Here is a 288,358-nt window from a genome sequence, read left to right on the forward strand (position 1 = left end):
TCCTTCATCAGCTGTTGTGAGACTTCATACTGTGCCCACCCCAGCCCAATGCTGGCATCTGCACATTATCATCTCCTGATGCAAACTGTTTTGACCTCCATTCCCTACTTGCTAATCCAGTTCCTTTATTTACTCCAATATCCTCCTCCTTTCCTGAAATGTTGATTCCTTGTTAGAGTTCGGTGCTGCAAATATTGGAAGCCTTCCAAAATCTGTCCCACTTAGGTTCATCTCTCCATGGAACATATGCCAACAATGTTAGGAAAGTAGAGGATAAATCTGAAGGGGAAATAACAACTAAAATCACAAAGAAAGAAGCAAACATCATGTAGACTAATATAAATCCTGATGGGAGATTCAGGAAATGTGGATTCTCCATTGAACACGAAATGAATATTTATGATGATTTAAACACTGCTGAGAAATCTTAAGAAACACGTCAGCTGATTGGAAGTAATTTAGTTTGTGGACTTTATAGGGAAACGGGTGTTTCATTATTTATTACATGACGTGCTCTCATTATTGTCCAATTTGAAAAATAAACCTACAGAAACTCACGGTGGAATTCTCTGGCCGTGCTGGGGTCTAAAAGCTGGAAATTCCTGCCCGACTGTCAGTGGTATTTCACATTGTCCGAACCCGCCTGCTAAAATTCCAGTGGCGTGCGGGATGGGAGAATTCCAGCCATTGTTCCTCTTTGACACATACCATGTGAACATGATATGAGTGAAATTGTCAGTAAGGTGTGCAATCTCCTGATCCAATTCATTCTTTCCCAGATGGTGGCGTTCCTTCAATCCCATCACTCTTCACTCCATGCACATTTGAACATCCATCATTCCACCTCCTCTTTTTGCCTGTTCTTTCGCACATTGATGATGCCTTGGGTTTCTCAATAATGAACAGAAATTCCTTGGAGCTGGTTAGCTGGAATGGGCTGACCGACTGAGTGACTATCAGAATAAATAACTAGTGAGGAAGGAAGGACAAACAAACAGGTTGACACAACGGCACACTGGTTAGCACTGCTGCCTCAAAGCACCAGGAACCTGAATTCTCTCTCCACAGATGCTGCCAAACCTGCTGAGATTTTAGCAGCATCTTCTGTTTTTGTTTCAGATTCCAGCATCCGCAGTATTTTGCATTTAGCCTTCTTAATGGCTTGCTTTACAAGAATGGTTGGCTCTAGTGTTGAGTTTGTATTGACAGAGGAAATTTGATAGAAGTGTTGAAAATAATGAGGTCACAAAATTGAATAGAAAGGTGAAACAGTCCCAGTGGCGTAAGGATCAGGAACCAGAGGTCACTGATTTAATGCATACAGCAAATGAACCAAAGGTGTCAAGAGGAAATACATTTTTATGCCAGGGTTTTCCATACCCTCATGACCTGTTTTCCAAGACAGCTTGCCAAAATCCTCCGAGAGGATCTTCCAGTCCTGCCTAAATCTAACCATTTTGTATGGCTGACCCATCTCGCCTTCAGGGAACATGCTGTGGCGGGGACAGGGGGAGAATTGGAGTATTTAGGGGTGGAGTGGAGCAGGGAAGCCTTCTGCAGGACTAGAAGTCCCACTGTTGGAAAGGAAGAAAATACCATCCAACAAGTGGTCAGGATCTGGAAGGTACTCTCTGCGAGCGTGGTGGAGACAGTTTCAATCGGGGCTTCGAATTATCTGAAGGTAGATTTGCAAAGTTATGGAGAAAAGGCCAGGGAATGGGACTGGCAGTGTTCATCATGAAGTGAATTGGCACAGACCTGATGGGTTGAATATTCTTCTCTTGTGCCGTTGTTGTCCTATGTTGCTCCCGTTTTCTTGTCTCAAGGCAATTTGGTACAATATTCCTCCGGCTAGTCCTCAGGTAGGCTGAGGTTCAGCACTATCACACTGGCCAGCAATTTCCCATCTCTCCTCCTACCAGCCCAACACCAACTGAATCATCATGTTGTCCAAACTACGACCAGCTAACAGCAAAGCAGGGACCGAGGTTAGGATGTAGTTTGGTACAACAGCAGATAAGATGTGCTCTCAGTGAGCCATCGGGGAATTGTGAAGTGAGTATTCTAACCAAGGTTCCTTATTCCACAACTTGAACAAGATAACATCTCATTTGTGGTAATGTTGATGGCTAATTTCTGCAAATATCGTTTTAAAAATCAAGGCGAGGAAATACTTTACAAAAATGGTTTAATTAAGGAGATTAAGCAACCCTTAATTAAAGCAAGGTTGTGGAATGCCTGGATGATCCCTTGACATTTATTTCTCTTAAACTTATCAACATTATCATGATTTGAGTTGAGCCATATTTTTAATTAGCGATATAAATGCGATCATACATTGGATAGTCAAGGGACTGCTTTTGATGAGGATATCAGATAACTCCCTTGAACCAGAGTGTTCTTACTTCGTGTCCTTACTTTAGTTTGCTTTTAATTAATTGGTTAAAGGCTAGAAATGAAGATGAGAGACTTGCTCTGTCCTCTGTTGTCAATCAACAATGCCTGTTCTCGGTGATTCTGTTGTATTCTTTCATGGGATTTGGGCACCAATGGCTGGCCAGCATCTATTATCCATTCCCTATTGCCCTAGCCTGTATCTACTTGCTGTTGGCACCCTCTGCCTACTGTGCACCCTCTCAGGAGGCTGCTCACCAACCTCCTGGCCTTCAGTGGCAGCCCCCTGCCCTCCTTCCTGAGGGTCTGGTGGCAGCTGCGTCTGCGATGGTCTCTCCACACCCATCACCTCCTGAGCCGCCACCTCCTCCTCCTCCTCCCCTGATGCCACCAACATGGCCAGCTCCAGATCAAGCAAACCCAGATCCGTCTGCATAGTGGGGTTTGGAAAGAGCGTAGAATGACAGATTATTCTCATTGGCTGTAGCACCACCCCAATCCCTCACTTGGGTCAGAATCCCCACCTGTGGGAGGTGGCAACCCCACACAATCCATGGTGCAATGCGTGGCCTGATTAGGGTTGTGTGAGATTCCATCACTATGTGTGCAACTGCAGCACACTTTACAGTCATGTGTTACTGTCACAGGGTGGGGACAGGCTTCAAAGCAGCACTAGGTGTGTGCCCAGTGACAGCAGATTCCATGCAGTCCATATCTGAACCTCTGCACTCTGGGCTGGAGCAGCATCTGCTTCATCTGGTTAGGCCTCAGTCAGCACATGGTGCACTCCTGCCCCACCCCGGAACATCAGCACTCAGTTGAGTCCCTGACCACACCCCACAGCAAGACAATGCCATTGAAAAGTGCCCTGGAGAGGAAGGGTGAACAGGACCTCCTGAGCTGCAACACTGCCCTGGAGGGGAAGGGTAAGCAGGATTCCTTAAGGGAACCTCCCACTTTGAGTGCTGTGAAAATAGAAGCCCCCACCCCAGATATCGCTGGTCCATGGACAGCACCTGAAGACAGCAGGAAGAAGCCCACCAGGCATTTCCAGGGCCTACCTACAACATCCCCCAGGCCCTGCTAGCAGCACTGACCTCCCCACGCCTGTTCAAGGCTACCACACCAGGTCGAGACTTTTATATACCTACTCTGATTCACGCCAAAGTGACAGCGCAACGAAGAGATGGGGGACGCTAACGTGGGTGGAGGTTGCCGTGTGGATCCCCAGAATGACGTGCTAAGGTATGGAAAGTGATGCAAATCAGCAGCACGCCAGTTGTCTGCGTGGTCCAGACGGCGCCATTTTCTTCCATTTGGGAGACGCGTGCTCACAGGGAACCCACAAAATTGCCGACATACACACCTCCTGATCCGATCCGCTGGAAAATTTGCGGATCGCAATGGGAGAATCACCTGGATACAGGCTCCCCTAAACTGCAATGTAGACAATTGATTCATGTCCCATTGCATTACAGTTCTGAATAGCCTCTTGCCTTGCAGCAGTTAACCCAAACATAGCACAGGAGCACCTAAGGTGCAGAGTCCCTTAATCACATTAAAAGTAAAGATAAAATTGAGATTAATCAAAGCCTCATTATGGCTGAGGCAGCCTTTACCACTGAGAATAGTCAAAAATGTGCGATATTCCTGAAAGTAAAAACGCTTGTCCATCATAATTGTGAGGATGACAATCCCATTAAGAGCAATGTATCATGGCCAATCCATTTAACTAGCATGTCTTTAAGACTGTGGGAGGAAACTGGAGCATCCAAGGGAAACCCACGCAGACACAGGGTGAACGTGCAGACTCTGCACAGTCACCCAAGACCTGGATTAGAAGATCTTTCAGAGTGTTGGTGCAGACTCGATGGGCCGAATGCCCTCCTTCTGCATTGTAGAGATTCTATAGAAGCTGAATATAGCACTAGCGCTGATGCCAATACCATGGGGTGGCACGGTAGCACAATAATTAGCATTGTTGCTTCACAGCGCCAGGGACCTGGGTTCGATTCCTGGCCTCGGGTCACCGTCTGTGTGGAGTTTGCACTTTCTCCCCGTGTCTGCGCGGGTTTCCTCCGGTTTGCTCCCACATTCTGAAAGACGTGCTGGTTGGGTGCTTTGACCCAACAGGCGCTGGATTATGGCGACTAGGGAAATTTCACAGTAACTTCATTGCAGTGTTAATGTAAGCCATAATTGTGACTAATAAATAAACTTCAACTTTATAAAACAGAAGTTGACTTAATTCCTCTGAGTTTCTCTCAATTCTCTATTCTCATCCTTGAACTAATTGATGCGATGGAAACTGAATTCTGTGTTGGTATAAACGGTGTAATGTAATTACAGTAATGTGGTCTCTGTGGATAAGCAATGTCTTTCAAAGAGTTGTTGCCAGTACTTCTGACAATAGAATATTTCTTGAAGGTTTGAGAAATACTAATCAGCAAGAGGTTTGATCATTCTAATTACGGAGTGTTCTTTGGACAAATTTGTTTTGACATATTTAAAATGGTTTTTCGGAAAAGCAGAGTTGCTTCACTGCACTAATGCCTGAATACATTCTGGGGAGATTACATTTTCAGATTACATTTTATCCAGCCTATTTTCCCAATCCAAATGGAGTATTCCCTGGATAGAAAAAGAACAGGTTTGATTTGATTTGGTTTATTATTGTCACGTGTATTAACATACAGTTACACAGACAAAACATACCGTTCATAGAGAAGGAAATGAGAGAGTGTAACATTACATTGTAGAATGTAGTGTTTCACTCGTAGCTAGGATGTAGAGAAAGATCAATTTAATGCAAGGTAGGTCCATTCAAAAGTCTAACAGCAGCAGGGAAGAAGCTGTTCTTGAGTCGGTTGGTGTGTGACCTCAGATTTTTGACTTTTTCCCGACGGAAGAGAGAATGTCCGGGGCGCGTTGGGTTCATAATTAAACTGGCTGCTTTGCCGAGGCAGCGGGAAGTGTAGACAGAGTTAATGGAAGGGAGGCTGGTTTAAGCCAGTGTGTTCCCAGATTCCATTGAATTCAATGGGAATAAGTATCAGAGGAGATGCCAAACAGGCTGTTGCCTCATCTATTTATACATAATCACTTCACAAACAGAAAAGGTCTTTCACAGGTTTTCAAATTAGGAAGATAAATAATGAAAGATCACTTCTGCCATTTGCCAGATTTATAACCAGGGTGGAAAGCACTGAGGGAGAAGTTCAAGTGGGGTTTCTCAAACCTTTCCAGCCACGAGCTCCTTTGGATCTCCTAAGGAACCTTGAAGAAACATTTGTATTCTGTCAAAGTGAAACCATGAAAAATTGATTGTTTTAGGTGCAAAAACAAACCAATAAGGAATTTTTCCATTGCTTTATGTAAAGAAAAGTAATGTCGCCCTTGTCCCAGATGACCAGAGGCTGATTGGTGTGATTTCACTCTGAGGATCACCTTGCCGGGCTAGGGGCAAGCTGGAGGAGACTGGTCTTCATGAGTAACTCAGCCGGTACAGGAGTTGAACCTGTGCTGTTGATGTCCCTCTGCAGCACAAACCAGCTGCCCAGCCAATGGAACAAACAGACTTTATAATTAAAAAGTTCCCTTATTTAATAAACAATTTAGTCTTACCTTCTCTTGATCTTTGTTAGTGGGAAAAGTGATACTGCGCGTTTTGTTCACATTCGATCAACATTAGGAGTTGGAGAGCTGGATTCTCATCTTAGATGTGTGGATACACACACACACCCCCTACACACACACACACACACACACACACACACACACACACACACACACACACACACACCCCCTACACACACACACACACACACGCACACACACACCCCCTACACACACACACGCACACACACACACACACACATATGCACTTGCACATGTGCACACATGCATACACACATGCAGGTGCACGCACACATGGACATGTACACACACACACACACACGCACGCACGCGCACACGCACACACACACACACACACACACACACACACACACACACACACACACACACACACACACACACACACACACACACACACACACACGTATACACATTGTAAAAGAGGCAAAGGCACACTCATTCTCCCCCTACCCTGTGATCAGCAAGTTTGCGGATGACACCAAGCTGGCAGGATTGGCAGATACTGAGGAGGAATGTCAGGTGACACAGCAGGATATAGATAGGTTGGTATATTGGGCAGACAGATGGCAGATGGAATTTAATCCTGACAAATGTGAGGTGATGCATTTTGGAAGGAATAATGCAGAGAGGAGCTATGTGATAAAAGGTAGACCGATTAAGAGTATAGAAATACAGAGGGACCTGGGAGTGCAGGTTCACAAGTCTCTGAAGGTGTCAACATAGGTAGAGAAGGTTGTGAAGAAAGCTTACGGAATGCTAGCCTTTATAGGAAGGGGTATATAGTATAAGAGCTGTTGTCTAATGCTTCAGTTGTACAGAACGCAGTTGGTTAGACCGCATTTGGAGTACTGCATCCAGTTCCGGTCACCTTACCACCAGAAGGATGTGGATACCCTGGAGAGGGTGCAGAGGAGGTTTACCAGGATGTTGCCTGGCATGGAAGGACTGGGTTATGAGGAAAGGTTGGAGAAACTGGGGCTCTTCTCCTTAGAAAGACGGAGGTTAAGGGGGGATCTGATAGAGGTGTATAAAATAATGAAGATAGAGTCAACAGTGGTAGGCTTTTTCCTAGATTGAGGAGAATTACGAGAGGTCACGATCTAAGGGTGAGGGGGGGAGAAGTATAATTTGGATACGAGAGGAAGGTTTTTCACGCAGAGGGTCGTGGGGGTATGGAACGCGCTACCGAGTAAGGTGGTGGAGGCAGGCACGTTGGACTTGTTTAAGGTTTACTTAGATAGACACATGAGCGAAACAGGGATGGAGGGTTATAGTAGACGGTATTAAATAGGGTCAGAGCCTCGGGACGACACCGGAAATGTAGTATTACATGTTAATGTTTTGTCTTTTTTAATCCACAGGTGTCGGTTCACCTTGTTGTCAAACGAGGGGCATGCACACGGTGGGTCGTGCGTGGGCTGCTCTTGGAGGTTCCGAGAGTGGCCTAGTACTTTGTGTTGTTGTGTGTGCTTAATCCTGGACCAGCAGATGGGCACCACAACAGCTCAGTGACTATCACTGCTATCTGTGCAGATACATGGATTTGGGCCTGTGTCTGTGGGAGTTTGCGCATTCTCCCTGTGGTTGCGTGGGTTTCCTCCGGGCGCTCCGGTTTCCTCCCACACCCCAAAGATGTGCTGTTAGGCTGATTGGTTTACCAAATTGACACTATTCTCCCCTGAATCTGGCTACATTAGGGGTTCCATTCACGCACACACAGGGCAGGGTAGGTGTAGGAAAATGCTTTGTTGAAGTGGCGGCATGGGCTCGTTGGGCCGAAGGGCCTGTTTCCCCTGCTGGGTTGTTCTTTGTTCTTTTGTTCTGGCAGACACGTGCACACACACACACTCCCTGTCTCCATGTCTCTCTTTCCACCCGCACTCTCTTTCTCTTGTTTCCTGAACTCCATTCCCCAGCCCCTGCTCCCTGGAATCCGCATCCCTGAGCCCACTTCCCCAAACCTCTCTCCCAGGCCCCTGTTCCCTGGACCCTACTCCCCAAACCTCTACTCCTGGATCTCACTCCCTGGACCCTCTCCCTTGACCCCTCTCACTGGACCCTGCTCCCTGGATCTCACTCCCAGGAACTGCTCAGCACAGTGGCACAGTGGTTGGTATTGCTGCCCCACAGTGCCAGGGACCTGGGTTTTTTAAATTGGTGGCATTCAGTCTGTTATTGGACTCGGCTGTGGGGCTGCATTTACCATTTTGACAGTCACGGAACCTCCAAGTAATTCATTGTTTGTGATAGAATCACTACAGTGCAGAAGGAGGCCATTTGGCCCATTGAGTTTGCACCCACAAGAATCCCACTCAGGTCTATCCTCATAACTCCACATATTTATCCTACCAGTCCCCCTAACACTAAGGCTCAATTTAGCATGGCCAATCAACCTAACCCACACATCTTTTGATAGCGTGGAAACTGGAGCACCTGGAAGAAACCCACACAGACACTGGGAGAATGTGCAGACTCTGCACAGATAGTCACCCGCAGCTGGAATTGAAAGCTGGTGCTGTGAAACTAACCACCATGCCAACACCGCCACAGTAACCTCATTGCAATGTTAATGTAAGCCTACCTGTGACACTAACAAACAAACTTTAAACTAGAAAAGTGCCACTGAGTCTGTGTTCCTCTGTGAGGAATCACACGGTGCTCCCTGATCATTCTTCCAGAGCTTATCTCCTGCATTTCAAAGGCCCTCAGCTTTCCAGTATAACACCAGGAGAGTATATCAAACACCAAAGCAGATTCAAGCTGAGTTTACATAAATTGATGAATGTTTGAGGTTAAACTGAAAGGGTCTGCAGCTCAAGGGTAACTCTCTGCTGTGGTAACCACACAGCAATGATTGAATCCATCACCGTCTCAGCAGAAACCTCTTGAAGTTTCAAAGGGAATGATTGTATTTATAAATAGAGGAGCATGTGCAAGAACATAGCTTGGTGATAAGGTATTTCATGTTCTAATAATCTTCTCTGTTTTTCCAAATTGAATTCTCTGAAACCCTGGGATCACGTGGGACTCATCCAGGGGTTCTGTCATTAGTTCAGTTCTTTTCAAGCTGGAAATAGCAATCTTTCCAGCTTGTCCAATCGAAGGTAATATTCTCACTGCGCTGGCTATCGATAAACACATTAGTCAGACTACCAGCAGTTAATACACCAAAAAACCACCTCTGATTTTTACAGATGCAAAATAGCTTGGTATGGCTCCTGGTCTGTCCAAAACCGCAAGAACTACAAGAGGTTGTGAATGTAGCCCAATCCATCATACAAATTAGCCTCCCATCCATTGACTCTGTCTACACTGCCCACTGCCTCGGGGAATGAGTTATTGAATCATAGAATCCCTACGGTGCAGGTGGACATTTGGCACATTGACTCTCTGACAGAGCATCTTACCCAGACACGATCTCCATAACCCCATATATTTAACCTGCTAATCCCTCTAACCTACACATCCCAGAGCATTAAGGGAAAAATTGGCTAATCCACCCAACCGGCACATCTTTGGACTGTGGAAGGAAACCGGAGCGCCCGGAAGAAACCCACGCAGACATGGGGAGAATGTGAAAACTCCACACAGACAGAGACCCAAAGCCAAAATTGAACCTGGGTCCCTGGTGCTGTGAGGCAGCAGGGTGAACCACTGTGCCACCGTGCCACTCCGCAGACTTGCCTTCCCTCCTGTATATATACACAAGTGTTCGTATTTATCTCTTCTCAATTCTAGAAAATTCAAGAACATCCTACTCTTATAACCACTTTGATCTATTGCAGGAAGTGCTGGGCTGCAGTTCCATTCAGAGGCAGTTGCTTTTCACATGACTTTGCCCATGCGCTATTTTTCTTGATTGCGAATCTCAGTAGACTGTATTGTAATTCAGGCCAGAAACTCCAAGATGTTCGATAAAGTCTGCCTGTGTTGCACTTTGAATTTGGGTGAGCATGAGATATTTCACTTCAGGTATGATTCAAATGACTCATTAGGGAGTTTTATCAAACAAAGTTTATTTAAGTATGTTGTTGTTGTTTGTCCATCGTCATCGATGAGGACCTTCACACCATTAGTCGTTTTGAGGCTGGGTGCGATGTGTCCAAAGATGACTGATCAGGCCAATTCAGGCACAGAATGTCCTGGCACATATTGGACAGACTTGTGTAGACACTGTAGTTGTTGCACTGGTGGCTCTGGACTTGTGCAGCTCCCACTTAAGTTATGCTTCAGCAATGCACTTTGCTTTGTAAGCTTGACAGCCCTTGTGGATGAGGCATCGTCAGGATGGGTGGTTTTGGGCCAGCATTTCCCAGGTGGTCGTGTCTATATCAAGCAACTTCAGGGAGGCTTTGAGTGCGACTTTGTAATGCTTCGTCTGCCCTCCATGTGAGTGTCTTTCAGCAGAGAGTCCCCCAAAAAGGAGCTGCTTGGGTATGCGCTCCTCTGACATACGGATGATATGACCTGCCCACCGGGTCTGCGCTCTCATCAGCAGTGTGTAGACTGATGGTAGACTCGTTCTAGAGAGAACTTCAGTGTCTGGTACTTAGTCTTGCCATCTGACGCATAATATTCTGCGAAGACAAGTCATGTGGAAATGATTGAGTTGTCTTACATGCCTTTGATATACAGTCCACATTTCACAGGCATACAGGAGGGTAGTGAGTACCATGGTGCTGTAGACCTTCAGTTTTGTTGCTGGGCTGATTCCCCAATGTTCCCATACCGTGGAGTGCAGTCTACCAAAAGCAGAACTTGCCTTTGCTATTCTGCAGTTAACTACTGTATCAATAGTCACTGCTTGGCAGAGGGTGCTATCAAGATAAGTGAACTGGTCCACTGTGTGATTCAAATGACCTACTAGGGAGCTTCTATCAAACAAAGTTTATTTACGTATATAGTTAACATGTATAGTAAGAAAATTAGCAATAACTTTTACCAATAAAAATAATCATGATATTGTCTAAATATTAACAGCTAAACACCGTTTCTACAAAACAAATCTACTTAAACCAAACCTTTGCCACAGGCTTAACACATAAAATATGAATGCTCACATGATGCCGGAACCTAGGCCTTATGGAGAATCGAAACTGATTTCCCAACCTTGTAACAGCTCTCTGAATACACACCCAGAACAATTTAAAATCAGAACAGCTTCTCAAAACACCAGGGGTAGAGAGAGAGAGGGACGCCGGGCAAGCCAACCACCAACAGCAGGTTTTCTATTCCAGGAAGGCCAGGAAGCTTGCTTCCACCTAACAGCAGAATTTCTAAATCCAGGGAGAGAGAAAAACACTGCTTTCAGTCAGATGTCCACCCCCTTCTAAACTAAAACTGAAAATGAATCCTTAGATTTTTTTTTCCCTGGGGAGGAACCACCTGACGTTGACTTGTCAATCAATCTTCCCCCTCAAAATGCAAGGTCATAAAAATCCCAGAGTAAAAATAAACAAAACCCCGTTTAAGCCATTGAAGTCAATTATCTAGCAGCAACATTTCTCATTGGCCCAGCAACAATGAGAAAAAAAACCCTGAAAAGGTCGGCTTACAACTGCAGAGAGCATGATTTAAAAAAAATTTACTAAATGTACACCATCGCTGCCACTGTTTAATTATGGAATGCATCAGTGTAACATCAGTGGGCAGCACAGTGGCATAGTGGTTAGCATTGCTGCCTCACAACGCCAGGGTCCTGGGTTCAATTCCGGCCTCGGGTCACTGTCTGAATGGAGTTTACGCGTTCTCCCTGTATTCACATGAATTTCCTCCCACACTCCAAAGATGTGTGGGTTAGGATCATTGGCCATGATAAATTGCCCCTTAGTGACAGAGAGTTAGCAGGGTAACTAAGTGGGTTAGGGGATAGGGCCTGGTGGGATTGGGGTTGGTGCAGACTTAATGGGCCAAATGGCCTCTTCTGCACTGTAGGGATTCTATGGTTCTAAAGCCCAATCTGGTGCACACTCAGCATTTATGTGTTTTCAGTCCATATAGTTTGGTAGCTCTACACCAGTCTGTATTATAACCTCCTAGGCTAATACAAGAGGAACAGCTAACTGTCAGATAGCAAATTTGGCATGTCAGCTAAAACTCTCACCAACTTTTACAGTTGCACCATAGAAACTATTCTTTCTGGTTGTATCACAGCTTAGTGTGGCTCCTGCTCTGGCTAATCCAGCGAGAAACTACAAAGGGTCGTGAACGAAGCCCAGTCCATCACACAAACCAGCCTCCCAGCCATTGACTCTGTCTACACTTCCCACTGCCTTGGAAAAGTGGCCAACATAATTAAGAGCCCCACATATCCCAGACATTCTCTCTTCCACCTTCATCTGGCAAAAGGTACAAAAGTCTAAGGTCACGTACCAACTGACTCACAAACCGTTTCTTCCCTGCTGCCATCAGACTTCTGAATGGACCTACCCTATATTGAGTTGATCTTTCTCTACACCCTAGCTGTGACTGTAAGACTACATCCTGCACTCTCACCTTTCCTTCTCTATGAATGGTTTGCTTTGTCTGTACAGCGCAAAAAACAATATTTTTCACAGTATACTAATACATGTGACAATAATAAATCAAATCAAATCATTCTTGTGACTGACAACAACTCAAAATATAGCCAAAATATTTTGGACAATTTGGGGCAGTGAAAAATGAGAGCAAGTGATTGAAAATCTTGTAAGTTTAGCACTTTATACTCCATATGAATTCACTGAACAAAATATGAATCGTTTTTATTAATTCCCCTCTTCAACTTATCTCCCCTTCTGAGGGCAATGATTGTGTTTGATTTCAGTGGGTTTTTGCTATTTTTTCCTTTCCTTATTCCAGCTTTGCTCGTTGTGTCTGACCAATGCCCTGATTGACATTGATTAATGGCAAGGGGCGACACAATGGTTGGTATTCCTGCCTCACAGTGCCAGGGACCTGGGTTCCATTCCTGTCTTGGACTACTGTCTGTACGGAGTATCTCTGTGTCTGTGTGGGTTTCCTCCGGGTGCTCTGGTTTCCTCCTACAATCTGGGAGACATGCTGGTTAGGTGCATTGGCCATGCTAAATTCTCCCTCAGTGTACCCAACCAGGTGCCGGAATGTGGGGACTAGGGGATTTTCACAGTAACTTCATTTCAATGTCAATGTAAGCCTACTTGTGACTAATAAATAAACTTTAACACATCAAAGTCTCCAGCACCGAGGTCTTTGTGCAATCCAAAAGACAATATGTGTTGCCACTAGGCTGGTCTGCAGTTCTAGCTTATATATGTGGATGCAGGTTGCACATTAACTCTGAATATTGTGAAACGAAGTAAACATTTGCTTGAAGCCTCTGAGTACACAGTGAGTCACACAGCAGCTCAAGGCCTCCTGCTTTGGAGATGAGATTCAATTATCTTCATGTCTTCTCTGCTTATAAATATCAGCAACTCTAGATTACAGAAAATGACAATGAATCATATCTCAAATTGAAATTTTGTCGACCCAAAGGATCAGACTTCCAATCTTGAAATTTGTAAATTCCTTAATTTGTTGCAAATCTTGGCACTGGTGTTTTTCGAAAATCACTTCACGTAGAGAAGGGAGGCAACATAAATTTGACAAAACAAAGACAGAAAATGCTGGAAAATCTCAGCAGGTCTGACAGCATTTGTGGGCACAGTAAGCAGTCTCACAACACGAGGTTAAAGTCCAACAGGTTTATTTGGTAGCACGAGGTTTTGGAGAATTGCCTCTTCATCACCTGATACAGAGGGCCGAAGGGCCTGTTCCTGTGAGGAAACCGGAGCACCCGGAGGAAACCCACACAGACACGGGGAGAAACTCTGAACAGACAGTGACCCAGGCCGGGAATTGAACCCACGTCCCTGGCGCTGTGAAGCAGCAGTGTTAACCGCTGTGCTACAATGCCACCATTTATAAATCCCAAATGACAAGTTTTTTGTGTGCAATTCAGAACTAGCCGTATTAAACCACTCTCTTTCCTGTAGCTTTTACCATCCTCTGTGTAAGATTTATCAAATTGCATACACAATGATCTCAAGTCGCTTCCTGTAGTGATGGATCCGATCTTCGAACAACCTCTAATTAAAGTTCCTGTGATAATCCTCAAGAGTTCCATGGGGAATTTTTGATTTGATTTATTATTGTCACATGTACTAATATACAGTGAAAAGTATTGTTTCTTGCATGCTATACAGCCAAAGCATACCGTGCATAGAGAAGGAAAGGAGAGGGTACAGAATGTAATTACAGGTATAGCTGGGGTGTAGAGAAAGATCAACTTAATATAAGATAGGTCCATTCAAAAGTCTGACAGCAGCAGGGAAGAAGCTGTTCTTGAGTCGGTTGGGATGTGACCTCAGACTTTTGTATCTTTTTCCCGACGGAAGAAGGTGGATTAGAGAATGTCCGGAGTGCTTGGGGTCCTTGATTATGCTGGCTGCTTTTCCCGAGGCAATGAGAATCAATGAATAGGAGGTTGGTTTGTGTCTTGGGCCGACTCTAAATGATCTCCCTGTGGGTCTCGTTTAATACGAGTTCCCTTGATAACAAGCCAGGGCTTTCCCAGGTGGAACTAATCACCTGAGCCCTTTATAAGGCAGTCACTGGAAAGGATCTGCGGAACTGTTATTCTGGTTGGGACAATTCTAGGCAGCGGGCGACCAAGGGGATCATCCGACACAACTGGTTGTCTACCGCAGGTACCTTCAAGATTGGACGTCCCAGAGGGAGCATGCGATGTCCGAGGGCACCATTGAGGCCTTCCATGCTCGTTGGGTACCGCAGGATCTGGGGTGTATCATCGACCCATTTAATGACAGTTTGGTTTAAAGTTTTAAATTTCTTTTCGGGTTTGTTTTTTGTTTCTGGCTGTTTCCCCTTTTCTGAGGGTTGCCCTTCTTGCTTTATTCCTGAGTTTGTTCAATTGATTTACCAAAAGAATGTTGGGTTTCATGTGACAACTGTTCTGGTTGGTCCTCATGTGTCCTAGGAGGCAACACCCCGGAATGTGACAGATTACATCCAATGGACACTATTTTCATTGGAAGGGAGATTTCTGCTGTCGTATTAAGGAATAGAAATAGTCAAGGATAAGATGAAATAGTATTGATTGTGATTAAACCCATGCACTATTTTAATTAATCTATTCATATAATTAACATACAAGAATATGAACTGTTTTCACTGTATGAGGTGTATTTGCTGTTGATATTGTGATTTTATCAGCTTGTTTTAATAATTTATCATTGCATAAAAACATTCAAGTTTTAACCTTTGTAGAAAAGAGGCTGGTGCTGATTGTCTACCATGTTAACAGTGTTGCCATGGTTTTGTGTCAAGGTAGACTGTGGCAGTTTGTTTAATACAGGTGACAATTCACGGGGAATTGGCCACCTTCTCAAATTTATTGAAAAGGATACGGGGCAATTCTGCCCTCCCTGTCAATATTTAACTCTAAACCATTTCTCAGTAGAATCTAATTTGAAGAAACTGATAAAATAGATTGAAATTATAATGTGTTTGCAATTTATAATGTATTTGGATAAATTGTAATGTATTTGATAAATTGTAATTGATAAATTGTAATGTATGGAATAAATTGTTTAAAATAAAAGAAAGTTGAGACTTGTGTATGTGTGCCATGGAGGAGTGGATTTACTTTGTATTTCACAATAAATACTGTTCCTTTCCAGTCAGGATTCCCAAGTTATTACAAAAACAAACCTCTTGCCTTCCTGACTCTCTCGGTGTTGATTTTATATTTATGATTCCTTATTCCCCAGATGAAATTGGCTTTCCTCGTTCACGTAATCTGATCCTCCGTTTTGAAGATGATTTCAAATAGCTTTCTTTGCTTCATTGGGTATTTTGATTCCCTCTGTATAATGATAGCTTCCATCCCTAACAACACCCTGATTGATAATGTTGTACACTATCCGGCTATAATGTCCTTCTTGTAATGTGGTGTGCAAAATTGCACAGAACACGCTTATGCCCTAACTAATATTTTGTATGAATTTATCACTACTTCTTTGCAGTTGTATTCTGTGTTCCTAAATATATAATCCAAAATATTGATGTCTCTTATAGTGCAAGCAGCAACACAAGTACTTTTGAAACATTATGATCACAATACACCTGTGTTATAATGGTTCGGGGTGTTTAAAGTTTAAAATTTATTTCTTCGTGTCACATGTAGGTTTACATTAACACTGCAATGAAGTTACTGTGAAATTCCCCTAGTCGCCACACTCCGGTGCTTGTTTAGGTACACGGAGGGAGAATTTTAGCATGGCTAATGCATCTAACCAGTATGTCTTTTGGGCTGTAGGAGGAAACCAGAGTAATCGGAGGACACCCATGCAGACATGGGGAGAACATGCAGACTCAACGCAGGCAGTGACCCAAGCTGGGAATCGAACTCGGGTCCCTGTTGCTGTGAGGCAACAGTGTCATTGTGCTACACGGTTTCTGAAATATGTCATATGACAGCTTACAAAGAAAGGAAACAAAGTCTCATATTTATATAAAGCATTTCATGACCTCTGGATGTTTCAAAGCACTTTACTACAAAGAAGCAGTGCTGAAGTACAGACACTAGGGTAACAAGAATAAATGGATGTGTTTGATTTTAAATATAACATCAAACTCCAAATGCTGAGATAATTTATTTTGGCACATCCATTCCTCTGAGGTAACACGGGCATTTACGCACAAAGAGTGCTAAATATAAAGCACGTCAAAGTTTGATCTTATCGGTCCAATGTCTGTACTTTTTTGTTATGGGCATACCTTCAGTTTCCTAAACCCAAATCTCTGGAATTCAGTCCCTAAGCCCCTCCATCTCTCTCTCCTTCTTATGGGTGGCATGGAGACACAGTGATCAGCACTGACGCCTACAGCACCAGGGACCCAAATTTGATTCCTGGCTTGGGTCACTGTCTGTCCGGAGTCTGCACTTTCTCCCCGTGTCTGTTTGGGTTTCCTCCGGGTGCCCAGGTTTCCTCCCACAGTCGAAAAGGTACGCTGGTTAGGTGCATTGGCCAGGCTAAATTCTCCTTCAGTGTAGCCGAACAGGCACCGCAGTGCGGCAAATGGGGGACTTTCACAGTAACTTTGTTGCAGTGTTAATGTAAGCCTACTTGTGACACTGATAAATGTTGTATTGTACCTTGTGACATTTTAAATAGAAACTAGAAGCAGGAGTAGACCATTCAGCTCTTCCAGCTGCTCCACCATTAATTCTGATCTTGGCTGTCCATTGAATTCAATAACCTGATTTTCCCCTTTCCCCCATATCCCTTGAACACTTTAGCCCCAAGAAATATATCTAATTTCTTCTTGAAATCGGATGACTACTTTCTGTGTAGTGAATTCCACACATTCGCCATCCTCTGGGTGAAGAAATTCTCCCTCCTCTTAGTTCGAAAAGGGTTACCCCCTTATCCTCAAATATGAGCCCTTGTTCCGGATACCCCCACCATTGGGAACATTCTTTCTGAATCTACCCCGTCTAACCCTGTTAAAATTTTTATAAGTTTCTGTGAGATCCCCTATCACTCTTCTATACTCCAGTGAATATAATCCTAACCATCTTAATCTCTCCTCATATGACACACCTGCCATCCCAGGAATCAGCCTAGTAAACCTTCGCTGCACTCCCTCTATAGCAAGGACATCCTTCCTCAGGTAAGGAAACCAAAACTGCGCACAACACTCCAGGTGTGGCCTCACCAATACAATCACAACAAAATATCCCTATCCCTATACTCAAATCCTCTTGCTTTGAAGGCAAACACACCATTTGCATTAATTTTAGCAACTGATGCATAAGGACACCAAAATCTTGCTGTGTATTTTGTTACATTAAAGCTCCTATTATACACCATGCCATGGTACAGTGGCGCAGTGGTTAGCATTGCCGCCTCACAGCACCAGGAATCCAGGTTCGATTCCTGGCTTAGGTCACTGGCTGTGTGGAGTTTGCACATTTTCCCCGTGTCTGAGTGGGTTTCCTCTGGGTGATCCGGTTTCCTCCCATAGCCTGAAAGATGTGCTAGTTAGGTGCATTGACCCGAACAAGCACTGGAGAGTGGCGCCTAGGGGAATTTCACAGTAACTTCACTGCAGTGTTAATGTAAACCTTATTTTTGACTAATAAAGAAATAAACTTTAAAATAAATAAACTTGAAACTTTTAAAAGCACAATACACTATCTAGAAATGCGGGGGAGGCAATTCAATGAGGCATTCAAGAGGATGATTATTTGAGTAGAAACAAGATGCAAGGATATGGAGAAAAGGCAGGAGAATGGCACAATACTTGCTTGGAGAGCTGGTGCAGACACCTCGGGCCAAATGGCCTCCTTCTGCACTGTAAGAATTGTCTGATTGTGTGAATTTATTCTTCTCTATTGGATTGACTCAGAACATCGATCTTGCTCCCACTATCAGTATGTTTATATAAAATGTTTTATCACCTGTTTTACATCTTCTTCAAAGGCAATGAAAAGTGGCAAATGTGCTTTCTCCTGCGAAGCAGCTGCAAGGTGAAAGCTTATGTTGTTTAAATTATTCTCCAGCTCTGTTTGATGTTAATATTAAAGACTGGAGCGATTGCCAGAGTACAACTAACATCAATAATTTTTACCATGAATAAATTTAAGTAGTATTGTTGAAATTCACCATAAACCCATTATAAAATAATGCCACAGAATTTTATAATTCTGAATTCTTGTCACTGAGGGACCAGAAACTGATCAGATAATGATTATGAATAGGGCAAATTAACATCAATGCCTATTGTTCTGACTAACATTGCTGTTGCACTAAGTTTTGTGCTAATCTACATCTTTGCTACTCAGAAAGTATTGGTTTGAATCTTATCTTGGCTTAGGAGTTTGTGGGCTGGCAGTGAGATAGTGAGTGGGTGCAGAAGAAAAAAGGTGAACTCAGTTATACTGTGGCTGCTGCACTGCAGCACGGTGAAACAATGGTTAGCACTGCTGCCTCACAGCGCCAGGGATCCGGATTCAATTCCAGCCTCAGGTCACTGTCTGTATGGAGTCTGCACTGTCTGTATGGAGTTCTCCCCATGTCTGCGTGGATTTCCTCCGGGTGCTCTGGTTTCCTCCCATAATACAAAGATGTGCGAGTTAGGTTGATTGGCCTTGCTAAATTGCCCCTTACTGTCCCAAACTGTGTCGATTAGGGGGATTAGCAGGGTAAATACGTGGGGTTATGGGGATTGGGGCTAGGTGGGATTGTTGTCACTGCAGGCTCGATGGGCCAAATGGCCTCCTTCTGCACTGTAGGGATTCTATGATTCTATGAATGATAGAAAAGTTACAGCACAGAAGGAGACTATTTGACTCAACTTGTCCATGCCAGCCCTTTCTAATCTCACCTTCCTGCACTTGGCCCATAGCCCTGTAGTTTATAGCACTTGAATTGCAGATCCAGGTACTTTTTAAAAAAGTTTAGGGGTCTCTGCCTCCACCAATAACTCGGGCAGTGAATTCCAGGCATCCACCTTTGTGTAAGAACATTTTTCTTCATGTCCCCTCTATACTTATCTTGAATCTATGTCCCCTGTTTCTAGAATTCTCCACCAAGGGAAACAATTTTACCCTGTCTACTCTAAGTCTCCCCCACACAATTTTCTACATTTCTATCAAGTCACTCCTCAGCCTTCTTTGTTCCAAGGCAAATAACCCCAACCTATCTAATCACTCCTCACTGCTATACTTGTCCAGCCCTGGCAGCGTTCTTGCAAACCTCCTCTGCACCCTCCGCAGAGCAATGATATCCTTTCTGTAATGTGGTGACCAGATCTGTACACAATACTCCAGTAGTGGACTCACCTGTGTTTGTTGAGGGGATATTCAACTCTGCATACGTGGCCTTGCACCCACCTATTACACTTATCACTGGCCTCCAAATGTTCCTTTAATTGGGCAGAGTCCATCAGTGACTGTGGTACTGGTTCAAAATTGCATTTTTAAAAGGCGTCTGAATGGCAGCTGCATTTTGACATTGAAGACTTTGACAAGGCTTGTTGACTCTCCCTGAATATTCAAATTTGGAGCAGAATAATGCAGAAAGCTTCTGAATCTTCAATGTACACTGGCTGAAATTATACCGCAGCTGTGTGAAGCTGCATGAATTGATCTTGTACCCTTTCCAAATTTGATACTATAATTTCAAAACCGAGTTCCAGACATATTTGGCATTGATTTGAAAAGAATAAATTTTACTGGAATCTAGATGACCCTTTGTCAAAGACTCGAAACATCAGCTCTTTTCTCTCCTTACAAATGCGGCCAGCCCTGCTGAGATTTTCCAGCGTTTTACCCAGCGTTTTACCTCTTTACCCAGAGGGTGGTGAGGGATTGGAATGCCCTGCCTGCTGCAGTTGTAAATGCGCCTAGTTTGCAGGCGTTTAAGAGATCCGTGGATAGGTTTATGGATGAAAAGGGATTGGTTTAGGTTAGTGGGTCATTGTTTTTTAACTGGTCGGCACAACATCGTGGGCCGAAGGGCCTCTTCTGCGCTGTAATGTTCTATGTTCTATGTTCTATGTTCACTGTTGCTTTGCAGAAGCTGCTGTTTTACTTTGTTTTGTATTCTGTGCAGTGCAGGGAACATCTTTTTCAGTAAAACCCATTATATGTTAGTGTGAATCTCTGTGTGCAAACCATGGCTGGAATATTCCAGCCATTCACACCCTGCTGCTGCTGTAGGCAAGGACAGCGAATTTGCAACTCAGCCAAATTTACCTTCAGTGCAGTGGGACCAGAAAATCCCAGCCCACAACTTTTCTTCCTGTTAAAACCCACAACCTCAGCATAGTCAGGACATTACATTATTCTCCCACATTCAACATAATATGCAACACATTGCCCACATTCTCCACTTTGATTTGCAGTAGCACAGTGGCACATTGGTTAGCCCTGCTGCCTCACAGTGCCAGAGACCCAGGTTTGATTCCCTGTTTGGGTCACTTAATTGGAAACAATTAAACCCTTTCAGCTACTTTAATTATCTTAAACATTCAAAAGGATCAACCTTAACCTTCTATTCTCAAGGTAATATGAACCTAGCCTTTGCAACCTGTTCCCATAACCTTTGTTAGCCCATGTATCATTCCGCTGAATCTGTGCTGTTTGATTCCTGGATTCATTTGCTCTGCTTCTGACCCCAGACAGATGGAGAATAATATTATGTGGAAATGCAAAATAATAATCCTCTCCAAAAATAGCTTAATAATGTTCATTAAAAACCACTTCAACTCAAAATACCATGGTAAATTAGGTTGAGAAACCTATTGAAGTGTGTCTTCTAACTTATCACGTTTTGCAGTTCTATTGAAATTGCTTGAATTTGAAACATTGGGTCATCCGTCCATTCTGGAGGTTCGATCCGATACTGGGTGCGGATCAGGGCGGCAGAACACAGCATGCGGGATTTTCTGGCCATGCTCACCCCAAGACTGGAAAATCCTGCCCGACATCAATGGTCCACACCACCACCACACCCCCTCCCCTCCGCCTGCTGTGGTTCCAGTGGCGGCCGTGACGGAAGTATTTCCCCCAATGTTTGCTGCTCATGGAGTATGCATGTCAGGAGCAGGACGAACCTTGTGATCGGGCAGGCAGGAAATGGTTTGCACCACAACTTATCTCATAGGCCCCTACGCCCAGGTGCCATATTTGAACAGCACCCGGGCAGTCATTCACTCTTCTACTCTACATCCTGATTTCAGTGACACTCCTCCTCCGCCAACCCCACAAGTTGCCTCACTCTCGCACCTGCCACGTCCAGCCTTGGTGCAGTGTGAGCTACAGGTAGCCAATAGCTCTCAGTTTTGATGTGAAAGGAAGGCAAATGCACCCCCCGCTGACCTCAAAGTCCAGGAAGAAGGCGACCGTGACAGGTGCCTACCACTTACACACAGTCATGACAGCGAATGTTCCAAATGCCCTCTGATGGGGCACTTAATCTAGAGGTGAGGGGAGCAAGATTCCAATGTGCCGGTTTTTTAGTGAGATGCAAATAGAAATCCCGATATATCTTCGCAGGACATTCGACCGGCCTGTAAGCTGCCGTATCTCACGCTAAAACTTGTTCCCCCTGCCCACCGAGATTCCCACTGACGGTGCGAGTGGAGGATTTTGCCCATTAACTCTGTTTCTCTCAACACAGCTGCTCCCCAGACCTGCTGAGCTTTTCCAGAGTTTTCTGGGTTATGAGCTGCGTGTGTTAGAAGCAACAATGTTTTCTACAGCTGAGCTCTGCCGAGTTGCTCAACTGGGTCTCCCCTTTGAGTTTTATCCGACCGAACGCAAGGATCAAGTGTTTCCTCAGTTTGCATGTCAGATGGATACACGTTGAAAATGTAGCTAAAAGTTTATACCGGATTGAATTGATTTATTATTGTCACATGCATTGGACTGGAGTGAAAAGTATTGCTTCTTGCACGCTATACAGATAAAGCATACTGTTCATAGAGTACATCATAGAGAAGGCTAGGATAGGGTGCAGAATATGGTGCTGCAGTTATTGATAGGGTAAAGAGAAAGAACAGCTTAATATGTGATAGGACCATTCAAAGTCTGATGGCAGCAGGGAAGAAGCTGTTCTCGAGTCAGTTGGGACATGTTTTCAGAATTCAGTACCTTTTTCCTGACAGAAGAAGGTGGAAGAGAGTATGTATGGGGAACATGGGGTCCTTGATAATACCAGCTTTTCTGAGGCAGTGGGAAGTGTAGACCGAGTCAATGGGTGGGAGTTTGCATGATGGTCTGGGCTACATTCACAATCCTTTGCAGTTTCTTGTGGTCTTGGGCAGAGCAGGAGCCATGCCAAACTGTGATACATCCAGAAAGGATGCCTTTCTATGGTGTATCTATAGAAATTGGTGAAATTTGTGCACCCAACTCTATTCTAATTGGAAGTTAGAATGTGGGCACAGTGGTTTCCGAATGTTACAGATGAATTCCCATGGAATTCCTGGGGGGCTGGCACTGTGGGCCTTTCTCCTTTATCCGTCTTCGTCAGTTAAAATGTACAGTCTGCTAGGAGGACTTTCAGGAGGCTTATTGATTTCCAGTAACATTAGAGGAGGTTGCATGATTGTTTCCACACTTTTGACTTTGTTACAATCTAAAAATAAAGCTTCCATATACTCAGAGTCAGAACAGAAGTCATGAGGGAAGGTGTACGTTTATCTTGCCTGTCAGATACCAGGGTCACTGTGTGAAGAGGTAGGTTTGCTTTGTGTTTCCACAATCTCACAGATAAATCATTTCAACATTATACCATTTTCATATCACACAGTTCAGTGTATCAGCACTTAGGGCAGCACGGTGGCACGGTGATTAGCTCTGCTACCTCACAGCGCCAGGGACCCAGATTCAATTCCGGCTTTGGGTCACTGTCCGTGTGGAGTTTACACATCCTCCCCATGTCTGCGCGGATTTCCTCTGGGTGCTCCGGTTTCCTCTCGCAGTTCGAAGATATGCAGATTAGGTGGATTGACCATGCTAACTTGCCCCTTAGTGTCAGGGACTAGCTGGGATTGGGAGGCTAGGACCTGGGTGGGATTGTGGTCGGTGCACACTTGATGGGCCAAATGGCCTTTTTCTTTCCTGTAGGATTCTATGGTTCAGAATGCATCCATTGACAGTTTTAAACACTTCGGAAGACGAGGTGGTGAACTGATTTATTTTCTGGGTAAGTCTGGGACTTACCCAGAAAATGCGGCTTTTAGATTCATTTGGATAATTTTTTTTAAATGGCGAATAGTTCAGTGACAAGAATGATTCCTGCACTTGAATAAAGTCCCGCAGTGAGTTATTTGATGCTAACTCAGTTTCTACAGTTATTTTTATAAATCTTTATGAATCATAGAAACCCTACTTTACAGGAGGAGGCCATTCAGCCCATCAAGTCTGAACCGACAATAATCCCATCCCAGGGCCTATCCCCACAACCCCACACATTTACCCAGCTAATCCCTTGAACCTACACATTCCAGGACACTAAGAACAACCAATAAACCTAACCTACACATCTTTGGACTGTGGGAGGAAACCGGAGCACTTGGAGGAAACCCACGCAGACACGGCGAGAACGTGCAAACTCCACACAGACATTGTCATTTTTATAAATTACCTAGATGAGGGTGTAGAAGGCTGGGTTAGTAAATTTGCCGATGACACCAAAGTCGGAGGAGTTGTAGACAGTGAGGATGGATGTTACAGTTTGCAGAGGGACATAGATAAGCTGCAGAGCTGGGCCGAGAGGTGGCAGATGGAGTTTAATGCGGAAAAGTGTGAGGTGATTCACTTTGGTAAGAGTAACAGGAGTACAAAATATAGGGCTAATGGAAGGACTCTTGGTAGTGTCGATGAGCAGAGAGGTCTCGGGGTACATGTGCATAGATCCCTGAAAGTTGGCACCCAGGTTGATGAGGTTGTTAAGAAGGCGTACGGTGTGTTAGCTTTTATTGGTAGAGGGATTGAATTTCGGAGCCGTGAGATCATGTTGCAACTGTACAAAACTCTGGTGCAGCCGCACTTGGAGTATTGTGTACAGTTCTGGTCGCCACATTATAAGATGTGGAAGCATTGGAAAGGGTGCAGAGGAGGTTTACCAGGATGTTGCCTGGTATGGTGGGAAGGTCTTATGAGGAAAGGCTGAGGAACTTGAAGTTGTTTTTGTTAGAGAGAAGAAGGTTAAGAGGTGACCTAATTGAGGCATACAAGATGATCAGAGGGTTAGATAGGGTGGACAGTGAGAGCCTTTTTCCTCGGATGGTGATGGCTTTGTTATTTTCTTCTTACAGAGGTGCCTGATCTCCACCTCATCGTTGTTCATAGAAGATTGTCGTATGAGAAATTACAAGTACAAATCTTTCATAGAATTTCTACAGTACAGAAGGAGGTCATGCAGCCCATTGAGTCTGCACTGACAACAATCCCACACAGGCCCTATCCCATAACTCCATGTATTTACTTTGCTAATCCCCCTGACACTAAGGTGCAACTTAGCATAGCTAATATGTACATCTGGGTGGCAGGTTGGTATAGTGGTTAGCACTGCTGCCTCACAACACCAGGACCAGGTTTAATTCCTGGCTTGGGAGACTGTCTGTGTGGAGTCTCCACGTTCTCCCCGTGCCTGCGTGGGTTTCCTCTGGGTGCTCCAGTTTCCTCCCACAGACTGAAAAATGTGCTGGCTAGGCGCATTGGCCATGCTAAATTCTCCCTCAGCGTACCCGAACAGGTGCCAGAGTGTAGCGACTGGGGGATTTTCACTGTGACCTCATTGTAGTGCAAGCCTTCTTGTGACACTAATAAATAAACTTAAACATCTTGGGTTATCAAGAGGCAATTTAGCATGGCTAATCCACCCAACCCACACATCCTTGGAGGACACTGGGAGCACCCAGTGTGTGGTTGCTAGGAGAGTCTCACAGTAACTTCACTGTAATGTTAACATCAGCCTACTGTAACATTAATAACGAAACCTTAAGTATTTTTGGACTGTGGGAGGAAATCGGAGCACCTGGAGGAAACCCACGTACATACTGGGAGAATGTGTAAAGTCCACATAGGCAGTCACCCAAAGCTGGAATTGAACCTAGGTCCCTGGCACTGTGAGACAGCAGTGCTAACCACTGTGCCACCGTGCCACCCAGGTATGCAGATTAGGTGGATTAGTCATGTTAAATTGCCCCTTTGAGTCAGGGGAATTAGCAGGATAAATTCGTGGGGTTACAGTGCCACCTTGTTATGGATCAAACTCCCAACCAAATATAGAAATGCTAAACCAGTGAAACAGTGGAAAACTGGCTGAAACAGAACACCTGAAGCAAATGTATTCATCACTGGTGAGCCTTCAGAAAGATTATATGACATTTCAGAAAACAGAAGCAGAAACTCAATACGAGCAGTTATTATCAATTTTTTAACAGCAGTTGCTAAAGATGAAGATATTGCTATTTAGGAGATCAGGATAGAAGGGATATTCAACAAAAGTTACCTAAACTTTTAAGTTCCAAAGGCACCTCAGCCTTCTTTTCCTAATTCAATTTAGTAACCTTACTATACTGGTATTAAGTTTGACCTTTCCAATGAGTGCTATGTGGGTGCGATAAGAGAACTAAGCTTCAACACAGGATGCACACAATCACATTCAGTGCCTTACAGAGTATCTGATACCAAATGTGTTAATCTAATAGTCTGGTTTTAAATTCAGCCTCTGTCGTCATACACTCCCATTAACCCTGTCACATAAGCTTCATTATCCCCAAAATCTTAACAGATCTGAGGAAATAGAAACAGGAAATGTCAGAGATATTCAGCTAGTCAGTGAAAAGGAAAACAGAGTTAGTGGGCAGAATTTAATGTGTTCTTCTGTGGCAGGTTTTGTGGTGGGACATTTAATCGTGTGGGATATTGGCAGGTGGGGAGCCTGCCACTTTCCTTCTCTTCCCTGGTTAATGACCATGCAGCTGCTACAACAACGGATGAATGGACACCACGCAACAATTGTCAGGGAGGGCTGTTCCCTTCCTGTCGGGGAACACTTCAGCAGCCTAGGACATTCAGACTCCGATCTTCGGGTAAACATTCTCCAAGGTGGCCTTCAAGACACACAACACAGAATCGCTGAGCAGGAACTGACTGCCAAGTTCCAGACGCATGAGGATGGCCTCAGTTGGGATTTTGGGTTCATGTCACGCTACTTGTAATTCCCACTATACTGCCTGGTTTTGCAAAATCCTACTATCAGTTCTGGCTTGAGACAATTCACATTGTTTTAACCTGTGATTATCCCCCTCTCCACGCACACTGTACCTATAAAGATTTGATTATCTGTCTTGCATTCCAACCATTCTTGGCATTCCAATTTGTAATTATCTTGCAATTGTGTCTCTGTCCATATATGCCCTGTTTGTGAACCTACCTCCACTCACCTGATGAAGGAGCAGTGCTCCCAAAGCTCGTAATTCCAAATAAACCTGTTGGACTTTAACCTGGTGCTGTGAGACTTCTTACTGTGTCCACCTCAGTCCAACTCCAGCATCTCCACATCAAGATTAAGTTTGGGATGAGGAGCCTCGTGGGTGACTTAATTAATGCTCTTAAGTGGGCCCCATCCCTTGCTGCCAACTTCCCTACCCCGCTCTTCTGCAATCCCCATCCCATCCACATTCATCTGTGGTCTGGAGTCCCTCACTCATCCTGGGCCTTTAAGTCATTGCATTGCCAGCAGCCGCTACCACTCCAGCTGGTGCTGCCTGCAATGGACAGTTGCTGGCCTTTGGCAGACAGCTCTCATGAGGCAAGATTTCAACCCTCAGACGTGACAGATTGTGAGAAAGACCCACCACTGGCTACTCAAATACTTGAAAAGTACTTCTGCAACTCTTCCTGAAAGGAGGTAAATCAGCCGCTTTCCAGCTGGTGGCTGAGACCTACTTGAAAGGGTTACAAATCACACCCGTTTAAAATTCATATAAGCTGCTATGAGAAAAAAACCAGAGGTTTTCACAGATAAGCACCAAGGTCTTTAGTCTGAGAGAATTCATTAAATTAGGCATCTGGAACTGGAAGGGGTGACATCCACAGACACAAATTGGGACATCAATGATAACAATGACGGATCAAGTACACTAATATCATTAAATCTTCACACTGATTGGATATTATAATTAAGCAAGCATACAGTGATTGTGGTCGGTTTTAATATTTGTATCTTAGGAATGATGCAACATTAACCAATAACTGTGAGTGGATATAGATATCTCCTATACCTTGATTGGTATATGCAAATAACTTGTAATCAAATTTGAAACTATGATTGCTTGTGTATTTCTAAATTCTGGGGGCTCTGGCTGGCTCCTGGCACTGAGCCGTGACCGTCCAGGGTCCCCGCTATAGTTTGCATTACAACAGCTGTTTAAGAGAACTCCGTGACTGGGTCTGGTTACTTGAAGGATAAAGTTGTGATCAATTAAAAGGCTGACATCAAAGCCCGCAACACTCCTGTTGCCAGGATTAAGTATAAAACAACCTTTCAATTTTGTAACCCTTCATCAAAACTGAGAAAAGTCAGAAATGGAGTAGGCTTTGAACAGGTGGAAAAGGGGAGGGGAGGGAGGAGATGAGGAAGAAGAACCAAATGTAGAGGGTCAATGGTAGAGTGGAAGGCAGGAATGGGTAAATGAAAGAAAAGGTTTCAGGGTACAAAAGCCAAAGGGACAAATCAAGAAACAAAAATGTCCGTTCTATGGAGTGTTAATGTCAGGGTAACAGCTGTGTAAATGCAATGTTAAGGGATTAAGAAAGAAATGAGAGGGGGAGTGGTGGCACGGTGGTTAGCACTGCTGCCTCACAGCTCCTGGGACCCAGCCTTGGGTGACTGCCTGTGTGGAGGCATTGTGGTTGCACATTCTTCCCATGTCTGTGTGGGTTTCCTCTGGGTGTTCTTGTTTCCTCCCACACTCCAAAGATGTGCAGGTTAGGTGGATTGGCCATGCTAAATTGCCCCTTAGTGTCCCCCAAAATGGATGGTGAGATGGGTTAACCATGTTAAAGGTGTGGGATTACAGAGATAGAGCGGGTAGAGGGCCTGGGGGATAGACTCTGACAGAGAGTTGGTGCAGATCGATGGGCTGAATGGCTTCCTTCTGCATTGTAGGGATTCTATGAAAAAAGGGGAGGAAACTCAATCAAAAAAAAATCACAAAGCAAAATAGGGACAGAGATAATCATCTAAATTGAATGTTGAATCCAGAGGATGGCAATGTTCTGAATCGAAAGGTGAGGTGCTGTTCTCCAGCTTGCACGGTGTTTCATTGGAACACTGCAGCTGACCAAGGACAGAAAGGTCAGAGAGGCAGCAAGGTAAAGAACTGAAATAAGAAGGGACAGATTGTGGACTGAATGGAGATGTTCCACAAAGCAACCCATCAGACCGTGTTCGGTCTCCCCAGTGCAGATGAGGCAACATTGTGAGCAGCAAATGCAACATAATAAATTAAAAATAATACAAGTAAACCATCGTTTCACTTGGGAAGTGTGTTTAGGGCCATGGATGTTGTTGGGGGTTGTTTGAGAAGTGAACCAAGGTGCAGAGGGAGAGGAAGAGGAATTTGTGTTTGATGCTGGCATTATGCTGGAGGTGGCAGGATATGGTGGAGGATGATCAGTTGAATATGAAGGTTGGTGAGGGTGGAGGCTGAGTACGTGGTGAAACCTGTCCAAGGAAAATACTGAGGAAACTTAGCAGCAAACATCGAGACCCTTGAAAGTAAAAGGGTAGTAGAGAGTGAGGTAATTGTAAATGGATAAAGTGCAGAGTGTAGCCAGGTCCTAGGTTCAACCTTCAAGTGTGCTGAGGTAGCTAATCTCAGTGCTACAAGTGCCCAGAGTCGACAAATTGAAAAGATCAGCCATGGTTCCAACTTCTGATCATTATGCAGATAATCCTGCTGGAATGTGTGCCAACATTTGATCAAGAACAGGCTTGGGTTGAATTTTAATATGGTTCTTATTCATTGGTGAAATGTGAACATCACTGACAAGGCCAGCATTTGTTGCCCATCTCTAATTGCCCATGAATGCAGTCTTTTATTCGATCATTTCAGAGGGCAGTTACATAAGAGTCAACAATTTGATGTGGAGCCACATGTAGGCCGGACCAGGACGGCAAATTTCCATTCTTAAAGGGCATTAGTGAACCAGTGGGTTTCTAGGACAATCAATGACAGTTTCATGATCATCAGGGACCTGGTTCAATTCTTGGCTTGAGTGACTGTCTGTATGGAGTCTGCGTGGGTTTCTTCCAGGTGCTCCAGTTTCCTCCCACAGTCCAAACATGTGTGGGTTAGGTTGTGGTCATGCTAAATTGCCCCTTGGTGTTGGGGGAGTTAACAGGGTTTAAATACATGGGGCTGCGGGAACAGGCCAGATTGGATTGTGGTCGGTGCAGACTTGATGGACTGAATGGCCTCCTTCTGTGGGAATCTATTCTGTGATTACTGAGATTATTGACTGAACTTACATGCCACCTGCTGTTATGGTAGGATACAAATCCATGTCACCAGAGAATTAGCCTGGGCCTCCGGCTTACTAGACAAGTGATATTTTCACAATGCCACCTCTCCATTGTGTGCCTGTAAATTCAAACACAAAGAATGGCATTTGTGGGGACTGCTGATAGCCATGGCAATGCCAAAGTTTCGGAAGATGTGAACACAAGAGGGAAAAGAGTTGTGCTGAGAAAGAGGAGTGGGAGGAGATTCATGTGGAGTATAAGTTTCACAGAATGGCTTGAAAGTGGTGGGGGAAAAGAGAAGAGCAGTCAGTGTTTGTTAATTGTATGTCTACAGACAAGGAGGGGAGGAGCAGGGGATTTTATTGTGGTAAAAATAATAGTAGTTCAGAATGAAAATACACTCTCATCTCAAATTGTTTGTTCTTCTTTGCCTGGGTACAGATAAATGGGATGTGACTGCCAACAATAAGCTATGATTGCTTCATTTATGTGGCACCATTTTTGCCTGAAGGTTGGAGCTGAATGCTCCTCCACAATGGTCCACCTTTTGACTTATTCTGGGAAATGAAGGTCACCAATAATGAATGAAACAGAACATGATTCACTTCACTTACAGTAAATATTCTGGAGATACATTTTAAATTGCACATTGCACTCGAGTAAAAACCCAAGATTTTTGTCTACAGTTAAATTGTGTGATGTTGAGATTGCCTGAACTACACTCTTCAGGCAAGTGAAGAATATTCAACTACGTCCTGGCTGGCACCTTGCAGATAAGGAGAAGGTTTTGGGACTCAAGCGAGAAGCCAACTACAGAATATCCAGTTTCTGACGTGGAAGACCAAACCCACAACCTCTACCATCTAGAAAGACAAGGGCAGCAGACATATTGGAACACCATCCCCTCCAAATTACACACCACACTGACTTGGAGAAATATCACCGTTCTTTTGTTATTACTGAGCCAACATCTTGTAATTTCCTCTGGGACAGAGCTGTGGGCATACCTCACCACACAAATTTCAACAATCCCTACCAATTTCTCAACAGTAATTGGGAATGGACAATAAATTCTAGCCTTTGCCAGCACCATCTACATTCTGCGACTGAATAAAAGAAAAATCCAGGTTCTGGTTTCAGTCAACTGATCCTCTTCTGAGCAGTCAACATTGAATATTGGTGACTTTCTGGCCCCGTTATGCCCAGCGCCAATGCCACTATGTCGAAAAAATTCAATGAGAGGCCTAAACCATGGTTTGCGTGGGTGTAAGACAGTTTGCAATCTTCCTGGGACCTGCCAGCAGTATTTAAATATGCAAAAGTGGTTTAACACCAATCCTCCAGGAACATTATGTTTCCACTCACTGGCGTGATGTAAAGCTAACGGGAACCACTACTTGCCTCCTCAAACTGGGGAGGCCTTGGCGACCATTGCCCTGGCATCTCCAGGTTAGCATTGTCACGGAAAGGGCCTGAAGGGTGACCTATTGGGAGGGCGGTGATGCCAGTGGTCTATGTTCAGGTGAGCTAGGAAGATGTTTAAATTCAATTTGAGTTTGTGGTGTTTCGTTGAAGCCAGGCTTGCTGGCATCTTTAGGTTCAACCACTCAGAATGACACCGTAAAACAGTGTGGGAAGATCACATTGGAAAACTGGCCAGAGAAATGATGTTCTGGCTGAACCTGATATTTTTATGGGAAAACTCCCCCCAGTGCTCCTTCTAAACTACAAAAGACCATGCACACAAGTCAGCTCCTTTATGTGAAGGCTGTGCTAAAAACATTAAAAAGGTACTGCACACTTAAACAACTCGTTTGTGCCTGACAAAAACATGAGGATACATTGGCCCAGCATGAACCAATTTCACCTTCCTTGCTGCAGCTAACCAGAGCACTGCATTACTGAGATTAGTGGAATCACCACATGCTTTTGGGGCATGGCCTCAGTAAACTTGTTCAGCTCCCCATGCTGCTTTTAGGTTGAGAGAAAGATGGCCACATCCTGCTGCACTGATTCCAAATTTTAAATGAAGAATTATCCAAAAGTAAAACTCACTTCCAGCCAATCCAACTGTCAGGCAAATCCACGGTAAATGTAGCAACCTTCAGACCCATGCATTGGAAACTGCACAGATTTTTATTCCTATTAAATGATTGCACTCCAAAGTAACTTTCATGAAATGTAGTATCAATTCATGCCACATGGAATATTTTATTTAACTGTATTTTTATTCAGTTTGAAAGAAAGGTCTCCCCTCACAGATTACAAGGTAAAATAATTAAGCACAGAAATAATGATGGTTCTTACTCAAGGCAGGAGTAGTTGGCAGGGGGAACACTAAAAAGAAATGAGAGACACAGGATTACAATTTATTAAACAGAAACAATGGAGTGCAAAACTCTTGCTGATGCAGAACATCACTCGCTGAATATGTGGTTAGAGATAAGATTCATGCAAGGCTACGTGTCAGCAGTAAAGCCTCAGACAATTATTTCTACTGTTTCAAAACTAGTGTAATAAATAGTTTCATGTAGTGTCGAGGTGCAACATTTTGGAACATCAATGCAAAAATCTGCCACATAGAGCAACCCAAGGTTAAGTATGCCCTCACACCTTCTGCAGACTGTGTAATCTCCAATTTCAGTTGCTTTGGGTTAAAGTTTATTTATTAGTGTCACACGTAGGCTTGCATTCACACTGCAATGGAGTCACTGTGAAAATCTCCTAGTTGCCACACGCCAGCGTCTGTTCAGTTACATTGAGGGAGAATTTAGCATGGCCAATTCATCCAGCCAGCATGTCTTTCGGACTGTGGGAGGAAACTGGGGCACCTGGAGGAAACCCACGCAGACATGGGGAGAATGTGCAGACTCCACAGAGACAGTAACCCAAGCTGAGAATCGAACCTGAGTCCCTGGTGCTGTGAGGCAGCAGTGCTAACCACTCTCATCCAAACAGGACGCTCCCAAAGCTTCATTTTAAGAGGCCATGCAGCAAAAGAATCAGAAATCCTGGACTCCAATCTCAGTGAGGATCTTTGTTATCTTGCTGAACACGCTGTGCTTTTTTTAGTCTCTCTCCTTTTGTTGACTAATATGGCGTGCTCCTGAAGCTGATTCCAACACTTTGTCATTTCTTCATTTCTGCTCTCCACGGAGTTCAACCTTAAACACATATCAACAGCAAAGACAAAATTATCAGGTCGAACAAGAGACCCAATCATAAACCCAGTAAGTAAATGAACTGATCAGTTCACGGCTGCCAGCACAACAGGCAGGGAAGTTCCAGATTTCTTCAGTGCTGAGTTACTAATCTCAACAACACCTGACCTCAGCACCCATTTGTTAGGAAAAGGGGAAGGAAATATAAGCCAGTGTTTCTTTCTTACACAGAAACATAGAAAATAGGAGCAGGAGGTGGCCATTTGGCTCTTCAAGCCAGCTCAGCCAATCATCATGATCATGGCTGATCGTCCAACTCAGTAGTCTAATCCTGCTTTCTCCCCATAACTTGGGATCTCATTTGCCCCAAATGCTATATCCAGCAACCTCTTCACTCAATTGTCATCCAATGAGCCTTATTTGAAGTTGCGAACAAGCAGGCACAGGGTAGAGTGTGGCTGAGTGACCCTCTCCTTTTCAGTACTTCCACTCTCTTGTAGCTGAATAACTAGCCAATACAAAATACATTAAATAAATGGCCAATTGGATAGTTAGGATGGTCAGTGGCTGTAGAGCCACACACGATCATAACCTTCAAATGAGGAAAAAATTCAAAATTAAAAATATATGTTAGTACTGCTGGTATGTTTCCTGTGGAGTTTATCCTTCTCTGCAAAATGTATTAGAAACTTTGAATACAGAATTATCATATTTCTTTGGTTTACCTTAAGGAGTGATCTTTTTGTAAAAATAATTAACTCACCATTCCTTCAGAAATTGTTCACATCTCTTTTCCCAGGTATTCTGTGTAGGAGGCTGTGGGAGCACTTTCTTCATTTTACAATCGTCCAATGGAAAAAGAAAGAGCAAGGAGAAGGCAAATAACGAGCTGCTGCTGCCTTCCGTCCCGTCGAGGGAGTCTATCTTCATCTTTTTATCTCCTGGGAGCAATAACAAAGAGGGCTGATCAAAGGATTCCAAACAGCTCACCCCCCCACCCCCAACCACCTCCCCCCCGTCTCCTCCGCCCGCCCAGGCAGAATGTCACATTTTGGGTTGAGACACCGACATCAGGGTCAAATGCATGTCCCAATCATACACTGTGTTGGGTGACAAAAGGTGGCTGGATATAGCACTTGGGGTGAATGGGATCAAAGGTAATGGAGAAAAAGCAGGATTAGACAGTTGAGCTGGACAATCAGCCATAATCTTGATGAATGGTGAAACAGGCTCGAAGGGCCAAATGGCCTCCTCCTGCTCCTGTGTTGGGACAGTCACCTATGGTGATTTTGCTTTGACTGGCCATTAATCGCTCAGAGGGCTTGCTCACTAACCAATTGAAGGTGACTGGCTCTCAAAGCTGAATGACCAATAGGAAGCCTTCCATTGCTGGTAGAGTAGAAAGAAACCACATTCATCTTGAGGGGTCCTCTCAGGAGCTTATTAAATATTTTCAATAAAAAAAGGACACAGTTGTTTGACCATCATTGCGGCGTTAAACCCCCCACCCCACCCCCACAGGTTATCCTGTGGTTACAGCTGTGGCCCAGTAAGATGCGATGAGTTGGAGGTGATGGGGGTGGGAGCTGGCAGTATAGCTCAGGAGTCTACCCTTGGTCTGGAGATTTACAGAGAAGCAATGAGACTCAGATGCACGTCAGTAAATACTATCAAGGTTTGGGCTTGTTTTTCACCAAATGGTGACTGTTTAAAATGGTGGGCAGGACCTGGACGTGGAGGTCTCGCACCCATTTCTGATGGAACCTGTTTTTGCCAACAGTGGGTGAAAAACATAAATCTATAGAGCCATTTGAAATTAGTGCTGTTTAAGTTAATTCAAACAGACACTATCATCACTGTTTCAAACTCCCTTAGCCACAGTGTGGGGACCATGAGATGTAAACGTTTGTGAAGGGCAGATTCTAGGTCACTTTAGAATTAAAAAAAACACTTGCTGTCAGAGTGCATTGGTTGACAAGACAACTGGTGCAGCTTAAAAAAAAATCCATCTGTTTCTGTAATTTTAACAGACTCCATTGTTCAGATTTGCCAAGATTCATATTACTTCCTGATGGGCATTCATTAAGATATCAGCAAAGTGAAGACACCAGCAAAGTCTGATGGTTAAAAGGGCTAACGCTGTATGTTTCTCTATGATATCAGTTGACCAGAGTTTGAGGGCAACAGTATTGATGCTTGGCTGAGTTTCAAATGGTCCAGAACCATTTATCTCAGTTTAAAGAGGTTACAACATGATTAGTTGACTTTGATATGGCTGGTGAAATAGAAGTCTGTTTTACAACAGATTGACGATTTGAGTAGATTTACACTTTGATGGGTTTCATGAATGAGAGGTTTTGTCAATACCATGGCTGTTTGAGTGAGACTTCTATTAGATTTTGAGATGTTTAATTTTTTCATCTCTAAGCCTCCTAAGGTTTGCCCATAGTGGATACTGGTGAGTAGCTATGGGCAGAATATGGGAGATATACGTTGGGGGACAGGGGAACAGGGCGGCGGGGGGTGGAATAGGAGATGGTCTTGAGCATATGAGTGAACATGGCGGAGCATGAGGGATAAAAGGATTATGAAGAAAGCCTGGGGTACCTGGTGGCCATAAACTGGGCTGAAATCCAACAGAACTGAGATGGGCCATCTAACCAGCCTACATTGGCACTTGCACACCTCCAAACTGTCTCAGAAGGCAGTGGGTCCGATTGCATCCAACCTCTGCCATCCCACAATGAAAGTCTGGTAGACCGTGAAGGAGGTAGATCTGTTAGGTTGTAAAGTTTCCCAACTTAGCCAACTGCATCGTCCATCTGCCTCTTGGAGCTTAATCCAAAACCACTGTCCAACCTGTGGACCTCTGTTGCAGATTTCTTTCGCACTTTCCTATATAAGTCAGCCCTATGCCTCAGTACAATCTTCCCTGACCTTATCATTTCGGCATTACATATTAAACTTGCACTGCCCAAGTTTGAAACTCTGAACCACAGTTTGAGATTCAGTTTGCAATGCAATACAAAGTAATCAAATCCAAAAGCTCAATGTTTACATTAGAGTAACCTAAAAAAAATGAAATTAAATTATGCATCTTTTTCTACCTTTGATAAAGAGGAAACTGCCATCTCTGTCAAAAGCAAATACTGGCTCCCATGGTGATGCAATTACGTGTGGGTGAGGCAAAATACAATGGCACAAAACATCCTCTTGGGTCAAGTCGTGTAATGCTATTGTGCCGTTTGTAAAGACGAGTACAAACTAGAGAAAAGAAAAAATAAAGTTTTTTTGTAGAATTTTAGTTTACTCAATTTAAAATACAATGGCTGGGATACTCCCAAAAAACTTCTAAGTGCTGAATTCACGTAAAAACGGGAGTAACTCCTGCTGGTTTTTTTTTAGTGGGGTTTCCAAAATGAATCTCCCATACTGAGCACTGCAGAGTGTATCAGGGAGACTCATGCTGAAAATAAGAGGTGGGGGGGGGGGGGGGGGGGGAGGGGAGGGGGGGAGACACGGGTAGGTGGTGGTATTCCTACCAGAGAGGCTGTCAGTATAGCACATTCGGCCCCTCAAGACTGGTCTGTCATTTGATAAGGTCGTAGCTGATCTGTGTGTGTGTTTCAAGTTCCACATTCCCATCAATGCCCAATAACTTTTAATTCCCTTTCCTAACAATAATCTATCTACGTCTCTTCCATCTACACCAACTTCACATTTTCCCACATTATATGCCATCTATCAGATTTTTGTGCACTCACTCTACCAATCGATATCCATCTGCAACTTTCTCGTTCCCCTTCACAACATACTTTCCTATCTATCTTCGTGTCATTTACAAATTTAGCTGCCACGTCTTAACTTCCCTCACCAAAATAAGAAGTCTCACAACCAGGTTAAAGTCCAACAGGTTTATTTGGAATACGAGATTTCAGAGTGCTGTTCCTTCCTCATTCACCTAAAGAAGGAGCAGCACCGAAAGCTCATGATTCCAAACAAACCTGTTGAACTTTAACCTGGGTGTTGTGAGATTTCTTACTGTGCCCACCCTGCTCCAATGCCAGCATCTCCACATCATGGTTATCCCCTCAAAATTATTGATATAAATTGTTAAAAGTTGAGGTCTCAGCATAGACCTCTGGCACTACCAGTCCTGGAGGCCCACCATTGTCTGAACCACACAGTTAAAGCCGTCAGCCATGCTCCTCAGGGACTGAGCTTTTCACTGCAGATGCCACCCTTGCAGTATTGGCCTGGTTGCCAAACATCTCCTGTGACAGAGGCTCCATTTGACCTTGCAGTTGCAGGGGTGTCACTGACACCCCTTCCTGCTATTCCCAGCTCTGCCTTTGCACCTCCAGCAGCTGAGAGATGAGCATGTCAGAGGGTAATAGCCTCCTATTAATACAATCCCTTCAGTGCATAAGGAGGCCATTCAGCCCATCAAGCCTGCACTGACAACATTCCCACCCAGGCACTATTGCCGTAACTCTCATATTTAGCTGCTACCTCCCGACACCAGAGGGGCAATTTAGCATGGCCAATCAACCTAACTCACACGTCTTTGGAGTGTATGTCTTGTGCTAGTATCACTTGTGCTACCTAGTTATCTCCTGTTTTCCACACAAATATTCTATTGATCACTTGATTTCTTCTTACGTGTGTGTATTTTCTCACATCCTTTTTGCTTGATTCCTTTTTAAAAGCTCTTCCGTTTGTAACATATTATAATTTTGACACCTAACTGCTCTTGTCATGATTTGGTCTGAGATTATCTGTTTCACCATGCCCCTCTGGGATTATAGTATGTTTTATTTTTGTTTCAAATATCCAGAATTTGAAGCTTTGTGTCTTTTGTTTGAACCAGAAGACAGTCTGATGTTACCATGGGCCAAATATTCTTGGTGCTTTGCTCTGTTACTGGATGTACAGCAGGGCAGAATGTCCATCCACTGGTGTATTCCACAACTTGGACACAAATCTTGGGTGGGCACTTAAATAACTTCTGACATGGGCCTGGGCAACTGCCCCTCTTGGGAGCAGCAATTCCTTTGCTACTTTATGGAGGGGAAGAAGCAGCTGAGACATGTCAGGGGTCAGCCAGAGGACCCATCGAAAATGCCCTCATGTTCCGATGCCAGAACCCGTGATGGTGTGGGGGTAGAACATGCCACCGATGGGGGGGGGAGATGGTGTCTTATGTTCATGGGGCACCTAACCCTAAATTTTTTGGATGGAGCTCCAACAGAATCAAGACTCACTCCAAGGGTGGAATTCTTTAGTCCCCCGTGACAGGTGTTCCCATGGTAGAGGTGGCTCACCACTGGCCGGTGGTGGTATCTTCTAGTCCTGCCAAGATTGATGGTGATTTACATTCCTTGCCTGTGCCGCTGTCTGGAAACCTGCGGTGGAGGTCAACGTGGGCAGGACTGAACAATCCCACCAGCAAGGAGGGTTAGAGAATTCCACCCTAAGTTCTTGCCTGCTTTTCAAACTTATATTGGGTAAGTGTCAGTGCCATTTCAGGCCTGGAAACTTGGGGATAATGTTTTCAACTCTGAATTATTCTAGCTGGATATGGAAACTACAGGAGTTGAGGATGCTACATCTATGGAAGTGTTTAACAAGTGCACCCAAAATCTAGGCACTACTTTCTAGCGGCGGATCCCAACTGAATCGTGGACGTGCACTTTCTCTTTCTGATGCTGACAGGCCTACTGTCTATTTTGATTTCACAGCTATGTCACAATGCACTGATGTGCTGTTGTGTTTGTATGTGGCGTGGTGAGAGCAATGGCTGAAATCCCCAGTTCACAAATATCCAAAAAATAATCAGCATCAAGACCATTCATTCCCCACAAAGAAATAAAGGACAGGACAACATGGGAGTGAGAGTCTCCATCTCTCATGCATCCTGATTCACAGGCTCAAGAGAGCAGCCATCTTAACAAGGGCAGTCTCAGGTGGACTACTGTACTTAAGATACAGGAGTATAAGGGTCTGGTGTATATATAGGATTAATGTGGGACTGAGTACAGTACCATCCAGAGTGATGTAAGAAGGCAAACGACCAAGACCTAGGGTCAGTGTGATGTTGGCCAGAGACATGTTAAGACACAAAGATGAAGATTACTTCATGCCGTGTAATGATGTTCAATGAAGACTTCCTGTTTAACATACAGATGTCTACAAAGGCCTCCTTAACAGACATTTCTGTGAACAACACCATACCAACAAATGAAGCCAAAAGAGAAAGTAGTAATAGCATACACTGTCAAAATGTTCTTAACATTTCAATTCCTACTGCAAAATTGCTTCTTTAAAGACTACTTTAAATGATTTTAAAAGTTTAATTTTTGATAAAATTCTGGTACGTGAGCCAGAAGCATTTGCAATTACATGACAGCAGATATGGGCAGCAGAAACTGGGCAGAAATAAAGTAACAGGGAGTTAAGTAACCATTGAAAATTCATATGATGAATCACCCTTATGGGATAGAAATAAAATAAAATTGATTTTCTTATCACTGCATGTATTGTGTTGAAGGTGGAATGAAAAGAATTTGGAAAATTTCCCCCAAGAAAATTCACCAACAGAGGTATTTTCTGCTTATGTGCTGTGTGTGTGATTATCTCTCTATAACAATTAATGGGTGGGACAGAACAGTATGACTAACCCAGAATTCAAACTCAAGACCTGCTTGTCTGTAATTAGAGTTGCTGGTTTAATTCGGTCAAACTGAGCCTTTGTCGTGTGTTTTTATCATAAGACTCCAGGACTTCTATTGGTGCCTTTTCAGAGCCACATGCCATGACTCTGTTCATATTTTCATATTAAATGGAAACCAGCGGGTGGCACGGTGGCACAATGGTTAGAACTGCTGCCTCACAGCACCAGGGATCAGGGTTCCTTTCCCGGCTTGGGTCACTGTGTGTGCAGAGTTTGTACATGCTCCCAGGTGTCTCTGTGGGTTTCCTCTGGGTGCTCCGGTTTCTTCCCATGATCTGAAAGGCTGGTTAGGTGCATCGGCCATTCTAAATTCTTCCTCAGTGTACCCAAACCAGATTGTGGTAACTCAGGGCTTTTCACATTGTAGTGAAAGCCTACTTGTGATTAATCAATAAACTTTACTTTTTAGTGGCAGAGCCAGTACAGATTGCTAGACTATTGAGACATTTAAAAAAAAATTCCACCTGCCTTTAAAAGTTGTGGTATAAGTGCTGCTGCACTAACAGTGATTCCTGGCTCTTCATTTCTGGATGAAAAAAAAGTGTCCAGTTAGATTTTATTTCAAAAATGGTTAACACACTTTTGAAAGCATGCCACTTATCTGATATCCCTTTGCATTCCCACAGACTCTCCCAATTAACTTTTGAAAAAGTTCTTGCCTGATACCATCAAAATTGGCCTTACCCCGATTTAGAATTTTATCTTTGGAACAGACCTATCATTCTCCATAGATATCTTAAAACCAATAGAATTATGGTCACTGGTCCCAAAGTGATCCCTCACTAACACTTCTGTCACCCGCCCTTCTTTATTTCCCAGAGGAGGTCAAGGTTTGCCCCCTCTCTAGTCGGGCCATCCACGTACTGAATGAGAAATTCCTCCTGAATACACTCAACAAATTTCTCTCCATCTAACCCTCTAATACTATGGCTGTCCCAGTCAATGTTGGGAAAGTTAAAATCTCCAACTATTACCACCCTATTTTTCTTGGAGCTATCTGTAATCTCCTTACATATTCGCTCCTCAATTTCCTGCCGACCATTTGGGGGCCTATAGTACAACCCTATCAAAGTGATTTCCCCCTTCTTATTTCTCAGTTCTACCCATACAGACTCAATGGCCGAACCTTCGGATATATCTCCTCTCAGTGCGGCCGTGATGCTTTCCCTCATCAAAAGTGCAACTCCCCCTCCTCTCTTACCTCCTGTTCTATCTTTCCAATGGCACTTGTACCCTGGAACTTTAAGCTGCCAGTCCTGTCCCTCCTTATCTATGTTTCAGTAATTGCAATAATATCCCAGTCCCACGTACCCATCCATGCCCTGAGGGACCTCGGGGTCCTTGTGCATGAGTCGCAAAAACCCAGCTTGCAGGTGCAGCAGGTGGTCAGGAAGGCGAATGGGATGCTGGCCTTCATAGCGAGGGGGATTGAATATAAAAGTAGGGAGGTCTTGCTGCAGCTGTATAGGGCATTGGTGAGGCCGCAGCTGGAGTACTGTGTGCAGTTTTGGGCGCCGCACCTGCGCAAGGATATTTTAGCCCTGGAGGGAGTGCAGAGGAGGTTTACTAGGCTGATACCAGAGTTGAGGGGATTGAGCTATGAGGAGAGGCTGAATAAACTAGGCTTGTACTCGTTAGAGTTTAGAAGAATGAGGGGAGATCTCATTGAGACGTATAAGATGATGAATGGGATGGATAGGATAGAGGTGGAGAGACTCTTCCCGCTCAAAAAAGACAGTAGGACTAGGGGGCACAGCCTCAAGATAAAGGGGAGGCGGTTTAGAACGGAGTTGAGGAGGAACTTCTTCACTCAAAGGGTGGTGAATCTCTGGAATTCTCTGCCCGTTGAAGTGGTGGAGGCTGCCTCGCTAAATATTTTTAAGAAGCGGGTTGATGGGTTCTTGATAAGAGAGGGGATTAAGGGTTATGAGGAGAGGGCGGGAAAGTGGAACTGAGCCACAACAGATCAGCCATGATCTTATTGAATGGCGGGGCAGGCTCGAAGGGCTAGATGGCCTACTCCTGCTCCTATTTCTTATGTTCTTATGTTCTCATTTGCCTTGCCCGTCAGGCCTCTTGCATTGAAATAAATGCAGTTTAATCTGGACTTCCCTTGCTCTCTCTCCTGCTTTTGCCTGATCTGTCTGGTACCAGGATTACTGATATTGTCTTTACTACTTAATGTGCTCTCTTTAACTTCTGCGCTGTTCTCAAACTTCTCTTCTGTCTCCCTATTGCTTTAGATCCCACCCCCTGCCAAACTAGTTTAAACCCTCTTGAGTGGCTCTAGCAAATCTCCCCACCAGGATGCAAGTCCCCCTCCAGTTCAGGTGTAACCTATCTCTCTTGAACAGGTCAGCCCTTGCCCAGAAAAGATTCCAATGATCCAAAAGTCTAAATCCCTGCCCCCTGTACCAGCTCTCAAGCCACACATTCATTTGTCTAATCCTCCTATTCATACTTTCACCAGCACGTGACAGCAATAGTAGTCCTGAAATTACTACCTTTGAGGTCCTGCACTTTAGCCTTCTGCCTAAGTCTCTATATTCACATTTTTACTTATTCTATGATTCTATGCAAGCTAAGTGACACCGATAATGCATTGTCCACGTCATAATAGATAGCATGGGCAGGCAGGCAGGAACGGGCAGATCATTTTTCAACAAAGCTTTTAAAAGAGCAAGAAGGAACAGAGTACTATGAGTAGGAGGGGGCTTTGTGGCAGCCTGCAGGGCCCCAAAGATATTATCCCCTCTACTTCCTTCTTAGCTGCCTGCTCTCCCAACCTCCATTCCTAAACTAGCCAAGCTTTCCCCACCCAATCCACCAGGCTACTTACCACCTTCTTGGGGGCAATAATTGCTGACCTAGCCAGTGAAGTCCACATCCAAATGAATTTAAAACACTCTGGGATCCATTGGCCCTTCAACTTGGGCTCGTCAGCAGCTCTCGAAGGCAGGACTTCCTCTCCAGTGACGGATGGAAGTGAGGAAGCTTGGCTAACCCGCATCCTATTATGGTTGGAGGATGGGCAGACTAACACAGACCAAATGGCTTCCAGCCGATATTCCTTCTGCTGGGGTTGGGGGCAGCCTATATTTCAGCTTGATGACCTTTCATTAGGATTTAGTGCTGACAGGGCATCGACCTGAAACACTGGGCTGGATTTTGTCTGCGGGCTTAATGGCCCCACTGTCAAGCTCAGATCGGGGTCAAAAGCCAGCACAGTGTGAGAGAGAGGCACAGTCACTCAATGTGATTTAAGCCAGGATTAACAGCAAGACAGGTGTGTTCACCATCTAAGTAAAGATAGTAGGTGGAGCTGGAGGGTCAGTCAGAGCCTTTCAGCTTGAAAGCAGCAGCAGCAGGCGGCACAGGATTAAGTCAGAAAGATGGCACGTCAAATTGGAGACACACTTGCCAATGTTTTAAAGATTATAGTAGCCAGCACTGTGTGAATAGTTGAAGAGAAAACCACGCTACACAGCAATCTGCAACTGCTGCTACATCTATTGGTAGGCAACGTCATCAAGTCTGCTCAGTGCTGGCCTTTTGATTTGCTGCTTGGGAGGCTGCACTGGACCCCAACTCCAGTAGATACCTGGAAGCTGACTGGAAAATCTGGGGGTTGGGTCCTCTGAGAAGTCATATGGATTCAAAACATTACTGTCTCAATTTCACTTTCCTGTCTGCCCCCTGCATCTATCAAAAATCTACCTGGCTCAGCCTTGAATAAACTCACTTAGCCAGCCACCACTGCTTTTCGGCAAGTTAATTCCACAGACTAGCGACCCTCAGTGAAGAAAGGTCACATCCCGGTCTTAAACTCTAATTCTGGTCCCCAACAAGAGGAAATCTCCTCCCAATACACACCCTATCAAATCCCCTCCGGATCTTATACATTTCAATAAAATCTCCTCTCTTTCTTCAAAATTCTAATGGGTATAGTCAATTGTTCAACCTTTCTTCATGAGATAAGCTCTTTTAAATAAGGAGACCAAAATGTATTTAGTACTGGAGTACTCACCAAGGTCTTATAAAACTTTCCTACTTTTATATTCCATTTCCCTTGCAATAAACACCTATATTTAATTTCCCCTTCATAATTACTGTATCTGCATACTTTGTACCAGGACACCAAGATCGCTCTGTACCACCAGGTTCTGTTTTCATTTTTAAACAATTTTAACAACCAAGACTGGAATGTGAATACTGGAGGGTATTTAATATTTTGAAGAGATGGGAAGTTAGGAAAACATGGTGTTAATTCAGGAGATCATTAGTATGGTAGTGAGAGGTGATCTTAGCTCGAAAGGGGAAAATGTAGCATTGGTTTTGGTAGAGAAATAGAAGAGGTAAAATGTTGTTTGTAGTAGTTTATAGGCCCACTGGAGTGTCAAAGAAAGATACCATGATAATCACGGCTGAATTTAATTTATATGCACGAATCAAGATGACAAAGGTAGCCTGGAAAATGAGTTCACAGAGGGTATTCAGGACAATTTTCTTGAACAGTGTATTCTAGGGCAACCAGGGAGCAGTTTATTGAGGGATTCGTGATGTGTAATGAGGCAGGATTCATCAACAACCTCACATTCAAAAAGAGCCTCTAGGTGACAGTGAGCATAACACAATAGAACCCAGGGACCAGCACACAGGCTGCTGGCAGGGCTTCTAGCAATTCGCCTTTAGCGGTCCAGATGTTGCAAAGGTTAAAAATCAAGTCCTTCACTGCTGAGTATTTCTAGCATTTTCTGTTTTGTTTTTAGTTCAGATTTCCAGCATCTGCAGCACTTTTGCTTTTTTAACGAAACCTCTTTCTGATTGTAGATATATATCAATAGAATATACCAATATATCAATAGAAAATGACATTATCTTAATCACACTTAAACAAGATTTTCTACTTGGACCTCTGACTACTGCAAGTTTCACACTCCAACTCACCTCTTTCTCAACATGGAAACGGTGCCTTCAGTGTGTTTGGTGGCTGTCACAAGGTAAACTGCACCATGTTTGCAGGTTACCAATACCTGAACCTTTCTATATTCATTAGACGATCCAAAAGGAATACAAAAATTGGACTCTAGAAACTGCAGACTCCAGATGGTATCGTCTGTTGAAACTGACAAAACTGATATTGGGATACCTGAAAGAACATGAGTTTGGATCTAATGATTTAATGAAGTTAGGGTCAATAATTAGATTCACTTCTAAACTAATTCGATTCAATTCTGAACTAATTAGCAATAAACAAATGGCAATTGCTAATTCTTGAATATTAACTACTCAAATGCCCAGATAAAACAAACACTGACCCAAATACAAATCCCAGATTGTGATGGTCTCATCTGCAAGGGCAATCGCGAGGAGAGATGCACACACGTTTGAAACAGAACAAGTGATTGGAGAGGCATTAGGCCAGACAATATCGGCTTTTGGTTCCAGCTCTACAGATCAAAAGAACAGCAGAAATATTATGATAATCCCATACTTTAGCCTTTACATTTAAACCAAGATCTTAACAAAAACTCTCAGAAGTCACATATACAGTAAAGACAGTTGTATATTTCATTTGAGAAGCTAGAAGGAAAAGCTAAGGCCCATGTTAAATGACACTTGCAAATCTGAAAGAGATTGGACAGAAAACTAAATAAAATCTAATTAAGGGAAGGTGAGAGTTAGATTTTAATGGCTTGTAATTTCTAGAGGGGAAATTAATGGGAAGGGAGTTGTCTTGAGAGATGGTAATTGTATGTTGTTTTACAATCACCATACTAATGAGGGCCTTGATTATAACAGCGTATGATAGAGGCTGTAAACATAGGTCATTTCTTTTATGCTGTACATGTTCAAAGTCACAAATTGGAGCCTGATTTCATTTTCAAAATAGATTCTTGTTCTGTTTGAAACTTTGAACAAAGAGTTTACTCTTGTTGGCATTTGAATCAATCGTACACAGGGGGGTAGCACAGGTACTTGTGGTAAGATGGAGTGATTGCATTGGTTTGAATCCCACCATGAGGAAACTGTCCATAACACATCTCAAATGAACTTTTTTTATGCACACAGGAATCCCAGTTTTATCCAGGCAGTTCCTATCAAGCATTAATTTGCCCCTTCAGAGTGCACTGTCATTGTATAGAACGGTACTTTTACCTATCTTTTCTTTTCCTACTGGTATTTTCAGTACATAATGGAGTAGAACATGACTGCCATTCCACCACATACATAAGGTATTGGGAATACCTGGAAGGAAAATCAGATCAGTTCACCAAGTCCACAACAACATTTCTAAAAATATATTCTTTCATGGCATCACTGGCAAGGTCAGCAATTGTTGCCCATCCCTTATTGCTCTTGAACTGAGTGTCTCGCTAGGCCATTTCAGGGGGCAGTTAAGAGTCAACCACATTGCTGTGGATCTGGAGTCACATGGAAGTCAGACCAATTAAGCATGACAGATTTCCTTCCCTAAAGGGCACGAGGGAACCAAATGGGTTTTTACAACAATTATAGCTTCAAAGTCATGACTGAAACCAGTTTTACCAGATTACATTAACTGAACTTAAATTTTACTAGCTATGGTGGGATTTGAACTGACATCTCCATAGCATTAGCCTAGGTCTCTGGAATACCAATTCTGTGATATTGCCACTATTTCCCCATTGTCCAACATGCAATTTTTGTCATGTAGCATCCATTGTCTTGCATTACTAAACTTATTATACAAATCTGGTGGTCTCGTGGTTAGGATTTGGCACTTTCACCGCCGCAACCTGGGTTCAATTCCTTGTCAGGGAAGTGTACTCTTGGATAGCACAGTGGTTAGCAATGCTGCTTCATAGTGTCAGGGACCTGGGTTCGATTCCTGACTTGGGTCACTGTCTGTGTGGAGTTTGCACGTTCTCGCTGTGTCTGTGCGGGTTTCCTCTGGGTGTTCTGGTTTTCTCCCACATTCTGAAAGACATACTGGTGAGGTGCATTGACTTGAACAGGCGCCAGATTGTTGGGACTAGGCGAATTTCACAGTAACTTCATTGCAGTGTTAATGTAAGCCTTACTTGTGACTAATAAATTAACTTTAAACTTAAAAAATAACTATTTTGATCTGCATAAATATCCAAAAACTCTTGCTCTTTCCAGTTTTTCCTTTATATCTGTCTGCATTAAAACCAAACCTTGTTGTCACCTTGCTGCTGCATTCTGTGACACAATCCATCATGCAATCCAGTCACCCATCCATTGACTCTGTCTACACTTCCCGCTGCCTCGGCAAAGCAGCCAGCATAATTAAGGACCCCACGCACCTCGGACAGTCTCTCTTCCACCTTCTTTCATCGGGAAAAAGATACAAAAGTCTGAGGTCACGTACCAAACTGACTCAAGAGCAGTTCCTTCCCTGCTGCTGTCAGACTTTTGAATGGACTTACCTTGCATTAAGTTGACCTTTCTCTACATCCTAGCTATGACTGTAGCTATAATACTACATTCTGCACTCTCTCATTTCCTTCTCTATAAATGGTATGCTTTGTCTGTGCAGCGCGCAAAAAACAATACTTTTCACTGTATGTTTAATAAAACAAATCAAATCAAACCTAATTTACTTCCCTTTACCCTTCACTTCCCTTTGGACATCCCATTAGTGAAAATTTGACTTTAATGTGCACAGCTGCCTCTGTAAACCATGGATACACAAAGTACAATCTACCCTCGTTTCATGCCCCTCTCCATTAGCATGAAAATTCAGACTCTTGTCTCAGCAAGAAGTATTCTCAGGGATCAGGAAACGTGTCGCACGGCTCCTTCTACACCGTCTCAATAATGCATCAAGTCCTGACTTTGAAAGGACTCTCCTCGGGTATACAAGTACAGTGAAATCAATCAAAAGTCTGCTACGTGAAGTAAGTTTGGGAAATGTAATGCGGTTCCAAATGTGCATGGACCCACACCACAAAGTTCCTCATAACTAACAGTGAACTAGTCACCACACACAAAAAGCAAAGGTTTTCAAAGATGGAAATTGTAGAGATTTTGGTGGAGTAAGGGAAGTGGTTGCAATGTTGGGGTTGGATGCATTATTGGAATGGTGTTGAAGGAGTTTGAAATCCTGATCGAGGTACTTGGTGCTGATAGGGCTTTGCAATGGAAACTGTTTTACTTCAGCACCAATAGGTTGGTACAGTAGTTAACACTACTGCCTCACACAGCGCCAGGAACCCGGCTTGGGTCACTGTCTCTGCAGAATCTGCATGTTCTCCCCGTATCTGCATGGATTTCCTCTGTGTTGCATGCTGCATGGTTCCTCCCACAGTCTGAATGATGTGCTGGTTAGGTGCATTGGCCATGCTAAATTCTCCCTCAGTGGATTTGAACAAGTGCCGGAGTGTGGCAATTAGGGGATTTTCACAGTAACTTTATTGCAGTATAAATGTAAGCCTATTTGTAACACTGAGAAATAAATTTTAAAAAACTTTAATATTTTTCACCTTGAAAAGTTGAAAAATGTTTCTATTTTTCAGCATTTTACTAAAAACATCAGAAAGATGGATTTTAAAGTCGAAGAAGTGGAAATGCCAGTGTTGGACTGCAGTGGACAAGATGAGAGGTTACATGTTACCAGGTTATAGTCCAACAGGTTCATTTGAAATCACAAGTTTTTGGAACACTGCTCCTTCATCAGGTGAAACAGATCGAGATGCACAGGCACAGAATATATAGGGGAAGTGATGATAGCCCGACACAAACAGATAATCAAGAGTATCAAAGGATAAGTCCAGACATTGTAGTGCAGTGCAGGCCGGGTGAATAACAAGTCCTTACAAGTAATCACGAGTGCTAACAGACAAATGCAACCATTAAGTATAATCAGTATGTGTGAAATGTCGAAAGGCTGTATAACAAATGAAGGGATGAAGTCAAAGAAGAGTGAACAGACCAATGGCAGTAGAGTATAGTTTGAACCTCTAGTCCTTGGCACTCACAGTGCCCTATTTTACCATTTTGATTCTAAGTGTTGGGCGGACTTAAAACTGGGAGTGTTTCAGATCCGACTTTTAGACCCCCTTACACACGTTGCCTGAAAAAGTATCAGCAATTCCAAATTGTGATGTAGAAGCCTGTGGGATAGGCTTAAGGTACCCAAAATCCTGCAGCTCCAATCAGCGCCTCCAACTGCGGAAGCTCAAAAGAAAAATGATAGAATGTTGCTCCCTTGCCACATCACTCCCAGGCCAGATATTGCCTCCCCCGTCCCCCACCCTCACAACATTATTGACCTCTTTATGCTCCCACCCTCCCACCATCCAGACCCACTGTGGGCCTCTTCTCTCCCTTCCCCCCCTCCCCCACACCGATCACAGGCAGAGTGCACCCCCCTTACCTCTGATCTTAAGCAGAGTGGCAATGCCCTCCCCTTCTCCCCACTGATCTCAAGCACAATGGCAGCAGACTCTCTTTCATCTCCACTGATCTCAGGCAGAGTGGCAAGGGACCCCCCTTTCCCCCACTGATCTCAGATAGAGCGGCAGCGGATCCCCCTCCCCTCCCCCCCACCGCCACTGATCTCAGGCAGAGTAGCAGCAGAACTCCCCTTCCACTCCACCGATCTCAGGCAGAGTGGCAGCGGATCTCCCCTTCCTGCCCCGCACCGATCTCAGGCAAAGAGCTAAGCGCCTACCTCCTCACTAACTGGAGCACTCAAATTGGACTTTTGCAGACCATGTCTTTTTCATGCCAGTTCTGGATGGACGAAAGCAGTGGTAAAGGGGGAAGTGCCAGAAAAGTTGGACGTGCAGTCCATTAAGTCAATTTAAATGCATGCAAATACATTTAAATGGCTGTTGCACCTGTTTCAGGCTCAGTCCTGATTGTGGCCTTGGTAAAGAGGGCACTGATGGGGAAGTGGGTGCGGATTGTGCTACTCACCTCATGCCCAGCTTTACCAAGTTTTTGAGCTTGAAAATGGGCAACCATGATGGTAAAATCGGTCCTCCAGTCTCAGGACTGTTGATGGGAAGTGTTAGACTGATATAATCTTCACATTCAAGGCAAAGAATGGAGCACCAAGTTCCCAACATCAGGTGGATTGCTATGGGAAAGGACTGGGTAGAGGTCAAGCAGTTTTTATTCCCATGAATTGAAGAAAAATTACTCCAGACTGCTTTCACACATTCATTGGGAAGATAACATTATTAAAGGTGAGGCAGATGCGTTAACGACATTTAAGACTTATCTGGATAGACTCATGAACAGGCGAGGAATGGAGAGATACAGGCGGTTCGTCTAAGTAGGGACAACATGAACGGCATAGGCTTGGTGGGGCTGAAGGGCCTGTTCTTTGTTGTTTGAAAGCATGGAAATGGGCTGTCCAGCCTTGCTATCAGCGATACCTTGGATGGACTCTGGATGTCAAGGGTAATTTAAGAAATGTAAGATGCATAAAAGGGTATGGTAAAAGAGAAACAGATAAACAGAAATAAAATGTAAGCATTTTGTTTTGGAACAAGGAGACCATCTTACCAACTTGAGTTTTCTGTTCCATGCCCACTGGAAGAATTCGTCCAAGGTTAAGAAAGTGAAATGTTGCTTGGCTGAAACAATTAAAAAATAATTATTTTAATATGGCTCTATAATGGAAAAATGTACATATATTTTGGTTTCAAAAAATGTCTTTTTTTGATTCATGGATCTGGGCATCACTGGCTGGGCCAGCACTTATCGCCCATCCCTAACTGAACTGAGGAAAAGTTTTTAAAGTTTATTTATTTATGTCACAAGTAAGGCTTACATTAACACTGCAGTGAAGTTACTGTGAAATTCCCCTAGTTGCCACATTCCGGCACCTATTCGAATCAGTGCACCTAACCAGCACATCTTTCAGAATATGGGAGAAAACCGGAGTACCCAGAGGAAATCCATGCAGACACGGGGAGAACATGCAAACTCCACACAGTGACCCAAGTTAGGAATCAAACCCGGTTCCACTGTGCCACCCATTTAAGAGTCAACCACGATTGCGGTGGGTCTGGAGCCACATGTAGGCCAGACCTAGTAAGAATGACAGTTTTCCTTCCCTACAGGACATTAGTGAATCAGATAGTTTCTTACGATAATCGACAATGGTTTCATGCTCATATTTCAAATCCAGATTTTTATTGAATTCAAATTTCACCATCTGCTATGGTGGAATTTGAATCCAGGTCCCCAGGGCATTACCTGGAGTTTCGGGATTACTAGTCCAGAGACAATACCACCAAGCCACTGCCTCCCCAAATGAGCAAAAAGTATAGAATCTCTCCAACTGGCTACAAAATATATTAAAAGTTTAATTTAGCATACATTTCTTCTTCCAGTCATTCTCCATAGTATCACATTATTGCTTTGGATTTGTGTGCACGATGAGAGAACTAAACATGAAATTGCATAATCACAAAACTCCTATTCGTCCCGGTTTATTAGCTGACTGGTAAAACAGAGATTTACTGTTCCTTTTACAATGTGTAAAGCTCCCCATAACTAACAGTGAATTAGTCATCACACACAAAAAGCAAAGGTTTTCAAAGATGTAAATTGTAAAGATTTTGGCGTCGTAAGGGAAGCGATTTCAGTTTTGGGGATGGATGCATTAATGTAATGGTGTTGAAGGGGCTTGAAAGCCTGATCCCTGTATTTGGTGCTGACAGGTGCTTGCAATGGAAATGTGCAAGGTGCAAAGTTTTACATGAAATGGAACTCCTGCAACGTTCTTTGTTATAAAGATTTCCCAGGCAGTTGGACTGCATATCAAGAGGTAAACCCTACTAAATACTTAGAAGATACAAATGGGGGTAAATCCTAATTCATATCTGTCTGGACTAGCTGTGATCAGCTTTGCAGTAATCAACTTAAAGTGACATAAATTTCTATCAGCAAGAAATATTAAAAACAGAGGCCTTTTAAATTACTGCCTTTTTGGGCTGGATTTTGATGTGATAAGTTAATAACATGCATTCTTAGAGACTACTGCTTCAAATCTGCAACAAAAAAACCTGAATTTCATTCTCAAAGCACAATTTAAGGACTGGCAGGAATTTGACCTACCTCATGTCTGGTGTCAATTAGATATATCCCTGCACAATTTAGCTTAAAACAGTTTTACGGGGAAGAAGCTGGAGTGTGGGACTAAATTGGACTGCTCTTCCGCAGCCAGGAAAGGAATGATGAGGTGATTGACCCTCTTCTGAGCTGGATGATTCTATGATTTCACCCACACACAGGCAATTCCTCTTTATGTATGCTCAAGGTTTTCAGTAATGCTGAGCCTTTCCCTCCCTGCAGTATTTCTGAGACACTGGTTAGATAGAAAGGCAATGTTAAAGGTATATGAATTTTTACTCATATGATGAGAGATTGAATAAACTGAGATTGTTCTCCTGGAAAGATGGAGGCTGAGGGGCAACGTGATAGAAGTTTATAAAATGATGAGGGGCATAGATAAGGTGAACAGTTGGAAGCTTTTTCCCAGGACAGAAATGGCAATCACAAGGGGGCACAAGTTCAAGGTAAGGGGGGAATGGTTCAATAGAGATGTGTGGGGGAAGTTTTTTACACAGAGGATGGTGGGGGCTTGGAATGAACTGCTAAGTGGGATGGTTGACATTAGCGACATTTAAGACTTAGCTGGATAGGCACATGAACAAGCGGGGTGTAGAGGTTTCCTCCGGGTGCTCCGGTTTCCTCCCACAGTCCAAAGATGTGCGGATTAGGTTGATTAGCCATGCTAAATTGTCCCTTAGTGTCAAGAGATTAACAGAGTAAATATGTGGGGTTACGGGAATAGGGCCTGGGTGGGATGTGGTCGGTGCAGACTTGAGGGGCTGAATGGCCTCCTTCTGACTGCAGGGATTCTATGATTCTATGATACAGGCAGTTGGTCTAGGTAGGACAACGTGATCGGTGCAGGTTTGGTGAGCCGAAGGGCCTGTTCCTGTGCTGTACTGCTCTTTGTTTTTTAATAAGTCTGGGATGATATGACCAGGTGAGAAGCAGTGATCTGACTCCCCTCTATTCAGCCTCCCTGGTTCGTTACAACAAAGGTTTAGATTTCTTTTTAATGAGCATATGCCTTTTTCAAATCCAAATGTCTTTTTTTATGCAGTGAGCAATAAGGAGCTAATTAAATCAGGTTTACTTGAGTTAAAATTAGAACAAGTTCATTCAGTGCTAAACCGGTGAGTAAGAGATAATAAAACCTGACGTGACATACACACAGACAGTTACTGGCAATAAGGGAAGTTAGAGTAAAGGGCTATACAATTAAGTGTCCTTTAATTATCCTTGAGGCTTGGATTAAACATTGTGGCTGATTAGGATGGCAAGTTTCTTGGATGCAGTCAGGTGTACGTGATGTTGCAATTCTTACTCCACCCATTTGTAGATTTCTGGTATGTTGACTCCTCAATCGTGTTAATTCATTTGTTCCAAAAGAGAGAGAGAGCACAACCTATACTTTATTTATGTATTATATAACATTATGAAACTCTGTTATTCCTCACCCACTGTATTTCCAAAGGATTTGGTGTGGGTCTGATTGAGGTAGATGTTGCTTCAATATCCAGCACTTTGGGCATTTTAATTTTTAGCATTTCTTCCTTAGACAGTGTTGAGTTTCAATAGGTGGCTGGACTAGGAGTGGTCTCTCTCCTCACAATTGCTTGAAGGCTCACATTAGAACGTAGCCTCACATTTTAAAGCAGTTTACTCTGTTTCAGCTCAAATTGTTGAATTTGAACTGTAAGTCACTTAATTGGTGGCATGGTGGCACAGCGGTTAGCATTGCTGCCTCACAACGCCAGGGACCCGGGTTCAATTCTGGCCTTGGGTCACTGTCTGTGTGGAGTTTGCGCATTTTCCCTGTGTCTGCGTGGGTTTCCTCCAGGTGGTCTGGTTTCTCCCACAATCCAAAGATGTGCGGGTCAGGTTGATTGGCCGTGCTAAATTAACCGTAGTCTGAGGGGGATTAGCAGGATAAATATGCGAGGTTATGGGAAAAGGGCCAGGGTGGGATTGTGGTCAGTGCAGATTCGATAGGACGAATGGCTTCCTTCTGCACTGTAGAGATTCTATGAATTGGTAGCCATCTTTAATCAGTGTTCAGTATAGGTTGGTCAATTGATGAACTTACAGGTTGATATCACTCATGCTCGAATCTTGTCATTGTGACAACGTGTACTCGTCATTTATATAAAATATCCTTGAAGTCTTGAGACAGGTAATCTGAAATGCCGGAATCGTTCCCTAGAAATATACATGCTGAGCCAAAAAACAGTTTAATGGTAAGGTGATGGTTGTAGGTTTCTGAGGAGTAAAGGCTGTGCATTGTCCAGAGAATCAAGATTTACTTCAAATACCCTTGTGACGCAGTTTTACTCATAGTGCTGATGTATTTCAGCTTGGTATGGCTTCAGCTCTGACCAAGACTGTTAGAAATTACAGATAATTATGAACATAGCCCATTGCATCATGCAAACCAGCCTCCCATCCATTGACTCCACCGGCAGTTCCTGCTGCCTCGATAAAGCAGCCAGCATAACCAAGGACCTCATGTACTCTAGACATACTTCTTCCACCTTCTTCCATCAGGAAAAAGGTACAATAGTCCGAGGTCACATACCAACCAACTCAAAAGCAGCTTCTTCCCTGTTGCCATCAGACTTTTGAATGGTCCTATCACATCTTTCTCCTCACCCTATCGGTAAATGCAATACTATATTCTGCACCCTAGCCTTTCCCCTGTGTACTCTATGAACGGTATGTTTTGTCTGTATAGCGCACAAGAAATAATACTTTTCACTGCATCCCAACACATGTGACAATAATAAATCAAATCAATTCAATTCATTTTCCTGCCCTTGTTTCCCAGTATTATTGCTCCTCTTGCTAACATAAGAAAAATCTGTGACACCTTCCAGCCATTAATGACATTGAGGCTGCCAATGTCATAGTTACTGTATTGGTAAACAATCAGTGATGAATCTTGAACAATTAGCAAGACATGTCAGTGTTTTACTAATTATTTTGTCTGGGAACAAATCTGATTGTTGGATAAAAACAAACAAGGCTACTTCATTGAATGTTTTTAAGTTAAGGATAGATAAATTTTTCAACTGTAAAAGAATTAAGGGCTATGGTGAGTGGGCGGGTAAGTGGAGCTGAGTCCACCAAATGATTAGCCATGATCTTATTGAAAGGCACAGCAGGCTTGAGGGGCAAATGGCCTACTCCTGCTCCTAGTACTTATGTTTTTGTGTTGCCCAGGAAGAAAGCTCTTTCATTGAGCCACGTCAGATATTCAAACCAACTCACAGGACTATGTGAGGTCGATTCACAGAACTGAGCAATGCATAGAGTTAATTCTTGCAATTATGTCAGTCTCCCAATCCCTTTAATCCTGTGCCTAATTTAGCTTTAATTGTGCTTCATTCCTACTTTGGTGCAAGCTTGTTAAAGTCAAAATATTAATGATAAAACAAAACCTTTGCTTTTCTTCACTCTCTTCTCTGGTGTCCTTAGAAAGATAGGTGTCATACATTACTTCAAATATTTTCTTTTCCTCCATCCATTGCTGAGCAGAAATAACATGATTTTGGCCTGTGCCAATAATGTTAGCATCATCAAGCTTCTGAAGGGCGTCAAATGGATTTTTCCAAAGACAGTCTATATGAAAAGAAAAATACAATGTCAAATCAATGTAATTTTATTGGTATTCTAATTAAGTGAAATATATAGGAATAGAGGAACATTTAATTGGTCACAACCACATAGAAAATATATCTTTAATTGTCCAACTGTAATTGTCTAATTATATCTTGATTTGATTTATTACTGTCACTTGTATTAACGTACATTAACGTATTGTTTCTTGCGCGCTATACAGATGGAACATACTGTTCATAGAGAAGAAAATGAGAGAGTGCAGAATGTAATGTTACAGTCATAGCTAGGATGTAGAGAAAGATCAACTTAATGCATGGTAAGTCTATTCACAAGTCTGACGGCAGCAGAGAAGAAGCAGTTCTTGAGTCGGTTGATATGTGATCTCTTGTATCTTTTTGCCAAGAAGATGGAAGAGAGAATGTCTGCAATTCTGCCCTTGAAAGCTTAGTACCAGTACACTATATTCATAATGAAATATTGCTGCTTAATAAGATAGGACAGATCTCTGGCTGAAAAGTTGTGGAAAAAAAATTATCAGGTTTTAAAAGAGACAGGACTCACGGAGGCAGTCATGACTTTCTGTATCAAGTCAATGTACCAAACATTTTCATGTTAGGTGGAATATAGAAAATGCTGGAAACGTAACAGGTCAGGCAGCATCTATTGAGAGAGGTTTAGCTCAGTTTGCTGGATAGCTGGTTAAGTGATACAGAGCGGCACCAATAGACAGGTTCAATTCCCGTGCCGGCAGCGGTTATTTATGAAGGCCAGCGTTCTCAAGCTTCCCCCTTGCCTGAGGTGTATTGATCCTCAGGTTAAATCACTATGAGTCAGTTCTCCCCCCTCATAGGGAGAGCATCCTATGATTATCTGGGACTGTGGCGACTTTACCTTAACCGTCACGTGAAAAAATGTGGTTGATTACGAAGAGCCAGCTTGGATTTCTAAAGAGGAAATCATGTTAAGCTAATTTGCTGGAGTTTTTGAAGAGGTAACAGAAAGGGTTGATGATAGTAATGTTGTTGATGTGACTTTCAAATACATTCAATATAGTGCCACACTACAGGCTTGAGAGAAAAGTTACAGTCCATGGAATAAAAGGGACTGTAGCAACATGGATATAAAACTGACTGCACAATAGGAAGCAGAGAGTAATGGTCAATGGATATTTTTTGAGCTAGAGGGAGGTTTGTAGTGGAGTTCCTCAGGGGTCAGTATTGGGATTCTTGCTTTTCCTGATATCTTAATGATACATATTGGAGTGCAGGGGATAATTTCAAAGTTTTCAGATGATACAAAACTCGGAAGTCTTGTAAACTGTGAAAAGGACAGTGTGGAACTTCAAAAAGACATGGAGGCAATCTTACAAAAAGAATTCTAAGTGCTGAACGGGCAGTGAATGCAGGAGAGAATCACATCCATTTTTTTGGGGCGAGTTCCAAGACGCAAATGTATGGCACTTCGGAAAAAATATGCAAAATGTGATTCTCGCCAGTGGGGGGGGGGGGGGGGGGGGGGGGGGGGGGGGTGAGTGGAACCTATTCACAATGAAAACACTGAGTTTATGTAACATTATTGCGCGGGTGCCCTAATCTCTCAGTACACTGTGTATTGTTGACCAGCATGGCAAGCTGGTAAGATCACCCCCATAGATAAGTTGTTTGAATGGGCAGATAAAGTTCAACGTGGAGAAGTATCAGGTGATGCATTGTGGTAGGAAGAATATGGAGAGACAATATAAAGTAAGCAATAAAGTTCCTAAGGAGGTGCAGGAGCAGAGGGATCTGGGGTTATTCGTGTATACGTAATTGAAAGTAGCAGGACAGGTAGGGAGAGCAGTTAATAAAGCATATAGTGGGTTTTATTGAAGGGGACATAGAGTACAAGAGCAAAGAGGTTATGCTGAACTTAACAAAACACTAATTAGACCTCAGATAGAGTATTGTGTACAGTTATAGGTACCACACAATAGAAAGGATGGAAACACATTGGAGAGGGCACAGAAGAGGTTTAAGAATGGTTCAATGGAAGAGAGACTTACATCATGAGAAAATTTGTGTAGAAGAGGTTGGGACTGTTCTCTTTGAAGAGGAAATGGCTAAGAGGAAACTTGATACAGCTGTTCAAAACCATGAGGGGGTTGGACAGAGTAGATAGAGAGAAACTGTTCCTGCTAATAAAAGGATAGAGCATGAAGTAGCACAGATTTAAAGTGATTTGCGAAAGAAACAAATGTGATGTGTGAAAAAAAATCACACAACAAATGGTTCAGGTCAGGCATGCACTGCCCGGAGGTGTGGTGGGTGAGGTGTAAGTGAATCGAGGCTTTCAAGGCGGCATTAGATGATTACTTGAATAGAATCAATCTGCAGGGCTACCCGGAAAAGGCAGAGGAATGGCAATAAGTCATTAAACTCATTTGGAGAGCTGGTGCACACATGATGGACCGAATGACTACCTACATTGTAACAATTCTGTGATTTTGGATTTGCAGCATCCATTGTACGGTACGGTATTTTGCTTCAGCTAACTTTACTGCATGAACACAACAACATGACTTTACAGGGTACTTTGCATATTCAATCCACCTAACATCCACATTTTTATGAATTTTAAGAATTGCTACTGGGTCATATTTTGGCATGAAGGTGCACCTAGGTCACAGGTTTCAGTTTGTGTTTTGCCATCCCAAAAAGGCATTGTAACAAAAACTTGACATTTAGCTGGGAGGAAATTTTCAATCTAAGAGGGCGGCTTGCATATATCACATTCATATCTCAATTACACTTTTTGCAATTATGTCAACACTGGAATGAGCTAGACATTTTAAGTATCTCTTCTATTGTTAACTTTTGCATTAAATATGTTGCAATGTGGAAAGAGTTAAACTTTAACAGAACTATTTTAGAAATGTCAATTCCAATTTATTTCAAAGACTATTGATTCACATGAACCCAAAGACAGTGATACAGATTCTGATCCTACCATCTGGTGGTCAAGTCAAAAAGTGCAGAATTTGCTCAAATAGTAAATGCTTTTCCCTGTCAAAATTATCGGATTATATTTTGTAACATTTTAAATGCATTTAAAAGTACTATCATACAATCATTGTATTACCCCTCCCTCACCCCCCCACCAACCCTCCTTAAAACATTCTTTGGTCAATTTTAATTTTCATCCTTACTGAAAGTAATGTGTCTTGCCATACTGTGATATAATTAAATATCCTCCCCCAAGATGGTTTTGGAGGTGAAGAGGATTTCATTAGCCAGGGGTGTACGAAGTGGGGAACCCCTTTATGTCAGAGTTGGGAAGGTGACCTTTCCACCATGCACCAATGCAGACCCTTAAATGACCAATTAACGCTCACGTAGGGTTCTTATCCCATCATCACTGGTTTTCAATCAGATAGACAATTGCCATGCTTATACAAGCATGTCAAGTTAACTGCAGGCTTCCAGGGATGGGGGTGGGCTGTGGCTCTGCCTTGCTGTAAATACCCTTCCACCCCTCTATTGTGCCCTCATAGCCCACAAACTCCAACCTGTCCACACTCACCACTCGCACCTGAGCCTCTGATGGCTGCATCGCCTACATCTATCACTGCAACACCCAATGGAATTGCCTGCTATGCACAGTTGCCTCTGATTTTATGGCAGCTCTCAGAAGGCAGGATTTCCATCCCAGGGGTCTTGATCTCAGGGAAGACCCGCCACTGGTCACTTGGTGTCTGAGAGGCACTTAATTCCGCAGGCCTTCTCCCAAGGGAGGTGACACGAAGCTAATTGTCAGTTCACCAGTCAGTAGGTGACAGCCTCATCACCTGCATTAAATTTGTCCCATGGTTTTCACAGAATCCCTGTAATGCAGAAGGAGGCTATTCAGCCCATCAGACCTGCAACAAGAACAATCTCACCCAGGCCCTGTATTTACCCCACATATTTACCCTACTAATCCCCCTGACACAAAGGGGCAATTTATCATGGCCAATCAACCTAGCACGCACATCTTTGAACTTTTGGCTTTACAGGCACTACCAACCAGTTGCTACCTCACTCCACTGACATTTGTCATAAGTAGACCTAGAAATGAAGTTCCAGCAAGCTATTTTCTAATGGAGAATTTCTTAACTTTACATGTATTGTTCAGCAGATAATCCCACTCCACAACCCACAGCGCAAGCCTTGTTAAGACTAACCTATTCAACATAGACAGAAAGCCAAACCTTGATCCTCTGGCTAAGTTGCATGTAGCTTTTAACAGAGAAACACCAGGCAAGTTTTAAATGAGCAGTAACTCAAGATAATCCCCTACTACCAAGAAGTATTCCTAACAATGAAGAAATTTTCACTGAAGATGCTGTAGGTACAGTTCATGGAAGTAATTCTGGTACGTACCTGCGATCCGTTTGGGTCTCTGTTTCATCACCAGAACAGAAGGTGTCAGTTTAACATCTTGTAAATTTAGTGGATTCGCCTGCTTAAATGGAAGTACACATCATAATTTAAAAATCATTTCCTGCTTTAATGACAAAGTAATTTTTGACAATTGAATAAGGTCAAGAAAATTGTATTTGTCTATACTTTACAGACATCGAAAATTGAATTTCAGAGGTGAGGTGAGTGTGACTATCCTTGACATCAAGGCACTGAACATGATTGAGTGTCACATCAAGGAACCTGAACAAAATTCTAGTTAGTGGGTCAAAACCCTCAGATAAATAAAATATTGTGGATGCTGGATTCTGAAACAAAAACAGAAAATGCTGGAAAATCGCAGCTGGTCTGACAGCATCTGTGGAGAGAGAAGAGTTAACGTTTCAAGTCTGGATGACCCTTCGTCAGAGCTCCACTGGTTGGAGTCATGCCTAGTACAAAGGAGAATAGTTGTGGTTGTTGGAGGTCAATCATCTTAGCTTATATGGACTGCAGAGGTTTAAGAAAGCAGCTCTCCCCACCTTCTCAAGGGCAATTAGAGATCGCTAATAAATGCTGACCTCACCCTAACAATGAAATTTTTAAAAATGAAAATACCCCTATTTTGAGAGTGCACTTTATCATATAATATAAATAAATCAGAACCGAATGATATTAAAAGCAATATACAAAAATTAAATGAAAATCTCTTTCTGGCCACCAGACAAGCTGGAGAGGCTTACTTAGTCTTAAAAGATTTACTGCACCTAGAGATGCAGGAGGCAGACAAAGCGTATACTGATGTTTGTAATCGGTAGCTTGCTTTTCCTGGAACAGATTGAAAGCCTGAAGTTTGAATGGGTGCCTGAAGATAGCTTGAGGGCCACACTCTGTTTGGCTGCTTTATGAACACATCTTCTGTGACTGAAGTGTCTTGGAGTGTGACTTAAGCCTGGAGCTTCTGGCTCAGAGGCAAGGACGGCACCCACTGTGCAACAAGATCTCTTACAAGCTGAAGTAGCTTTTGAACTAGTTAGGAATGGGACCAGCAATTGACAATTTAGAGAGACTTGAAAACAACTGGCATCTAAATAACTTCAGAAACACTGCCTCTATGACAGGGCCTGTGGAACGATTTTATGCCAAGCGAGCAGTTAAATACTGCAGCCTATGAATAGGTACTAAAGAATTCATGAGCATGCTGAGAAAAACCCATTTTTACATATAAAGTAATGAACAATGGGATCATCTAATAGGCATAAGCAAAGTAGGAGACACTTTTGAATGAATCTAATAAATCCAAATTGTCCATGTTATGTCTCAATTTGACTCAGTTGCTAGCCACTTTGATTCACTCCCTGAATGATAGGTAACCAGATGTTTGTGTTCAGGATCTGAGTTCCAGTGTGCAATATTGATGAAGGCCTGTGCTGTTAGGTGTACTACCCTTGGGATAGGAGACAAAAACGAGGGTGATCTTCCCCCCAAAAATTAATGTGTTTTTTGAACACATTTGAGTCAGGTGAATTTCCGGCACTCTGCTCTTCACTGACTCTGCTGGGGGATTCACAACAGTAAAGAGGGTGGATGGCCTAATCCCATCTGAGAGGCCAGCATCAGTAGGGAGATCGGTGCACATGTGCGTAGTGTTCTCCCATTGCCAGCCTCCCAATCGATGGTCTCCCAATGGCTTCCCCAAACCACCCCCTTCACGGTCATTGGCCCCCAACTCCGCACCCCCCACCCAACGGCCAACCCTGGTCACCATCCCACCCCACCCCACCACCCCCCCTCCCCCCACACCCCCGCCCACCCTCCGCTTCCTTCCTCCACTAATCAGAATGCGCAGCAGTTCAGCGCCACTGATTGGCCTGCCCTCAGTCTGGTTCCCTGTCAGGCTGCAAACCCTTGGCACTGTTTATTGCCCAGTCCCACCTGGTGGACAGTGTCAGGCTCACACTTTCAGGGTGCCAGGCTGGCACTACCTAAGGGGCACTCCCCCTGCCCTCAACTTCCTGGGGGGGGGGGTTCTCAATGGCCTCTGCCCCCACCAGCAAGGCCATCACGCCTTGTGACTGGGGCAAGTTTTAATCCCCGCTGGCGGGAACCTCACCCCCCCTTCCTCCCCCCTCCAGTGGGGTGGGAAACACTAGCACCTGGACAATATCCTTCTGGGCTGGCTATTGATATTCAAATTTGAATTTCAATATTGTAATCAGACTAATGATGTTTTCTGGTGCGAGGTTGATTATGCGTAAAAAGTGGCCTGAGAAAGTCACGACCAGCTGGATCACAAATCCCATTTCAGCCCTCCCACTGATATTTCCTGACCGGCTGTGTTACTCGAGCAATGCAGCGGACTGAGAAAATCATGCCTAACCTGTTTGGATGAATGTTAAAGATCCCAGATCCCATGGCAGTAAGAGAAAAGGAAAAACAATTGGAAGTTTTCCAAAGATAGTGGCCAACATTTCTCCCTGAACCAACATGACCGAAATGATGTATCAATCACTCACCTTAACACTGGGTGGGGATTCTTGCTGGGGCTGCGCAGCAGGCGTAAGGGTTGGCTGAAGCGAACGTTTCTGAAAGACATGATAAACTGTTATATGAATTAAATCAAGCTAGGATCTTTAGAAACTTAAAAATGTTTGTTTAAAGAAAGACTCCTGGTGGAATAATTCTAGAAGCATAAGACATGCATCCTACCAAGTAGCATGCTGAAAGAAAGCAATTCAGTTGGTGTCTCAAGGATGTACTGCTTTCCTAAGAAGCAGCTAATGAAATGGTTTTGTTGGCTAAGGGGTTTTGCACACTGCTTCAATACCTGGGTTCAATTCCCAGCTTGGGTCACAAATGAAAAGAGCAAAGAATATTACAGCATAGGAACAGGCCCTTTGGCCCTCCAAGCCCGCACCAATCATACTGCCCCACTGAACTAAAACCCCTTACCCTTCCGAGGACCATATCCCTCTATTCCCATCCTATTTAAGTGTTTGTCAAGACGCCCCTTAAATGTCACTATCGTATCTGCTTCCACTACCTCCCCCGGCAGCGAGTTCCAGGCATCCACCACTCTTTGTGTAAAAAAACTTGCCTTGTACATCTCCTTTAAACCTTGTCCCTCGCACCTTAAACCTATGTCCCCTAGTAATTGACTCTTCCATCCTGGGAAAAAGCTTCTGACTATCCACTCTGTCCATGCCCCTCATAATCTTGTAGACTTCTATCAGGTTGATAGAACGTCCATCGTTCCAGTGAGAACAAACCAAGTTTCTCCAACCTTTCCTCATAACTAATGCCCTCCAAACCAGGCAATATCCTGGTAAATTTTTTCTATCCCTCTCCAAAGCCTCCACATTGTTCTGGTAGTGTGACGACCAGAATTGAACATCACATTCAGCCAACTAAGGTTTATAAAGCTGCAACATGACTTTCCAATTTTCAAACTCAGTGCCCCGGTTGATGAAGGCAAGCATGCTGTATGCCTTCTAATACTTCTCCACCTGTGTTATAACTTTCAGTGATCTATATACCTGTACACCCAGATCCATCAGCCTATCAATACTCTTAAGGGTTCTGCCATTTACTGTGTATTTCCTATCTGTATTAGACCTTCCAGAATGCATTACCTCACTGTCTGTACAGAGTCTGCATGTTCTGTCCATGTCTGCATGGGTTTCCTCCAGGTGCTCCAGTTTCCTCCCACAGCACAAAAATGTGCAGGTTAGATAGATTGGCCATGCTAAATTGTCCTTTAGTGTCAAGTGGATTAGCAAGGTAAATACGTGGGGTTACTGGAAAAGGGCTTGGGTGGGACTGTGGTCGGTGCGGACTCGATGGGCTGAATGGCCTTTGTCTGCACTGTGGGATTCTATGACTCTAATACTATTTAATATCATGACATCTTAGCCAAAGCAGAGTGTACAGAAGGTATGGGATGCCGTGTCCAATCCTAGACTGCAAAATTTGTTTATAAGATCATAAGAAATGGGAACAGGAATCGGCCACTCTCAGGACTGTTGTGCCATTCAATAAGATTATGGATGGTATGACTGAGGCCTTGACTCCACTTTCCAGCCTGCCCCATAATGTTTGACTCCATTGTAAATGGAAAATCTGTCTAACAGAACCTTGGATATATTCAATGATCCATTTTCCATTGCTGTCAGACAAAGAGAGTTCCAAAAACTAAAATCTCACTGAGAAAAGCCATCTTTAATCGGAGACCCTATTTTTTAAACTGCATTCCCTAGTTCTAAACTCCTCCATGTGATGAAGAATCCCCTTAGTGTCTACCCTGTCAAAGCCCCATCAGAATGTTACGGCTGTTCACGCTGGCAGGACTTTTCCATCCCACTGCTGTGAACAAAGATTTGGTTGGGCACCAAATTCTCCGCTTTCACTGCAGTGGAAGTGTGGCATGAACAGCCGGTAAGATCATGCCTGATATATTTTTTAATAAGATCAATTCATTCTGCTAAACCCAATGAGTATAGGTCCAACCTGCTCAATCGTTCTTCTTAGGACAATACCTTCATCCCAGGAATCAGACTAGTGAACTTTCTATGAACTGCTTCCAATGCAAGTATATCCTCCTTAAGTAAGGAGACCAAAAACAATACACAGTACTCTAGGTGCGATCCTACCGTTATCCTGTAGAGTTGTAGCAAGACTGACCAACTTTTTAAATAAGCAGATTATGAGCAGTCAGTGTCACAACTCAAACCTACATCATTCCATGCTGTGGCATTGCATTGTACATGGTTTGCAAACCTCTGAAACTATCCAAGAAGATCATTCATTGATCAGTAGTGCCAATTTTGCAAGCAAAATCCAAACTGCAATGCTCTATAAAAGGCAATGGAAAACTAGCCTGCAATATCCAGAGATGGGAGGTGACAATAAGCTTAGTTCTTCTAAGATTTGTGAGCTGCAATATTAATAGTCTATTGCATTGCTTCAAAGCACTACTCTCTAAATAGCTAATGATTTGAAAGCAATTTATTAAAAATCAATCAGATGCAAATAACATGTCCTACCACATCAGAAGTAAACTAAGATACAACAGGGAACAACACTTGAAAGGGATTTTCATTTAGGGTTGGCCATGTGAATCTAATCTAAGTTGAAATATTGTACATATCCCACACTTCAATTGGAAGGTGTAAAATAAACAAATCTAGAGTGTTTATAGGGTTAGTTGTAAGGTAGAGCAGACAGTAGTTTGGTACAAACCTAAATTATACACACAGAAAAGCAAATTAATAGCTATATCGTGCACTGAGCTGATAAAACTAACCCTAACCCTAACCCTCACCCTAACCACCGGCATTGAGGTGAAGATGTAAGAAGATAAAATTATTATGTTAAAGTCCTACCCATGCTCATGTGATCAGCAACAGCGAGTAAAAGCATCGCTTAGGTATCCCCAGCAATGAACATTTGTCTTTGAAATCGGAATTGACAATATTGCATGATCAGATCTACTCAGAAAACCTGCCCCCCATGAGATGTTTTGGAGCTGCAAACAAAACTACTATTTAGTTGTTTACTCTGATGGAGTAACCCTGTAATATTAATGGGTGTAATGTCCAGCTGTCCATAATGTTCACTTTGCCCATGAAATTATAATCTGGTAAACTTTAATATTTGTCCATGTATTTTAAATAAGTTCATAGCTTTAAGCAGCAGGGTGCTTTCAGAAGCACATTAAACTCACGCACATTAGTATCCCGTTGTGCAATTTCAAGATTTTTGACATTGAATTCTGCCTGATAGGAAGTTATAATAAGATTGTATGTATGATTGACTATTACCAAAACTAATTGTCCTTACTGATTCTGAAATTCTCAAAATTGCAGTACTAATGGCTGTGTATAATTGCTTGGCTAGTTACTATTATTCTTCTGTCACAGTAATTTTAGCTGTTGGCAGCCACCATTGTTCTACATTAATCGGCAGAGTGGGAGTCAAAAATTATAAAAATGAGAAAAACACATCACTCCCTTAGGATTGTCCACTGGCAAAACTTTTACATCAGGACCACATAGTCTTAACATTCGCACAGCCTTGTTTGGTAATTAATTGTGCACTTCACAAACTCATTAAATTCACACAGCTAACTCTCTATCAGAATTCAAATCCTATAGAAGGTCTCAGTTGAAACATGAACCTGTCCTTTTTCAGAAATGTTGAATTATCTGCTGTGTATTTCTAACAGTATTGTTTTATTTCAGGTCTCAAATATTTGTGCTTTATGTTTCAACATAATATTTTCTGCACTAATTCACATTGTGCAAAATTATAATTGCAAGGCAAAAATATTAGTTTTAGAGTGAATTGTTTTTTGCCTGCTTATTTCTACCTGACGCCAAAAGAATAGATGACATGTTGCTATGCTTAATTATACAGTGCTTCATAATCTTCGCACGTTGCATTACCTCTGATTGGCTTGGCATCCTACATCCAGTGAAACATCAAGACTGCATTTTTGTATCTTAACTCAATGCTTATTCGAACCCTCAAAGTTTACCAACTCACCAAATAATGCCTTGCCCCTTTCCTTGCTCACTTGTTCATCTTCCTAAACTTAGGTTTACTAACTCCCATGGAAGTATATGCCAGAAAGAGTTAGTGCCTTCAAGAAAGGAAGGAAAAATAACTCAAGATCTGGAATTGCTTAGCCTGCCTGAAAAAGGAATAAAAAGGTTAAACTTTGGTCATCAGACAGAAGGTTTGAAGCTGAAATGTTAGCCTTCCTATTCCTTTCAAAAGCTGATCAACATGTCATACACTTCCAGCATTTGTTTTGCATCTACATGAGGCTTTCGTTGATGAGCAGCCTAAAAAGTAAAACAATGGCATGTTGCTGTTATCTTCTGACATACTCCAGTTTGTTCAGGTTGTGTCATTAGTTTTTCAAACTGATCCAGCTCTTGTGCCCAATTGTCTTTTGGCAATCGATGCACCTCCAGCCAGGACTCGCCTTTACCTAAAAGAGAAAGCACCAATTGAAACTGAGAACTAAACCAGAGGCTCATAAAACCAGCAAAGCAATAATGTAAACGTTGAAATCTTCTGAAGAAGGCGCAACGGTACGAAAGCTTGTGGTACCAAATAAACCTGTTGGTCTTTAACCTGGTGTTGTGAGACTTCTGACAAAACAAAACTAACCATGACACTACAGAGGGGGGTACTGCCTTATCAGAAGAGATGTGAAATCCAGGTGCTGTTGCCCGCTGTGGATGTTAGTGGGTTCCATGACATTACTCAAAGGGAAAAAGGGAATTTTCCTGCAGTTGGGTAATAGCAAAATGAATAAATGATATGCCAGTAACCCTGTGGGAAAATTTAAGAGGCAGTATATTTCATGGAATTGTTGCATACCTTACAGTATTGTGGCACCTCACAGTGGAATATATTTTTTGGAAAAAAGTTGGATTTTATTGCACTCTGTAACCTTCAGTTTGAAATGTTTTGTAATGTATTCTTACACATTTTATGAATGAAGTAAACTTTTTGGAAAAAGTGTGATGTTCATTACACTTGCTATTCTTGTTTTGTGTACAGAGCTTTCCAATATGATCTGTTAAACAGACAATTTACTGATAAGCCAACTGGCTGTTTGTACAATTAGTAATGCATAGATCAATAAAGCAACATTTATCAATAAATGCTCCCTTCTATTAAAATATTTTTCATAGGATCATACAATCACCACAGTGCAGTAGGAGGCCATTTGGCCCATTGAATCTGCACTGACCACAATCCCAACCAGGCCCTATCCCCATAACCCATGTATTTACCCTGCTAGTCTCACAGATACTAAGGGGCAATTTATTTTGGCTAATCAACCTAACCTGCAGAGTTTTGCACTCTGGAATGAAACCAGAGCACCCAGAGGAAACCCACATAGACATGGGGAGAATGTGCAAACTTCTAATTTTGAGACACAACCTTAAATTGAAATAAACACAAATATATTTGTTCTTTATTATCCATGCAAAACAGTGAATTCATTATTGGAAGTGGAGAAAAGGAAACGTTGCATTGATATTACATTTCTCAGCAACATCTCCACACAGACATAAATGGCCTCCTGTATCAGGCTACAATCCGAAAACATTTTGCATACAATGAAACTGTTTCTGAAGCGCAGTCAAGAAGCTAGAAGCTGCAGCCACAGTGAATTTTGAAGCAAATGGCATTAATTAGATTAATCTCATCTCTGTAGACATCTTGCTACATTTGTACTGCTGATTGCTAGAACATCAACAGAATAATGGCACAGTGATGCCACTGCTACATATTGAATCTCACAAAAATCACTCTATGTGAGGATTTCCCCCCTTCCTCTCCACTCTGCATTTGGTGATGTTGGCTGAGAAAGAAATGTTGGTCAAGAGACTAGGAAAAATCTCTTTGTGAATAGTGCCACAGAAGCATTGGCATTCCCTTGAACATATAGTCAGATCAGGGTGTTTGGCCTGAGGTGGGAGTGCTTGCTGCTGGACTGCCAAAGCTGGAAAGTTATTTTATTTCTTTGTCCTCACTTTTTGCATTAAACAAAACAGAGATTAGATCTATAAATAAGAAAAAGAAACTTTGAAACACCTTTAATTCAGTGTTGTTTTATAAAATCACATTTCACATACCGAACATTTTCTTCCAACTTAGCTGTTTGTCTCTATAATGAGTTTTATTATATTGCAATTTATGTCAACCCACATTTATCTTAGAATAGAGAAATACAAATGACTGCTGGTCCTTTTTCCTCCCCCTGACAACTTTTACATATTGATGCATTTGGCGCATGCAGTACGTCATCTGGGAGAGCTTATTGCAGAGAGTGGGTACAAAAGCTTCATAAGTATTTCATCTTTTATTTATGTTCTTTACGCTCAGTTGGGGATTAAACTTCAGTGGGGGTACAAAACAAGTGGTAATAGATCCACCTCCCAATTTATACCTTGCTTGATATTGCTTTCCATTGAAGTCAATAAGATGAAAATTGACTTGTTATTGGCCACGCTGACGTTGAATTCTAACTCTTCAACAAGCGATAAAGTGATGGCTAAAATATCTCTTACATTCCTGGATGAAACATTTAGGGTGGAATTTAATGCCGTTTTCCTCGGTAGTGTTAGTGACTGGTGGGCTTCTTGCTGCTTTTCCTGCCTCTGGCCTGATTAACTACAAAGAAGATTCATGTACAACCATTCTGCCCGGCCAACAATTGAGGCACTTAGATCAGCAAGTAATGTCCATTTAAGGGTCTCACCCCACTGCCGCTGATGGGTGGGTCGGGACTCACCGTACACGAACCTGGGAAGCAAACCTTATCAGGTTTGACTGCAAGCTCCCATTGGGAATTGCTCATTCAAAAGCTCTCAGTGCTTGATTAAGGGATTGGCAAGAGGGAGGTAACCATCCTGCCCTTGCTATCAGCCCAGCTCCAGCTCTTTCCCCACGACTTCCACCATCACTAAGTGAAATGTCCCTATGTGATTCTAGGCCTTGGTGGGTGTTCTTAAGTTTGTCTCAATCATATTCAACTGCAGCCAGAAAGAAGGAAATGATCCTCTTCGAAATGTGCAGAAATGGGCAACACAAGTATGTTAAACAGAAACAAGACTAAGCTGTTCAACCCCTAGAGCTTTTCCACCATTCAATCACATATAGCTAATCTGTATCTCAATTCCACTCATCCGCCTTTGGTCCATATCCTTTGTTGCCTTTACAATATAAATCTATCCATTTCAATCTTGAATATTCCTAGCATTCTGAGCTTTCCTGGGGAAGAGAGCTCCAGATTTCCACTCCATTTTGAGGGAAAACATGCTTCCTGATTTCACTCCTAAATCCCCAAGCTTCCAGTTTTAAGATTGTGCCCCTTGTTTTTGCTGACGTACAAAGTACAAAAAGAAAGAATGAACTTGCATTTGTATAGATGTTGGGCGTGATACTCCCACTTGCATTGAGCATCCGGCCCACCCCAGGAGGTCGGGGGCACGTGAATCACCTGACTGCCTCACAGAGTGCCGTAAATTATTAAAACTCAGCTTGCCCAAAAGTCCAACAGGAAAACCTCCTGTTTTCCTGCCCGTTGGGCACTTAGAATTATTTCCCCTGTTGTGTTTCTGAAGATACCTAAAATGCAACAAATTAATGAATTATTCTGAAGTGTTGTTTCTATTGTCAAGCACGCATCCAAGAGCAATGTGTTGAATAATCGGACATAGTAATACATGAACACTGAGGAATAATCAAGAATTGGGAGAATGGTTTACCTTCAAGCATTAGACCAGCATAATCGCCACCTTCTGATAACTCAAACTTTCTACAAGTGATCTTTTCAGTCACGTTGTCCTAAAAGATAAAAATCTATTTTGTTTCACGAAAACAGCATAAAGATTTACCATTTTCAGGTTTGTTTGATACGTGATTCCTTGTATTAAAATCATAAGCAATAACAAATTACCAGAAAGCAAGTTCATTACAAAAATTAGAGTTTAGGTTGTTTAACTAGATTGTTCCCCTCAAATGTTCAATCCAATGCACATATTGTACCACGATAGTTTTATTTTGCTTAATGTTTTATGCCATTGAAGATTTGCTAACCGAATACTGGGGAAAAGGGGCTATTATTTTGGATAGTTCAGGGGAGTGTGCTCTTTCTTTATAGCTGCCCACAGCTTTAAAATTATGCTGGCATTGAGGTTTCCAACTCTGGTTGGAGCATATTCTGGAAACTTTCATCACGTGTTCTTGCCTCCAAGCACCCTGACATAATGCTCCCATCATTTGTCATCTGACTCATCAATTTGTGTGGTAATTGGTCAGCAATGGCAACGGTATTATCAGCAATCTCTTGCAATGCATGCATGTACTGGTTTGAGCACCCAGGTACAAAGACCAGATTGCATTATGAGAACATGAAGCCTTGGTGCTTGTTAAAAGTTTGATTAGAAGAAAAATGTCCCTATAGCTTTTCTCCCGGCCTCTGAGTAATTGCCCAAGAAATTAATCTTTAGTTCCGGGACAATCTGGGACACTTGGAAATCTGACTTGGAAGATTTATTTTATCAGCAGACCAGAAGCTATCTGGCAAGAAAGTCAATGTCACTTCCCTGCCCCGACATCCAAATTAAAATGCACTTCAGGCGCTCTTGACGCGATAAAATCCAATTTTCAAAAATTCCTCAGGGTCCTGCCTGTTTCTGGCGAGCATCTCATCCTCTTGCAGAATATTACAGGCTAAAATGATTAAAGGAGCATAGTAACCTAATTTTAACCACCCACCTGCCTGTGGAAAGAGTTAATAAAGATCCTAGGATAAAGCTCTCTCTCTTCCACCACACCAATGTGATTTAAGTAGCCTGTCACCAAAGCAAACTCCTCTGGACATCTCAAAACTGTGGTTTTTCTTTACCTCAGTTTCCATACCTGTCAATCCAAATTAACACCCAATATGACATATGGTTTAAGGAGAATGCTTACAGACAAGAATCATGTCCATTTGAGCTAAATCAACATTCATAATTAACTCACCGCACAAGATCAATTATTGGCATGAAATTATTTTCATCCTTTATTCCACCAATTTTCCTTCTCTCCTACTCTTCTCCTAAAAGTTTTGATACCTTCCCATGGTGTAGTTCTAAAGGTGCACTTCTTTTTATGCTGAGTAGGGAAGGATATTACAATTGGTCGCAGGCACATGGACATGTACTTCCAAAAAGGGTCACAGGATTACACCTCCTAAGACAAGGTTGCTGAGGCCAAACGTGTACTGCTTGAGCTGGACTCAGCTGACTCTGTACATAACAGCACCAAAGATGGTACTTTCCTGACCTCTGTGATTTATTAAAAAATATGTTTTCTATTACAATTCCATAATTCACACGATAGAAAATGACTTACAAATGCATTGAAAACTTTTATCAATGAAACGACGCCCGAGTAAGAAATAAGAAGACGTGCAACACCTAAAACACAAAAGGAGAGAAAACACGTATGAACACATGCGTGAAAAGGATTTGTACAGTAGGTGTGGAGCTCTATAACCCATACATGTGTGTGAGGAAAAACTGAGTGCTGTAAATCTGCAATAAAAACAGAAAACACTGGGAATCTGCAGCAGTTAAACAGTATCTGGCAGAGAAAAAGGATAGGTCAAAAAAATATATATTTTTATTCAAAATATTTTATCCTTATCGCTGTGGCAGGATCAAAATTCTGGGACTCCCACCATAACAGCACTGTGGGTCACACGGACTTCATGTAGGCAGCCCAACACCTTCCTAAGTGTATGGACAATGCATGCTGGGTTTGCCCATATCCCATGATGAATTAAAAAAAATTATTGCTATATGGTTCCACCTTCTACCTTATTGCTACTTTAGCAGTAAAACTTGGAATCTTTGATTGGGGTCCCACATCCTGCTGAAATCACTATGTTTAAGGGGGGGTCTAGCAAACAGCAGAATGGAATACATCAGCTTGGACTGGTTCGCTGAGGCCACGGAGCCTTAGACCTCAACAAACTTTGTTAGTGGTTTGGAATGCAAACATACAACGGTGATCTATTGCAGCAAGTGGTCCAAGAATGGCACAATAGTTCAAGAGGAGTAATCAGGTGTCCCTAGCAATGTAATTTTCCATTCCAAAAGTGCAGGATTGGTGCACTACGTCTCATCAGAAGAGGTGAGCAGATCCCCTGCCTCATCCTGTAGGAGTAACATCAGGAGTGACAAGACCCAGGGTTATCAGTTAGACATTCTTGTAACTCAAACAGTGCTGGACCCTCACCTTATGAGCAGCCTTGCTGTATTTTGAAAAATCCACAAGTAGATATGATGTATATTTACTGAATGAACTTGCACATTAAGAATGACAATAGAAACAGAACCCCGTCCTCCCCCACCTCTCCCCAGAAATTAGAGTCTTTGCCAATAGGATGGGAGACATTTAGGAGAATCAACTTTTAAACAGTAAGTATTTTCAAGTAAATACCCATGTCATCCAGGGCAGCGAACAGATAAAGTTGGCCTCCAACATGTCTGACTTGAAGGGCAGCAATCTCGATATCTTCCATATTCCAAACAGATTTAACAGTATGATCCTCCATGTTCAGAACAGCTATACCTTCAGATATTCCAACAAAGATATAATTTCCATGCACAGGATTTGCAAAACAGTTTAAAGTGCCAGGAACCTGTTCAAAATGTAAAAGAGATAGAAATCAGATTGCCAAAACCAGAACTGATTACCTTTCTGGCCAAAGACATTTTAATTACTGGAAAGTTTACTCAGCAGGATTCAAAATTACTGGGTGAATTCCAATCTTCTCTGCTCTCCAGCAATGATGTCACTTCACATTGATGAATTGAAACAAAAGAAATCAAGGACAGTATTTGATCCAAAGTTGTTAGAAAAAGTAGCAAGACTGAGGATTCAGCAAAAGAGGATCAAGAAATTGATTCAGAGGGGAAAAATAGTGCGAGAGTAAGCTTGCAAGTAACATAAAAGTGGACTGCAGAAGTATGTAAAAGCAAAAAGGCTAGTGAAGACAAATATAGATCCCTTACATTCAAAATGGGAGAATTTATAACAGGGAACAAGGAAATGGCACAGCAATTAAATAATTACTTTAATTCTACCTTCACGGTGAATGACACAAATAACTTCCCAGAAATGCTAGGGAACCAAGGGTCTAGTGGGATGGTGGAATTGAAGAAAATTAGTATTACCAACAAAAATAGTGCTGGAGGTATTAATGAGAGCGATAGCTGATAAATTCCCATGGCCTGATAATCTAGATCCCAGGGTACTAAAGAAAGTGGTCATGGAAATAGTGGAGGCATTGCTTGTCATCTTTCAAGAATCTGTAGATTCTGGAATGGTTGCAGCATTTGGAGAGGAGCAACAGTGGTCCCACTATTTAAAAAGGAGGAAGAAAACAGAGAATTACTGATCAGTTTGCCAAACATCAGGAGTAGGGAAGATACTGCACTCTATTCCAGAGGATGTGATAACAGGGCACACAGAAAATGTCAACGGGATTAGACAAAGTCAACACGGATTAATGAAAGGGAAATCATGTTTGTCAAACCTACTAGAGTTTTATGAGGATGTAACTAGCAGAGCCAGATAAGAGACAGCAATAGATGTAGGGTATTTGGATATTCAGAGACTTTTGATAAAGTCACATGGAAAGATTAATATGCAAAATTAATGCAAATTAGATTGGAGTGATATATTGGCATGGATTGAGAATTGGTTAGCAGTCAGGAAACAGAGTAGGTAAAATTGTTTTTTTGAAGTGGCAAGTAGTGGCTACTGGAGTCGAACAGGCATCAGAGCTTGGGCCCCACCTATACATAATATGAAATAATGATTTGGATGCGGGAACTAGAATGTAATATTTCTAAGTTACCTAATGACACAAAATCTGGTGGGAATGTGAGTGATGGGAAGGATGTTGTAGTGATTATGGGGTCTGTCGCTTTAAGACAGCACAGCAGAAGACGGCCACTTGGCTTGAGGGAAAGCATTCTTTCTGGTTGTATCACAGTGTGGTATGGTCCCTGTTCTGCTCACAACTGTGAGCAACACAAAAGGTCATGAATGTAGCCCAATCCATCACGCAAACCAGCTTCCCATTCATTGACTCTGTCTACACTTCCCAGTGCCTCGGCAAAGCAGCCAGCATAATTAAGGACCCCTCACATCCCAGACATTTTTTCTTCCATCTTCTTCCATTGGGAAAAAGATATAAAAGTCTGAGGTCACGTACCAACTGACTCAAGAACAGCTTCTTCCCTGCTGCCATCAGACTTTTGAATGGACCTACCTTGCATTAAGTTGATCTTTCTCTACACCCTAACTATGACCGTAACACTACATACTGCACTATCTCCTTTCTTTATCTATGAATGGTATGCTTTGTCTGTATAGAACGCAAAAGACAATAATAAATCAAATTAATAAATAATAAATAAATAATAATAATATATAATAAATCAAAACGTGTGACAATAATAAATCAAATCAAATCAAATCAAAGGGAACTGAGAGTGAGTGATCATTCCAGAAGTGGCAGAATACATCTGGAAAAGGACTGGAGCAGCCAGGGGCTGTTGCTCCAAGGCAGTTTAGGGCTGCAAACGCCTGTACGTAGTTTCTCTTTAGTAATAAATACCTCTTCTTTCAAACAAAGTCTGAATTCTTTTGGTGATGCCTGACCTGCCACTATCTAACAGATGTTAAGAGGCTTTAAGGTGATTAGGACAAGTTGAGTGAGTGAGGCAAATACATGGCAGAAGTAGTATGATGTGGATAAATGTGAAGTTATCTACTTTGTTAGGAAAAACAGAATGGCAGAGTATTATTTATATGGTGATAGATTTGGAAGTGTTGACTTACAAAGGGATATGGGTGTCCTTGTACACCAGTCACTGGAGTCAAGCACGCAGATTCAGCAAGTCATAAAGAAAGCAAATGAATGGCATGTTGGCATTCATTGTATCAGGACTTGAGTACAGGAATAAAGTTATATTACTGCAGCTGTCATGGCCTTCACAAGACAATACTTGGAATACTTTGTACAGTTTTGGTCTCCTTACCTAAGAAAGGATATACTTGCCATGGAGGGAATACAGCAAATGTTCACCAAACTGATTCTGGGATGGCAGGATTGATGTATGATAAGAGATTGTGTTGATTAGGCATGTATTCATTGCAGTTTAGGAGAATGAGAGGGGATCTCATTGAAACATATAGAATTCTGAAAGGGCTGGACAGACTGGAGGCAGTGATGTTGTTTCCTCTGGCTGAGGGCTCTAGAACAAGGGGTCACAGTCTCAGGATATGGAAGTAGGCCATTTTTGGCTGAGATGAGGAGAAACTTCTTCATTCAGAGGGTGGTGAACCTGTGAAATTCTCTGTCACAGAAGGCTATGGAGGCCAAGTCACAGAATATACTTAAGAAGGAATAAATAGACCTTGCTACTCTAAAGGCATCAAGGGGTAAGGGGAGTGCACGGAAATACGGCATTGAGATAGAAGATCCATGTGATCATATTAAATGGAGCAGTAGGCTCGAAGAGCCGAATAACCTACTCCTGCTCCTAATTTTGATATTTATATTAAAGACAATTCACCAAATAAAAAAACACATTCTGACAATTTATCCGGACTGCAATAAGCCCCAACAATAATTATTGCTATCTCATATCTACCTCACATATGATCAACAGACATCCAGGCGAAGTACCGTAAGACTGCTTATGTGTACGACAATATACTCCAGCAACAACCGTTGTCTTTTAGAAAATGTTTTTAAAAATGTTGAAGAGACAAATATTAAAGATCAAATAGGGAGAGAGGCAGAAGTGGACTGGGGTTAGGTGGCTCAAGTGGAGAAAGAAACGGAAGTAGAATTGTTGAACCAAAGTTTCTCTTCTGCTGTAGAATACACTGATTCTATGAATCAGCTACAGAAAGTGTGGCCTCTGCATTTTTACATGAGTTATTTGATGTATCTACAGACAACACCTGGACAATTGGTTACAGCAAATATGATAAAATGATGCAGAATTGAATAATGTCATTTGCTGGACTATAATACTCTCCTACCTGAATTTCCTCTGATGATTCACAAGTAGGTGGTTTGATCTTTAATTTTTCGGCCTCCCTTTCTGCTTCCCTTTTTTCAATACTTTCCCAAGCACTGTCAACAATGAAGCCAATTAATTTATCGATCATCCTGAAGGGTTGGGGTAGCTCGTCAATTCTCAGTTCTGGATCCTTCAGGTAATAGGCTTCTTCATCACCTTCATTAAAATCACGTTCAGAAGGAGTTGGAACTGCCAGATATTTCTTACTGTAGCTCAGCATCCTCTTTAATATCTACAGCCTCACCGTTCTTCAACACTCTGAAATTTGACCAGAATCATCTTATTTGTCTTTCTAGAGAATTTGTCAATTCTTCCTCTCTTGTTCCATCCAAGAGTCAGATCCTATATTTTTTATTTATTCTCAGTTAAATTCAGAGCTCATCCCACCATTTTAAACCCTAACTCATTTTACTCCATACCTCAAAATTGCAGAAATCCTTTATACCTACAGCATTTACTCTCCTCTACAATATCAGGCTTCTCTCAGGGAGTCAAGGGATAGGCAGGAAAGTTGAGTTAAAGTTAAAGATCAGCCATGACTGTATTGAATGGCAGATCAGACTCAAAGGACCGTGTGGTCTATTTGTGCTCCTGGTTCTTATGTTCTCAAAAACAAGCTTACATCGCTGAGTGTTCTTCTTTGGGAACAGGATTCAATCAAGCATGGGCAGAAAGAATGATAATTTATCTATTGGATATACAAATCTTAGGTGCAATAACTTTGGACATTGTTAATTCAGTTCTTAGTTAGGCATACATTATTTATGTCAATTTAGCCATTCACTCAGACAGGTCATAAAATGGAGAGTGTGGAAAGTGGAAAGCTTTCACACAGACAATGTTGGGAATAAAGTTTATTTATTCATCACAAGTAGACTTAAATTGGCATTGCAATGATGTTAGTATGAAAATCCCCTGGTTGCCACACTCCGACACCTGTTTGGGTACACTGAGGAGAATTTACATGGCCAATGCACCGAACCGGCACATCTTTTCTTTGTTTTTTTGAAGGACCTCAAATGTTCTTTTGAGGCCAGAATTGACTTATTTTGGATTTGCCAAGTTGAATTGAGTTTTACTCAGCATCTAATTATATTGCACCTGATATTGCATTGCATGACATTTCTGTGCAATAGGAAGTGCACTGTTCCTATAAACTGAAGACCCTAGCATTGGTGAGTTCAAAATTCATAAGGAAAATACCTGTCCACTTGATTATTTTTTCCTATAATCTTAAGCTGTGATGTTGCTTGACACTATGTGGCTAGATCCTTCACTTTTGCTCCCAACAAAAAAACGATATCTTAAGAGCTAATTGAGTTCGAAACAGTTAATCTGTGCTTTTTATCAAAGTGAATATAATTTCTTAAAAGTTCTGTCAGCTTTTAAAATACTTAGAAAAAAGCATTAAGATCCAAATTATCCAACTGTAATTACAGAAAAAAAATTATTATTCAAAGTTTTGGGTTATGGAACAAATTAATCTGCATAAGTTTGCAATGTTGTTAGTACTATAGCTCCAGCTTTAAATCAAATATAAACAATGTTCAATCATAATAAACAAATCTAATTTGCCAGGAAATGCAATGCTTGTACCAAATTAATGTCAGACTCCTATTTATTGATTAAGCTCAGCCTTCAATACCATTATTCCCACAAAATGCATCTCCAAGACCTGGACCTTGGCTCCTCTCTCTGTGATTGGAGCTCATGTAGTGCATAAAACACATGGCAGAGACCTATCAGGCAGAATTGTTTCTTTTCTCCTTCCCTCCCCAGTGCTGTGCAATCCATGTCAAACAAGTTAACTCACAGGACATTCTGCTGTAAAATGGTGGGTGGCAGTCATGCAGTAATTAGCACTGCTGCCTTACAGGTGCCAAGGCCTTGGGTCCAATTCTGGCTTTGGATGAGTATCTGTGTGGAAGTTACATGTTCTCCCCATATCTGCATGGGTTTCCTCTGGTTTCCTCCCGCAGTTTAAAGATGTGCAGGTTGGGTGGATTGGCATGCTAAATTGCCTCTTAGTGTCAGGGAGGATTAGCAGGATAAATATGTCAGGTTGCGGGGATAGGGCCAGGGTGGGATTGCTGTTGGTGTGGGCTCGAAGAGCCAAATGGCCTCCTTCTGCATTGTACATAGTGATTCTATGGAAACTGAAGCTTTAAGTTCGCTTTTTTAAGCATCCACACAATTCATCCTGCCATGGAATGAGCAGGGCACCAACCCGGATCCTGAAAAATTCAAAGAAAACTTACAATTCTGCGGGAGTCAAAGGCGCACAGATTCAGAAACTTGAACAAGTTGGGCAGCTGCTTTGGGGAGGGAAAATTAGATATTATTTCCTATATTTCAATGGGGGGAGGGGAGAAACTTGCACAGAATTTAAAACAGATTTAAAAAAATAAAATCCAAGGTCCTCCTCCAGCTTGATTAACATCGCTCCCTGAAAATGACTGGTTAGAAACCAGTTGGATTCCTCCGCTCAGGGCTCCAGGCTGTTGATGCTGTGGGCTACTGGTTACTAGGCAACCGGGACCGGAAGTGCGGTCCGTCCCTTTAAAGTGTCCGCCGATTTCTCGCTAGTTCGTTCCCCGCCCCCGGGGGGAGGGGAAGTGTTGGCTCTTGTTCCGTTCTCCTAAAATACAACAGCGTCAGGGTAGACGGTTCAATAGAGTCATCTGCATCTGCTGAGACTCTGCTTTAAGTTCGCTTTTTTAAAAAACGCAACAGGTGAAGAGAGTGCAGCATTGTGATATGCTTGATCTTGTGGAGAATGGAGGGAGTTTAGGCTTCAGGAGTGTAAGTAAATCTCCTAGGCCTCAGACTGATACACATATGTTTCCCAATACATGTGGCAATAATAAATCAGATGTCTGAATGACAAACAACTTATAAATTTGAAAATTAGTTGGATTTGGGGAGGTAAACCAAGTGCTGGATGAAATGCTTTTGTTTTTAATAAATCGTGTGTGTATGTTATTATTGTGTCTATATATATATATATATATGACAAAATATATAGACATATATATAGTATATAATGATTTATTATTAAAACAAAAGCATTTGTCCAGTGCTCAATTTACCTCCCCAAATCCAACTAATTTACAAGTTGTCTCATTCAGATATCTGATTTATTATTGTCACATGTATTGGGATTCAGTCAAAAGTAATGTTTTTTATGAGCTATACGGACAACACTTACTGTTCATAGAGAAGGAAAGGAGAGGCTGCAGAATGTAGTGTTAAAGTTATAGCGAGGGTGTATGGAAAGATCTGCTTAGTATAAGGTAGGTCTATTCAAAAGTCTCGACAGCAGGGAGGAAACATGGAAACTAGAAGCAGGGGTTGGCCATGTGGCCCTTTGTGCCTGCTTTGGCATTCATTTTGATCAGGGCTTCCACTGACTCCTTTCCCCACCCCCTTCCTTGATCCCTTTAGTGCCAATTTCTTGAAATCGCAACTACTTGTGATTCCACAGGTTCACCATCACATAAAAGATGATTTGTTTTTAAAATAAAAGAATCTCATTCAAACACTCAGTTTACCTCCCAAAGTTAAACTAATTTCCAAATTTACAAGTTGTTTGACACCTAGATACTTGATTTATTATTGTCAAATCTGTTGTGATACAGTCAAAAGTGTTGTTTCTTGCTGCTGTAGAGACAAAATGTACTGTTAATTGAATTCATAGGGGAGAAAGAAAAGGGTGCAGAATGTAGTGTTACAGTCATACCTAGGATGTCGAGAAAGATCAGCTCAATATAGGGTGGATGCATTCAAAAGTCTGATGGCAGCAGAGAAGATGCTGTTCTTGAGTCGGTTGGTATGTGATCTCAGACTTTTGTATCTCTTTCCTGACGGAAGAAGGTGAAAGAGAGTGTGTCTGAGGTCTGTGGAGCCCTTAGAACATAAGAAATAGGAGCAGGAGTAGGCCATCTAGCCCTTCGAGCCTGCCCCGCCATTCAATAAGATCACGGCTGATCTGTCGTGGCTCAGTTTCACATTCCCGCCCTCTCCCCACAACCCTTAATCCCCTCGCTTATCAAAAACCCATCAACCCGCGTCTTAAAAATATTTAGCGAGGCAGCCTCCATCACTTCAACAGGCAGAGAATTCCAGAGATTCACCACCCTTTGAGTGAAGAAGTTCCTCCTCAACTCCGTTCTAAACCGCCCCCCCCTTTATCTTGAGGCTGTGCCCCCTAGTCCTACTGTCCTTTCTGAGCGGGAAGAGTCTCTCCACCTCTATCCTATCCATCCCATTCATCATCTCATATGTCTCAATGAGATCTCCCCTCATTCTTCTAAACTCTAACGAGTACAAGCCTAGTTTATTCAGCCTCTCCTCATAGCTCAACACCCTCAACTCCGGCATCAACCTAGTAAACCTCCTCTGCACTCCCTGATTGCTTTTCTGAGGCAGTGGGAAGTGTAAACAGCCAATTGATGGGGAGCTGGTTTGCCTGATGGACTGGGCTACATTCGCAACCCTTTGTAGTTTCTTGCACACACCGGGGTCAATGTGACTGAAGTTCACCAGCATTTTCTGTTTTTGACTGAGATGTCTCCTAGCTCCTCACTTGCACCCCTGCTCATTCTGGGCACTGATGGGACCAACCTGGCAACAGCCTCCCTGAATGAGGCTGAGGGAAGGATAGAGGAGAGGTTTCCAGGGGGTGTGGAGTCTGAGGTGGTCCTGATTGTGACCCTGACTGTGACAGCTGTCTCTCTGATCTCTGCTTCATTGTTCCTGTACAGGAAACACAAACAAACTCTGTTCAACCAGTCATCAAATGATCAATAAAGCACTGACTCCTTGTTTAAAAAAAAGTAATTGACTAACACAAGCAGAAAGTACTGGATGAGCAAGTCTGGTAGCCTCTTCTGAAGAGCGAAAAACAGAGTTAAACATTTCCAGTCCGATATGAGGCCATACTAAATTGCCCCTTAGTGTCCAAGATATGTAGGTTAGAAGAATCAACCGTGGGAAATGCGTATGGTGCTGGGGCCGGATAAAATACTCTGAGAACTGGTGGGCTGAATGGATTATGTGATGACTTAATAGTTTCATGTACACATTTACACCTTGTGACTACAGCCTGAGGCAGCAAGGCTACAGAACAGAGATATTACACAATATGTTATGAGTTTGTATTTTGATTCCTCTTCATTTCAAAAGTTATATTGTGTTTCTCCTCTTGTCTACTTCCCCTGCTGTTTTACAGTGTGAGGCTCGGGCTGCCGTGGACGAGTTATTGAGTTCTGAGTTATTCATTCGCTCCGGGGTTCAAAGGTTCTCTTTCACGAGAAACTCGGCTCTTTACTGCCTCCCGTTTCTCGCCATGGATTCTTTTGTGAAATTCACTTCCCTTAGCCAAGGCAGGGACAGAATCTTCAGGTATGGTTTTTAGTAATTAAACTTTCACACTGCCTTTCAACATCAATCCGACAGATGGAATCTATCTTATAGTTTTAGCAGTGTTGCATTTTCATTTATAGTTTTTTGATTGACCTGTTGCTTGTCTGCCATTTTGACAAATGTGTTTCATGTTCTAACCTAGCTCGCTCGTAATTAAAATATTTATCTATGTTGTAACCGAAAGCAAACATTATTTTCCCGTGTATTTACAAACTATGGCCGACAGTTGAGGCCGGTCTGAAGTATTTCAATCCTGTGTTTAATTTCATGATCTCAATTGCCCTGTTCTCTTTGCATTTCAATAGCTAAGTGCATTTATTTTAATTGTGCTTTCATCGGCGTGTTTGTTTTATTGTTTCCTGTTGTAGTTCGAACACATTTTAATCGCAGTAGCCCAGGTTTATAATAATTCAGGCCAGTGTCTGAATATCAACGCTACTTGTACATTTTGAATCCAGTTAGATTTGAAGACAAATCGAACTAATTTGAGTGCCTGGATGCGATGCGGGTCACGTATGTCTGGATAGCTCGTGTTTGGGAATTTGCTGGTGTTTATTTCACATCAAGTTCATCCTCAAATGTTGAATAATTTATAGTTTACATTGACATCAGCCTTGCACTGCAAAGGCATAGTCGGGGGTCACACATTGGAGAGGATGGTAAAATCAACGCAGTTCCGAGTTCAGTTTGAAAACTATTGGTTGGCTGTCAGTACTTGCCTCAATTTTTTGTGAATAGTGGGAGCTGTCCTTTATGCTTAATAGACATTGACATTCTTAACTGTTGGAAGAGACTTCATGGTGTATTCAGGAATATACAGAGCTTTTCTCCTCAAGAGAGTCATTGTAAATACAGCCAAAGTATATAAGATTTGTTTCAACTCATGTATTTAGAATGAGATTCGCCCAATTTGATTGCATATTAATCACCCACTTCCTCCCTGGTCTTTTTTCCATGTTCACAAGCATCAGCTTCTGAGCAAGGCACTACTGGTCAAGACTGTTTTCTGATTCTATGTCCTTTTGAAGTTCTAACTGTCCTCTTCACAATTTACAAGACTTCTAAGTTTTGTTTTGTCTGCAAGCTTTGAAATTGCCCCCCTGCGCACCAAAATCTAGATCATTAAGCTATATCAGGAAAAGCAACGGTTCTAATACCGACCCTGGGGAAACACCACTACAAACCTTTCTCCAGCTCAAAATATCCAACAATCATTACTTTCTGTTTCTTATTCAGCTAATTTTAAATCCAAATTGCTGCTATCTCTTTTGTTCCATGAGCTAATGCTGTCCATGTTAAATAATGTGCACAATGTTCTAACTTTTCATTACTTAAGCATGGACTAAAACATATAAATGTTAGATTTTTATCAAGTGCTTCCATTGTGAATTGTTGCAAATATTTGTAATGGAAACTGTCCTCTGCCTTCTGTAATGATAGCTCCCAGCTGGAGACACTATACCTTCCTCACTGACAGGAATCTCTGGAGTTTAGAAATATAAGATGTGACTTGGTTGAAACGTATAAGATTCTTTCCTGAGAGGTCTTGACAGGGTGGATGTGGAAAGGATGTTTCTTTGTGGGAGACTCTAGAAATAGGGGGTCACTATTTAAAAATAAGGAGTCATCCATCCATTGAAGACAGAAATGAGGAGAAATGCTTTCTTTCAAGGTTGTGAGTATTTAGAGCACTCTTCCTCAAAAAAGCAGTGGAAGCAGAGTCTTTGAATATTTTTAAGTCAGAGGTAGGTAGATTCTTGATTAACAACAGGATGAAAGACTATTGGGGGTAGGCAGGAACGTGGAGTTGAGGTTACAATCAGATCTTATTGAAGGCAGCTCAAGTGGCCTACCTCTGCTTCTAATTATTATGTTTGTACGGAGCATATGATTGTCTGTACTCAAAGCTGAGGGGCTGGAAGATGCAACACTGCATTGACACATTGCAGTACAATTTAATGTGCCACTATTCTATGGTGGCATTGTAAATGTGAAGAAAGCCATTTATAATGGAAAAATAGATACATATGTGTATACACTTAAATACATAAGCATTTTTTAAAATAAGGGCTAACTGAGAGTGTTATTTTCATTTGCAGCATACAGAATCAGGGATCTGGATGGGGGTGAAAAAGGAAAGATCCTGGAGAATTTGGGGAGGAAATCAAATGCCACAATATGACCTTCTTTGACTTGGCCTTTGAACTGGGCTCCTATTCATAATCTGCCTTACCTAGGCATTCTATCAAATGCAGCAAGCTGACTTAACTGGTTTGCATATCTTTACATTCCAAGATCACCATCTTTGCTTCCGTTTATGATATGAATCTATGTAGTTTCCAGAGGAGCAAATTAAATCACCTGGATCATTTGTTTTTGGAATTCATTGCATGTGATTTCAAGTGCAGCTCCATTGAACCCTACAATACACTGAGAACTGGGCGAGTTTACAAGAGAATCATTTTAGTCTGTCATGTCTGTGCTTTGTTTTCATTAGAGTAATCCTAAAACGAATTCCACTGTCCTGCTCTCCCTACATAGGCTTGTATCTTCCCCTGCTTCAATATCTAATCACTCCTTTCCCCTCTCTCTCAAGATTCATTTATCCTGTGGCAAATCTTCTGTGCTCTGACCAAACTACATAAGGACCTTCCTTCGAACCTCTCTTTTCACTCTCCTTACATTTTGAATTGGGGCTTTGTAAAGGTACAGAAATGACAAATCTCACTTATGATTTCTGCACAACCTTAATTGATCTGTTTAAACAGTTCATGCAAAGACATAGTTCTTGCAACAGTTGTGGAAGTTGCACTGCTGCTTGCTATTCTTTCACCCGTAGAGATTGGCTTTGAATCCAATTCAGGTGAAAATCTTTTTCTCTTCTTATACAGATCATATGTGAAATCAATAGTATAACATCTGATGCACCTTTTATTAGTCTAGAAGAGCTATCATGTTTTTTTGATGCAATACGTTTAAGGATAGTGCATTTGCCAAAACATTAAATGCTAATTGCTCCGTGTAGCAGGAAATAAGCTTTGTGCTTCTTGCATTTTGTTTTCTTTCAGAACCACTCAGTATGCATGCACGTTACTTAATTATCTAATTCACAAGAATGGTAGCAACAAGGAGCTGGTTTCAAAGCTCAAACTGTTGGAGTCTAACATGAGTGCAGGACGTAAGTGTAAGTATATGGCAAATTTGAGAAGGGGGGAATAAAGCAACACTCCCATAGCCCCGTTTAATGCTCGGTGAAGTTGCTCTTTGGGATGTGTGAAAGTGCATTAAGAAATTCAGGTAAAATTATTTTGTGCTCAATTATTGCATTAATTAACTCCTCCAAAATACAGAGATTAGATTTCCCATTTATCAAAATGAGGGGATTTCCTGCAGCTTTGCTCCAGCATTGAGGCGAGAGTATATTTGTGGCGCTAAACTGCTAACCTGGGTTGTGTCTTCAAGAAAGCACTAACATCTGTATAACACTTGCCACATTTTCAGGATCAGCCAATATGCTTTGCACTTAATGGATTACTGTTGACAGTCTCTGTCATACAGACAAATGTGATGGCCAAATGGGAACAACAAGATCCCACAAAGATGAACATATTAGATGATTTGTTTATTGGTTGAATATTTTTCAGATTTTGCCTTGGGTTTTTTTTTCCATTCACTTGAGAAGGACATTAATGTTGAATGAAAGATCGTGCAGTAGTTTGACACTGGACTGTTGACTTAGATTATGAGTAAAGTTTCTGCTTTCTGCACAATTGGGAAATTGAGGGTAAAATGTACTTGAAAATGCTCTTATTAAGCTAAACTTCCAAGTTTCCCCTAAAATTGATTTACAGAATTACAGATGATAAATTATCATGAGTAACACAAGTGGGCAGAGCAATAGAATGTAATTATTTCCTTTTTTGCTTTATCAAAACTGTTCCTTGATGTATTTGAGTGGTAATTTGATGCAGTTTTGTTATTACAACTGAAAATGAGTTTATTGCCAAAATTAAGCATATTTTAATAAGATTGTCCTGTCCTCTGTCTGTGAATATCCTGATATAAAGTCACTGAAAATGGCCTAAAATCATATTGGATCCATTTTAATAGTTTAATTGATGGACACTGGTCAATTTCTTTGTAAATTAGTACATTTTGATGAAATGAAAATAGGCATAATTTGAAAAGCTTTCCTGAATCAGTGCAATGGGTGGAATCTTGCAAATTGGACAACGGGGCATGATTCCAGCCAATTGAAATTTGAGTCTGTGGAAAAGTATATGGAAAGCATAAGTTTGAGTTACTTTGGGCAGAACTCCCTTGTGTTTTGATCTTTGGATGGTTAGCACTGCTGTCTTACAGTGCCAGTGACCCAAGTTCAATTCCGGCCTTGGGCGTCGGTCTGTCAGGGTTCGCATGTTCTCCCCATATCCATATGGGTTTCCTCTGGGTGCTCCAGTTTCCTCCCACAGTCCAAAGATGGCAGGTTAGGTTGATTGTCCATGCTAAATTGCCCCTTAGTGTCAGGGGAATTAGTGGGGTAAGCATGTGGGTTAAAAGGGATCTGGCCAGCGTGGGATTGTTATCTGTGCAGTCTTGATGGGCTGAGTGGCCTTCTCCTGCACAGTAGGGATTCTATGATTCTTTTGGTCGATTCTGCCCAGATTGTACAAAACTAATTGAAGCTTGCCCCTCCACCATCTTTAAGTGAATTGTGGTCTTGAAGATTCAACCTTCTGACTCAGGTCAAAGTCAAGGTGAGAGCCAGTAGAGCCAAGACAAGAGATTAAGGTTCTAAATAGGTTAATCTGGGTAATCATAGCTTTTCTAAATCTGAGGTTAATCAGAGGGATACATGCACGTTTAAAACCACAGGTCAACGCTTGACATTTTTCATTTTGCTTGCCTTAAGAGTCAAGTCAATCAAATCGTTGAAATTGCACTTGTAACCTAACTTGCACTGTATTCTGGTAGCAGATCCAGAAGGAAGTGAAAGGCACAAGGGTGTTGAGCAATACAAATAGGTGATCAGAGTTGTCAGTGATACAAACCATAAATTGAGGAGAATTTATATGGAGGAAGCAATTGACGAGGAAGGATAGGATAAGTGAACATGAAGGAAATGCTTTCTTTCAGGGTTGAGTGTTTTAGAACACTCTAAAGGAACACGAAGCATGGGAAACTGATGCAGAGAGTGATATCACTCAGGATGAAAAGAAAGACATGCTTGTGAATATCAACCTTTATGACCTTCTAATGTTCCAAAGAGCTTTACGGCATTTATTTTCTTCATTCATGAGTTGTGGACATCATTGGCAAGGCTAGCAATTGTTGCCCATTCCTAATTGCCCTTGAACTGAGTGGCTTGCTAGGCTATTTCGGGGCAGTTAAGAATCAGTCACTTGCTGTGGATCTGGAGTCTCATGAAGGCCAGACCAAGTAAGGATGGCAGATTTCCTTCCCTCAAAATACTGCATTAGGAAGGTAGTTTTTAGGACAATTGACGGTAGTTATCATGGTCACTTTAAATTCCATCAGCTGCCATGGTGGGATTCAAACCCATGCCCCCAGTGCTTTGGGCTGGGCCTTTGGATTATTAGTTCAGTTTCATGACCACTGATACCACCATCTTACCCTTAAGATGTACTTTTGCAATGAGGTTGTTGTAATATCGGAAATTCTGTAGCTAATTTGTGCACATCAAGCTCCCACAAGCAGAAATGTGACAATAATCAGATGATCTGTTTTACTGATGTTGATTAATGGATACATATTGATTAGGACACCAGGGGCAATTAATGCTGTGGGAGCTTTTTAAAGTACCACCTGAGACAGCAGAAAGAGCTGTTATTTCTAAATAGTATATGCAGATGAAAGCAGTGAGTGGCTGATTACTTGAGCACATCTAAGGAGACACATATTGACAATAGTGTGAGAGTAGAGTTAAGAGTTATATACGTGTAATAAATCTTAAAATAGAACAAAGATTGACTTTTGGTCTCCTATTTCACCAACCGGCTATTCAGAGTTTAACAAATGCCACAGTCTTCCAAGAGACAACATCTCTGTGCATCGCTGATTCACTTACAGTACTGAGAGTATCAGCTGAAACTTTTGTCCTCCATTCTCTGGAGGGGAACTTGAACCACAACAAAGAACAAAGAACAACCCAGCACGGGAAACAGGCCCTTCGGCCGAACAAGCCCGCGCCGCCGCATCACCCTACACTTATTCTATCCTGCATGTCTACGAATGGAACCCTACTCAGTCAGATTCAGGGAAGAAATAGTGTCAATTTGTTAAAAACCGATTAGCCTAAGAGCACATCTTTGGGGTGTGGGAGGAAACCGGAGCACCCGGAGGAAACCCACGCAACCACAGGGAGAATGCGCAAACTCCCACAGACACAGGCCCAAATCCATGTGTCTGCACAGCCAGCAGTGCTAGTCACTGAGCTGTTGCGGCGCCCGTCTACCGGTCCAGGATCAAGCACACACACCGACATGAAGTACTAGGCCATTCCTGGAACTTCCAAGAGCAGCCCACACACGACCCGCCGTGTGCATGCCCCTCGTTTGACACGAGGTGGACCTCCACCTGTGGAATAAAGACAAAAATATTAATCTTACAGCCTGCCTTTCCGGTGTCTCCCGAGGTTTAACCCTATTTAATAGCCCCTACCATATCCCTCCATTCTCGTTTCACTCATGTGCCTATCTAACTGCATCTTAAACGAGTCCAACGTTCCTGCCTCCACCACCCTACTCAGTAGCGCGTTCCAGACCCCCACAACTCTCTGCGTAAAGAACCTTCTTCTCACCTCCAAATTATACCTCTCCCCCCTCACCCTTAAATGATGACCTCTCGTGTTCGTACCCAGTCTAGGGAGCAGTCTCTCACTATTAACTCTATCTATTCCCTTCAATATCTTATATACTTCTATCATGTCCCCTCTCAATCTCCGTCTTTCCAAGGAGAATAGTCCCAGTTTCTTCAACCTCTCCTCGTAACCCAGTCCCCCCATGCCAGGCAACATCCTGGTAAACCTCCTCTGCACCCTTTCCAGAGACTCCACGTCCTTCCGGTAGTAAGGTGACCAGAACTGGACGCAGTACTCCAAATGCGGTCTAACCAACGTTCTGTACAACTGAAGCATTAGACGGCAGCTTTTATACTCTATGCCCCTTCCTATAAAGGCTAACATCCCATAAGCCTTCCTAACAACCTTCTCCACTTGTGACGCAACCTTCATGGATTTGTGAACCTGCACTCCCAGGTCCCTCTGTATGTCTATACTCCTAATCAGCCTACCTTTTATCACATAGCTCCTCTCTGCATTATTCCGTCCAAAATGCATCACCTCGCATTTGTCAGGATTAAATGCCATCTGCCACCTATCTGCCCACTGCACCAACCTACCTATATCCTGTTGTATCACCTGACAATCCAGTTCCGTACCCGCCAACCCTGCCATCTTGGTGTCATCAGCAAACTTGCTGATCACACCACCTACGCCCTCTTCCAAGTCATTTATGTAGACTACAAAGAGGAGAGGTCCCAGTACTGAGCCCTGCGGCACACCACTGGTCACTGGCCTCCAGCCCGACAAGGTCCCCTCCACAACTACCCTCTGTCTCCTATTTCCCAGCCAGTTCTCAATCCACCTAGCTACCTGGCCTCGTATCCCATGCGCCTTAACCTTTTCTACCAGCCTACCGTGAGGGACTTTGTCAAACGCCTTACTGAAATCCATATAGATGACATCAACGGCTCTCCCATCGTCAACCGTTTTTGTCACCTCCTCAAAGAATTCCACCAGATTCGTAAGGCAAGACCTCCCTCTAACAAAGCCATGTTGTGTATCCCTAATCAGATCGCAACGCTCCAAATGCTCATACATCCTACCCCTAAGTATTTTTTCCATTAACTTCCCTACCACCGACGTCAAACTCACCGGTCTATAATTCCCAGGGTTATCCCTACTACCTTTTTTGAACAGCGGGACCACATTTGCTACCCTCCAGTCTTCTGGGACCTCACCTGTGTCCAAAGAAGAGACAAAGATTTGCGCCAGAGGCCCAGCAATTTCATCTTTCGCCTCCCTAAGCAGCCTGGGATAAATACCATCAGGCCCCGGAGCTTTATCCGTCCTTACGCTACCTAAAAGCCCTAGCACTTCCTCTCTCGTAATAACTATATCCTGCAACTGAACCTCCGCTCCCTCCAAGAGACCGCACGATTCCGAACCCCTCTCCTTCGTGAATACCGACGCAAAGTATTCATTCAGGAGCTCCCCCATTCCCTCCGACTCAATACACAACTCTCCACTCTTGTCCCTAAGAGGACCAATTTTCCCTCTAACTACTCTCTTGCCTCTAATATAGGAATAACAAGCTTTGACCCTAAGATTAAATTGCTACCAACTGAAGCTCTACTGATATGCAGAGTTCTTCATTGTGCAGGCTGACGGAGAAACTGCAACTATGCGAGGCATTGGTGAAACCACACCTAGAGTTTTGGTCCCCTTAGTTGAGGAAGGATGTAGAGGCAGTTCAGAGAAGCTTCACTAGATTGATTCTCGTGAGTCCAGATATGAGGGGTTTGTCTTATAAACAGAGATTGAGTAGTTTAGGCCTATACTGTCTAGAGTTAGAGGAATGAGAGGAGTTCAAATTGAAGTATAAGATGATTAAAGGTATTGACAAAGTAGATGTAGAGCGGATGCTTTTTCTTTGTGGAGCAATCTAGAACAAGATAGTTTTAGGATAAGGGGTAGTAAATTTAAAACTGAGATGAGGAAAAACCCCTTCTCAAAGGCTTATGAATCTATGTAATTCGCTACCCCAAAGTGCAATGGATGTGACATTGAATAGATTTTTAATTAGTGTTGGGTTGACAAATCTCAAGGGTAGATATCTTGGAAAGAAAGTCAAGTTTTTGGAGAATTGGGATGGCAGACAGAGACAGATGACTGGGGTAGATTTGTGGGGGGCAGACACTGAATCAAACTAAGGGAGAGTTGGGGTGGCATACAGCAAATAATGAATGCTTCAAAGGAGAAGCTCAAATGAATAAAGAGAGACCATGGCATTGTTTTAGAGCCACATTACAGCAATATGGGCAGACTAGATGATGGAAAGGACCTATGTGCCAAATTTGTGTTTAAACAAACAAGATGTGGCTCCTGTTGTAGGGTGGTAACCAAAGTCCACCCTCAGCCCTGTGACCATGCAGCAACTCAAAAGCTCCCATGTAGGCCTGAGCATAAGTTGACTTCTTTAACTTGCGCACTTGTGTTTCAAAGAAAAGAGGGCAGCACGTTTAAGCAAATTGCAAGTGGACTCTCAAAAAAAATTAGAAGGTACTTAGGTGACAAGTATCAGATCCCTTGAAGAGCTGTTTGCGAGAGATTGGGCCAGTAGCAAGAATTGGTGATCAGAGATGTGGGGTTCATGGGACTGACTATCCCTGAGGGAAGAAACAAGAGGCAGAATGCCTAGGGAATAGAATGGAGAGGAGGGGCCAAGAGAAAAAGATGCTATCCATTTTCTTCTGTTTGGCGACTGGCTTGCTGAATGTTTTAAGTTTTTTTTGTTGTTGTTGTTGCATGTTCATTTGTCCAACATCACTCACTGTGCATTAGTCATCGGTGTCTAATTTTACTTATCTTCCTGAAAGATAATTCATTGTGAAAGGACTCTTTTGTGGTCATCACAGAGAAATAAATTGTCAAGGGCAGAACTCCAACGCAGCTTGTGAGATCCAGTCACAACGGAGCTTGAATTAAGTCATCAATAAGTCAGCAGCAGTTTGCACTGTACTAGTGCCAGGGAACTACATCTGTCTATATTATCTTTCATTTGATTTTGTCCTTCTTACTTGCAACATCTTTATTTATTAATTGAGAAGAGAAAGAACGTGCATTTAAAAACACTTAATCACGCCCTTCATACAGTACAACCGGCAGATTACTTTATAAAGTGTGGTCACTATGATTACATGGATCCCACAGGGGTAGCAATTGAATAAATGGCCATTCTGTCCACCTGAACAGGGGGAAAGGGCTTCAATTTAAATCCCATCCAAAAGTTAGCAGTTTTGAGAATGTAGCATTTTCTCATTACTGTACTTGGATATCAGTTCTGAAAAGAGACTTGAGCCCCTAACTTTTATGCTGAAGATAACAGTGCTAATTGATTTTAACTGTGTACTGAAGTGAAACCACCACCTTTTCACTAGTGAGAACAATTTGTATTCAATTCTTTTAATTATAACAATACTGCTTAGAATATTTGCCATGTGAGAATGCAATGTTCATAAAGCAAGATTTTATTCCACGGATTCTGTTCTTGATGTGAGTTGTATGAATCATGTTTCAATCCAATCAACACTTTTTAATGATCAGACATGGCTAGTACATATCAGCTAATACAAATAGCCTCTATATGAGCAGTAATAATGCATGGTTCCCCCATGATGGAAGAGATTTAGCTTCTGAAAGCTCAACTAGAGAGAGAACTTGCCTGTATTTAAATTTCTAATGCCTCACCCATAATTTAATTTTATTTCAAATGGTAAAAGCCAATGCTGTATGAAATCCTTTCTCCTTTATTTCAGTATTCCGGCTAGGTAACACAGCGGATGCAGTTCAGGCAGCAAGAAGGAATGTCCAGCTTTCGGACCCAATGCTTCGGTTTTGCCTCACGGTCATTTCTCTTAGTCGGGCTGTGTACTTCATCTGTGATAATATTCTGTGGACGGGAGCAGTAGGACTTACTGATGTTGACAAGGAGAAATGGAACAAGCGGTGCAACCGCTACTACTTATTCTCATTGATTATCAGCCTGTGCAGAGATGTATATGAGATTGCCCAGCTTCTGAAGGAAGAAGCACAGGTCCGAAAGGGGCGACAGCGCAAATCTGTAAACCGCCTGGAAAACAACCACGTGCAGAGAGATATTGTCTGGACGCTGAGGGTCACGGCTGAAGCCTTCTTCATGCTGCTTTTTCAAAGCCTGAAAAGCAATCCTCCTGTATTACTCGACATTGTTAAAAACCTCTGTGATCTCACCCTTCCTTTAGACAAATTAGGCATTTGCAAAACTAATGTGGGAGTGGTGGGTCTCTGTGGGCTTGTTTCTTCAATTCTCTCAATACTAACTTTGACACACCCAGCACTTAAACTCAGACCATGAACAAGTCATGTGCTCCCTGAACAGAAGTATTATTCTTTAATTTTTTTTGTATATTTGGATGGAAATCAATTGCTTTCAAAACGTAGGCTGTAGCTTCTGAAAGCAATATGTACAATGATGTATTTTAATATTTTGCTCTCAGCACAAACATTTCTTCTAGTTTCTTGCCGTACCTTAGAGTGCAAAAGTTTAAGGCAACTTCCAACGTGTGCTGTTACGTATGAACTTGGAACCTTTTTTATTGAAATTGAACATCCTATAAACAAATCAATTATGATTGCTATGTTTGGGTCAGTTTGATAACATGCCACTTGGATAGTAAAGCAGACCAAAAGCACACAGACTGTGACCTGAGTCCTGACCAGGACACTGATTATAAACCTGTAATATAAGTACCTGCCTCGCTTCACTCTAGCTCTGTATCATCAATAGCCCTTTCCACAGTGAACATGATTCCCCAATTTTTAACATCCATATCGAAAATAAATAATGAAAGATTCTTTTCACTTGCTGGATATTGGGTAACAAGTGATTGTGGATTTTGGATTATCACTTAAAGAGAAATAGAGAAGAAATTTTAGAATTTCTTTAGTGCCAATATTAAAAACTTGCCCCTACCTCAATACCTAGCCAAGCTGTTCTAGTACAGCTACAACAATGGCATCTGTCCGACAATGTGGAAAATTACCCAGGTATGTCCTTTACACAAAAAGCAGGGCAAATCTAACCTGGCCAATTTCAATCCTACCAGTTTACTCTCAATCATCAGTAAAGTGATGGAAGGGATCTTTGACAGAATAATCAACTGGCACTTGCTTAGCAATAACCTGCTCACTGATACCCAGTTTAGGTTCTGCCAGGATTCCTCAGCTCCTGACCTCATTCCAGCCTTGGTTAAAACATGCACAAATTCCAGAGGTCAGTTGAGAATGACTGCCTTTGAGATCAAGACAACATTTAATTGAATGTGGCATCAAGAAGCCCAAACTAAACTAGAGTCAATGGGAATTAAGGGGAAAACACTCTGCTGGTTGGAATCATACTTGGCACAAAGGAAAATGATTGTGTTGTTGGGTGTCAATAACCTCTGTCCCAAAACATCGCTGTTTGGTGTCCTAGGTCCAACCATCTTCAGCTGCTTCATCAGTGACTTTCCTTCCATCATAAGGCCAGATGTGAAAATGTTTGCTAATGATTGTTCAGCACCATTTGTGACTCCTCAAATACTGAAGCAGGGTGGCACAGTGGTTTGCATGGTTGCCTCACAACACCAGAGACCTGGGTTCAATTCTGGCATTGGGTGACTATCGGAGTGGAGTTTGCACATTCTCACTGTGTCTGCATGGGTTTCCTCCAGATGCCCTGGTTTCTTCCCACACTCCAAAGATGTGTGGGTTAGGTTGATTGGCAATAGTAAATTGCCCCTTAGTCTTGGGGGACTAGCAGGGTAAATAAATGAAGTTATAGGGATAGGGTCTGGTGGTATTTTGAGTCAGTGCAGATTTGATGGGCCAAATGGCCTCCTTCTGCATTATAGGGATTCTATGATTCATGTCCAAATGCAGCAAGACCTGGATAATATCAGGGCTTGGGCTAACAAGTGGCAAGTAATACATGTCACACAACTGCCTGCCAATGATTCTATCAACAACAAGAGGGAATCTAACCATAACCTCATGAAATTTAATGACACTACCACTGCTGGATCCCTGACTGTCAACATCTTGGCCATTATTATGGACCAGAAACTGAACTGGAGTAGCCATATAAATGCTGTGGCTGCAAGAGCAGTTCAGAGGCCAGGAATCCCATATTTAGTCTCACGGTTTCTGCTTATGAACCAGTCAATTCCACCATTCTGCACAAGAGTTGAAGCATTTGTTTTTTCTATAATTTAATTTGTATCATAATTAATGTGTGACATGCAAAGTAACTCACCTCCTGACTCCCCGAAGCTTGTTCACCATCTACAGGGCTCAAGTCGAGACTGTGATAGAATGATCTTCACTTGCCTGAATGAGTGCACTTCCAAAAACATTCAAGAAACTCAACAGCATCTAGGATGAAAGAGCTGCCATCCACAAACAACCACTCTCTTCACCGTAGATGCACTAATGTATACCATTTACAATATGAACTGCAGGAACTCACCAAGGCTCCTTAGACTGCACCTTCCAAACCCATGACCGGTACCATCTGGAAGGCAAGGGGAGCAGATGCATGGGATCACCACCACTCAGTTCCTTCCCTGCCACTGGGTCAAAATCCTGGAACTCCCTAACAACACTGTGGTTCTACCCAACCTCAGGGACTCCAGTGGTTTCACTAGGCAGCTCACCATCATTTTCTCAAGGACAATTGGGGCTGGACAATAAATGCTGGCCTAACCAGCGACACCCAATACACATGATTTTTTTTGTTGAGTCTGAGACTGATATGGATTTAAAGGGGATTATAATGGGCATCTGAAATGGAAAAGGATATGAGCTCTAGCTTATTCCGAGCACTGAAGGATGTAATGGAACAAATTGATGCCTTTTGTGGTGTAACTTTTGAGAAACCAATTAATTCATCAAACCATCAATTATTTCAAACTGAAAGCTGCCTGTAACTTTATTTATCCTTGCTGAAATCTAGTTAATAATAATTTTAAACTAATAATCCCCATATTTCAGTGTCCAAATGCACAATTTGATATGTTACTGAGACTTTTAGACTATAAAATCCCATATTTAGTCCCACGGTTTCTGCTTATGAACCAGTCAATTCCACCATTCTGCACAAGAATTGAAGCATTTGTTTTTTCTATAATTTAGTTTGTATCATAATTAGTGTGGCATTCAAAGTAAGTTAATAGAGGGCATAGTGCTTTGTAAATTATTTTAATTTACCCTGGAACATTTGAGATAAACTAAGTAATTTGGAGTAATTAAATTTTCACCACTTCACTTCTGACTGAAGCCTGCTGAAAAGGACTGCCTTGATTATTCTTGGCCTCCTCTGTAAATTGTGGAGACAACCATGTTGAAAACTGAGATGACTCACTGCCACTGCAGTCTAAGATGTGTTGCCCGGATCCCAGAAGAAAAAGACTCGCGCAAGTATTTATGAGGCTTGTTGTATTAAAATGCAAACCCAAAATGAAACCTGCAGAATTTTATTGTATTTTTAATCCTCTGAATGATTTTCCAGTCTCATCATTAGACTGCTGTTACTTACAAATAAGGGCAAGTTGGGCGTTGAATCCTGGCTTGCTCTGAATCACACTGTTGGCTGCAAATATATGTCACTCTGTACATTATCCTCTCCCATAATCATTACGTTTGCATTTTTTACCCCCACTTTTTACTTCCTGAGAGGTATGTACAGAATATTGTTCTCTGGTTCTTCCTGTATCTTTCTCGTTGTGATGTTCCAAATTTTTAAATTTTAAGTGGCTGCATCACAACTTCTATCTTAACATCCACATAAACGCTTTTCAGCAACAGTCAAATGATAGTGATCACAAACTAGATTTTGTCCTTTTTCATCCTCAAGACAGGAAAACATCAAATCCAGTTAAGATATCCTCGATCCTGTGGTCGAGATCTATTTATTTAGCGATGTTGAGGGTTTCGTGTGATGTTGTACTTTACTGCACAGTGCACTTCCCCACTCGGGTATTGAGGAACACCAGTTATTATGCTTTTCCAGCTCTGCATTCAAGTTAGGATTCACTGACTGGCATTCACTGTTGTTTTCAGAGCCTTAGTACTACACAAACGCAGTGTAGTGTCACACAATCTGCCTGCAATGTAAGCCAGGTTTTGGAGAAATAACCCAATTTCTCAGTTAAATTTATTTGAATGATCTCTTGGACAATGAGTTGTTTCTCAGTCTTCCTCATCACTTCTATTCAGAATAGTAAAACCTTTATGAAAACTAAAATTATCTTCAAGTTGAACTTTTTATTTAAGGGTCTTTTTAACAAGAAGAGTTGTATCTGAATTTAGAATATTTAAAAAATCATGTTTACTAAACAAATGTTTATGAAAACAAAGCTATGCAAAAAAAATGTTTTAAACATCCAATGACAGAAAATTTTGCGATGGGAAGATCTTGGTGTGGAACCTTGCTTGAAAGGAATGTGGACTAGAGAGAGTATACAAAGAACAAAGAGATTTACAGCACAGGAACTGGCCCTTTGGCCCTACAACCCTACACCGACGAACCTTAAAACACTAGGACTAATTATGCAACTCATGCCCTGGTCTAGCGAGAGTGAACATCAAGACTTTTCCCTTCCAATTTTTTTCTTCCTGAACAATATTTGGGAAATTAACTATCTCTGTATCCTAAATTAGGAAACTACTAGTTTTCAGTGACTGTTGCAAACCAGTGCTGCTGTACTCAAAGGAATCTGAATTATTCCACTGTTTGTCTTTTCTGTGTGCTCTAATAAACTAATACATTAATTACAATATTGTTGCTTTATTTTACGTCTCTATCTGAAATGTGTTGTCATATTGCGATCACAGATTTTAGAAGCCTGAGGGTTTAATGAGAAGGAGGAGACGAAGGGATGAAAAGATGCCCACGGTTTTAAAGTTTGTTGGGGAAAAGAAATGAAGTTGAATAGTAGATGGTGTGAGAAATCTAAGCACAGTAGGATGTACAGAGGAGGAAAGACTTGGAGGATAGTGTATTTAGAGTTTTGCTGGGCCATGAATATATGTGACAAAGTTGGGCATTGACCATTGGAAAAATATTGGATGCAGCAAACACTTAAATCATAACTTTTCCTAGCACTTTCTTTTGAGAAACTGAAATTCTGCCCACTTTTAAAGAAAAAAAATGCATACTTTGAGCATCTGATCTCAAAGATTTTGAAAGTCATTGGATCCCTATATTGCAGAAGGAGGCCTTTCGGCCCATTGAGCCTGCACTGGCAACAGTCCCACCCATGCCCTATCCCCGTAATCCCACATGTTTACCTTGCTAATCCCCCTGCCACTAAAGGACAATGTATCACGGCCAATCTACCTAATCCACACATTTTTGTACTGTGGGAGGAAACTGGAGCACCCAGAGGAAACCCACACAGACATGAGGAGAATGTGCAAACTCCACATAGTCACCTAAGGCTGAAATTTAACCTGGTTCCCTGGTGCTGTGAGGCAGCAGTGCTAACCAACGTGCTGCCAAAATATTGAGTTGCCTTCAAGCCCAGGACTTGTGTAAGCAAGTCTGTAAATCATTCTGTATGTGGACAGCTGTTTTAACTGGAGCTGTTTTGTTGATCCTTTCTATTCATATTTATCACAAAGTCACCCTCAGTGCACTTTATGAACTGAAACTGGACCTTGTACAGACGTATTTAGGATGGTCCATATCTATGTGTACAGTGAGCCCTTTTACCATGGAAATATGCACCTAAAATAGTACATCTAAAATCATGTAGGAATAGCACGTTAACTGATCATTTGAAAACTGAATTGAGTTTATTAAAAATAGACCTTGTAAAACTGAAAAATCGCTTAATTTGCAAACGATGTTCCAAACCTATAAAAAGCTCTAAATCCCCAAAGATCTATCTGTCTCTGTGAACTATATGTGAGACTAATATTCTCCTGGAGCTGCTCCTTGTTCCTAAGACTTGACTGTGAACTGAAGCAGTTGAAAATGCGGCGGTTATTGATCATCAGCTTGAAAGGCCCAGAGCTCAAAACTTGTCCCTCGAAAACAAATAGCAAAACCACAATAACAGGGGCAGCTTGAAATCTATCTTAATTGACGATCAGATCTGGTTTTTACTTTTAAAAGATTTGTTAATACTGACATAATTAGGGACAGCATGGTGGTACAGTGGTTAGCACTGCTGCGTCGTAGCGCCAGAGACCCGGGTTCAATTCCTGGCTTGGGGCACTATCTGTGTGGAGTTTGCATGTCCTCCCCGTGTCAGTATGGGTTTCCTCCAGGTGCTCCGGTTTCCTCCCACAGTCTGAACGATGTGCTGGGTAGGTGCATTGACCCAAACAGGCACTGTAGTGTGGTAACGAGAGGAATTTCACAGTAACTTCATCACAGTGCTAATGTAAACCTTACTTGTGACAAATGAATAAACTTTACTATATTCACTTTGCGGGAATTTGAAAGATAAAAGATCACTTTGACGGTTCAGCTATTAGGAACAGCAAAAGCCTATCCTCATTGATCAAGTTTTTGTAACTCTTCATTTAATAGGAAGGTAAATAAGCTCCAATGCTGGTTTTGTTGCCAGTTGTCTCATTGTGTTATGATCAACATTGTCAGATTCTGAATCGAGGCGGTCATATAATACAATAAATACTTCACAAATTATAATTCTGCTGATCCTGAATCCGACTGTCAACCCTTGATCAAAACAAACATATGACAACATCATTGGCAGGTCAAGATGTGAATTCAGTTCATAGCAAGGACTTTGATGCTACATTTTGGTACTTAGTAAAGGACAGCCACGTATGTCGAAAGAATATGTTGACAGAGGGTGATTTGCTTTGCCCTTAGAGAATAAACATTCAATTTTATCGGCAATTCTGCTCGAGGTCAATGGAGGATGTCGTTTTTTGAGTCTCATCCTCATCAGGGTGGGTGTGCTGGCAAAATTCCGGCTATGGTTTGTACAATGGTAGTGAGGGCGTATTTCATCTCCTCAATAGACAGTACTCCTGATCTCGGTGTTCAACTTGGAATACCAAGGATACAGGTCAGATACTTATTCTATTTGTAAAGTTGGGAAATGAGGGAGTTTTCATTGGCACAAAGATAGCCAACATCTATTCACATGCATATGAATTTGCTGTGTCTAGCAAGTTTTTTGATGTTTATATCATTCACTCCATTTTCAATTGCGCAAAATGTTTCCGAGATATTATTAGGTACAAATAGTGTCTGCAAAAAAGAGTCCTCTATCAAAACCAATGCTTCAACATTTTGTTTTGTAATCTCTGTTATGATATTGTTATGACCACAACAGATGTTAATTGCTGAGTAAATCAAATCCCAGAGGTAAACCTGGGGTGTAATTCTCCCAATTTGAGACTAAGTCCCATGGTGGGACAGGAATGTGGAGTGTCTCCTGCTGTAATAGCAAGCGGGAAAACGCCATCAAATCTTCCGCCCTGACTTCGCTGATTATGCACCCACTGGGTTTTGCATTCTGTTCAGTAGTGGGGCAGGCCTGTGGGCACATAGTCCACCTTTGTTTCTGGGTGCCTTATTAAAAAGGTCCCCAACACTGCTGACCACTATTGGAGGAATAATTTAGGAGGCAGCATGGTTACACAATGGCTAGCGCTGCTGCCTCACAGCACCAGGGACCTGGGTTTGATTCCCAGCTTGGGTCACTGTCTGTGTGGAATCTGCACGTTCTTCTCGTGTCTGTGTGGGTTTCCTCCAGGTGCTCTGGTTTCCTCCCACTCCAAGGATGTGTGGGTTAGGTGGATTGGCCATGGTAAATTGCCACTTACAGTCAAGGGGACTGGCTAGAGTAAATGCATGAGGTTATGGGAATTGTGGTTGGTGCAGACTTGATGGGCCGAATGGTCTCCTTCTGCATTGTAGGGATTCTATAAGGTGGACGTAATTGCTACAAAGAACTGATGACCAACAAGGCCAATATATGAAGAGGACTTTGTTCAGGGGAAAATACTTATATACAAGACGAAAATAAGAATGTTTCTGACCTCCACGACTCCTGGACTCCAACGGCCTGTAAGCCTGTGTCCAGCTTTCAATTCACATGCCTCACTGCAATTGGCCCAATGGGTCATGTGACCCCTCAATAACTCACCACTTAGAGGGGCACACTTCATCCTTCCCCTTTAAATCCTTAATTGATATTTTACAATAACAAAATTATTACAATACTCAATAGTAAAAAGGAGGAAGCTTAACACAGTCTCTCAAGAAGTAAGATTAGCTGGAAACTTTCTAATTCTGTCAGTGTTGTTATTCTTTAGCAGGTGCTTTATCAGTTGAGGTAATTTTGTCTTGAGCAAGAAGGCTTTCAGTTTGTGATGGTGCTCTCATACAGCTAACCTCTCCAATTTCCACTGGAATGTTACTCCAACCCTTAAGTGGATTTAGTTACACTTGTAATCACTGGAGCCACACTAACAGATGTAGCAGAGACAGACTACTCACTTGGTACTGTGTATGGTTCTCTTCAGATGGTCCATGTGCTTCCTCATTCTCTTCCGTTGTATGTCAATTCTGTACGACACTGGACTTGTCTTAGCCACGACCATCCCAGAGGTCCAATTTGGAGCAGTATTGAAATTTCTTACGGAAGCTACATTCTTTACCTGAAAGCCCTCTCGACCTTGTTGGAGTCATGATATCTCTGTTGTGCATTCTGTTTTACCTCCACCTCCCCGCCAAATTCGGAAATATTAAGTTGAGCTTTGTTGGAAGACATCTTCCCATGAGCATTTTAGCAAGGGTAACTCCTTTATTGACATGAGGAGTTGTTCTGTATGATGGTGGAAAAAGTTGTGAAGGTGAAGAGGACTGTCTTTTCAAAGCAGCTTTAAATGTCTTGATGGCCCTTTTAGCTAATCCACTTGAAATTATAAAAGAAAGAAGAAACTACGGAAGGTTACGAATACAGCCTAATCCATCATGCAAACCAGCCTCCCATCCATTGACTCTGTCCACATTTCCGGTTGACTCGGAAAAGCAGCCAGCATAATCAAGGACCCGTGCACCCCGGACATCCTCTCTTCTACCTTCTTCCATCAGGAAAGAGATACGAAAGTAACGTACCAAACGACTCGAGAACAGCTTCTTCCCTGCTGCTGTCAGACTTCTAAATGGACCAGCCTTGCACTAAGTTGATCTTTCTCTACACCCTAGCTATGACTGTAACACTACATTCTGCACTCAGTTCCCTCTCTATGAATGGTATGCTTTCTCTGTGTAACTAGCAAGAAACAATATTTTTCACTGGAGATTAATACATGTGACAATAATAAATCAAATCAAATCAAATTTGAAGGCAGGTGGTAGTGAGCTGTTCCAACATGTTGATTCTCATTGGTTCACGTGGTGTTAAAATTCCTTGCTTGTGAATGCAGTCCCATTGTCAGAAAGTAGCACCTTCAGGCAATCTGTGTGTGGCGAATGTCTGCCGCGATTTATCAGTTGTGGTTGAGGAGGTTGTGGTCTTCCTCCCATAGTTGTCCATCTATTTAGAGTGACAGTAATGGGGAGAAACATGGTGCCCATGAAGGGGCCTGCAAAATTGCATGGTGTTGCACCCATGGCCGATCTGGCCATTCCCACGGATGCAGAAGATCCGTTTTGCTCTATGCAAGACTGGTCATAGTGCCTAATGAGGCCTTCAATGTCTTTATTGATCTCAGGTTACCACACATAACTCCAGGCTAACATCTTCATTTTCATCATACTGGAATGTGCACAAAGCAATTTCCTAGGTGCATCATCTAACTCAGTCTGCTGACAAGCATGGTGCATGTCAAGTTTCTATTAAGTCAACCCTCCAGCTAACTTGACATATAGATCTTCGATTTTCGGTGCAGTGTTCTGATTCAGTTTCTCTGCTGGGCTGACGGTTCGCTTATAATCTCCACATATTCTGAATATTTTGTCTGGCCTAATGACAGGGACGAGGGGGGCAGCACACTGAGGAATAATTGTGTGTGCAGTTTTCTAAGTCCTCCAGCCACTGCTGATTCTTGCAAAGCATAGGCGAGATCTGTAGAACTTGAGTATTGACTCAGGATCAAATTGGACTTTTCCCCCATTATCCTGTATCCTGCCAAGTTGGTTCCAACTTCCCAATTAAAGTTTAAAGTTTATTTACTAGTGCCACAAATAGACTTACATTAACACTGCAATTAAGTTATTGTAAAAATCCCCTAGTTGTCACACTCCAGTGCCTGTTCGGGTACACTGAGGGAGAACTTAGCATGGCCAATGCACCTAACCAGCACGTCTTTTGGACTGTGGGAGGAAACTGGAGCACCTGGAGGAAACCCCTGCAGACACAGAGAGAATGTGCATGTTCTCCCTATGACCCAGATTGGGAATCAAACCTGGGGTCCTGGTGCTGTGAGGCAGCGGTGCTAACCACTGTGCCACCGTGTTGCCGTTTCTGTGCACTTGTTGTAGTAGCGTTCTTCAAAAGAGTTGCAACTTGAGGTCTGTCCCCCACCAATGTGTAGCAGATGACAGAAAAAAAACTCCATCGCCAGATGTAATAGCTACAAGGAACTGATGGTCAACGAGGCAGAGGTAAGCCTGATCCCAATTCATGCATCTCACCGTGATTGGCCCAATGGATCATGTGACTCCCCCCCCTAATAACTCACCCCTTAGAGGGGCATGCTACCACAGTGGACCTCCTGAAAATGAAGATAGATCTCTGGGAGCATTCTGAGAACAGAAGATATACCTCCTGAGAAGGATGATCGATCATCTGGAACATTCTGAGACTCAAAGATGGAGCCTCCCTAGGAAAGCTAATCTGGAAGATCCAACTGCAGATGCTCCCTTGACCTATTGCTGTTGTATTCCATGGTCCAGGGTTGAAGGCGGCCTCATCCTTCTACACCGGAGGTGACCCCAATATTGCCAGGTGAGTCACGATATCTGCAAACCACTTTCTTCCAAACATGTTTCACACCCGTGTGTTTTCCTGTCGACATTTCAGGGAATCAGATCGGGGTGGTGGTGGGGGGCGTGGTCTAGCCTCCATCTGCATCCCATTAGTTCTCATTACATCTTTGAACTTATTTTTTCTACAAATATGGAAGTTCTTTGTGTCTTTCCTACTGCTCCAACATTTGGGATCAAATACAATTTAATAAGCTTCCATTATTTACTTATAAAAGCTTCGAAAACTGTAAAAGCCTTTTATTCCTATTTGAACTGAAAAGCTGAAAAATGTTCCTTTCTATCCCCTAATGAAAATTTCTAACTTTACTTATTTACATATAAGGCCACTTGTCTGTAGCTTCATTGCATCCCTCAGTTCTGCCAGACAAGTTAACCTTTCCTTAGCTTAATTAAACAATTTAGACACAGCCTTCTTTACAGAATAACACAAAAGTTCCCTCCCAAAAAAAAATACATGTGTTAAATAACATCCATTTTCAGTGTGATATCTCTCTATTTCCTCTCTGGTCTTGCAGCACTCCATGCACTGAGAGGACAGAATGGTGATCTTTCCTCAGGCCTTCACCAGTGTCAAACACAGTGATTTGTACAAATCTAATTTCTCTTTCCTTTGTGCAAAGCAACTAGTTTATCTTATGATGACAAGTGGTCACGGAGTAATCCCTTCTGTCTGGTAACTCACCTTCTATCAGGGATTCTGACTGCAGGTGCCTCAAACAATCCATTTCTTGGCTCCTGCATGGGTTGAACTCATGGACAGCCAACAACGAACCAGCAACCATTCCCCATCCTCTCGCTTCCCTGGTCGTGCATTCAAATCTAATCAAGTGTGCAAAATCTGCCTGTGATAATCACCTAATGAATCTGACTGCACCTTAGTGTTGTACTCCGCTGTTTTATACAGTCAATGCCACGTGAGTTTTCACATGATGGTCTGATTTTAGGTACATATTTCTAATGTAAGTTATAATATGATGATAATAAAGGAGAATGAATTCCACTGTTGAGATTTTGTCATTATGCTTGTTATTTTATTTTGGTGGCAGTGCAGTGGTTAACACTGCTGCCTCACAGTGCCAGGGACCCAGGTTCAATTCATGGCTTGAGTCACTGCCTGTGCAGAGTCTGCGTATTCTCCCTGTGTCTGCATGGGTTTCCTCCGGGTGTTCCGGTTTCCTCCTACAGTCCAAAAGACGTGCTATTTGGTGCATTGGCCATGCTAAATTCTCCCTCAGTGTACCCGAACAGGTGCCAGAGTATGGCGACTAGGGGATTTACATGGTAATTTCATTGCAGTGTTAATGTAAGCCTACTTGTGTCAGCAATAAATAAACTTTAAACTTAAAAACTTAAACTTATAAATCATTATGAACAAGTTCAGTAACCTTTTGGAATATGAAGTGGTTACAAAGAATGTTTTTGTTTTGTTTATTTACTGTCTGTGTTGATTTATTCTGAATATTTATGTTTAAACAGTGATGTAATTGAGAAACTGGCGTCAAAGAACTATTTACTCAGAGTGTGATTGAGTTAAACTAATGTCAGTAATATAATCATTAATCCAGATTCTTCAGTGGTTGAGTCATTTGAACTGTACAGCATAGCTCCTCTCACACTGTTACAAGTATAACTAAGTTTATTTATTAATCACAAGTAAGGCTTACATTAACACTGCAATGAAGTTACCGTGAAAATCCCCTGGTTGCCACAGTCTGGCACCTGTTCGGGTCAATGCACCTAACCAGCATGTCTTTCAGAATGTGGGAGGGAACCGGAGCACCCGGAGGAAACCCACGCAGACACGGGAAGAAAATGCAAACCCCACACAGACATTGACTCAAGCTGGGAATCAAACCTGGGTCCCTGGCACTGTAAAGCAGCAGTGCTAACCACTGTACCACTGTGCTGATATTGGGCAACTACATCCTAAAACCACCTAATTGGCAGAACCATTGATTCTGCATGTGTAATGAACATTATTGGATTCTCAGGCATTTGTAAATTCTCTTGATTTCACACGTTTTAATACTTTTGCTGAGCATAAACGACTTGGGATTTTTAATGATTCAAGCTACCCTCTGTATTATTTAACATTTATTTGAGTCATAACTTCACACAAGCTTCGACATGACAATGACCTGTCTGTTACTACTGCATTTGATTGGAATTGTAGGTGATGCCATATTCCATTCTGTCAATGTTGTAAAATTATTTATTCATTACTGGGATGCGGGCTTTGCTATCTTGCCCTTCCCTAATTGCCCTTGAGAAGGTGGTGGGTGAGCTGCCTTCTTGAACCACTGCAGTCTATGTGATGTAGATAACACCCACAATGCTTTTAGGGAAGGAGTTCAAGATTTTGTCCCAGCAACAGTGAAGGAATGGTGATACAGTTTCACTTGGGATTTGTGTGTCTTGGAGGGAAACTTGCAGCTGGTGGGGTTCCCATGTATGTGCTGGAGTCTTGGCACATTGCATCTTGTAGATGGTGCACACTGCTGCTTCTGAACATCAGTGATGGTGGGAGTTGAAGGGGGATGGGGTGGAAATCAGGTAGACAAGTTTCTTGAGTGTTGTTGGAGTGGCTCTCATCCAGGCCATGGTGGTACTGCTGCCTCAAGGCACCAGGGACCTGGTTTTAATTGCGGCATTGGGTCACTGTCTATGTGAAATTTGTATGTTCTCCCCTTGGCTGTGTAGGTTTTCTGTGGAAACTCTGGTTTCCTCCCACAGTCCAAACATATGCAGGTTAGATGGATTGGTCATGATAAATTACCTCTTAGTGTCAAAAGATGTGTAGGTTAAATTGATTAGCCATGGTAAATAGGCAGGGACAGGACAGGGGAGGTGGAAGGGGGTTTGCCTGGCTTAGATGCTCTTTCAGAGAATTGGTACAGATTTGATGGGCCAAATAGCCTCCTTTTGCCTCCAGCAAGTGAACAGTATTTCATCACATTCTGACTTGTACCTTGTAGTTAGCGGACAGTCTTTGGGGTGTCAGGAGGTGGAGTTACTCTCCATAAAATCCCCAGTCTCTGACTTGCTTTCATAGCTACAATATTTATATGGCCAGTCCAATTCAGTTTTCGGTCAGTGGTAACCCCCAGTTGACAGTGGGTGATTCAGTGATAGTAATGCCAAGGGGGAATTGTTAGATTCTTTCTTGTCGGAGATGGGAGGTGGTCATTGCCTGGCACTTGCGTGATGTGAATGTTATTGGCCACTTATCAAACCAAGCTTGGATATTTACCTGAACAAGCATAAAAACAGAAAGTGCTGGAATTACTCAAAGGACATGGCAATATCTGTAGAGGGAGAAACAGAGTTAGGGTTTTCTGGTCTCTGCCTTTCATCTGCCGTATTTTTGCTTTTGTATCAGTTGGTCTGAGCTGGACTCAGGGAATGTGCACAGGACAAATCTATTCCTGATTATGTTCCCTCTAATTTTCCTTTACCCATGGTTTTACCTTCCAACGCTTTGGTTACTGGGACAAGAACAAAATACTGGAGATGCTGGAGATCCAAAATAAAAATAGAAATTGTGAAAATACTTAGCAGGTACTCCCCATGATATCTACCATGAAGAAGGATAAGGGCAGCAGACACATGGAAACATAACCACCTGCAAGTTTCCCTCCAAGCCACTCACCATCCTGACTTGGAAATCTATTGCCGTTCCTTCACTGTTGCTGGATCAAAATTCTGAACTCCTTTATGGTGTCATGGGTGCATCTATACCACATGGACTACTGCAGTTCAAGAATGTAGGGAACCACTACCTTCTCAAGGGGCAATTACAGAATCACAGAATCCTACAGTGCAGAAGAGGCCTTTTGGCCCATCGAGTCTGCAGTGACGCATGAAAGGTCCTGACTTGCCTACCTAATCCCACTTGTCAACACTTGGCCCATAGCCTTGAATGTTATGATCTGCCAAGTACTCATCCAGGTACTTGTTAAAGGATGTGAGGCATCCTGCCTTCACCACTCTCCCAGAAAGTGTATTCCATACTATCATCACCCTCTGAGTAAAAAAAGATTTCCTTCAAATCCCCCCAAACCTCCTATTCCTTACTTTTAACTTGTGTCCGTTTGTAACTGACCCTTTAATAAAGGGGAATAGCTGCTCCCGATCCACCCTAACCATGCCTCTCATAATCTTGAACACCTCAATCAGGTCGCCCCCTCAAGTCTTCTCTGCTCCAGAAAAAGCAACCCAAGCCTATCCAATCTCTCTTTATATCTTAAATGTTCCATCCCAGGCAATATCCTGATGAATCTCCTCTGCACCTCCTCCAGGGCATTCACATCCTTCTTATTATGTGGCAACCAGACCTGCATACATTACTTCATCTGTGGCCTCACCAAAGTTCTATACAACTCCATCATGACTTCTTTGCTTTTATAATTTATAGTCTGATTGATAAAGGCAAATGTGCCATATTCCTTTTTCACCACCCTATTAACCTGCCTTTCCACCTTCAGAGATCTATGGACAAACACACCAAAGTCCCTATATTCTTCAGAACTTCCAGTGTCAGACCTTGCATAGAATACTTCCTTGTCAAATTACTCCTTCCAAAGCGCATCACATCACACTTTTCAGAGTTAAATTCCATCCGCCCATCTGACCATCTCATCTATATCTTCCTGCAACCCAAGAAACACGACCTCACTGTTAACCACCCAGCCAATCTTTGTGTCATTGGCAAACTTACTATAGTCATCTATGTCATTTATATAAATGATGAACAATAGGGAGCCCAGCATGGATCCCTGTGGTGTGTCACTGGTCACTGGCCTCCAGTCACTAAAGCAGCCTTCTGTCACCACCCTCTGGTTCCTACTGCTAAGCCAATTATGAATCCACCTTATCAAATCACTCTGTATCCCATGTGCATTAGACTTCTTAATAATGAACAATAAATATTGGCCCAACAAGCAATGCCCACATCTCGTGAAAGACTGAAAATAAGATTTGATAACATCTGTAGGGAGAAAAACGAGAAGTAACATTTTAGCTCTGTGAGGTCAGGGTGACAGATTGAACCTAAACTCTGCTTCTCCCTCCACTGATGCTGTCAGACATGCTGAGCACTTCCAGTATTTTTTTGTATTCCTTGGTAAGAGGTCTGTTGTATAGATAGAACCTGTTCCCACATCCTCCACTGCTTTTACACAGTGTATGTGTAGTTCCAAGCATGGCATAGATCACATCAGGACATCCTCATTCTGCAGACAGCCCAACAGAAGGATAAAAGCACAATGAGTGGCACGGTGGCACAATGGCTAGCACTGCTGCCTCACAGCACCAGGGACACAGGTTCAATTCTGACCTTGGGTGACTGTGTGTAGTCTGCACTTTCTCCCCATGTTTGCGTGGATTCCCTCCGGGTTCTCTGGTTTCCTCCCACACCCCAAAGATGGGACTCTTCTCCCTGGAGAGGGGACTCTTCTCCCTGGAGAGACAAAGGTTGAGAGGCGACCTGGTAGAGGTTTATAAGATGTTGAGAGGAATAGATAGGGTGGATTCTCAGAGGCTATTTCCCAGGGCTGAAATGGTCGCTACGAGAGGACACAGATTTAAGGTGCAGGGAAGCAAGTACAGAGGAGATGTTGGGGTAAGTTTTTCACTGGGAGGGTGGTGAGTGAATGGAATCGGCTGCCGTTGGTGGTGGTGGAGGCAAACTCGCTGGGGTCTTTTAAAAGACTTCTGGATGAGTATGTGGGATCTAATGGGATTGGGGGTTATAGATAGGTCTATGGCTTAGTAGGTATAGAAGTGATCGGCGCAACTAGTGGGCCAAAGGGCCTGTTTATGCTGTAGTGTTCTATGTGCGGGGTCAGGTTGATTGACTGTGCTAAATTGACCTTTTGGGCAATAGGTCAATTGCCCCAAGGCTGACGTCACCTGACCTTTGCATAGAACTACAGTGGGCAGGACAGGAAAATTCCGCCCTTATTATCGGGGGATTAGTGGGGTAAATATGTGGTGTTACAGGGCTAGGACCTGGGTGGGATTGTTTGGCGAATTTGGGATTGTTGGGGTTCAGACTTGATGGGCTGAATGGCCTCCTTCTGCACTGTAGAGATTCTATGATAACACCATGCTAATAATAATTATTGATCAGATTGTTGACTAACTGTTCTTACTGCAAGTAAGGGGCGGTGTTGTCCAAGGGGTGGGCTCCGCATGTATTTAGTTTCACAGTGGACCCAAACTCGCCAGTTCGTAGGTGCTGCGGACAGTTTGACTGGTGTTATCTGGGGAGAAGCCATCCACCGTGAGTATCTGAGAAAGTGACCTTGTTTTAATAGCAAAGCTACAACAAGTTTTAACCTCCCGCGTTTAGCTGCAGTATTTAGTGGGACCAGGTTTAAACGCTGTCCGACCAATTCTTATTTTTAAGTTGCTCGCGGCTGGGCGAGTTCAGAATTAATTGCCAAAATTTCTGCAGATGGAAAGCGAGCTGGCTTTGACCAAATCCAGGTCTGATTTTCATTTTACGATTAAAATTTAAAATGAACATTAAAATCCGCTGTGTTTTGTCCTCACCTGGGCAACTGCATAAAAGGCTTCCAAATTAATCCCGGGGAATTCCAAATTTAAATCAACCTCCGTGTTGCTTTGTGGCAACCGCGTTCTGTCTGGTTAACAAAGAGATATTCAAATAGTACCTTTAGGCATATCACTGCATGCTTAATAGCCAATGATTTCAGTGTAGTCAGTACTGAATAGATAAATGTAGCAGCCGATTTGCATATGCAATATTCCATAAACTGCTGATTTGAGTAAACCAGTTAACCCACATTAGGTGATTTAATTTATTTAGTTTATTATTGTTACATGTATTAGTATGCAGTGAAAAGTATTGTTTCTTACGCATTATACAAACAAAGCATACCATTTATAGAGAAACGAGAGAGTGCAGAATGTAGTGTTACAGGCATAGCTAGGGTGTGCAGAAAGATCAATTTAATGCGAGGTAAGTCCATTCAAAAGTCTGACAGCAGCAGGGGGGAAGCTGTTCTTGAGTTGGTTGGTACGCAACATCAGACGTTAGTATCTTTGTCCCAACAGAAGAGGTGGAAGAGAGAATGTCCTGGGTGTCTGGGGTCCTTAATTATGCTGGCTGCTTTGCTGACGCAGTGGGAACTGTAGAGAGAGTCAATGGATAGGAGGCTGGTTTGCATGATGGATTGGGCTACAGCAGAACTTAAGCAGATGGCTTAAGCAGAGCAGGAGCCATACCAAGCTGTGATACAACCAGAAATAATGTTTTCTATGATGCATCTGTAAAAGTTGGTGAGATTCCGAGCTGACATGCCAAATTTCCTTAATCTTCTGAGAAAGTAGACAATGATGAGGCAATAACTCATCACTCCTCAAGTGATTAGATGTGATTTATTATTGCCACATTCATTGGGATACAGTGAAAAGTATTGTTTCCTGCGTGCTATGCAGACCAAGCATATCGTTCATGGGGTATATAGGGGAGAAAGAAAAGAGGTGCGCAGAATATAGTGTTGCAGATAGGGTATCAAGGAAGACCAGCTTAATATAATGTAGGTTCATTCCAAAGTCTGATGGCAGCAGGGAAGAACCAGTTATCAAAAGAGAAAAATGCTGGAAAATATCAGCAGGTTTGGCAGCATCTGTAAGCAATTCGGTGGAAATGCCGGCATTGGACTTGGGCAGGCACGGTAAGAAGTCTCACAGTGCCAGGTTAAAGTTCAATAGGTTTCTTTGGCAGCACAAGCTTTTGGAGCACTGCTCCTTTATCAGGTGAGTGTCAGGTAAGGGCTTACCCAATGAAGGAACAGCACTCTGAAAGCTTGAGCTACCAAATAAACCTACTGGACTTTAGCCTGGTGTTGTGAGACTTCTTACAGCACCTGTAAGGAGAAGAAAGAGCTGATGTTTCAAGCCCAGGTAACTCTTTGTCAAAGCTTGGTAAATATCTTCCTTGTCCAATACTAAGAAAGAAATGGAAGGCAGTGAAGATGGATAGGGATGGAGAGACATATGGAAACCCAGTCGGAGAGAAGAGCAGTACTTCTTCAGGGTAGGCAATACTGGAAGAGAAGTGGCAGTGAGTTAAACACTGGATAAAAGCAAATTACTACGGATGCTAGAATCTGAAACCAAAAGAGAAAATGCTTGAAACTCTCAGCAGAGTCTGGCAGCATCCGTAGGGAGAAAAAAGAGCTGATGTTTTGAGTCCAGATGACCCTTTGTCAAAGCTGAAAAAGGTAGAACCAGTTCTTGAGTCAGTTGGTACACGATCTCAGACTCTCATATCTTTTCCCCAACGGAAAAAGGTGGAAGAGAATATGTTGGGAGTGCGTGGCGTCCTTGATTATGTTGGCGAGGCAGCAGGAAGAGTCAGTGGATGGGAGGCTGGTTTGTGTGATAGACTGGGCCATGTTCACAATCCTTTGTAGTTTTTTGCTGTTTTGGACAGTGCAGGAGCCATACCAAGCTGTGATACAATGGGAAAAGATGCTTTCTATGGTGAATCTGTAAGAATTGGTGAGAGTTTTAGCAGACATGTTGAAATTTCCTTAGTCTCCTGAGAAAGTAGAGGCATTAGTGAGCTTTTTTATCTATAGTGCCAGCCTGAATGCATCATTAGATTTTAATTTAATGCCACCTATTAAAGAAATACCTTCTAAAAGGTGCCACTTCCAGCAGTTCAGTATTCCTTTAGCGCCAGTCTCTTGCGCTGTGAGGCAGCAGTACTAATCACTGTGCCACCATACTGCTTTTGCAAGCTGTTTGCTTTCTCTGCCTAGAATTTTACATTATAGTCCCACTGCTCCAACTTTACGTTTTTAATAATGTGACAATAATACTTCCAGTAATTATTTTTGCTTCTGATATTAATGACAGGTCATAAATTTTAGCTGATTGTGCACTTGTATTTCACAGGTTGGCACAATGGCAGGAGATGGGCAGAACAACTCCATTGAAAGTAAGGTAAGGAAGAAAACAAAAGCAAGATACAATGTCAGTGGATGAGAGGGAAACAATAGACTTTTGGATCAGCACTGGTTCTTCACCAGTAACCCTCTGTTTACAATGCAGTGAATCATAGAATCCCTACAGTACAGAAGGAGGCCATTTGGTCCATTGAGTCTGCGCCGACAACAATCTCCCTAACCCCATGCATTTACCCTACTAATCCCCCTGACACTAAAGAGCAATTTATCATGGCCAATCAACCTAATCTGCACATCTTTGGACTGTGAAAGGAAACCGGCGCACTCGGAGGAAACCCATGCAGACACGGTCAGACTCCACACAGGCAGTGACCCAAGACTGGAATTGAACCCAGTTCCTTGGCACTGTGAGGCAGAAGTGCTTGCCACTGTGCCACCCCAGTGGATGTTCCCTAACAGGCATTGGTGACAAACGCATAGTAAACCCAAGTACCTGTTCAAAATGACAATGGGTAACATTTGTCAGTGTTGAAGCACGAATAACAATTGATTTGCATATTCAAATATAACTTGCCTCTCCTGACCTTTTATAGGAGAACTTCATAAAGAGGTTCAGCAGCCTACTAGCAGTAAGTTCTACTTGTGACATCTTCTATAATGTTTATCACAACACCAAGGACAAATATCCTGCGATTGCATGGGTTTGGGAGGTTTCTGAGGGAGGAATAACAAGAACCACAGCTCTAGCTCTGAAAACCATGCAACCAGTTCTTCAGAAACTTCAACCTCAAAGTAAGGAGACATTAGTTATGGTGCTAACCTTGTATTCAATGTGTAGATCCACCTAAACTGTATTGTCTTGTGTTTTAATCTCACTCTTCCACATGACTACTTGGCTTCGCAATATTGTCAGCCTTTGACTTGGTGCATTTTCCATTCAGTTGGCTTAGAATCCATAGAATCCCTACAGTGCAGAAGGAAGTCATTGGGCCAATCGAGTCTGCACCGACCACAATCCCAACCAGGTCCTATTCCCGTAACTCCACATATTTACCCTGCTAATCCCCTGACACTAGGGTCAATTAAGCATGGCTAACAACTTAATCAGCACAACTTTTGGACTGTAGGAGGAGACTGGAGCACCCGGAGGAAACCTACGCACACCACGGGGAAAACGTACAAACTCCACACAGACAGTGACCCGAGGCTGGAATTGAACCCGGCTCCCTGGCACTGTGAGGCAGCAGTGCTAACCACTGTGCCACCATGCCACCCTGAACTATTTGTCCATGGCAGGCATCACAAGATTTTCCTGCCCACTCTCCATATCCCTTGATAAGTTTTTGAATTTCAACTTTCAATGAATTCAAGTTTTAGGTTACAAAGTCTGTATGCCTTCAATAAATTTATCTGAGGTAATTTCTATTTGTAGTTTAGACCCCCGTGCAATCAAAGCAGACAGAATCTATTTTCCCCTTGTGTTAATTTCTGAAAACTCTGCTCCCTCGATCTGAGTGGTTCAAGGTAAAATTCCGAATATCATCGGCACTTTGTTTTATACTTTAACAAATGTGATTTGCCTTTTAAAATATCATGGGTGAAATTTTCCAGAAAATTTGGCAGATCATTTAAAGGAATGTTGATCTTGGATGGGAATTTCCAATCTTGGGGCCTGCATGGCCAGAAAATCCCACTCCATGTTTCTCTAAATGAGAAATACCTGATTGAATGGTCCAAGAAAACTTGCAAATCCAGATGGGTTGCTGTAAATTGCAGAATAACAAGTGCCAGGCAAACTCCAATTCTCTTCCACTAAAACAGACTATAGCAGATTACATAGAAACTAAAAGCAGGAGTAGGCCATTTGGCCCTTTGAGCCTGCTCCACCATTCATTTTGATCATGGCTGATCATGAAATTCAATATCCTGGTCCCCATTTCACCCCATTTCCCTTGATCCCTTCAACCCCAACAGCTACATCTAATTTCTTCTTGAAATCAGACAACATTTTGGCCTTCTGTGGTAGTGAATTCCACCCTCTGGGTGGAGAAATTTCTCCTTGTCTTAGTCCTAAAAGGTTTACCCCTTATCCTCAAACTATGAACCCTAGTTCTGGACTCCCCACATTCTTTCTGAATCTACCCTGTTTTAGCTTGTTAAAATTTTACATGTTTCTATGAGATGAATATAATCCTAACTGACTTAGTCTCTCCTCATATGACAGACCTGCCATCCCAGGAATCAGCCTGGTAAACTTCTGCTGCACTTCCTCTATAGCAAAAACATCCTTCCTCAGATAAGGACACCAAAATTAAACACAGTGCTCCAGGTGTGGCCTCACCAACACGCTATACAATTGCAGCAAAACATGCCAATCCCTATACTCAAATCCCAAAGCACTCAACCTGTTTGACTGTGTTATGAATGTGCTTTTTTAAAGTTTATTTATTAGTCACAGGTAAAGCTTACATTAACACTGCAGTGAAGTTACCGTGAAAGTCCCCTAGTCGCCACACCCCAGTGCCTGTTCAGGGCAATGTGCCTAGCCATCATATCTTTCAGAATATGGAAGGAAACTAGAGAAAATCCACACAGACATGGGGAGAACATGAAAACTCCACACAGACAGTGCCCCAGGCAGGGAATCGAACCCTGTTCCTGGTGCTGTGAAGCAGCAGTGCTAACCACTGTGCTACCACGCCACAGTCCTAGTGTGAGTCTTGAACCCAGAGCTTCTAGTTTAGAACATGGAACACTACAGCACAAGCAGGCCCTTCGGCCCACAAGTTGCACCCATCATATCCTTACCCACCAGGCCTATCTATAACCCTCAATCTCATTAAATCCCATGTACTTAGAGGCAGGGATGCTACCCACTGCACCACAAGACCTCCCACCGGGCATGTATTGAGTGTTCAAAGAAGTTTGGTATTTTGGTGTTTCACTCGTATGATGACCGTGATTATTATGACTTACAGTTGCAGTTGCCAATGACTATGCTTGTAAAGGACTTGACCATCTTGAGGAGAAATTTCCTGTGCTTCACGAGGACTCCACAAAAGTGAGTGTCGGTCTTTCGTTCTCATCACCAGATTTAAAAACAAGATTGGGGAAGGAAAAGAACGATTTCTGTTTTACAATGGTTTTACTAAAGTCTTTTTTGTGATCTATATTAGTGCTGTCATTGAGAGGAAAAGTATATCTTTTTTAAACATAGACTCTTGCGAAAGGAACACTTCTAAAGTGCAATGAAGTTACTGTGAAAGGAATAGATATGCAGAGATATTACAGCATCGATCTTTGTGGGGAGTTGGAGGAAGTGTTTGATAAGCACTATTACAAGGATCAGCGTGAAAGATTTTAATTTGATTTATTATTGTCACATGTATTAACATACAGTGAAAAATATTGTTCTTTGCGCGCTATACAGACAAAGCATACCATTCATAAGAAGGAAATGAAAGTGCAAAATGTAGCGTTACAGTCATAGCTAGGGTGTAGAGAAAGATCAACTTAATGCAAGGTAAGTCCATTCAAGCAGCAGGGAAGAAGCTATTCTTGAGTTGGTTGGTATGTTTCCTCAGACCTTTGTATCTTTTTCCCGACGGAAGAAGGGAGAAGAGAGTATGTCCAGGGTGTGTGGGATCCTTGGTAATGCTGGCTGCTTTTCCGAGGCAGCGGAAAATGTAGACGGTGTCAGTGGGTGGGGGACTGGTTTGTGTGATGGACTGGGGGCTTCATTCATGCCCTTTTGTAGTTTCTTGTGATCTTATTCAGAGCAGGAGCCACGCCAAGCTGAGATGCATCTGGAAATCTTGACCAGTGTAAAAATTGGTGAGATTCATAGCAGACATGCTGAATTTCTTTAGCTTCCTGAGAAAGCAGATGTGATGAAATCTATAGATTAAGCTCTGTAGAGACAATAGAAGGGCTGAGATATGCACTTACCAACTTTAAGAAGGGCCACTGCCAGATTCGCTGAAGTGATTCATACAATCAGAGGATTCACTTGGATTTACAATGTGGTAATATCTGTATTGATATCTTTGCAGATTGCATGTGATGTGAAAGAAATGGCAGTTAGGAAAATGAAAAGCGTAAGAGATAAAGTCACCAGTCCGATCCTTCATGTTTCTGACAAAGCAATAAACGTGGTCACCTGCAGCCTTGAGAAAACAAAAGTCTTTGTTCATGAAGGTGTGATTTCTGTCCTGAGTAGTGGAATTGGAAGATCACTCACTAATGGGGTTCATGCTGCTTTATTGAGATCTGAGAAGATGGTTGATTCTTACCTGATAAATGAAGGTGAAAGTGGTAAGAATCCTGTATATTTTACTTTTCACAAAAAATTTCTCACCATTTCCTTATGTTTGATTTCAAGATTACATAAATTATTCATCCTCGAAGCAAACTTAGTTGTTATTGTTTCTTTTCCCACACCTACTGGCGTACAGAGCAGACTTTTTTCTCTTCCTATGGCGAGGTGTTTCCTGGCACAAGTCACTAGCCTCGTCAAGGCTGATGCTAATTAACATGACATCTATATTGTAAATATTGCCTCACCTTTGAAGCATTTGAAAGGAATCTGATGCCTTTTGTCATGACAGACAGATGATGTTGAGTGGAATAATTGTTGAAAGGCTTTGCCATCTTTTCTTACCTGGTATAGGTAGCACTTCACTTCAGTCCATGCCTCTGGACAGCATAGCAACACTGCTGCCTTACAATGCCAAGGACCCAGGTTCGATTCCTGGCTTGGGTCACTTTCTGCATGTTCTCCCTGTGTCTGTGTGGGTTTCTTCCAGGTGCTCCAGTTTCCTCCCACAGTCCAAAAGACATGCTGGTTAGGTGCATTGGCCATGCTAAATTTTCCCTCAGTTTTTAATTTTTTTTATTTGCTAGTGTCACAAATAGGCTTATATTAACACTGCAATAACATTACTGTGAAAATCTCCTATCACCACACTCCGGCGCCTGTTCAGGTACACTGAGGGAGAATTTAGCATGGCCAATGCATCTACCAGCATGCCTTTCAGATTGTGGGAGGAAATCGGAGCACCCAGAGGAAAACATACAGACTCTCACAGAGAGTGACCCAAGCTGGGAATTGAACCCGGTTCCTTGGTGCTGTGAGGCAGCAGTGCTAATTACTGTGCCACCATGCTGCCCCCAGTATACCTGAACAAGTGCTGGAGTGTGGCAACTAGGGGATTTTCACAGTAGCTTCATTGCAGTGTTAATATAAGCCTACTTGTGACACAAATAAATAAACTTTAAACTCTTGAACTTTAGGGTGGCCCAGTGGTTAGTATTGCTGCCTCGCAGTCCCAGGGACCTGGGTTCGATTCCAAGCTTGGGTCACTGTCTGTGTGGAGTCTGCAAGTTCTTCTTGTGTCTGTGTGGGATAAACACAGTAAGAAGTCTCACAACACCAGGTTCAAGTCCCACAGGTTTATTTGATAGCAAACGTCATTTGCTTTCAGAACGCAGTTCCTTTGTCAAATAAGTGGGAGTCCTGTTCACAAACAGGGCATATAAAGACACAAACTCAACTTACAGAATAATGATTGGAATGCGAACCTTTACAACTAATCAAGTCTTACAGGTACAGACAATATAAACTTTAAGACTCGATTAGCTGTGAAGATTTGCATTCCAATCGTTATTCTGAAAATTGAGTTTGTGTCTTTATATGCCCTGTTTATGAACAGAACTCCCACTTACCTGATGAAGGAGCAGCTCTCCGAAAGCTAGTGGCGTTTGCTACCAAATAAACCTGTGGGACTTTAACCTGGTGTTGTGAGACTTCTTACTGTGTTTACCCCAGTCCAACATCTGTATGGGATTCCTCAGGTGCTCCAGTTCCCTCCCACAGTCTGAAAGGCGTGCTGGTTAGATGCATTGACCATGCTAAATTCTTCTCCAGTGTATGCAAGCAGGTGTCGGAGTGTGGTGACTCGGGGATTTTCACCGTAACTTTGTTGCAGTGTTAATATAAAACCAGTTGTGACACAAAATAAATAAACTTTATTATTAAAGCTTGGAAGCAAAAACAAATCCTAGATCTTCCACTAGAGGGTGGTGTATTTTAGAATCAGTCCTATCTATGTTGACCAATTGATTTTTTCATCTGAACACAAATGTCACTTGATCTGAGAACTACTGGATGTTACGTGGTCAAAATAAGTACTTAGCATTCAAAACATTTCCCCTTGCACTGTTTGTTTAATGGCATTTAAAGAAATGTGAACTTGCCCTGGGGGTTCTGATGGAGACTGAGGACTGCATTTCCCACAAGGCCCAAACGTTGACAGGCAGTGTATTCATTGTTCTAGTGTTAGAACAAAGAACAACCCAGCACGGGAAACAGGCCCTTCGGCCCAACGAGCCCGCGCCGCTGCATCACCCTACACCTATTCTACCCTGCGTGTCTACGAATGGAACCCCTAACTTAGCCAGATTCAGGGGAGAACAGTGCCAATTTGGTAAAACCAATCAGCCTAAGAGCACATCTTTGGGGTGTGGGAGGAAACCGGAGCGCCCGGAGGAAACCCACGCAACCACAGGGAGAATGCACAAACTCCCACAGACACAGGCCCAAATCCATGTATCTGCACAGCTAGCAGTGCTAGTCACCGAGCTGTTGCAGCGCCCGTCTACTGGTCCAGGATCAAGCACACACACCGACACGAAGTACTAGGCCACTCCCGGAACCTCCAAGAGCAGCCCACGCACGACCCACCGTGTGCATGCCCCTCGTTTGACAACGAGGTGGACCTCCACCTGCGGAATAAAAAGACAAAAACTGTTTTCTTCAGTTGTAGGGTTCAACGATCCGGGACATTGAGAGTGTCCTGGTGTGGCGCAGCAAACAGCTATTAGGGGACCCAGATTTGGTACCATTACAAGGAGAGACCCAGGAAAGAGAGAGAGAGAACTGAGGGGGAGGACACAGAAAGGGAGACCACTAGGGAAAGAACAACCAGGCAGAGACCACTGGCAAGAGAAACCATTGAGAGTGTAAATGGTGCAGCTGCCATGTACCCTGGTGTCAGTTCTTGACTTAAGGATATTATATAGGAAATACTTGTGTGGACGCAGAGTTTTAGGTTCAACCCACCAGCATGTTTATTAACAAAAATAACACACCTTATGCCCCAATACAAGAACTCTCAACTAGTGTAATGCTTCACAACGCTCAAAACCGATTCATTAATAAAAACCCCCTATTAAAATTCTACAGACAAACCCCACCCCCATCTCAATTCAAACACCCCTCAGGATTTAGTTGCCACTTTTAAACTATCTTTAAAGCTCAGCCCTAATATCCCTTGGATCTGACTGATACCACTTCCTACTGTTTTGGTCTGTGCAGTGCAAGCTATAGGTCCCTAAATCAGATTGGGTCATCTGGACTCGAAATGTCAGCTCTTTTCCCTCCTTACAGATGCTGCCAGACCTGCTGAGATTTTCCAGCGTTTTCTCTTTTGGTTGACTGTTCCAGACTCTCATTCTGCGAGTGCAGTGCCAGACCATTTGCCTTGGTGCTTTTATTGCATAATTTATTAAAAATATCAAAGCATAGAGTGGCATGGTGGCACAGTGGGTAGCACTGTTGCCTCACAGTGCCACGGACCTGTGTTCAATTCCAACCTCGTATCACTGTCTGTGTGGAGTTTGCACTTTCTCCCCGTGTCTGTGTGGGTTTTCACCGGATGCGCCGGTTTCCTTTCACAGTCCAAAGATGTGCAGGTTAGGTTGATTGGCCATGCTAAGTTGCCCCTTAGTGTGAGGGGGATTAGCAGGGTCAATATGAGGGGTTACAGGCATAGGGCCAGGGTGGGATTGTTGTCAGTGCAGGCTTGATGAGCTGAATGGCCTCATTCTGCACTGTAGGGATTCTATGACTCTATATTTCCTGGAGAGATCCTGCCTGATGGTCAGGACTTAGCAACTTTTAATCTCTTTAAACCTGCTTCCTGCCTTGGTCCAGCCAAACCCATTCATTACCCATTCAGGATCAAAATAATGGATCCCATTCCAGTGTGATGTCTGTGGCTCCCGAAGTGATAAGCATGTGATTAAGTCCATTTCTCCTCAGTAGTTGTTGATTTTTTTTGTATAATGGCTGTTGTCTGGGGCCATGAGCTCTGATAGTCTCCCAGTTTCTTTAACTGTGTTTCCTATGGCCACTGATTCATCTTTGAGGTGGTAATGTCCCAGTGCCGTTACACAGAATGGCATGATGGCACACTGATTAGCACTGCTGCCTCACAGTGCCAGGGACTCTGGTTCAGTTCTGGCCTTGAGTGACTATCTGTGTGGAGTTTGCCCATGTCTGCTTGGGTTTCCCCTCTCAATCCAAAGATGTGTCGGTTAGGTGGACTGTCCATGCTAAATTGCCCCTTAGTGTCCAATGATGTGTAGCTTAGGGGAATTAGCTGAGTATGTATGTGGGGATGGGGGAGGGTCTAGTTAAGATGCTTTATCAGAGAGAATCAGTGCAGACTCAATGGGTCGAATGGCCTCTTTCTGCATTTTCAGGATTCTACGATTCTATGAGTATCAACTTGATTTCGTTATTGACACTTTTGTGAAGATTAACCCCATCCAATACTGACTGTCTCTGTCTTGAGGTTTGACCTGTTTGTTTGCATTTTATGTTCATGAAGCTTTTGCGATTCGATACGTAATAAAAAGTCCAGTTGGAGGGGATTCCTATCCAAGAGAAGAGGTTCCAGCGGCAAAAGTACTGGCAGATTTCAGGTAGTGAGGACTCAGGAGGAGCTGTAGGGAACTGAAAAAACAACAGAAGGTTATGATATGCTGTGTGATGTGCCTCTTGCATTCCTTGAGACAGGAATAGAATTGGGGCTAAGAGTTGGTGGCTCAGCAGAATGTTGATGTAGTATAATGGGTTAACAGGATAGTTATAGTAAAAATTAACATCATAATATAACAGCGATATCAGCAATCATATGCTAGGTACTCTGTTGAGGTGATGGACTAGTCTATATTCACAGGAGATGTGCCTACCCAGAAGCTCACCCTAAATATAGTGCAAATGAAGCAGTCTGAAATAATCACTCAAGTCAGACTAGAATTACCCAAGATACAATAGGCCATGTGACCAATGCACAAACAGTCGGAGCAATGGTATTCTGCTTGGCATGTTCAGTCTCAGGAGACCAGTGGAGTGTAGTCTCAGGAGAAGAGATTTATCCCTCAGGAGATAAACAGCTTGAGTCAAAGTGACTTTTGGAGGGAATTCAGAGTCTTGTGCCAGAATTTTATCGCTTCACCCTCCCAAGGTTTATAAGATCCTGCCCAAGGCCAACAGAGAATGCTAGAATTCTGGTAGAATTCTGGCATTGATCTTTGAAAGTGATGACTCACAATCCCTCATGAAGGAGATGAGATTGTGGAGCTCAGCAGAATGTTAACATGCCAACTTTAGGACTTAGTTGGTGTTGTTGAGAGAATTGAATATTGTAAACTCAAGACAGAGAGAGTCAGGAGGAGGCCATTCAGACCCTCAAGCCTATCATTCGGTTAGAATAGATTATGGCTGGTTTGATCTGCCTATCTTTATTCTGCAATCCGTCAATACTCTTGCTTAATAAAAGTCTCAGTTTTGAAAATTTCTGTTCATCTGCAGCTTCAACAGCATTTTGACAAAGTTCCAGATTTTCACTCCCTTTGGTATGAAATTGACCTTCCTGACATCACCCCTGAACAGACTACCTTTGATTTTTAGATTATTCTCCCATGAAAGGGAAGTTTCTGTTTAAGATGTTTATTGGATTTGATCGGGGAAATAAACACCTCAATTAGATGACCTCTTAATCCCTACTCCCGAGGAATTACAAGAACGGGTCTTGAGACGTGCCCTCGTAGTTTGACCTCGTGAACAATAATCCAATTTGATCTTTCACGATAATGATGTGAAAGTGCCACATAGTCATAAATGCTGTCCTTTGCATTTGACATTGAACCAAGGCCCTATGGCAGGTGAACCCAAGATCACACCACAGTAACTGGAGAATAGGAGTTGATCCAGTGTTCTACCCAGCAATCCTCCCTCAATAAACAGCGCCAAAACTAGATTATCCCATCACTTGTTCGTTTTACTGATTTTGGGATGTTGCTTTGTGCCAGTTGGCTGTGATTTGCTCCAAAAGTATTTTGTTTTATTCATTCATGGGCATCACTGGCTGGGCCACCATTTGTTGTCCATCCCCAACTGCACTTAAACTGAATAGCTTGCAAGGACACTTAAGAGTCAACCACTTTGCTGTGGGTCTTGAGTCGCATGTAGGAGAGACCAGGTAAGGACAGCAGATTTCTTTCCTGAAATGGCATGGACGAACCAGATGACCTTTTACAACAATGGCTTAATAGTCATCAATAGGGCAGCACAGTGGCGCAGCAGTTAGTACTGCTGCCTCACAGCACCAGGGACCCGGGTTCAATTCTTGGCTTGGGTCACTGTTTGTGTGGAGTTTGCACATTCACCCTGTGGAAGACATATGAATTGAGAGCAGGAGCACAGGCTTACTGGCTGTTGGAGTCCAGGAGTCATGGAGGATGGAAACATTCTTATCTCTGTCTTGTGTGTAGTTATTTTCCTATGAACAAACTCCTCTTTATATGTCGGCCTTGTTGGTCATCAGTTCTTTGTCGAGTCTGCACCAACCACAGTTCCCATAACCCCATGCAGGGGACTAACTAGGGTAAGTGCAATGGGGATAGGGCCTGGGTGGGATTGTGGTTGGTGCAAATTCGATGGGCCCAATGGCCTCTTTCGGCACTATAGGGATTCTATGAATAGACTTTTCATTCCAGATTTTGTTTAGTTTTAATTTATTAGTATCACAAGTGGGTTTACACTGTTCGGGTACATTGAGGGAGAATATAGCACGGCCAATACAGCTAACTAGCATGTCTGTCAAAGGAAACCAGAGCGTCCGGAGGAAACCCACGAGAATGTTCAGGCTCTGCACTGAAAGCCAGGAATCGAACCTGAGTCCCCTGGAGCTGTGAGGCAGCAGTCCTAACCACTGTAATTCAATTTTCACCATCTGCCGTGGTGGGATTTGAACCCAGGGTGCTGAATTCCTAGTACAATGCCAATGCCACCACCTCACCAATTCTTGAATTGCAAAGCAAGTTGAGAATGTGATACTGGGTTACTTTATAAAACTTTCATTGGTTTATTTTCTGAAACAAAATTAAACCAGAGATCAGATTTAATGCAATGTAAAATGATTTATCTCTCACCATTGTTAAACTGCGATTGGATTGAGGAGGGATAGACTTGTGAAATGTATAAATTTGTACAGCATTTCTTTTGTATGTGATGGAAGAAAATGTGCCTCCTAAAAGTAATTATAACACTCTGTACAATTCCATGTTAGCACAGTTGTCTTGAAGGCTCTCCTTGCGACTTGAGTACTGTTAATAATGCGATATAAATATGGAACACACTGTGAGTGAACCATTTAAATTTACAAGCTGCATTGGAACCAACAGAACTATACAGTCTGTTCCGTACATTCTTGAAAAACTATCCATTCTGCATTACTGATAGTGAGGACAGCAGTAAAATACTGTTATTGTTCTTGGCTACACAAAATACAGATATTAAAGTTCAGTGGCACTCATTATGTGGTTTGTTTTGCAAACTGGCAAAGTTAAGATTGGCTTAAGTTGACCTTTTAATATTGCAGTTTTTGTTGTAAAGCCCAGACAGGTGGCAGCACAGTGGTTAGCACTGCGGGTTCGATTCTGGCCTCGGGTCACTGTCTGTGTGGAGTTTGCACATTCTCCCTGTGTCTGTGTGGGTTTCCTCTGGATGCTGCAGTTTCCTCCCACACTCCAAAGATGTGCGGGTAAGGTGGATTGGCCATGATAAACTGACGCTTAGTGTCAGGGGGATTAGCAGGGTAAACATGTAGGGTTATGGGAATAGGGTATGGAAGGGATTGTAGTCAGTGCTGACTCAACAGGCCAAATGGCCTCCTTCTGCACTGTAGGAATTCTATATTTGAGACTTAAAATGACAGGATTTAATGCTACTTCAATGGCACTTTTGCGAACTGATGTCCCCCTCACCAGAATCCTGTGGCAGTAGTTGATTCGGAAGGAAAACATTGACTGTGTTGTCCTTGTTTTTGAGTGAAGAACCTGGCCGATGGGTCAAGTTAGATGGTGTGGGAAAGTGCCCAGATCAAACCTAGTGTTCGTCAGATTGGGAATTGGCGATTCAATAAAGCAGAGCTTTAATTTCACTCTATCGAGCTGAAATTTGTAGGATGTTGAGGAGGGAACCTGAGGGAAGGAGTGCTGTACTGTCAGAGGTCTTTCAGGTGGGACATTAAACCAAGACCCCCATCTAAGTGGCTGGGTGGATGATCCCATGATACTATTTTAAAGAAGAGCAGGGGAGTTATCCCTGGTGACCCGGCCTATAATTATCCCTCAATGCACATCACAAAAAAAATCCAATAATTATCGCGTTGCTTTTTATAGGAGTTTGCATAGGCACAGCTTAACTTCTGAGTTTCCTCCATTATAATAGTGATGACAGTCAATGTCTTGCTATGTACCCTGTTAAGATGAAGAGAAACATTGATGGGTACTAATTGACTTTGAGCACATGGCTTGCTGATCATTTGTTCTTAGAAACTATAAATATGGGGGATAGTCGGGACACTGGGTTGTTTGGGAGGAGAACTGTGAGACTAAGCTAGTCCAACTCAACAAAGAAAACCTCTGTTTTGGTTTCAGCTTCAGCAACTGGCTATAATTCTGTTGACAACTACACTTGCTTTGGTTGTAAAGAGCCATACAGATATTGTAAAAAGAGTTATATGAATGCAATTCATTCATTTTTTGCTTTTCTTTCATTTTCTTTCAGTTTTGAGGTCCTGGGAAAGATTGTGTTGAAGTAGAATATGCCCCGATAGGTCTAGGTTCAACTGCGGAAAGAAAGAAGAGTGTTGAATGCTGTATTTGCTATGTGGAGGGAACAATAACGCTATTGCCTGAATATGATACAGATCAGAATGAAACCACTGGGCTTTGGCTTTTAAGCATTAGAGAATGTGCACCCAGGTTATGCAGCTGCACAATCAACTCCAATTGGAGAGTATTTCACATTCTTGAGTTACCCAAAGGCCCTCATAGCCAATACATTTCTTTTCACGTTATAACACAGCACAGAGAAGACAAGGATTTGCAAAGCATCACATCCCTTCTGCGTTCAGGGTTTCCTTGCAAGAAATAACTGATCAACATTTCAGCTGTACTACTGGATGGATGCACTTGCAACATAGAAAATAGGAGAAGGCCATTTGGCCCTTCGCACCTGCTCTGTCATTCAGCATGATCATGGCTAATGCTCTAGCTCAGTGCCATTCTCCCTGACAACTTTAGTCACTGTTTGTGTGAAGTTTGTACATTCTCCCCATGTCTGCATGGGTTTCCTCCAGTTGCTCCGGTTTCCTCCCACAGTCCAAAGATGTGCAGGTTAGGTGGATTGGCCATGCTAAATTGTCATTAAGTGTCAGTGGGACTAGCTAGGGTAAATTCATAAGGTTATGGGGACAGGACCTGATGGAATTGGGGTCGGAGAAGACTCAATGGGCCAAATGGTCTCCTTCTGCACTGTAAGATTCACATGATTCTATGACTCTGCCTTAAAAGAAAAAACTAAAAGTAAAGTTTGTTTATTTGCCAAAAGTAGGCTTACATTAACACTGCAATGAAGTTACTGTGAAATTTCTCTAGTTGCCACAGTCCAGCAGCTGTTTGGGTCAATGCACCTTACCAGCACGACTTTCAGGGAGGAAACTAAAGGAAACCCGCACAGACGCGAGGAGAATGTGCAAAGTCCACACAGACAACTTTAGAGTCTAGAAATCTATATATTTCCTCCTTAAATATATTTAGTGACTTGGCCCCCAAAGCCTTCTGTGATTGAAATTCCCATAGGTTCACCACCCTCTGAGTGAGGTCCTAAACAGCCTACCCTATACCCTGAGACTATGAGCCTTGTTTTAAACCCAGAGGAAACAACATTTCTGCATCCCCTCTGTCCCATGTTTTAAAATTTTATACATTTCAATGTTATCCCCTCTCATTTTTCAAAACAGTAGTGAACACAGGTCCAATCAAACCAATCTGTCCTCCGAAGGCTATCCTGCCATTGTAGGGATCATTCTGCTGAACCTTGGCTGCATTCCTTCAATGCCAAATATATCCTTTCTTAGGTAAGGAGACCAAAACTGCACGCAGTACTCCAGGTGCGGCCTCGCCAAGGCCCTGTACCGCTGTAGTAAGACATCCTTGCTCCTGTAATCAAGTCCTCTTATGAAGGCCAGTGAAGTTACTGTGAAATTTCCCTAGTTGCCACAGTCCAGCACCTGTTTGGGTCAATGCACCTTACCAGCACAGCTTTCAGGGAGGAAACCCACACAGACATGGGGAGAGTGTGCAAAGCCCACACAGACAGTGAACCAAGCCGGGAATCAAACCTGGATCCCTGGCACTGTGAGGTAGTAGTGCTAACCACTGTGCCACCGTGCTGCTCTTTAACACTTTGTGTGAAAAATTCAAACTCCTGTGTGATATTGATTTTGTAACATTGGCCAGAGTTTTACACACCTGACCTGGGTGTGCACCAGGCCCACGTGAAATCTCAAGGGCACACACAATTGAGAGGACGGTGGGCGTATGCGCAAATTGGTTGCAAGCTCGCCGACAATTAAAGGGTCAGTTGAGGTCATTAAATATGCGAATGACAGTGATTTTAGGCTGCCTGTGCTACCTTTAACTCATCACATGGGGAAAATGGGTTGACATCCAATACATTTTGTTGCATTTCCTCAACTGAGGATGAGATTAAAGGCTCCCAGAACAGCAGTTGTTTCTCTGCGATAGTTCATAGCCATGTGAGTATAGAGTTTCGCTTTCCTAGTTATTGTTTAGCATTGGCGGTGTAACTTGCAGCATTTCTGGACTTCCTGGAAGCTTTTTCTGAGGATTGGAGGACAATATTCCATAATTTCCAAGGCAGTGGTCCTCTGCAAATGTACCTTTGCTCCCAGGTATCCCTGGAGAGGGAACATGTGGTGTCCATGAGCACTATTGAGACCTTCCGTGCTCATTGGGCACCGCAGGGACTGGAGTGTGTTATTGACCCTCTTAATCTTTTTTTGTTTAATATTTTAAGTTTCTTTTATTCTTTGTTTTTGTTTCAGGTAGTTCCCCCCACCTTTAAGGGGCTGCCCTCCTTGCTTTGTCCCTCAATTTGTCTCATTTAGTTTGATTTGTTACACCAAAAGATCCTTTGCATCTGCTCCAATGGGGATAGTCTACTCTGCTGGTGGGACTTCCTCAGAAGAGGAAGAGAGTGACAGGAATGGGGTGGAGGCAAGATGAGAGCAGGCAGCCAGCAAAATGGGTTTGATTCCCATTCTGAGCTGAGTTAGAATTGCAACGTGCTTTCTTGCCTCACCTCTGAGAACAGAAAGGAATGGCCAACCACAACATAGCCAAAAAGAACATCTTGGGATGAAACAAGAATTGATAACGAGACAAGGATCTGCCTTCAGGCAGAGCAATTGAATCATTCTGGTTTAAATTCAAGAGCTATGGGCAATTTTCTTTTTGAAATTGCAATGTATCTAACCTATCAGATTGGGGAGCAATAGGAAATACAACAAAATATATTGGGTGTCAGCCCATTTTCCTTATGTGATTAGCATAGGTATCATAAAACCATTGTTTATTGTTTAATTGTCTCAACTGGCCCTTTAATAGTTGCATTGTGTGGTTGCTTGGTTGGGGAGACGATGGCCTTGTGGTATTACGGCTAGACTATTAATCCAGAAACTCAGATAATGTTCTGGGGACCCAGGTTTGAATCCCACCACGACAGATGGTGGAATTTGAATTGGATTTTAAAAAACCTGGAATTAAGAATCTACTGATGACCACAAAACCACAGCTGATTGTCAGGAAAACCAATCTGGTTGTCCTTTAGGGAAGGAAATCTGCCTTCCTAACCTAGTCTGGCCTACATGTAACTCCAGAGCCACAGACTCTCAACTGCCTGCCATGGGCGACTAGGGATGGACAATAAATGCTGGCCAGCCAGCAATGCCCATGTTCCACAAATGAATAAAAAATAAAGGAATTAATGATGTTGTACATTGCCATGCAGCTTTGAGTATTTAAATCCCATCTACAACCTCCTGTGCTGGCTCTAATGAAGACTCTGATCTTCAATGCTAACACTGTGTTAAGCTGGGAAGTTAACAGAAACCTTTTACACCTTCCAAGAATTAAACACATGTGGGTCTGACTGACACTTTGGAACCATGACTGTTGATGTACTGCCAGTTCTTTCATACTCTTAAAGGCACTAAACCTTTTGAACAATACACATTACTGTGGCTTATGTTGCAGAACCTAGACGCTGCATGGTTACAGGCTGTTCTTCGGTAGTCTCTGTTTCATAGAAACTTCTCGGTTTTCACCAGGAAATGGGTGACCCATTCACATTGTTGCTTTTCTTGCCTTTCACTTTCTATCCAAAAATTATCTGATTTTGAAAAAAATAAAGTTCAGCAGCTGCTGGAAAGCTGAAATAAAAGCAGGTGACACTCAGCAGCTAAGTCAGACGGTGCCTGTGGAGCAAGGAAAGGAGCTTAACATTTCCAAGTCGATATACTTCCATCAGTATCTGGTCTCTTGCCCAGTGCAACTCTCCATTCCCGAAACAGCAAACTTCCCCTCCAAACAAGACCTGGTTGCGCTGCACTTTATTCCTATTTAATTGGAATCCAAATTAATTATGCTGTTCCAAAATATGCTTAAAAAAAACAGACTTGTCCTTTAATAATTATGTACTTTTGCCTTATTTATATAACATTCAGACTGACTTGGATGTCTTTTTGGATGAGATTGGGTGTTTGGCAAATAAATAGAACCTGTGCCTTTTTAATATGTCAAGGCGGACACGTTTCCAACTGTTTTTATGGAATCGTGCAACATAACCACAAATGATTGAGAATTCAAATGTTCTGCTGTGGAATCACAGATAAATATCTCATTGAAGGAGCTGTAGTGTAATTTAATCATGGCATCCTTCCATCTTCGTAAGATGAGGAATGTGCAGCAAATTAAATCCATAGCCAATGGTATCTTTATATGGTGCATTTTTGCTGATGGTTGAAGAGACCTGTCCCTGAGAGGCAGGTTCTGCCACGTGTGCCACGTATGAAGCTGTTATCAAGTGTCACTGTGGGTTGTTTTCTTTGGCATCTGTTGCCAGGCTGCTGTAGCTACATACCATCATGGTGGCATATGTGGGCCCACAGGTCTTGTCTGTGAGCAGAACGATGGCACAGTGGTTAGCACTGCTGCCTCACCGCATCAGGGATCCGGGTTGGTTTCCCTGCTCGGGTCACTGTCTGTGTGGAGTCTGCACGTTCTCCCCGTGTCTGTGTGGCTTTTCTCTGGGTGCCCCGGTTTCCTCCCACAATCGGAAAGACATGATGGTTAGGTGCATTGACTCAAACAGGCCCCAGAGTTTGGTGACCATTCTCTGGTGTGTGGGAGGGAGAGGGAGGAGGGAGGCCCGATCATTCTCTGGTGGGGAGAGGAAGGTCATTTGGATCTCTGGCGGGGGTGGGGGGGGTGGAGGCGGGGGGGCAGAGGGAGACCGCTGCCACTCTGTGGGCAATCGATGGGGGAGAAGAAGGGGGCCAGAGGATCATGACTGGTCTAGGTAGTAATGGAGGTGGTTGGAGAAGGGGGACAGTTACATTGTGGGTTGGGGTGATGTTTGTAGGGGCCATCGCTCCCATTTTTTGTTCCAGACCATTTTATCTGCTTTTTGTGGACCAGGAACAATGTGAAAGGGGTGCGTTTTTCAAAATATTTTTTCACTGCACATGCACAGTTCAAAGCTCTGATTGGAGCTGCAGTGTTTTGAAGGAGATAATTCCTGTCCACAGCGTGATTCAGACCTGAGATTTCTTTTCAGGCTCAGTGTGAATGGGGGCGCCTGAGAGCAGATTTCTGAGCAGTCGGATCTGAATTGCGCACAGATTCAGCACTTAGAATCAAAATAGTAAAATCGGGCCCTAGAAGTTTAGGATCCATATATCAGACTTGCAAATGTTCTTGAGGCAAATATTTTGGACAAGTTGACTGGTTCCGGCTTCCTGGCTATTGAGAAAAAACTCATTTTGGCAGTACAGAACTTGAGAGAATTACTGAAAAAAGAGACTTATTTTGTTGAAACTTTTTGCCTTGCGCTCAACAGGACAATTTGCAAGGATACCAAATGAAAAGGGAACAACAATTTAAACTTTATGAGAAGAGAGTGCTGATTGGTTGGCAAGCAGATTCTGGTAGAGGGTTTGCCATGGAGAATGCACTGGTTGATGGTGATTGACAGTTAACTGATGAGCATTGTTTGAAATTTAAACTAGGCAGCTTGGCTCTTGTCAAAGCATTGTCCTGTGGCATGAATCAGTAAATGACTGTCATTTATTTTGTTTAGCGGAAACAGCTTTTCAGTTAACGGTCAGTCACCATTTTCTATGGCAATGCCTCTACCAACCAGATTCCACTTGCTACATAACTAATTAGTACTGTCTTCTCATGCATGTAAATTGTATACAGAAAATCCTTGGGTATTGTCAGAATATAGCTGAAGTAATAAGATAAATATTCTTTTTGCAAATTACCCATGTCCTAAAATTTCCCAATTACTTAAATCAATGCTGATCCTCATCATCATTTCATTCAGTTAATCCATTGTTTAATCGTGAATTTTTTTTTTAATAACCAAGGAAGAGCTGTTGCTATCTGCTGCAAAATACAAACATTGAAGTTCCTCTGGCCATTGGTTATCTATAATAATTTATGAACCTATGCATCTTGGTTTAGATCTTACTGATGATTTAAAAGCGAAGATTTATCCACCTGGCACCGCTCCAACTAGGTGATGGCCTAGTGGCATTATCGCTAGACTACTAATCCAGAAACTCAGCTAATGTTCTGGACACCTGGGTTCAGATCTCACCCCAGCAGGATGTGAAATTTGAATTCAGTAAAACGTCTGGAATTAAGACTCTACTGATGATCATGAAACCATTGTCGATTGTCAGAAAAAAACCCTTTGATTCACTAATGACCTTTAGGGAAGAAAATCTGCCATCCTTACCCAGTCTGGCATACATGTAACTCTAGAGCCACTGCAATATAGTTGACTCTTAACTACCTTTTAACAAGGGTAATTAGGGATGGGCAATAAATGCTGGTCAGCCAGAGACAACCATGCCTCACAAATGAATAGAAACAAATCCCTGAATGAAAGGAGCCAACCATAGTAATGGCAGGCTCATGGGAATGGCCTGGCTCAGCTGCGATGTCAGTATTTGTTGCTTCCTGTTTCCTTTAATTGGTGGAGATATTGAACAAAGGGATCTAGTGGTGGCATAGTGGTTAGCACTACTGCCTCACAGCGCCAGCAACCCGGGTTCAATTCTGGCCTTGGGTGATTATCTATGTGGAGCTTGCATGTTTTCCCCGTGTCTGCATAGGTTTCCTCCAAAGATGTCTGGATTGGGTGGATTTGCCATACTAAATTGCCCCTTGGTTTCAGCGAGATTAGCAAGGTAAATATGTTGTGTTATGGGCTTAGGGCTTGGGTGGGATTGTCGTTGGTGCAGGCTTGATGGACCAAATGGTCTCCTTCTGTACTGTAGGCATTCTATGATCTATTTGAACAAGGACACTTTTTGACTTCTGGCACACATTCTTTAATTAGGAAGTTTGGCCGTTGGTCTTGTTGTATAAGCGCCATAACTATCAGCTTTCTATACAAGGAGCCCACTGAGCCTGTACCATTGCTGGCCGAACTAATGCTCTGTGGACATGGGTTCAAATCCCACCACAGTGGCTGGTGGAATTTAGGTAAATTAATAAAACTTGCTGCTGTAAGCTAGTCTCAACAAAAGTAATCATTGAAACATTGAGTGTTGCAAAACATAGATCCAGTTTTTGAATGTCTTTTGGGGAAGAAAATCTGCCAGCCTTGCTTGATCTGGCCTATGTGTGACTGCAGACCCTTAGCAATGTGTGTGGCTTTTAACTGCTCTCTAAAATAGCCTAGTGAGACACTCAGTTCAAGGGCAATGAGAAATGGGTAACAAATTGCCAGTGATGTCCACATCCCATGAGAGAATAACAAAAAAGCATGGGATGGAATTTTCTCATCCTGACGCTGTGGGAATCGCAGCAGGGGGGACAGAAAATTTGGCGGACCGTCCAAAGGTCTGTTGGCCTTCCGGGTTTGGGGGGCACGTGGCTGGAAAATTCCACCCACGACATATGACCATGCACCTGTTGGGACATTGTGGTCCTGAACGTTTTGCAACAGAACTGTACGTCTGCATATTCTTGCTGGTAAATGTTTAATTTAAAACAAGACCCACATCTTGTGAGCTGTTGGCTCTGAGGAAGAGGGGATTTGAACCAGACATTCCGTTTCTCAGTGGCACCTTAGATGTCTTGTTCTGGGAGTTAGAAAATTGAGGAAAAGTTCAATTCTGGCCATTGTCTACTATCGATAGTTACGCAGTGTTATTAAAATAAAACCTCTAGTTTCATTCTGTGCCAAATATTCACTCACTTTTTTTTCTTAGAAACTGTGAATGAGGATTTGCCCAGTAAGGAAGCAACCAGCTCATCCAAACTGCCAGAAGGGAACAGCACACGGATGTATTTTCTGAGCTCCAAATTGTACAACCATATCTACAAACATGTTGTCATGTTCATTCAGAATGCAGAAAAGCACAAGCCAGGTATTAGCCTCATGGTAAGTGCATCCCATACTGCTTAATTTTTATGTGATTGTGATACATGAGTGTCCCTGACTGGCCAGCATTAATTGCCCATGTCTATTTGCCCTTGGGAAAGTGGTGGTGAGCTGCCTTCTTGAGACGCTGCAGTCCAATGGGTTGACCCACAATGCCATTAGGGAGGGAATTCCAGGATTTTGACCCAGTAACTGCGAAGGAATATATCTCCAAGTCAGGTGGTGAGTGGCTTGGAGGGGAACGTATAGATAGTGGTGTTCCCATGTATCTGCTGCCCTTGTCCTTCTAGCTGGAAGTGGTCGCGGGTTTGAAAGGTGCTGGAGAAGAATCTTTGGTGAATTGCTGCTGTGCATTTTGTAGATAGTACTCACTGTTGCTACTGAGTGCCAGTGGTGGAGGATGTTTGTAGATGTGGTGCCAATCAAGCACAATGCTTTTTCCTGGGTGGTTTCAAAAGTTTAAGTTTTTTTAAAGTTTATTTATTAGTGCCACAAGTAGGTTTACATGAACACTGCAAAGAAGTTTCTGTGAAAATCCCCTAGTGATCCCGTAGAATGATGCCAAACTTCTTGAGTGCTGTTGAAGGAGCACCCATCTAGGCAAGTAGGGACTATTTCATCACACTCCTGACTTGTGCTTTGTAGATGATGCAGAGGTTTTGAGGAGTGTTGTCTTGTTGATAATAAATAGAGATATTTCTCAAAGCAAACACTGAATTCCATATCATGATATGTATTCATGATTAATTCCCAAAATCTGTGCACAAGTTTACAGAACAATCTACCCTTCTTTTCAATTTGAGTTAAAGGTTTGCAACTCTTGATATGAAAACCTAAGATATAGATGCTGGAGTAGCCTTGTTGTTACAGTCCCTGCAGAGACCAACAACTTAAAAAAAAGTATTTAAATCTTCAGTAGCTGACTGAAAGGATCACTTGACGCAATTTCCAGTTTTAAGACTATTGCTGAAATAAGCAAGCTAAAAGCAACATTTTATCAATACGGAGTAGGCAACATACGCACAGCAGAAAACATCCTCCATTTTTAAAACAATTAAAATCCCCTTCTTTGTCCATTAAGTGGATTCCTCATCTTCCAAGAAAGTGTCTGAGGGCATATTTCTTTTTACTTTTTACACCTGGATAATTTTAAATCCCTGAATGGGTTTTTATAGTGAGGGTGACCCTGGAGATCCCTCCCTCTAGCCAAAGCTGGGCAAATCTTCCAACCCTGTTTGAATCCTCACAAAATTGGTCTCTTCAATCCGAGTGCATGGTGCCACTGCATTTTCTGTGGTGAACAACTGAGTCTGACTACCTCCATCTTTCTTCTTGATCTTTTTTCTCAGCTCTTTTGCTGATTCTTGAAGATTAACCTGTTTGAGGTTCAAGGAAATCTCAAGAAAATCCTGTAAGCTGATTCTGCAATGGCCTTCTATAGCCTAGGCCCCTTTCAAAGCCCCTCCCTCCCAAAGCCCATCTCCATGACAATGTGAATCACATAGATTTTGTACAAATGTTGATTTTAATTATCCTCTAAAATCTAATTTCATCCTATCTTAGAATTAAACAGAGAGTTTAAAGTACAATTGTTAAAATAAGTACAGGAGTCGGCTGTGAAGGAACCATTTATTGCACAAACGAAAATAGACAATAACCACAAGCCACTGAGAACACAACGGGTCCCAACCAGGACTAAAAGGTTAATGGACCCTCTCAGGGCCTTTCTTATATAGGGCTAGGTATACAAGTTTCACCTGGTGGGCTAATTACCAGTCCTTAGGGAGCTCCTATTCAACGAGCGCACCTGGGAGGACAATTAATGATTCCCCATGCAGATCATGGAGGTTATCACAATTGTTAATAATACCTGACATTCCAAACAATTCTCTGAGGCTTGGAGACAAAAGTCTACCCAATACAGATGCTCTTATCCACAGGTGTGAACATATTGTACATCTTTTTATTCCAGTAAAACAACCTGGACTGCTCCCCACCCAAACCTTTTACAACCATGCTGCCCAAAGTTGTGATCAGTCAAGATTCAGAGCAGGATACCTGACCCCCATTCATTCCTAAATTATAGAGACTGTCCCAAAATGTCACAATGGTTAGCGCTGCTGCCTCACAGCACCAGGGACCCGGGTTCGATTCCCGGCTTGAGTCACTGTCTGTGTGGAGTTTGCATGTTCTCCCTGTGCCTGTGTGGGTTTCCTCCGGGTGCTCCGGTTCCCACCCACAGTCCACCCACAGGTTAGGCTGATTGGCTATGTTACGTTGCCCCTTAAGGGAACTAGCTAGGATAAATATGTGTGATTATATGGATAGGGCCTGGGTGGGATTGTTGTCAGTGCAGGCTCAATGGCCAAATGGCCTCCTCCTGCACTGTAGGGATTCTATGATTTAAAATATAGGGTGGAATTCCCCAGGGGAAAACCCAGTGAAATTCCCATTGTGTGGTTTGGTGTGATTCGTTCACAATTCACCCACACATAAAATTTCTTTGGAGTGGGGTCCCAAAGATGGCAGCAAGGCTGGCTCCTTGGAAATTGAGGTGTCATTTTTATAGGGCGCTCTGATCTCCATAACCACCTCCCCCCCCCCGCAACTTCTCACTGGCTTAGACTCCCCCCGCCCTCCCTCCCCTCTTCATCTAACTTGCTGGCATCACATACCAGCAACGGCACCCCCCCCAACCCACCAAGGGAGTGACGCCCTATTATAGGGTTACCAAATGTCCCCCCCTTTGGCACTGTTAATCTAGCACCCTGATAGTGCCAACCTGGCGAGGGCATGAACCACATCAGGCCATGGGGACTTGGAGAATCCCGAAAGGAATTCAAGCCGGCATCTACCATGCTATGGCCCCTCCGCCGCAATTCTTTGATCCTAGCACAATTTGTGAACACGCCCGCGCGAGGGCCAAAGGATTGTGCCCATAATCTTATTAACTTTGCGTTTCTAACAGTGAACACGCTCTGCCTTTCAGTTAGATCGCGAGTGAACTCCTAACTGATCTCCGTGTGCCTTGATATTCCCGAAAATCCTAAAGCTGTTTGTTGGAATGTTGCATATACTCAATGGCTAAGCATCCACAGCCCTTTGGGGTAGGGAATTCCAAAGATTCACAACCATCTTACCTCCTATCTCAGTATGAAATGATTGCCCCCTTCTTGTGGCCCAGTACTTCGTGTCGGTGTGTGTGCTTGATCCTGGACCGATAGACGGGCGCCGCAACAGCTCAGTGACTAGCACTGCTAGCTGTGCAGATACATGGATTTGGGCCTGTGTCTGTGGGAGTTTGCGCATTCTCCCTGTGGATGCGTGGGTTTCCTCCGGGCGCTCCGGTTTCCTCCCACACCCCAAAGATGTGCTCTTAGGCTAATCGGTTTCTACCAAATTGACACTATTTCTTCCCTGAATCTGACTGAGTAGGGTCCCATTCGTAGACATGCAGGGTAGAATAGGTGTAGGGTGATGCGGCGGCGCGGGCTCGTTGGGCCGAAGGGCCTGTTTCCCGTGCTGGGTTGTTCTTTGTTCTTTGTTCTTTGTGAGACTATACCCCTATTCCAGTCATGCCAGGGAAAGCCACTTCCTTAGCATGTTTCAATATCATCCAGAAAATGAACTCCAGAGAGGTCCATTCGACACAAACTCTCATTGGAGAGCAACCCTCTCATCCCAGGGACCAGCCTATTTAACCTTTGCTTCACTACCTTCATAGTAAGTTCATTTTTCCTTAGGTAAGGAAAGCAAAACTATGCACAATACTCCAAATATGCTTTCACCAAAGCCTGATACAATAGTGACAAAACTTCAGTGTACAGATGGAGAAGGCAGTGAAGAAGGCATTCGGCATGCTTGGTTTCATTGGTTAGAACATTGAATACAGGAGTTGGGGAGTAGGAGAGTCTAAAAATAGAGAGCATATGTTTAAGGTAAAGGGGAGAGATGCAAAAGGTCCAGAGGCGCAACTTTTTCACAGAGAGGGTGGTGTCTGGAACAAGCTGCCAGAGGTAGTAGCAGTGGCGGGTACAATTTTGTCTTTTAAAAAGCGTTTAGACAGTTACATGGGTAAGATGGGTATACAGGAAATGGGCCAAGAGTAGGCAATTGGGACAAGCTTAATGGGCAGCATGGACAAGTCGGGCCAAAGACATGTAATATGCATATAATGCATGCATATAATTCATGCTAAAGCATCATGCTGTGTGTGTCTCTATTAAAGTGTGTGCACAGCTAATTGAACTGAAAATTCATCTCTGCATGTATTTTAAAAGCTGCAAAATCCATTTATGGCTGTGAAAGGAGTTGACCGAAAGGTTAAGGACTGTCTGATGCGAGAGTTGGTTTAGCTTATTTTCTTTCAAGCTTCTACTTTGCATCTTGAAATCCTTCTGTGAAAGAGTTCAAAAATGACACTCATTTCGCAAGTCTAACTGTCTAATATGCAGCTTTCACTCCTCTGTATTGCTTATATCCTGTATCATTGACCTTGGCTTCTTAACATTCTGATATAATCATTCTCCCAGTAGCTCACTGTCTCCGTACAAATCTTGTTCTGTTCTGCTATGTACTGGATGTCTCGTGTTGCAGTCAGCTGGCTCAAGATGCATTTTCTAGATCATGGTGGGGTGGAGAGGGGCTGTGATCTTTTTCTTCTTCAGAATTTTATCTTTTATGGTTCAACCTCTCTGAAGATGACACAATAGCTTTCCTAGAACAAGGATTAATTAAATGGTGAAGAACTTAACCAATAATAACTTTCACCTATATGGCACAAAATGCCCTAAGGCACTTCGCAGGAATACACTCGGACAAAAACTAGTTCCAAAAAGGATTTACTAGGATGCTACTGGGATTTGATGGTTTGAATTATAAAGGAGAGGTTGGATAGACTGGGACGTTTTTCCTGGAGCATAGGAGGCTTAGGGGTGATCTTATAGAGGTCTATAAAATAATAAGGGGCATAGATAACGTAGATAGTTAACATCTTTTCCCAAAGGTAGGGGAGTGTAAAACTAGAGGACAAAGGTTTAAGGTGAGAGGGGAGAGATACAAAAGGGTCCAGAGGGGCATTTTTTTTTCACACAGAGGGTGTTGAGTGTCTAGAATGAGCTCCCAGAGGTAGTAGTAGAGATGGGTATAATTTGTCTTTTAAAAAGTATTCAAGGCAGATGGGTATAGAGGGATATGGGCCAAACAAAGGCAATCCACAAAAGAGATATTAGATCCTGTGGCAAAATGGTTTGCCAAAGAGCTTGTTTTAAGGAACATCTTAAAGGAGGAGGGAGATTTGGAGGAGCAGAGAGAGTTGGGTTTTAGAGAGGGAATTCCAGAGCTCAGGGTCCAGCCAACCGCAGGCATAACAACCAATTCAAACCCGAGTCATTAGAAATTGTACAGCATCATCTGGCTGTGAAATGAGCTGAACAAAAGGTTAAAGGCAGGCAGATGTGAGAGTTGAATAAACATATTTCTTTGCGAGCTTCTACTTCACATCTTGACCTGCTTCTGTGAAAGAGTTCAAAAATGAGACTCGTTCATTTTACAAGTCTGGAATTGTCTCATTGCAACTTGCACCCCTCAGCATTGCTTATAATCCTGCATCATAAATCTGGCTTCACAACATTCTGACATAACATGCCATTCAATGACGTTCAAAATGAAATCTCAGTGAATCATAGGTTGTCATTGGGATCCACAAAGTATGAATTGTACTAAATTTTTTTTCTAATTCAGTTTCAAGTACAGTCGTGTGGATGGTTAGGGTAAATTACAATCTGTCATATTAATAGCACCTGTATGCCCAAGTGGTACTCAATTCATCTGTCTAAGTCAAATATTTTACAGGCAGAGTAAATGAGGTTATGTTTTCCAATAAAAACTTTGTATCACTGTTAATTTGAAAAGCCTTGTCTGGTATACTGATGGCTCAATCAGAGATAATTTCCTTTGATCTGATTTTCCAGAGTTAACTGATGAATATTTCTCCTGCTTTTTAAGTGAAAGGTCTCTGCCTTGAACATTGAATTTACAAGTTGACCTTGGGGGTGGCACGGTGATAAAGTGGTTAGCTCTGCTGCCTCACAGCACCAGGGACTCGGGTTCGATTCCTGGTTTGGGACACAGTCTGTGTAGCGTCTGCACGTTCTCCCCGTGCCTATGTGGGTTTCCCTCCGGGGGCTCTGGTTTCCCCCCACAGTCCAAAGATGTGCGCGTTAGATGAATTGGCCATGCTAAATCGCCCCTTAGTGTCCCAAGTTGCATAGGTGAGGGGGATTAGCGGGATAAGTGTGTGGGGTTTCGGGGCTGGGATGCTCTGCTGGAGAGTCAATGCAGACACAATGGGCCAAATGGTCTTCTTCTGCAGAGAGTGGATTATTTGATTCTTCCCTGATTCTAATCCAGCCAATGACAAGGTTTATTGTTTGTTGCCTGAATAGAAAGGATCTAACATGTGCTCAACCTGCAGGCTTTCCCGTGTCAAATGGCACATGAGGCAGATAAAACACATGCATATGCCTGTTCCCAGGGATAGATAATCCTGGACAGGCCATCAGTGATTAGCCACTCTACATCAGGTATGACTGACCAGGAGATCTCCTGCCCTTACTCACTGCTGTAGACTGATTGGAAGGATTTACAGGTTGATAATCAATCTGATTTAGCTGTATTACAATTACACCTTCCATGGCCTGGAGTGGGATTCAGACTCCAGGGCATCTGACTGAGAGGCAAGGGCACTACCAACTGCCCCTAAAGATCTCCGATCTGTGCCCACCTGGGCAAGGATGTTAGGGAAAAATGAAGAAGGGGACAAATGGAAATTTGGATTAAAATGCTGTGGTGATTTTCGGACGAGTACCACAAATCTCATGCACAGAATGATTTATTGGGATCATGGAGTTGTTCCTTCTCCTACCACCCTATCTTTATAGCCTTCCCCTCTCCATTCTCCAAGACAGCATGTACTGAGCTAAGATAACCAAAACAAACCAGCCATCTGCGAGTGAGATGTGAAGATTGTGACAGGTATGGAAAGGGACCACATGTTTGAATGTAATACATACATCTTACATAGTGTGATTTGCTTATTGAACAAAATAAGGACTTTCCTGTAAGCCCTCGCAGAATTGTAGGTGGTGGGGAGGGGGACTGGCGGCTCAGTGTCACAATGGTTAGTGCTGCTGTCTCGCAGCACCAGGGACCTAGGTTTGATTCCCAGCTTGGGTCATTGCCTGTGTGGAGTTTGCACATTCTTCCCATGTCTGCGTGGGTTTCCTCTGGGTGCTCCAGTTGCCCCCCAGAGTTCAAAGGTGTGTAGGTTAGGTGGATTGGCCATGCTAAATTGCCTCTTAGTGTCAGGGCGACTAGCTAGGGTAAATGCATGGGTTTATGGGGATAGAGCCTTGGTGGGATTGTGGTCGATACAAACTCAATGGGCTGAATGGCTCCTTCTACAACATATGATTCTATGATTCAACCGCCGTGGAAACTTGTTCTGATGGAAGCAAAAATTGTTCTTTATCGCACCCACCCCCTTCCAGGGAACATCTGCCAAGGAAAACGTGGATGTTGCCAGCAGCGAATCCAAGGTGCAAGATCCAGTCGGTAGACTGGCATTACACTGCCGCACCAGCAACAAGGAAGGAGAACAAAAGGAAAGTGGGATTGTGGCGGTAAGTTTTACTACAAAACTAGAATTCAGTAGACTGTAGAAGGCTAAACCTACAAATCAGCATAGAACCTTGTCCAGCAGAAATTGTCAGGAAATTATTGGATTTCTCTCCAAAGCTCTTTGAATTAAATTCGTTGGATTGAAATTAGGGGGAGGTTGGACGTGTGCCTGTGACTTTCTGATGCTCAACTTGAACTTCCTGCCAGAAACATGGGCCAGAATTCTCCTGCTATTCCTGCTGCTGGGATTCTCCCTGCCCACTGCAGTGAGTGGAGATTTGGCTAAATACCAAATTCCCCACCCTCCCTCGCAGCGGCGGGGAATGAACGATTGGAGAATTCCAGACATGGTTTTGCAAACTTGGCACCTGGATCACAAAGAATGACTTCAAAACAGACCTCGCAGGTCACCAAATAAGTGTCTGTTCCAAAAAAATTAATTGTATTTAGACACCTCTTAGTTGCAGCTTTAGCATTAGTACAAAGAGAAATCTGTCTCACTGAGAGATTGTGCATTTTTGGGACAATTCCAGCCACGGAGTGTTGACTCAGGTGAGAAAACCAGGGTGAGGCTTGCACTGAAACTGACACAGAAAGGCAACATCCCCTCTTTCCCCCCCCACAGTGAAGGGGAACCTCCAGCCATTCACAGAATGGCAACTCCCTGCACCCATCATAATGGATAATGGGAACCTCCATAATAGAGCTCCCCAGAGGGGTCCTGGCAATGACCCCAGTACTGTGGGGCCCTGCTGGGGGTACTGCCAGGGAATACTTCCAGGTATGTCCCTTACCTGTGCACCCCTCACATGAGATTTAGCAGCATTATGGAATTTTCATCCGTGATCAACAGGGCTGTTTTGATTTATTATTGTTGCATGTATTAACATACAGTGAAAAGTGCTGTTTCTTGCACACTATACAGACAAAACATACCATTCATAAAGAAGGAAATGAAAGAGTGCAGTATGTGGTGTTACAGTCATAGCTAGGGTGCAGAGAAAGATCAACTTAATGCAAGGTAAGTCCATTCAAAGGTCTGATGGCAGCAGGGAAGAAGCTGTTCATGAGTCAGCTGGTACGTGACCTCAGACTTTTGTATCTCTTTCCTGATGGAAGAAGGTGGAAGAGAGAATGTCCGGGGTGCGTGGGCTCCTTAATTATGCTGGCTGCTTTGCCGAGACAGCGGAAAGTGTAGACAGAGTCAATGGATGGGAGGCTGGTTGGCGTGATGGATTGGGCTACATTCATGCCCTTTTGTAGTTTCTTGCATCTTGGGCATAGCAGGAAGCATACCAAGCAGTGATACAACCAGAAAGAATATTTTTTATGGTGCATGTGTAACCGTTTGATCGTGGCCTTTGTTTCCATCAGTACTTCAAATTCAGCAATAAAGAAGGAAGAGGTCTAGTGGATCCAAAGTGCAATGTCTTGCTTTGTGCATTTGTGTTACAGCTGGCTTATTTTTTGTCAGCAATTCCTTTTGTATTTCCAAACACTTACCTTTATTTAATATCACTTTAATTTTATGGCATCAGATATAGCTATAAGCCAGCCCATGAGAAACATTGTACGTGACTTCATTGCATAAGATTGTGCTTTCCTTTTTCTTTCTTTATTGAATAATAACCAATATAATTCTTGGTTATATCGAACCAGGTTTTTTTTTGCTGGAGTTCTCCAAGCGCCTAATGCTCTTTGTTCCACCATTCCTGTGTTGAAGTGCTGACAAAGGAGCGGGGAGGGCTCGGAGAGCTAGTGGCTTTTGCTACCAAATAAACCTGTTGGACCTTAATGTGATGTTGTGAGACTTCTTACTGTGTTTACCCCAGTCCAACGCCGGCATCTCCACATCTGTGAGAGGAAGCCAGAGCACCCAGAGGAAACCAGCCCTAAAGTGGGCAGAGTTTTCAGTCGATTAAGTAGCATCAGTCCAGTTCGAACGGAAAATGGCAGTACATAACTCTCTGTTTTGTTTTGCAGCCGGCAGTTCCTGGTCTTAAGAACTTCCAGAGTGTCTTCAGCAATATTGTTACCAGCCTGAATGAAATATCGAAAGCAGTGCAGATGATGAAGCAGCAAATTCTCAAGACTGTACAGAGGTTCTACACCCAGGTTTGCCCCAGTGACCTTGCCATCTCCCTGGAGCATTTTATATCCGAAATAAAAGGGAAGTTGCAGGATGTATGGGAAGCCCTATCTGCACGGAAAGATAATGCTCTAAGTCATCTTATCAGTTTCGTACTGGTAAGTGCCTCTCAAATTCTGGACCTTGACGGTAAATAGTGAGGAACGTATTGGTGAGCCTTATGCTTTATGTTGCTTGCAAACGGGTCTGGCATTTTTCATTTTTTAAAAAAATATTCTTATTTTTCTTCTGAGAAGCAAACAAATAGGTGGACAAGCATGTCTCACAGGAGTGCACAAAAGATTTACTAGGATGCTACCGGGACTTGATAGTTTGAGTTATAAGGAAAGTCTGGATAGATTGGGACCTTTTTCCCTGGAGCGTAGGAGGCTGAGGGGTGATCTTATAGAGGTCAATAAAATAATGAGGGACACAGATCAGCTAGATAGTCAATATCTTTTCCCAAAGGTAGGGGAATCTAAAACTAGAGGGCATAGATTTAAGGTGAGAGGGGAGAGAAACAAAAGTGTCAAGAGGGGCAATTTCTTCACACACAGGGTAGTGAGTGGCTGGAACAAGCTGCCAGAGGTAGTACTAGAGGCAGGTACAATTTTGTATTTTAAAAGGCATTTAGATAGTTATATGGGTAAGTTGTGTATAGAGGGATATGGGCCAAATGCGGGCAATTGGGATTAGCTTAGGAGTTTAAAAAAAGGGCCGCATAGACAAGTTGGGCCTGTTTCCATGTTGTAAATCTCTATGACTCTATGAATACCACATTTATTCTCACATACCAGTTCCGGTTTGGGGGCAACAGTAGCATAGTGATCATGTCACAGGACTAGTAATCCAGAAGCCCAGACTGGAGGCATGGATTTACATCCCACTGTGGAATTTAAAAGGGGTGGCACAGTGGTTAGCACTGCTGCCTCTCAGCACCAGGGACCTGGGTTCGATTCCGACCTTGGCTGACTGCCTGTGTGGAGTCTGCATGTTCTCCCTGTGTCTGCATGGGTTTCCTCCAGGTACTCCAGTTTCCTCCAGCAGTATGCAGATTAGGTGGACTGGCCATGCTAAATTGCCCATAAGTGTCTGGGGGACTAGCTAAGGTAAACAAATGGGGTTAAGGGGAAGGATGTGGGTGGGATTGTGGTCTGTGCAGGCTTGATGGGATGAATACCCTCTTTCTGTGCAGTAGGGATTCTATGATACTACCCCAATTTATTTTATTAACAATGAGATTGCTGTGGCATTGGTTATGTGACTTGTGGCATGATGACATAGCACCAGGGCCCCAGGTTTAAGTCCGGCCTCGGGTGACTGTATGTGTGGAGTCTGCAAATTCTCCCCATATATGTGAGGGTTTCCTCCAGATGCTCTTGGTTCCTCCCCACAGTGCGAAAAAAGTGCTGGTTAGGTGCATTGGCCATGCTAAATTCTTCCTCAGTGTACCTCAACCAGCGACTCGGGGATTTTCACAGTAAACTTCATTGCAGTGTTAATGTAAATCTACTTGTGACACTAATAAATAAACTTTAAAACTAAACAATGGCAAATGATTGTTGGTGCAAATATTGTGAAGCATAATTCTGGCGTAGACCAGTTGGCCGAGCTGTAAACTCCACGTGTAAATACCTGTATGCTTACTGCTGGTTACTGCCATACCTCAATTCATGATGCCCTAAGTAAGCACGTTCAAAGAACAAATTTTTATCAAGAGTCTTAAATATTGGTAATGAACTGTGTTTTACCGTAAGGGGAAGAAATGTTTGTGGTGGATTTGTTATGCACAGACACAAGGAAGATTTACTGTCCTTTTTGCAACAGTTTCCAATGCTATTGTGCATTAGACCTCATGGGAAATGTTCTGCAAATGTTATGATTGTGTTGGTCTTGAGCTATTTTTGTGTCTTTTTTTAAAAATTTGCATATAAATTGCAAAGTGGCATTATGTCCCAGCTGCATCTAGTAACTGCAAAACCACAAAGCAATTTATTCCAGAAGGAATTATTGCAGTAGATATTAACAGTGTTCCACTTATCTCGGGTCCATTATTCAGTCGGTCACAATGAAGTAAAACTTTTGGGAAACGGCCAAGTCCCTTGGAGCCGTGTTCCGTGTTCAGCGAGGGGGAATGTGTAACAGAGTAGCTCCAGAGGGTTTCAGAATTCATTCTCTGAATTTCCCTTTCGGAAAAGGAATGGGTTTTAGTTTTAAGGCCCTAATTTCATTTTCTTTGTGAAAAATTCATGCCCTTATGACCTGCCTTGTCATGAGTTCTATAACATTTGTGGTGACCTTACTAACTCTGGATAATCAAGGCACTGCATCATTCTGCATGTTTTCTGTGACCATCTATTGCTAAGTATTATGAACTATTCATACTCCAGTCCTGTAGGAAATGCCTCAATCTCAGGACTTTTTAACAAGTTTAGCCTCTGTACTTGCATTTTAGTACTATAATAATACTGTCAGTACAAAATGGCACTTGACTTAATTGTCCTGTTTTTAAAATATCTAGATATTCTGGGTGGGAGGGCTGGATATAACCCAGAAAGCAGAGAATCTTGCAAAAGCCAAGTTTATTTGCAAGACTCATGCAAAGTGCTTTAATTTGACTACAGTTGGAGGTGATCTCTCGTGAGCAAAGTGCAGGATGCCTGAAAAGAGCAATACTTCTGGGCATGGTCCTTTGGGCCTATCACATCATTCAGTAGGATCATGGCTGATCTGGTAGTGGGCTTAGCTCCACTTTGCTGCCCAGTCTCACCCCCCACCTTTGATTCCCTGATGTAACAAAAAGCTAACTCAGCCATGAAAGACTTTAAAGATCCAGCTTCTACTACCTTGTGGGCAGCATGGTGGCACAGTGGTTAACACTGCTGCCTCACAGAGCCAGGGACCCGGGTTCGATTCCTGGCTTGGGTGACTGTCTGTGTAGAGTATGCACATTCTCCCCATGTTTGCGTGGGTTTTCTCCAGGGGCTCTGGTTTCCTCCCACGGTCCAAAAGACAGGCTGGTTAGCTGCATTGGCCATGCTAAATTCTCCCGCAATGTCCTTGAACAGGCACCAGAGTATGACAACTGGCGATTTTCACTGTAACTTCATTGCAGTGATAATGTAAGCCAATTTGTGACACTAATAAATAAACTTAAACTTATGAGGAAAAGAATTCCAATATGTATGTTTCCATTTCCTCTATAATTTGTTCTCTGGTTGAAAGTTGCTTAACTTAAGGATTATGGGATGGTTTTGTTTTTGTTGTTAGGCAAAGATATCAAGAGCTACAGACCCAAGGAGGGTAGACAGGGTTAGGATACAAATCAATATTATAATTCAGGTCAGAAACTCCAAAGTGTTTTATGAAGTCCGCCTAGATCGTAAGTTTTGTCATTTGAATTTGGCTAGGGTAAGCAAGAGATGCTTCACTTCAGGTATCATTCAAATGACCCACTAGGGATCTTTTATCAAACAAAGTTTATTTACGAATACAGTTACCATGTATACAAAGAAAATTAGCAATAATTTTTATCAGTTACAAACAAAAAAAGTCACGATTCTGTAGAAAGCTAAATACTGCTCCAAGCAAATAACCATGCCACAGGATTAGCACAAAAATATGAATGCTCGCGTGATGCTGGAACTTAGTCCTTTGGTTGGATGCTGCAGTTCTCTTGGTAAACACACAGACAAACTTGAAGTCAGAACTGACCAGGGAGAGGGAGGGAGAGATCCTAATTACTAGCCAGCAAAACCACTAACTGCAGAATTTTCACTCCAGGAAGGTCAGGAGACCTGCATTCAGCTAGCCAATGAATTTACAATACCAAGGAGGGAGAGAGAAAACCTGTCTTCTACTTGACAACCAGGGCAGCTTCTGACTGTAAAACCAAAAGTGAAAATGAACCCATAGATTCTTCTGGGGAGGAACCACCTGACTTTGACTTGTCAATCAATCTTCTCACTCACAATGTAGGGTCATAAATGATCCCAGTAAGAACCTGAGGCCCAGAGTAAAAATAAACAATTGAAGCAGCAATAAGAGGACTTCTAGCAGATAGTCCGGCAACATTGAAATCAAAAGGCCTGCTTAACTGCAGAGAACATGATTTAAAAATAAATTCTTAAAGGCGCACTAGCATCACATCAACCATGATATAACTGAAGAGCTGAATAGCCTATCCCTATTCCTCCAATTGAAGAACTATGAAATTTTCCACTTGTGAAGATGAAGATTGGAGACATAAGCGGTCACAATAAAAGACGGGGGATGGTTAGGTATTTGGGGCCAAATTATGAGTGCGAAGCTTGTCCTGCATTCCAAATCCACAAAGAATGGCGTTGGCTCCTGATGCAGAATCCAGTATAGTGAACCCAAGGTATAGGATGCTATTCTTCTAATGTCATGCTGAGAAGCCCAAGTGAAGTGCTGAAGACCAGCATCAAATTTGAAGAGGTAGGTAAAGTGATGACAAGCTTGGGTTTTGAAAGACATTGTGGAAAGGAGAAGAAAACAACTGAGTGAGGAATAGAGGAACACCAAGGGAAAGAATTAGATGGTCACGGGAATGAAGATGGACTTTTCTTTGATTGCATTGGCCCACCACCCCTAAACTACAGTCTGATTTACCAACAGTAGTTGATAAATGGATACGCTGCAGTCCAAAGGTTTGTAGGTTAAGTGGATTGGCTATGCTAAATTGCCCCTTAGTGTCTCAGAGTGTGTTGGATAGGGGGATTGACAAGGTAAATGTGTGGGGTTACAGGGATAGGGCCTGTCGGAGAGTCAGAAGCTCCCTCCTGCATTTTAGGGATTCTATGAATTTTGATATTTTCTGTATGACCTGTGTGGATATCATAACTAAACAAATATGGGATTGGAAATGATATCCCTGGACTATGCAAATGGGGGCACAGTTTTTTAAAAAATCTAGATCATTTTGACGTAGAGGCCCAGAGGAAAAGACAACGCATTGGCAAATAAGTAGATCTTTGCTTCCTGAAGCACCATCTATTTTAAGAAGACGGCGTAACAGGAAACTGTCTTGTTGAAACTTTCTGTGAAATGTTAGGCCGAATTGGAATATCGTGTGCAGTTCAGGTCACCACACAACCAGAAGGATGTGGATGCTTTGGAGAGGGTGCAAAGAAGGTTTACCAGGATGTTGCCTGATCTGGAGGGTTTTAGGTATGAGGAGAGGTTGGATAAACTCAGATTTTTTTCACTGGAAAGATGGAGGCTGAGGGGAGATAAAATCTACAAAATTATGAGAGACATAGATAAGATAGATAGTCAGAGGCTTTTTCCCAAAGTGGAAGGGTCATAGAGTCTTAGAGGTTTACAGCATGAAAACCCGACTACAAGACAGCACAGGTTTAAGGTGAGAGAGGGAAAATTTTGGGGAGATGGGTGGGGAAAGTTTTTCACACAGAGGTAGTGGGTGCCTGGAATGCACTGCCTGTGGAGGTGGTGGAAGCAGGCACGTTAGCAACGTTCAAGGTGTATCTTGATAGACACATGAACAGGAGGCAAACAGAGGGATAGAAACCATGTATCAGTGCAGACTTGGTGCGCTGAAGGACCTGTTACTGTTCTGTATTGTTTTTTGAATTTTAATGAAGGGTCATTCTTTGTCACTCTCGCTGTGTGGAAGGAATGAGTTAACCTGGGGTTGGGGTGAGGATAGTTGTGACGGGAGTGGGCAGCAAATCTGAGGTCATTTGATGTTCCACAAACCAGTCATTTAGTCTTTTCCACCTGCAAGAGTAATTTCAATCAAACTAGTTTGGTGGACTATCCTTAGCTTGAGGCCAATTTCGAGCACAGGTTGTACGGTACTCATTCGAGTTCAGTATTTTTAAATAGTCTCAAGACACTGTGGAAAAGTGTGAGGTGATTCACTTTGGAAAGAGTAACACGATTACAGAATATAGGGCTAATGGAAGGACTCTTGGTAGTGTCGACGAGCAGAGAGATCTCGGTATACATGTGTATAGATCCCTGAAAGTTGGCACCCAGGTTGATAAGGTTGTTAAGAAGGCGTAGGTGTGTTAGCTTTTATTGGTAGAGGGATTGAATTTCGGAGCCATGAGATTATGTTGCAACTGTGCAAAACTCTGGTGCGGCCACATTTGGAGTATTGCGTACAGTTCTGGTCGCCACATTATAGGAAAGATGTGGAAGCATTGGAAAGGGTGCAGAGGAGGTTTACCAGGATGTTGCTGGTATGGTGGGAAGGTCTTATGAGGAAAGGCTGAGGGACTTGAGGTTGTTTTCGTTAGAGAGAAGAAGGTTAAGAGGTGACCTAATTGAGGCATACAAGATGATCAGAGGGTTAGATAGGGTGGACAGTGAGAGCCTTTTTCCTTGGATGGTGATGGCCAACATGAGGGGACATAGCTTTAAATTGAGGGGTGATAATTATAGGACAGATGTCAGAGGTAGGTTCTTTACTCAGAGGGTAGTAAGGGCATGGAGCAGCAGTTGTGGACTCGCCAACTTTAAGGGCGTTCAAATGGTCATTGGATAGGCATATGGATAACATTGGAATAGTTTAGGTAAGAAGGTCATTAGATTCGTTCCACTGGTCGGCGCAACATCGAGGGCCGAAGGGTCTGTACTGCGCTGTAATGTTCTATGTTGTATGTTCTAAGATGCAAGCTGACGAGAAGAGGCATTGCGTCCCATCTACATCAAGGACCTACAAGCAGGGGCAAAATTTGCTGATGACACAAAAATAGGTGGGGAAGCAGGCTATAATGAGGAGTTAAAAACTTTACAGATGGATATTGATAGGCTAGGTGAATGGGACAGAATCTGGCAGATGGAGTTTAATGTGGATAAATGCAAGGTTATCCATTTTGGCTGGAAAAATAAAAGGGCAAATTACTATTTAAATGGGGAACAGATTCAAAAGGTGCCTTTGCAAAGGGATCTGGGTGTCCTTGTGCATGAGTCACAGAAAGTGGTAAGCAGGTGCGGAATGTTATAAGGAAGGCACATGGAATCCTGGCATTTATTGCAAAGGATCGAGAATATAAAAGTACAAAAGTATTGTTAGAATTGCATAAGGCATTAGTGAGACCACAGTTGAAGTATTGCATTCAGTTTTGGTCTCCTGCTTTGAGGAAAGATGTGGTGGCACTGGAGGCAGTTCAGAAGATTGATTCCAGTTTGTCCTATATTCCTACCTTGGGTTGATCTAATACTTTATTTTAACTAAAAGGCAGAGAAACATACACCTTCCAGATGATCATGGTTTCACCCCACCAGGTGATCATGCAGAGTGAAAGCTAAAATTGACCCCGAATTGACCAGTTGAGAGGCTCAGTTAGCCTCCTGGTGGGAAAGCTGATTTTGGCCATCCCCGACCCCAACTTAATTATAAAGTCATACAATCGTACAGCGCAGAAAAAGCTCTTCAGCCCATCGAATCCGTACTGACACTAACTACCAGTAAAAGCATGCTGATCCCATTTTCCTGCACTTGTCCCATATTCTTGAATGTTTTGATATTTCAAGTTCTCATCCGAATACTTTTTAAAGGTTGTAAGGTTTCCAACTTTAACTTTAACTTTACTAATATTGATTGGAATTGCTATAGCTCTAGCTCGTTAGAGGGGTCAGTTTTTGTACAAAGCGTGCAGGAAGGTTTTTTGACTCAGTATGTAGATAGGCCAACTAGAGGTGAGGCTATATTGGATTTGGTGTTGGGAAATGAGCCAGACCAGGTGCTAGACTTGGAAGTTGGTGTGCATTTTGGTGATAGTGATCACAATTCGGTTAAGTTCACCTTAGTGATGGAAAGGGATAGGCATGAACCTCGGGTCAGTAGTTTTAGCTGGGGGAAGGGTAATTATGAGGCTATTAGGAGAGAATTAGGAAGCATAGGTTGGACTAGGAGATTACAGGGACTGGGAACGTCCGAAATGTGGAGTTTTTTCAAGGAGCAGCTACTGTGAGTCCGTGATAGGTATGTCCCTGTCAGGCAAGGAGGATTTGGTAGGGCTAGGGAACTGTGGTGCACTAAAAAAGTTGATTCGTTGGTTAAAAAGAAAAAGGAGGCTTATGTTCGGATGAGGCTTGAGGGCTCAGGTAGTGCATTAGAAAGCTTTAGATTGGCTAGGAGGGAGTTGAAGAGTGAGTTAAGAAGGGCTAAAAGAGGACATGAGAAGACTTTGGCTGATAGGATTAAGGAGAATCCTAAGGCGTTCTATAGGTATGTCAAGAACAGAAGGTTGGTTAGGGCAAGATTAGGGCCAGTTGCGGACAGTAGAGGGAAGTTGTGTGTGGAACCGGAAGAGATTGGAGAGGCATTGAACCAATATTTCTCTTTGGTGTTCACGCAGGGGGACATGAATATAGCTGAGGAGGACACCGGGTTGCAGGGGTGTAAAATAGACAGTATTGCAGTTGATAAGGGGGATGCGCTGAATATTCTAGAGGGTTTGAAAATAGATAAGTCCCCTGGTCCGGATGGGATTTAGCCTAGGGTTCTCTGGGAGGCAAGAGAGGTGATTGCAGAGCCTCTGGCTCTGATCTTCAGGTCGTCGTTTGTCTCTGGTATAGTACCGGAAGATTGGAGGATAGCGAATGTTGTCCCATTGTTTAAGAAGGGGAACAGAGACTTCCCCGGGAATTATAGACCGGTGAGTCTTACTTCTGTTGTGGGCAAGGTTTTAGAAAAAATTATTAAGGATAGGATTTATAGTTATTTGGAGAGTAATGAATTGATTGGAGGTAGTCAGCATGGTTTTGTAGCGGGGAGGTCGTGCCTTACTAACCTTATTGAGTTTTTTGAGAAAGTGACCAAAGAGGTGGATGGGGGTAAGGCAGTTGACGTGGTATATATGGATTTTAGTAAGGTGTTTGATAAGGTTCACCATGGTAGGCTTCTGTAGAAAATGCAGATGTATGGGATTGAGGGTAGTCTAGGAAATTGGATCAGGAATTGGCTAGCAGATAGGAGACAGAGGGTGGTGGTTGATGGTAAATATTCGTCATGGAGTTCGGTTACGAGTGGTGTGCCTCAGGGATCTGTTTTGGGGCCACTGCTGTTTGTAATTTTTATTAATGATCTGGATGAGGGTATAGTTGGGTGGATTAGTAAATTTGCTGATGACACCAAAGTCGGAGGTGTGGTAGATTGTGAGGAAGGGTGTCATAGTTTGCAGGGAGACTTAGACAGGTTGCAGAGCTGGGCCGAGAGGTGGTGGATGGAGTTTAATGCGGAGAAGTGTGAGGTAATTCACTTTGGTAGGAATAACAGATGTGTTGAGTATAAGGCTAACGGGAGGACTTTGAATAGTGTGGATGAACAGAGGGATCTAGGTGTATGTGTACATAGATCCCTGAAAGTTGGGAATCAAGTAGATAAGGTTGTTAAGAAGGCATACGGTGTCTTGGCGTTTATTGGTAGGGGGATTGAATTTAGGAGTCGCAGCATCATGTTGCAACTGTACACAACTCTGGTGCGGCTGCACTTGGAGTACTGTGTGCAGTTCTGGTCCCCACATTACAGGAAGGATGTGGAGGCTTTGGAGAGGGTGCAGAGGAGGTTTACCAGGATGTTGCCTGGTATGGAGGGGAAGTCCTATGAGGAGAGACTGAGGGATTTGGGGTTGTTTTCGCTAGAAAGAAGGCGGCTAAGAGGGGATCTTATTGAAACATATAAGATGATTAGAGGTTTAGATAGGGTGGATAGTGATAGCCTTTTTCCTCGGATGGAGAAAGCTAGCACGAGGGGGCATGGCTTTAAATTAAGGGGGGGTAGTTATAGGACGGATGTCAGGGGTAGGTTCTTTACCCAGAGGGTGGTGAGGGATTGGAATGCCCTGCCTGCTGCAGTTGTAAATGCGCCTAGTTTGGGGGCGTTTAAGAGATCCGTGGATAGGTTTATGGACGAAAAGGGATTGGTTTAGATTAGTGGGTCATTGTTTTTTAACTGGTTGGCGCAACATCGTGGGCCGAAGGGCCTGTTCTGCGCTGTAATGTTCTATGTTCTATGTTCTAACCTCCACTACTTTCCCAGGCAGTGCACTCCAGATTCCCACCATCCCTCTACCGTGATTATACGGACAACCCAGATGCCCTATGCCAGCAGTGGAGGTGGGCCGGGGAGCTGATATTAAATTCTGCCACCTGTTTTGGCAAAATCTACATCAAGCACTGCATTGATTCTGTAATTACATTTACAGGCAGCACGGTGGCACAGTGGCTAGCACAGTGCCAAGGAACCGGGTTCGATTCCTGCTTGGCTCACTGTGCAGAGTTTGCAAATTCTCCCCATGACTGCGTGGGTTTCCTCCGGGTGCTGTGGTTTCCTCCCACAGTCCGAAAGATGTGCTGGTTAGGTGCATTGGCCGTGCTAAATTCTCCCTCAGTGTACCCGAACAGGCACTGGAGTGTGGTGACTAGGCAATTTTCAACTAACTTCATTGCAGTATTAATGCAAGCCTACTTGTGACAATAATAAATAAACTTTAACTTTAAACTTTACATAATGCTCCTGGTCAGATCAGAACACAGTGCCCTTATTCCCTTGAAAGTGATCTTTCCTTTTACTCCTTAATGCTACCGTTTTCTCTCAACCACATTTTTGATGTGTTACTTTGATAAATATCATAACTGATGTAGATCCATGGTCATTTTGGTTGTTGTGTTTCACTATTAAAGTGTTTACGCAGTTGGGATTGGAATTTGGGGAATATCAAATTTCACTAGAACCAGGTCAACCTTCTGAAACTGGGAAGAAAAGAATTTGTCCCATTCTTGTATTGTATTGCACCTTGATCTTAATGTACTGAAGCACGCAGACAATGAGTTTTCTGTACCAAAGTGGCAGGTTTGTTGATTTGTGCTAAATACTGCACAATACGCCTATTGCTTCAAACAAACCTTGCCATCAGTATTGAGCAGTGTAATATCGAATCGGATTTCATGACATTTTATGCTCTCCCAAAGCAGTTTTGACTCAGGAATTGTCTCCATAGATTGGAAAATTGCCAGTGCAACTGAAGAAGGGGCACTGGGGGAGGGGGTGGGGGAGAGAGAGAGAGAGGGAGAGACAAAGCAAGAAATTGTAGAACAGCACAGTTTATATCTACGTAGTGTTTGTAACACAATAAAACACGCCAAGTTGTTTCACCAGAGCATTATAAAACATAATTTGAAATGAAGCCTCATAGGGAGATATTGGAATCAGTTGGCAAAAAGCTTGGTCAGTGAGTTAGGTTTTAAGGAATGTTTTAAAGGAGGAAAATGAGTTTGAGAACTTTGGGTGTCCTGAAGATTGGGGCCTAGGTAATCAAAGGCATGGTTACTGATTAACAAAGTGATTAAAAATTGAGAACACGCAAGAGGTCAGGATTGGAGAAGTTCCGATATCTCGAAAGGTTGTGGAAGAAATTATCGAGGTAGGGAGGGTTGAGGCAATGGAAGGACTTGAAAACAAGGATTAGAATTTTAATTTTGGATTCTCTAACCCTGCATTTGTGGGTTCCCCTCTGGTGGATGCTGCGAGCCCTTCACATGTTCATTGACTTCGGCAGTAAGGGAAGATTCCACTGGCGGAAGAGGCTCGAACATTATGGACCATTATCTTAGTCATATTATTAAATCTCTTTGACTTAATGTCCATTATGGGGAAGCACTAGTATCTGTCATTAGGGACAGAGCAATTGGTCAGTTAGATGAATATGAACTGTACATGAATTTGTAACGGGTAAGTCATGCCTAATTAATCTCCTTGAACACTTTTTTGAGGAGGTCAAAAACTTGTTAGATTAGGGACCATCTGGGATTGTTGAAATGGGTTCCAAAAGATATGAGATAAAGATGAAACTGTTAATAAAAATGGGAATAGTAATTTGGTCACATTGAACTTGGGTATTATTGAGAAAAAAAAAATATTGAAGCTTTTCATCCTGTACTCTTCAGGACTCTTTGCAAGAATACCAGCATAAGGAGGAAAATCGTAATTTGTATGGTATGAGAAGCAAGTGCTGATTGGTTTTTAATTGGTAAAGGAGTTACCATGGAGAATACACCAGTTGAAGGTGATTTAGATTTAACTGACAAGCATTATTTGAGATTTAAACCAGACTGTCTGATGCTGACTAATCAAGACATTGCCCTGAGGAATGAGTCAGAGAATGGCTCTCATTTATTTTATTTAACTGAAGCAGATGCAATATGTGTATCTGTTCTTTCTGTCTCCAAAGAACAGGGACCTATGTGTTAATACGTCGCTTCCAGTACATACATATGCGCAACATTGCAAGCCTGGTTGACAATCTTAAATTGGTTGTCAACATAATACTTAGCATACTAAGGATTTAATAAACATTGTCCAATTGCAGAATCACATCTAATGTTGGATGCCGTTTTGAGTTTTGCAAGCATGGGCTGGTTGGGTGCAGTCTGTTTCTTGCCTGTTGTGAACAGAGGAAGAAACCTGTTGTTTGGTGTTGCGAACAGAGGAAGGAAGGAACAGGCTGTTTGGTGTGATCTGGGATGTACAACCTACATACCTAACATCACACTGCCACTGAAATTCATGACTCCATTGTGTGATGGGCAGAATGTCTTTTAGGCTTGATGCCAGCATTCTGTTAGCGGCGGATATCACTCATGCTGCTGCTGCATAGTAACAATGTGAAACAGCTGGCTTCACTTGTTGCTTGATGCTTGGGATGCCTTGCCCTTCAAGGGTAATCTGAAGTAAACTGGGCACTTTTCAGAGCTGAAAGTGACAGCCTTAGGCTCCATTCACGGGTTTGTGTGATATACAGTGCAAACTATTCTGATCAGGGTATCCCACAAAACCAAGCATCAAGCTTGTATGGCAAGCAAATGGATCGAGCCCTATTCACAAGGTTGCCATTAAGATCAATCTCATAGTGTGTGGAACTGGAGGAAGCCCAACACTTATATTGACGAGTGAAAGTAGGCTTGCAGTAGACCATGATAGTGAACCTCCTGGCAGATTGTTCAAGTAGAGGGTCATAGAGTGCAAGAGCATAAAAGGAGATTCTTCTGCCCATCGTGTGTGTGCCAACCATCAAGCACCTATCCTAATACCATTTTCCAGCACTTGGTCCGTAGCTGTGTATGCTATGGTGTTCCAAGTGCTCATCTAAATGCTTCTTAAATGTTATAAGAGTTCCCACCTTACCAACCTTTCAGACAGCAGGTTCCAGATTCCCACCACCCTCTGGGTGAAATTCCACCTAAATCCCCTGCCCTTTACCTTAAATCCATGTCCCCTAGCAATTGACTCCTCTACTCAGGAGAAAACTTATTTCCGATCTCATTCCCTCATAATTTCATACACCTTAATCAGGTCCCCTCCCATCTTTTTCAGCTCCAATAGGAGTGGCGCAATGATAAGCACTGCTGCCTCACAGCACCAGGGACTCGGGTTCAATTCTAGCCTCTGGTCACTGTCTGTGTGAAATTTGCACATTCTCCCTGTGTCTGTGTGGGTTTTCTCCAGGTTCTCCAGTTCCCTCCCACAGCCAGAAAAACATGAGGCCAATTGGCCATGATAAGATAGGACCGGGGTGAGATGATGGTCGGTGCAGACTTGATGGGCCAAATGGCCTCCTTCTGCACTGTAGGGATTCTATGATCCTATTCTATGAACCCCAGCCTAACCAGCCTCTCTTCATAGCTGAAACACTTCAGCCCAGGCCACACCCTGGTGAATTTGCTCTGCACCCTCTCCAGTGCTTTATAGGCAAAGTACTTACTGGGGTTTTCTATCTTTTGGAATCATGCTGGTCTCTGAAAGTCTAACTTTTCCAGTATTATAATATGGTCTGCAACAGTGCAATGCTTGCATTCAACACAGTACCAACAGGGAGTAAATGACCTCCAAATGGCAAGTCTGTTCTCTCAAGTTTCAGTTTAAACCTTGCTCCTTTTCTCTATTCACTGAATCTCACTGAGTATTTAAAACTGGACAGTAATGAGTGACTCAATTAGAAAAAGGGAATGAATAATCATCAATAACTCATTAAATTTGTTTAATTTGAACAGAGCCTTGTTTTAACTTGGCGACTCATTCTGTCTGGTTTGGATAAATTACCTTCCGAGTTTAGATTTTCAGATTATGTGCACAAACTGTACTGCAGCCATCACATTTTTAACATTCCAGCTCCTGAATATCTGAGTTGTCCGGGTTGTTTATCCCCAACTTTAGAAAGGGTCATGGAACCACATTAATCAAAGGGCAAGAGTTAGTAACGACTGACCACAGAATTTTTATCTGCAGTATAGTTTTTCTGATAGGATTTTCACAGGGTAACACATTGTGCAAGACCTTGTTTCATTCTGCAAGTTTATTTTGTTTGTGTTTTAACTGTCTCAGTGCTCTAGCGCTTAATATAAAAAAGGATAGCAAGAGTTTTTATAAATATATAAAAAGGAAGAGGCTGGCTAGGGTGAACGTTGGTCCTTTAGAGGATGAGAAAGGGGAGCTAGTGGTAGGGGATGGGGATATGGCTAAGGTCTTGAATAACTTTTTTGTTTCTGTCTTCACGGAGGAGGACGTGAATAATTTGCCGGGTGTTAGCGATGGAAAGGTGGTAGGACTGGAGGGTCTCAATGACATTACTGTTACTAGAGAGGCGGTGCTCGACAGACTGGAGAGGCTGATTGTGGACAAGTCCCCAGGACCGGATGGAATGCATCCGAGGGTTCTGAAAGAAATGGCGGAGGTGATAGTGGATGCCTTGGTGGTTATTTTCCAGACGTCGCTGGATTCCGGGGAAGTGCCGGAAGATTGGAAAACGGCTAATGTTACGCCGTTGTTTAAGAAGGGTGCCAGGCAAAAGGCGGGGAATTATAGGCCGGTTAGTTTAACGTCTGTGGTAGGTAAAATGTTAGAATCCGTCATTAAGGAGGAAATTGCGAGGCATCTTGAAGGGAATTGCTTGATAGAGCAGACGCAGCACGGTTTCATTAAAGGGAAGTCGTGTCTGACAAATTTACTGGAGTTCTATGAGGATGTGTCTAGGGCAGTGGATAGAGGAGAGCCGGTGGATGTGGTCTTTCTGGATTTTCAGAAGGCGTTTGACAAAGTACCTCACAAGAGGTTATTGCAGAAGGTCGGGGGACATGGAGTTGGGGGTAGGGTGTTAGCGTGGATAGAGGATTGGTTGTCAAATAGGAGGCAGAGAGTGGGGGTCAACGGGTGCTATTCGGATTGGTGGATGGTGACTAGTGGAGTGCCCCAGGGGTCGGTGCTGGGGCCTCAGCTTTTTACCATTTATATAGATGATCTGGAGGAGGGAACCGAGTGTAGGGTGTCGAAATTTGCTGATGACACCAAGATTGGGGGAACGGCAAATTGTGCGGAGGGTGTGGAGAGTCTGCAGAAGGATCTAGATAGGCTGGGCGAATGGGCCAGGAAATGGCAAATGGAATTTAATGTTGGCAAGTGTGAGGTGGTCCACTTTGGTAGGAATAATGGTAGGAAGGATTATTACTTACGTGGAGAAAAACTGCAGCAGGCGATGGCGCAGAGGGACCTCGGGGTCCTTGTGCATGAGTCGCAAAAACCCAGCTTGCAGGTGCAGCAGGTGGTCAGGAAGGCGAATGGGATGCTGGTCTTCACAGCAAGGGGGATTGAATATAAAAGTAGGGAGGTCTTGCTGCAGCTGTATAGGGCATTGGTGAGGCCGCAGCTGGAGTACTGTGTGCAGTTTTGGGCGCCGCACCTGCGCAAGGATATTTTGGCCTTGGAGGGAGTGCAGAGGAGGTTTACTAGGCTGATACCGGATTTGAGGGGGTTGAGCTATGAGGAGAGACTGAATAAACTAGGCTTGTACTCGTTAGAGTTTAGAAGAATGAGGGGAGATCTCATTGAGACATATAAAATGATGAATGGGATGGATAGGATAGAGGTGGAGAGACTCTTCCGGCTCAAAAAAGACAGTAGGACTAGGGGGCACAGCCTCAAGATAAAGGGGGGGCGGTTTAGAACGGAGCTGAGGAGGAACTTCTTCACTCAAAGGGTGGTGAATCTCTGGAATTCTCTGCCCGTTGAAGTGGTGGAGGCTGCCTCGCTAAATATTTTTAAGATGCGGGTTGATGGGTTTTTGATAGGAGAGGGGATTAAGGGTTATGGGGAGAGGGCGGGAAAGTGGAACTGAGCCACGACAGATCAGCCATGATCTTATTGAATGGCGGGGCAGGCTCGAAGGGCTAGATGGCCTACTCCTGCTCCTATTTCTTATGTTCTTATGTTCTCTAGATATTGCAATAGAATGTTAAGACTGGTAAATACCATTCTGAGAATGAAAAGAAATCTATGGACACCAGCCCTTCTAAAGTGCAAAGTTAATGCATTTCAATATTTTCCTGTGTGTGTATGTGTGTGTTTTTATTCATTCGTAGGACATGGGCATTGCTGGCTGGCCAGCATTTGTTGACCATCCCTTGTTGCCCTTGGAGGGCAGTTGAGAGTCAACCACATTGCTGTGGCTTTGGAGTCACATGCAGGCCAGACCAGGTAAGAACAGGAGATTTTCTTCCCTAAAGGACAATAGTCAGCCAGATGGGTTTTTCCGACAATCACCAGTAGATTCTCAATTCCAGATATTTTTTACTGAATTCAAATTCCACCATCTGCCATGTGCGTGTGTGTGTATTTTGTTGATTGAAAACGGTGTGCGTTATCACTTTCTTGGTTAAATTGGGAGGTCTGCCAATGTTTTTCATTATATTCTTCATGTTAAAATTGCACAGAATGATCCCAGTGGCCTATAACCATTAAAAGATTGCAAAATGTTTCGCTCCACGGCGTGTGACATGTTTTCACGTAGAGATTAGCCTGATTGAACAGACATCGGTCAGGCAGGGAGCACTCTGGAAGAGGCCACAGGAGCAGCTGGTTCCAATTCCCAACCCCAATAAAGGAAGGCATTTTTCAGACTGGGTGGGTGGATTATGGTGGGGGAGAATTGGAGGTGGGGGAGAATTGGAGGTTGGGAAGAAGCATCCCAGGTCCTTCAGACCCAGGAAATCCAAAGGTTCTCGCCTTGTCCTGAAGAAAACCCCAGCTGAACCTGTAAACGAGTTGAATCTGTGACTTCCAGCCTGATTAATAAATGTAAAATGTTATCCCATCTCCTAGGAGAAAGTTTTCATCCTATTCTCCCTATTTCTGTCTCAGTAAAACCTAAAAGTCAGTGATTGAAGCTCTGGGGATTTTTGAAGCTTCTAAACATGAGCACAGTTTGTGCCTGGATTGTCAATTTATACCAAAGCACAAATCCTACTGAGGTCCCAATATCACCCTGATTGACCAACATCCTATCAGAGGCATGTCACCAAAGTGCCTGGGTTGGACTGTTATAATTGCCCCCACTGTCTTTGGATTAGGGAAGAAGCTCCTAGTTTGGGTCCTCCTGCTGGAACGTAAACATGTTCATCACGTGTGAGATCTTAATGATGTTTTGCTGTGGTTAAGTTTTGCAGTGATCCTTGGGTATCTGGGCTAGAGGTGAACGCTATCTGAGGGACTGTGTCGAAATGTGAACATGAACTTTAAGAATCAAGCAGTCTTCATCATCACTGTCAGCCTGTGGATATTTGCAACCTGTACCCACTTATTGGGGCTGCAGATGTCAAAAAAGGAGTCTCTGAGCCAATTATTGATACCGTTAATTTTCATGTTTTGGATTGACTTTTGTTCTGGTTCTCTTTCTGATTTAATGCACAGAGTGCTGTGGACGTTAGCACTGCTGCCTCGCAGCGCCAGGAACCCGAGCTCAATTCCCATCTTGGATCACTGTCTGTGTGGAGTTTGCACGTTCTCTCTGTGTCTGTGTGGGTTTCCTCTGGCTGCTCCAGTTTCCTCCTGCACTCCAAAGATACGCAGGTTAGGTTGGTCGGCCATGCTAAATTGCCCCTTAATGTCAGGGTAAATACGTGGAGTTAGGGGGATAGGGCCTCGGTGGGATTGTTGTTGGTGCAGGCTCGATAGACCAAGTGGCCTCTTGCCTGTGCTGTAGGGTTCCTATGATTCGACACAAGCAGTCACCCGAGGCTGGAATTGAACCCCCGGGCGCTGTGAGGCCGCAGTGCTAACCACTGTACCACCGTGAGGTTAGAAATGGAGACGTAGGAGATGAGGTGGAAGACTTGATTTTACCTGAAGGGTGATAAATGATGGGCGAAGTTACAGACGTGATCCATGGAACTGGGACCAGGATGTCCTATGAGCAGTTTCTGCTCCTCCTGTTGTTTGGCTGGGTTGAGGAGCAATATTTCTGTCAAACTTACAGCAAAGTTCAAACCTGAGTGTTGTTCTGAGGGAACTTCCTGTCTGAATATGTTTCTGAGCAGAATCAGAATTACGGGAAAGTTTATAAAGTCTCAAAACAATGGAAGATGACCATCTCTGATCCACGCGGTTTATTGATGATCTTAAAACATGACACGTGTGCAGTTTTGGTCTTTTTTTCTCAAGAAGGATGTTCTTGCTCTCTAGGGAGTGCAACGAAGGTTTACCAGGCTGATTCTGGGGATGACAGGACTGATGTATGAGAAGAGATTGACCAGGTTAGGATTGTTTTTGCTGGAATTCAGACGAATGAGGGGGCGATCTCATAGAGACTTATAAAATTCTAACAGACTAGACAGGGTAGTGGCAGGGAGCATGTTCCCGATGGTGGGGAGTCCAGAACCAGGGGTCACGGTCTGAGGATTCAAGATAGACCATTCAGGATGGAGGTGAGGAGACATTTCTTCACCCAAAGAGTGGTGAGCCTGTGGAATTTATTACCGCAGGAAGTAGTTGATGCCAGAACATTGAATGTATTCAAGAGGCGGCTGGATATAGCACGTGGGATGAACGGGATCAAGGGTATAGAGAAAGAGCAAGATTAGGCTATTGAGGTTAATGATCGGCTATGATTGTAATGAATGGCAGAGGAGGCTCGAAGGGCCAAATGGCCTCCTCCTGCTCCTACCTTCTATGTTTCTATGTGACACATGTTGACAGATCTGTCCTTAAAGCATTCTCAGTGATGGTTTGGCAATTACTGTCAGTTTGTAGAATTAATAATTTGTGTAAATTTTAAACCTTTTTCATTGCTGGTTTTCTCTCCTCTCCTGAGGGATGTGTTGATTGATTCTACACTTGTCATCTCTTGTAGCTCCCTGGAGTGTCTCCAAAGGAGGATGAGCTAAAGTCTGAAACACAAGAAAGTAAGCTCCAAGGCTGGCGATCTCTCGTGCCAAGATGGCCCAAGGAGGAAGAAATGTTGCAGATATCGGAAGGAAAACCTGAATCACAAAGCACCCAAGGGAGAGAGGTAGAGTCTACTCCTAATGAAAATGTGGCTTTTACCGCTGTAGCAGAAGGTGGAACATCTGCACTTTTGAGCTCGGGGCAGAGTGAAAAGGGAGACAAACGGCCAGAGCCTGAGATCCCTGGTGAACAATTACAGAAAGACCTCGAGCAACACATAGCTCAAACACCAACGTTCCTGGAGCAACAAGCCACTGGGGAGGATTTCCAGGGGTCGGAGGTGGGGTGTCCCAATCCATTCTAATTTGAGAAGATATTTGAACCCTCAAAGCAACAGAGCCCAAGCACAGTGAATTATGCACAGCACGGATGCAACGTTACTATGTAGCAATGTGCATTTATACATTAAAGATTACCATGATTAGTGAAAAACGCTTGCTCACAACTCCTTTAAAGGAAAACACGCCTTGAATATTAGTCAGACTATATAGGGGGAGTTTTCCTGCCACTGGAATCGTAGCGGGCGAGGGCAGACCATGCATAGGCCCATTGACCTTGGGCAAGGTTTTCTGGTTTTGGGGTGAGCGCGGCTGGAAGATTCCGCTAGACAACTTCCATCCTAAAACTATTACCAACTATTAAAAGCTAGTGTCTAAATATATCGCTGTCCTGCAGTGCTGCTTAAAGTGTAAGGTGTTTCGCTGGACTTTGGTTGCTTCTGCCTCATACTGTGTAGAATGAGGAAATAAATACAAACTGCTGGGTGGGTGGCTGTGTCGACCAGTATGGCATGATGGAATTATCATGTCGAGGGAGGTGATGGCAGAGTTAAATAGGAGAGAGTTTTCTTTTCTTTAATCTTTTTGGCAATGGAGTCGCTGTGCAAAAAGCTTGCCTCAACATGAAATTTGTCAAATTTAAGACGGACACAATCCCGGATGGGACTGGGTCTGGTGAATTGTCTGTCACATGCGGCTGTGACAAGCCTGCGTCACATTTTTCGATGAAGAAAATGCTAGCCATTTCCTACTTGTTTCTTTTAACTCCAGAAAATGCCCCCCGGCAGCAAAAAAAAACGCTTGGTTTGAGGCGGGATCTCCCAAACTTTGAGCTGCCGAACCTTTAGTGACTTCCAGTAGAGAACCTGAAGCATTCTCAATGTTGACACCCAAAATCACATGCCAAAATCAAATGTGAACAAGTCTTTTCGAGCTACATCTCTGTATATATTAGTAATTAGGAAGAGGCACGCAGTCACAAATACGTTCATCAGCTACATGCCCCCTCTCAAATTAACCCCTGTCAAAGCCACCTCCCATGCCCCTTAACATTAACACCTGGAAATAGTATCCACTTCAGGTAATAATTAAAAAGTTCTCTTATTAAAAAAAACACTTACGTATTACCTTTTGTCATTTTTAATGGCATCAGTGATGTTGGAAAGCTGATTTCCATACCTGACACAGACACATACTCACACATACACACACACACTTACCATGTGCACTGGGTGTACATTACTCCCCGTGTATGATTAATCTAAACTCCCTCACGCACTCTCATGCCTCCTACATTCACACACACGTACTTAGGGGACGGGGGTGTGGGTAGGGGGTGAGGTGGGGTGGAGGGTGGCTGGTGGAAGGGAAGGGGCAAGGGAGGGAGGGGGAGGGATGGGGGAAGGATAGGGGTGGGCAGGGAGGGGGTCCAGCTCAATCTGAAGGCCAGACCCTCACCACACTCTTAAAATTTCAAATTCAGTTTGGAATCCTTTTGAATCGTTCTTTAATTCCTTTCAGTATCTGTCCTCTGGTTAACCCTTCCTACCCACGGGCGGGCACAATGTTGTACTTTCCTCAGCCCCCTCTGTTCAAGCTGCAACAATTGAGTATAATCTGCTGGTCTGTGGATGTGATGGGAGGAGAGAAGGAAGGAAGGGTTTGTTCTACTCGAATGGTGTTCCCTTTATTATGCTGTTCAGTCTAGCTGCCTCATTGTAATAAAAATCATATGTTATTTCAATTTGTTGGCATTGTGATTTTATTTGATACAAAGGAGATGTTGGATTAGCTATGAACAGTTTTGGTCTCCTTACTTGAGAAAGGATAGACTGGCACTGGAGGGGGGTGCAGAGGAGATTCACTAGGTTGATTCCGGAGTTGAGAGGGTTGGCTTATGAGGAGAGACTGAGTAGGCTGGGGCTTTACTCAGTGGAATTCAGAAGAATGAGGGGAGATCTTATGGAAACATATAAGATTATGAGGGGAATAGACAAGATAGAAGCAGGGAAGTTGTTTCCACTGGCAGGTGAAACTAGAACTAGGGGGCACAGCCTCAAAATGAGGGGGAGCAGATTTAGGAATGGGTTGAGGAGGAACTTCTTCACACAAAGGGTTGTGAATCTGTGGAGGCAGTTGAGGCTTCCTCATTGAATGTTTTTAAGGCAAAGATAGATACATTTTTGAACAGTAAAGGAATTAAGGGTTATGGTGAGTGGATAGGTAAGGAGAGCTGAGTCCATGAAAAGATCTTTGGACTGTGGGAGGAAACCGGACCACCCAGAGAAAACCCACGTAGACATGGGGAGAATGTGCAAACTTCACACAAATAGCCACCTGAGGCTGGAATTGAACCCGGGTTCCTGGCCCTGCGCTAACCACTGTGCCACCATGCCTCCCTAAAAGGTGAGGGCAGAACCAAAATAGAGGCAGAGCAGCAGGGAAATGTCACATTCTGTTGGAAACAGTAAGTAGTCTCACAACAGTAGGTTGAAGTCCAACAGGTTTATTTGGTAGCACGAGCTTTTGGAGTGCTGCTCCTTCATCAGGTGGGAACAGTAGCATTGCTGTGGCTGCTGTCCATGTTTGGCCCTATAAAAAGGGAGACCTCCATTTTCAAAGCAGCCAGGGCAGATGGAGAGCTGGCGACCCAGGTTAGGGTCAGGAACGTTTGGTAACCAAAACACTATTACCGCTCGGTACTTCTTTTGTCCGGACTTTCACTTTTTCACGTTAAATGAAACTAGTTTCAGAGCTGTCGCCCTTTTTCCCGCCATGTTGGTCAGCTTTGGAGAGCTCTGATCAATCACCCACTCCGCCTTCAAATCTCCAGAGGTCGGAAGGTGAGCTCCTGGTGGGCTCCCTGATGACCTTGAGCTGCCCAATTAACTAGATGTCTTTCTTCACTTTTCCACCTGCCCCTCCTCCGTCCTTGGGAAAACCTTTAGAATTGGGGACAGAGGAAGCAAACTAGTGCACAGAGTGCTGCCGAGATTTTGTTTCATCCCAATCTGGAATGGGAAAATTTGACCCCAGTTGCTGCATCCTGCCATTTTTAGTGCATGCCTAAATTTACCCCTAGTGTCTGCCTCTGATTCTTTGAACAGCATTCAATGTGTCACAACAATCCATGTTGATGTTGGATTTTTGCCACCTAAGTTTAAAGTGTGTTAAAGTCAAATATGGAAATTCCTGTTGCCGCCCTGATGACATCAGTTCACAGAATAAAGGAAGAACTGAAGGCTTTTTCTGGGTCTTTGGAGCTTGGAACTGCATCAAACACTGTGTTCATTCAGTCAGTGCGATACTGGGGCTTTTTGCATCACAGGAACAGACCAACCGGGCAATTGATGCTCCACTCAAGTTTCTTCCTTCCCTCACTTGTTTCATCCTATCCGTATGTCACAGAACTGTTATAGTGCAATAGGAAGTCATTCAGCCCATTGTGTCTTCACCAGCTGTCCGAACAGTTATAGAGTCATAGAGGTTTACAGCATGGAAACAGGCCCTTCGGCCCAACTTGTCCATGCTGCCCTTTTTGTTTTAACCACTAAGCTAGTCCCAATTGCCCCTATTTGTCCCATATCCCTCCATACCCATCTTACCAATGTAACTGAATGCTTTTTAAAAGACAAAATTGTACAGGCCCATACTACTACCTCTGTCAGCTTGCTCTGTATGAGAAACTTGCTCCTCTGGACCCTTTTGTATCGCTCCCCTCTCACCTGAAACCAATTACCTCTAGTTTTAGACTCTCCTACCTTTGGGAAAAGATGTTGACTATCTAGCTGATCTGTGCCCCTCATTATTTTATAGACCTCTAAAAGGTCACCCCTAAGTCTCCTTGCTCTAGGGAAAAAAATCCCAGTCTTTCCATCCTCTTCTTATAACTCAAACCATCAAGTCCTGTTAGTATCTTAGTAAATCTTTTTTGCACCCTTTCTAGTTTAATAACATCCTTTCTATAATAGGGTGACTAAAACTGTACACAGTATTCCAAATGTGGCTTTACCAATGTCTTGTACAACTTCAACAAGAAGTCTCAACTCCCGAATTCAATGTTCTGACCAATGAGCAATTCATTTTGTGCCTTTTTTAAATTCATTCGTAGGACATGGGACATAGGGGTCACTGGTCAGCATTTATTGTCCATCCCTGAGGGCAGCTGCGAGCCAACCACATTGCTGTGGCTCTGGAGCACTTGCAGACCAGACCGGGTAAAAATGGCAGATTTTCTTCCCTAAAGGACATTAGTGAACCAGATGGGTTTTCCCAACAATCGACAATGGTTTCATGGTCATCAGTAGATTCTTAATTCCAGAATTTTTTTATTGAATTCAAATTCCACCGTCTGCCATGGCGGGATTTGAATCCTAGCCCCAGAACATTAGCTAAATTTCTGGATTAAAGCTCTAGTGATAATACCACTAGACCATCGCCTCCCCCATATTCCCACCCCCTTCACCTCATAACACTGCATAACTCGTCAAAGAGCCTAAGGAAGTTTGATATGTCCATTACGACTCTCACCAATTTTTATAGATGCATTATAGAAAGCATTCTTTCTGCATGTACCACAGATTGTTATGGCTCCTGCTCTGCCCAAGACCACAAGAAACTACAAAGGATTATAAACGAAATCCAATCCATCACTCAAACCAGCATTCCATTCATTGACATTGTCTACACTTCCCACTGCCTTGGGAAAAGCAGCCTGCATAATCAAGGATCCCACGCACCTCAGATATATTCTCTTCCATCTTCTTCCATCAGGAAAAAGATACAAAAGTTTGAAGACATGTTCCCTGCTACCATCAAACCTTTGAATGGAGGTTCCTCACATTAAGTTGATCATTCTCTACACCCTAGCTATGACTGTAACACTACATTCTACCTTCTTTTCTATGAACAGTATGCTTTGTCTGTATAGTGCACAAGAAACAATACTTTTCACTTTATGCCAATACATGTGACAATAATAAAACGAATTAAATTAAATCAAATCAAATGACAACATAATTCTTTTTTGAATGTCTACATTGAAGCTATCACCATCTCACTCTCAGGTGGTGCATTCTAGACTTTAACCACTCGCTGTGTGCCCTGTCTGATCTTTTCACACATGGAAATGGTTCCCCCCCATCTATTCTGTTACTGGAATGGTTAATGGAGCAGCAGTTGGTTATTGCAGAGTGGAAACTGTTGTGCTATTGTGAAACATGATAGGGTACTGTAAAAATGTTAACAAAAAATTAGTCTCTTAAACATTCTCTCTTAATGCAAGCGCTGAGTGAGGAGTAGTTAGCCATCTAAGGATATGGCCAAGGTTCGGTCACCAGTAACCGTTTAAAGAAGCTGTGTTTTTTTATTCATTCGTGGGGTATAGGTGTCGCTGGCTGGGCCAGCATTTATTGCCCATCCCTAGTTGGACCTTGGAGGGCAGTTGAGAGTCAACCACATTGCTGTCGCCCTGGAGTCACATGTAGGCCAGACCAGGTAAGGATGGCAGATTTCCTTCCCTAAAGGACATTAATGAACCAGACGGGTTTTTCTTACAACCAGTAATAGTTTCATGGTCATCAGTAGATTCCTAATTCCAGATATTTTTAATTGAATTCAAATTCCAGCATTTGCCGTGGCGGGATTCGAACCCAGGTTCCCAGAACATTAGCTGAATTTCTGGATTAATAGTCTAGCAATGATACCAATAGGCCAGTGCCTAGAAATTGTATTCCACCTTGGTGGAGTGTCATGCTGATACAGTGTGGGCCATTCTTCCGTGGTTGGGTCCTGCAACGTAGAGAGAGTTGTGATTTGCACTTTAATCTCAGCGGTTTCTGAGCTGCTTGAGGCTGACACTGGGTTCTCTGGTGAGGAAGCGTTACATTCTCAAGCAACCACCATGTTGGTGAACAGAAGATTTGCTGAAAAATGTGCAACTTATTTGCTGGCTGGCATTATCTGCTCAATGATCAAATCCTATTCAGTGCTTCTCCCAACTGGGTTTGAGGTTCATTCAACACAGGATACGAGCGACAAAGAAAGACAAACTACAATTTTTATTTCAAAGAAAAACATTTCATTTCTAAAAAAATAGTTTCAGTAGCATTATCAATAGAATAAATCACTGAATAATATACATCAAACCATATAAATACCTATTTATATTTACAGTATAAAAAGTTATATTGATATCTTTTAAATATTACATTCACTTCATCGGTGTTTTGTGTTATTCAACCCTGTATAGATTGTGTAAATTGAGTCAGTTTTAACAGAGAAGGATATAGATATGTTTTTTTCATAACTTTTAACGACAACCAAAAGTTATGAGACTGGGCACCCTTCAGAACACGATAGGAATCTTTGAGAATGAGTAAAGGTCATTAGGCCCAAAAGCCCATCTCTTTTTAATAGATCAGACCCAACTGATCCACATTCTCTCTTTATCTCTCAATCCCTTCTCACTCTGGGATCATATCTACTTTTTCAGCCTATTTTAACTGCCCATTTCCATACATTTCCCTGATAATTTACTCTATAGACGGTGCAGTGGCACAGTGGTTAGCACTGCGCTAGTGACCCGGGTTTTATTCCCGGCTTGGGTCACTATTTGTGTGGAGTTTGCATGCTCTCTCTGTGTCTGTGTGGGTTTCCTTTGGGTGCTCTAGTTTCCTCCCACAGTCCAAAGATGTGTGGGTTAGGTGGATTGGGCATGATAAATTGACCCTTAGTGTCAGGGGGACTAGCTAGAATAAATGAATGGGGTTATGGGGATGGGGCCTGGGTGGGATTGTGGTCAGTGCAGCCTTGATGGGCCAAATGGCCTCCTTCTGCATTGTGGGAATCTATGACTCTATGGTAAAATCCTGGAATCGTTTGTGCATCAATTAGATGGGGAGGGGTAATGGTGGGGAGTGGAATCTTTCTAGGTGGGCTGAGTTGTCTGCCTCACCCATGATCCTGTGATTGCCAATAAGAAGGTGCTTGTCAAAGGAGTGGAGGGGAAAAGAACAGCCTACTGTTATTACCCTTGAGTGATGAGAAGGTAAACAATGACACCTTATCCATCAGCCCAAGACTACAGGTACCCAGGCAACATTCATCTAAATGCATGCTTGATAGCTTTTGGAAGGTGATTGTCTTACAAAATAATGACATTTTCCCCCAAACAAGCAACAATTAATCAGGAAATTTACAATGTAGAAGGAGGCCAGTTGGCCCTTAGTGTCTGTGCTGGCTCTTTCAATGGACAGTCATGGTAAATCCCACATTCCCACTCTTTGCCTATTGCCCTGCAAGTCACTCAGCCTCATGTACCTCTTCACTTCCCTTTCAAAATTATCTACGGAATCAAATTCCACTTCAAATTCCACAGTGGCACAGTGGTTAGCACTGCTGCCTCACAGCGCCAGGGACCTGGGTTCGATTCCCGGCTTGGGTCACTGTCTGTGTAGAGTTTGCACATTCTCTCCATATCTGTGGGGTTTCCTCCAGCTGCTCCGGTTTCCTGCATTCAGGTTAGATGGATTGGCCATGTTAAATTGCCACTTAGTATCAGGGAGACTCGTAGGGTCTTCCTGATACTAATATACTCCCTGATATGTGGGGCTATTGGGATAGGGGCTGGGTGGGATTGTGGTCGGTGCAGACTTGATGAGCTGAATGGCCTCCTTCTGCACTGTAGGGTTTAAAAAAGGGAAGGCATGATGGCAGAGTGGTTAGCACTGCTGCCTCACGGCGCCAGGAACGTGGGTTCAATTCTGACCTCGGGTCCCTGTGTGTGTGCGGAGTTTGAACATTCTCCCACTGTCTGCATGGATTTCCTCTGGGTGCTCCAGTTTCCTCCCACAGTCCAAAGATATGCAGGTTAGGTTGATTAGCCATGATAAATTGTCACTTGGTGTCTGGGGATTAGGAGGGTAAATGTGTGGGGGTTATGGGAAAGGACTTGGGTGGGATTGTTGTCAGTGCAAACTCGATGGGCCATGTTGCCTCCTGCACAGTAAAGCCTTTGATTCTCTTTACATAGAGTGTTCCAAATCCTAACAACCATGGAAACATTCTCACTTCCCATCTGTATCTTTTGTTGATGCTTTTAAATCTATCACCTCTAGTTATTGACCCACACATCAGAGAAAATAATCTTTTTATTCTCTCTGTTCTCGAACCAAACCTCTCCTCATCTTGAAAACCACTATTGATTCACATTTTACCGATCTCTGTTCCAAGGAGAATTCTCCAAACATTTTTAACCTCTCCTCGGAACTTAAGACTCTCATCTCAGTAACCTCCTCAGAAACCTCCACGGAATTATTGTCCAAGGTCTGTGTATCTTTCCAGAAGTCCGCTGCTCAGAATTGCCCACGTATTCTGGCTGAGGCTTAAACAATGGGATGAATCTTCCTGTCCTGCCCACCGTTGGAATCATAGCAGGGCGGGTGTGGGGGACAGACACGCAAAGATCCATTGACGTCGAGTGGGATTTTCTGGTTTTGCGGCGAGCATGGGCAAAAACTCCCGGCCAATGATTTAAAAAGTTCAATCGTTTTAGCTTCTTCACCCATTTTGTTTGGTTTTTCTTTGATTTTATTTTTCTTCCACTTTTTTCTTAATTTCTTTACTTAGTGTTGGGATGGCAGATATCCTGCCATTCATACTTTCTCTGGACACATTTTTCGCACCATTATCATTTCTTTTGGTCTCGCACTGTGAAACCTTTTGCAATTTAATCTCTTCCTAATTCCACTCTATCTCAAACCTTCTCATAGAACATACAACATTCCAGCACAGTACAGGCCCTTCGGCCCTCGATATTGCACCGACCAGTGGAACGAATCTAATGTCCCTCTAACCTAAACTATTCCAATGTTATCCATATGCCTATCCACTGACCATCTGAACGCCCTTAAAGTTCACGAGTCCACAACTGCTGCAGGCAGGGCATTCCATGCCCTTACTGCCCTCTGAGTAAAGAACCTACCTCTGACATCCATCCTATAATTACTACCCCTCAATTTAAAGCTATGTCCCCTCGTGTTAGCCATCACCATCCGAGGAAAAGGCTCTCACTGTCCACCCTTAATTCTCATCTATTTTTCTTCCCTTCCTCCCCCTCTCACGTGCTAAAAATCTATTATATAGGTTTCCAGATCACCAACAACCTGTCCTGGTCCCCCCATGCCACCAGTATAGTTAAGAAATCCCATCAATGCCTCTACTTTCTCATAAGACTAAGGAAATTTGACATGTCAGCTACGACTCTCACCAACGTTTACATAGAAAGCATTATTTTCGGTTGTATCACAGATCGGTATGGCTCTTGCTCTGCCCAAGACCGCAAAGAACTACAAAATGTCATGAATGTAGCCCAATCCATCACACAAATCAGCCTCCCATCCACTGACTCTATCTGCACTTCCTGCTGCCTCGACAAAGCAGCCAGCATAATTAAGGGCCCCCACGCATCCTGGACATTCTCTTTTCCACCTTCTTCCATCAGGAAAAAGATACAAAAGTCTGAGGTCACGTATCAACCGACTCAAGAACAGCTTCTTCCCTGCTGCCATCAGATTTTTGAATGGACTTACTTTGCATTAAGTTGATCTTTCTCTACACCGTAGTTATGACTATAACACTACATTCTGCACTCTCTCGTTTCCTTCTCTACGAACGGTATGCTTTGTCTGTATAGCTCGCAAGAAACAATACTTTTCACTGTATATTAATACATGTGACAATAATAAATCAAATCAAAATCAAATATATTTCAAACTTTTTTCAGTTCTAGAACAAAGAACAACACAACACAGCACGGGAAACAGGCCCTTCGGCCCAACGAGCCTGATGTAAGGTCACAGACCTGAAACAATCTTTACCTCCATTTCTCTCTCTGTGGATGCTGTCAGAATTGCTGAGTATCCAGCATTTTTTGTTTCTTTATTTTATATTAAATATTTATAAAGTACCAGCAAAATTTTTCTTGGCTTTCATATCTTATTCTTCCATGCTTAAATCCAAATAACCTCTAATGTTTCTCAATCATCTTATTTAACTTGCCTGACCATCTTTTGGGATATGTACACATGTCCTTCCTCTCATAATACAAAGGCAAAATCCTGTGGTTGCTGGAATCTGAAACAAAAATCTCAGCAGCTCTGACAGCATCAGTGGACAGAGAACAGAGCCAATGTTTCAGGTCTGGATGACTCTTCGTCAGAACATTTCTCTTTCCTCTCTCAGTTTTTCAAAATCTTGTAATTTCTCTTACACTGCCTTTCCAAAATGTATTGCTTCACATTTCTCTGCACTTAAATCCATCTGCTATATCCCTGCCCATATCTATACAGCCTTTACTAATCCTCATCACCATCTCCTACATTGTCAAGTTTCATGTCATCTGGGGATTTTGTAAATTACAGTCGACACTCACGTTTAGGTTGGTTCAAAGAATTGATGAAAAATAATGGATCCAAAATCAAAATAATTTGAATTAGACCATAAGATGCAGAAGCAGAATTAGGCTATTCAGCCCATCAAGTCTGCTCTGCCATTCAATCATGGCTGATATGATCCTCATGCCATTCTCCTGCTTTCTCCCCATAACCCTTGATCCCCTATTTGATCAAGAACCTATCTGTCTCTGTCATAAAGACACTCAATGAGCAGGTCTTCACAGTCCTCTGTGGCAATGAGTTCCACAGATTCACCACCCTCTGGCTGAAGAAAATCCTCCTCATCTCAGTTTTAAAGGAGTGTCCCTTTCACTCTGAAGCTCTAATCTCTCCCACTCATGGAAACATCCTTTCCATGTCCACTCTATCTAGACTTATCAGTATTCTGCAAGTTTCGATTACATCCCCCCTCATCCTTCTAAACTCCATCAAATATAGACCCAGATTCCTCAACCTCTCCTCATATAATTTATTGACACAACATTAGCTCAAATGTAATTCACAGGTAGAGAAGTTTTTCAAATGTGATAAGGCTGAGATGCTTACAAGAGTCCAAACCAGTCAGCAGAGCAAGTCTCAATGCACAACTCTGCCACGTTGGTGTGAGGTACTGGTCATCAAGTCTGCTGCTGGAAGACTTTCCCTTGGGTAAGTTAAAGGCAAGAAACTTGACAGGTTACCCTTGGACTGAAGAAGTTGGACCTTCTCCCCATTGAGTGACCAGTGATTTAACATATGAGACAGAGATGGGCCATTATATCACCCCATTCAGCACTTCAATGAGTTGAATGATAATCAAACCAAGTGATAATGTGCCAGTCTTTCAGAGAACCAACTAATTAGATTTGGGGCACCCTCTTATTGGCTAAATGTACCATCTGATGGGGCACAGAGTGCACAGCTGAAGCATCTGATCCAGTGTCTGCGCTCAGTTGGTGCTACAATTAACCTCATCGCTCCTGGAGTCAGGGAACACAGATCAGTTAATGATCATATTCTTGGTCCCAATCCATTCTGGACAATGTACACATGTCTAATGGGAATAGTGACTGCCTAACCATTGATAAGCACTAGGTAATCTCAGGTACTAGGTGCAATCCGTTGGACAGATATACCTTGTCAAGCCTTTACCCAACATGCCCTACATTTAGTTCTGCTTGTTCTCCTCAGTTACAGTCGTTGCCGCCAGTGAAAATGTGAGCAAAGGAATTTAAAAAAAACAAAGTAGGAAGACAAATAATCACCACAGCTAGGGAGGATGTGATGCAATCCACCCAACAGAGCCAACGCCAGCCTTTCTTAGAGAAGAGTAGGTGCAGAGAACATGCTTTGCATGATGCTCTTTATCCTGGCTGTTTTCCTGATCAGAAATTTGGATTCCTTGATTCTTTCTACCAGACAATGGAAGACCAGAAGGACTCCATGGTAGGTTTCTGCAGCTGAGGTTTCACAAAACTGGCAGCCTGTTGCCAAAGCGAGAAGCCTTCCCTCCTCACTGGAGACCGTCCTTTGATGATCGAGGTCCCTCTTGTTTCCCACAATGACGATGGGAGCTCTGTCAGTGCCAGGGGAGTCTTTCATTGACTTGATGAGCTGAATTTCTTGTTGAGCTACATTGAAACTGGCCCGGTCGCAGATGCTATAAACTAGCACAAAGCCGTCAGCCCACTGGATCTGCTTCTCCTTCGCAAAGTTGTGATTTAATTGAGCCTTCAATGTAAACAGAGAATTGAGTTAATCCAAACTCTTCACAGTAAGAAGTCTCGCAACACCAGGTTAAAGTCTAACAGGTTTACCTGGAATCATGAGTTTTCAGAGCACTGCTCCTTCATCAGGTGAGTTGCCACTTGCTCAATGAAGGAGCCGCGCTCCGAAAGCTCGTGGTTCCAAATAAACCTGTTGGACTTTAACCTGGTTTTGTGAGGCTCTGACTGTTCCCACCCCAGTCCAACACCAGCATCGCCACACCAAATTCTTCATAACTTCTACTATATCCCTTTCTTCTGTCCCCTAACCCGTGGTACTGAATCTCTTTGAGGTGCGGTTCCATGGATGCTGAAAATTACTGTCCATCACCCAAGTGACCATTTATTTATTCATTAGTGTCACAAGTAGGCTTACATTAACACCGCAATGAAGTTATAGTGAAAATCCCCTAGTTGCCACACTCCAGCACATGTTCGGGTACAATGACGCAGAATTCAGCACAGCCAATTTACCCAACCAGCATATCTTTCGGTCTGGGACGAAACTGGAGCAGCCAGAGGAAACCCACGCAGACACGGGGAGAATGTGCAAACTTGGCACAGACAATAACCCAAGCTGGGAATCGAACCCGGGTTCCTGAAGCTGTGAGGTAGCAATGCTAACCACTGTGCCACCCGTTAAGGCAATGTGTCTCAACAGTTATTCAGCCATGGAGACCTCACAGTTGCACTCATTTCTGTCTTTGCCAATACTGGCATTTTGAGACCATGGGCCATTTGTATCACCCAATAACTGTACCCACTAAGATCACAGCACTAACTGAAAAAGGAAATCTAATTAACATGGGTCGCTTAGAAAGGATAGCAGGACTAGAGGGCACAGCCTCAAACTAAAGGGGGGGGGAGCAGTTTAGATCGGAGTTGAGGAGGAACTTCTTCACTCAAAGGGTGGTGAATCTCTGGAATTCTCTGCCCTTTGAAGTGGTGGAGGCTACCTCGCTGAAGATATTTAAGTCACGGGTAGATAGATTTCTGATAGACAAGGGAATTAAGGGTTATGGGGAGAAAGTGGAACTGATCCACTTCAGATCAGCCATGATCTTACTGAATGGTGGGGCAGGCTCGAAGGGCTAGATGGCCTACTCCTGCTCCTATTTCTTAAGTTCTTATGTTCTTATGTATCTAATGGTTAGTGTCAAATGAATGGCATTTGCTGTTTGTTCTGCTTATAGCTACACACACAGAGCTTTGGTGAGCATATGAGCAGAAACTTGCTATTCCCCGGTACCATGGGTCCCTCTACAGAGGGGTCTGGACCTATGGGAATAGCACTGGTGACTGCTCCAACTAATCAGGATAAAGGATTCTTATAGAGACATACAGAGCCCAAGCCAGAAACTGTAAATTAGACTATTTGACTGATTGTAAAATTGCATACAGAAAGTAAGATGAAGGGAGGGAAAGGAAGATGGGATAGAGAAAGAGAGGTGGAAGAGACAGATAAAAAAGAATCTGATTTAAAAATCACCAACAATAATTGAAATCTTAAAGAAGGAGATTTGTATTCAGTGCTGGAGAGGTTGTTTAGTTGTTCAGATAATGTTTTTTAAAAAAAGTTACAATTACATGGACAAGCCCCAACATTTTTAGATGGGTTTAGTGGTTATCTAGTGGATAAACACTGTAACTTCTCACCCTCACACCTATTTTAACACTGAACTCTTGGTGAGTTTGCAGTGCGGCAAAGCTTGTGTTAAACTAAAGAGCAAGCCTCAGATTTCTGCACTTTAATACAAATGTACCAATGCCAGAAATTGCAGTCCACTTTACTCCTTAATAGTAACAAGTGCTAAGAACCTCACTATTATCCTCACCATGGAATCGGGGCCAGTTTCATTGCACTGGGCAATGGATTTACCCATCAAAGCATCTGTCTTTTGGACAAGATGTTAAACCAAAGTTCTGCCAGTTCTCCCAGGTTGGTGTAAGGGATCCCACTGTACTATTTCTAAGAGCATCCTACCCAATATTTATCCTTTAATCAACAGCACCTTTGAGGAAATAGATGATCCGTGTTATTCTCACATTGCTGTTTGGGGGCTATGTGCTGCCTGCAATTTACTTCATGGCTGTGAAGTGCTCATGCATGTCCTCCGGTCGGGAAAGGCGCTATAGAAATGCAAGTCTTTCTGACTTCTATAGAAAGGTCATTTAGTCTCGAAACATTGACTGGAACTTTACCGGCATGCCCGCTGCAGAATCGGGGTGGACACGTCTCGGAGAACGGGAATTCTCCTTTGGACTCGGGCGGGATTTTACGAGCCTCGCCCGAGCAAGTTTGTAAAATACCAGCCATTAACCCTGCCTCTCTCTCCAGAGATGCTGCCCGACCTGCTGAGTTTATCCAGCATTTTTCTATTTGCCTTTCAGGTCTCTGTTTGATCAGAAACGCCCAAATTATAACTTTTTAATAAAGTTACCGACTGTAACAAGCGGACCACAGTAAAAGTAACTTGCACAATCCATTGTTGGCAGTTAAACTTGTATAGTTAGGAACTGGTTAATCCACAAAAGCAGTGTTAGCCTTGGATAGAAGTGGATGGCTGTCAAAAGGAACTTGCAGGGGGAAAATGTTTATTCTTGAAGAGCGAGTAAGTTGAAATATTGTTGTTGGAACAGGGACTGACTGGGAGATTTGCAATGAGCCTGCAGTGTTGCACAGAATGAAAGAAGTGATAGAAAAGCTCTGATGTGAGGTGGCTTTAACTCTTTTTACATCTCTCGACACGGATGCTGAGTCTCCCCCTCCTCTCCCCAGCACGCCTGCAATCCCTGTTTTTAGTTCTAGATTCCCAGCCTTCCACATCATTCTGCTTTTCGATTACCAGGACAGGAAGCTGGTTCGAAACCCCCCCAGGAGAATCCTTTAAAATTCACCAAAAAGAGATGTTTTACCTGGACATAGTGAGAATCCCAAATGTTGAAATCCACCTTCCTCCCAGCAATAGTTACATTGTGATTGTAGACAGATTCTGAAACAGAAATCAACCTTGTGACAATGCAAGCCCTTTAACATGGAATACTGAATGTGCTGCCGCTGTTTAAAAATGCTTACCTATGTTTCCATATTCACCAATGAACTTTCTGGTCAAGAACCGAACAGTCAAAGCTGCAAACAGAACAAGAAGAAAGCATTAAAGTTGGACTCGTCAGGGGCAGAACCTGGCTTGCATTGCATCGGGCTGATTAATTTACCAGATTTTCCAACTCTGTCTGCTCCCAGGATCACCACATTGGCTTTCATTCTTCTTGGCAGCGATAGGATGGTAAACTCAGTTGAGGTTTCTGCCAGGAATTCACAAAACCATTTGTAACTTTATGCTGTGCTCCCTTCCTCCCTCTCTCTCCTTCCCCTACTGCCCGTGCTGAACTGTGCTGGTCGCTCTCACTGTGTGGTGTGTGTGTGTGTGCAAGATATATATATATATCCATAGACAGATGAAATCACAGACTGCCTGGTGGACTCACTGCTACATTACCAGGAACAAACACTCATTCAAACCTGATGGGGAATTCAAACGAGAAAATGTCTTTCATTTGTGACATTTGGTTATGGCCTGCTTTGTTTTTCTAATTAGTTTCTTTCCAGTGAAAGCTTCACGTTTTATTTTAAGAAAAATAAGCATTGAAAGGTCCTCAGTGACGCCAAGAGACGATTTCTCAGAAACTGTTGGAACTGTGTGCTAATGGGCATCCTTTGTCCCCTTATGGAACTGGACTTTTTCTTAAAAGCAAAATAGTCTTGAAGTAACTCATCAGAGTCACCAGATTTTCTTCATTTGCAAACTCCATCCCACTCCTAAGAATGCTTCAGGTGCAAAGTCAAAATCCAGAATCGAGCCCTGACACTCTCTCTATGGATGAGGCTCCCTAATTGGACAGGTAACCATTCCCGTTCTTTTTGGTCAACAAGACAAACGAGCCAAATTAACCATGGGACGAATGAAAAGGGGCATCTCTCTAAAGGAAGGAAACCGCTGAAACGAAGGACAAAATGGAAAGGAAATTTAAAACATCAAATTAACATGTGATTAAAGGGGTCAATAATGCATGGAGGGCATTAACCGTGCCTTCAGTTTACCTCATCCTTCCTTTTTATGAATATAGCTGCGGCAGAGGGGCAGACAGTCAGGTTGGACGATCCCAGACAATCATTTCCTCAATTAGGGAGCTCATACTCCAACAGGCCAACCTCATGGGCCTCATTGAAGTCACTACAAGTCTCTAGCAAGGTTCTGCAACCTTGCCATTAATCCATCTTTACACATTACAGAATTTAAGGGGATGCATGTGAGGGGGTAAAAAAGAATAGAAGATTGCCATGATTGATTGAGATGAGGAAGTTTGGAAGGAGGCTTAAAGAGCTAACACAAACTGACTGGGCCGAATGGCCTCTTTCTGTTCCATTAACCCTATGCAATCCAATGTGCTATAATCTGCTTCATGGTTTTCTGGGGTGTTCCTCTGTCACACAGGTTCACTCTGTTTTATTGATGATCCATCATTTTCCATGACAACTTTAGACAAGCCACTTGACCTAAATATCAGTGCACCCAGCAAAATATTGGAATGTTACATCCATGTCCTGGATTTTTTTTTACGTGAAGTTCTGAAGTGTTGTGGAAACATTTGACATTCCACAAGTATAAAATCAGCTTGTCCAGAGGGCAGCAAAGGTGTTTAGCAGCAATAATAAAATCAGTGTCGTTTGCACATCGTTCAGTAAGGTGTAGGGTTTGTACAGCAAGGCTAACAGTAACATTCTCATCAATTCATAGCTGCAAGGATTCTGTGGGAGTCTCTACACAACACACCTGTAGAGGAGCAAGGATTCAAACATAGCACAAATGTCCAAACAAGGAATAAGAGTGGACCATTCGGCCCCTCGAGCCTGCTCTGCCATTTAATAAGATCACAACTGATAGGGTCACAACAGATAATGTTAGCATAGAGAGTGATAATTACTAAGAGTCACAACAGACAGTGTTAGAATAGACAGTCACAACTTATAGAGTCTCAAAAGATAATGTTCACAGAATCCCTGCAGTGCAGAAGGAGCCATTTGACTGATCGGGTCTGCACCGACTGCAAACCCACTCAGGCCCTATCCCCCTAATTCCTATTTACCCTTGCTAGACCCCCAAACACTAAGGGGCAATTTAGTATGGCCTATCAACTCAACCCACACATCTTTGGGGCGTGGGAGGAAACCAGGGCACCCAGAGGAAACCCATGCAGACATGGGGAGAACATGTCAACTCCAGACAGACAGTCAATTAAGACTGGAATTGAATCCAGGTTCCTGGTGCTGTGAGGCAGAAGTGCTAACCACCGTGCCACTCCAAAGAATAAAGAATTACAACTGAAAGTGTCACAACAGATAGTAGAGAGTAAAATTGTTAGAGTCACAACATAGTGTTCGAATAGAGAGTAAAACTGATAGAGTCACAAAACAGATAGTGTTAGAATAGAGAGAGTGACAGCTGATAGAATCACAACAGATTGTGTTCGAGTAGCGAGGTTCCCAATAGATAGAATCATAGCTGATAGTGCTAGAATAGAGAGAGACATAACTGATAGAGTCATAATAATACAGCACTAATTCTCAGATTCACACTCCCGTTGGTTACATCTTGGGTTTGTGAGAATGGTCTGTTTTAGTCCTAAATGAAATGATCTGGCAGTGCTAGACATGCCTTTCCAGGAAACCAATATCTATACCCCTGAGATGTTGGCATGTTGTGTAACATTATGATGTACCTGGAACGTTTTGCTATAGTAACTGCGTTCCGCACCAACAGTTTAAATCCATTCTGTGTCCCTAATGCACAGCTTAAAATCACAATGCATGGAAGCATCACCACAATTCTCGTAAAAAGTATTAAATGAATGTACATCTGTCTGTAAAACCGATTACACCAAAGGCAGATCTCTGTCTGTTTGGGATCTGGGCCTGTAGTAAATGGAGCCATCAGTTTGTCAGTATGTTTCGTGCTATCTGTTTAATCCCAGTTATCTCCAAGCCACCAACTATCCAGCAGCAAGTTCAAACTGAATTGTGAGATGTGGTGATAGCAAAGCCCTCCGAGGCTTCAAATATGAGTTAATATTTTCTTGCTTTATTGCTAAATTGGTTATTTCTGTCCACTTCCAGATGTTATTGACTAACAAAGTGAGTTATGAGTTAGCTGTTTCCCAATACCAGCCATCTTATAATAGTAGTATGGATTTTTGTAATAATTAGGACACCCTTAAGACGTTTTTCTGCATTTTCCTTGGGCGCTGGGAGGTTTCTTTCACCTTTTGACAGGAATGAAAGTATGCCCATAGTCAATCAGCCGCAATCAGGGGTGGCACAGTGGTTAGCACTTCTGCCTCACAGCGCCAGGGACCCGGGTTCAATTCCATCCTTGGGTCACTGTCTGTGTGGAGTTTGCATGTTCTCCCCGTGTCTGTGTGGCTTTCCTCTAGGTGCTTTGGTTTCCTCCCACACTCCAAAGATGTGTGGGATAGATGCATTGGCCATGCTAAATTGCCCCTTAGTGTCCTGAAATGTGTAGTTAGATAGGTTAGCCATGTGTAGGGTGATGGGGAGAGGGCCTGGAAAAGATAATCTGTCACAGAGACATTGAGAACTCGATGGACTGAATGGCCTCTTGTGCACTGTAAGGACTCTAGGCCATCACCTTCAACAGGATCATTTTCTGCTTCACCACCCTCATTATCATCAATGCCATTAAACCATATGGCATAGAAAGAGGCCATTCAGTCCATCATTCTTGCGCCAGCTCTTTGCAGGAGCCCTCCAATTACCCCTACCCTTTCCTCATAACCCTGCAAACTCTTACACTTCCAATTTCCTTGAGAAAGTTCATATTGAATCTGCTTCCACCATCCTTTCCAGCAGCGGGTTCCAAATCACAACTTAGTGTACAAAAACTGTCCTCTTCATGTTGTCCCCGGTTCTTGTGTCTTTCACCTGAAATCTGTGCCTTTTGGTTACCGCCCCTTCTGTCACGGGAAACAGTTGCTGCTCATTTACTCAGGGGTGAGAAAGGTGAGGGTAAGATTCAGGCTGAATGAGTTGGAGTCTACAGATGGTGGAGGATGTGTAAGCAGTCAGGACAGTGTGGGAATTTGTCTAGGAGATTAGGTAATGAAACCTCATTTCAATGCAGTGGGAAACACAGGAATAAAAAAGAATGTTTGGGATGGATTGTTTGAAGTTTAATAGAGATAAATGTCCAGTGCCTAACTGAGCATTATATTGCGAGGGACAAGAAAGAAAGATTAACTGGAGAGAGGCTGAAGGTCCTATTATTTATTCGATGGAAATTGTTTACTCCTGCAGTTTGGACCCAGTGATTCTTGATGATAATTGAGCTGATATCACCTGACCAGAATTTATCTGTATAATTACAGATTATTGATCCATTCCCAGATCCAAGAGAGTTTCCAAAGGATCCCCTGAAAATGAATTGTTTTTTATTGTTGTGCTGTGATTGATAACAAATAGTGTCACAGCCTCAGTCTGTCTGAGGAACATTTGTCAATGTTACTGGATTAGTAATCCAGAAACCAGGACTGATGCTCCGGAGACAGGGGTGGCACAGTGGTTAGCACAGTTGCCTCACAGCACCAGGGACCCAGGTTCAACTCTGGCCTTGGGTGACTGTCTGTGTGGAGTTTGCATGTTCTCCCCATGTCTGCGCGGGTTTCCTCCGGGTGCTCCAGTTTCCTCACACAGCCCAAAGATGTGCAGGTTAGGTAGATTGACCATGGTAAATTGCCCTTCAGTGCTCCAAGGTGTGGAGGTTAGCTGCATTAGCCATGTGTGGGGCTGTGGGGATAAGGTGGGGGAAAGGGCCTGTGTAAAGTACTCTGTCAGAAAATGTTGGTGCAGACTTGATGGGCTGTATGGCCTCCTTCTGCACTGTAGGGGTTCTGTGACAAGTTCAAATCCCACCAAGGCAGCTTCGGGAATTGAAATTCAATTAATTAGGGATGGGCAATGAATGCACTGCTGCCTTTTTGCATCCCCTCTTCCATCCACTGCAGTTGCTGTCACTGCAGCCGCCTGAAAGTTGTTGGCCAATCTGATTAGCTGACAGCTCTCTACGGCGGGTTGTCTGCCCAGGTGAGGGGTGGAAGTCTCTCACAGTTGACCTGCAGTCAACTGATAGTCATTGAGAATGAAACGATTGCCTGTGGTCGCGTGACCCCTTTTAGGAGAGTGTTACCTAAAAGCCACGTAATTGGGTCGGGTCCTCTGGAGTGTGGTGGTGGGAAACTTAACCAATGGGGAGCGACGGCGTGTGGGTTGGGAAGGATTGGAGCCAGGGAGGATTAGTAGACAATCACATGATTATTCTCAGACTCTATTCATATATATTATTATTTGTTTCTTTAACAATAAAGCCTTTGTCTTCTGAAGCCTCATCGAGTCACCCTCAATTTATTTCATTGCCAATTCTTCAGATGGTGGGAAGGGAAATCGGGCCGTCTACAATACCCTGGTCCCAGTGTTTGTCCACGGCACTCCCTGAGTAAGTGGCATTAATTCATTAATCTTACCCTTGTCAAAACTGCTGGCTTCTCCCCAGATCACAATGTTCATTCCACCGCTGCAGTAATGGCTAATGGGTGAGAGAGGGAGCCACAAACTGATTATTTGTTATGAATTCATTTGTTGAAGCCTCTGCTTGAAAACTATTTTGTTTTTTAAGGGTTTTTTTTAATGCTGGGAAATACTAATCACGGTAACAAACTGCCTCATGAAAAGGCTTGGAAAATAATTCAGTCAACGATATTGGACAGGCAACACACAAACCATCTCGGAAGAATAAGCGTTCTCATTTAGCGCACAATGTGTTTTAAAAATGACATCCTTCCCCCTATTTTCCACACTCTTGGCCTCAGTGAGTCTGGTACAGATGTCTTCGAGTCTTATTCATTCTTTAATTACTCATCAAAGAAGACTAGCTCCATACAAAAATCTTTGACATTGAGTATCAGCAGAATGTTGGATCATTCATGGAGGCATAAATGGGGTAGGGGGTAAAGTAAAGTTTATTTATTAGTCACAAGTAGGCTTACATTAACATTGCAATGAGGTTACTGTAAAATTCCCCTAGTCACCACACTCTGGCATCTGTTCAGGTCAATGCACCCTAACCAGCACATCTTTCAAAATGTGGAAGGAAACCGGAGAAAACCCATAGGAGTAAACTGCAGACTCCACACAGACAGTGACCTGAGCCAGGAATTGAACCTGGGAACCCTAGCACTGTGAGGTAGCAGTGCTAACCACTGTGCTGTCCCCAGAATCACAACTGAATCCAATTCTGTCCTGTCCACTGATGCTTCTTCTTTCTCAGGAGGCTAAGAAAATTTGGTATGTCTGCTACAACTCTCATCAACTTTTACAGATGCATCATAGAAAGTGGATGTATCACAGCTTGGTTTGGCTCCTGCTCTGCCCAAGACCGCAATAAACTACAAAGGGTCGCGAATGAAGTCAAATCCATCACGCAAACCAGCCTCCCATCCATTGACTCTGTTGACACTTCCTGCTGCCTTGGAAAAGCAGCCAGCATAATCAAGAATTCTATGTACCCTGGACATATTCTCTTCCACCTTCCATCAGGAAAAAGATACAAAAGTCTGAGATTGCATACCAAGAACAGCTTCTTCCCTACTGCCATCGGGCTTTCGAGTGGACCTACCTCATATTAAATTGATCTTTCTCCACACCTTGGCTATGACTGTAACACTACATTCTTCAATCTCTCCTTTCCTTCTCTATGAATGGTATGCTTTGTCTGTATAGCATGCAAGAAACAATACTTTTCAATGAATACTATCCCATGTGACAATAATAAATCAAATCAAACCAAATCCAATCCTCACCTCCACATTTATAAGGAGTTAATAGCTATTATGTTAATCACTGAAATAACTCCTCAGAGGTTGGTGCCCCTTCACTTGAGTCCTTTGATTTACAAGCTTTATTCCATTCCTAAGGGTGCTTCACATACAAGGTCAGAATCTGGAGTGTCAGTAGCCCTGACACTCCTCAATATATATATAGGTGAGGCTCCCTGATTGGGCAGGCAATCATTCCCTCAATCAGGGAGCTCATACTCCAAGAGACCAACCTCATGGGCCTCGTTGAGGTCATCACAATAGTGAATATACATCATCACTGATGTCAGATCACGGGACTCTAAAACTCAGAAGCAGATGTCTCCAGGAGAAGCTTTGAGCTTGCCCCTGCACATGGTCATAAATGGTTAATATGTGGTCAGAAGTTCTTCGGTGCCTTGTTTCCAGTAGTCTCTTATGAAACGCACCCTGGGTCCATTTCTGATATTATTGACTGGGTGGCACAGTGGTTAGCAATGCTGCCTCACAGCTTCGGGGACCTGGGTTCAATTCCCAATTTGGCTTCTTAGAAACAGCATTTTCAGTTGGTAACCGTAATGCTTGGCGTGGCATTGACACACAAGTACAATCTCGGGAACGAAGGTGAGTTAACTTTGGCTTAAGTGCCAGGGTTGTGGAACGTACATATTTGAATTTGAGATTGAAGCGACTCTGAGATAATCATAGAAATCCTACAGCGCAGAAAAAGCTATTCAGCCCATCGAGTCTGCATGAACAACATTTCACCTTGGCCTAACCCCATATATTCATCCCACTAAACTATCTGGCTGCAATACGAATGCATCTTCCTTGGCCACCACAGTGGCACAATGGTTAGCACCGCTGCCTCACAGCGCCAGGACCCGGGTTTGATTCCCAGCTTGGGTCAATGTCTGTGTAGAGTTTGCACGTTCTCCCAATGTCTATGTGGGTTTCCTTTGCGTGCTCCGGTTTCCTCCCACACTCCAAAGATGTGCGGGTTAGGTGCATTGGCAATGCTAAATTGCCCCTCAGTGTCCTGGGATGTGTAGGTTAGAGGGATTAGCGAGTTAAATATATGAGGTTACGGGGATAAGGCCTAGGTCAGATTGTTGTGTCTGGACTCGATGGGCCGAATGGTCTCTTCCTGCACTGTAGGGTTTCTATGATTATCTCAGAGTCGCTTCAATCTCAAATTTAAACATGTATGTTCCACAACCCTGGCACCTGAGCAAAAGTTAACTCGCCTTCGTTCCTGAGATTGTCCCTGTGTGTCAGTGTCACACCAGGCATTACGGTTACCAGCTGAAAATCCTGTTTCCAAAAAGTCAAATCAACAACTTTATCTTAATTTTCTTTTGATCTGTGTATTATTTGGAAGCTTCGCCATCACGGCACAGCCCTCTGCTGCCCATTTGAGTTACTGCATCTCCAGAAACATATTTCCAAAGGTTGGCTTTGTGGCAGCATGTTACAGTTCACTGAGGAGATCTGAGTTGCCGTGGCAACATGCACTTTTACGCACATGTTGTAGACAATGATGATAGAGGCTGCAACATTCTTCCATCGCAATGACTGACCAGGAGTCATTCCTGCTCTTACTGCCTACCATTGGTGGGTCAGAAGAATTTGCAGATTGACCATCAAACTATTTGGCTGCGTTATGAATGCATCTTTGTTGGCCAACACAGTGGTTAGCGCTGCTGCCTCATAGTGCCAGGGACCCGGGTTCAATTCCCTACTTGGGACACTGACTGTGCAGAGACGGCACGTTCTCCCCGTGTCTGCATGGGTTTCCTCCGGGTGCTCCAGTTTCCTCGTTGAAAGACATGCTGGTTAGATGCATCAGCCATGGTAAATTCTCCCTCTGTGTACCCAAACAGGTGCCAGAGTGTGGCGACTAGGGGATTTTCACAGTAACTTCATTGCAGTGTTAATGTAAGCCTTCTTGTGATGCTAATAAATGAATTTTTAAACGAATCCTGAAGTGGACATGTACCTGGAACCTGGCTGAGAGGTAGCAACACTACCCACTGTGTCACAAGACCTTCAGTTTACAGTTATGGAATCATGGATTGGTTTAGCGCAGAAGGAGGCCATTTGACCCACTGTGCCTGTGCCCTTTCTTTAAATGAGCTATCAGATTAGTTCCACGCATCTGCTGTTTCTCCACAGACCAAAAAAATTTTTATTTCAAGTATTATCTAATTCCCACGTGGAAGTTAGCATCAAATCTGCTTCCATCACTGCTTCAAGCAATGCAATTCAGATCGTAACAACTCACTGCATTACTATTTTCCCATGTTGCTCACCATAAGGCTGTGTCATCTGGTTACAGACACTTCTGCCACTGGGAACAGTTCCTCTTTGCTTGCTCCATTAAACCCTTAATGATTTTTTAACACTTCTCTTTCATCTCCCCAAAACCTTCTCCGGTTCAAGGAGAACAGCCCCAGTTTCTTTATTCTTTCCGCGTAATTGTAGTCCTGTGTCCCTGCGACCATTTGAGTAAATCCCCTCTGTCCCTTTATCACCTTTCTAGAATTCATTACATTACATCAGGAGCTGGGTGGTGTTCTTTGTGGTTTTAGGTAACTTCCTTGCTTTTTTACTTTCCATGGTCTATGTACAGCCAAGGGATTCTGTAAAAGCCATTACGATGTGCCCTGCTTCCTCTGAAGATTTGTGCATATATATTGCCTGCTTTTCCTGTCCCTGCACTCCAGCAAACACCACAATCCAGAACTTGAAAGGATGATAATGACAAGTTAATGTGTATCACCGCAAATTTCAGTTTGTGCCAGTCACAAAGACAGCAGCTCAACCTCCCCATCAATTTCAAGAAATGAGTGTATTTGTGCATTAATTGACAATGAAACCTGTTGTCGAAAGTTAGGGCTAGTCCTTCCAGCGTCACCATTCTCAAGACCAGGAAGGGAACAACTGAAATTCTGAAGTCTTGCGCCCAGTGTAGGCCGAGGGAGTGCTGCACTGTTGGCGATGCCATCTTTCAGATGTGACGCCAAACTAAGGCCCCATTTCCCCTCTTGGGCGATATCCCATTGAAGGAGGGAAGGGTTCTCCTTGGTGCCCTGCCCAACATCCATTCCTCAATCATCGAAAACATATTATTTGGTCAATGTCATATTGCTGTTGTGGGAGCTTGCTGTGCGCAAGTTGGCTGCAATGTTAGCTACATTATCCATGATTACACTCTGGGAGTACTTCATTGGCTGTAAAGAACTATACGATGTTTTGAGGTTATGGAAGGCATAATATAAAACTGAGCTTTACCCTTAATCCCCACGGGTGTTTTCTATGTAGTTGTCACCATAAAATGGGGGATATCCTTGAGTCAGCGACTCATAATGTCGTACAGTGCAGAAAAGAACCTTTGGCCCATCAAGTCTGCACCAACAATATCTAGCACTAAAGTCGCACGAATCCCATTTTCCAGCACTTGTCCCATATCCTTGAATGATATGATTGTATTATTTATTTATTATTAGTGTCACAAGTTGTCTTACATAAACATTACAGTGAAGTTACTGTGAAAATCCCCGTGATTCCACACTCCGGTGTCTGTTCGGGTACACTGAGGGAGAATTTAGCATGGCCAAAGCACCTAACCAACACATCTTGAGATTTGTCAAATGCTCATCCAAATACCTTTAAAAGGGTGTAAGGTTTCTGGCCTCCACTACCTTCCCAGGCAGTGCATTCCCACCATCCTCTGAGTGAATTCTTATTTCTCAAATTTTTCTACATCTCCTGCCACTCACCGTAAAACTATGGCCCTTTGTGATTGATCCCTCAACCAAGAGGAAAGCTGCTCCCTACTCACCCTGTCCATACCCCTCATAAACTAATACACCTCAATCATGGCCCCCTCAGCCTTCATTGCTCTAGAGTGAACAATCCAAGCCTATCCAGTCTCCCCCTTAGAGCTCAAATGCTCTATCCCGGGACACATCCTGGTGAACCTCCTCTGTACCCCTGATGTAAGCTGTTAAAATTCATATCACGATGATGGAATAACCTCACCTGCCTCAGACGTCAAAAAGATGTGTCGAACGTTTTGTAAAAATTGTGTCCCTGTAAATTAATCCTGATTTTGAAATGACATCAGTTCTGAAATGCTGGTTTCCCTAAACAGGAATACGGAATAATATCAGATTCAAACAACGAATGATAGAAAAAAAGACAAATTTAAAACCTTGCAGTCTGCTCTTTGCTTTAATTTGGATGAACTGCCAAGACCCATCGTTCAAAGCCAAGGTTGGGAAGGAAGAGTTTTTTTTATTGGCAACTTTCGGTACTTTAATTTCAATCGATTTTTTAAAATGTTTTAAAGTTTTTTTATGAGTGTCACAAGTAGGCTTAAATTAACACTACAGTGAAGTCACTGTGAAAATTCCCTAGTTGCCACATTCCTGCGCCTGTTTGGGTACACTGAGGGAGAATTTAGCATGGCCAATGCACCTAACCAGCACGTCTTTTGGACTGTGGAAGGAAACAGGAGCATCCAGAGGAAACCCATGCAGACAGTAACCCAAGCCAGGAATTGAACCTGGGTCTCTGGCACTGTGAGGCAGCAGTGCTAATCACTGTGCCACCTTGCTTCCTTACCTTAATCAAAAAAGTCAACTCAAATTCCACCCAATCATGGTTTCCACATGAGCTTAAAACTGGATCCAAGCTGACAAGACAAAACATTATGTCCCATCTTGGGCTTAATCAGACAAGGTACAAGCTAACAGCAAGAAGAGTTAGGGAGAAGAATATTTCTAAACATCCGCAAGTTCATCCGCACTATTACAGACTCTACATGAGAGGGCAGCATGGTGCTGTGCTGAACTCGCTGAAGCCTTTAGTTGCCTGGAAACAGGAAAGTCCACAGTGAGTTATTGAGCTGTTCCCAGTGCTTCTTCCCCAAAATGATGATAGGTCTTTATGGAGTAGACCTAGAGATCCACTTGTGGGTGAACCCAAAACCACAAGTCACCAATATAATCTAGATACTACTCAATCCGAAAAGGGTTAGATGAAACAGAATGGGGTATAGCCCATGAACATAGAACAGTACAGCACAGTACAGGCCCTTCGGCCCTCAATGTTGTGCCAAGCTATGTCCGAACCCAAGATCAAGCTATCCCACTCCCTATCATTCTGGTGTGCTCCATGCGCCTATCCAATAACTGCTTGAAAGTTCCTAAAGTGTCCGACTCCACTATCACAGCAGGCAGTCCATTCCACACCCCAACCACTCTCTGAGTAAAGAATCTACCTCGGACATCCCTCCTATATCTCCCACTATGAACCTTAAAAGTTTTGCCCCCTCGTAACAGCTTCATCCACCTGAGGAAATAGTCTCTGCACGTCCACTCTATCTATCCCTCTCATCATCTTATAAACCTTTATTAAGTCACCTCTCGTCCTCCTCCGCTCTAAAGCCCCAGCTCCCTCAACCTTTCCTCATGAGGAGAATGTAAAGAAACACAGGTTTATAGAATCATCGAATCCCTACCGTACGGAAGGAGGCCATTCAGCCCATTGAGCCTGCACCACAACAATCCCACCCAGGCCCTATCCCTATAACCCCACATATTCACCCTGCTAATCCCCCAGACACTAAAGGACAATTCAGCATGGCCAATCAACCTAACCTGCACATCTTTGGAGTGTGGGAGGAACCTGGAGCACCCAGAGGAAACCCACACAGTCACGAGGAGAATGTGCAAACTCCACACAGACAGTCACCCGGACTTGAACCTCTGGCACTGTGGGACAGCACTGCTGACCACTGTGCCACTGTGCTGCCTAAATTGGCCATGTTAAATTGACCCTGAGCAAATGGTCCCTGAGTGTCCCAAAATGTGTAGATAAGAGGGATTAATGGCGTAAATGTGTGGGGTTGTGGGGGTAGGGCCTGGGTGGGATAATCTGTCAGAGAGTTGGTGCTGATTTGATGGGCTGAATGGCCTCTTCTGCACGATAGGGATTCTATAATTTTATAAGGTAGACCAGTTGGACTGCAGGAGTTGTTTCAGTGCGGTAGGTTCTGTTGCTAAAATCAAATCAAACCAAGCAAAATGACTGTTCCATCGATAAAAAATTCTTATATATTTTAAAGTTGCTCTGTTTTCTCTCGGACTCTCAGTACTGGGGGGAGGGGAAAGTTGTTGGTCAATGTTTTGCCCAAATTCCACCATTCTACACGTGTGACCCTAGCATGAGTTTCATCAGACGAGAACTTTGCCTTCGAGGATCAGATTGCAGAGTTTTTATTTTAGTACACGGAATGATTAACATGAGTAAACCTGCCACCACCACGCTAACCAAACGTACATATTCTGGATCTCACAGGATTAAAGCGAAGAGAATCCTTTTTTTTTGCAGCAAGAATGATAAAGCTTTCAGCCCTTGGCAATAATTTTCTGTTCCTTTCCCTCGCTCAAATTAATTTGACACGAAGCATCAGCATTGACAGAGCCACACAGCTTCTGAAATGGGTTTCTGGGCCCCGGGCAACGATCTTAACATGCTTTGTTTGCTTGAAGCTTACTGAGCAAGACTTGAGTTAACATGTCAGGAAAATGGAAGTTGCTCTATTCAATATTCTACTGCTGCCATTTCCAAGAGATAAAACCAAGCTTGACTGTACCTGCGCGCTTACTTTCAGCGACTGATGTATGAGGACACCAAGGCCTCGCTGAGTCTCCACCTCTCTCAATTTAGGCCTGCCTGAGAGGGCTCTGGTTTAGTATCTCATTCGAAAGGCAGCATGTCCCATGAAGGCGGAGCTGAAGTGTCGGCCTAGATTTTTGTGCTCAAGTCTTCAGAGCCCGCACTCTTCTGAGTTACTGATTCGTTGAGAGGAGAGCTACAAATGGAGTCACAGCTGACAGAGGCGTTGCACCCTCAGTCGGATGACCTTTCTTTCATTTAATGTATGGAGGGCCCTAGTTGAGCTATGCTTGGGCACTCAAGATGGGATTAGGTATAGCTCCTGGGGCGAAAGGGATCAAAGGATATGGGGGGGGGAAAGGCGGGATCAGGCTATCAAGCCGGATGATCCGCCATGATCATGCTGAATGGCAGAGCAAACTTGAAGGGCTGAATGGCCTCATCCTACTCCTATTTTCTATGTCTCTAACAGCACCAAAAGTAAAGGTGACTGCTCATGGGATCTTACTCTGTGCAAAAGGCTGACACGTTGGTTTATAAGACAGCAGCCACTCTACCTGAAAGTAATTTGTCTGAGTGAGGCAATCTTTTGAAGTGTTTCATTAAGTCCTTACTGAATGTGGATGTTTCCTTTACACTGCCGAGTTTTTATTGCTTCAAAACATCAATAAATAACAGCTGTTCGCCTGATTAACCTGTGATTACTCCCTGTGCTGTTGTGGTTATCCAACATGTTAAATAGTAATTAATAGTTTCTAAACATCTAAAAGGAATGTATGAAAGAGTTCAGTGGTGTTTCATCAACTGTTCGTTTCTAGACACCTTATCAGCAGGGAAATGTCTCAGTGCATTCAGTGGTGGAATTTCATTCTGGAGAAGTATAAAAATATCAACACTTTCCAGAGAGTCACAGAGCTGAACAGCAGAGAAAAGGCCCTTCAGCCCATCCAGTCTGCACTGGCAATCACTACTACTAACGGCCCACTGATCCCACTTTCCTGCACTCTTTCCACACCCTTGAGTTTTGTGATATTCCAAGGGTTCATCCAAAGCTGTAACATTTCCATTCTCGCGTGCGTTCGCAGGCAATGCATTCCAGATTCTCACCACACTCTGAGTGATTTACTTTTCTTCAAATCCCTTCTGAATCTCCTGCCCCTTACCCTAAAACAAGATCCCCTCAACCAAGGGGAACACCTAGTTCCGATTCACTCTGTCATAATCTTATACACACCTCAATCATGTTGCCCCTCTGCCTTTTCTGCTCTAAAGAAAACAATTCAAGTCTCTCCTTATAGGAGAGCAACATCCCAGTGCTTTTTTTTCACTGTTCTCTACCTTTCTATTTCTTTATTATCTTTCTTCATTTTTGTTCCCCCCCAAACTCTTTTCCCCTTACTTTATCTCCCTTACCTTACCTTTTCTGCCCTCCCTTCCCCTTTTCTATATTTTACCTCTGTCCCATTTCTACCCCCCCTGTCCACCGCCCCCCCCCCCTCCCCGCCCCCCCCAACATGTCCCTCTGTCACAGCTTACAGCTTCTCTGCCGTTTGACCATTCACACCCTTTATTCTCTCTGTGGGCTGCCATTAGCAGTCTTTTCTCTTGGTTTCTGTGGCTATGACTCATCTTTCATTCCCTCCTCCTGCAGTATAAATATCTCCCACTTTCTATGCCTTTTAGCTTTGACTAAAGATCATCAGCATGCTACGGTGCAGAGGGACCTGGGGGTCCTTGTGCATGAGTCGCAAAAACCCAGTCTGCAGGTGCAGCAGGTGATCAAGAAGGCGAATGGGATGCTGGCCTTTATAGCGAGGGGGATAGAATATAAAAGCAGGGAGGTCTCGCTGCAACTGTACAGGGCACTGGTGAGGCCGCAGCTGGAGTACTATGTGCAGTTTTGGTCACCGCACTTGCGCAAGGATATTTTGGCCTTGGAGGGAGTGCAGAGGAGGTTCACTAGGCTGATACTGGAGATGAGGGGGTTAGACTATGAAGACAGATTAAATAGACTGGGTCTGTACTTATTTAGAAGGATGAGGGGGGATCTTACAGGGACGTATAAGATAATGAAGGGGATGGATAGGGTAGAGGTAGAGAGATTCTTCCCGCTCAGAAAGGACAGCAGGACTAGAGGGCACAGCCTCAAGATAAGGGGGGGACAGTTTAGAGCGGAGTTGAGGAGGAACTTCTTCACTCAAAGGGTGGTGAATCTCTGGAATTCTCTGCCCGTTGAAATGGTGGAGGCTACCTCGCTAAATATAGTTAAGTCACGGGTAGATAGGTTTTTGAAAGACAAGGGAATTAAGGGTTATGGAGAGAAAGCAGGAAAGTGGAACTGATCCACTTCAGATCAGCCATTGTCTTATTGAACGGCGGAGCAGGCTCAAAGGGCAAGATGGCCTACCCCTGCTTCTACTTCTTATGTTCTTATCTGGACTTGAAACGTCAGCTCTTTTGTCTCCTGCTGGATGCTGTGAGCCCTGCTGAGATTTTCTAGCATTTTCTCTTTTGATTTCAGATTCCAGCATCCGCAGTAATTTGCTTTTATCTAACACCCTGGTGAGTCTCCTCTGTACCCGACTCTAGCGCAAGCACATCTTTCCTATAGGGCGATGACCAAAATAAAAGAATTCAGTCTTTTCCAGTACACACAAGCTGTCTGTGCTTTTTCAGGAAATAAGCAAGGATTCTTTAATTTCAAATCCTCAAAATTACAAAAAAAACACGTCCCCAACAGTTTTAACAGGGGATTCTCCTCCCCCACAACGAGGACTTATGAGGTCATATCAACTGCACCAAATACACCTATCTCCCACCCTGCTGTCGTACTAAAGGTAAAAAATGAAGTGAAAATGACTAAAAATTGTCTTCCAGCTGTGGCCTAATGAACACTGTACAACTGCAATATACTGTTGCAGTATAAGAGCTTGCTGTTATACTCTATGCCAAGACTGATGAAAGCAAGTGTCCCACATACCTTCTTAACTATCCTATTCACCTGCTCTGCCACTTGCAAGGATCTGTGAATACCCCAAGATCCATCTGTTCCTCTAAGCTTCCCAGTGGCCTGCTATTCATTAACTACTCCCTTTTGGAAGAGTTTTGCGCTAAAGGTTAGTTACTGCAGTGCTGAGACAGGCTATATGCAGAATAGGTAAAGATATTGGCCAGAATTTTAACGCCCCGCTCACCATGGGAATTAGAGCAGGTAAGGGGCAGAGCAGGGGAAGGTCTGTTGACCCCGGGCGGGATTTTCCAGTTTCAGGACGAGTAAAGCCATAAAATCTCGCCCATTATCAATATGGAAACAAATCTTTCTTTTTTATTCATTCATGGGATATGGGATCACTGGCTAAGCCAGCATTTATTGCCCATCTCTAACTCCTGTTGAGGAGGTGGCGGTGAGCTGCTTTCTTGAACCGCTGCTGTCCATGTGGTGTAGGTACATCCATATTGCTACTGGGGAGAATTCCAAAATTTTGGCCCCGCAGCTATAAAGGAACAGCCGGATATTTGCAAGTCAGGATGGTGGGTTGATTGGAGGGGAACTTCCAGAGTGTCCTCATGTATCTGCTGCCATTGTCTTTCAAGATGGTAGGGGCATGGGTTTGGAAAGTGCTGCCTAGTATAGCCCTGATAATAGCACTGCATTAATATTGAACCTTCCATGACCTTAGGATGTCCCAAAGTGTTTCACAGCCAATGAAGTAATTATTGCTGTGAGATAGGAGGTTTTCCACTTCACTGGTCAAAGTTGTTTTAGGTTTGTGATTTAGCCTATTTTGCAGTAAATCAAACGAATCAATTAAACAAAATCAAATAAGTTTAATTTTATTTATTAGTATCACAAGTAGGCTTACATTCACACTGCAATGAAGTTACTACAAAAATTCCCTACTCACCACACTCCAGCACCCGTTCGGGTACATTGAGGGAGAATTTAGCATAGCCAATGCACCTAACCAGCACATCTTATGGGATGTGGGTGCACCCAGAGGAAACACATGCAGACACGGGGGGAACATGCAAACACCGCACAGACAGTGACCCGAGCAGGGAATCAAACTGGAACAGTGGTGCTGTGAGACAGCAGTACTAACCACTGTGCCAATACACAGGATAACAAATTAAAGGGGCAGCCCCTTAAAGAGATATTGCCTTAAACAAAAACAAATCATAAATGAACCTTAAACTCCAAACTAAATGCGCTTAAGAGAGTCGATAAAGCACCCAAGTTCCCATAGTGCCAGTCGGGCATGGAAGGCCTCAGGGTGAAAGGTCGGAGAAGCTGCAGCCAATTTGCACATAGCAAGTTCCCATGATAATGAGCTGCTAATTGATTTGAATAAGGTTAATTAAGAGATAGAAATAGGCCAGGTGATCAGGGAGAACTCTGCTAATCTTCTTTAAATAGTACCCTGGGATGTTTTAAGTCCTTCTAATGATCAGAATGATGGCACCTCCAACAGCGTGGCACTCCCTCAAAACTGCAGTGAAGTATCACCCTGGTTTATGTACTTTCATCTCTGGAGTGGTTGTTAAAACCACTGTGTTCTGACTTGATTGCAAGAGTACTAATATGAGCCAAAGCTAGAAATTGCTGTTGGCACTATTAATGTGTTAGTTGAATTTCTTTGCACATTGCTTTATATAACTGATCCATTCAATATACTATTCTTTTGATCTCAAAATGGTAATGTTTAAGATTTAAGTTTAAGTTAAACTTTTCCAGCATTTCCTGCCGATATTTCAGATGTCCAGCAACCCCAGTATTTTATTTTTATGTTCATGTTATGCCAAACCTCCAGCCTATTTTGTTTTGAGGAGTGGAACTGAAGATGAGAGGTTTTGAGTATTCTTTTACCAAAAGTACTGATATCATCACAAAGACACAGTGGATCGAATATTCCACCACCTGTAAGTTTCTCTCCAAGTCACACACTATCTTGACAGCAATCTAACACTGTTCGGGCTGCACGGTGGCACAGTGATTAGCACTGCTGCCTCACAGTGCCAGGATTCCATACATTGGGTCACTGTCTGTGCAGACTCTGCTCATTCTCCCCATGTCTGCGTGGGTCTCCTCCAGGTGCTCCAGTTTCCTCCCACAGTCCAAAAGACGTGCTGGTTAGGTGCATTGGCCATGCTAAATTCTCCCTTGGTGTACCCAAACAGGTGCTGGAGTCCGGCAACTAGGTGATTTTCAAAGTAACATCATTGCAGTGTTAATGTAAGACTGCGTGTGACACCAATAAAGAAACTTAAAACTGTTCCTTCCCTGTCCCTGGGTTAAACTCTGCTGAACAATACTGCATATGTATTTGCGCCACATGGACTGCAGTGGTTCAAGACGGCGACTCACCATCCCTTTCTCAAGGGCAAATGGTGATGAGCAGCAAATGCTTTGCCAGTGATACTCACATCCCATGAATAAAAAAAACACACTGGAGCAATGAAATACGGCCTGATGTTTCACAGCATTTACTCCACGTCAGATGAGTTTCAGCCAAGGAACTCTCACATGTCTGGACTTACCAATAATGTTTTTTTCCCTCCCCAAAATGAATCTTTTTGATGTTCTGCCATTTCCTGAGTGAAACGTAACTGCAAGAAAGTGGAATCACTTATCCATCGGCAGATTCTTCCTGTTGGGCAATCACATTGTGATTAATAATCACATCCCTCGGGGAATTTCATGAAAGGTCACTTTGTGCAGTTAGCAGTGACAACTCTCTTCAAACACAATGACAGGTGATCCCTTGAGATTTATGGGGGATTGGAAATTTAACGTGATACTGATATTCAAGAGTAGGATTAAGCCTTATTAATTCATGGGGTCCAAGCTGAGGGATTTGCTCAACGCCCATAACCAAACAGAAAGAGGGTCACCTCTCCCTGACCAATGTAAAGCTGAGAAACTACAATCTAGTTCTTTTTGGACGGGAACTGGAGGAAACCAACGTTCCAAGATTCAGCCAGGCGGTAGTTTTTCTAGAAACTTTGCTTCAGAAAAAGATCAATCATCCAAATTAGAGGGTGGCACAGTGGTTAGCACTGCTGCTTCACAATGCCAGGGACTCTGGTTTGATTCCTGGCTTGGGTCATTGTCTATGTGGAGTCTGCACATTCTCCCCATGCCTGTGTGGGTATCCTTTAGTTTTTTTTATTCATTCATTGAGATGTGGGCTTCGCTGGCTAGGCCAACACTTGTTGCCCATCCCTAGTAGAACTTGAGAAGATGGTGACGAGCTGCAGTTCGTGTGATGTGGGTTGACGCGCAATGCTGTTAGGGAGGGAATTCCAGGATTCTGACCACCGGTGGACAACAAGGATCTCATAGAAAAGCAAAAGATTGGAGTCTCAATTTTATACCTTAACTGTGCCCCTGGTAACAGGGAGCTCTCTTAGTGCTACGCTGACCTGTCAATTTAAATATATGCTGATGTCTTGGTGTGATTCCCAGTTCCCCAACCTTCTGACACAGAGGCAAGAGTGTTGCTAACCAAGTTAAACTGGCAGTGCACACCCATGAAAATTTAGTAATTCCTTTTAACTGTTGATCTTTCACATTCATAGGAACTTAGAGAGTCCTATTTGTTCACAGGATGTGGGTGTCACTGGCTGGACCAGCATTTATTGCCCATCCCTGGGGACATTCAAGAGTCAACCAGATTGCTGTGGGTCTGGAGTCACATGTAGCCCAGACCAGATTTCCTTTGCTAGAGGGACATTAGTGAACCAGATGGGTTTTTAAGGACAATCAACAATGGCTTCAAGGGTTATCATTAGAATTTTAATTCCAGATTTTTCTTATTGAATTCAAATTGCACCAAGTGCTGTGGTGGGACTTGTCCCCAGGACATTACTCTGGGTCTCTGGATTACAAGTCCAGTGACAATACAACTGCACCAGTATCGCCCAGTGTGGTATTTTATTTGACTAAGTTTCCAATTTTGTTTCAAGCAACACCAAGCAGTACCTGTCATAAATTGATAAAGATCCATCACATCTCTTGACAGATTATCAATCCAGTTCTACTTATGAAGACCCTAATCGACATAGATTGGCTCCTTCTCTGGGGGGGTCCATTCCATAAATTGAGGATATTGGGTAAGAAGAGAGTTTGAATCTTGTTTGAGTGATGTGAATTGATAAAATTAACATTGAACAGATATTCTGTTGTGGAACAGCCTAGAACAACAGTTCTTGTAAAATGGCCTTGCCAGCAAGACCTACATTCCATGAACAAATTTTCTAAAAAGTTGTCGGAAATCTGAAACAAAAGCAGTAAATGTTGGAAACACTTGGCAGGCCTGTGGAGTCAAGTCTTTCAGATTGATAAACCTTTGTCGGAGAACTGACTGTTCCTTGAAGAATGGGACCAGTAGCTGTTGTGAATCTGCGGAACTCGCTGCCCCAGAGTGCAGTGGAGGCAAAATCAATCAACAGGTTCAAGAAAGAGATAGGAATGTTTCAAATGAAAAGCAGGATAAATGGTTATGGGGAGCAGGTAGGAAAGTGGAGTTGAGACCAGGGTAAGATGATGGAGAGGTGTGATGGTCCTTATCTTGATCCAGCAGCAGTATTTCTGCAACAGTAGGATTTGATTGTCATCACTTACTGAGGTATTTATAGAGTTTGGATGGATTTTCCGGCTCGCTTGCCCCCAAGGCTGGAAATTGCCACCTAAGATCAATGGACCTTTGCATGGTCCACCCCCCCCGCACCTGCTACAATCCCCGAGGCGGGCGGGATTGGAAAATTCCGCCCTTTGGGAGACATGTCAAAACACTCCTGATGGCTTGTGAGTCTGGGAAACTGGGGGCTCCCAATGCTGACCTCAATTCTCTGAAGATTCAACCATGGCTGAGTAAAGTGGCACCAAAATCAGCTTTAGTGACCCATTGGCTAAGGGAAGAAAGAATCAAACAATGTTTCCTATATATGGTTGTTATCCAGTGACTCTAAATGGGAAGAGCTGATGCTGGGGCAATAGGATGAAGACTGGGCACAACTATAATCTGATACACTAAAAGATCAATAAATTGTCAACACTCACCATCCAGACCCTCAAGACAGGAAAGAGGGCAGCACAGTAGCACAATGGTTAGCACTGCTGCCTCACAGAGCCTGGGACCTGGGTTCAATTACGGCCTCAGGTCACTGTCTGTTTGGAGTTTGCACATTCTCCCCATGTCTGTGTGGGTTTCCTCTGGGTGTTCCAGTTTTCTCCCAGAGATGTGTGGATTAGGTGGATTGACCATGCTAAATTGTTCTTTAGTGTCCGGGGAACTAGCTAGGATAAATACATGGGCTTATGAAGATAGGGCCTGGTGCGATTGTGGTTGGTGCAGACTCGATGGGCTGAATGGCCTCCTTCTGCATTGAAGGATTCTATTCTACAATTTGATGATTCTAAGCTAAATTGCCCCCTTAGTATCACAAGATGTGTATGTTAGATGGATTTATCATGGTAAATGTGCATCGGGTTACGGGAATAGAGTGAGCGAGAGGGCCTGGGTAAAATACTCTGAAGATTCAGTGGGCCAAATGGCCTTTTCTGAAATGTAGGGGCTCCATGAATCTTCTAAGATCAGTTGGATAACGAACAGAAGACGAACAACACCCGTTAGCCTTACCCCGGAAAGAGGACAGAACTTTAAGACAAGAGGGGAGAAAATGGGAAGTGGAGAAAAACAGGCCAGGTCAATCACTTTCTAAAGGTGATGTTGGCCCTTTAAGGTGACCCACTTAAATCTTCTCTGAGCTTCCTCAATTAAAGGATGCAGCATAAAATAGCTGAGATTGAAGGATAAACAGATCATCCCTGCTTCGAGGCCAGACAGCTGGCAGTCTTGGAATCTGTTGGTTTGGCCGAAGCAAGAGATACATTTTTCATTGCCAAGGCTGAAATTCAAGGCAGTTTAGAAGCTCAAGCAACTTAAGACTGACAATTGGCGATTGCAAATAGCCACGCTTAAACTTGAGAGTGTCGCGGTAATATGATCAGTCTCAAATCTGGCGTGTTTTGTTTCCTCCGTTGCCAGATGAAATGTTTCAAGGGAATGAAGGCTTCCTCTCCAGGCTAGGCCTGGAAAAGCTGGCAGAGTGAGAGTGACATTCTTTGGGCAATGGGGGAGGGGGTGGTTGGTGGTGAAGAGATTCTCCTCTCCGCTTCCCTCTTTCTGGCTCAAAGGATTTAAAGCAAAGATTTTAAACATTTTTTCGGGCAAACCACTTGTGCAAAATGGCCGTCCCTTTGGACCGTCTGCCCAGTCAAGCTGCTACAGTCATAATCTAAACAAGATTTACTGTGCATTTAAAAATACACCTTCTTCCGTTTTCATTTCATGAAGTGCACAAAACTTGAATTGTATCTGGCGATACTAATCTCGTTTCCTCCTCGTACTGGCTACCTCAGCACCTGAGTTGAAAGATCCTCACTGTCACATCACCTTCTACTAATGCACGCTATAAGCAGAACATCCCACTTTTCTTTTGAACAGGATCACAGAGCATTTCGCCATATTTTGAACACATCTTATGATGTTTTTGAATAGGACCACGGAACATTCTTCAACATTTTGAACATTATGGAACCGTGTTTTGAAAAGAACCACAGAACATCCCTTTTTTTTAAACAGGATATCCGGCGACCCATTTTCAACATCCCTGCGACCCACGTGTGGGTGGTGACTTCTGCAATGAAAATAATCTGATTTAAAGTGGTAAGTACTGCTGCCTCACAGCGCCAGGGACCTGGGTGCAATCCTGACCTTGGATGACTGTCTGTGTGGAGTTTACATGTTCCCCCCGGCTGGAATTTTACCGCCCCGTGCATCACGGAAGGCGAGGGGGTGGACAATGGAAATGCCCATTGACCTCGGGCGGGATTTTACAGTTTTGGGACAAGTGAGGCCGTAAAATCCCGTCCCCTGTGTCTCATAAGAACATAAGAAATAGGAGCAGGAGGAGGCCATCTAGCCCTTCGAGCCTGCTCCAACATTCAATAAGATCATGGCTGATCTGAAGTCGATCAGTTCCACTTTCCCACTTTCTTCCCGTAACCCTTAATCTCCTGTCTATCAGAAACCTATCTACCCGTGACTTAAATATATTTAGCGAGGTAGCCTCCACCACTTCAACGGGCAGAGAATTCCAGAGATTCACCACCCTTTGAGTGAAGAAGTTCCTCCTCAACTCCAATCTAAACTGTTCCCCCCCCGCCCCCCTCCTTATCTTGAGGCTGTGCCCTCTAGTCCTGCTGTCCTTTCTAAGCAGGAAGAATCTCTCTACCTCTACCCTATCCATCCCCTTCATTATCTTGTACGTCTCTATAAGATCCCCCCTCAGCCTTCTAAACTCCAACGAGTACAGACCTAGTCTATTTAGTCTTTCTTCATAGTCCAACCCCCTCATCTCCGGTATCAGCCTAGTGAACCTCCTCTGCACTCCCTCCAAGGCCAAAATATCCTTGCACAAGTGCGGCGACCAAAACTGCGCACAGTACTCCAGCTGCGGCCTCACCAGTGCCCTGTACAGTTGCAGCAAGACCTCCCTGCTTTTATATTCTATCCCCCTCGCTATAAAGGCCAACATTCCATTCACCTTCCTGACCACCTGCTGCACCTGCAGACTGGGTTTTTGCAACTCATGCACAAGGACCCCCAGGTCCCTCCGCACCGTAGCATGCTGCAGCTTTTTGCCCTTTAAATAGTAATCCCTCCTACTATTATTTCTGCCAAAGTGGATAACCTCACACTTGCTAACATTGTACTCTATCTGCCAGGTCCTCGCCCACTCGCTTAGCCTATCCAGATCCCTCTGCAGACTTTCCACACTCTCCACGCAATTTGCTTTACCACTCATCTTCGTGTCATCAGCAAATTTCATCACCTTACACTCAGCGCCCTCCTCTAGATCATCTATATAAATGGTAAATAGCTGAGGCCCCAGCACTGATCCCTGCAGCACTCCACTAGTCTCCGTGAGTTTCTCCTGGGTGCTTCAGTTTCCTCTCACATTCCAAAGATATGTGGGTTAGGTTGATGCTAAGTTGTGTTGGGGGATTAGCAAGGGTAAGTACATGGAATTACTGGCATAAAGCTTGGGTGGGATTTGGTTGGTGCAGACTCAACAGGGCTGAACTGTAGAGAATCTATGATTCTATGAAAGCAACAGCAGATCCAACAAGGAGGAGTTGTCTAAGTATGTGGAAGAGAAGATAAAACGTCCCTCCCTGCAACTCTTGGTAAGATAGACAGTTCAGCACAGGACTGAGTCCCGGCTATGCTCTGAGATTCAATCCTCAATTTGCACAATTGTTGGACTGAGGCAACGTATGGGAGTGACGTGGCTGGCATTGAGCAAGTGGAGGAGAAAGCAGCCAGGGTTCTGCCTATCTATCACAATCCAAACTCCACCACAGGAAGGAGAGGATGCTGGGAATTAGCCAAGCTGCCCCTCCCCCCGTGCATCACTGAAAAGCCCAACAACACTCACTGCTAAATAAATACCAAGTCAACACAAGAGCTGGAACCTCCATTAGACTGCAGCTGATGGGGGACTATTTCTTCAAGATGTTCCTACACTTAACACCTAAACCCAAACTGAGTGCCGTTTGGCAATGCGACATTGTAAAGCGTAAAAAACCCATTCACAGGAACGCAAGCCAAGGAGTCCAGTCAACCCCGATTAAAACAATCAATATCTGGAAGCTCCTGTTACTTCTTCATTTTCCAACAAAAATAAATAAAACTTTCCACACACGCCTTGGCTCTCTCCGCACGTCAATGACAAAGGCAGATGCAGAAGTGTTGAGGATTATAAAGGGCCAGGGAGATTTAAAAAAAAACAATATATGCGGCACAGATGTTCAGAATTATTAACACAAGGGGCCATGTATTCGAGAAAGTCTGGTGCTCGCATTGTCAAGGAAATTTCACGCGCAAAATTATTACTTGTCAACAGGGCCTGTTGCTTTGCAAAGACCTTCTGGGCTCCCGGCCAAAATGTGTGTCCACGGATTCAGCTTGCCATTTATCTTATGCAAGCAGGAATCATACAATTCAGCTGGCGTGGTAACATTCCTTTCATCTCCACTAAAATCTGTCGTTGGGTTAATAATTTTGAAATTACGTTTCTATTCTTCAGTTTCACACTGGACAATCAATCATTTTCTTTGAACTCAAAAGCTTCTCTGCCCAGTTTGGCAAAGTGATTCCACTCTTTAGGTCGATGTCTCTTCAGGTTATTGGGCTACGTTGCATTTCTTTTCTAAGAGCTTCTTTTCCCTTGATTACCTGTTTCACAGAATCACAGAATATTATACAGTGCAGATAAGGCCCTTTGGCCCATCGAGTCTAAACGCGTGAAAGCCCCTGACCTGCCCACCTAATCCTGCTCGCCAGCACTTAGCCCATAGCCTTGAATACTACAGCGGGATAAGTATCCATCTAACTACTTATTAAAGGATGTGAGGCATCCCGCCTCCACCCCCCTCCCAGGCAGCGCATTCTAGGTCGGGGTAAAAAAGGTTTTCCTCAAATTTCAACCTAACCTGCACATCTTTGGTCTGTGGGACGAACGCAGTAAGATGTCTCACAACACCAGGTTAGAGTCCAACCAGTTTATTTGATAGTAAACCCACATGTTTTTGGAAACGCAGTTCCTTTGTCAGGTGTGTGGGAAGTTCCACACTCGAACTTCCCACACACCTGAAGAAGGAACAGCGTTTCCGAAAGCTTGTGGGTTTACTATCAAATAAACTGGTTGGACTTTAACCTGGTGCTGTGAGACTTCTTACTGTGTTTACCTCAGTCCAATGCCGGCACCGCTACTTCATGACTGTGGCAGGAAGCCAGAGCACCCAGAGGAAACCCATGCAGACACAGGAGGCAACATGCAAACTCCACACAGGCAGTCATCCAAGCTGGGAATCAAACCTGGATCCCTGGCGCTGTGAGGCAGCAGTGCTAACCAATGTGATGCCGTGTTGCCCCATGGTGTGGTGGCACAGTAGTTGGCACTGCTGTAATGATCACTGCCCGTGCTGGGAAGCGGCTGTGCCCAGACATTTGGGGGCAATAGGATCAGGTTCGCCTGTGATGCCAGCTGTAATCAAAGGTCTACCACCTGGTTTTACGTCTACCCGTGAAAAAATAATTTTTTGAGTTCTTGGGAAGCTGCAAGTAACTGCAGAAGCCAGTTATTCCAGCAGCAGTTCGCAATTTCAGGATAGGGGGAAGGACAAGGGGATTATGGTGGATGTTGAACAGTAGTGACAGCTTAATAGCTTCCCTTCACAGAATGCATTTTTAAATTAGTGCCGACTTCCTTCCTTCCCTCCGCAGACGATCGGTTCAGGCTTTGAGAGAACTTCCTAGGCCTCATGATCACCTTTTCTTACACTGAAAGTTCTTAATTGCTTCAAGTTGTCTGAAATTAGGTCTTCCAATCATTCGTCATAACTTGGGCTTCTTGGGATCTCTCCAAACATCTAATGATAATATTACCCTGCAGCTTACAACGTAACAAAAGCTGAATGTTGCAATACTCCCCTCGTGAGTCTCCTTCGTTTCAGAGTCCTTAACACAGTCTCACACTGCCAGCACTAGAGTAAGTTTATCTGTGAAAGGAAATCTGTAAATAGTCCTTCCCGCAGTTAGGGTGGCACGGTGGCGCAGTGGTTAACAGTGCTGCCTCACGGTGCCAGGGTACTGGGTTCGATTCTGGCCTTGGGTGATGGCCTGTGTGGAGTTTGCACGTTCTCTCCATGACTGCGTGGGTTTCCTCTGGATGCTCCAGTTTCCTCCCACACTCCAAAGATGTGTGGGTTAGGTTGATTGGTCATGCTAAATTGCCACTTAGTGTCAGGGGGACTAGCAGGGTAAGTATGTGAGGTTACGGGTGGGATTGTTGCTGGTTCAGGTTCGATGGGCCAAATGGCCTCCTTCCCCACTGTTGAAGTGCTATGACTACTCCAAAGATTTATTATCAGTCATAGTTGATTGCCAGTCCTGCTGAAACTTTTGATGGAATTTTCCACTGTGCCCTCAACACTGTTGTGAGTTTTTAAAAAGATTTTTTAATCAGATGAGGGTGCTAGTTAGGCTGGCATTTTTATTGCCTATTGAGAAGGTGGTGGTGAGCTGCCTTCTTGAACTGCTGCAGTCGATGTGGCGTAGGTACACCCATAGGCTGTTGAAGAGAGATTTCCAGGATTTTGATCCAGTGACAGTAAAGGAACATTGACGTATTTCCAAGTCAGGCTGGTGACTGGCTTGAAGGGAGATTTGCAAGTGGTGGTGTACTCATATATCAGCTGCCCTTGTCCATTCTGTTGGAAGAGGCTGCAAGTTTGGAAGGTGCTGTCAAAGGAGATTGATAAGTTGGAGTTCACCTCACTCCTTGGACTCCCGTGGTGACCTTTTTTGGTTTATCAGGAGCAGATCTGTTTTATATAATCCCGACAGCTCCCAATGGGATTCATGGTTGAATTTGGGAATGAGATCTCAAGGAAAGGGGAGGGGGAAGTTGTCGAGGTGGGAGCTGAGTGCAGTGAAGGTAACTCTGAGGCAACCTCAAGAGAGGTTGTACTTCTGCCGTCTTTTTTTCTAGCCTTCAGAATTTCCAAACAACAGAAATAAAATTGACAGCTCTTCCATCAAATGTGCTTTCACCCCCCCATTATGGATCCACTTTGAGCTTTAATATCATTGCGGGTCTGTCATCATCATTGTGGATCTTACCTGTGGATGATCGTGGTCTGCAGTTCTAGGTCCTGCTGGAGGCAGAGGGCGGAATTTTCCAGCTGCACTCGCTCTGAAACTGGAAAATTCCATCCGAGGTCAATGGACCTTTCCATGATCCACAGCTCACTGTACCTCACTGGCTTTGGTTCCCATGGTGAGCAGGACGGTAAAATTCACCCCCAAAATCTATGGTAAATCCCGCCTTTTATTGAATATCTTATGAACCATTCATAGTACAGACTTTGCTCAACGTAGAACTATCTCTTGCCAATCTCTGTTGTCATGTGATCTTACGTCATTAATAATGTAGACTAATATACATATTTAAAAATAATCCTTTCTACTGCAGTGGGAAGGATACCAGGAAAGCATTGGCATTTCCAGTCACCATAGAATTTGATTTGATTCGATTTATTATTCACAGAAGTACAGAATCATATAATACTGCAGTGCAGAAGAGGCCCTTCGGCCCATCGAGTCTGCACCAATGCATGAAATGCTCTGACCTGTTCACCTAATCGCACTTGCCAGCACTTGGCCCCAAAGCCTTGAATGTTATGGCACGCCAAGTACTCATCACGTACTTTTTAAAGGATGTGAGGCATCCCACTTCCACCATTCTCCCAGGCAGCGCATTCCAGACTGTCACCACCCTCTGAGTAAAAAGATTTTTCCTCAAATTCACCCTAAACTTCCCACCCCTCACTTTAAACTTGTGTCCCCTCGTAACTCATCCTTCAACTAAGGGAGACAGCTGCTCCCTGTCCATGCCCCTCATAATCTTGAACACCTCAATCAGGTTGTCCTTTATTGTCACATGTATTGGGATACCCTGAAAAGTATTGTTGCTTACACGCTACATAGACAAAATTCCATTCATAGAGTACATTGGTGAGAAGGAAGGAGAGGGTGTAGAATATAATGTTACAATCATAACTAGGGTGTAAAGAAAGATCAAAGATGTGATAGGTCCATTCAAAAGTGTGATAGCAACAGGGAAGATGCTTTTCCTGAATCAGTTGGTACGTGATCTAAGACTTTTGCATCTATTTCTCTGTGGAAGAAAGTGGAAGAGAGTATGTCTGGGATGCATGGAGTCCTTGATTACGCTGGCTGCTTTTCCAAGGCAGCGGGAAGTGTAAACGTAGTCAATAAATGGCTTGTGTGATGGACTGGGCTACGTTCACAACTCTTTGGAGTTTCTTGTGGTCTTGGTCAGGGCAGGAGCCATATCAAGCTGTGATACATCAGGAAAGGATGCTTTCTATGGTGCATCTGTAAAAATTGGTGATAGTTGTAGCAGACATGCCAAATTCTCTTAGAGATCATTAGGACACATGTCATACTGAGGCACCAATGAACACTTCCATCTATTCAATGCCCAATCTCAGTTAAATGACCCTTTTGTCTAACAATGAGCCTAACTACCCATCAAACCCTTGTCCGAGCTAATGCCCACCATAAAATAGGCCTCAATCCTGACTCTCAAATGTGAAAGTCCTCCCATGGTACATGTTTGGGACCCTTTAACAATTGAGATAAGCATTTCAGGCACAGTGGGAAAGTAAAACATTTTTCTGGTGTTTAACAGAAATCTTTTGACCTTGTTGTTTTTTGCGATTTGACCTCATGGAGTCCTGCTCCATGGTTTCTGTTCCTTTGACTGGATATTTACTGGCAGGATTAATATTCACGGGAATCATGTCCTGATGTTTATGAACGATGGTTGAGCGAGTTGAAGGTTTAAAAAAAATAAAGCCAGGTGCAACTGTGGGGATGGTTTTGGAACGTCTCCCTGACCCATCGCCCCCTCGAGTAAAACTAAGCAGATCTCACCATGGCCGTTGGCCAAGGGAACCAAAGATGGGAAGAATTAAATATCGGTGAGACCCTTGGGTTTGTCAGACCGCTGAGTCTATTAAAATGACAACGAGTGTAAACACCATCTGCTTGGTATAATCCCAATTCCTAATAATATCAGGAACTGTTTATTCCAGGAATTCTGACAGGCTGATTGGTTTATAACTCTCTGTGTTTCGAAGTGTTCTGGATTATAAAATACACCTTTTCAGTTCTGGTTCTTTTCTTTTGCTTTACTGAAACCATTGACTCAAGTCAATGTTTAACCCACTGCTACCTCCTCTGAAAGCCCATTCGCCATGCGTGGACCATAATCAGTGAACGTTGCCATGGCAGCAGTGAATCAAAGATGAGAGGTCATTGACCCGAAATGTTAATTCTGTTCCACAGATGTTGCCTAACCTAGATTTGTAGAATTCCTGCGGTATAGAAGGAGGTCATTCAGCCCATCGAGCCTGCACTGACAACAATCCCACCCAAGCCCAATACCTGAGCTACTTACCCTGACACTCAGGGGCAATATACCAATCAGCCTGACCTGCACATCTTTGGACCTGCTGAGTATTTTCTGTTTTTGTTTCAATCTTGCTCTCTCCTGTATACACATTGTGCCTTTAAACATCAGGTAGTCATTGGAATAAGGGTTGTGCCAGCAAAGGCCCAATAGTAGCATTCTTGCCTCTGATTCCAAAGGTTGTGAGTTCATGCTCTACTCCCGAAACTTGAGCTGTCATTGCTTCACCAGCAGAGGTGCTGCTTTTGAGATGAGACAGTAAACCAAGGCTCTGGCCGTCCCCTCAGAGGGATGTGTTAGATCCCATATGACCATTTGAAGAAAAACAGGGCAATGTCCTTGGCCAACATTTATTACTCAACCAACACCTAATTATATTGTGGTCATTCAACTCGCTGCTGTGGAACGCACAAACCAGCTGCCATGTGTCTTCTATTACACTTCAATACTACCTCATTGGCTGTAAATGCAATGGGATGTTCTGAGTTTGTAGGAGGTGTGATAGCAATGCTGGTGCTTTGATTTACTCCATTGGCCAGCTCATGGAAACCTGATTCAAGTTCCAGTATCTGCACCATTGACCTATTTAGGATCAGCTCACTGGATACAGACCCAAAATTAGACCTGGGCCCCTCAATCCCACATCACGCAGTGTGTTAAAGCCAGAGTGAGTACAGCAGAAGGGAGTAACAGTGGATCGAGCACCATACATCAAGCATCCCAACTCAGACTGAGAATTATCTCATCGTAACGCCCTTAAAACCAAACTGCTCTTTTCATTACCTGCTGAACAAGCGCATAGAAATTTATTACTTCAGTTGAATGTTATATAAGCCAGTCCTGCTTGTCACTAACACTGGGATATTATGCCAGCGTAGGCTAACTCTCTGAGGCTGAAAATGCCTGCTATATTCACCATCGCATTGCTAATGAAGACCAGCTGCAGCTTGTAAACTCTCACCCCGTCTGAACCACAGTTCCAGACAAATGGTGAGAAATAAGCCCATTTCCCTTTAGTACGGAATGCACCACATGTATGTAGAGAGGATACTTGCCTGTCACTGTCAACTTGTGTGTTTGGCGGATCATCAGTGACCATCTTATTAATAAGATCATTTTTGCAATGATTTAATTTGTGGTGTTCTGAAGTCTTTTGGTGGCCAGGTTGCATTGGGATCAATAAAACCTTTAGACATAGGAGCAGAATTAGGCTGTTTGGCCCATCGAGTCTGCTCCGACATTCAATCATTGCTGATAATTTCTTAACCCCATTCATCCACTTTTTGCCCGTAACCCTTGATTCCCCTTACTAATCAAAAACATATGTATCTCTGTCTTAAATGCACTCAGTGACCTGGCCTCCACAGCCTTGTGTGGCAAAGAATTCCATAGAGAATTCTGGTGGAGAAATTCCTCCTCATCTCAGTTCTAAAGGATCATCCCTCTATTCTATTGGGCGGCACGGTAGCACAGTGGTTAGCACTGCTGCTTCACAGCTTCCAGCGACCTAGGTTCGATTCCCGGCTAGGGTCCCTGTTTGTGTGGAGTTTGCACATTCTCCTCATGTCTGCGTGGGTTTCCTCCAGGTGCTCTGGTTTCCTCCCACAGTCCAAGGATGTGTGGGTTAGGTTGATTGGTCATGCTAAATTGTCCGTAGATGCATAGATTAGAGAGGATTAGTGCGTAATGTATATATGGATTGGGGGCAGGGCCTGGGTGGGATTGTGGTCAGTGCAGACTTGATGGGTCAAAAGGCCTCTTTCTGTACTGTAGGGTTTCTATTTTCTATTTCTATTTCTGAGGCTGTGCCCTTGGGTCCCAGCCTCGCCTACTAACGGAAACACCTTTCTCACGTCCACTCTATCTAAGCCTTTCAGTATTCTGTGAGTTTCAATGAGATTCCCCCTCCCTCATCCTTCTAAACTCCATCGAGTACAGACCCAGAGTCCTCAGACGCTCCTCATACATCAAGCTTTTCATTCCTGGCATCATTCGTGTGAACTGATGATTAATGGTGATCACCAGTGGTGATTAGCAAACTCCTCCAATGGCTCAGTCAGTCGGTTATTTACTCTTCAAAGAACAGGAAAGTCCGCACTCCTTTGAAAACTTCTAATACTTCAATGTTCTGGATTGAAGCAGTGGTTGATGGGATGAAAGTGGATTGCTTAATCAGAGAATGCAAAGACAGCCTTGGATCTTGATCCTTTTCCAATAGCTCCGGCTGGTCGTGGAACTTGGACAGGAGTGACCGCTGTTGCGATGCCTCTCATAGTCAAATAGCATGTGGCCATTCACTCATGAAGAAGATGCAAATCACCAGAGAGACAATTTCTTCAGGACTGGTGAGTGGGAGGTTTGGCTGAGAGGGGGTGGAAGAGGACATAAAAACGGAAAATCATATTCTTGACTAAAAAGTTAAAGGACTATGACATCCACATCGAGTCCTACAGTGCAGAAGGAGGCCATTTGACCCATTGAGTCTGCACCGACCACAATCCCACCCAGGCCCTATCCCCATAACCCCACATATTTACCCTGCTAACCCCCTGACACTTACTTACCATGGCCAATTCACCTAATCCACACATTTTTGGAGTGTGGGAGGAAACCAGAGCACCCAGAGGAAACCCATGTGGACACAGGGAGAAAGTGCAGACTGACAGTGACTTGAGGCCAGGAATTGAACCCAGGACCCTGGCGCTGTGAGGCAGCAGTGCCGGCCATAATTCTGATATCATCTTCTGTTTCATTTCCAAGTCCTCCCTGGTAATTTAAAACAACTCTCTCACCTCCTGTGTCTGTCAGCATTAACTTTAGTAGTCACCGTTCTTCAGAATGCACGGATACAGACATGAGGTGGGGGAGGGAGGAAATGCCACAACCAATGAGAGATGCCATGACTGAGAAAGGAATGGGACTTGTTCAGGCTTGGAATATCTGGAAGAGATGATCTGGAAGAGATGGCCATTGCAAATATTTGGTCTAAAAAGAAAGGAAACACTTGCATTTAAATGGCGCCCCTGAGTACTTTACAGGCAACAAAATATATTCAGAGTGCAGCCACTGTTATCATCCAGTGGTACCATCTCAAAGTGGGCAAACCTTCTTGGTGCCCTGACCAATACTCATCTCCCAGCCAATGTTCACTAAAAACAGATCGCCTGAACATTATCACATTTCCGTTTGTGGGATCTTGCTGTGCATAAATTGACTGCTGCATTTCCTACATGGCAAAAGTGACTACAGACTTCAAATATTGGCTGTAAGATGCTTTGGGACATCGATGGCCATACAAGGTGACATATAAATGCAAGTATTTCTTATATTTTGGGGACAGTAAGAACTCCAGAAAAATGAAGCTTTAGCATCACAATAACATGCATTAATTAACATCAAATCTGCAAATGAAGGTCTCACATAGTTAATGTGTCCCGGTTGTGTGCAGTTCTGGTCACCTCACTATAGGAAGGGTGTGGTAACACTAGAGGGGGTACTGAGGAGGTTCACCAGGGAATGGATGGGGTATTTGAACGACAAGGAGAGGTTGGATAGGCTTGGATTGTTTTCTTTAGAGCAGAGTAGTCTGAGGGGGGGACATGATTGATGTGTATAAGATTATGAATGGTGTGGACAGGGAACAGCTGCTCCCCTTGGTTGGGGGGGCCAATCACGAGGGGGCATAGATTGAGGATGAGGGGCAGGAGATTCAGAGGGGATTAACTCAAAGGCGTTGGGAATTTGGAATGCGCTGCCTGGGAAGGAGGTTGGAGACATTACGGGCTGGATATTATGGCCTGGCTTGTCCCGAAACCATAACATCCCGCCTGAGGTCAATGGATATTTCCATGGTTCCATCCCCCAACCCACCCACTCCAATTCCCATGGCAGGTGGGGTGGTAAAACTACAGCTTACAACTTTTAAAAACATTTGGATGAGCACTTGAAATATCATAATCGTCAAGGATATGGGACAAGTGCAGGAAAATGGGATTAGCGCATCTTTAGTCATAACACAGTGGCACAGTGGTTAGCACTGCTGCTTCACAGCTCCAGCAACCCAGGTTCAATTCACGGCTTGGGTCATCATCTGTGCAGAGTCTGCACATTCTCCCCATGTCTGCGTGGGTTTCCTCTGGATGCTCCGGTTTCCTCCCACAGTCCGAAAGGTATGCTGGTTAGGTGCATTGGCTATGCCTGAACAGGCACCAGAGTGTGGTGACTAGGGGATTTTCACAGTAACTTCAATGCAGTGTTAATGTAAGCCTATTAGTGACACTAATAAATAAACTTAAACTTAGTGGATATTGTTGGTGCAGATCCAATGGGCCAAAGGCCCTTTTCTGCACTGTATGACTATGGGTGGAATTTTCCTGTATCGCCCGCCATGGGAATGAGAGCAGATGGGACCAGGCAAAGGTCTGTTGATCTCGGGTGGGACTTTCTACTCTTGGGGGTGAGCATGGCTGGAAAATTCGGCCCTGTGACTTTATGGTCCTTCTCAGGAAAGTGTATCAAGGGTGAAAAGAGGAAAGAACCAATGAAATGTATTTCATTGCTTGTACACACATGCCCAAAATCCTGCCAACGGGAATGGTCCAGTTGGGCGGAAAATCTACGCCTCCATGTTAGGCAAATGACCAACTGTACAATCCATCCCCTTATCCATTTGGCCAAGGCTCTTGATTGCAATAGTGGCAAGCAAGTATATATATAGGATAGCTATCAATCATATTGACTTGATAGTTCAAAGCAACATCTGCCTGTGTCAGGGTTAATTTAAGTGAATGCACAGCTGTGGACTGACAGCAGAAATATTTTCCAATATAACTATGAAGTACCTCGCTGGCAACTCTCTCTCCTATAGAAATGTTGATTTAGTTAAACAAAAAGTCTTGCGCTCATTTCCTCCACAAAGCAACTAGAATTTTCCAGTGTTAAAAAAACATAATTCTTTTAACCTTCTCAGTACTGCACAAACTTACAGCCCAGGCTCAACTTTACGAAAACATTCCAAAGGCGTTGACTTGTTCTGGGCTAAAGCTCTACATGTACCAGCCACCCACTGCTATGTCCTTCAACTGACCGTTCTTGTGTTCGGAAGTAGAGATCCTGGCCGATTGATCCCCTCTCCCTACTTCACCCCTCCGCCCACAACCCCCCCTCCCCCACCTCATAGCCCAAGAATTCTGAAGCCGAACCTAGCACCTCTTCCAACTCTTGAGCTATGATTACTGTACACAACGCCAAACCCAAAATCTAGTATTTGCAAGCCAGGAAAATGTTAATTAAAATAGTGCTTGATACTTTTTTTGACTTTTCTCTCAATTAACTCAGGGCAAGAGCCACATTATCCATGTGAATGGAGGCTGCCACTGATAATGCCAACTGTTATTTTCGCTTATCAACATTTCCCTTCGATTTGTGTGTGGGCACATAATGTGTCACATCCAAAGAAGTTACCCACAGTATAAGAAAGCATTAACATTTATTTCCCTTATTGTTTGCCATTTTTTGTCTTTTATTTACTTCCTTTGAAACATCTTGCAGTTAGCAATGTACAAATCACTCTCAATGTCTCTATTTCAACAGTGGGTTACACCAAGTGGTCTTACTGAAATTACTTCCAGTCATTTCTACAGGAGTTCCTCAGATCATCCATTGAAATAGTTGATCAAGGTATCCTCATGGTCATTCTAACCTCTGGATCTGCTTAATGCTCTGTGATACATCCATTAAACCTTTTGTGAGGGGACCCCTCCATTGTTTAAAAAGGATCAAGGGGGGAAATCAGGATATTGAATTCAATAATCAGCCATAAATCAAAATGAATGCAGAGCAGACTCGAAGCACTGAATGGCCTACTCCTGTTTTTAATTCTGTGTTTTTATGTTTCTATGATCCATTCCTTTTTTTGCACTGATCCATTCCATAGCTTATGGCTAATTGATTCTATGGTTCAGGATTGATCCATTTATTGGTCAAGATTTGATCCATTCCTTGCCTTGTGAGGGATCAGTTTTGTGGTTTGTACCACATATACTCCGTGTATAACGACAGGCCACCTCTTTACTTAGGGATGGACTCACTCAACATTTTGCAATCGTTTTATTTAAAATCTATTTTGGTTGGTATGTTCCATGCCTAGCAGCAGATCCATTCCACGCTTCATGTTATATATTTAAGTGGTTGCAGTTGCTTTAAGAGCTGATCACTTGATTTGGTGGTGATGTTATTAGGATGTTGCGGAGGCTATTGTTTTACTTTCAGTTTGTACACTGTACCATCAAAGACCTCCTGTTGTGGTTAGTTTGAATCTACATGTGCGAGCCACAGCTTTTCCTCTTTGTTAAAACCCACAATCCAAAACATAGTTAGGACATTATGGAAAGAAAATTGGCAATGAAGATGGGATTTTGTTTCATCGAGAACATCAAGGAAAGATCCTAAGTAGAAGACAAAATCATTGTGGGTCCTCATACTTGGAATAGAAACTTCAGAAAGAGTACAACACCAACAAGCTTGTGATTGACACCTCAAACAGGTGATTAGTACAGGAAGTGATCGTTGAAGTAATGATGTCTCTGATGGAAGAAATCTAAATCATCAGCCTTCAATCATGGTTGATTAATCATGCTCCCCACGACGGTCCCGAGATATACATGCTGGTCAGGAAGGTTCGCTGACACAAATATTGAATCATGGCATCCGAATGCCAATGCCCACCTCAACCACTTCCATATGCCAAACGTGATCGGGAACCACTGATATTCCAAATCCACAGCTCCTAGTTGGTGAAGAAAGTTTAATAAAGAGTGTGTTAAATCTTTAGCCACTGTATTATTCAGTGTCACTGTATGTAGAACTCTTTAACTCCCCAGTTGTCCATTTTTTGCAGATGGTTGTACCCAACAATATAATTTGATTCGGGAAGTCATCTCTGCTCTGATCAAACAATGACAGAAAGCTTTTCCATGCTTTTTCCTTCCCCTAAATATTAGTAATTGTCCCTTTTAGGAGATGTGTGATAGAAATGTAGAAGTGTAGAAAACAGGAGCAGGAGCAGGCCATTCGGCCCTTTGAGACTGCTCCTGCATTCATTATGATCATGGCTGATCATGCAACACAAGAGTCTGATCCCACCTTCCCCCCATATCCTTTAATCCCTTTGCCTCAAGTGCTATATCTAACTGCTCCTTGAAAACATACTGTTTTGTCTTCCAGTACTTACCGTGGTAGCGAATTCCACAGGCTGACCACTCTCCAGGTAAAGAAATGTCTGACCTCTGTCCTAAACAGTCTACCCTGTATCCTCAGGCTGTAACCCCTTGTTTTGGACATCCCCACCATCAGGAACATTTTTTTTTGCATCTAATGTGTCCTGCAGGAATTTTATAGGTTTCTCTGAAATCCCCCTTATTCTTCTGAACAATCCTAACCAACTCAATCTTTCCTCATACATTAGTCGTGCCATTGCAGGGATCAGTCTGGTAAACCTCCACTGCATTGCCTCTAGAGCAAGATAAGGACAACATACTTCCTTGATCTTCAAACAAAAGGAACAGTGAGAAGTACAGTATGGGCAGCACGGTAGCACAGCAGTTAGCACTGTTGCTTCACAGCTCCAGCAACCTGGGTTCAATTCCTGGCTCGGGTCACTGTCTGTGTGGAGTTTGCACATTCTCCCCGTGTCTGCGTGTGTTTCCTCCAGGTGCTCTGGTTTCCTCCCACAGTCCAAAGGCTAGGTTGATTGTCCATGCTAAAATTGCCCTTTAGTGTCCTGAGATGCGTAGGTTAGAGGGATTAGAGGGTAAAATATGTAGGGATATGGGGTGGCGCCTGGGTGGGATTGTGGTTGGTGTGAACTCGATGGGCTGAATGGCCTCTTTCTGTACTGTAGGGTTTCTATGATTTCTATGAGGATGCGGTGAACTCACACTATTGAAACAGCTCTTCAAATTGGAACTAGTTTATGGTGAAGCGTGGGATGTCCTTGTTATCGAAGGGGTTTTCACTTAATCTGAATTAACCGGAGTGAGAGCAGCGACTGTGAGTCAGTAACTCGACAGCTCATCTTTCTGCCATAGGCTGACGCAGCCCAGTAACAGCTGCTGAGCAAATGTGGAGGGGTGGGGCTCGGGAGGTTTGTGGGGCAGGAAGATAGTCTAAAGATAGTTTTGCAAAATAAAAAACATCATAATTTAACCAGCCACAGATAAAAATAAAATTCCAGTTCTGGTGTTAAGAATTTTAAACAATATCACCGGTTTATATATCCCACAGAAAGAGCTTTTTAATTCATTCATGGGACATGGGCGTCGCTGGCTGGACCAGTATTTATTGCCCATCTCTAATTACCCTTGAGAAGGTGGCGGTGAGCTGCATTCTCGAAATGGTGCAGGTGACATGCTGTGGGTTGACACCCAATGCTGTTAGGGAGGGAATTCCAGGATTTTTGACCCAGCGACAGCGAAGGAACAGCGACATATTTCCAAGTCAGAATGGTGAGTAGCTTGGGGGGCAACATGCAGGTGGTGGTGTTTCCATATATCAGCTGCCCCTGTCCTTGTGGATGGAGGCGGTCCTGAGTTTGGAAGGTGCTGTCTAAGAATTTTTGGTGAATTTTTGCAATATATCTTATACATCGTCCACACTGCTGTTACTGAGCGCTGTGGTGGAGGAAATGGATGTTTGTGGATGTGGTGTCAATCAAAGATGTGATTGAGTGTGCAGAATATACCAGGGAAAATCTCAGCATTGTATGAAGTCCAAATGGATTGTGACTCATTACCCTTGACCAGCACACCTTTATTGTTATCCCCAGCCCAATTTCCACACCTCCCTCCTGAAGGTACCCACTTAATTTTGGGTAAACTTTATTTTGATTTGATTTATTATTGTCACATGCCTGTGGGAAATATGTACATTCTCTCCATGTCTGTGTGGGTTTCCTCCCACACTCCAAAGATGTGCGGGTTAGGTGGACTGGCCATGCCAAATTGCCACTTAGTTAGTGTCAGGGGACTAATAGGGTAAATACATGCAGTTAAGGGGAGAGGGCCTGGGTGGGACTGTTGACGGTGCAGGCTCGATAGGCCAAATGGCCTTCTTCTGCACTGTAGGGATTCTATGATTCTATTCAATGAGGTATTGAGGTACAGTGAAAAGTATTGTTTCTTGTGTGCTATACAGATAAAACATACCATTCATAAAGTACATATGGTGAAGGAATATCACAACTGCATAAATAATAGCAAGTTACTGTGGATGCTGGAATCTATGATTTCTATGAACGGAGAGGGTTGCAGAATATCGTGTTACAGTTACAGATAGGATGCAGAGAAAATTTAATTAAGTTTAATAGAAGGTAGGTCCATTCAAAAATCTGATGGCAGCAGGGAACAAACTGTTCTTGAGTCAACTGGTAAGTGTTTTCAGACATTTGTGTCTTTTTCCTGACAGAAGAAGGTGGAAGAGAGAATGTCCCGGTTGCTTGGGGTCCTTGATCAACCACCAATCTTCTGACCAATTATTATGTGTGACTTTAGGCATTGCGTCTTGGCAGACATCAGATAATAATCCAACCTCCCCTTTACGATGGAAGTCAGAGTAGAGCGAGCATAAGCCTTCTTGAATGATATTTAACACAGGAGACGGAGGTCTCACCCACTGGCTGGAGAGCCGGCAACATTAGCTCCTTTCCGAAAGAACCGCCACATTAGATGCCCGTCAGGCACTTAATGGTCAGTGATTGTCTGAAGTCAAAGTAGATAGAGTCAGAGAGTCATAGAGGTTTACAGCATGGAAACAGGCCCTTCAGCCTAACTTGTCCACGACACACCTTTTTCTAAACCATAAGCTAGTTCCAATTGCCGACATTTGGCAAATATCCCTCTATACCCATCTTACACATGTAACTGCCCAAACGCTTTTTAAAAGACAAAATTGTACCCACCTCTACTACTACCTCTGGCAGCTTGGTCCAGACAGTCACCACCCTCTGTGTGAAAAAATTGCCTCTCTGGACCCTACTCCCTCTCACCTTAAAGCTATGCCCTCTAGTTTTAGACTCCCCTACCTTTGGGAAGAGATATTGACTATTAATCAGATCAGTCAGAACTAGCTCAATATTGTGAAGTTCACTTTCATTTCCTGGGATAGAGATGAGGAATTGAATTCAAGGACAAAAAAACGAAGTCTTTGAGCTGTCTACGTTGATAGAATTCACACAAGAAAAGTTGGAAAAGGAGAAGGTGATTAATTTGTGATTGGACATTGTCTGCTTGTTCTAAACAAAAGCTAATAGCTAATAGAAACAATCTTTTGATGAATGGATGAGCTTTACCTTACCAATTCATTCATCATTAAGGATCCCTTCAGTCTCGTGTGTGTGTGTGTGTGTGTGTGTGTGTGTACATGTGTAAGTGTGTGTGGGGTGGAAGCCAGGAGAAGACGGGAAAAATAATATCATTGATACGTGCAAGTCATGGAGCTGTATTTCTTAAAAACAAATTAATTCTTCACCACCTGGCTATCAGGAATTATGACAAGAGGATTGGTACGGTGGCACAGGGGTTAGTACAGCTGCCAGGGAACCAGGTTTGATTCTTGGCTTGGGGTGACCGTCTGTGTGGAGTTTGCACATTCTCCCCATGTCTGTGTGGGTTTCCTCCGGGTGTTTTGGTTTCCTCCCACAGTCCGAAAGACATGTGTGTTAGGTGGATTGGCCATGCTAAATTGGCCCTTAGCAGGGTAAATGCATGCAGTTATGGAGATAGGGCCTGGATGGGTGCAGGCTAGATGAGCTGAATGGCCTCTTTTCTGCACTGTAGGGATTCTAGCCATAAATGAAACTTGTAACTTTCTTGATAACACTTAGTAACCCGTGAAACTTTGAGGCAGAAATTTCTCAGCAATGTGGGCAAGGAAGGAAGAGATTGGATTCCCCAGGAGAATTTATGGCACATAATGAAGTCCACCTGATATTTCTGCTTGCTTTCCAGTTGGTCCATGATTTATACCCAGCCAGTAAAGACAAGCCAAGCTTACTAAATCTTACAAGTTCTTGGTTTAAAAAAAAATATACCTATGGGAGCATTTATTCCCCAGAACACAGTCCAGCTGTACAGCCATGCTGGCAGCCCAGTGTGAGCGGTTGGTAACCGTAACACACAGTCATTGATGCAAAAGTTATTTGTTTCCAGTGGGCCGAAGCGAAAATTATATCAGGGCTCGCTGGTAAATTGACAATTGTCCTTCAATTAAACCCCACTAACCTTGGAAATGGTGCAAATGTGATTCCTAGCCATCGTGTCTCACTTTCTCCCCTCTCGCTGTGTAATTAGGCTTCTAGCCAGTCCATCAGGGTGGAATTTTTATTGCCGGAGACTAGGGTTGGATTCATCAGGTTTGGCTTGTGAAGCTTTAATTTCTGTTCGAGATGCAATCATTTACTGGTTACTCTGCAGACTGATTCAGAGAGGTTCTGATCTTGAACGTTGCTGGAGAAAACAGCGAACAGAGACCAGGCTTCTCCTCATCAAGCTGCAGCTCGTTACATCAACATCTGCAACTTTGTTCCCTCTCGTGATTTGGCCGCGAAGGCCACTCGAGTAGAAATCAAACCCCTTTCCCACCCATTCTTTGGGCATGAACCCAGACCCAACCTCGGGCACCAACATTTGATTTCCAAACACCCCTGAAAAAAATGTAAACTGAAATTATGTGCCTGGCAGGGGAGTGATTAATGAGGGCAGGGAGAAGTGGTTTGCCACGAGGGCAGCCATTGCCACCTTTAAGCCTCCATTGGCCACAGGATGGCATGGTGGCACAGTGGTTAGCACGGCTGCCTCACAGTGCCAGCAACCCAGGTTCGATTCTGGCCTCAGGTCACTGTCTGTGTAGAGTTTCCATGTTTTTTCCATGGGTTTTCTCTGGGTGCTCCAGTTTCCTCCCGCAGTCCAAACTTTTGTGGGTTACGTTGATTGGCCAGGCTAAAATTCCCCTCCAATCAGGGGGGATTAGCAGGATAAATATGTGAGGTTACGGGAATAGGGCCTGGGTAGGATTGTGATTGGTACAGACTTGATGGGCCAAATGGCCCCTTCTGCACTGTAAAGGTTCTATGAGAATTCCCAAATGGGAGGGATGCTCTCCCACCATGCCTGCAAGGAAGTTGCCAGGGTTCTCTGGCATTCTCAACATGCAGCAGAATGCCCACCCGCCATTGGTAAATGCCAGCAGAGATGAGAAGAGGCCTTTACATAGCAACTCAAGCAGTCAGCCTCTGGATGGAGTCCTCCAATTTCCTCACTGTTGGTAAAATGGCATAGGGTCAGGAAAACGAAGGACACCCCATTCTCTCACAATTCCTGGCAGCCATCCGATGCCAATAGTAGACCCCTTTATTTTCAAATGTGCCGCTGCTTATTTCTTCAAGTCCTCTCACAGGAAGTAGATGTGTAATAAACAGGGGAGGCCTTCCTCCTATCCTGCTCAGGGTTCATCAATGGCTGCTATTGCCCAAGCAATGTCCACCAACTAAAGGCAAGTTTTTTGTTTAAGAATATAATAAAATTCCCTGTGGAGCTGGAGCTGTCATACGACGGGAGATTAAGTCGGTTAGGATCATATTCACTGGAGTTCAGAAAAGTGAAAGGGGATCTCATAGAAACTTATAACATTTTACCAGGGTTAGACAGGGTAGATTCAGAAAGAATGTTCCCAATGGCGGGGGAGTCCAGAACTCTGAGCCATAGTTTGAGGATAAGGAGCAAGTCTTTTAGGACTGAGGTGAGAAATTTCTTCACCCAGAGACTGGTGAATCTTTATGATTCACTACCAGGGAAAGTAGCTGAGGCCAAAATGTTGTGTGATTTCAAAAAGAAATTAGATATAGCTCTTGGGACTAAAGGGATCAAGGAATATGGGGGAAAGGGGGAATCAGGATATTGAATTTGATGGTCAGCCATGATCAAAATGGATGGTGGAGCAGGCTCGGAGGGCTGAATGGCCTACTCCTGCTTCTAGTTTCTATGTTTCTTCAGAATGAGGAGAGACAGGGTAAATGATACAATTTTAATGCAAATGTAAGACCCGGTGGCATTTGCGTACAAATGTTGGAGCTGCCAATACAGATTAATGAAGCAGAGGCATGGTGGCACAGTGGTTAGCACTGCTGCCTCACAGCACCAGGGATCCAGGTTCGCTTCCTAGCTTGGGTCTCTGTCTGTGTGGAGCTTTCACATTCTCCCTGTGTCTGCGTGGGTTTCCTCTGGAAGCTCCAGTTTTCTTCCACATCCAAAGATGTGCGGGTTAGGTGGATTAGCCATGCTAAATTGTCCCTTAGTGTCAGGGGGAGCTAGCTAGGGTTAATAAGAACATAAGAAATAGGAGCAGGAGTAGGCCATCTAGCCCTTTGAGCCTGCCCCGCCATTCAATAAGATCATGGCTAATGCATGGGGATAGGGCCTGGGTGGGATTGTGGTATGTGCAGACTCAATGGGCCGAATGGTCTCCTTTTGCACTGTGGATTCTGTGATTCTAATATATGTTCCAAGGCTTTGTAAATAACTCTTGTGGCTAAAGGGATCAAGGTATATGAGAGGGTGGCAGGATCAGAATACTGAGTTTGATGATCAGCCATGATCAAAATGGATAGCAGAGCAGGCTCAAAGGGCTGAATGGTCTACTCCTGCTTCTTGTTTCTATGATTGGAATGGCAGTGTTATTGCTGGCTGGGACTGGCCAATAACCTTTCTGTTGTCCTGACTTCTCCAGTATTTACGTGGGGTCGAAATTATTCGCTGCAAAAGTGGTGAACTGCCCGTGGAGATGCAGTCGGGGTTAGTCACTCACCCACATCACTTAAATCTGTGAGCGTGGGCCTCCCGGTTTCAGGCCTTCAGGATCGGGCCTACATGCCTCTGGGTTTGGGCACAGCTCCTGGCAACATCAGCACCTTCGCTCTTGAAACCTAATACATTTTCAGCCAATCTTAACTCCCAAAGTGTGCAGGTGGATTTGGGACAGAGGTTAAAATTTCAAATATCTGAAACAGGAACTCAGCCTGCCTCAAGCCACTCAATGCTTGTTTTAACAAAGGAAGGATAAAGACCAGGCAACGAAATTGCTTGCTGATGATGGGTTTTCTATCTAGCTATTTTAATGAGGCCATTTGCGCTTTCATTCTAATGATATATTGCCCTGGGTTTCAATCTCCAAATTTAATATTAAACAGCAATTTGGCCAAGCTTGATACTGAAAAATAATATGAGGTGATTATATTTGATGATATCTCAACAGATAGCAAGAGTTGTTGATTAAGTGTGTTCACAGCAAGAGAGAAAGGGATCGGAGATAATAATGAGAATGTTTCACGGCAAGAACTGTTCTTCTCTGAGTTCTTTCCCAATTAGTTTGCAATAACAAGATACTAGCGACAGTTTGTCATTCAGTTAGCCAGCCTAAAAGTGGCTTAATTGAACAAAACAGCTGTTCCTAAAAAAGCTTCCATTATTTCAAGCCTGCTCCCTGTTAATCCCCTGCTAAACCCATAACTCGTCACATCAACATTTGCAGCTTTCTACTCCTCGTGGTCTGGCCAGTGAGGTCAGTGGGATAGAAATTTTCCACCCATTATTTCCTAAACCCACGTTACTAAACCCGCTAAGCACAGACTCCATTTGGAGTATCGTGAGCAGTTCTGGGCCCCAAATCTAAGGAAGGATGCGCTGGCCTTGGAAAGGGTCCAGAGGAGGTTCACAAGAATGATCCCTGGAATAAGAACTTGTCGTATGAGGAATGGTTGAGGACTCTGGGCCTGCACTCACTGGAGTTCAGAAGGATGAGGGGGGATCTTATTGAAACTTACAGGATACTGCGAAGCCTGGATAGAGTGGACGTGGAGAGGGTGTTTCCACTTGACAGCTAATGATGGAGCATGTTGAAATGGGGATTGCACCAGAGGGCAGGAATGGAAGTGCCCAGAGAGTCTGGGGGGTTACGGCATCTGGAGGAGGTTGCGTTGATTGTGAGGGGAAAGCCCAAGGTGGAATTAGAAAACAAGGATGAGAATTAGGAAGCATTTCTTCACAAAAGATCGATTGTTTTTTGGAACTGTTTTCTCACTAGGATGGCAGAGGCAAAAGTATTTAACAGGCCGTAAGTGGGGAGATGGGAACAGTGTAGGTTGCTCTGACAGGCTGCAGTTGGCACGAGTGAATATCTTTCTGATATTCACAAAATGAAGTGAGGGTTGTGAGTTTGATCATTTAGGGAATGTTGGAGGTCATTTTGAGAGACCTGAAAGGATTTACCAGCTGCATTATTGATGCTCTGAGTTCAGTCCCGTTTTAGGGATTGAAATCCATGCGCGGGAGTGTACGAGGGCAGCTGACAGCAGACACCCGGAGATGAGAACGTCGCCACTCTAACCCATGGGGGATAGGAGAGGCGAGGGACCTTGGAAAGATGCTCTTTCGGAGAGTTGGTACGGAATTGATGGGCTGAATGGCCTCCTTCAGCACTGTAGGGATTTTAAGGTTCTGTGGATTCTAAAGGAAATTGCAAATCCTTCAAATTTCCCTTCTCCTTCAACATCCCCAACAACCACAAATGTCTCCCTTCTCTCACTGCAGGGACATAGGGGTCACTAGATACCGATCAGGATCAGGAACACTGGCACCCCTCACGAAGACACACTGTGGCCGGGGATGCTGCAATTTATTTCAGCATTTTAAGGGTAAGGAATTGAAACCACCACATTCAAATCCCCAGAAGACTTCATCATTACTCCTCCAGCCCACCCCAGCACTCCAACAGCAACAGGGCAGGAATTCCAATTCCAAACACAACAAACGCCTTCCAATGAAAAGAGAAAATGCTGGAAAATCTCAGCAGGTCTGGCAGTGTCTGTAAGGAGAGAAAAGAGCTGATGTTTTGAATCCAGATAACCCTGCGTCAAAGATCTTCTAAAGTGTGTCTCGGATCACCAGCTACGCAGCAAAATCAATACTTTTTCAGTCTACGGGGCTTACTTAATTCTAACTTAGAATCGTAGAATCCTACAGTGCAGAAGGAATACATTCGGCCTGTCAAATCTCCGCCAACTACAATCCCACACAGGCCCTATCCCAATAAAATTAGTAGTTCCCCCTGACACTAAGGGGCAGGACTGTGGTGTGAAACTGGAGCGTCTGGAGGAAACCCACGCAGACACGGGGAGAATGTGCACTCTCCACACAGATGGTGACCCAAGCCAGGAATCAAACCCAGGTCCCTGGCACTGTGAGGCAGCAGTGTTAACCACTGTGCTACTGTGCTGCTCACAGAGGAGAGGTGGGGAGATTGAAAGGTATATGGAGAACATTCCAGAGCTTAGGGCTTCAGAATGTTGCAGGCAGGATCATTAATGGTCAAATTGTGAAAACTGGATTTGTGCAATGACCTTTCGAAACAATACATTGAAGACAATTATCACAAAATGTGTGCTCCGCTTGCATTTCCGAGCGTAGTCTCATTGTTCATAATCCCTCCGAACAAACGGAGATTCCGTTCATGAATTAAAGATCAGCAGGTCAGAATCATTAACAGATGCATTATTCAACAGTAAGAAACAGGTTGTGGGATTTGCCGCAGATGTCTTCATCCCTTGATTAAGCTGTCACCTTGTTCTGCTAACATTGCCCCATTTGCATTATCACCTCATAATCAGCAAGTGTAAATTCTACAGACCTGGCAAGCCAAGCTGAGCTTTTATGTTCAGTTTTTAATCAGCACTAATGCTCCCGTTACCCCCACCGCCACAGCACCTCTAACCCCCTTCTCATCATCACCTACCCCCCCACCTCCCCCCCCCCCCGGCCCCGGGAACCCCCCCACTCCTCTTCCCCAGCTCCCACCACTTTCCTTCTAAAGGCACTGACTTTTGTGCTGGAATTTTACTACCTCACTTGCCCAAGTGCCGTTCTGTGAGTTTTGGAGTCCTGCAGTTGTTCTGGCGTCAGTAGCCATCTCCTGTCTTGAGAGGCTGTTTGTGATATGTGAAGCTACAAAATGAGGCCTGAAGCCTCTGCTACTGTGAAAGAGGCAAAAGTACAAAGTGTAGATACAGTCTAACCACATGGAATCATAGAAACCGGAGTAGGCCAACCAAGCTTCTCCATTCAGTTAGATTATGGGCGGTCTGTACTTCAACCACATCTCCTGACCTTTGCTTCACATTCCTTGTATATTCTTACCTCACAGAAATCTACTGATCTCTGTCCCCAAGAAACCAACTGTTGCAGAATTCACAGCCTCCCTGGGGAGTTGGTTTGAGATTTCATTTGTTTGAAAACGTGCTTCCTGATTGTCTGCGAGCTAACTCCAATATGCTCATGTCCCCGATTCTTGCCCTCCCCCCGTATAGAATCATAGAACCTCACACACCAAAGGAGGCCATTCAACCTATTGTACTTGTGCCAGCTCTTTGAAAAGGGCATCCAAATAGATGTACTCATCTCCTCTTTCCCCTTCGCAAACATCTCCCCTTCATGTATTTATCCAATTCCCCTTTGAAAGTTCGAGCTATCACCCTCTCAGCCTTTCCGATGCTTTCCATATCATAACAACTCACTGCATAAAAATATCTGCCTCCTCTCCCCTCTGCCTTTTTTGCCAATAGCCTCAAAACGATGGCTGAAATTCTCCCATCCCACCTACAATGGGAATTGTAGTGGGCGCGGGGGCAGAACATGTAAAGGTTCATTGACTTTGGGCTGGCTTCTCTGGTTTTGAGGCGATCATGGCCGGAGAATCCTGCCCAGTGTCTTTTAATAACTGACCCTTCTACCTGTGGAAACATCTTGTCAATGTTTGACCAACCAAAACTCTTCATGATCTTAACAGCTCCATTAAATTTCCCCTTTGTCTTCTCTGCTCTAAGGAAACAACTCCGGCTTCTGGAAATTTGGAATGTCCGCTACAACTCTCACCAATTTTTACAGGTGCACCATAGCAAGCATCCTTTCTGGATGTATCACAGCTTGGTATGGCTCCTGCTCTGAGCAAGGCTGCAAGAAACTACAAAGGGTTGTGAATGTAGCCCAATCCATCACGCAAACCAGCCTTCCCCATCCATTGATTCTGTCTACACTTCCTGCTGCCTCGGAAGGACAGACAGTACAATCAAGGACCCCACACACCCCAAACATACTCTTTTCCACATTCTTCTGTCGGGAAAAAGATACAAAAGTCTGAGATCGTACCAACCAACTCAAGAATAGCTTCTTCCCTGCTGCTATCAGACCATATGTTAAGTTGATCTTTCTCTACACCCTAATGGTGACTACAATGAGTTCAAGGGGAGGTGATGGCCTTATGATGTTATCGCTAGACTGTTAATCCAAAAACTCAGCTAATGTTCTGCGGGACCTGGGTTCAAATCCCGCCATGGTAAATGGTGGTATTTCAATTCAATAAAAAAAATCTGGAATTAAGAATCTCCTGATGACCATGAAACCATTGTCAATTGTTGGAAAATCCAATTTCATTCACTAATGTCCTTTAGAGAAGGAAATCTGCCGTCATTACCTGGCCTGACCTACATGTGACTCAGGAGCCACTGCAATGTGGTTGACACTCAACTGCCTTTGGACAAGTAGGGATTGGCAATAAATGCTGGCCAGTTAGTGACGGTCATGTCCCACGAATGAATGAAAGAAAACTATATTCTGCAACCCTCTCCTTTCCTTTTCCCCAACATACTCTATGAATGGTATGCTTTGTCTGTGTAACATGCAAGTAACAACACTTTTCACTGTATCCCCATACATGTGTCAATAATAAATCAAATTAAATCAAATCAAATCTTTCCATGTGACTGACTTCCCTCCCCCCTGGTACCATCCTCTTAAAATCCCTCTGGACCCTCTCTGAGGCCTTGACATCCTTCCTGAAGTGTGGTGCCCATGAACTGGACACAGTATTCCAACTGAAGCCTAACAAATGATATATGGTTATCATTTCCTCTCCAAGGCACTTCATTTACCTGGGCTTCTCTGCTCTGTTCACCCCTGTTTGTGAGCTGAATTTTGACCCATTGGCTCCTCAGCTGGATTTTCCAATTAAGGGACAAACGAGCCCTTATCAATGGGCTGCTTGGTTGCAAGATCGGCACGTCCAGTTTGTTCAGCCGCAGGGAGGAATGCGAGCAATGGAGCTGGAGCCAGGAAGCATCCTTCTGGGTATAATAGTGTTTTCATAGCTGTGCTTTGAAAGCCCATGGCATTTTTTGGACACAATCCATTCCTCTCACAGAATCAGGACTTCTGCCTAACCATGAAAAGAGGAACCATTCTGAAATCTCAAATTCATGGCGTGTCACGTACAGTTGGTCTTTGAAGAGACAGCATTTCACTGATTCAGAATGTAGACGTGAAGGTTGCCAGATATAATAAATAATGTAACTTTTATTTCACTAAATTCGCTGCTTTCAGTATTATGGATTCCAAAGTCCTGTGGTGCTCCAATGCATGTAATTGACATGGATAATTATAGAATTTAGTTTACGCTCTCCCTTGCTTAAGGCCCCAGAGTAACCCCTTATCCAGTGCTGGGGTGAGGTGATATCTCAGCTGGAGAATGGTCTGCTGTGTTCCCTGGCTGGGAGTTACTGCCCCTGGTCACTATTGCACACGTGTGGCGCAATGGTTAGCACTAATGCCTCACAGTGCCAGGGACCCGGGTTCAATTCCAGCCTCAGTGACTGTCTGTGTGGAGTTTGCACGTTCTCCCCCGTGTCTGCGTGGGGTTTCCTACAGGTGGTCTGGTTTCCTCCCACGCTCCAAAGATGTGCAGGTTAGGTGGATCGGTCGTGCTAAATTGCCCCCTCAGTGCGCAGGGATGTGCAGGTGAGTTGGATTAGCCATGGTAAATGCACAGGGTTACAGGGATGGAGTAGGGGTGGGTGGGCCTCAGTAACATGCTCTTTCGGAGAGTCAGTGCAGACTCACTGGGCTGAATGGCCTCCTTCTGAACTGTAGGGATTCTATCAGGATAGAATCTATGGGATTCTATTGCCTGGCCCTAACACAGAGAGAAAGCCTTGCATTTATTTAGAGCTTTTCACAATTACTGGCCCTCTGAAAGCCATTCACAGCCAATGAAGAGCTTTTTGAAGTGTATGTTGCGGGTGTAATTTAGGAAATGTGGCAGCCAATTACTGCACAGCAAGCTCCCACAAACAGCAACAAGGTGATGACTAGATAGCAAAGAACAAAGAACAGTACAGCACAGGAAACAGGCCCTTCGGCCCTCCAAGCCTGCGCCGCTCATTGGTCCAACTAGACCATTCGTTTGTATCCCTCCATTCCCAGTCTGTTCATGTGACTATCCAGGTAAGTCTTAAACAATCCCAGCATGTCCATCTCCACCACCCTACTTGGCAGCACATTCCAGGCCCCCACTACCCTCTGTGTAAAAAACGTCCCTCTGATATCTGACTAATATAACATGGTTCTTGTGATATTGAATGAGTTGGGGATGGTAAAGTCAGGGAGATAGACCGTGTTCTCGATAGTTGATACTGTGCTCCCAAAGGCAACGTTGTGTGTCTGGAGTTAGGACTCCGGACATCCCCTTAGAGGTACATAGAAACATAGAACTGAGTAGCAGGAGGAGGCAGTTTGTCTCTTTGAGCCTGCTCTGCCATTCATCACAATCATGGCTGATCACCCAACTCAATAGCCTAATCCTGATTTTTACCCATAACCTTTGATTCCATTCACCCCAAGTGCTACATCTAACTGCATCTTGAATACATTCAATGTTTTCTTGTGGTAATGAATTTCACGGTCTCACTAGTCTTTGGGTGAAGAAATGTCTCCTCATCTCCATCCTAAATGTTCTACCCCGAATCCTCAGACTGTGATCCCTGGTCCTGGACTCCTCCACCATTGGAAACGTTCTCCCTGCATCTACCCTGTCTAGTTCTGTTAGAATTTTGTAAGTCCCAATGAGATCCCCCCTCATTCATCTGAACTCCAGCGAAAACAATCCTAACCTAATCAACCTCTTCTCAAACATCAGTCCCGCCATCCCCAGAATCAGCCTGGTAAAACTTGGAGGAGGAACATTAGAGAGTATAGTGAGAGGGGAAGGATCCTGCTGTTGTGGTACTAATGACATATTCAGAAACAATAAGAAGGTTCTGCTGAGGGAGTATAAGCAGCGAGGGGCTAAATTAAGAAACAAAAGCACAAAGGAGATAATAGAAATAAATTATTGTGGATGCTGGAATCGGAAACAAAGAAGATAATATCTTGATTAATCCCTGAGTGTAGAGTAAATACGATCAGAGTTGAATATATGTCCCAATGAATGGCGTGCTCGGCTTCTCCCCCACAATTCTCAAGCCCCTCACAGCCTCAGCATGATCTGTGCATGAATGTGTGAGGTCCAAATATCATCCCCATGATTACAAATTCTTTAAGACAGGGGAATAAATATTACATGGTGTACAACGTTTTGAAAAGATAGGCAGAATTTAAAAAGTATGCGGTTTTGCTCGGTGACAGTACAGTAAGGGGGGGAGGAAGATAGATATTGTTCTCTATAGCAGATGGTGTGAATCTCAAAGGTTATGAGCTAGGGTTCAGGACATCACCTTGGGACTAGAAAGGATAATAAAGGATGATATAAGTCGATGAGGGAAAAAGGACCTTGGTTCAGAAAATAGAATAAAAATGGGTGGAGATTAGGATTAGCAAATCAGAAAGAACAGGTGGAGAATTTTTTGGCTCCTTTACAGCAGTTAAAGCATTGGATAGGGTGCTAAACAAGAAATTATTGGTCCCTGTAATAAAGGCAATGTAATAATTGTGGGGGACTTTAATCTTCGTATACTGAACCAATTCTACTGGCAAAAGTGGTCTGGAAGACGAATTTGTAGAATACTTCTGTGACAATTTCCCAGAACAACATATTGTCAAACCAGCTAGGTTGGTTTGATTTGATTTGATTTATTATTGTCACATGTATTAGCATACAGTGAAAAGTATTGTTTCATGCACTCTACAGACAAAACATACTGTACATAGGGAAGGAAAGGTGAGGTTGCAGAATGTAGTGTCACAGTCATAGCTAAGGTGTAGAGAAAGACCAACTTAATGTGCGGTAGGTCCATTCAAAAGTCTGATGGTAGCAGGGAAGAAACTGCTCTTGAGTCGGTTGCTACGTGTCCTCAGACTTTTGCATCCTTTTCCTCCTGGAAGAAGGTGGAAGAGAGTATGTCCGGGGTGTGTAGAGTCCTTGATTATGCGGGTTGCTTTTCTGAGGCAGTGGGAAGTGTAAACAGTGTCAATAGATGAGAGGCTGGTTTGAGTGATGGGCAAGGCTTCATCCATGACCCTTTGTAGTTTATTGAGATCTTTGACAGAGCAGGAGCCACACCAAGCAAGGCAGCGTTAATTAGCAATGTCATAGCAAAAGATCCACGGGGAAATAGCGATCATAACACAGCTGAGTTCCACATTAAATTTGAAAACAACATATCCCAATCACAAACAAGGATTTTAAAGCCAATTACATAATGTGAGGGGAAAGCTTTAAACAAATGCAAGGATGAAGCCTGGCTGTGATGCCCTCTGCAGTCGAATGGGGGCATTCATTGCCAAAACCTACCAACCAAACCCTCGCAGAAATACTGAGTACTTGAGTGAGGCACTGGAGAGCAATCAACTGCACACAAGCCAGCGCATTAAGGGAAAAGGGTGGAGAGACAAGCCAAAAAAACTATTGTTTTGTTGAATTCAATTCCATTTTCACAATCTTCTGATGTCAATGTTATATTCATTATTTTCTATATTGGCTCCGTGAATTGCTTCAGCACAGGTTACTGTTACACTTGGCAGTTAATCACCTAAGCAAACTTCTGCTTCTTATTAAAGCAGAATCAATGACGTAGTGAAAAATAAATTCACCCGTTATCAAGGCAGGTGTTGTTCTTTCTCTCCTGGAAGAGACCTCCACCCAATTCCCCACCCACCCCGCCCCTGCCCCTTCTCCTGGAGCCACTAATTCTTCTTAGTGGGGGCCCTGCACAACCCTCACCCAAATCCGTCAGACGCAAGAATACATGGAAATTATTGGCTGTTTTATCACTAATCAAGCCTTACTTGGGCTTTTTTTGTTCATTCGTGGGACGTGGCTGTTGCTGGCTGGGCCAGTGTTTATTACCCATACCCAAGGGCATTTAAGAGTCAACCATGTTGCTGTGGCTGTGGAGTCACATGTAGGCCAGACCGGGTAAGGATGGCAGATTTCCTTCCCTAAAGGACATTAGTAAACCAGATGGGTTTTTACAACAATTGGCAATCGTTTCATGATCATCATTAGATGATCCCTGATCATAGAATAGAATCATAGAATACCAATAGTGCAGAAGGAGGCCATTCAGCCCATCAAGTCTGCACCAATAACAATCTCACCTAGGCCCTACCCCGCTACTCCACATATTTACCCTACTAATCCCCCTGACATTCCCCTCACATGAAAGAGCAATTTAGCATGGCCAATCAACCTAACCCGCACATTTTTGGACAGAGGAAACCCAGACAGACATGGGGAGAATGTGCAAACTCCACACAGACAGTGACTAAGCCGGGAATTGAACTCAGGTCCCTAGCACTGTGAGGCAGCTGCGCTAACCACCGTACCATCCTTTATCATCAGACTTTTAATTCCAGATTTTCACTGAATTTAAATTTCACCAATGCTGTGGTGGGATTTGAACTCGGGTCTTCAGAGCATTACCCTGGGTCTCAGGATTACTAGTCTAGCGATAATGCCCCTATGCCACCATCTCCCCTTACTGATAGGGGTTACTGAATATTGTGAGGGACAGTAACTTACTCCTGGTCTTTTCCCTCCCTTATTGTTTGAATGTTGGCTAAAATTGTCACCCCTCCACCACCCCATCACGCCTACCTTTAAGTCTACCACCTCCTCCCTGGCTGATGTCAGCCAATGTGAGTCAGGAACTGGGAACCTGTATCGAATTTACAGCACAGTCAGAGGCCATTGGGCCCAACTGGTCAGGAGTGGTGTTTGTGAGGTGGGAATTGAAATCTTCCCACCTCATTTCATTTCAGCTTCTCTATCCTGTATCCATCCATCTTCCCCTTAAAGGGCAATTAGGAATGAGCGATGCCCTAGTTAGCAATGCCCACATCCTGTAAATGAATTTTTAAAAAATGGGCCTAAGCTATTAGTTTCATTCATTAAGGTAGCAATGTCCACATTTTAATCATTCTCAGAAGTTCCTCCTGAATTCTTTACTTGATTTATTTCTAAGTGTGTAACCCACTTACCAAATGAGCCATTAAGAAACTCCTGTAACAGATGCCTGGAGTAAGAAGTGCTATAAAAGATTATTGCATTATTTTCCGCTTAAGAAGCAAGATACCTCGTGGGTAATCATTCTATTTTATGGAATTTTCACAAAGCCAGAAGATGGTTATTCTAGAATTTTCTCTTAGCTTTCATTCACTATGGAGCCCTGATATTTTTTATGTATGGGTGTATCGATGTATGGTGCAAGAAGGCTAAAGATGTGTGGGTTAGGTTGATTGGCCATGCTAGTTTGACTTAGTGTCCAGGGTATTAGCAGGGTAAATGAGGGTTTATTTATTTAGCTTTATTAGTCACAAGTAAGGCTTACATTGACACTGCAATAAAGTTACTGGTTACGGGAATAGGGCCTGGGTGGGATTGTGATCAGTACAAACTCGATGAGCCGAATGGCCCCCTTCTGTACTGTGAGGATTCTGTGATTCTATGAAGGATCACAAGGCAGGCCTTGTGGACTTAACACTGGGAGCTCTTTATTAGAGGTGTGCACTTTTCTGCAGTCCTCGAATGACTGCCCCAGTGCCCACCTTGGAGGAGCTAACTCTGGGATCACATGACCTGCTATAAGACCATAAGACATAGGAGCAGAATTAGGCCACTTGGCCCATCGAGTCTGCTCCGCCATTCAATCATGGCTGATATTTTTTTCATCCCCATTCTCCTGCCTTTTCCCCATAACCCCTGACCCCCTTACTAATCAATAACCTATCCATCTCTCTTAAAGACACTCAATGACCCGGCCTCCACAGCCTTCTGCAGCAAAGAGTTCCATGGATTCACCATTCCCTGGCTGAAGAAATGCCTCCTCATCTTGTTTTAAAGGACCCTCCCTTTAGCCTGAGGTTGTGCCCTCTGGTTCTAGTTTTTCCCACTCCCAAGTCCCTTTGTATTTCTGATTTCCTAAGCTTTTCCCCATTTAGAAAATAGTCTATGCCTCCATTCCTCCTTCCATAGTGCATAACCTCACACATTGTTTCCACATTGTATTCCACCTGCCACTTCTTTGCCCATTCTCCCAATCTGTCCACGTCCTTCTGCAGACCCCCGTTTCCTCAATACTACCTGACCCTCTACATATTTTTATATCATCTGCAAACTTAGCAACAGTGCCTTCAGTTCCTTCCTCCAAATCGTTAATGTATATTGTGAAAAGTTGTGGTCCCAGCACTGACCCCCGAGGTACACCACTAGGGATCGCTTACTGCTCTCTTAAAGATGCAGCACGCACCCCTAACACACATATATCACAATCTCCATTTTATTTCTTCAGTGGAATGGGATGGTAACAGAAGGGAAATAGCGAGTTAGACTGGGAACCTTCCTGATGCCCTCAAATGCCACTTGGGGCACAGAGCACAGAGAGGAACAGTAAGTTGAGTTTGGGCACATGGCTACTGGGAAGCTTGGTCAAACTCAGTTTCATTTTCACCTCTGAGTCAGAAGATTGTTGTCTCAAGTCTCACACAAGACTCGGGATTTTCCAGCAGCGCTCACCTCAAGACCTGAAAGTCCCAACCCGAGGTCAATGGACCTTTACATGATTCACTCCCAGCCCACTACAATTCCCATGGCAGCTGGGACAAGAAAATTCCACCCAAGGAGTTAAGTACAAAATCGAGCTTGATACTTCTGCAATGATATCAAGTGAATGATGCTTTGATGAATATGTTGTCCTTCTTTGGATGAGATATTAAATTTACCAAAAGAGGAAATGCTGGAAAATCTCAGCAGGTCTGGCAGCATCTGTAAGGAGAGAAAAGACGTTTCGAGTCCAGATGGCCCTTTGTCAAAGCTCAGATTCCAGCATCCGCAATAATTTACTTTTATATATTAAATTCACCTTCTGTCAACTTGTAACGGTGGTCATTAAGGATCCCACATGGTGTGGGAAGAGAATTAGAATCATGCTCTGTTAATAAAGTCCCCATACATTTCAAAAATTGTGCCACACTGAGGAAAATCAAGGGCAATTAGGAATGGGCAATAAATACTGGCCTAGCCAATGACACCCACATCCCATGAATGAATAAGAATATATAAAATTAAGCTTTATATCAAATTCTTTAAAAAACCTCTGTAAATAAATGTTCCTGCAGGTTTTGAAACTAATATCATCTGTGTGCTGTTCTGAGGAAAATCAAATACAATATACAGCAAGGAAGTTAAAAATGGTCTAAATGATTAAATTCTCTGAACTCAGTGGGTTAAAGTGAGTCCAGTCTGGGAGATGGAAGCGTCCCTCCTGATGTCTCTCCAGGACAGCTGGTGGAATATTGCAATAATCCTGCTGTGATGTCACAACGCAAATACAGCTACTTTGGTGGCTCCCTATTCCTTGGAGTCACAACTTCATCCAAGTTGCCTCAGCACTGCGTCATTTCCCAAATTCAATTTCTAAAATTAACTCAGCAGCATTGAATTGGATTGTAAAATTTCCAGGCTTGCGCCACACACGTGGTGATTCCAGGAGTGGTCCAGTTCCAAATCGTTGTGTCCCTCGTGAGCCACTGTTAGAATTCCTTTTGCTGACGCATTCCTGGTTCCCAAGCTCCGAACTGATTGAAAGGCAGCTGAGTCCCCACCTTGGCTGTATTTCCCAATTTATTTCTCCGTAGCAGCCTCTCTGTGCTCTGGACTGTCAAATAACCAGGGTCTGGCCCTCTACACTGCCCCCACCCTCTCCCATTACACCCCCCCACCCTCTCCCTCCACCCCACCCCAACTCCTTCAATTTTCCACTAGTTTTCACCTCTCCCTCTGAGTCTTTGCCAGCTTATTTCTATTAAAAATGCAGGCAACTCAATCCAGCCAGTAGCTTGAACGAGAGACCAGAGAGAGTTTGTTAATAATGCAATAAAGAATACAGACAAAGGCAGAGTTAGGAAAATAAAGAAGGCAATGGGAGCAGATTTGAAATTAACTTGTTCGTTTCTTCCACACTGAGAGAGCCAAGAACCAATGAGAATGGCAAAATGAGTGTGGTAGCCCAGTGGCTAGGTTACTGAGCTGGTAACCCTGAGGCCTGAACTAATGACCTGGGAACCATGGGACAAGAATCTCACTCAAAATCATTCACTTACACAGAGTTAGAGATCGATCCTGATGTGTTTGAATCCCACCATGAGGAAGTTAAATTTAGTAAATTGAATAAGTCTGGAATGAAAAGAGCTGTTAACCATAACGGTGACCATGGGCCTACTAGAATCATCGACTCCCTACAGTGCAGAGGGAGGCCATTTGTCCTATCGAGCCTGTACTGACAACAATCCCACCCATGACTGTCCCCATAACCCCACATATTTACCCTGCTAGTCCCCCATCTGGAGGAAACCCATGCAGACATGGGGAGAATGTGCACATGATAGTGTGGTTGTTAGCATTGCTGCCCCACAGCACTGGGCGCCCAGGTTCTATTTCTGTCTTGGGTCACTGTCTGCATGGGTTTCCTCCGGGTGCTCTTGTTTCCTCCCACAGTCAAAAGATGTATGGGTTAGATTGATTGGCCATGCTAAATTGCCCCCTAGTGTCAGAGGGTTAGCAGAGTAAATAAGGGGTTATAGGGATAGAGCCCGGTTGGGATTGTGACCAGTACAGACTCAATGGGCCGAATGGCCTCTTTCTGTTTTTTCTGCAGGGATTCTATAATTCCATTTGGACAGTCACCCAAGGCCAGAAGTGAACTTGGGTCCCTGGTGCTGTGAGGCAACAGTGCTAACCATTCTGCCACTGTGCTGCACTCAACTGCTGTTAAAATCCATCCAATTCACTAATGTCCATGAGGGTTAGGAAATCTACTCCTCTTATTTAGTCTGGCCTACATGTGGCTCTTAAACCCTCAGCAACATGGTGAATCCTTAATTGCCATCTGAAATGACATAGCAAGCAACTCAAGTTGCCACAAGGGCAATTAGCAATGGGCAGTAAATGCTAACTTTGGCTGTAAGGCATGGATGAATGAACGCGTAAGAAAACTGGCTAATGTCTTCTCATTATTACCTGTGCCTCAGTTTTTCCTTTGTCACACGTTTAGCCAAAAACTCTATCACCTTCACCTTGCCTTGTTCATCAGCTCAAAGTAATTGAATGTCTACTTTCTCCCTGCAATTGAGGTTAATTAAGATTTATTGGATAATTTTTCATCTTCCATTCCAAGTTTATTTTTCTGACCTTCCTCTGTCTTCCCATCACCCTACAACATTCAGGCTCAACCACGAATGCTCAACTCTTGTCTTCTCTTTTGCTTTTCAGCCTTTGTGGGTGGCAGTGATGTAGTGGTATTGTCATTGGACTAGTACGACTCAACAGCAATGCTCTGGAGATCTTGGTTTGAATCCCACCATGGCAGATGGTGAAATCTGAATCAAATAAAATCCAGAATTACAAAGTCTAATAATGACCATGAAACCATTGCCAATTGTTGGGGAAAAACCATCTCATTCACTAATGTCCTTAATGTGGAGATGCTGGTGTTGGACTAGAATGGGTACAGTAAGAAGTCTTACAATGTCAGCTTAAAGTCCAACTGGTTTATTTGAAATCACGAACTTTCAGAGCACTGCTCCTTCATCAGGTGCGCTCCAAAAGCTTGGTGTTCAAAATGAACTTGTTGGACTTTAACCTGGTGTTGTGAGACTTCTCATAATGTCCTTTAGGGAAGGAAATCTGTTGTCCTTATCTGGTCCCACAAGTGACTCCAGAGCCACAGCAGTGTGGTTGACTCTTAAATCTTCTCCGACATGATCTATCAAGCCACTCAGCTGAAGGATAATTAGGGATGGGCAATAAATGCTGGTCTGGCCAGCAATGCCCACGTCCTATGAATGAGTTTTAAAAAATGTTCTGTCCTACAAAACATTGGAGCTTCTCGTGGATTTCCCAACAAAGAGGAACTCAGTTGCCCAAGGGTTAATGGTCATCTAATTATGGAATCCTTACAGCGTAGCAGAAGACCATTCAGCCCATCGAGCCCGTACCAATAACCCCACACAGGCCCTAAGTCTATAGCCCCATGTATTTACCCTGCAAATTCCCTTGCCACTAAGAGACAATTTAGCATGCCCAATCGAACTAACGCATATCTTTGGAGTGTGGGAGGAAACCGGAGCATCCAGAGGAAACCCATGCAGACAAGGGAAGAACATGTGAACTACACACACACACACACACACACACACACACACGATCACCCAAGGCTGGAATTGAACCTGCAGTGCTAACCACTGTGCTACAGTGCCATCCCTGTCTAAAGCCTCCAAAATGGGTCTCACTGGCAGCTGTCTCTCATCCCCTTTCTCTCCTCTGGCTAAGTTCAGCCGCTGTTAATGGTGGTGGAAAGACAATACTTTATTCCACAGTGTAGCACTGGATTCTAAGTCAACAGGACATTAAACCACTTACAAAACAGGACTTCTCAGGAGTGAACTTTCACTTACTTCTTTGTTAGAGAACCTTATGCTCCTTGCTGCCAAATCCCACAGAGCACAAATGACTAAAACAACTTTACTTTTACTTTCTCGTGTCCTTGAAACAGAGGAAGGTTTGTCTCTGAAACACCCAGGGTATTCCCAGGGTCCTGCGGCGCGATCCAGGAACTGAGAAATCTGGTCTTATTTTCATGTAAAAACAAGGGCCTCCCAGCCCTGGATCTTCCTACCTGCCTCCAGCAATCACCCTGTGCCAGTAAAAATGTGGGGAGATGGTTCAGGTCTAAATCAAGAACTCGCCACAGACGTGAGGAAAAACAAGCTTAAAAAAAAATGACTGCACGTCCTTGGATTTCATCATTAAAACCAGAATTTTTTTTTTTGTTAAATTTAATTACAGGATCCAACCATTTTTCTTTGGCGCTGGCCAGCAGACAGCTTGCTGCTAAATGGGTTTAACAGAAGCCAATTTCAGAGTGTGCTCAAGAAGTTCCAAAAGCTCAGGATGGTATATTTTTAAAGTTGCTATTGAATTACTGAGACAACACCCAGCTCCCACAATGGGGTGAAGAATAAATCATGTCGCTGGAATGGGTTCCAGGTTCTAATATCGTGCTTCAGGTGAGATTCAGTCAATGAGATTTCTCGACATGTTGCAGAGTTACTGGCTCTGTTAGGTGAGCGGTTCTTTTTTTTAAAATGCATTCTTGGGACATGGGCATCGCTGGCTGGCCAGCATTTATTGCCCACCCCCTTGAGAGACAACCACATTGCTGTGACTCTGGAGTCACATGTAGGCCAGATTGGGTAAGGACAGCAGATTTCCTTCCCTAAAGGAAATTAGTGAACCAGCAATCATGGTCATCAATAGATTCTTAATTCCAGATTTTTTTATTGAATTCAAATTCCAGTATCTTCCATGGCAGGATTCGAACCCAGGTGCTTAGCTGAGGTTCTGGGTTAATAATCTAGTGATAATATCACTAGGCCATTGCCCCCCTAGGACTGGATGTTGTAATAATGAGTTTTTGTTAGAATCCATCAAGTTTTTAATTCAGCTTATTCTTTGGCTGTTGACTACAAAGATAAGACTTTTTATTTATCTACAGGTTGAGTCATTGGCTGTTGGATTTCCAGTATCTCTCCCCCGTGGATGATGCAGTTGTTCACTGTGCTGGCTAGTAACAAACTGAGTCCCTAGACCAGACCTGCCCCAGGCTGTAATTCCATCCACAGCTGGCATGGACATTTTACAATGTTTCATTAGTTTAGTGAGGAGGAAAGTCTGAAAATAGTGTTGGCTATCGGACAATGGAAGCGAAAAGTATTCTGCTAAACCTGTGTCAGGCCCCACAGGTGAATAACCTGTGAATATTCAGCATCGAGACTGACAACTTGGGCGAGGTGCCAGAGGACAGTCAGTACCTGTGGAATTATCTCCCAGTGTGAACAATTGTCTGTGGAACCACTGGCCCAGTGTGAGCCAGTGCTTGTGGAACTGTGCCCAGTGTGAGCCAGTGCTTGTGGAACTGGACCCAGTGTGAGCCAGTGCTTGTGGAACTGAACCCAGTGTGAGCCAGTGCTTGTGGAACTGTACCCAGTGTGAGCCAGTGCTTGTGGAACTGTGCCCAGTGTGAGCCAGTGCTTGTGGAACTGTGCCCAGTGTGAGCCAGTGCCTGTGGAACTGTACCCAGTGTGAGCCAGTGCCTGTGGAACTGTACCCAGTGTGAGCCAGTGCTTGTGGAACTGTACCCAGTGTGAGCCAGTGCTTGTGGAACTGTACCCAGTGTGAGCCAGTGCTTGTGGAACTGTACCCAGTGTGAGCCAGTGCTTGTGGAACTGTACCCAGTGTGACAGTTTGGACTTATATCTGAGGTGTGGGGAAACCTTCATGAGTGAAAATTTGTTTGAAAATTCCTGTTGTCATGGGAATATGAGATTGCACCACCCATCAATCTCAAGCATCTAGTTTGCAAAGCACTCTTTTAAAGTGTTATCCCTCTCACTCCTCTACCCCTGAAGGGGCAGATTGGTGAGGCAATGGCCTCCTGGTATTATCTCTAGAGTATTAATCCAGAAACTCAGCTAATGTTCTGGGGACCCGGGTTCGGATCCCACCATGGCAGATTTGCATTCAATAAAAAATACCTGGAATTAAGAATCTACTGATGACCATGAAACCATTATTGATTGTTGGAAAAACCCTCTGGCCCACTAATGTCCTTTAGGGATGGAAATCTATTATCCTCAACCAGTCTGGCTTATACATGACTCCTGAGCCACAGCAATGACGTTGACTCTAGGGATGGGCAATAAATGCTGGCCAGCCAGCGACGCCCATAACTGAATTAAAAAAAGACTCCCAAATGGGGGTAGGGATTTACTTTTAGCAGGAATATGTAACGGGCTGTATTGCAATTGGCTGTCCAACACATTCTCTGCCTGATATTCAATTCCATTCAAAAGGATAGACAGTGATGTAAATGTTATGTTGCTGCACTAGTGATCCAGAGGCCCCGGCTATTGCTCTGGGGACATGATTTCAGGAACCATAAGGCTAGTCTCCATAATGAAACCATCATCGATTGTTGTAAAAACTTAATCTGATTCACTAATGCTTGTTAGGGAAGAAAATTTGTTATCCTTACCTGATCTGCCCTACACGTGACTCCAGGCCCACAACAATGTGGTTGGCCCTTAACTGCCCCTGCGAAACAGCCTAATAAGCCACTCAGTTTATGGGCAACTGATGCTAATTTGCTGGTGATAGCCATGGTCCATCAATGGAAAAAAGAAGTTAAGCCCCAGTGTGATACCGCCCATCTCACATTAATATCCAGGACCAGTGATTCCATGAACTTAAGAAATGCCCCAGCATCAGATCCAAGAGGCAGGTAGGTCTGGTGAACGGTGGCAAGTTGCTCCAGTGTGGTCATTGTCATTGCTTGGTCCAACATTTTTGCCACACATTGCCAATTGCCCAGTTCGATCAGCGGGCTGTTGGAAAGATGGGATGCCCACAGGTGCCACCTTCTATCAGATGCCAGTCAGTAGCAGGAACCCTGGATTATCTTTTCCCTCCTGCCCTGACTCCTTAGTTCAAGAGGCAATGCAAGTCCTGCACTAGTCGCTGCGGAGTCTGAACTAAATGTAAGACTTCTCTAGTGTGTAAGTTTTAGGCTTGTGGCTCCATGAAACTGTGAGGGAAGTGCGGAAACCTTTTGTTGAAAGTATGTTGAAAAAGTGTGTGGGTTGCGTTCTGAAATCTGAAAGCATTGTAACATAATAGTTTAAAAATGGAGTTAGACTGTGGAGGGGAAATGTCCCAGGCGTACTAACCAGTGTTAGTTATGATGATGGTATTCCTCGCTTGACTAAATTGGTGAGTAACACAGGTACACACACTGGAACCAAGCTTAGAAATGTGAAATTACACAATACAGGTCAGACTGAAACACTCCCAAAAGGTTACAATTGATTAAGTGTTACTTTCTCGTACGCATCAGCACCTGAGAGTTAGGAATTATAAAGATGTCCAATAGCCAATTACTCGCATTTCTTTGAAAGTCCTTGGCACCACAATGATGAATGAAGAGACACGTCAGCGTATCATAGCTGGTAAAACAACACTTTTGTTACTGTCCTTGGGGCTGCAGGACAGAGAGAGGAATCATCCAGAGGTCACTGCCTTCTTGTTTCTTCCCTTACCCCAGCTGCAAAGTATTCACAGGATTGGAACAGGAGAACACAAGCCCTTCAAGGTTGAATAACCTGCCATCTGGATCGGGTTGTCCAGGGCTGTGTAGAGAAGGTCACCTGTTGCGAGACTGAGATCATTAATTTTGTTCTTAATCTAACCATCATGGGCAGATAATAGAACCATTCAGTGCAGAAGGAGACCACTTGGCCCACTATACCTGTGCCAACATTTTGGGGGGGAAAAATTATTCCAATTCATCCCATTAGTCTGTTTTTTCTCCCCATAGTCCTGCAAATAGTCCCCCACAAGTATTTATCCAATTACCTTTTGAAAACCATTATTATGTCAGCCTCTGTCACTTTTCAGCCAATTCCAGATCATATACAACTCGCACAAAATATTTTCTTGCTTATGCCACCTCTGGGCCTTTTGCCAATTGTCTTAAACCATGAGGCCTACATTCAACTCCCAAATTGTCAGTCATGGCCCACTAGGTAACACAATCCACTCTGGATTGAATTAACATGGTGTGGAGATTTTGGCTTTGGACTCGGGTAAACACAGTAAGAAGTCTCACAACACCAGGTTAAAGTCCAACAGTTTATTTGTAGCAAACGCCACTAGCTTTCGGAGCGCTGCTCCTTTATCAGGTGAGTGGGAGTTCTGTTCACAAACAGGGTATATAAAGACTCAGTTTACAGAATAATGATTGGAATGCAAGTCTTTACAGCTGATCAAGTCTTAAAGGTACAGACAATGTGAGTGGAGACAGCATTAAGCACAGGTTAAAGAGATGTGTATTGTCTCTAGACAGGACAGTTAGTGAGATTTTGCAAGTCCAGGCAAGTTGTGGGGGTTACCGATTGTGTGACATGAACCCAAGGTCCCGGTTGAGGCCATCCTCGTGCGTGCGGAACGTGGCTATCAGTCTCTGTTCAGCGACTCTGCTGTCGTGTGTCGTGAAGGCCGCCTTGGAGAACGCTTACCCGATGATCAGGGGCCCCTGAAGTGTTCCCCAACAAGAAGAGAACAGTCTTGCCCGGTGATTGTCGAGCGATGTTCATTCATCCGTTGTTGTAGCATGGTCTCCCCAGTGTACCATGCCTTGGGATATCCTTTCCTGCAGTGTATCAGGTAGACAATGTTGGCTGAGTTGTAAGAATATGTACCGTGTATCGCATTCCAATCATTATTCTGTAAATTGAGTTTGTGCCTTTATATGCCCTGTTTGTGAACAGAACCCCCACTCACCGATGAAGAAGCAGTGCTCCAAAAGCTAGTGGTGTTTGCTACCAAATAAACCTGTTGGAGTTTAACCTGGTGTTGTGAGACTTCTTATTGAATTAACATGCCAGAGTCTCGAACATAAACACCAGGCTATCACTTCAATGCCATACTGAAGAAGTGCACAGTGCCTGAAGCGCTGTCATTGAGATGAGCTAATAATGCAAGGGTGGAATTTTACAGACCTTTTATGTCAGAGGTGGCGAGGATGGGGTGGTGGGAGTTGTTGTAAAATGTGAAGAGGCTTTCAAAAGTCCATTGACTTTAGTGAGACCATAAAATCCCATCAGCACAACATTTCACCCCCAGGCTTCTGCCCTCTCAGGCGAATATAAAAAGGTTCTATTTTAAGGAAGTGTGAGGAAGTTTTCTCTGGTGTCCTGGCCAATATTTATCCCTCAATCAGCATCTGCTCATTGTCAGAATCCTGATTGTGGGAGCTTGCTTTGTCAAATGTAAAATGGTTTTGGACAAGAGTGTGAAAGGGGCTACGTGAATGCAAGTCTCTTTTTTAAATGGATAGATTGAATTGTCTAGAGCAAAACTGGTGGCCCACAGGGGGATTGGGGAAGGAGTGAAAGTAGCTAGCCCCAAACAGAATCTCTCCTGTCTTTTTCCTTGCAAAAGACGTATTTGTCCAGCTTGCCGATAGAGGCTACTAGTTTGGCACAAGCCCTGTAGGAACTACTACACACTCAACCTTGTGACCACCACAAACAAAGAAAAGCTCATGTGAGGCAGAGGACATCATGTTGCTAAAACCCACCCAACCCACATCTTACGTCACAATATTTTTGTCAAAGGCTTGACCTCCAGAGTCACTACTTTTAAAAACATTCTTTATATTCATTCATGGGACCTGGGTGTTAATGTTAATGTTAGTGTTAATGTTACGCCGTTGTTTAAGAAGGGTGCCAGGCAAAAGGTGGGGAATTATAGGCCGGTTAGTTTAACGTCTGTGGTAGGTAAAATGTTAGAATCTGTCATTAAGGAGGAAATTGCGAGGCATCTTGAAGGGAATTGCTTGATAGAGCAGACGCAGCACGGTTTCATTAAAGGGAAGTCGTGTCTGACAAATTTACTGGAGTTCTATGAGGATGTGTCTAGGGCGGTGGATAGAGGAGAGCCAGTGGATGTGGTCTTTCTAGATTTTCAGAAGGCGTTTGACAAAGTGCCTCACAAGAGGTTATTGCAGAAGGTCGAGGGACATGGAGTTGGGGGTAGGGTGTTAGCGTGGATAGAGGATTGGTTGTCAAATAGGAGGCAGAGAGTGGGGGTCAACGGGTGCTATTCGGATTGGCGGATGGTGACTAGTGGAGTGCCCCAGGGGTCGGTGCTGGGGCCTCAGCTTTTTACCATTTATATAGATGATCTGGAGGAGGGAACCGAGTGTAGAGTGTCGAAATTTGCTGATGACACCAAGATTGGGGGAACGGCAAATTGTGCGGAGGGTGTGGAGAGTCTGCAGAAGGATCTAGATAGGCTGGGCGAATGGGCCAGGAACTGGCAAATGGAATTTAATGTTGGCAAGTGTGAGGTGGTCCACTTTGGTAGGAAGAATGGTAGGAAGGACTATTACTTACGGGGCGAAAAACTGCAGCAGGTGACGGTGCAGAGGGACCTCGGGGTCCTTGTGCATGAGTCGCAAAAACCCAGCTTGCAGGTGCAGCAGGTGGTCAGGAAGGCGAATGGGATGCTGGCCTTCATAGCGAAGGGGATTGAATATAAAAGTAGGGAGGTCTTGCTGCAGCTGTATAGGGCATTGGTGAGGCCGCAACTGGAGTACTGTGTGCATTTTTGGGCGCTGCACCTGCGCAAAGATATTTTGGCCTTGGAGGGAGTGCAGAGGAGGTTTACTAGGCTGATACCGGAGTTGAGGGGGTTGAGCTATGAGGAGAGGCTGAATAAACTGGGCTTGTACTCGTTAGAGTTTAGAAGAATGAGGGGAGATCTCATTGAGACGTATAAGATGATGAATGGGATGGATAGGATAGAGGTGGAAAGACTCTTCCCGCTCAAAAAAGACAATAGGACTAGGGAGCACAGCCTCAAGATAAAAGGGGGGCGGTTTAGAACGGAGTTGAGGAGGAACTTCTTCACTCAAAGGGTGGTGAATCTCTGGAATTCTCTGCCCGTTGAAGTGGTGGATGCTGCCTCGCTAAATATTTTTAAGACGCGGGTTGATGGGTTTTTGATAGGAGAGGGGATTAAGGGTTATGGGGAGAGGGCGGGAAAGTGGAACTGAGCAGCGACAGATCAGCCATGATCTTATTGAATGGCGGGGCAGGCTCGAAGGGCTGGATGGCCTACTCCTGCTCCTATTTCTTATGTTCTTATGTTCTTATGGGTGTCACTGGCTGGCCAGCATTTTTTTGCCCGTCCATAGTTGCTATTATTCAAAGGGCAGTTAAGAGTCAACCACATTGCTGTGGCTCAGGAGTCACATGTAGGTCAGATTAGATAAAGAGGCAGATTTCCTTCCCTAAAGGAACCAGATAGATTTTTCCCCAACAATCATTTCATAGTCATGAGTAGATTCTTAATTCCAGATTTTTTTAATTGCATTCAAATTCCACCATCTGCCATGGCAGGATTCGAACCCGGGTCCCCAAAACATTAGCTAAATTTCTGCATTAAGAGTCTAGCAATAATACCATTAGGCCATCGCCTCCCCTATCACGCACGTTATCTTCTTGGATTTTACTGCTACTGTTTAAACTTCATTAAAAAATAAATACCTGCCAAGAATGAAGTGTTGGTGTTGGGAGGGGAACAATCAGCAAAAGATCAGTTCTTTCCTTGGGAAATGAAAGCAAGTTGTGTAAATGGGTTAAGGTAGAGATAAGACAATCAAAGAGAAGAATAAACTGATGGGATCGAATGGCAACTCCTGTTTGTTTTAATTCTTTCATGGAATGTGGGCATTGATGGCTAGGCTAGCATTTATTGCCCACCTATAAATGCCCTTTGGAGGGTGATGATGAACCACCTTCTTGAACTGCTGCAGTCAACATGCTGCAGATACAACAGTGTAGGAGGGGGTTTCATTTTCTTGAATTATTTATTAGTCACAAATAGGCTTACATTAACACTGCAAAGAAGCTATTGTGAAAATCCCCCAGTCGCCACACTCCAGCACCTGTTTGGGTACACTGAGATGGAATTTCGTATGGCCAATGCACCTAACCAGCATGTCCTGTGTACTGTGAGAGGAAACCAGAGCACCAGGAAGAAACTCACACAGACACGGGGAGAACATGTAGACTCCGCACAGACAGTGACCCTGGGAATCAAACCCAGGTCTCTGGCACCGTGAGGCAGCAGTGCTGACCATTGTGCCACCGTGCTGCTCTAGGGTTTGACCCAAAGACAGTGAAGGAACTGCAATATATTTCCAAGCCAGGGTGCTGTGTGACTTTGATGGGTATTTCCTGGAAGTTCCCATGTATCTGGTCTTGTCATTTTATGTTGGAGAGGTTATGGGTGTGGAAAATGCTATCAAAGGAACCTTACTGAGTTCCTGCAATGCACCTCATAGATGGTACACTGCACATCTGTGGTGGAGGAACTGAATGTTTAAGGTAATGAATGGGATACCAAACAAGCTGGCTACTCTGTCCCTTTGGTGATATTGAGCTTCTTGAGTGTTGTTGGAACTGCACTCATCCAGGAAAGTGGAGAGTATTCCATTACACTCCTGTTTTGATTCTTCTAGATGATGGACAGGCTTTGGGGAGTCAGGAGGTGAGTTACATTCCATAGAATTCCCAACCTCTGAACCGCTCTTTTAGACACAATAGCTTAGCTGGAATAGCTGGAATTCTACCATCCTGCCTGCCCCAGGAATCGGAGTGGGCGAGGGGCGGACAATGGGAAGGTTCGTTGACCTTAGGTGGGATTTTCTGGTCTTGGGTCGAGTGAGGCCATAAATTCCCACCCAGCATTTATGTGCCTGGTCCAGTTTAGCTTCTGGTGAATTGCGACCCTCAGGAAGTTGACTCAAGAACAGCTTCTTCCCTGCTGCTGTCAGACTTTTGAATGGACCTACCTTGCATTAAGTTGATCTTTCTCAACACCCTAGCTATGACTGTAACACTACATTCTGCACTCTCTCCTTTCCTTCTCTATGAATGGTATGTTTTGTCTGTACAGCGTGCAAGAAACAAAACTTTTCACTGTATGTTAACACATGACGATAATAAATCAAATCAAATTAGTGTTAGAATGTAACAGGTGACAACTTTCTATTGGATGTAATGTGACCAATGGTAACAAGTTGTAAGGGTCAGCTGATCCAGTAAATCATGGAACCAATTACAGAGTGACGTGATAGTCAGCTGACCAGCCAACCCACTATAAATTAGAACTGTTGGGAACTTGGTTTGGCCCAGGCCTGGGCTTGAAATTTGGAATAATTAAGTTTCTTCATGAAAACCTTTCTTTGATTTATAAGTTGGAGTAAGTTTTGTTATATTTTTATTGTCAGAATTCCTTCTGAAGGAACAGATAGTGAGGCTTTTCAGCAAGAAGCCTCAAGTGCAAAGAAAGTGATAGAGTCATAGAGGTTTACAGCATGGAAACAGGCCCTTTGGCCCAACTTGTCCATGCTGCCCCTTTTTTAACCACTAAACTAGGCCCAGGTGCGTTTGGCCAATATCCCTCTATGCTCATCTTATCCATGTGACTGTCTAAACACTTTTTTAAAAGACAAAATTGTACCTGTCTCTATTACTACCTCTGGCAGCTTGTCCCAGACACTCACCAGCCTCTGCATGAAAAACTCAGGTGCTTGAAGTGGAGCATTTTGGTTGGAAGAATTCTGTAGCCACTAATTGAACGTACCTAATGTAAAAGTCGGATAAACACAAAACATGAAATATAAACAGAAAATGGTCAAAACTTGCACCTGGTTCATGGGTGGAAAGAGATGTTGGGTTAACGTTCTGGATCATTGCACCAGCAGACACTGACAGACTTGGCTGTCTACTTTTAGCATCTTCTGTCTTTATTTCAGACCTCAGGAACTTTCTTTTCATTTTCCTTTGTGAAAAGTGACAACATATAGTGTTGGCTTTGCGCTGAAAAATTCACCTGACAAAATGGATAGACGTCAGGAGGGCTTTGCAGTGATGTAAAGATGTCATATTGGCTTCAAGGTTGTTGATGTAAGACAGCTACTCAGAATGCTATTAATCTCGAGGCTGTAGCGGGCACCTTTGGGAGCTTAGTCCTGCTGTCAGCACCTGACATTCCTTGTCGGAGATGACAATATTACAGATCAGAAGAAGGCCAAAGGTCACCCATCTGGGAGTGATTGACAGGAAGGTCTTTTGTTGACATTTGCATGGAGTTCAATGTAATGAAATCTGTTCTTTTTTTCCCCACAATTGTATTAGTTGGCAGACATTTCAGTGCAGTGCTGAAAGAATCTGGTTAGTGCTGCTGCCTCACAGCACCAAGGACCTGGGTTCGATTCCTGGCTTGGGGCACCATCTGTGTGGAGTTTGCACATTCTCCCCATGTATGCGTGGGTTTCCTCCAGCTACTCTGTTTTCCTCCCACAGTCCAAAGATACAGTTTATTTATTTATTAGTTGCAAGTAGGCTGTCATTAACATTGCAATGAAGTTACTGTGAAACTCCCCAGATGTGTGGGTTAGGGTCATTGGTCGTGCTAAATTAATCCTCAGTATCAGGGGACCAGCTAGGGTAAATGCATGGGGTTATGAGGTTAGGACATGGGTGAGACTGAGGTCAGAGCAGACTCGATCTGCACTGTGAGATTCTGTGATTCAGTGATGTTTTTCAGAAGCGACGTTCCTGGCCTACACTTCCCGGTGGTTATTAAAGATCCCTTGACATTTTTCTGAAGAAGAGTGAGTGACCTCTCCTCAGTGTCCTGACCAATATACTCATTACAGCCAACAATATTAAATACCAGATTATCCCTTCATTGATGTTTGTGGAACTGGCTGTTTGCAGTTTGACTGCCACCTTCCTAATGTTGCAACAATGAGCAATGTCAAAAAATTCTTAAACAGAAAATGCTGGAAAATCTCAGCAGGTCTGACAGCATCCGTGGAGAGAGAATAGAGCTAACGTTCCTGACACAAAATGTTGGCTCCATTAACTCTCCACAGATGCTGTCAGACCTGCTGAGATTTTCCAGCATTTCCTGTTTTTGTTTGCGGTTCCAGCATCCGTGGTATTTTGCCTTCATCCAAAATGTTCTTCTTTGGCTTTGGGATGTCCGGAGTTGTGAAAGATGCTATAGAAATGCCAGCCCTTCTTTCAATGTCACCTTTTGGATGATTGGATTTGCAGCCTTGATTGACAGGTTCATTTGGATTAGTCACTTCATCCATTTGAACCCAGAGGTCCCTGCCATGACTGGGTACATATGGTCATCACTTAACAGTGTAAAGCTCAGGGTTTGGCAATCCCAACCCACAACCCGCACAGAGTCAGCTGCTGAAGCTGGCCTGACACGCTCATAACACAATTGAATTGGGTCTTCCGTTTGAGGGAGAGAAGATTGGGTCTAAACATAGTGTTTTAAACTTGAGTGTATGAAGGTGGGGCTGACTAAAGTGAACGGACACCTTAGGTTAAGGGGTAAGTCAGTGGACATGCAGTGGCAAACATTTTAGGAGATATCTCAGCACTCAGCAAGATGGTTAGCACTGCTGCCTCACAGCGCCAGGGACCCAGGTTCAACTCTAGCCTCGGGGGACAGCCTGCATGGGGTTTGCACATTCTCCCTGTGTTTGCATGGGCTTCCTCTGGGTGCTCCACTTTCCTCCCACAATCCAAAGGTGTGCAGGTTAGGCTGATTGGCCATGTTAAATTGCCCCTTTGGTGTGAGGGGGATTGGCAAGGTAAATACATGGGGTTATGGGGAGAGGGCCTGGATGCGATTGTTGTCGGTGCAGACTTTATGGGTCAATTGACCTCCTTCTGCACTGTAGGAGTTCTTTGATTCTAAGAATAAATTACAGTGAGCAGGAAGGCTCTGTGTGACAAATGCACCATCTATGACTAACTAAAGAAGAGAAAGATAGTGATCAGGATTTCCCAGCCCTGACCTTTTCTGGAATCTTCCATTTCTGTCGCAAGTTAATGGACATGCGTCAGTAAAACGATCAAGGACAGGAAAGAGAGCTGATATACTGGGTCTCCAAGTGGCAACAAGAGCTATCATGTTTTTCGAGATTGCATTTATATAGCACCTTTCACAATCTCAGGGACTTTTCAGCCAATGAAGTATTTTTGAAATGCAGTCACCGTTGTATTGTGGGAAATGTGGCTGTCAATTTGTGCACAGCAAGCTCCCACAAACAACAATGAGCTAGTGACCAGATAATCTGTTTTACGGATGCCGATTGAGGGATAGATATTGGCCAGTACACCGGGGAGGAATCTCTATTCTTCTTCAAAATGGGATTGTTTATATTCATCCCAGAGGGCAGACAGGACCTCACTAAAAAGATAACCCACCACCCTCCCCCCAGCAAAGCGATACCCCCTCAGTGTTGTGCTGAAGTACCAGCCTGAATTTTATGCCCAAGTAAAGCTCAGCTGTAATTAAATGTGTTCCTGAAGGTTTCATCACAAGATTTTTGCCCCCAACCCTCCAGCTACTAGTCAGAGAACATATCCAGCCTCAGTCTGCACTGCCTTCCCATACCAACTGGAAATCAAAAATATTCATTGCACAAAGGCAGCACAGTGGTTAGCATTGTTGCCTCCCTGCACCAGGGACCTGGGTTCGATTCTGGCCTTGGGTGGCTGCCTGTGTGGAATTCGCATGTTGTCGTGGGGAATTTTGATTTGGTGGCCGAATATCTTTAGAAAGATTAAAGCAAACTTTGCAAAAGGTGAAATGACTCAATTTAAAAGCGTAGTAAAATATATTTAAAACTAGTTTATTAAAACGTGGAAAAATCAAACATGACATACAAAAAGACAGAACAATAACTTTGGCCAAAGGGCAACCTCAGATATCCCAGGCAGCACAACAGGACCACAGAGCTTCCTCAAAAGATCCTGTCTTCCATGCCAAAATGTAAGTTAATTATACACTTTTGTATCAATAGTTCAACCCATTAATTAGCTATTCACTTATCGTTCAATATTCAGTATGGGCGGCACGGTAGCACAATGGTTAGCTCTGCTGCTTCACAGCTCCAGGGATCTGGGTTTGATTCCCGGCTTGGGTCACTGTCTGTGTGGAGTTTGCACGTTCTCCTCGTGTCTGCATGGGTTTCCTCCAGGTACTCTGGTTTCCTCCCACAGTCCAAAAGATATGCATGTTAGGTTGATTGACCACGCTAAAAAATTGCCCCTTAGTGTCCTGGGATGTGTAGGTTAGAGGGATTAGTGGGTAAAATATGCAGGGATATGGGGGTAGGCCCTGGGCAGGATTGTGTTCGGTGCAGACTCGATGGGCCAAGGGCCTCTTTCTGGACTGTAGGGTTCTATGATTTCTATGTCAATCTAATCATGACGGTATTTTAAATCCATTACAATCTGCCACCTTAAATAATGTTATTTCATTAGTCGTTAATGATTAGCGGAAGTCCGCCTCTTGGCACAGATCACTTTCTTGTTGATAGTATCCAAGAAACCTTATTTTGCTTAAGTCAGCACTGGCTAAATGCCAAGACTTGGTCTAATGCCAAATGAGGGCCCATCACTTGGCATCATTCCAGACTTGGGCAGCTTGAATCATATAAAATGCATCTTAAGATGTTCCTCTGTCCAGATATATTTTGAATACATTGGTTTGCATCCATTGTTTTCTGAATTCAAGTTACACCGTTTTGTCTCAAATTGTGGCCAAACCTTGTATTCTTTCATTAAACTTACTGAAATCTTTCGTCACAATACTGAGAAACTGCACATTGTTGCTTTACAATCTTAATTAATACAATTCAGTTTTAAATATATCAGATTATTTCAAAATCATTCATTTATATAAAGCACATCGATCATGATTCAATTTAGTTTCAAATCCTTTCACGTATAATCAACTGTTCATAATCCTTATGTTGGGTAAGATTGATTGTAAGTCTCTCTCTATCTTGTCTATTAGCTGCTGATGTCTATTAATCTCTTTTACACTTCTCCCTGTGTCTGTGTGGGTTTCCTTCGGATGCTCCGGTTTCTTTCCATTGTCCGAAGATGTGGGGGTTAGGTGGATTGGCCATGCTAAATTGCTCCTTAGTGTAAGGGAGGTTAGCAGGGTAAATATGTGGGCGTACAGGGATAGGGCCTGGGTGGGATTGTTGTTGGTGCAGGCTCGATGGGCCGAATGGTCTCCTTCAGCACTGTCGGGATTCTATGAATTGGATGATGCTTTGTTCTCTGCAGCCTCTTATCTACATCTTTTCAATGTGTTTATATCCGGTAAAAAGAAAGAAAATAGCAACAAAAAAAGATGTTTCTGCCACCCCAATGATTTATCTCCGAGGTTGCTCACAGCAGTGTCCTGGGGATTGATATTTAAATTGATTCCAGGCCAATTTCAGAGGGTTGGCGACCCTCTCTCTGGAGTGGGACTGTGACCTAGCAATGTGCTGACTCAGAGCTGAGACCGCTACCCGTTGACCTACAACTGACACCTCAAGTCTGACTGAAAAGGTGGAAGGCGAGGCTGGTGTGAAACCTTCGTACTCCTTCCAGCTTGAGTCAGAATGTGCAGGCGAAGAGAGGAGGTGGCAGGGTGGGGGGTGGGAGTGGAGGGAGGGGAGGCGTTGGGATTGGGTAGTGGGTATAAATGTTAGATTTTCCGAGTGATTGAATTAAGTTAAAGTTTATTTATTAGTGCCACAAGTAATGAAGTTACTGTGAAATTCCCCCAGTCGCCATTCCAGCACCTGTCCGGGTCAATGCACCGAACCAGCTCATCTTTCAGACTGAGAGAGAAAACCCAGGCAGAAATATGTGCAAACTCCGCACAGACAGTGACCCAAGCCGGGAATCAAACCCAGGTCCCTGGTGCTGTGAGGCAGCAGTGCTAACCACTGCTCCACTGTGTGGCCCCACTTGTAAATACACTTGTAAAATATCTCCTCTCTTGAGCAAAAGTACTGGGTGGCGATAACGCTTTGACGATTTGCAATGCCACCATACAGGTTTTAAAACTGTTTTTTTTTGCTGTCTTATCAGGATTAAATCACAACTCCGAAATGGATATGAGCGTAGATTGGAGGGTGGTGGGAGTGGGGGAGGGTGGAAGAAAGAGGCAGCAAGTCACAGCCGCTAGAGATAAGGCTGGTGTCAAAATCACAGCTCTGGGCAGCTGTGTGTGCATTGCTGATAGGAACCAAGATGAGGGAAGGAAGTTGAAACCTGGCCTCTATCATGTCACATTTCAGACATCTGTCATCAGCACTGTAACGCAACACCCTGGGAGCCTGCGAGGTTAGCCAGCAAATGATAAAAAGCAACTAATTTGCGTGTGATTAGTCCTCGCCTGCTCCTGTGCAGAGCTCGCGATTATATTGGGAAAGCTTTGTTTACTGAGACCTGCAATGTTGCAAAATCTTACTCTATCGAGCCGACCTGCCTAACTATGAAAGAACTTGCATACCTCCAGTACCACTAATTTCCTCTGAATGCCGCCTTGGTCAAATAATTACCTTTGCGGTGCTGTCTCTCTGGTTATTTCAGCGTCTGTCACAGCCTCATCTCTGCACAGCAAGTTACCACAAGCAGCAATAGGCTGCATGGTGTTGTCTGAGATCGGATTTTGGTCGGGATCAGGCCAGCCTTCGCTGTTTACCCTTGAAGAAAAATGCCACAGGATCATTGCATCTACCTGAAGAGGAATATGGGTGGGGCCCCAGTCTCATCAGACAATGGCACTTCCAAAGTTGCAGCGCTCCCTGCCTCCCACCCTCCTCCTTCACCCCCCAACAACTATTGTGGTAGCAGCCTGAACACACTCAAACTAACAGTGGGGTTTCAATGCACCCTTTCTGTTAGAGGGAGCAGGGTTCCAGCACTGAGTCAAGCTGATATTGCAATGTACGTTTCCTCATTTTGTATTAGGGGCTGTGTCTTCAACTACCTGGACCCTGGAATACCCTCCCTAAACCTCTCTGTCTCCCCAGCCCCAAGATTCTTTCTAAAGCCCATCTCTTTAACCAAGCTTTTGAGTCTCCATCCTAATATCTCATTTGGATCAGGGTTGCCCTTTGTCTGCAATGTCTCCTGTGAAGTGCTTCAGAATTCGAAATACAGATTTGTTGTTATCACCAAATAGTGGTTAGTACTGCTGTCTCACAGCTCCTGAGACCTGGGTTCAATTCCCGGCTTGGATCACTGTGTGGAGTTTGCATGTTCTCCCTGCGTCTGCGTGGGTTTAAGAACATAAGAACATAAGAAATAGGAGCAGGAGTAGGCCATCTAGCCCTTCGAGCCTGCCCCGCCATTCAATAAGATCATGGCTGATCTGTCGTGGCTCAGTTCCACTTTCCCGCCCTCTCCCCATAACCCTTAATCCCCTCTCTTATCAAGAACCCATCAACCCGCTTCTTAAAAATATTTAGCGAGGCAGCCTCCACCACTTCAACGGGCAGAGAATTCCAGAGATTCACCACCCTTTGAGTGAAGAAGTTCCTCCTCAACTCCGTTCTAAACCGCCTCCCCTTTATCTTGAGGCTGTGCCCCCTAGTCCTACTGTCTTTTTTGAGTGGGAAGAGTCTCTCCACCTCTATCCTATCCATCCCATTCATCATCTTATACGTCTCAATGAGATCTCCCCTCATTCTTCTAAACTCTAACGAGTACAAGCCTCCGGGCGGACTGATTTCCTCCCACAGTCCAAAGATATGCAGGTTAGGTGCATTGTCATACTAAATTGGCCCTTAGTATGCCAGGATATGTAGGTTAGAGAGATTAGCAGGGTGAATATGAGGAGTCATAGGGATAGGACCTAGGTGGGATTGTTGTCTGTGCAAAATCGGAGGGCTGAATGGCCTCCTTCTGCATTGTAGGGATTCTGTTCTACGATGATTGGTTGGGTGCTTTTTTTTTTGCAGCATTTGCATCAAAACTCCAACAGCAACAAAGGTCTAAGCTACCTTTTTTAAATTCATTCGTGAGACACGGCCATCACTGGCTGGCCAGCATTTATTGTCCATCCCTAGTTGCCCTTGGAGGGCACTTGAGAATCAACCACATTGCTGTAGGTCTGGAGTCACACATAGGCCAGACCAGATGTCAGATTTCCTTTCCTGAAGGACAATAGTGAACCAGATGGGTTTTTCAAACAATCAACAACGCTTTCATGGTCATCAGTAGATTCTTAATTCCAGATTTTAAAAGTTGAATTCAAGTCCACCATCTGCTGTGGCTGGATTCGAACGCAGGTCCCCCAGAACATGGGCTGAGTTTCTGGATGAATGATCCAGCGTTAATACCATTAGGCCATCACCTCCCCAATGGTAGAGGGATTATGCAAAGATTAAGGATTCTCTTTAAATGTCACTTATGAGTGGCAGTCACTAGGCTCTGGCATTGTTTGGTATGGTGAACATTTGGATCATCTCTGTGCCCCCAATAACAACATTTTCTGCTGAATATTTTTATCATGTTCCATTTTGAGACCTGTTGCTGTATGCCTGCTACCATTACTTATTGAAGGGTACCAAGGGTGAGAGCATTTAATCATTTAGTCGTTGTTCCCCTACCCTGATGGACGAAACATTTCCTTCTTTGTGGCAATGGCCAGAACAGTGGTTAGCACTGCTGCCTCACAGCGCCAGGGAGACCTGGGTTCAACTCTGGCCTTGGGTCACTGTCTGGTGGAGTTTGCATGTTTTGCCCTTGTCTGCATCCTCCAGGTGCTCCAGTTTCCTCCCACAGTCCAAACACTGGGAATTAGGTGCATTGGCCAGGCTAAATTGCCCTTGGTGTCCCAAGATGTGGAGGTTAGGTGGATTTGTCATGCTAAATTGTCCTTTAGTTTCCCAAGATGTTTAGGTTAGGTGAATTGGCCATGCTAAATTGCTGCTTAGTATCCCATGATGTGTAGGTTAGGTGGGTTAGCCATGCTAAATTATCTCTTGTTGTTCCAAGATGCATTGGTCTGGGGGTAAATAAGTGAGCTTGTGGGGCTATGTTTGGATGAGATACTCTGTCAGAGAGTCAGTGCTGACTGGATGGGCAAAATGGCCTCTTTATGCACTACAGGGATTCTAAAGGATTCTAAATTATAGAATCATAGAATCCTACAGTGCAGGAAGAGGCCATTCAGCCCATCAAGTCTGCACTGACCACAATTCCACCCAGGCCCAATTCCTGGCTAGTCCCCCATGCAGTAAGGGTCAATTTAGCATGGCCAGTCAACCTAACCCGCACATCTTATGTGAGACCATTTGCCCATAGTGCATCGACTGCCAGATGTTAGGCTTCCAAATTGCAAGAGGGCGCCATGCCTCACCAGCAGGCACTTGGCACAGTTGTTGGACATGCAATAGAAAATGCTTCACTCTTCACCAGGGCAGATTTTCACTCTCCAAGTCAGGCCTAAAAGTCAAGGCCCTGCTGGATGGGCAGTTGTCAAAGAAGTAAACCCTACTGTGAAGCCACTAATGCACTTGCTGGAAACCAGAGTAGTGTAAGTCATTCTAATTTCAATTTAAAGTAAAATAAATATTTGCTTAAGTCATTTGTCCCTTCATGTTGAGGCACCTCTTTGTTTGGTTCCTCTCCAGCAGTGGTTAGGTGATTAAGGACTGAATTTTATGACAATGCCCACCATGCTGAGAGCCTCTTGAAAGGCCCCACCCTCAAAATTGTCATTAATAATAACGTCCATCTTCAGCCGCAGAGCACACATCAGTCAATGGATCACTTTATTGCTGAACACAGTATAAAGTCTTATACAGCTCTCCCTGGAACTTCCCATTAGCCAGTCAGAGAATTGTCTTTATGGAATCATCGGCCTGGATTTTTCAGCGTTGCCTTTGTTACGATGCGGAGGTGACTTTTCCCTCTGCTCGATTTTGGAATCACTCAGAGATATACCTCACCTTATAGTCTTATGCGAGTGTGTGTGAGTTAGTAGGAAGTTACTGGTTTTGGTAAATTGAAGGAGGATCTGACACTCATGAACAATTAACAGGTCTTTATTTTTAAACTGGTGACAATCCTATTAAAACATTTAACAATCTGAATAAAATCCCAATGGAATGCTGTTCAAATATTACAAGACTCCTTCAGGAATAATAAAATAAATCTTTACGGAATTCACTCACTCTTAACTAATATACAAACGAACGATCTTTGGAAGTATGAACTTTTTCCGGTGTTGCTCTCATTGGAACACTTTCTGAGTTGGTATCTCTCTATTTAGATGGTGATTTTATGAAGACACGCATGAAACTGTAGGATTTACAAGAGAGCCTCAGTCTCCCTGCTTCTGAATCAAGAGGTGGCAAGCATGCTCTGACAGTTACCCCCCCCTTGTCAGAGTTTATATACCTGGAATTATTCCTGCAATCTGAATGGCTTGAGGTTGTCAACAACTCTCAGATTTGAATTCCATTGGTTCTCTGTCTCCGTGTACTTGCTTTAAACTCATTGGTCCAATTCAAAAGCCTGTTTTGGTTAGGTTGGAACACTGACTTCTCGGCTTTGATACAAATGGTGTGAAAACCTGCTCTCTGCAATTTAAAATCCACGCAGAGACTTACTTTGTAAAGAAACAATAATTTAGATTAATTTAAACCTCTGCAAAAATTATCCAAATAGAGAAAAAAAATGCAGGGTGACGAAGAAAGGACTGGGAAAAAAGAGTAGGGGAGGAGCTCTTCTAGAGGGCTGGCATACTTTCAATGGGCTGAATGGCCCCCTTCTGTGTTGTAGCCATTCTATCAGCGGGATCTCCCCGTCCAGCTAACAGACAGGATTTTTCGATGCTGTCAAAGTCTTTGGGTTGGCTCGCTGTACTTTCCCTTCCCACTGAGGTAGCTCCTGCGATGGTGCTATGAAGTTCCATACGCAAGATTAAAAATGTGTTGTTTGACAAATGAAAAGAAATGCTAAACCAAAAAGAAGAAATCATATCACAATGGTGCATAAAATCAAGAGCAGCCATTTTGAATTAAATTTATGTTTTATTTCCTCCAATTCTCTCACCTCTTGCAGAAAACTCCAACTCTTGGTAGAACATTTGTCCATTGATCTACCCTCTGCAATCTTGATTGAGAACTCATTCTTCTGTGAAATGTTACTAAGGGGCAGGAGTATACATTGCTGGGACCCACCCTTAGGTGGGGTTCCCTAAGTTGTTGATCTGGATGGTCAACTTGTGGCTGGGATACCCCCCAAATTGTTACAAGCCCTTGTGTTGTCGGAATAAAACTTATGGTGGAATTTTACCAGCCCATCTGCCTGAGGTTCATACGATCCCACCCCAGGTCAATGGAGAATGCCGTTCTCCGAGCCTCGCCCACCCCTCGATCAGGATGGGCGTGCCGATTAAATTTCAGCCTAAAGGATCCCTTTTGAGGCTACCTTTTTCCACGATCCAATTGTTAGGGTTTAAAAGAAGCCCATTTTACCAGGCTTTCTTGAGTTAAAGATAGAGTGAGTTTATTAAATACCAAATGCATGAGAAATGGTAAGTACGTACATGTACACCCATAGAAAGGAGAATTGAGTTTGAAGTAAATATTGAACAAAAATGTATAGAGAACAGTCCCTGACTCATGAAGAGTAGATGATTGAATGTGGCAGCCATTGGGATTCGCGATTCTAGTAGAGTTGACGTCAGCAGATGTCAGTTTGGGTGATTGTGATGTTCTGTACGTTGGCAAAGAAACTTCCCAGGTCTCTTTTCACCTGCAGTCTTGCTGACATGGCTGACTTCCACAGTCAGAGAGAGAGAGAAAGAAAGAGATTAAGAATATATCTGCAAAACAGCTGTTCAATTGGTGCGGCATAACTGTTTCATGTAATTCTTATGTGATATTAGCCAATGAGTTAAACGTGGAAAAGCAAACTGCACTACTTGGTGTCACGCACATTAGGATGGAAGGTGAGAAGAACCAAAGAGTTAGAGAATATGAAGCTATCTGAACAAATATGTTTCTGGATGACTGTTATAATATCAGTTTATATTTATCTGTTCAGGGTGTGTGGGCATTGCTGGCAAGGCTAGCATTTACCACCCATCTCTCATTGCCCTTGAACTGAATGGTTTGCCAGGCCATTTAAGAATCAGCCACATTGTTGTGGCTCTGTGGGCCAGGCCAGGTAAGGATGGCAGATTTCCTTCCCTAAAGAGCATTAATGAACCAGATGGGTTTTTCCTGACAATGATTTCATGGTCATCAGTAGACTTTTAATTCGAAATTTTTATTGAATTCAAATTTCACCATCTGCCATGGTGGGATTGGAACCCCAGTGCTCAGAGTATTACCTTGGGTCTCTGGATTAGTAGCCCAGTGACAATACCACTTTGCCACCACCTCTGTTTGTTGAGCATTTATGGATGTGTCCTTAAACATCAATGTTTTAATTAAGTGATAGATTGAGCCTGGGGTTTGTCAGTTTGCATGTTGAAGTTTGTTAGCTCCAGGGAGTTAGTCCAGTTAAATTATTTTAAGCAAAATAAATCCTATTATTTTTCTATCATTTGTTTAATTGGAACCCCAGTGGTGTTTGAAATTCCTCCTCCCACCATATAGAATAGTTAGATATGTAGCTATATATTTTTAGCCGGCTTTGATGGAATTAGAGTAGATGAAAGTTTGCGTTACAATAGCTGGCAAAGGATGAAAAGCCTTGCTGAAATGGATTAGCTCAAAAGTGTAGCTCAGGCTGGCAAACAATAAGTTACGCTCACTTCTTAATAAAAAATATTCTGTCACATCTTCTGGGGATAAACCTGCAACAATAAACCAGCCAGTGCCCAGCGATCATCTCAACTGGGAGAGGCCAAGCTTGATGCTTGAGTGAGTTTTCATTTCTCATGTCCTGGGACAGTTGTGGGCGCCTGCACAGGATCTGCGTTTTGCTGTTGCGACTGACTGTTCATACAAATTGCTTTCTTCCTTTTTAATTAAGACACAGGGCACAACGCGTCACTTTCCAGGCTTCAGGCGGGCTCGGGCTTCAGTCTGTTTGAACTTGTCAGCTTTAATTGAAGGGCTCAGGCCATATCCTCGGGGCTGTGTACACACACACACACACACACACACACGTGACACACCCCAGATCCCTCTTCACAATCACCTGAAGAGTAACTGCTACTAAGGACGTGAGAGGCCCCGATACGAGTGAAACAAAATACAGACTTATTACTGGAATTTGGAAGTGAGAGGCCTTGTTAAGTGAGGCTGCGTGGAAGACAGTTAACAGTTTAACTCTTGCCCTCCTGGTATATATGGTGTTCTCCTCTGTAACTGATTTTAAGATAAATTTATTGACACAGTAGGCCCGATTTTACCACTGCGTTGCACCCATTTTCGGATGCGAAAACTTGGTAAAGTCGGATGTGGGGCGAATAGTGTAATCCGTGCCCGCTTTCACATTGGTTCTCCTTTTTAACCAAGGCCCGAAAATGGCCATGATTGGGACCGCACCCGAAATGACACGGCGGCCATTTAAATACATGTTTAACTATACCGGCACTTCCCCCCTTTACCACCGCATTCGCCCGTACAGAATCTGCGCAAAACAGACAATCTCCATAAAAGTCTGATTTGGGCGCTCCAGTTAGTGAGGAGGTAGGTGCCTAGCATCCTCCGGATCTCTGCTTCAGATTGGTTGGGGGGGGGGCAAGGGGGGTCCGCTGCCACTCTGCCTGAGATCAGTGGAAGGAAAGTAGGGGGGTTCCACTGCCACTCTGCCTGAGATCAGTGGGGGAGGGGGGCCCGAGATCTGGGTGGTGGGGGTGGGAGGAATAAGGAAGTCAGTAATGTTGCGGGGATGGGGGAATGTCTGTGGGGGCCGGGGGAGCCATTATTTGGCCCAGGAGCGATGTGGCAGGGGAGCAGCGTTCTATCCCACCATGCCCCCCCCAACTTCTCTGGCCTGTTAGACTCACTGCAGAATTTATGGTTTCACAGCATGCAGGAGAATAAACATATTTAGTGGGCTTTCGAGAGAGGCTTCAGAAAGTGAATGGAATCATAAAAAAACAGGTATCTTTCCTTAGGCCACTGGCCTACAAAGGAAGTAAACATTCAGGCCAGTGTGTAGAATACATATTCTCCATACCCAGTGAAATGAGGAGGCACGGTGGCACAGTGGTTAGCACTGCTACCTCACAGTGTCAGGGACCAGGGTTCAACTCCCTGCTGTCTATGTGAAGTCTGCACATTCTCCCCGTGTCTGTGCGGATTTCCTCCGGATGCTCCAGTTTCCTCCCACAGTCCAAATGGCGTGCTGGTTAGGTGCATTGGCCACGCTAAATTCTCCCTCAATGTACCCGAACAGGCACCGGAGTGCGGTGACTAGGGGATTTTCACAGTTACTTCATTGCAGTGTTCATATAAGCCTACTTGTGACACTAATAAATAAACTTTAAACTTTTATTACCACCAACCCCACCTCAGATTTGGTTGTGAAGATTTGAATTATACAGCACAGAAGGAGGCCATTCAGCCCAGTGCTGACTCTTCGAAAGTTCGATCTCACGCCTCTGCTCCCTCTCCATATACTTTCTCACTCCTATCTTCCCTTCAACCTGGAGATCAGTGGTGGCAGAGAGTTTAGTGGGATAGGAAAGGCAGAGGGCTGTTATTGCCAAGAGTCAGCATAAACATGACAGCCAGATGCTCAGTCTGCCTGACGTTTGCCAAAAATTGGATCAGGGGAGAAACAACAGGAGTAGAGTGATTGAAATGCACCAGCAGGATAAAATCCTGGAATTGATGTGCAAAGCTACCATTTTGTCATGTTGAGTTTTCTTTCTCTTCTCTTTCTGGTGCCTGGTTAGCTCTAAAGCTGTGTTTGCTGCAGTACTGAACCCTGGTGGCTAAGGACATCTGTGAGTCTAGGCAATGTGCGACTGGCACAACACTTAATTATCTATTCTCTTAAAACGTTTTTACTCTGTTCTTAAAGTTACAAAGCCAATGCTTGGAGTGGACCAGGCAAACCCAAACCCATTCCTCGTTCGCTCCAAAAAACAAACTTAAAATCCAATTATTGAGTGGCATGGTGGTACAGTGGTTAGCACTGCTGCCTCACAGCACTAGGGACCCGGGTTCGATTCCCAGCTCGGGTCACTGTCTGTGCAGAATCTACACGTTCTTCTGGTGTCTGCGTGGGTTTCCTCCGGGTGATCCGGTTTCTTCCCACAGTCCAAAGATGTGTGAATTAAGTTGATGGGGCATGATAAAGTGCCCCTTAGTGTCAGGGGGCACTTTAGCAGGGTAAATATATGGGGTGACAGGGATAGGGCCCGGATGGAATGTTGTTTGTGCAGATTCAATGGGCCAAATCTACACTGTAATGATTCTATGAATCCAATTCAAGGTCCCCACAAAGGACACAAACAAGATCTAAGATGAGACATTGCACCATATTTTGGGCTTGATCTGACACTGGATCTTAGCTGATTTTAATTGTTGAGGACGTTATGCCCAAAGCTGCTGTCGGTACGGGATCGATGGGTGGAATGGACTCCTTCTCTATTGAGATTCTATGATTAAAAACGATCCTTGCTTGCTTTCCTTACTCATGCACCTTTCAACTCCCATTGCTGGCTAATGATGGCAATGGCAATATTGCCAGCACCTTTCCCAACTCCCTAAGGTACAGGTGCTGAAGACAATCATCATGACCCTGTAAAGCAATGAACACAACCTTGATCAGGTAACTTGGGGTCACAATAAAGAGATTTATACAAACAGTGTTAAGCAATTCCTTACACCATGTTCTCCTGCATCCGTGTCTTATTAAACCGTAGAATAATCCCTCTGCTGCTTTAAGGAATGAAAGTGAAGAGTGCAGAAAGACATTGGGAATTGTGAACTTCATAAATCATGCCATGGAATTCCTACACTTCAGAAGGAGGCCATTTGGCCCATCAAGTCTGCATCAACCACAATCCCATCCAGGTCCTATCCCCATAACCCCATGCATTTACCTGGCTAATCCCCCTGCTAATGAGGGCAATTTAGCATGGCCAATCCACCTAGCCCGCACATCTTTGGACTGTGGGAGGAAACTGGAGCACCCGGAGGAAACCCATGCAGATACAGGGAGAACGCACAAACTCAGACAGTGATCCAAGTCGGGAATCGAACCTGAGTCCCTGGCGCTGTGAGGTAGCATTGCTAACCACTGTGCCACCGTGCTGCATGCTCAAATCAACATATTTGGAAGTTATGAAGCTATTCTTTTCAGGAAGAGTGATCAACGTTTACAAAGGACACCAGCGACAAAAGCCTTGGAGGCAGTTAAGATATAATAAAATGGGAGAAATTGCCACTCTCTGTCAAATCAAAAGACTGGGAGCTCGATATCTATTCTCAGGTAAATCTCCTGTGGGCTGGCATGATGACAACCACAGAGCTGTTGAGCTCTGGGAGGATCACCTGAATCAGACGTGGGTCTGCATTCAGGTTGCTGATACTTGCTTAGTTGAGAATGAAACTTAATTAAAATGTTAATAATCTTGATGACACAGAAAATTACAAGCAAAGGTGGACCTCTGCAGCCTCTGAGGTAACTCTGCCATTCTCGCATCGAGGTTCAAACTGATCCCTCCACACTGGGAGAAGAGGGATTTTGTTTTAGAAAACTAGTGCCTGGTTTACAATTGAAAGATTTGCAGATGCTGTAAACTCCTAACCAGTAGAATTGGAGACTCAGGGTCTACTGATTATGAATGCCCAGTTTTCATCCATCACTCTGTCATGTTGCTCATCAGTGGCCCCCAGCACTGACTTGGTTTCATACTTCATGATATCTGCTGATTATTGGTCTACCGCCTATATACAGAGATGGAACGAAACATAGATTCCCAACAGCGCAGAAGGAGGCCATTTGGCCCATCAAGTCTGCACCAACAACATCCCACCCAGGCCCTATCCCCATAACCCCACGTATTTACCCTGTTAAACCCCCGACATTAGGGTCAATGTATCATGGCCAATCAACCTAACCTGCAAATCTTTGGACTGTGGGAGGGAACTGGAACACACGGAGGAAACCCATGCAGACACGGGGAGAACATGCAAACTCCATACAGTCACCAGAGGCTGGGACTGAAGACATTTTTTCAATACAGCTTTAGAATCGCTAGCTTTTTTTTAACTTTAAGTTTATTTTTTAGTGCCGCAAGTAGGCTTCCTTTAACACTGTAATGAAATTACTGTGAAAAATCCCCCAGTTGCCACACTCCAGTGCCTGTTCGGGTACGCTGAGGGAGAATTTAGCACGGCTAAGGCACCTAACCAGCACGTCTTTCAGACTGTGGGAGGGAACAGGAGCACCCGAAGGAAACCCATGCAGACACGGGGAGAACATGCAAACTCTACACAAACAGTGACCCAAGCTGGGAATCAAATGCAGGTTCCTGCTGCTCTGAGACAGCAGTGCAGAAAGGAGGCTATTCAGCCCATTGGGCCTGTACTCGCTATCCGATAGAGCATCTTACCCTGCCCCCATTCCTGTAATCCTACGTATTTACCCACTAATCCCTCTAACCTACACATCTTTGGATGCTAAGGGGCAATTTAGCATTCCCAATTCCACTAACTTGCACACCTTTAGACTGTGGGAGGAAACTGGAGCACCCGGAGGAAACCTACGCAGACACGACAGAGAACATGCAGTCTCTGCACAGACAGTCACCCGAGGCTGGAACTGAACCCGGGCCCCTGGCGCTGTGATGTAACCACTGTGCTGCCAATGTTGAAGGTAAAATTTTGAATTTGCACAATCCTCCCCACAAATTCGCTGGCAGAAAACCAAAGAATTGTGAAAAGGCGGTTGAAGAAATTGATAGTTTGTACGTCTGGGCTCAGCTCCTCACATTCCCAGACTTCAAATTGTGTTGGTGACCTGGGTAAGCAGTTTGCTGTCTATCCACATGGGGGTGCTGCACATCCTATTACTGCAAGATGGGTGCAATGAAGTTTGAGATGCTCCATCCCTGAAAGAACGTCACAGCGAGTAGAAACAAACTTCCCAGTTGCAAAAGTGTTTAATCTGATGTATATCCACTTCCATCAGAAAATAACTCCAAATTCACAATGTCAGTCCAACGTCACAGAGTCCAACATTTGCTGGTGAAAAGACATCATGTAAACATTGTTGTTCTTCTACCTCTTCTCTCCCGTTTTCTCCTGTCCTGTGGTGAGTGTTCTAGAAAGATTAATGGGCATTGACAAATCCAGTACCTGTCCAGGTGGCTTTCCTTCAATAGGCCTTAAGCTCTGAAATTCTCCCTCCACGCCTCTCCGCTTCTCCATTATCTCTCTTCCTCCTTAAAGAAGCTGTTTATAGAACCTACATTTTTAACCGCCCTGATATTTACCTCGACCAAAGGAGGAAATGTTGGAAAATCTCAGCGGGTCTGGCAGCATCTGTAAACAGAGAAAAGACCTGAAGCTTCGAGTCCAGATGACCCTTTGCCAAAGCTTCTGGGCTCGAAACATCAGCTCTTTTCTCTCCTTACAGAAGCTGCCAGACCTGCTGAGATTTTCCAGCATTTTCTCTTTTGGTTTTAGATTCCAGCATCCACAGTAATTTGCTTTATTACTGATATATACTTATGTATATGCATTCTGTTGGATAATGTATCTGCGCTGTGCTTTGGGATATTTCATAGAATATCACAGAATCCTACAGTGCAGAAGGAAGCCATTCGGCCCATTGACTCTGCACCAACCACATTCCACCCTGACCCTATCCCCATAATCCACTGCATTAACCTTAGTTAGTCCCCCTGACATAAATGTGCATAGTAAGATTTCTCACAACTCCACGTTTAAGTCCAACAGATTTATTTGGTAGCAAAATCCAATAGATTTCAGAGCACTGCCCCTTCATCAGGTAAGTGGGAGTTCCGTTCACAAACAGGGCATATAAATACACAAACTCCATTATTTTGTAAATTGAGTTTATGTCTTTAAATGCCCTGTTTGTGAACAGAAGTCCCAGTTACCTGACAAAGGGGCAGCACTCCCAAAGCTAGTGGATTTTGCTACCAAGTAAACCTGTTGGAACTTTAACCTGGTGTTGTGAGACCGCTTACTGTGTTTACTCCAATCCAATGCTGGCATCTCCACATCGTAAATGTGCACGGCCATTCCACCTAACCCGCACATTAGCTACATTAAAAGCTACATATTGTTGTTGTGAATTTGGACAGCCACCCTATCACTGGGCTCTTCAAATATTTGGTTATCGATTCTTGATGGTTGAGCTCTTTTTGACTGTATGGGGTTGGAAAATAAAGAGTTTAAACATTGGACAAGGGCATCTGCTTTGTACCATAAATATTCACATATAAGTATTTGAAGCTATCAATTGAGTTGAGTGTGCGGCAGCTAATTTTGATCCTCAGTTCAGCCGAAATCCATGCAATGACTACATTTCTTATCAGAGGGCTGGTGTCTCATCACCTAGAGTGTTGGCCATTGCTGGGAATGAACGGGGAAGAAGAAGACATAATGAATGGGTGTGGTCTTCACAATGAGGTAGGTGGGATCTGGGACATCAGGGGGAGGGACTGGTTGGTGAGGGCAGGAGGCCATGGAGGCACTCATTTGATCTCCAGGAGGACAGCAACCCATCACCTTCCCTGCCATCGGCAAAGGTCATGATGTGGAGATGCCAGCGTTGGACTGGGGTAAACACAGTAAGAAGTCTCACAACACCAGATTAAAGTCCAACAGGTTTATTTGGTAGCAAAAGCCACTAGCTTTCGGGCCTCTAACCCTTCGTCAGTCGTCTTCACTCACCTGACGAAGGGTCAGAGGCCCGAAAGCTAGTGGCTTTTGCTACCAAATAAACCTGTTGGACTTTAATCTGGTGTTGTGAGACTTCTTACCAACAAAGGGGTCATGGCAGTAGGACGATGACAGGACACAGACCCTCCTTTTCTTACAGTCCCTCAGGTGGGCTGGTACAATTCACCTTCTTGTAGCAGGAGTCACTGCTGAGTGACCAAGGAGACGCTCCAGCTGATTCACTTCCTCTGTAGAACACTGAGCGCTCATCGATGCTCCCAGTCTGACACCTCAACTCAGATCAACCAACTCAACACAAACAGAAATCCTGGGGTATTTATGCTTAATTTACGCTGGACAGTGTCTTCCTTAATGGTGCCTCAGATGGTTTCTTTCAAATTGAATTTCAAATGAATTCATGCAGGTATGTCTTTGGGCATCTTGACAGGATAAAGCAGCCACCGACTGTTCTCTGAAGTGACGCAGAAAGAGGATTTACATTTATATTAGCATCATTCACAACCTCAAGATGCCTCACAGCAGTTTACAATCAGTGAAGCATTCTTAAATTGGAGTCGCTGCTTGAGCAGAGTAAGATTCTCCAAACTAGACTGAGAGAAACAGGAGCCAGGAGCAGGAGTAGGACATCTGGCTCTTTGATGGGCAGGTAATCTTCTTTTGGTGGCCTTGGTTGAAGGATAAGTGAAGATGAGGTTTCAGTGGGGCACACTCAATTAATTATACACCTTAGCTTTAATTGTAACACCACATTCTGCATCCCCTCCTTTCCTGCATCTCTGTGTACTTTATAAACGTTATGCTTTGTCTGTACAGCACATAACAGTACTTTTCACTGTGTCCCAATACATATGATAATAATAAGTCAAATCAAAACATTTTGATAAGAAAAATGGTAGGTGAGAACCTTTATCATTTTCATGTTTCTCCCAAAAGGTCATTAAGGTTCAATTTTGAGATTTTAAGTAATCATCTCAACCACACTACGGCTTCTTAGCATGAATGAGTCATCCAAAGTTCCCTCAGAAGGAAAGAAACCAGCAGCATGGTGGCACAGTGGTTAGCACTGCTGCCTCGCAGCACCAGGGACCCAGGTTCAATTCTGGCCTCGGGTCACTGTCTGTGGAGTTTGCATGTTCTCCCCATGTCTGCGTGGGTTTCGTACATGTGCTTTGGTTTCCTCCCACACTCCAAAGATGTGCAGCTTAGGTTAATTGGCCATGGTAAATTGCCCCTTAGTGTCAGGGTAAATGCGTGAGGTTATGGGAATAGGGCCTGGGGGGGGATTGTTGTTGGTGTAGGCATGATGGGCCGAATGGCCTCTTTCTGCACTGTAGGGATTCTGTTATAGTGTTGTGGCATCTCATTATGTTATGGAGGAACATCCTTAGGTTAAGTTCAATTAATTACTTCGCAATTTGTTACAAACGTATCAGCCAAGTTACACACTGCACAATAGCAATGAGATGAATCACAAATTAACTGGGATTGGTTGCCAGTACACATGGGAGATTATAATCGTGAGTCAGTACCTCCTAATAAGCCCTAATCTCAGGAACTCTGAGTAACACTGGACTGCATTAAGGGTGATGTAAAGAAGGAAGAGATTATTCCACTGTTTAATAATCGACTTATTCCGAATAGCTCATAAAACAATCCCCCCAGTTTACTTCCATCTGCTTAGAAATTACCAACCTATTTTATCATTATTACTCAGAGGTTCAATGGGACAACAGCTGTAACATTGCTTAACATTTTAACCCATACTGTCTCCATCTGTGGGTTTTTTTCTACATTACCCCCTTGTGTAATGTGCTTTTTTTTCCAAAAGGCTTCTCATGCATAATGTTCTGTTTAAGTCATACAGCTCCCATGTGTGATATTCTTCCTATTTTAATAGAAGGTCCTGTTAGTGATGTGCATACCTTATAACTATGGTTTTGTTTCCCACAGTATTGCTTGTTTGTGGAGTGATTTGTCTAATAACAAATGCCATTTAGTGGGTAGCACTCTCGCTTCTGAATCAGGTTACGGGTTCAGGACTCAGTCCGGAGGCTTGAGCTTAGTACTGAAGGAGTGCAGCACTGCCAGAGGTGCTGTCTTTTGGGTACGATGTTGAATTGGATCCCCCTGGCACTATTCCAAAGAAGGACAGAGGAGTTTATCCCCAGTATCCTGTCTCAGCAATCAACCAATGAAACACAAGAAGATTAGTTGGTTATTATCACATCGGCGTTTGTGGGATCTTGCTGTGCACAAGTTGGCTGCCGCGTTGCCTACATTATAACAGTATTTTATTGGCCGTGAAGCACTTTGAGATAGCCTGAGGTCATGGAAGTTGCTAAATAAGTGCAAACCAGCACCGACATGATGGGTGGAATTTTACGGCCTCGCTCAAGGCTCTGACAAGGCCTCATCCAGACTCGAAACATTGGCTCTATTCTCACTCCTCAGATGCTGTCAGACCTGCTAAGATTTTCCAGCATTTCCTGTTTTTGTTTATTATTTTTGCTACTGGCTCCTTGCACCAGTGATCAAGAGGAGCCTTTCTCCTCAATGTCCTGGTTGTGAACCCAGGTTTCAGAGGTGAAGGGACCAGCATTCTTACCCATAGCAAATCACCATAATATAGAGTTATAGAGTAGCCTTATGTCCAGTCAAGGGGAGGCGGTGGCATGGTAGTATTGTTGCTGGTTGAGTAATCCAGGGCAACATTCTTGGTCCCTGGTTTGAATCTCACCCCAGCAGATGGTGAAATTTGAATTCAATAAAAATCTAGGATTAGAAGTCTCATGATGACCGTGAAGCCACTGTTAATTGTCGTAAAACTCACATCTGGTTCACGAATGCCCTGTGGAAAAGGAAATCTACCATTCTTACCTGGTCTGGCCTTTATGTGACTCCAGAGCCAAAGCAATGAGATTAACTGTTACATGGTCTCTGAAGTAGCCTAGCAACCACTCTGTTTAAGGGCAATTAGAGATGGGCAGTAAGTGCTGACCTTTCACACATCCCCTGAATGAGTAAAAAGTATTTGCTTCACTGGCTGGAAATTTCCACAAGGGTAGCATTACAAGCTCAGTTATTTAATTTCTGATTTAACTGCCCGCCCCCTCCTCATATGATCCATTAATTTTGGAGGACTTTCAGTAGCAAACGTTCAGACATAGTGTCCTTTTGAGTTGAATTTGGTTTTGTTAAATATTGCCCAAAAGGAATTTTTTTTTTAAATTCAAATTTCACCATCTGCGTGGAGGGATTCGAGCGTGGGGTCCCAAAACATTACACTGGGGGCGGGATTCTCTGATCTTGTCAAGCTCCCTCAGAGTACCTGAGCAGGCGCCCGAGTGTGGCGACTAGAGGATTTTCACAGTAACTTCATTGCAGTGTTAATGTAAGCCTACTTGTGACACTAATGAATAAACTTTGAACTTTAATCTTTCATTCCTGAAGACTCTAGGACAATCCCAGAGGATCGGCCCCAGTAAGAATCAGCTCCTTCGCAGAAAGCGGGCGATAAAAGCAGAGTGAAGTTAAAGCTTTTCCATTCTAGGCTTCCTGGGCTGGAGCGGGGAGGAGGGAGGTGGGCAGGTGTCCGTCTTGTTAAATGAAATATACTCAGGGGCGATGCTCAGCAATTGCTTTTCCCTGTCCTTTGAGTGTTTGTTGTACTTAAAGGTTAAAGCTGTCATATTAAATGGTTGGGTACATGAATGTTCTTCTGGTACTTGAGAGGTCAGGCAGGAAGTGGCAGGTCACTTGTAATTATTTCAAAGGCCAGTTCTGCGAATCAGCCTGATAGTTACTTCTTACCGCTGCTTTTTTGTCTCTGCTAAACCCAGCTTGGAACCAAGTTCCCCTGTCGCTACCTTCTTCTTATCTGCAATCTGTTTACTAACAGCAATTGGGAAATATAGATGACTATCAGAGTTGAACGTTTCTGTGTGGATTGCTGTTGACTGTACGCCAGGCAGAGAGACACAGGAAAGCAATCAGGTCTGTTCTGAGAATGAGTTCTATCTGATTGGCAGCCACAATGATTTATACAGACCCTGTTCCATGGTGTGTATTCGACAGGGCGCTCTCATTCTGGAGCCCAATGACTTCTGGATTTATGTTCTTAGAAATTACAACATAATTTCCCTCCACCCAACCTTCCACCCCCTCACTCCCCCATCCCTTGATGCAGACTCACGCTAAGGTATGAACGTGGACCAACCTCTGATACCGCAGATAAAACAGTGAAGACAGGGAGCTTCTTCTGATTCCTATCCCGTCTTTACCCAAAGAATGGTGAATCTATATGATGCCATGGAAAGAAGCTGAGACCAAAATGTTTGTGATTTCAAGAAGAAATTAGATATCGCTTTTGGGGCTAAAGGCATCAAGGGATGGGGGTGGGTGGGTGGAGGAGGATGATTAGCCATGATCAAAATGAATGGTGAAGTAGGCTTGATGGGCTGAATGGCCTAGTCCTGCTTCTAATTTCTATGTTTCTATGAGATATCCTAGCCTTTTGAATAGTGCCATGGGAACATTTCAAATCAATAAATTGTGTTTTGGTGTAACCTCTTGTCCAAAGACTGGAACTGCAGGACGGAACTGGAGTATCGTGCTTAGATATGTTAAATCCTCGAATGTTGTTTTACAACCAGCTGATGGTTTTTAACCCTAGGCTGCATTGTGAGGAGGTCACAATACCTCACACTGAGGACCTAAGAAAATGCAAGTTTGAACTTGTCTGGATCTCCTGTGGATCTGCTAGTGCCTGCAGCCAGATTTCATTATCAGGCTTCACGTTGCTTTGTGACTTGTGAGATCCTCAGTAAAACCCCACTGAGCTCTGAATGCTGAAATCAGACCGTGATTGTAAATATTAATGATAAAATAATGAGCCCATATCCGCTCAGCAAATTAATTGAATAAAATCCAGTTTTATTTATAATAGTTGGTAGCGCTCAGGCTGGTACTGATGTAGACCCTGTCTACATTAATGGGGGTGAATTAGAAACTGTGCGAGCTGCAAGTTTTTAGGTGTCCACATCACCAACAACCTGTCCTAATGTTCCCCCCCCCCCAACAACCTGCCAAACTATCATTAAAAAGCCCACCAACACCTCTACTTTCTCAGAAGACTAAAGAAATTTGGCATCTCAGCTATGACTCTCACCAACTTTTACAGAGACACCACAGAGAGCATCCTTTCTGGATGTATCACAGCTTGGTGCAGATGTATCGCACCTGCTCTGCCCATGACCATAAAAACTCCAAAAAGCTGTGAATATAGCCCAATCCATCACACAAACCAGCCTCCCAACCATTGACTCCGTCTACATTTCCTGCTGCCTTGGCAGAGCAGCCAGCATAAGTAAGGGCCTCACACACCATGGACATTCTCTTTTCCACCTTCTTCCGTTGGGAAAAAGATATAGAAGTCTGAGGCCATGTATTAACCGACTCAAGGTCAGCTTCTTCCCAGCTGCCGTCAGAATTTTGAATGGACCTATCTCACACTAAGTTGATCTTTCTCTACACCCTGGCTATGACTGTAACACTACATTCTGCACTCTTTCCTTTCCTTCTCTATGAATGGTATGCTTTGTCTGTATTGTGCTCAAGAAACAATACTTTTCATTGTATGCTAATACACATGACAATAATAAATCAAATCAAATCAAAACTGCTCAGGACAGAGTATACACCCTGAGTGCGGATAACCTAGACACTCCACATTGTACATCTTGGCAGGGTTCTCAGATTAGACAGCACTAACAGTCTCAATCAGGGAGCTCATACTCCAACAGGCCCACCTCATTAAAGTCATTATAACTCTCCCCTCCAAAACCCCACAGTTAAAATGGCAGCGGTAGTGAATGCATTGGAGCTGCAGTATCTTCTGCCACTTTAAGTACCAACCCAACCCAACCCCCCACCGTCCCTTATAATCCCACAGGCAGGCCGTGTTAAAATTGACCCTTAACGAGTTGACAGATTAGGATTAATGGTTTTTAAAGATGAGAAACAGAGTTTCAAGTACATCGTCTGCAGGGGAGGCCTGACTGAATGGAGATTGGCAGCGGCTGATTGGGAATTCTTAAGATTTCCAGAGATGTTTTGACTAAAGACACCCTTGAGTTGGCCACTTCAAGGCACCGCTTCAAATTTTTTTTTTAACAATACTGTATTCGGACGGTTCTATTTCCAACAATAAAACCTCACAGTCTGAGCAATACTTCCTTCAAAGTCTCTTTAACAGTCTTAGCTCTTGAGCAGATGCAGCAGTTAATCCCTATTTGACACAGCATCAGTTTGGATATTAAATACCGCTGTAGTTAAACGATCAGATGCTTTTGCAAAAGGGGTTTATTGATCCAGCACTGTGCAGCGTGTGTTGTAATTTTTTAAAAATATCCGTTTTGTGATGCTCCTTTAATTGCAAACACAGATGATGTGCTGCTTCGCAGGGGCTGTATGAGGACAGTGTACAGACTGGTAGTATTTTAGCTAATGCACAACACTTTGATTTCCGCGGTTCCTCGCAGTTTGATTAACTATCCAGCAGGTAATTTGAGAGGCTTTATTGATTGTTCCATGTTATTGCAAATGACAAGCAGGGCATCCTGCAATCTGAGATGATTGCTCAACAATTCTTTTTTGGTCTGTTACAAATTGCAACAGTTGAGTATGTTGGAGGTATTTAAGACCTAGGATTAATATTTGTTCCCCTATTTTTGAGTGTAAGAGATTCCAGTGGGATATGTTCCCATTTCCCTCTCTCATTTTAGCCACTGGGGAAATCACTAAATGTCTCTTCACAAAGGGAATGATCCAGTCATTTTTATTAATTCTCGGACAATTATCACCCCCGACCTTACTGATCCCCTCTGGCTTGCCCATCCTTGTTGCTCCAATTATCTACATTTCGAATCCCTGCCGATTGCCTCGCTCTTACCTCTGCAATCTCCCCCAGCACCAACTCTCAGCAGGAATCCTCTTTTAGCTCCTGATTCAAATCCCATACCCCCTACACTGGCAGTGGCAACGCCTTCAGCTGGAGCCTCCCACACACTCTCCCTGTAGCCCTGCATCTTGCTACGGCTCCCACCAATGTCGCTCTCAGAATCTATCCCTATAACCAGGGCGGCACAGTGGTTAACACTGCTGCCTCACAGCACCAGGGGACCCAGGTTCGACTCCCAGCTTGAGGTCACTGTCTGTGTGGAGTCTGCATCTTCTCCCCCGTGTCTGCGTGGGTTTTCTTCGGGTGCTTCCCACAGCCCAAAGACGTGCTGGTTAGGTGCATTGGCCATACTAAATTCTTCCTCAATGCACCTGAACAGGCACTGGAGTGTGGGGACTAGGATATATTTTGCAGTAACTTTTTTTATTCATTTATGGGATGGGGCGTTCCCATATTGCTCTTGGCTCACGAGGCCATTTCAGAGGGCAGTTGGGAGTCAACCACACTGCTGTGGCTCTGGAATCACATGTAGGCCAGACCAGATAAGGGCAGCAGATTTCCTTCCCTGAAGGACATTAGCGAAACAGATGGGTTTTTCTGACAATCGACAGTGGTTTCATGGGCATCAGTAGATTCTTAACTCCAGATATTTTTTATTAAACTCAAATTCCACCAAATGCAGTGGCAGGATTCGAACCCGGGTCCCCAGACCATTAGCTGAGTTTCTGGATTAATTGCCTAGCGATAATACCACTAGGCTGTCACCTTCCCTTTCATTACAGTGTTAATGTAACTTCATTGCAGTGTAAATGTGAGCCTACTGGTGACACTAATAAATAAACTTTAAATAGCAGTGAATAACAATGAATAGTAATAAATAGCAATGAAACTGCTGTCAATTATTGTAAAAACTATCTGGTTCACTCATGTCCTTTAGGAGAGGAAATCTGCCGTCCTTACCTGATCTGGCCTACATGTGACTACAGACGCACAGCAATGTGGTTGGCTCTTAAATGCCTCCTCAAGGGGGATTAAGGATGGGCAACAAATGTTGGCCCAGCTGGTAACACCCACTTCTAATGAAGAATAAAAAGAAGTTCTATAAATGAAAGGGCTACATATTAATGCAAGTAAAGACATTTGAACCTCAATCAATGGTATAGAATCCAACTCTACCAGATCACAGAAAACACAACGGCCTTCCAGAGGATAGAACATTCTTCTGTTGTCTGGATCTTTCCTTTGACTCAAATATATCACTTTGTGCCTTAACACCAATATGCTACAAAGGGAACATTTTGTCTAAACAGAAAGAATGTTTTCTGTTGGTTTTGTTTCGACTGAGCGACTGCTCAAATGGACTGTGGGAGCGAGATTTACAGTTTACAGGAGTCACAATCCAACTATAACGATCCTTGGCAAAGAGGCCCTGTGTTCATCTAGATTAGGTGCTGTGATTAGTGTACCAGAAAAAAGGGGCCAACTGCAACACAGAACGAGCTGGGAATATTCTCACTGAAATAATGATCTGGGCTGAGCATGCTGCTGGTTTGAACAAATTTGGCCAGTTTGCTTTGTGTTACCATCCACTGCGCCAAACCCATCTCTAAAGAGCCACTGGTGCTGAAACTAAGAAATACTTGCATTCATGAACAACTTTCATCAGTTTATCTTGCCCCAAGGTGCTTTAGAGCCAAGGAAATAATTTGAAGGATAGTCACTCGTGTAATGAAAAGAAACACGGCAGCCAATTTACACACAGCAAACTCCCACAATTAACAATGAGATTATAATCAGTTCATCTAGAAGAAACAGAAACTGTACAGTGCAGAAGGCGGCCATTAAGACCATGGAGTCTGCGCCAACAACAATCCTGTCTAGGCCCTATCTATGTAACCCTCCATATTTACCCTGCCAATCCCTCTAAACTATTCATCCTGGGACACTAAGGGGCAATTTAGCATAGCCAATGCACCCGCACTGGCTATGCTAAATGTATTTACCCTAGCTAGTCCCCCTGACACTAAGGTGCAATTTAGCATGGTCATTCCACCTAACCCACACATCTTTGGACTGTAACTGCAGCACTAGGAGGAAACTCACGCAGATGCGGGGAGAACATGTAAACTACACGCAGACAGTCACCCAAGGCCGGAATTGAACCTGGGTCCCTGGCACAGTGAGGCAGCCGTGCTAACCACTGTGCCTCACGGGACTCAAATTCACCATATTATGACTAAGAGGTGAGAGTGCCACCCATTGAGCCAAGCTTAGCATTTCTCCTCATATCTCAGACAATATAAGGGAAGGAGACCATAGCAGTACACAATATTCCAAGTGTAGTCTCACCAAGGCTCAATATAATTGCTGAAAAAACTTCTTTATTCCTGTACTCCTTTACAATAAAGGCCAACATATCATTTGCCTTCATAATTCATGATCATGTTTATGAGTCTTTGAAATCTGACATGCGGGTACAGCAATCCAGGCCAGTATGTAAGCCCCAATCCCATGTGCTCTGATTTTGTTACTAACCTCTTGTAAAGACATAATCTGAAAATTCAATACACTACATCCACTAGTTCTCCCTCATCTATCCTGGCAACAAGAGTGGGAGAGACTCCTGGTAGCCATGATTGATGTGAAGTGGCGCCCCCTCAAGCCTCTGACAGCAGACTAGCATCTTAGAATTATAGAATCCTAGACTGCAGGAGGAGGCCATTCGGCCCATCGAGTCTGCACCGACCACAATCCCACCCAGGTCCTATCCCCATAGCCCCATGCATTTATCCTAGCTAGTCCCCCTGAAACTAAGGTGCAATTTAGCACCATTATTCCACCTAACCCACACATCTTTGGACTGTAGGAGGAAACCAGAGAACGTGGATGAAACCCACGCAGACACGGGGAGAATGTGCAAATTCCAGACAGATCCAAGCCGGGAATCGAACCTGGATCCTCCAACTGTGAGGCAGCAGTGCTAACCACTGTGCCACCTTGTTTGAGGAATAGCTATGGAAATAGATAAAAATCTGCCTTAGTGTGTCACTAAGCGTGGGCAGAGAATTAGATGGACAGGATAGGAGTGAGTGATAAATTTAGCTTGGATTGTTTTCGTTGATCCTTCTTCTCACCAATAACTGTTGAGTCAGCTCAAAACATGCTTGGCATCCTATGGAATCTTGCCCAAGTGAACATTTGTCATGAGCGAGACCCTAGGTTGTTGTCTACTGGTTGGCTTCACGGACAATCCTAAACTGGCACTTACTTGATGCCACACACATGGTGCTTTTTATTGGAGGTAACCAGACAGTGTTTAGCAGTGAGAAAACAGTTTGTTTCCTCTTCCCTGTCAGCCAAGAGACACTGAGGCCAAATGCAGTTTGCTGCTGCAAGTTGCTTCCCCATGTTGAGATTAGGTAAGAACCGGCCTGGTTCATTGGAGACAAATCACGAGTAAATTGAGTCATTGTCAGGAAGCTGTGATTCAGGTTTTTTTTAAAAGCTTGAATGACATCAGAAACAAACACAATTCATAGCCATTGCCTTAAGGGCAGCACATTCAAAAAACATCCCTTTTTTTAAAAACTTATTTACAAATACCGTGACGTAATTGATACCTGAAATGCCTAATCAAAAGTTCATCTTCTGATTCCCCCCAGCACTTTCCTTTATGAAGAGCACTCTGGCAAATTATTTTCTACTGAGGCCTTGCTCCTTTAACTCCTCGGGAGGCAAGAGTTCTGACTGTAATAAGAAAAAGCCAATCAAAACATATTAATTTGGCATAACTATTTCTTGAGGCTGATTTAGACAGAGTAGTTTTTCTGCCTTTCACTTGAGCTTGTACATGCCCAGTGTAGTGACTGAACCACAGGCAGCCTTGAGGGGAGTTGGTGTGTGTACACAATTTGGTATCTTGGCAACGCTTTGTAGTTTTTTTATCGGTTCTTGGGCCAAAAAATCTTCCCATCTCAAGTTGCCGATGCGCAGAAGTGTCTTTGAAAACACTCTGCCTGCGTTTCAGTTACCTGGAAAACTGTCAGAATTGTATCTATTAATCCTCCGCACACCCCATTGTCCGAGTTCCCATGCCAGTCTGATCGTCTGCAAGCAACGATGACCAGCTGTCTTTGGCATCACACCTGGCACTGCGGCCCACCTTGGTTTTCACACACTGCTCTCGCACCTGCAGGATGAGTATGTGGTAAGTGGCAAGGTGCCAATGAAATGCCGGATGAAACAGACTCAACAGAATTTCTGCTTCTACAGCAGAAAAGATACAGTGAGCTTTGTATGTAATTCTGAAAGGCAGCCAGTGATCCACAATAAGATTTACTTTCAATGTATTTATTCTTGTTGAAACCTATATGCTTTCTCCTTTCCATCTCTGAGCTGCGCTTTATCCAGACACACAGAATGACTACACTGACTACGTGCTTTGTTTGACAAGAGTTTGGGATGGGCAGCACGGCTGTCATTGAATGATACAACTGCAGAGGGAGGCCATTTGTCCCATTATGTCACTACCAGCCCTTTGAGCTAACAAGTCAGACTCACTTCCACACCCTTTTCTCATAACCCTGTGACTGCAGGAAATGAAAAGGACATGGTGTAGCTGGTAACATATCAGCATGGATAGAAGGTTGTCAGATAACAACGAGTACACATAAATGGGTCTTTTTCTGATTGACGGGATGTGACGAGTGGAGTCCCACAGGGGTCTGTACTGGGGCCTCAACTCCTTACAATTTATACCAATTTGCAATGATTGGTAGGAAGGTTATGCTTCGAAGAGGACATAAGGAGGTTGCATACGGTTGAGTGAGTGGGCATAAAACTGGCAGATAGAGTAAAGTGACGGAAACCGCAAAGTTGTTCGCTTTGGCAGGAAGAATAAGAAAACAGGAGATTACTTCAATGGAGAATGACTGTAGAGTTCTGAGGTACAGAGGGTTCCAGATGTTCTAATGCATGAGTCACAAAATGTTACCATGTAGGTGCAGCAAGTAATTAAGGACATTTTTTGTGTAATTTATTCATGGTATGTGGGCATCACTGGCTGGGCCAGCATTTATCACCCATCCCTATGGGTATTTAAGAGGCTATTGCTGTGGGTCTGGAGTCACATATAAGCCAGGCCAGGTAAAGATGACAGATTTCCTTCCCTAAAGGACATTAGTGAACCAGATGAGATTTTATGACAATGGTTTCATGGTCATCATTAGACTTGTAATTCCAGCTTTTTTTAAATTCAGATTTCACCATCTGCCATGTTGAGATTCGATCCCAGGTCTGCCCAAAGTATTATCCTAAAGTCCTTGGATTACTAGTCCCGTGACTACACCACTGACCCTCCCAGCAAGTAATTAAGGAAGCAAATAGAATGCCATTTTTTGTTAGAAGTGGGCTAACAGACCTTCCAATTGAGTCCTAATTTGATGTCAATTATTCAATAGAAGCCACTGATATATAAAGGAGGCTACAGGTGGTACTATAGGTTGGTGGAGAATTGTGTGTGGAGTTGGATCAAAAAAATGAAGATAAGAGTTTGTGCCTCCTTTACAGCAGCTGAGAGGCTCAAACGTACTTTATGAAGAATTTAATGGGAGGGATATCAATCTTCATTTATTTAGGGCATTGGTGATCTCAAATACACTGGGCAGTTTCATCTCCTTATTTGAGGAATGCTGTAAATGCATGGGGCCAATTACCTGGAATGAGTGGATGAGGGAAAGTTTGGCCAAACTAGGCTGGAGATTAAAGGAGTGAGGGGTAACTTGATTGAAATATACATGACCCTGAATGGTCTTGAGAGGCTGGGCAAGGAAAAGATGTTTACCCTCTTGTGGCTGAGCCCAGAATGAGGGGCTGCCTTTTCAGGATAGAAGAATCTAACCACTGTGCCACCCTGCTGCCCAACCTTAGGAATTGTTTCGTGAACCTTTTCTGAATGACTGCTGAATAATCTTTTAGGATTGTGATCCTTTTCCATTGCTTAAAAAGCGCAGAGAACAGAATTGAGATGCGAGTTCCAAGGCTTGTAACTGTTGCTGATGAAAATGATTATCTTGAGAAGCTGAATGCTGCCACACCATGAAATGTTGAAGGGATTGGTGAAATAGTGGATTCCGTTTTGGTAACCAGAGGCCAGAGATCAGGTTTATATTCTGGAAACTTCCAGACAGCTCAACTCAAAACACAGGCTGCTTGGAAATCGAAACTTGGGAGTTGGCAGTGTGCAAGAGCAGTTCAGAAACAACCTGTCAGGGTGAGTGAAGTGCCACTTAAATAGTAACATTTTGTTCCCATCTGGAATGTAATAGTTTGGATTGAAATCCTGAGTGGTGCTGCCTACTCATTCGAGGCGGACCTTCAATAACACACTGTGCTATTCAGAGAGGAGGAGGGTGTTACCCCAGTGGCTTGACCAACATTTCTCTCTCAACCACCACCACCAACAAAAACAGCTTGACCATTCATCCCACTGCTGTCTGTAGCACATTGATGGATGAGAATGGATGCCAGGTCTGTCTATATACCAGCAGCCACTCTATTCCAACAAGTTCTTCACTATTGTTAACCACTTTGTGACACTAATTGTGTGATAGGGGAAATACTCTAGTGGTATTTTTTTTGCTTGACCATTAATCCAAAAATTTAGCTAATGTTCAGGGGACCCAGGTTCGAATCCTGCCATAGCAGATGGTGGAATTTGAATTCAATAAATATCTGGAATTAAGAATCTACCAATAGCTGTGAAACCATTGTCGATTGTCAGGGGGAAAAAAAGCCACCTGGTTTGCTAACTTCCTTTAGGGAAGGAAATCTGCCATCCTTACCTGGTCTGGCCTAGATGTGACTCCAGAACCACAGCAATGTCTTTGATTCTCAGCTGTCCTCAGGCAACTGGGGATGGGCAATAAATGCTGGCCTGTCAGTGGTGCCCATGTCCCACTAATGAATTTTTAAAAATGTTCTATTTAATCTCCTGTCAATGTTCAGTGAGTCCCAATATCTCAGACAGATTCAATAGTGTAAATATGAATGTGCAATGTTGATGGGTAGGTAAAGGCCAGCCAAATACCTTGATATGCCTTCCTCCCTTTCTCCCTCCTTTTCCAATTCTAATTCTTGCAGTCATGTAACCACGTGGGAGTAACGGATGATGTGGAGATGCTCCTGAGGCATGGTACATTGGGAAGACCATGCAGATGCTACAGCAACGGATGAATGAACACCGCTTGACAATCACCAAAAAAGACTGTTCTCTTCCTGTTGGAGAACAACTCCTGTTGGAGTGGTCACGGGTATTTGGCCTCTGATCTTCAGGTAAACGTTCTCCAAGGCAGCCTTCATGACACACAACAGCGCAGAGTCACTGAGCAGAGACTGATAGCCAAGTTCCATACACATGAGTACAACCTCAACCAGGATCTTGGATTCATGTCACACTATTTGTAACCCCCATGACTTGCCTGGGCTTGCAACATCTCACTTACATTTCTTTTTGGAGACAATACCCATCTCTTTAACTTGCGCTTAATGCTATCTCCACTCACATTGTCTGCATCTTTAAGACTTGATTAGCTGTAAAGACTCGCATTCTAATCAGTATTCTGTAAACTGTGTGTGCCTTTATATATTGCCCTGTTTGTGATCAGAACTCCCCACTCACCTGACAAAGGAGCAAAGCCCCGAAAGCTACTGGTGTTTGCTACCAAATAAACCTGTTGGACTTTAACCCAGTGTAGTAACAGATGATGCAGGGAAAAAATTCTCAAGGCCAATGAGGCATGGAAGGAATCTAACTGAACATGACCCCATCAATTGAGGAGGCAGGTTGCTGATGTCACGATGGTGAGCACTGCTGTTTCACAGTGCCAGGAACCTGGGTTCGATTCCTGGGTTGGGTCACTATCTATCTGTGCGGAGTCTGCATGTTCTCCCTATATCTGCATGAGTTTCCTCAAAGTTGCTCCAGTTTCCTCAAAGATAGAGGTGGAATGGCCATGCTAAATTGCCCTTTAGTGTTGAAAATTCTGAAGGTTAGAAAGTGTAATTGGGGTTACAGATATGGACTGGGCCTGGATGGGATGCTCTGTCGTGCTGCAGGCCTAATGGCTGGAATTTTGCCATCCCACAGTCACAGATTCTAAGTGGGCAAGGGGTGGACCATGGAAAGGTCCATTGACTGTGGGTAGAATTTTACAGTTTTGGAACAAGCAAGCCATAAAATCCCACCTGATGGGCCAAATGTACTGTATTTGGGATACATAGGGATTCTACGGATTTTATGAACAGGACCCAGTACCCTTCGAGGGGTAGATAGTAGAGAGTTTCTGTCGCATAACTGCACTTAGGACTGAATAACTTCCCCGTTTAACAACACATAAATCTATCATCTGCACACTAAACCTCAGGCAGTTCCACAAAAGCCACTGGCCCAATTATTCACTGAAGGATCTTTCTTTTTAAAGGCGTTGTCTTAATTCTGTCCAGACTGGTTCTTTATTGACAGTTAGCAGACACTTGCCATGTTTCTCAGCAGTGAAGGAACAGCTGATAGCCAATAAGGTTTTGTTTCTGCTCTTTGCGGTCTTTAATTAAATGAACTATTCATTAGTAAAATGACCCGTGGTTGGGATTTATAGTTTGGTCTGACCTAACATGACCCTGGCCTGTTGAATGTACAATCCCCGAACCATTGAGTCACTGATCCAAAGTCAACAGTACAGGTGAAAGGTCGGCCTCGTGCCAAGCCTTTTATTGGAGATTGGCTTCATGGAGAAAGTTTTGACATCAGCTCGATGTTGGTTCCTTGTCAACTTATTCCTGGCTATTATGCTTTGATTTGATTTATTATTGTCACATGTATTAACAGTGATAAGTATTGTTTCTTGCATGCTATACAGTCAAAGCATACCCTTCATAGAGAAGGAAATGAGAGTGCAGAATGTAGTGTTATAATCATGGCTAGGGTGTAGAGAAAGATCAACTTAATGCAAGGTAAGTCGATTCAAAAGTCTGACAGCAGTAGGGAAGAAGCTGTTCTTGAGTCAGTTGGTACATGACCTCTGACTTTTGTATCTTTTCCCAATGGAAGAAAGTGGAAAAGAGAATGTCCAGGATGCGTGGAGTCCGTAATTATGCTGGCTGCTTTGCCGAGGCAGTAGGAAGTGTAGACAGTCATTGGATGGGAGGCTGGTTTGCATGATGGATTGGGCTACATTCATGACCTTTTGTAGTTCCTTGCAGTCTTGGGCACAGCAGGAGCCATACCAAGCTGTGGTACAACCAGAAAAAATGCTTTGTATGGTGCATTTGGAAAAGTTGGTGAGAGTCGTAGCTGACATGCCAAATTTCCTTAGTCTTCAGAGAAAGTAGAGACGTTGATGGGCTTGTTCAGTAACTGGCCCTTGTCACTGAATCTAAGCCGGGAGTGAGAGTGGGTGGGGTTGCTGAGAACCCAGCGTCAGTCTGGAAATGCTTACATCAGGTGTGGAATTAAACCATTCAAGTTTCAGGCACCCACTCAGCTCCAGTTCAGTTGGATGCCGTGTAGTGCTCCCTCTGCTTTGTCCCAATGTTCCTTCATGCTAGCACCAAAAGCAAAGCCAGCACTGCATTGTTGTCATATTTCCATTGTCAGCGACAAACACTGGCCTCAGGACCATGTGTTTCATGTTCAGTGCCAGCCCATGTTACCAGATTTAACGGGTTTGGCTGGTGTTACCATTGACACGGCACCATTTGCATGCTGGGCACTGGCATTGCCAATTTCAATGCTAATTTCAGCAGGAAGAAAAATGCCAGTTGGTGCCAATTGGTGTTGGATTATTTGTACTCTTGCCTATTTTATTCCTCTCCTGAACATACTGGGTAATGAAGTTATTAGGCAGTGGGCACTTCTGCCAAACTCATCCACCAGGCCCCTGCTCCCCCCACTCAAGTGAACATGGGAGGCATGGTGGCACATGTTAGGAATGGGGTTAACTGCAACTTTCCACTTTAGACCTAAGTTGTATGTTAATTATTTAATAGTACTCACCGGGATATATAAAAGGGGTTCCAGGTGGCACAATGTTGGGTGTGTAAGTGGAGTTGTAAAAGAGAACAAAATGAGTTTGTGAAGAAGCTGTACTTGCATCATCTTTTATTACTGGACTGCAACCGAGAGGCTTAACTGCACAATGGTTGGCACTACTGCCTCACAGTGCCAGGGACCCCAGTTCGATTCCTGACTTGGGTTGCAATCTGTGTGGAGTTTGCACGTTCTCCCCGTGTCTGTGTTGGTTTCCTCAACGTGCTATGGTTTTCTCCCACAATCCAAAAGACATGCTGGTTAGGTGCATTGGCCATGCTTAATTCTTCCTAGTGTACCCAAACAGGCGCCGGTGTGTAGCGTCTAGGGGAATTTCACAGTAACTTCACTGCAGCGTCAATGTAAGCCTACTTGTGACATTAATAAATCAAATTGTTTGAGTGAGCTTGACATTGAACTTCAAAGGGCCATTCCACCATGGGAGGCACACCTGGACAATTTGATCCTGATCTCATCATCCAGATTTTTCAGAACATTTGATAACAATCAAGAAAAGGAATTCTGGCGACTGTTCCCCTTTCTTTTCAGTACTTGAACCAGGTGTAACATTCCTAGTGAAACAAACCCAGCTGCAATGTCAGAGGTTCCAAGTTACTGATGGGATGTTAAACCAATGTCCTTTCTGCCCCCTCATATGTGCCTTGATTGAAACAGATTTGGGGTGGCATGGTTGTTAGCACTGCTGTTTCACAATGCCAGGGACCTGGGTTCAATTCCAGCTTTGGGTCACTGTCTGTGTGGAGTCTGCATGTTCTCCCCATGTCTGTTTCTTCTGGGTGCTCCAGTTTCCACCCATAGTCCAAAGGTGTGCAGGTTAGGTGGATTGGCCATGCTAAATTGATCCTTTGTGTCCCAAGGTGTGTATCTGAAGGAGGTTAGGGGAGTAGACTCGTGGGTAAAGTGGATAGGGCCTGGATGGTACGCTCTGTCAGAGAGTCAGTGCAGAAGGAAGCCATTCGGCCCATATGGGATTCTATGATCCTGAGGGCTATTGGCAGGGTGGATGTGGGAAGGGTGTTTCCTCTTCTGGGAGAATCTAGATCACTGTTTAAAATTAAGGAGTCGCTCACTTAAGACAGATGAGGAGAAATTCTTTCTCTCAAAGGATCGTGAATCTTTGGAATTCTCTTTGACCAAAAACAGTGGAAGCAGAGTTTTTTTGAATATTTTTAAGGCAGAGCCAGATGGATTCTTTAAGAAAGAGGGTGAAAGGTTATTAAATGTGGGCAGGAATATGATGTTGAGGTTATAATCAGATTGCTGAATAGTGGAGTTCAAATGGCGAACTTCTGCTCCTAATTCATATGTATATTTGCACATACAGATGGTTACCCATGCATACAATACAGCTTCATAGAACTAGATTTTGTGAGGATACAATTGGCCTCCATACTTAAATTGTTTGCTCAATATCTCTGTTTGATCATAGAATCCCTACAATGCAGAAGGAGGCCACTTGGACCATCAAGCTTGTACTGGCCACAATCCCACCCAGGCCTTATCCTTGTGACACCATGCATTTACCCTGCTAATCCCCTGATAGTGAGGGGCAATTTAACATAGCCAATCTACCTAACTCGCACACGTCTGGACTGTTGGGGAAAACCCCATTCGGACACGGGGCAAACATGCAAGCTCCCACAGTCACTGGAGGTTGGATTTGAGCTTGGATTCTTGGAGTTGAGGTAGCAGTGCTAACCACTGTGTCCACTTTTAGAACTCGCACGTGAACTATGAAAAATGGCCATGGTGTCTGAGGGCCGTAGCACTAGACCACGGCAAGAAGCAACACCTATTGACCAGAAGCAAAAGAAACCAGCAGCTCCTTTAGAACTGGGTGGCACGGTGGTTAGCACTGCTGCCTCACAGCACCAGGGACCCAAGTTGAGCAAGAAAACACACTTGACAAAGAGACGGGATTTGTCTTCTCGCTTGGCTGGACTCTCGCTAAAGATCATCCGTGATCAAATCTCTGCACAGCATACATTTACATTGAATAAAAATCCTCCTGGGTGGCACGGTGGTTAGTACTACTACCTCCCAGCGCCAGGGACCCAGGTTCAATTCCTGGCTTGGGTCACTGTCTGTGCAGAGTCTGCACGTTCTCCCTGTGTCTGCGTGGGTTTCCTCCAGATACACCAGTTTCCTCCCATAGTCCAAAAAAATGTGCTGGTTAGGTGCACTGGCCATGCTAAATTCTCCGTCAGGCATCGGAGTGTGGTGACTAGGGGATTTTCACAGTAACTTCATTGTAGTGTTCATGTAAGCCTACTGGTGACTAATAAATAAACTTTACTTTAAGCTCTGAAGGTCAAAAAAAAAACCCTCTTAAACATTCAACATTGCTCAGTGAGCTCCCTCAGGGAAACTTTGGGAGAATGTCTTTCACGAAGCAGAAATCTAATTTTATCATTTTACAATTCACACGCAGATGCCTTGGAATCAATCAGTTCCGCTTTCAATTAGTGGTAGGTCTTAATCAATTAGTTCAGCTCTTGCAGGGATATGTTGGGGAAGCTGCACAAACTGAGATAGCACCTGCCAGTCTGTTCCAGTTAGTGATTGTCCCGAGGGCTGGACAGACACCTGAAAATGATTGAAAAAGTCAGGCTAATTGTTTGGTCAAACACAGAGCACTTCTCTCACACTCTTGGTTGTTCTCTATTTCCGGCGTGTATAACTCAGTTTATAGACAGAAGCAAACACTTCCATTCATCACACTGAATGCTAAGAGGACCGCAATTCATGTTCAAATGTTTTATGAGATGCTGTGAGAAAGTTACGTCTTTCTATTCTAAAGTTTATTCATTAGTGTCACAAGCAGGCTGACATTAACACTACAATGGGGTGGCACGGTGGCTGAAGAATGATATCTGGCAGAGGAAAAGGAGGCACAATTGTTAACACTGCTCCAGAGACACAGGTTCAATTCATAAGAAATAGAAATAGGAGCAGGAGTAGGCCATCTGGCCCTTCGAGCCTGCCCCGCCATTCAATAAGATCATGGCTGATCTGTCGTGGCTCAGTTCCACTTTCCCGCCCTCTCCCCATAACCCTTAATCCCCTCTCTTATCAAAAACCCATCAACCCGCTTCTTAAAAATATTTAGCGAGGCAGCCTCCACCACTTCAACGGGCAGAGAATTCCAGAGATTCACCACCCTTTGAGTGAAGAAGTTCCTCCTCAACTCCGTTCTGAACTGCCCCCCCTTTATCTTGAGGCTGTGCCCCCTAGTCCTACTGTCTTTTTTGAGCGGGAAGAGTCTTTCCACCTCTATCCTATCCATCCCATTCATCATCTTATACGTCTCAATGAGATCTCCCC

At 43.6% G+C, this 288,358-nt stretch overlaps 3 protein-coding genes across 13 annotated transcripts; 1 reads left to right on the forward strand and 2 right to left on the reverse strand.

Annotated features, from left to right (window-relative positions):
* Positions 1 to 32,382: 32,382 nt before the first annotated feature.
* wdr93 (WD repeat domain 93) lies at positions 32,383 to 79,271 on the reverse strand. 4 transcript variants are annotated; one of them, XR_013889605.1, is made up of 18 exons: positions 79,074 to 79,271; positions 76,775 to 77,073; positions 73,151 to 73,352; positions 72,059 to 72,123; positions 70,426 to 70,504; positions 67,024 to 67,127; positions 62,650 to 62,718; positions 60,116 to 60,197; positions 55,538 to 55,718; positions 50,544 to 50,614; positions 46,182 to 46,271; positions 45,341 to 45,472; positions 44,970 to 45,171; positions 40,491 to 40,548; positions 36,397 to 36,553; positions 34,053 to 34,230; positions 32,742 to 33,292; positions 32,412 to 32,465 (listed from the first exon to the last, which is right to left on the reverse strand). XR_013889605.1 is itself a non-coding variant. In XM_080214293.1 (17 exons), the coding sequence occupies exons 2-17, from the start codon at positions 77,033 to 77,035 to the stop codon at positions 33,169 to 33,171; spliced, it is 2,052 nt and encodes a 683-aa protein (XP_080070419.1). In that variant the 5' UTR covers positions 77,036 to 77,073; positions 79,074 to 79,271; the 3' UTR covers positions 32,383 to 33,168. The 4 variants fall into 4 exon arrangements, 3 of the variants coding, with proteins under 3 accessions (XP_080070419.1, XP_080070418.1, XP_080070420.1); XM_080214293.1 differs by having other exon boundaries at positions 32,383 to 33,292; positions 60,116 to 60,194; XM_080214292.1 differs by having other exon boundaries at positions 32,383 to 33,292.
* A 182-nt stretch (positions 79,272 to 79,453) lies between these two features.
* Positions 79,454 to 164,607, forward strand: pex11a (peroxisomal biogenesis factor 11 alpha). Of its 7 annotated transcripts, none has more exons than XM_080214402.1 (10): positions 81,738 to 81,852; positions 82,046 to 82,218; positions 113,028 to 113,075; positions 113,632 to 113,830; positions 116,017 to 116,099; positions 117,091 to 117,352; positions 133,765 to 133,937; positions 141,488 to 141,619; positions 143,601 to 143,864; positions 162,915 to 164,607. In XM_080214402.1, exons 3-10 carry the CDS (start codon positions 113,037 to 113,039, stop codon positions 163,311 to 163,313), a joined length of 1,551 nt encoding a protein of 516 aa, XP_080070528.1. In that variant the 5' UTR covers positions 81,738 to 81,852; positions 82,046 to 82,218; positions 113,028 to 113,036; the 3' UTR covers positions 163,314 to 164,607. The 7 variants fall into 7 exon arrangements, with proteins under 7 accessions (XP_080070533.1, XP_080070534.1, XP_080070528.1 ...); XM_080214404.1 differs by lacking the exon at positions 81,738 to 81,852 and adding an exon at positions 162,248 to 162,318 and having other exon boundaries at positions 81,905 to 82,218; positions 162,915 to 163,066; XM_080214401.1 differs by lacking the exon at positions 81,738 to 81,852 and having other exon boundaries at positions 81,905 to 82,218.
* Positions 164,608 to 172,570: 7,963 nt separating this feature from the next.
* On the reverse strand, positions 172,571 to 178,884 carry LOC145359514 (ras-related and estrogen-regulated growth inhibitor-like protein). 2 transcript variants are annotated; one of them, XR_013889589.1, is made up of 5 exons: positions 178,703 to 178,884; positions 178,563 to 178,616; positions 178,403 to 178,479; positions 174,986 to 175,451; positions 172,571 to 173,421 (listed from the first exon to the last, which is right to left on the reverse strand). XR_013889589.1 is itself a non-coding variant. In XM_080214143.1 (4 exons), exons 1-4 carry the CDS (start codon positions 178,749 to 178,751, stop codon positions 175,041 to 175,043), a joined length of 591 nt encoding a protein of 196 aa, XP_080070269.1. In that variant the 5' UTR covers positions 178,752 to 178,884; the 3' UTR covers positions 174,938 to 175,040. The 2 variants fall into 2 exon arrangements, 1 of the variants encoding a protein (XP_080070269.1); XM_080214143.1 differs by lacking the exon at positions 172,571 to 173,421 and having other exon boundaries at positions 174,938 to 175,451.
* Positions 178,885 to 288,358: the final 109,474 nt, after the last annotated feature.

This window comes from Carcharhinus amblyrhynchos, chromosome 28 (assembly GCF_965287045.1).
Source record: "Carcharhinus amblyrhynchos chromosome 28, sCarAmb.v2.hapA, whole genome shotgun sequence".
NCBI classification, from domain to species: Eukaryota; Metazoa; Chordata; class Chondrichthyes; order Carcharhiniformes; family Carcharhinidae; genus Carcharhinus; species Carcharhinus amblyrhynchos.

Coding starts and splice junctions, on each gene's coding strand:
- pex11a (XM_080214402.1), top strand. CDS start 113,037: ATGGCAGGAGATGGGCAGAACAACTCCATTGAAAGTAAG. Junction 113,831..116,016: donor TCAGAAACTTCAACCTCAAA/GTAAGGAGACAT, acceptor TATGACTTACAG/TTGCAGTTGCCAATGACTAT. Junction 116,100..117,090: donor TTCACGAGGACTCCACAAAA/GTGAGTGTCGGT, acceptor ATATCTTTGCAG/ATTGCATGTGATGTGAAAGA.
- LOC145359514 (XM_080214143.1), bottom strand. CDS start 178,751: ATGAAAGCCAATGTGGTGATCCTGGGAGCAGACAGAGTTGGAAAATCT. Junction 178,617..178,702: donor AGACAGAGTTGGAAAATCTG/GTAAATTAATCA, acceptor TTCTGTTTGCAG/CTTTGACTGTTCGGTTCTTG. Junction 175,452..178,402: donor GGGATTCTCACTATGTCCAG/GTAAAACATCTC, acceptor TTTACATTGAAG/GCTCAATTAAATCACAACTT.
- wdr93 (XM_080214292.1), bottom strand. CDS start 77,035: ATGCTGAGCTACAGTAAGAAATATCTGGCAGTTCCAACTCCTTCTGAA. Junction 73,353..76,774: donor AATCATCAGAGGAAATTCAG/GTAGGAGAGTAT, acceptor CATTTTGAACAG/GTTCCTGGCACTTTAAACTG. Junction 36,554..40,490: donor TTATACCACAACTTTTAAAG/GCAGGTGGAATT, acceptor TCTTTTCTCTAG/TTTGTACTCGTCTTTACAAA.